This window comes from Phocoena phocoena, chromosome 17 (genome assembly GCF_963924675.1).
Source record: "Phocoena phocoena chromosome 17, mPhoPho1.1, whole genome shotgun sequence".
NCBI classification, from domain to species: domain Eukaryota; kingdom Metazoa; phylum Chordata; class Mammalia; order Artiodactyla; family Phocoenidae; genus Phocoena; species Phocoena phocoena.
In genome coordinates, this window is record NC_089235.1 from 29,114,046 (window position 1) to 29,402,403 (window position 288,358).

Sequence of the window (288,358 nt, forward strand, 5' to 3'; positions counted from 1 at the left end):
CCAGTTTATGACAGGGATAAAAATAGAGGAGACAGTTTAGAATAGCAAGTAGATTGCAAAGTGGACTATTACTAAATAAAGAACGAACAGGTGCCCACAGCTCTTGGGCTAGCTAGAACGAGTGACCTTGCTGGAAAGGGGAGCCTCCCTTCCCATGCTCAGAGGGTGATCTCACTCTCTCACAGCTACACAACAGGAAAACGGCCTAATCTAAGAGTCTTACAGGCTGGGAAATTCTGACTCCTCTTCAGGGGCTTTTTCTTTGAGGTCTGCTTCTCACTTTGAAAGACTTGCTGACTAGTGTCTGACATCAGAGTCCCAAGTCTGTCACTTCCTAAGCATTATCATGCAGGTGCATTCTAACTCTAGACTATGGCCTTCTTGCTGGACTCCTTAACTGATAAAGGTCACGTGAGATCTCAGTGTAGTCTCTGGAGGTCACCTGGAATGCCCTCGAGTCTCATGCAAATAGCCACCAATTCTTTAGATTCTCAGACAATTACCTAGGGACTAGCTGAAAGAGTCTTCAGAAGCATCCTTTCAACCGAGACCCTCCCCATCCTCTCCAGGAATCTCTGGCTGGATTTGATGGCTTTCTGAATGGTTTCATTTTATAAATGGGAATGAACCATATTAAAAGACTAAAAGAAGATTCTGATAAAACATTTAGGATAGTTGGGAACTTCTTTTTAAAGCTTTCTTTTTTTTTTCCTTTTTGGTTAAAGATTGTGTCATCCTTAGCTCCTTCACCCCTTGGCTCTATTTCATGTAGGTGAGAGACAGTGAGTCACTTATCAGCAAGTGGGGAAAGTTGAGATATAAACAGGAGCTCTGATTTTTACACTGTCTTATTTTAGTTATGGATAGTTTTTCTCATTTGGAACTTTCATGGGGGAAAATTTTGTAAACCAAAAATCAATGAAGGGCTTCCTTGGTGGTGCAGTGGTTGGGAGTCTGCCTGCCAATGCAGGGGACATGGGTTCAAGCCCTGGTCTGGGAAGATCCCACATGCCGTGGAGCAACTGAGCCCCTGCACCACAACTACTGAGCCTGCTCTCTACAGCCTGCGAGCCACAACTACTGAGCCCGCGAGCCACAACTACTCAAGCCCACACGCCTAGAGCCCGTGCTCCGCAACAAGAGAAGCCACTGCAATGAGAAGCCCGCAACCAAGAGTAGGCCCCGCTCGCCACAACTAGAGAAAGCCTGCGCACAGCAACAAAGACACAATGCAGCCAAAAATAAAAAATAATAATAAAAAATAAAATAAAACAAATAAATTAAAAAAAAAAGTCAATGAAGAAAAATGTCTCAATTGAATATATAGACAGATATGAAAGCAGACAGATGGATGGATGGTTGGATGAATGGATGGAGTGATAGATGGTAAAAGAGAAAGGAGAGAGGTAGAGAGAGAGAAAGACAGACAGACAAACTAATACTTCTTTTTAGTCCTAGAAGTGACTTTTGTTAAGAAGTATTAGCTGATCCAGAAGACTTTGTGCAGGAATCACATCTTGGGATCTGAAGAATTCCAGATCTTTCTAATTGGTTACCAGTATCTTGCATGCTTGAATCCTTACTCTCACTCACTCCTCAGTGAACCTAAGAGAAAACAATTGTGATTCAAATAAAATTGGCCCATTTTAAGACTGGTACAAGCTTGGTATTATACGTGAAAACAAGGAAAGAAAGAAAGAAGGAAGGAAAGAAAGAAAGAAGGAAAGAAAGAAAAACAATTCCAGCTCCAAAAGTTATTGAAAAGTAATGTAGTCCCTTACTGAAAAGTATTTGAAGACATACAAATGGGAAATACACAGTGGAGTTTACATATTACATTATAAACTATACTTCTTAAAGTTCTTTATTAGATATCTCTTTCTCTTCTGCAAATTCTCTGTGGTTATTCAAATCTCTGGATACCCTCAACCCCATTATAAGCCTGTCTTTTTAGATGAACTTTTAGATGCAGAGCAATCTATTCCCTCCCTAAAAAGGCATAACAGCATGTGTGTGTTTTGGAAGGGGAGGGGTGTTATGTGTTATTATTACTTATTTTTGTTTTTATCACATAGAGATTGACCCTTTCTTTCTCATTAGGAACAAAAGTTATACATATATGGATATACAAATTTTTCTTTATGGTATTAAAGACTTCTTTCAAAACTTATAAAGTATATGCCTGCCCAGTTGTCCTCCCTATAGTCCTGAGAGCTGACATTTCCTTGGTAAGGTAGGAGGAAGGAAGGAGAAGAAGGAAGCTAGGAATCATTTGGGGACTGCAGAGGAAGTGAATACCTTTTTCATGTAGGGCAGTGGGAATGTCACAAGGTCAAGTCTGAAGACCTGGTTTCAGGCCCCAGCAGCCTCTTCCTGCTGGAGAGGCCTTGGGCAGGTCACCCAGTCACCTGGTGCCTCACCCTCCCTTACTCATCAGTAATGTGGAGTACTGGTCTACCTATCCTCCTCAACCTTAGCTGCTGCCCTTGCAAGTTAATCAAGAGGCTTGGTGCTGATTTAGTCTGTCATTGAGCAAGTCTAGGCTCTCCTCTCAGTCTCAACCTCTCCTCCCATTAAATAAGTTTGTTGGGAGGAACACAGGAGATGATAGACATGAAGATGCTTTGAAAATTATAAGCACAATCCAAATAGAATTCATGGATCCAAGAGAAAGAGTCATGGTTCTCCTTCCTTTGTATGAACTTTTTGGGAAGGTTTTTGGTATAGGAGACTGTATTCATTTGCTAGTGCTGTCATAACAAATACTACAGACTGAGTGACTTAAACAACAGAAATTTATTTCTTCACGATTCTGGAGGCCAGAAGTCTAAGATCAAAGTGTCAGCAGGGAGAGACGTCATACTGTGGCTTCTCTCATTGGCTTGTAGATTTGCCATTTTCTCCCTTTGCCCTCTCACTTTCTTCCCTCTGTGTATGTCTGTGTCATAATCCCCTTTTCTTGTAAGGACACCAGCCACATTGTATTTGAGCTCACCCCAATGACCACGTTTATCTTAATTACCTCTTCAAAGTCCCTACCTCCAAATACAGTCACATCCTGAGATATGGGTGTTAGGATTTAGCACATGAATTTGGGAGGAGGGGACAAAACTCAGTCCATAACAGGGACTGTCACCTTTCTTTTCTGAGATGTTAGTTTTGCTTTCAAGATTTGTTATATTACTGACTTATTGTAACTGCCTTAAGTTGTTTTGTGAGCACTTGGTATTCGAGGAAACACTGAAATTCTGAATTCCATATTTTCAGGTGTTCGGTTGGTTATGGTTTCAGGCAGGAGCAGTAATGTTCTTGAAACCTTGTTCATCAGTCCCCTTTGAGACTTGTTTATGGTTTTCCTGTTGATTCACAAAGAAGTAAACATTACTGGTGATTTGTCTTAGTTGATAACCAGCTTCCAAAAAGAAAAGAACATTTCCATTATTTAAGATCTACTTTAAAGGAGTAATTCATTGTCAATTGTAACTGCCTAAACCATTTTCTGGTGACCAACTAAACCTAGTACTTTTCTGTACTTTTGTAGATCAAAGACAAAGAAATGGAAACTATAATTTTCCTTAATCTCAGCAAAATTTGTATAAAGTGATGAAACACACAGGATAATTTCTTAGGGAAAGTTTATGTTCTCTATTTGTTAGGGTGGCAAACATAGAATATATCTAAGGCCACCAAGAGCCAGTGTAGCCACAGGTGTGGCTCCTTGCCTCTCTGCAGCCCTGCTCCCTGCTTCTCCAATGGTGGCAGCCTGCAGCCACGGGCCATCTCTAAAGTCAGGCTGATGTCAGATCTGGGCATGGAAGTGGTCTGAGAACAGAGGGAGAAATATCCTGACCCAAATATGCAACACATGCATCTTGGGAGACACTTAAGAGAGCGTGTAGCATTCGAGAGTGAGCCATTTCTTTGGAAATTTCTAGATGGAAAAACTGAGAATCAGAGAGGGCTAGTGAACTCTCAGACAAGTGGTCAGTAGCCATGTGGCTGACAGGGTCTTGGTGCTCCACACGTCAAGCCTGTGTCAGGCCTGTGCCTCTGAGGAGGGAGAGACGAGTACAGGACGTTGGTCCACAAGAGACCTCCCAGCTCCACATAATATCAAATGGCGAAAATCTCCCAGAGATCTCCATCTCAACACCAACACCCAGCTTCATTCAATGATCAGCAAGCTACAGTGCTGGACACCCTATGCCAAACAACTAGCAAGACAGGAACACAACACCACCCATTAGCAGAGAAGCTGCCTAAAATTATAATAAGTCCACAGACACCCCCAAGACACACCAGCAGACGTGAACCTGCCCACCAGAAAGACAAGATCCACCCTCATCCACCAGAACACAGGCACTAGTTCTCTCCACCAGGAAGCCTACACAACCCACTGAACCAACTTTAGCCACTGGGGACAGACACCAAAAACAACAGAAACTATGAAGCTGAAGCCTGCAAAAAGGATACCCCGAACACAGTAAGATAAGCAAAATGAGAAGATAGAAAAACACACAGCAGATGAAGGAGCAAGATAAAAATCCACCAGACCTAACGAATGAAGAGGAAATAGGCAGTCTCCCTGAAAAAGAATTCAGAATAATGATAGTAAAGATGCTCCAAAATCTTGGAAATAGAACAGACAAAAAACAAGAAACATTTAACAAGGACCTAGAAGAACTAAAGATGAAACAAACAATGATGAACAACAAAATAAATGCAATTAAAAATACTCTAGATGGGATCAATAGCAGAATAACTGAGGCAGAAGAATGGATAAGTGACCTGGAAGATAAAATAGTGGAAATAACTACTGCAGAGCAGAATAAAGAAAAAAGAATGAAAAGAACTGAGGACAGTCTCAGAGACATTTGGGATAACATTAAACTCACCAACATTTGAATTATAGGGGTCCCAGAAGAAGAATAGAAAAAGAAAGGGACTGAGAAAATATTTGAAGAGATTATAGTTGAAAACTTCCCTAATATGGGAAAGGAAATACTTAATCAAGTCCAGGAAGCACAAAAAGTCCCATATAGGATAACTCCAAGGAGAAACACGCCAAGACACATATTAATCAAACTATCAAAAATTAAATACAAAGAAAACATATTAAAAGCAGCAAGGGAGAAACAACAAATAACACACAAGGGAATCCCCGTAATGTTAACAGCTGATCTTTCAGCAGAAACTCTGCAAGCCAGAAGGGACTGGCAGGACATATCTAAAGTGATGAAGGAGAAAAACCTGCAACCAAGATTACTCTATCCAGCAAGGATCTCATTCAGATTTGATAGAGAAATTCAAACCTTTACAGACAAGCAAAAGTTGAGAGAGTTCAGCACCACCAAACCACCTTTACAACAAATGCTAAAGGAACTTCTCTAGGCAAGAAACACAAGAGAAGGAAAAGAACTACAATAAAAATCCCAAAACAATTAAGAAAATGGTAATAGGAACATACATATCAATAATTACCTTAAATGTAAATGGACTAAATGCTCCCACTAAAAGACACAGACTGCCTGAATGGATACAAAAACAGGATACATATATATATATATTCTGTCTACAGGAGACCCACTTCAGACCTAGGGACACATACAGACTGAAAGTGAGGAGATGGAAAAAGATATTCCATACAAATGGAAACCAAAAGAAAGCTGGAGTAGCAATTCTCATATCAGACAAAATAGACTTTAAAATAAAGACTGTTAGAAGAGACAAAGAAGGACACTACATAATGATCAAGGGATCGATCCAAGAAGAAGATATAACAATTGTAAATATTTATGCACCCAACATAGAAGCACCACAATACATAAGGCAAATGCTAACAGCCAAATAAGGGGAAATAGACAGTAACACAATCATAGTAGGGGACTTTACCACACCACTTTCACCAATGGACAGATCATCCAAAATAAGGAAACACAAGCTTTAAATGATACATTAAACAAGATGGGCTTAATTGATATTTATAGGACATTCCATCCAAAAACAACAGAATACACTTTACTCTTAAGTGCTCATGGAACATTCTCCAGGATAGATCATATCTTGGGTCACAAATCAACCCTTGGTAAATTTAAGAAAATTGAAATTGTATCAAGTATCTTTTCTGACCACAACGCTGTGAGACTAGATATCAATTACAGGAAAAAATCTGTAAAAAATAGAAACACATGGAGGCTAAACAGTACATTACTTAATAATGAAGTGATCACTGAAGAAATCAAAAAGTAAATAAAAAAATACCTAGAAACAAATGACAATGGAGACACGACGACTCAAAACCTATGGGATGCAGCAAATGCAGTTCTAAGAGGGAAGTTTATAGCAATACAAACCTACCTTAAGAAACAGGAAACATCTCGAATAAACAAGCTAACCTTGCACCTAAAGCAGTTAGAGAAAGAAGAACAAAAAAACCCAAAGGTAGCAGAAGGAAAGAAATCATAAAGATCAGATCAGAAATAAATGAAAAAGAAATGAAGGAAACCATAGCAAAGGTCAATAAAACTAAAAGCTGGTTCTTTTAGAAGATAAACAAAATTGATAAACCATTAGCCAGACTCATCAAGAAAAAAAGGGAGAAGACTCAAATCAATAGGCTTAGAAATGAAAAAGGAGAAGTAACAACTGACACTGCAGAAATAAAAAAGATCATGAGAGATTACTACAAGCAACTCTATGCCAATACAATGGACAACCTGGAAGAAATGGATAAATTCTTAGAAATGCACAACCTGCCAAGACTGAATCAGGAAGAAATAGAAAATATGAACAGACCAATCACAAGCACTGAAATTGAAACTGTGATTAAAAATCTTCCAACAAACAAAAGCCCAGGACCAGATGACTTCACAGCCAAATTTTATCAAACATTTAGAGAAGAGCTAACACCTATTCTTCTCAAACTCTTCCAAAATATAGCAGAGGGAGGAACACTCCCAAACTCATTCTACGAGGCCACCATCACCCTGTTATGAAAACCAGAAAAGGATGTCAGAAAGAAAGAAAACTACAGGCCAATATCACTGATAAACATAGATGCAAAAATCCTCAACAAAATACTAGCAAACAGAATCCAACAGCACATTAAAAGGATCATACACCATGATCAAGTGGGGTTTATTCCAGGAAGGCAAGGATTCTTTAATATATGCAAATCAATCAATGTGATACACCATATTAACAAATTGAAGGAGAAAAACCATATGGTCATCTCAATAGATGCAGAGAAAGCATTTGACAAAATTCAACACCCATTTATGATAAAAACTCTCCAGAAAGTAGGCAAAGAGGGAACTTACCTCAACATAATAAATGCCATATATGACAAACCCAGAGCCAACATCGTCCTCAATGGTGAAAATCTGAAAGCATTTCCACTAAGATCAGGAAAAAGACACGGTTGCCCACACTCACCACTCTTATTCAACATAGTTTTGGATGTTTTAGCCACAACAGTCAGAGAAGAAAAGGAAATAAAAGGAATCCAAATCAGAAAAGAAGAAGTAAAGCTGTCACTGTTTGTAGATGACATGATACTACACATAGAGAATCCTAATGATGCTACCAGAAAACTACTAGAGCTAATCAATGAATTTGGTAAAGTAGCAGGATACAAAATTAATACACAGAAATCTCTGGCATTCCTATACACTAATGATGAAAAATCTGAAAGTGAAATCAAGAAAACACTCCCATTTACCATTGCAACAAAAAGAATAAAATATCTAGGAATAAACCTACCTAAGGAGACAAATGACCTGTATGCAGAAAATTATAAGACACTGATGAAAGAAATTAAAGATGATACAAATAGATGGAGAGATATACCATGTTCTTGGATTGGAGGAACCAACATTGTGAAAATGACTCTACTACCCAAAGAAATCTACAGATGCAATGCAATCCCTATCAAACTACCACTGGCATTTTTCACAGAACTAGAACAAAAAATTTCACAAATTGTGTGGAAACACAAAAGACCCCGAATAGCCAAAGCAATCTTTTTTTTTTTTTTTTTTTTGGCATTACGCGGGCCTCTCACTGTTCTGGCCTCTCCCGTTGTGTAGCACAGGCTCTGGATGCACAGGCTCAGCAGCCATAGTTCACAGACCCAGCAGCTCTGCGGCATGTGGGGTCTTCCCGGACCGGGGCACAAACCTGTGTCCCTTGCATCAGCAGGCAGACTATCAACCACTGTGCCACCAGGGAAGCCCAACCAAACAATCTTGAGAGCGAAAAACAGAGCTGGAGAATCAGGCACCCTGACTTCAGACTATACTACAAATCTACAGTAATCAAGACAGTATGGTACTGGCACAAAAAGAGAAAGATAGATCAATGGAACAGGATAAAAACCCAGAGATAAACCCACGCACATATGGTCAACCTATCTCTGATAAAGGAGGCAGTAACGTACAGTGGAGAAAGGACAGCCTCTTCAATAAATGGTGCTGGGAAAGCTGGACAGGTACATGTAAAAGTATGAGATTAGAACACTCCCTAATACCATACACAAAAATAAGCTCAAAATGGATTTAAGACTTAAATGTAAGGCCAGAAATTGTCAAACTCTTAGAGGAAAACATAGGCATAACACTCTATGACATAAATCACAGCAAGATCCTTTTTGACCCACCTCCCAAAGAAATGGAAATAAAAACAAAAATAAACAAATGGGGCCTAATGAAACTGCAAAGCTTTTGCACAGCAACGGAAACCATAAACAAGACCAAAAGACAACCCTCAGAATGGGAGAAAATATTTGCAAATGAAGCAACTGACAAAGGATTAATTTCCAAAATTTACAAGCAGCTCATGCAGCTCAATAACAAAAAAAACAAACATTCCAATCAAAAAATGGGCAGAATACCTAAATAGACATTTCTCCAAAGAAGATATAAAGAATGCCAACAAACACATGAAAGAATGCTCAACATCATTAATCATTAGAGAAATGCAAATCAAAACTACAATGAGATATCATCTCACACCGGTCAGAATGGCCATCATCAAAAAATCTGGAAACAATAAATGCTGGATAGGGTGTGGAGAAGAGGGAACCCTCTTGCACTGTTGCTGGGAATGTAAATTGATGCAGCCACTATGGAGAACAGTATGGAGGTTCCTTAAAAACCTAAAAATGGAACTACCATATGACCCAGCAATCCCACTACTGGGAATATACTCTGAGAAAACCAAAATTCAAAAAGAGTCATGAAATGTTCATTGCAGCTCTATTTACAATAGCCAGGACATGGAAACAACCTAAGTGCCCATCATCGGATGAATGGATAAAGAAGATGTGGCACATATACACAATGGAATATTACTCAGCCATAAAAAGAAACGAAATTGAGCTATTTGTAATGAGGTGGATAGACCTAGAGTCTGTCATACAGAGTGAAGTGAGTCAGAAAGAAAAAGACAAATACCGTATGCTAACACATATATATGGAATTTAAGAAAAAAAAATGTCATGAAGAACCTAGGGGTAAGACAGGAATAAAGACGCAGACCTACTGGAGAACGGACTTGAGGATATGGGGAGGGGGAAGGGTGAGCTGTGGCAGGGTGAGAGAGAGTCATGGACATATACACACTAACAAACGTAAGGTAGATAGCTAGTGGGAAGCAGCCGCATGGCACAGGGATATTGGCTTGGTGTTTTGTGACAGCCTGGAGGGGTGGGATAGGGAGGGTGGGAGGGAGGGAGACGCAAGAGGGAAGAGATATGGGAACATATGTATATGTATAACTGATTAACTTTGTTATGAAGCAGAAACTAACACACCATTGTAAAGCAATTATACTCCAATAAAGATGTTAAAAAAAATCTGTAAACAATAAATTCTGGAGAGGGTGTGGAGAAAAGGGAATGCTCTTGCACTGCTGGTGGGAATTTGAATTGGTACAGCCACTATGGAGAACAGTATGGAGGTTCCTTACAAAACTACAAATAGAACTACCATATAACCCAGCAATCCCACTACTGGGCCTATACCCTGAGAAAACCATAATTCAAAAAGAGTCATGTACCAAAATGTTCATTGTAGCTGTAATTACAATAGCCAGGAGATGGAAACAACCTAAGTGTCCATCATTGGATGAATGGATAAAGAAGATGTGGCACATATATACAATGGAATAGTACTCAGCCATAAAAAGAAAAGAAATTGAGTTATTTTTAGTGAGGTGGGTGGACCTAGAGTCTGTCATACAGAGTGAAGTAAGTCAGAAAGAGAAAGACAAATACTGTATGGTAACACATATATATGGAATCTAAGAAAAAAAATGTCATGAAGAACCTAGGGGTAAGACAGGAATAAAGACACACACCTACTAGAGAATGGACTTGAGGATATGGGGAGGGGGAAGGGTAAGCTGTGATAAAGTGAGAGAGTGGCATGGACATATATACACTACCAAACTTAAAATAGATAGCTAGTGGGAAGCAGCCACATAGCACAGGGAGATGAGCTTGGTGCTTTGTGACCACCTAGAGGGGTGGGATAGAGAGGGTGGGAGGGAGGGAGATGCAAGAGGGAAGAGATATTGGAACATATATATATGTATAACTGATTCACTTTGTTATAAAGCAGAAACTAACACACCATTGTAAAGCAATTATACTCCAATAAAGATTAAAAAAAAAAAAGAAGAGTATGGATCCAGTGGCTTTGTTGGGAGTCAGGAACTGGCTCTCATAACTAACCCTGAGAGCACCACAGCTTGGACACAACATAACTTCAGTTTCCTCAACTAAAAGAAAATCAGTCAGTAATTTTTAAGTCCCCCTATGTGCCTTACACTGAGGGAGGCATGTAAGTATTAAAAGAAATGAGTAAAACACAGAGTTTGTCTCAACGATCTTGCAAATATGGCAGAGTTTTCTATGAATAATTACTTCTGTCTTATTTCCTCTAATGTGCTTTGTAAAAGACAGAAACGATCCAGGCATTATGAATGACAAAAGGAAACAATTGGAAATAGTTGCAATAAATTCTTCTTGTTTATAATTTTGAGCAGAAAATGGGTATTATAAGTCTTTATTATCATTATGAGGGTGCATAAGATCTACTCTCATCTTTGGTCCACTCTAACCCAGGACCGCAGCACAGTTTCCCACACAATTTAGGGATACTGCAGTGTGAGGGGCTCTCAGAGTATCACTGATCTGTGGTTTGTCTCACCCACAGGTTATCACATCATGTTCTGTGTGAATTGAGCTCAGTCGCACTCTGGGCAGTCTGCTCACTCACTGGCTTAGAATTGTCCCCACCTGTGCCATGGCTTCATCCATCCACTTGGTCTTTGTCTCGACCCCTCAGTCCACGGTCCTGGAATCTCCCTTCCTTGTCTCCCTTGTTTTCTCTTCTGGCTTCCTTTTGGGTTTTTTTTTTTTTTTTCAGGTTTTCCTTCACGTTTTCCCCTATTTTGGTCCTCTAGTTCTGAAATACTTTAGCACTCATATTTTAATTGCTCCTGAATCAGAAGCAGAATTCTAGCTATGCCCACACCTGCAGATAACTATATTCCTCATAACAGTTCCTTTATTTAAAAAAAAAACATAAAAATTGCATACCTGTGATCTTATATTTGCAACCGATCTCAGTGTCTCTGCTTTCCTTTTTCTTCCTCTCCCCTCACATTGATACAGAGTTTATTTCCAGAACTCTGTAATCACCCTGTTGTGGGAGAAGGGACAGTTTTCTCATAGCAGATGATATTACATAGTCTGTGTGGGCAATGCTTAAGTAAAGCAGAGTCTTGTATAATTATCTTAAAGCACAGTCTATCGAAATAATTCTACCCAAAACCTTTCATTTCCTGAATCAGTGGCTTCTCCATATTGGCTCCAATGCTTACCCATTAAAAATGAAGAAAACAAATGTTAGGTAAGAGAATTCCATTGTCCAGGCTCTTGTCCTATTTTATTTTTTTCCAAAGATAGATAGTCGCAATGGTTCTGGGTATACAAGATAAATGAAGTGCCTCTAAGCCTAAAATAATCTCTGTGGTGAGAAAGATGCATGAGGATCTCCTGGAAGGACAGATCCCCAGATCCATACCATCTACCTCCTAACACTCTTCTATCCACTGAGATCAATTACTCTTCTCAGTTGTAGGCCTTGAGTCATCAAGTTAAATCCGACTTTAGGTACAGTTACTACTTTACTACTTTGCTTTGCTACTCTTTACTACCTTGCTTTGCTACTCTTTACTACCAATTCTCAACTGCCTTATTCCTCCATACCTGAGGCACTGGGTGGATTACCAAGCCACAGACTGATTTTCTCTGTGACTAAAGATTTGTCTTGCCGTAAAGTTTAAAGTTTGAAACAATCCTCCCAGGGTCAAGTCTTGTTCTTGAATGCTAAATCTGAGCTCCTTGCTTTTGTGCTCTGTCCATCTCAGCAATAAGCCTAGAAACATCTATCTTCATTTGGACTTCTGATGTTATATTCCCCAGATGGCTTCCTTTTTCCTTCTGTCAGACTCCAGTAAGCATCATCTACCTATCCAGACTTTTCTCTGCTGGGCCTCTATAAGCTCTGGTCTGACTTTACTTGCTCTGTCCATTTTTGGCTCACTAAGGCCTCATTCAAGTAACCAGTGGTTATGCCTATCATATTCATGGCTCTATAAGTCAGTAGAAATACAGTCACAAATTTTACAGGAAACTAAAAATCACAATGCATACATACTACCCTGCCAAAGGAAGCAATGCTTCTTTCTGCACCCAAAGGAGTTGAATCTTATTTTCAGATGAATATCTTTAATGTGCTTGGCGCTCATTTGTATGTTTTGTTTCATCTCCCTGGTTAATGAAAGTAATATTCATTTCTTTCTTTTTTCCAGTGAGCCTTTATCTCATCTAAGTCAGAGTGTTCACAAAAGGCATTATATCAGGTAATTGGATTTCATAGTGAAATTAAGTCTGAAAAAAACACCCTTTTACTTGTCCCCTTGTAGAAACGTTTCTAAGGTATAATAGATATTTTTTTGCCTTAGTAAACAAAATAGAGTAGTCCCCCCTTATCTGCAGTTTCATTTTTCACAGTTTCAGTTGCTCATAGTCAAATGCAGTCCAAAAGTATTAAATGGAAAATTCCAGAAATAATTCATAAATTTTAAAGTGTATGCCCCGGGCTGTTTTGAGTAGTGTGATGAAATCCCATGTCCTCCTGTGCTGTCCTGCTGGGTCCTGCCAGGGATGTGAAACATTCCTCTGTCCAGTATATCTACCCTGTATATACTACCTGCCCATTAAGATAGGAAAATATATATATATATATATATATATATATATATATATATATATATATATATATATATATATATAGGGTTAGGTACTAACTGTGGTTTCAGGCATCCACTGGGGATCTTGGAACTTATCCTCACAAATAAGGGGTAACTACTGTATAATAAGTGGATTGACTCTTATTTGGAGGATTTCAGTTCTTGCCATGTTTTAAGGCACTGGATCATTAAGGTCAAATGTATTCATTCTTTCAATGTTTACTATGTAGAATGTCCTTAATGATGAATAGGTTCTGCCTTAAGAAATCTTAGAGTCCAACAGGGGAACATAATCCTCATATAGAGTAACATTCATGCAGAACAGAATGTACTAAGTGCCTTATCAGAGAAATGTGATTTTTCTAAGTATAGTAACTACAGAGGTTATAGGGTATTGGCATAACTAATGAACCATGTCCATCCATTCATTCAACAAACAATAACTGGGCAATTTCAAGCCCTGAGATACAGATACATAGGGATGACTTTCATGAGAGGTGGGGGATAGACCATCAACAAACACACCTAAATGCATAGATGTTAAGTGGTAGTGAAAGCTATGCAGAAAGATAGAGCTGAGGAAGGGCAATAAGGACTGTGGGGTGAGGGTGAGCTGCTTGTTGACACTAGATGCTCAAGGAAGACCTGAGGGATGGTGTTGTTTGAGCAGAGACCCAAAGGAAGGGGTGATCATGTGAGTAAAAAAGGAAAGAGTGATCCAGGAAGAGGAAACAGGAACAGAAGTCCTAGGATGCAAAATTCTCAGAGCTTCTGGAACTTCTTGGTAGTGTTTGAGGTAGAGCAAGGATGCCAGTGGGGTTTAACAGGGTAGGTCTGGGGGGTTGGTGAGAGGAGAGGGGTTCAGAATCCTAGAACAGGCAAGGGCAGGTCCAGAAGGGTCTTGAACGTTTTGTGCTATGCAAGCCCCCAAGCCCAACACATTTTCTCTCCTCACTCTCCTATTTTGTTATCTTGTTGTCATTCTCCTATAAGAAGAAACTGGAAAGGAAAAAACAATGTTAATTAAGGGTTCTGGCAAGCTGAATTCCATTTAATTGAGGTGGAACTGTAATATACTCTTTTGTATTTAATTCTTAAGTCCTTTCACATGGATATTTTTCTTGTCCCAGTTAGATAATATATGATCAAAATCACAAATAGTCTTCAATTCTTTTTCCTATTCTCTTGGAGCTCTTAGATCCTAGAAGGGCTCACGGTCTAGGGCTAAAAGAGTCAACTTTTCATATTGTGGTTTACCCTAGACAATAACTCCAGAGAGGTCATTCTTCTGTACCACCTTCGAATCTTATCCCTCAGTCTCTAGGACTGGCCCTTTCATGTCATTGCAAACTGGTCAGGGATTGTAGGGAGACTGTAACCACTTGTCATCTAAGAGAGAGAGAGAGAAATCTGAAGATATGGAAAAAATAAACATTAATAATTTTTCTCTATATTAGTCTTTTATCTTAAGAGTGTTTGTTTATGGGTATATCTCAGGGTTCTTGTAGTTATTTGGTAAAACACTCTAACACATCAAATATTACATGAGGAAATAAGTTACCTAAAGTTAAAACATTTCTTTTCATAAGTTGGGCTCAGCGTGTTTTCCATAAAATAAGCAAAGCTGAATCTTCCTTGAAAGATAAACAAGCAAGTTACTCTGACAATTATTAAAGTGCTCTGTTTTGACCAAACCTAGGGTAAGGAATGGCATTCCCCAGGTTTTTTTGTTTTTAAGTTTGAAATAATTTTAAACTTACACAAAAGTTTCAAAAATAGTATAAAGTGTTCTTGCATATCCTTCACCCAGTTTCATCAGATGTTAACATCTTACATGAACATAGTACAGTTACTGAAACCAGGAAATTAATACTATTCACTAAATACAACACTATTAACTCGTCTACACACTTGGTTAGACGTTCCCCAGCTTTCATGCTCATGTTCTGTTTCTGTTCCAGAATCTAATCCAGGGTCCACACACTGCATTGAGGTGTCATGTCTCCTTAGGCACTTCAATCTGTGACAGTTTCTATTTGTCTTTCATAACTTTGACCCTTTTAAAAAAGACACTGATTCTTTATTTTGTAGAATGACCTCCAAATTGGATTCATCTGAGCTTTTTTTGATTAGATTGAGGTTATGCATTTTGGGCAATATTATCACAGAAGTGGTATCGAGTGCTTCCTGGTGCATCGTATCATCGGGAGATACAGAATACTGACAGGTCTTCTTACTGGTGATGTTGACTTTAATCATTTGGTTATGACAGTGTCTGCCAGGTTTCTCCAGTGTAAATGTTCTCCATGACCAGCATTGTGTTTTAACTTGTGTTATACTCTAGCACCCTGCCTGACTCATGCTGGGTGTGCAATAGATGTTAATTGAAAAAAACAAATGAATTAACTCAAAATTAATGTAACAAAAGTAGGTTTAATAGTAGGATTAGTTAAATGATTCCACGACATTTTCTGACTTAATTAATTTGGTTCAGAATTCACCACCAAATTCCAACAAAGCTAAATGTGAGACTCTGTATCTAAATCACCATTTTTTGAAAAGTGCCATAAGCTAACTTAAGCAATTTTGATATTGGATTGCCTTTCCCTTGCTACTGCTTGTGTTTGTTGGGATCACAGTTAAAAATATTTTGAAATGATTTTTATATTTTGAATAGGAAATGCGTACAAATAGTTAAAAGAAAAGGCATAAGTGTATACAATGAAAAGCAAATCATTGTTATCTGCTTCTGTGTATCATCCCAGAGATAGTCTATGCCTATACAAATATATATTTATACGTGTATATGTGTGTTTCTGTATCCTTTGTATTACTTTTTAAACACAAATGAAGTCATACTTCACATACTGTTCTACATCTTAGTTTTTTTTTTTAAGTTAACAGTATGTCATTCTTTATTAATTTGCTGAGATTTACCTCATTCCTTTTAGTGGCCAAAGAACATTCCGTCATACTTACACACTATATTTTTTTTCATGAGTCTCATTAAGAGCTTATTTATAGTTATTTCCAATATTTTGTGTTTTAAATAATGCTTTAATGGATATCTTGGAATATACTTTGGTCTTTTTGGAGTTTTTCTTATTGATTATTAAAGATTTTATATACAGGAAATTATCAACTTGGCAATAATATATGTTGCAAATATTTGTTCCAGCTTGTTTTATATCATTTAGCATTATACACTTATCTTGCCATTTTTCAGCAATCAGAAATTTTTAATTTTTACATATTAAAACTTATGATTCTTTTATTTTCTGAATTCTAAGTTTGGTTAGGACATAGAAATGCATTCTCTACTCCAAAGCTAAAAAAAATTTTCCCTTGGCGAATTTATCTACTTTATTTCCATTGAAATAGAACCATTTCAAGTTTTGTTTTGGTATAAGAAAGAAAGTAGGAATTTTATTTTATTTTTTCCTGAGGTCTTCACTGTACCAAAACCATTAGTTCTTCCCCCACTGAATAAATGGGTGCTGTCTTTTTAGCATATTTCCAAAAGGCAAAAGAGTACCAAGTAGTCACTGAAGCTGATTTAGTCGTGTTGCCATTTATTTACCCAGATCGAGACCATTTTTAACTTTTATAAAATGTTTTCTTTCCTCTCCCAGGAACAATCCAGCCACATCATGCTGGCAATTAACCAAACCATAGTGCTCTTGAGAATAGAAACTGCTTGTGCAATTTTGTGGTTGTCATTTATAGCTAAGCTGACATCTACATCATAGTCTTCCTACATATCTGGATCAGCCTCAAGTGTGCTCTTTATATTGTTAGCTTGAACTTTATTTTTTTCTGTAAAGAAAATCAGGCAAACAGGATATTTATCTTCATGTCAAACTATAACATAATTTATAACCAATATGGTCTTTAACTCAGTTAGATAGTGCTTGTAAATGTCTCTATTTTATCTTTCTCTCCCAAGCCACAAAGACACAGGGGAGAACAATTGTGGAAGGCTGCTTTTAAAATGACCCCTAATGAACCTCCCTACTGGTGTTCACTCCCCTTGGGCGTGGGATGGACCTAGAAGAGATAGTTATGTTACTTCTGAAGTTAAAGTGTAAAAACTGAGACTTTGGTCTGCCTGGTGCTCTCTTTCTCTTGCTGTCTTGTCTTGCTCGCTTTGGTGAGGCAAGCTGCCATGATGGAAAAGCCTATGTTGAAAGGAAATAAGGGTAGCCTTCAGCCAACAGATTACAGGGAACTGAATCCTGCCAACAGAGCACACGAGTGAGCTTGGAAATGTATCTTAACCCCGTTGAATCTTGAGATGATGTAGTCCCAGTTAACACCTTGATTTCAGCCTTGAGAGACACCCTGAAGCAGAGCACCCAGCTAAACCATACCCAGATTACTGACCTATGGAAGCTGAGATAATAAGTGTTGTTATTTTAAACTACCAGGTTTTGGGGTAATTTGTTATGCAACAATGGATAACTAATACAGCGAATAAGGAATTGGGTAATAATATTAATATTATTAATAATATCAAATTACATTATCATCAGTATAATATTAATAATTTAAACTATTAAAATTATATTAACAATGATATAAAAGAATGCAATGTTAATTATAATAATATAATGTTAGAAAGCTTACTACTAGTGAATTTCAAATGTGGAAATCACTATTCTAAGAATTTTGCATATGTTACTTTATTTAATCTCATAACCCATGAGAGAGTTAATACATTTATTTGCATTTCATAGATGAGGAAACAGAAGTATTGAGACATACAGAGGCAAGATTTGAATCCAAAGTCCATACTCTGAAAATTGTGCTGTAAGATTTCAAAGACAAAAAAAGTAACTTCTATCTGCCAACATCACTGGGTTTGCAAGAACAAAATGTTTTTCCTTTCCATAACAGGGCCTGCTCCCATCATCCACGCTGGGGTTTGACTTGACTTTGGTCTTGGTCTGTAGATATAGTAACCCCCCTCTGAACTGCCTAAGGGTATGTATCACCAGGCACATGGCAGGTATGAAATAGATATCTCTTAAATGCACGGATCAAAGTATGGTTGCACATTCCATCTTTGCCACTGAGAGATGTGCTGCTCTCACAGCTGGTAGCATGGAGTGTGGAAGGAGTGTGGGAGCTGGGGATGCGTTGGATGTACAAATTCCTCCAGCACAGGGGAATTTACTCATCTATGCTTCCTTACAATGATTTCTTTGCATAGTTCTAACTCTAGTCTCTGCTTATGACAGGAAAATACATGAAGGTAATTTATCATCTTGTGTTTTTACTCCATTGTCATTACAGAAGAATATAATGATTGCAATTTCAGATCCTTTGAAGTGAGGTGCAGAGAAAATGCTTCTTTTCTTTTCAGCTAAATGATGCTTTTCCTACTATATATTGCTTGTAGGGGTATAACTCAGAATATCCTCTATGAAGGAAAAATTTGCAGTATATATCAAAATCACAAATGCACAGAACTTTTGATCCAGCAATTCTACTTCAAGGAATTTATTCTACATAGATACGTACATGTGTGAAATGATAATATATTTCAGAATGAAAGATTAGAAGCAACTTAATAGCCCATATTAAGAGGCTGGTTTAAATAAATTATGGTATATCCATCCTTACAAGAGAATACTATGTAACTAAAGCAAAACAAAACAAATGAAGGAAAATTTACATGTGTTGATTTGGAATTATCTCCAAAATGTATTAAGTAAAACAAATTAAGAAGAAGAGTACTTTTTGTACTAAATTTGTGTTAATAAAAATAGATTGTATATATAGGAGGGTTTGAAAGTATATAGACAAATTCTTTGATCATCTTCCCTTGAAAAGGTAGAGCCTAATTCTCCTCTCATTGAGTGTGGGAATACTTTAGTTACCTGCTTTTATAAATATAAAATATGTTTAGACTAATATTCGAGACACTGAAAACTTTGAGAACTTCTAGGGAAGAGACCTTGGTCATGGGGCACAAGGTGAGAGCATGCACATCTCTTATACATACTCTTTGAGCCTCTTGGATTTTGTGATTACCTATTTAAAAATAAAATAAAATACTAACAAATACTAAGCTAGGAACTCTGTATTTAATAAGTAGGATAAAGTAGTATATACCATTTTTTATTTTCAAGTATACTTATGAATGCCTACAGGTAGTTCACCATCTTAGAACAGACTGACTAAATGCTTCTGTTGAAATTAGAATGGCAGGATGTTGATAGAGACCATCCAGGGAAAGAGATGTTTGAAAAATACTATAATCACTTCTTAGGTTCAAATAAGGAAGGAAGAGGGCTACTGCAGGAGGAGGAAGGACCAGGTGGAAACATTGACGAAGGGAGGACCTAACATTGCTAGCTGTTGATCACCCAGGTGTGGGGTGGCAGTCCACCCAGGGTTACTCAAGTTGGAGAGGCAGGCAGATGTGACTCCCTGGCACACCAGAGGCAGGGCTTCAAGACAGGCTGGTCACCCTAAGAGGCTTGGTGAGAAGCACTGAGCTTGGGTGATTGGGCTGAGTGTGGGGAAGCTGACAGGCAAAATGCAGAGGGAAAAGCAATGAGATGTACACCTTCATCACTGATGGTAACGAGCTATTAAGTAACAGATTTTCTTTCTGCTCTTTTTCTTGCTGGACACACATAATCCATTTGCTTTGCAAAGCAATTTTAGAATGTTGTTTATGGTAAGATATAAGGTGCCTTATGGCAAAAAAATCTCTCCCAAATTCATGTGTGGATTCAAAGCTATTCCAATCCTAAAACGCTGCATTTGTTTTTAGAGATAGCTGTTCCTCCATTCATAGTTTCAGAACAAAGAAATCTTCCTCGGTTGTCGAGTGGATTTAATGAAATAAACTTAACCGAGTGCCAGAATCGTCCCTCCTTCTCCTCCATAGCCCTGGCACCCCCAGTTCTTCTCCTCTGAAGAGTCCCCCACCACCCCTGGCCATACTGCCTGTCCTCCAGCACAGCACTCTCTGTGCTCCATCCTATTAAGTGCCCAATATTGTGTGAAGGAATCTTGGAATGTGAACCATACTCAATTTTGGGAGTTTGTGAGGGCATCCTCACAAGTCATCTGGGGGATGATTCACACAACTGACTCAAGGTGGCACAACTAGTAAGAGTCAGGGTCACAATACAAACCGGGGCTGCTCTCCCCCACCCCTTGTTTCTCTGTTGCCCTGGATGAAGGTGCATAGACAGTAAGAGCCAAAGGGGATCCTCCCACACAGATCCAGTGATTCCACTGTCAGAACAGTCAGTAAACTGAGGTCCAAAAGAGAAGTAACCATCATGACTCTCTGCATCCTTGTTTCTATTTTGTGAGTCTTTATTGAGTGATTAGACACTAGCCAATTCTGATCAACTGTGCCAGAACTTAATAAAACCCTGGATTTCCACTCTGTCAGAAAAGTTTTAAGGAATTGAAGTGAGGCCAAAACAAAAAGGCATTTATGATGAATTTTACCATTCCTGACATTTTATATTTCTTTATAGCTCAGACGTGTTCTGTGGAGATATAATAAAAAGGGTGTTAATAGAAATCACTCTGAACTTGTTACAACAAACAAACAAACAAAAAAAACTCCTTAGGAAAGGCAGAAAGGTACACATTGGCCAAAGACCTCTAGGTTTGACTTTGGCTGCACCTCTAACATGCTTGATAACTTGGATTACATAGATCCATCTCTGTGACTGTTCATCTGAAAATGGGGGATTAGAGCTGTATGGGCATTAATGTCCCTTTCAGTTTCAATAGTTTATGAACACAGATCTTTTTAGTTTTAGGTTTTATGATATGCACAAACACAATTTTGAAGTTAGAATGACATTTGGAAGAGGTACATTAAACAAGATGCATAAGTATTAAATATATCTCAATGATAGCATAGTGACCAATATTTGAAACCAAAAGGTTTGTTTTATCTTTATTCTCTAGATGAATTGTTCCTGGTGAAATGATTACTGCATAACTTTTATGTAAAATCAAAACCTATAATACCTTTACTTGCCTTATATTTTGAGATCTCCTGGCATAGGGGAATTCTGAAAAAGAAGGAAAGATGGCAAATGGTCAAGTCCCTGGTGGAGCAGGGAAGCACATGGCAGCTTCCCATCTACCAAGACAGGCATCTCAGTCTACCAGGAGATCCCAGTGCACTGACTGGGAAACCCTGTGACACTTATTTACTGATTAATCAGGGCTAAGAAGCTGGTCACTGGCAGGCTGAATCAGGGCTACAGACCTTTCTTTGGCAGGTCTGCACATTTTCCCCCCAGGGCGATGTGAATCCCTTTAGGCAGGGTGTGCACACACTCTCCATTTAAACTCAGCTCCCACCTTCTGGTTGCCCTAGGCTGGCTGGTTGGCTAGTCACTTTACTTATCACCCTGTCTGCCAGGCTGTAGAAGTCCTGTGACTTTTGTAAATCCTTTACGTGTTAAAACCACCTGCATAATAACATAGCAGTGTGGGGAAATGGAAGAGGAGACACAGCAGCAATTTATTCATGCTTAGTCATAAGAACAAGTAAATGCAATGACCTTGGGTCTTATTCAAAGGCATAGTCCCTTTGAAACAGATTTATCAATCTTAGAACAGTTATAAAGCAGCCTGTGGATTCACTTTTTGCCCCATTCACTTCCTTTTCATGCATTGCCATTGTAAGGTTAGTACTTTTCTAAGTAGAACACTATGCTAGAACAAATACTAATTTTATCAGCTAAATAACTCGTTCTTAGGCATCACTTACTAGCTCATTTTTATAGGCATCTATCTATAAGTTGGTGTCACCCACTAGACAATGAAATTTTTGAGGACAGTCTCTCCATCACACCTAGTCCAAGGCCAGGCATTTGGTAGAGTACAAAAAGCCTTGTTGAGTGATCTAATGAAGAAATAGTGTCTGGCTAATTCTAAATTTGAACTGTGAAAGAATAAATCAGTAACTGGCACACAATTTAAGCTATTCAGTTTTATTCACAATCTGAAGTTGATTGAATTTTCTAGAAAGTAAACTCCAAAATGTGAGGACTTTTACCATTTTGTCCACTGGTGGATCCCAAGTGCCAGGAATTACCTACGCCCATCCTCACTCCCACACACAGCTTCCTGACTATAGTCACATGACCTCACCACCCCATTGTCTTCATTCTCCTCTCACTTGAGTAGACTCTTGCTCAGGCACATAACTTGATTATTCATTCCATTAACTTCCAGAAAGACCTCTCAACTTGTAGGGAGGAAAAATAATCTTCTCTCTTCATTTCTAGGTTCTTGGCTGAGGCCCGCCAGTAAATTTTTTTTAAAGGCAGATTAACAGAGGAAACCAAATTCAATTACTTACATTCATGCAGGAGCCCCACAAAAATGAGACTCAAAGCGACTAGAGAAGGAAGCTTTTATACCTTTTAGACAAAGAAACAATAAATTTGTGAAAATTGACTAAACAAGGAGATTTGGGCTTCGGGTAGTAAAATGGTGAAGGAATAACAAGATTTGTTTATATGGCCTCTTTGGCCCTAAATTCCCTGCCTTTGGTGATAAGGATGCCTTCTACTCTCTTGGTACAGGGAAGGTAACTCTCACATTGGAGATTTATCCCCTGCTTCCTAGGAGGTCAAAGGAAGGGTCAGAGTGTTATTTTTGCATTGGCTATTTCTCAAGTACCTTTAATTTAAAATAATCAATATACCAAAGTGTCATACTTTAGAGTGATTATTTTGAACCCCTACAAACTGTTCACTAGAAAACACAAGACAGTTAACTGCTGAAGATTCTTTGAATCCCTTGCCTCAGAAATCCTCACCTTACGCTTTCCACCAATTATAAACTGTTAAATCACAATCCTTACCCAATCCTAATCAAGGCTCCTCCTCCCACGGAAATACCTGCCTTAAATCAAGCTTCCAATTCTCAGTAGATCCCATTAGAGGCGCTGCTGCTGCTTGGTCAGGCTGGTGATGCCTCTTACCAATGAACTCAATATACTCAGTTTGGTCTTGTCAGCAGGTTTGTTAGCAATATCTGGGGAGCAGAATTCAATGCACATAGAACAGCACTGGGCAGAGAGTAAACAACTCAATAAATATTTGTTGAATGAATGAGTGGATGCTGTATAATTATACATAAAGGGATTTTATAGGCCTTACTAAGCCTAAATCAGAATGGAGTCAGTCCACGTAAATCTCTTTGTAAGCATGACTAAATCTGGGAGTAGAGACATGTTACAGTATAAGCATTGACATGTTATTGGGTGACTTCTAAGCCAGAGATGGTGTATTTACCATGTCTTTTTGACCTTAAATTACTTTCTTAGAGTTTGAACCAAACAGTACAAGACAATGGTTCATGAAAGATTAGTAGATGAATATTGTCAGACCCACCATTCTTTACAAATGGCTGAGGTGACGTAAAGGGATCCTAGTTTATTCATCATTGGAAAAAGTCTGTCTGTTGATTTACTTCAGGTTTCCACAGGAGGCATTTTGATTCCCTTTACTTTTTTTTTTCCAGGAAAAATAAGTTTTCCTTGAGGGTTTTCTAAGATCAAATAAGGCCTTCTTGCTTTATCTTTAAGGCACCCAGATGACAGTGAGAAGCCAACTTATCTGATTTTACACAGCAGTTGCTTGCAATTATAATTCAACCCATAGCTGCTTACAGCCAGCTGGTAGAACTCTCAACCATATGCATTATTTAATAGAGGTGAAAGAAAATGAGCCATTTTATAATGAAGAATTTAAATATGTGAAACGTGCACTGCCCATTCAACTGGAATATCAATCAGAGAGGTATGCTTATGTGCTCAATTTCAACTGTAGTACTAACTGCTAAATATAAAAGCAAGCCCTTTCATTTCTCCAATATCCCACAGTTGGACAGTCAGATTTGTTTTTAGCTTTTGTTTTTTTTGTTTTAGAGTTTACTTGCAGAATGTGTAAAGCTCCATGAGTTTAATCCAAATATAATTCAAACTTCTATATTGTACTCTTTTTCCCAAGCTACTCAAACCTGAAATACAAAATAGCACAGGAGGACAATGTTTTCTTTTTTTCAAAGGAAGAATAAATACCCTGGTATTTATCAGGACTCTAAAAAACATCTTAAGAATTAAGTACGTGCTTTGGGAGGTGGTGATAGAAGGAGATGACTTATATCAAGGTTGTTTGCTGAAAATCCTGGAAATCATATTCTTCTCTGGGCAGAGTTTATGGTAACAGATCTGTTTCAACTTTGTTACCATAATATAAAATATCTTCGGTGTTTCTGAAAGAATCTGGGGGTGGAACATTTCCAAAAAGCTAGATAGCCAAATTCCCAAGAGGCCAAGCCTCAAGGCAGATTCCAGGAGCCCTTCATACTTCCAGCCTCCAGAGAAACCCAACTCTCTAGAAGCAATCGGTTCTTCGAGATTTTATAGAAAAATATAGATCCAAATAATTTTATCTGTGCTTGTCCAAACCGTACAGTTTTAACAAGAAATCTCTGACTTGGGTTCTAAGCCCAATATAGGTTTTGGTAACTGATTTAAATTTTTCATTATTTTTTTTTCTCATTTGTCACAGTCAAAAGACCTTTTCCCATTCCTATGTTTACCAAACTATCTCTTCTTAAAAAAAAAAAAAAAAGAAAAACTCATTATTTTCTCTTGTCACATTAAACTTTCTGTTTTTCTCTCTTCATCCTTTTCCTACCCTTCTCTCTCTCTCTGCCCTCAGAACCCATATCCTATGAAATAATAAAAGTGGTGAATATGTAGGTAGTGCTAATTAGGTGTTGAAAATTGTAGTAGATGTTAACAAACCTGGCCTTATTTAATCTGCATAGCAAAGCATGTAGAAACTATTTACAGGTCTAATTTATAGTTTGTAGTTTGAGGGCAGTGGAGTGACCTGTCCCGGATGGCATGGGGTCAGAGGGACTGAGACCACACAGGCTTGTCTGACTACTAACTAATCCTACACTCTGCTCTTCTGCAGACTTCACAGTACAGGGTAGCAGGAGGTGCCCCCCCCCCCCCGCAATACGCCTCTTTGGCATAAGGATTATTTTGAGCTGATAATCTTTAAGAAACTGCAGACAGATGAGCTCTGAAAACAGAGTAAAATTTATCCTTTTGTAAGGGAAATTTACATTTGTAAAAGAAATTTATGTTAGAAGGGACTCCTGTCCCAGAAGAGCGCCATTACTGGAGATAACTTTTATCCCTGAGAGACTTATCTGCAGGCCAGGGCAAACTTTGTTTACCAAACATTTCCTCTTCTCACCTTCCAGGTGAATTGTCTTCCTTGCTTTGCAGCTGCAGGCCCCTATCCCTTTCCTTAGCCCTGGATGGCATATAAGCCTCAAATATCTGGCCACATTTTGAGTCTCATATCTTTGTGGGGCTCCCATATGTCCGTACATAATTAATTTTTTTTTCTTCTGTTAATCTGTCTTTTGTTACAGGGGAGTCTCACCCAAGAACTGGGAAGGCTGGACAGAAAATTATTTTTCCTCTCCTACAACCCATACTTTTGTGGCTGAGACTTTCTGCATAAAGCATTGCAGATGGAAATTACATCTTGAAAAATATTTTCTGTAAATCATTGCCACAACTATAACCTGGAGAAAAGCTACAGGGCACAAGTGAAAGCATTCACTTTCTGTTGCTGCAAGCAAATTAAGCCTACAAACCACTTTTGCAAGACAAAAACATTATTAAATTATTAGCTGCTTTAGAACTGCCTGCACTGGCAAAGGATTAAGCTGTCTCAAAGTTTCCTATGAAGCTCTGATAGCTGTTATTATTTAAATATCCTTAGAATTCATGGGAGCTAAGGGGGGCAGTGAAAACTCAAACACAGCTTCTACTACTATTAAAGAAAAATGACCAAAATAAACAAATTATTGCCCTCCCCCACCAGCTTGAAGTAATACACAGTCACAAATCACCTTGAAAAGCTGATTTCAAACAGAATTGAGTGTCTAACTCCCAGCATGCATTTTAACATGTAGAGATTACAATCAGAATGGAGACTCCTTAGCTGTTAATTTTCACTAGTTGATGGGTTACAGTCAGCTTCCAATATGCCGTTGTTCTTATGTGGATGTATTTAACAATCTCTCGCTCTCAAAATAAATAAGTAAGTAAGTAAGTAAGTAAATAAATAAATAAATAAATAAGAAGCCGAAATGTTGTTGAGTGAAAAAAAAAAAGCACAATGTGAAAGTTGTGAGTTAAGTTTTATTTGGAGTAAAATGAGGACTATAGCCTGGAAGACAGCATCTCAGATAGCTCTGAGAAACACTCAATCATGCACATATTTTTTGCAGAAGGTTGACGCTAGTGTCATGAGTGCTACTGCTAGTCATGCAGAGGAGTGGAGGTCACCATGAAGGATGTCAGTGCTTTTCTAGATACGAGGAGATGCAAGAACTGGGCTCATAAAATCTGCTCTTGAAAATATCTATCTGAAGGCCTGTTCTCCCAGTTGTTCCCAGAGCACAGGGTGCTTCATTCCTGATCTCCACCCTAAATGCCTTTCAGGGGTGTTGAAAGTCAGCAGCTACAACAGCTCATAAGTTAATCCTGTAGAGGTAGATGGCAAGTGCCAATTTGTAGTTGACAATAATATCGCTAGATGTAGAAGGAAAAGAGCAATGTGACATTTTTATAAGACATTCTATGGGGAAAATCCAGATTCTAGGTTGAGCAATTCTGTAAGGAGACCTATAAAATATGACAAATAATGTCTTTAAGTTGTATAGTTTACTACTGGAAAGCCAATAACGTGCCTCTGGTAGATCTAGTCAAATGAATGATGGTAAACCAGATACATGGTAAGATTCAAATGAAATTACCATTTGATAAACAAATGTTTCATAATAATTTTTTTCTATTATTTCCACTACATCTCAGAGGAACTGGTAAGACAGGAATAGAATCTTGAGAACCTCTGAAATCTTTATATCTGAAATCTCACCTTCAGATAAAAATTTGGAGGAGGAACAAACGTTCCATTTAGTATTCTGGCTCCATTGCTTGTGGTCTGTAGCCTTAAGCAAGATATTTAATAAAGCTGTGTCACTTTTCAATCCCCATGATTCTATACCACAATCTACCTTTTACAGATCCCTTGGTACTTAGCAGGCAGCATGCTCAGTGTTTTACACAGCATCCCAGAGCCACCTCACCTAGCAGGCTCTGTGCATCCAGTTTAACCTTATGCTACAGCCTGGAGTTTACTTTCAGGCTGAGAGAATTGAATGTGTCACTAATTTTAGTGGCTAAAAATGATGTCAGCTTTTTCATCCACAACTTCTCTATCAGCAACTCTCAAGCTTTTTGGTTTTAGGACTATATTTACACAAAAATTATTAAGAACACCCCACATAATTAATATCCAACCTATGTAAATGGCTCATACAACTCAACATCAAAAAACAAATAATCTGATTTAAAAATGGGCAGAAGGGATTTCCCTGGTGGTCTAATGGTTAGAACTCAGCACTTTCACTGCCATGGGCCCACGTTCAATCCTTGGTTGAGGAACTAAGGTCCTGCAAGTTGCATGGTGTGGCCAAAAATAATAAAGGGCAGAAGAACTGAATAGATATTTTTTCCAAAGAGGAAACACAGATGGCCAATAGGAACATGAAAAGATGTTCAATATCATTAATCATCAAGGAAATGCAAATCAAAACCACAATGAAATATCACCTCACACCTGTCAGAATGGCTATCATCAAAAATAACACAAATAACAAATGGAGAGGATCTGGAGAAAAGAGAACCCTCATACATGGTTGGTGGGAATGTAAACTGGTGTAGCCACTGTGGAAAACAGTGTGGAGGTTTCTCAAAAAACTAAAAATAGAGCTACCATATGACCCAGCAATTCCACTCCTGGGTATATATGTGAAAAAAACAGAAACAGTAATTTGAAAGATACATGCACTATAATGTTCATAGCAGCATTATTTACCATTGCTAAGATATGAAAACAACCTAAGTGTCCATCAATGGATGATTGGATAACGAAGGTGTGGTGCATATATACAATGGAATACTACTCAGACATAAAAAAGAGTGAAATTTTGCCATTTGCAGCAACATGGATAGATTTGGGAAGGTATTATGCTAAGTGAAATAAGTCAGACAGAGAAAGACCAATACTGTATGATATCACTTATATGTGGAATATAAAAAAATACAACAAACTAGTGAATATAACAAAAAAGAAGCAGACTCACAGGTATAGAAAACAAACTAGTAGTTACCAGTGGGGAGAGGGAAGTAGGGAGCAGAAATACAGGGGTAGGGGATTAAGAGGTACAAACTGTTAGGTATAAAGTGAGCTACAAGGATATATTGTACAGCATGGGGAATATAGCCAATAGTTATAATAACTATAAATAGAGTATAACCTTTAAAAATTGTAAATCACTATATTGTACAACTGTAACCTATATAATATTGTACAACTATACATCAGTAAAAAAGGAACCTCTCACATATTTTGTTACATGGGTTATATCTATCAAAATTTACCTTACTGGAAATTAAAGCTGAGAGCTTCTTTTTTTTTTTTTTTTTTTTTTGCGGTACGCAGGCCTCTCACTGTTGCGGCCTCTCCCTTTGCGGAGCATAGGCTCTGGACGCGCAGGCTCAGCGGCCATAGCTCATGGGCCTAGTTGCTCCGCAGCACGTGGGATCCTCCCGGACCGGGGCACGAACCCGTGTCCCCAGCATCGGCAGGTGGACTCTCAACCACTGCGCCACCAGGGAAGCCCAGAACTTTTAAATTATGTATTTATTAATTTGTTTAAAAATAAAAGGTCCATTATATAAATGACATATTTTTATGAAAAATGATTTTCCAATTGAAAAAACTTCCAGTGAGAAAAGTGTAAAGGAGATTTTTACAAATCTCTGTAACATCTGGCTCAGTAGGTAATAACTAGATTCTCATGTCTGTTTCTTTATTTGGTCTGTTGTAATCTTATATATGGACCCTCTGAAAAATGCCACTCTAAACTCACGAAAGAACAAAAATGAAAAAGAAAAATAACTTCTTAGTGGTGTATGAAAATGCTTTGACCTCTCAGAGCCCCTGAAAGGGTTTTGGAGACCCCAAGAGTCCCAAACTTCCCTTTGTAACTGCTGTTCTGTATGATGGAGTAGTCATTCTAAATTATAAGGATTTACTTTACATATATATAAAGAAATAATATACATAATGATATATATATATAAATTTATTTTATTTTATTTTTTTAGTCGCACTGCACAACATGCAGGACCTTAGTTTCCAGACCAGGGATCGAACCTGGGTCCTTGACAGTGAGAGTGTGGAGTCCTAACCACTGGACCACCAGGGAATTCACATATATATAAATATATTTTTATACCAAAGAATTATATAGTTATGTTCACTATGAATGAAAATAACTGTCAGTAGAGCTTCTTTTTTTTTTTCTGAATTGATCCTTAGAATAACAATGACAACAAGACCTAACACTTATAAAGCACTCCTTATATCAGGAACTGTACTAAGAGCTTTGCAAATGTCATTTCATTTAATCCTCAAAACAATACTGGAAGACTGTGCCACTAAAATTATTGTTTTATTGAACAAGTGAAACTAGGCATTGGAGGGCATAAGTGACCTGCCCAAGGTTACACCACTGGCAAATTCTAGATTTGGCACTTGTGTTTAGGTAGTCTGACTCCAGACTACACCAGATCCTAATCAGGATACATTATTCTACCTTCAGGAAAGGTTTCTCAGCACTGAAATAATTTTCTCGTGTAATCCTCTCAAAAATTCTGGGAGGACAACCTCATAATCCTCACTTTTTGGATGAGCAGAATATGCACCATGGTTGCCTCTCCTCTTTCTGTGCTACTAGCCTTTGGCCTCCCATGTAGAATTGGTATATTCCAGAGACAGCCCGAATAGTTCACAGGTCAGGGGAGAAAGAACATTAGGACTTATTTTCATCTTTATCTAAAAAATGAAAAAAAAATCAGCCTTTAAAATATTTAATACATAAATGGATGCTTGCCCTTCATTGAACCACTTAAGTTGTGAGATGGGTCCTGAGGAAAGAGTGGGTTGTCCTCAACAGAGAAATGTTGCTCTCAGTACAGATGATGAGTGCCCAGTCAACTTTTATGGGTTTATTATTATTTGTTTTATTTTACATAAAGTAATACAGAAAGGACAATTGGTTTATAAAGATTTCTTTGAGAAACAAAACAGAACAGTTTGCTTTAGCAAACTGAAGCAAATGCTAATAACTCAGGCAAAAACAAATAAGAAAATGGCAGAACTGACCCTTTCTCTGAATTATTACTAACCTTCTATTAGCAATGCTACATGAATTTTTTTTAATCTATTTAAGCAATACTGGGAATAAGTTGGCCAAATATGTGAAATTATCAAAAGGATATCTAGACTATGGATTTTCACCCACTGTTGTTAGTGATGACTCTTGCAAAGTGAATATTTTGCAAATGATGACATGAAGCATTCATGGTTAATAAGACATTATAAAATATTACCTACTTCATCTTTAAAATGTTCTTCTATAATTCTAGTTTAGGTGTACACTTTATAAGATGTGCAATATATTAAAACAGTCATAGAGGAATATAGTTCATTAGTAATACACATATATTCAACAATTTTCTATTCATAGAAGACCTTGGTCAAAATGGTTTGGAGAATTCTGCACTATGCTATTTATCTCTATAAAAAAGCTCCAGGGTCTTTCAGGCTCCAATATTTTATTATTTTAATTTTTTTCAAGTATACTGAGTTTTTAAGTATGGGTCTGAATTAAGAGTGGGAGAAAAAAAAATTTATTTAATTATATTGGTTACTGTAACAGAGAAACACAGAAAATCGTTTTCTTTTGAGAGCCAATACATTCATAGAACATTGCTTGGCAAATAGTAAGGGCTTAACATGTTAACTGATTGTTAAGTGACAGGTTATCACTTATCAATAGATGACATTTGTTTTGTGATGAGTGCCTACTATCCAATTTCATCTTTTTTGCTTCTTTGTTAATAATGCCATAAATTTCCCATGTAAGCCATCCTTCCCCAGTGTTCAGCCCTAAAGGCTCAGAGAAAAGCACATCATCTATGCCTAAGTCAAGTGGGCATTCTCCCAACCTAACCTCTTGACTCAACTCAGGTCAATGAGGAGACTGAAATTCTACTGCATTTGCACTTGGAAGGATGTCAGGCTGCAGCTGCTGGCAGGTGTCGTATTACTACATGGACCCTGATATTGAAGCCAGTGGAGAGAAGTGCAGAGGGATGGAAAAAGACTCCAACTAATACAATAGAGAAATTATAACCATGTGACTTATTTTTTATTCAGTGTTACTTAAGCTTAAGAATAAGCATGTTCTCAAGACCTCTCTTCATGAATGATACAAAATTGATTATTGTTAAACTCTTTAAGAAAGTAAGTCTTTTCTTCCCTGAGATTCAGGAACAGTCCTTTAGTTTTGGCAAGATGTTTCTGGCACATGAAGTCTTCAAGGTCATCTGTTATCTCACAGAGAAAGAAATTTCTGTGTGATATGCTTGGAGATTGTACCTTCATCACACACATGGATAGTGACTATAAACTTTTACATTCCTCTCTTACGGGGAAGAAAGGGCAAGGAGAAAATATTTCAAAGTACACGTGAACTGAAAAACAACAGAAAAGCTAAGGAACAAATAGAACAACAGAAAAAACAAGCACAGTCTTTTACATTTTCAAATGCTCGGATTTCCATTAACCAGAACATTCCAACAATCGGCACGTCTACAGAGCCAAGTGCAGTAATTATTACTTTATGTAATTACAATCGTGAACCACTACTGTAAGACTTCCAACATGTATCAAGCTTACTTTGGCTCTGATGACTTCAGTTTAAACATTCCTAACTTACATCCTGACAATACACTCTTAAAGAATGGGTATCGTTCTTGGATTTTTCTCAGTGTAGTCATAGAAAAAAAATCCAAATGGAAAGAACAAAAGGACCAGGGTAGGCAGATGGGGTTGGTGAGTGCGAAGAAAATAGCACAGAAATGTGGAGTGCATGCAACTTACTTAGAGGCAGCCTAAGATAATGGCAGCAATTTCCTCTGAGGACAGAAATACACAAAGAATTACTAGGTGCTGGTGGAAGAGGTGTGAGGCAAGCTGTGAAAATAGCACATTTACAGGGGGACTGTGTTGATTTGCAATCTTAATTAAGCATATTTTCTGCTTTTATGAAGTAAGAGCCAGATTCGCTTTTATTACAATTTTTTTACAAAACCTAGATTAAATAAAATGCATCTAACTCATTTATGATCAAAACAAGCCATCCCATTAAGAGAATGCTTATTTTCTCTAATGGGGTTTCTTCTTCTTTGTTAATATTTGTTATTCCCATCAAGTAATTAAGTGATTATAATGTACCCAAATAAATATATTTTGCTAACTCTATCAATTAGGTGATCATTTATTTAGTGTTCTACATAAACAAACCTGGCTCATACTCCCATTACACATTATAGTTATGTCTATCAGCACTTACATGTATATTATAATTATTTGTTACATCTCTCTTTCTCTGACTCCTGCTAGACTGTGAACTCCAAGAGGTATGTACTTTTTCACTACCAGAAGGGCCAATACTTATTGACTGTAATTGCATGCCAGATTTTGTTTTGTGTCAGGTGAGTTTTTAAATTTTCCTCATGAAATCTTACGACATGGATACTATCAGTATTCTCATTTTAGCAATAAGGACATTTAAACAGACATTTTCATTTGTTTGTGTTCACAAAGGAAGCTAGGAAGTAGAAGCCCTAACATATATCTGAAAAGATATATGTTTTTATTGGCCTTGGATTCAAGAAACATATCTCTAAAATAAATATGTTTTTCTTTACCATACCTTAACAAGTTTGGGGTGAGTTCAGAGGTGGGTAAATACAGTCCAACAGTATTTAAAAGTCAGATTTCCACTGGTGTTATCATTCTTTCTCCAGGGCTTCCAAGTTTCTACTCTCCATAGATCTTGGGCAGTTCAAATATTTTGTCATCTTCTGCTACTATTCTTCTAAAGTGATTTTTGGTCTTATTGCTAGTTTTCATTCACTCATTCAACAATTATTAATTGAGCATCAGTCACATACCAGGAAATCTCTAGGCACTGGAGATTAAAAAATAAGTGAACAGCACACATGACCCCTGCTCTCTTGGAATTTGTAGCTTAACAGTGGCCCATAACTAGACAGAGGGACATTTGAGTGACATTGTTCTGTTTCACCCTCATCCAAGTTTTACTGGTATTTGGTGCTCAAATCCAAGCATTGCTTGTTTCTATTTCAACAAGTAGAAACAAGAGAAAACTGTCTTTACCTCCCCAGCATCTAGCACAGTGTCTGGCACATAGTAGGTACATCATAAATTTGCTGGGCTTTTTTTTTTTTTTTTGAAGTATAGTTGCTCTACAATATTATATAAGTTACAGGTGTACAATATAGTGATTTACAATTTTTAAAGGTTATACTCCATTTATATTCATTGTAAAATATTGGCTATATTCCCCATGTTGTACAATATATCATTGTAGTTTATTTTATAACTAATAGTTTGTACCTCTTAATCGTCACTCCTCTATTGCCCCTTCCCCCTTCCCTCTCCCTACTTGTAACCACTAGTTTGTTCTCTGTACCTGTGAGTCTGCTTCTTCTTCGTTATATTCACTAGTTTGTTGTATTTTTTTAGATTCCACATATAAGTGATATCATACAGTACTGGTCTTCCTTTGTCTGACTTATTTCACTTAGCATAATGCCTTGCAATTCCATCCACGTTGCTGCAAATGGCAAACATAAATTTGCTGTTGAATGAATAGAAGATGTGTATGATCTAGAAAGTAACCATGGAATTATATGGACTGGCAATTTCTTCTGATAATATGTTTTACCAAATCATTGCCCAGACACAGGACTAATTTTACTCCATACTCCTGCATTGGATAGGTAACATCCTCCTGGTCTTTTCTCATTCCAAGGAATAAACAAGAAATAAATGTAGGATGGTCAGAATAAAGCAAAGGAAATATTTATTTAAGAAATGTAATTCTGTTTAACTTTCATTACCCTGAAAGATTTTGACACTGCTTTTAAATTTGCTCTCTGAAGTTTTCAGAAAGACTCACATAAAACACAAAACATTTCTCTCAATTTAAAGGGTGGAGTTTATTTTTAGGAAGAACTTTTTACAAGCTTGGGCCTAGGATCTAATGGATTCTTGCACAGGAAAAGATGTGAATGCCAACAGACCTAGACTCTTGGTTTTTCTTCAATCCTTTGATCATGTTCTGTGATCATTCTTCTGTGATTTTATTCCAAGTAATGTTGTTTTGATAACTTTTCATGTTCTAAGATAGAGATTTCATTAGCTGGGCTAGTTCAGCAAATCTTAACTTTTTTCTCCCCTACCTCAACAAGTATGTTAGTGATGTTCAAATTTAGGACACATTCTCATGGAGACACTTATGGCTATTATAATTCTCAAAGTATACCTTAAGGTGTCATCCTTTTTTTCTCTTTCAGGAAAGTATGTATGCCATGGACTGAATGTTTTTGTCCACCCCCATCACCACCACCAAAGTTCATATGTTGAAGTCCTCAACCCCAGGTGATGGTATTAGGAGACTGGACCTTTGGAAGAAAATTAGGTCATGACGGTGGAGCCCTCATGAATAGGATCCATGTCCTTAAAATAAAAGGCATGAGAGAGATGATCTCTCTCAGCCATGTGAACCTGTTAGCAGATATGTCTTTTGCAAATATTTTCTCCCAGTCTGTGGCTTATCTTTTCATTCTCTTGACAGTGTCTTTCACAAAGCAGAATTTTTTAATTTTAATGAAGTCTAGCTTATCAATTCTTTCATTCAAAGAGTATGCCTCTGCTGTTGTACCTAAAAAGTCATCACCAAACCCAAGGTTATCTAGACTTTCTCCTATGTTATCCTCTAGGCTCTTTATAGTTTTGTGTTTTACATTTACGTCTATGATCCACTGTGATTTAACTTTTGTGAAGGGGTAAAGTCTTTGTCTAGATTCAATTATTTTTGTATGTGAATACATAGTTGTTCCAGCACCATTTGTTGAAAAAATCTAAGAACCAACAGCAACAATATCCAGCTCAAGCTCAGAGTGAATTTGCCCTTCCTCCACCCAGGCCTCAAGGGATTGGGTGATCCAGCCCACCTACATCGGTGAAAGTAAATTTCTTTATTCAGTCTACTGATTCAAATATTAATCTCTTTTAGAAACACCCTCATAGACACAACCAGAAATAATATTTTACCAGCTATCTGGGCATCCCTTTGTTCAGTCAAGTTGACACCAAAAATTAACCAGCACACATAAAAATTAAAATAGCTGAAGATTTTTAAAAATTCAAATATAAAAATGCCATCTCAATATTTTCAACCTAATTGATATTTTCAAAAAGAAACAACAACAACAAAAAAAAACAGACCAAAAACACCTTATAGGGCTTTGTTAACTTTATTTTCTATTGACTTTTGCTTTTATCTTCATTATTTCCTTCTTTTTTCTTACTTTGGGTTTAATTTTCTCTTGCTTTTTCTTGTAACAGATTTTTATTTTTTAGAGTAGTTTTGGATTCAGTGCATCATTGAGCAGAAGGTAGAGAGATTTCCCATATACTCCCTGCCCCCACACATGAATAGCCTCCTCATTATAAATATCCACCACTTGGGGCTTCCCTGGTGGCGCAGTGGTTGAGAGTCCGCCTGCCGATGCAGGGGACACGGGTTCGTGCCCCGGTCCGGGAGGATCCCACATGCCACGGAGCGGCTGGGCCCGTGAGCCATGGCCGCTGAGCTTGTGCGTCCGGAGCCTGTGCTCCACAACGGGAGAGGCCACAACAGTGAGAGGCCCGCGCACAGCAAAAAAAAAAAAAAAAAAAAAAAAAAATATCCACCACTGGAATAGTACTTTTGTTGCAATTTATGAACCTACATTGACACATCATTAACATTCAGTGTCTGCAGTTTACACTAGGGTTCACTCATGCTGCTGTACATTCTATAGGTTTAGACAAATGTATAATGACATGTATCCACCACTGTTGCAGGAAGGGAGACCCCTTCCAGGGCCTGAGAGTGGGCTCTTGTCTAACATTTGGAAATAAATTGTCTGATGCGACACACATGCTGACAAAGCAAGAGACTTTATTGGGAAGTGGTGCCTGGACAGAGAGCAGTAAGGTAAGGGAACACAGGAGAACTGCTCTGCCACATGGTTCATGGTGTCAGGTTTTATGGTAATGGGGTTAGTTTCCGAGTTGTCTCTGGTGGGTCACACTGACTCAGGGTCCTTCCTGATAGGGAGCTCATCACTCAGCCAAGATAGATTCCAGTGAGGAGGATTCTGGGAGATTGGTAGGATGTATGGACTGGAGTCTCCTCTCTCCTTTTGACCTTTCCCGAATCTTTCCAGTTGGTGGTAACTTGTTAGTTCTGTGTTCCTTCTCAGGACCTCCTGTTGTAAGATAACTCATGCAAGTGGTTACTATCTTGCTTGGCCAGGGCGGGTGGTTTCAGTCTGTGGTTCCCCTAACACCACTACAGTATCACACAGAATAATTTCACTGCTCTAAAAATCCTCTGTGCTGTGCCAATTCAACACTCCCTCTTCCCCAAACCCTTGCAACCATGAATCGTTTTACTGTCTCCACGGTTTGCCTTTTCCAGAATGTTATATAGTTGGATAAAACAGTATGTATCTTTTCCCGATTGGCTTCTTCTACTTAGTAATATGCATTTAAATTTCCTCAATGTCTTTTCATGGCTTGATAGCTTATTTCATTTTAGTGCTAAATAATATTCCATTGTCTGGATGTACCACAGTTATTTATCCATTCACCTATTTAAGGATATCTTGGTTGCTTCCAAGTTTGGGAATTTTTTTAAACAATTTTTTTATTGAAGTATAGTTAATTTACAATGCTTTGTTAGTTTCAGGAAAGTGATTCAGTTATATATATATACATATATATACGTATTATATATACATATATATGTATATTTCAGATTCTTTCCATTATGGATTATTATAAGATATTGAATATAGTTCCCTATGCTGTACAGTAGTCCTTGTTGTTTATCTATTTTATATATAGTAATATATATGTTAATTCCAAACTCCTAATTTATCTCCCACCCCCCTTTGGTGACCATAAGTTAGTTTTCTATGTCTGTGAGTCTATTCCTGTTTTGTAAATAGGTTCATTTGTACCATACCTTAGATTTCACATATAAACGATATTATGGGATAATTGTCTTCCTCGGTCTGACTTACTTCACTTAGTATGATAATCTCTAGGTCCAACCATGTTACTGCAAGTCGCATTATTTCATTCTTTTTTATGGCTGAGGAATATTCCATTGTATGTATATATACCACATCTTCTTTATCTGTATCTGTTTATGGACATTTAAGTTGCTTCTATGTCTTGACTCTTGTAAATAGTGCTGCTATGAATATTGGGGTGCATATATCTTTTTGAATTAGAATTTTCTCTGGATATATCCCCAGGAGAGGGATTGCAGAATCATATGGTAACTCTATTTTTAGTTTTTAAGGACTTTTCATGCTGTTCTCCATAGCAGCTGTACCAATTTACATTCCTACCAGCAGTGTAGGAGGGTTCCCTTTTCTCCACACCTTCACCAACATTTATTTGTAGAATTTATAATGATGGCCATTCTGAGTGGTATGCAGTGATACCTAATTCTCTAATAATTAGTGATATTGAGCATCTTTTCATGTGCCTGTTGACCATCATTGTCTTCTTTGGAAAAATGTCTATTTAGGTCTTCTGTCCATTTTTTGATTGTTTGTTGTTTTGATATTAAGGTGTATGAGCAGTTTGTATATTTTGGAAATGAATCCCTTGTGGGTAGCATCATTCGCAATATTTTCTCTCAGTCTGTAGGTTGTCTTTTTGTTTTATTTATGGTTTCCTTTGCTGTGCAAAAACGTTTAAGTTTAATTAGGCCCCATTTGTTTATTTTTGTTTTTATTTCCACTACTCTAGGAAAGCTTTTAATTAGGGGATTTATGAATAAAGTTGCTATAAATATGTTTTTACTACCTGTGTGCAGGCATTTGTATGAATACAAGCTTTCAACTCTTTGGAGTAAATACCAAGAAATTTGATCACTGGATCATATGGTCAGAGTGTGTCTAGTTTTGTGAGAAGCAGCTAAACTGTCTTCCAAAGTGGCTGTACCATTTTACATTCCCACCAGCAAAGGATGATAGTTCCTGTTGCTCCACATTCTTGTCAGAATTTGGTGTTGTGTTTTGGATTCTGGTCATTCTAATAAGTGTATAGTGGTATCTCTTTATTGCTGTAGTTTTCATTTTGCTGATGACATATAATATGGAGTATCTTTTCATATGCTTACTTGTCATCTGTATATCTTCTTTGGTAAGGTGTCTATTAAGGTCGTAGATGACTTTTTAATTAGGATATTTGTTTTCTTACTATTGAATTTTAAAAGTTCTTTGTATATTTTGGATAACAGTCTTTTTTTTTTTTTTTTTTTTTTGCGGTACTCGGGCCTCTCACTTTTGTGGCCTCTCCCATTGCGGGGCAACAGGTTCCGGACGCACAGGCTCAGCGGCCATAGCTCATGGGGCAGCTGCTCCGCGGCATGTGGGATCTTCCCGCACCAGGGCACGAACCCGTGTCCCCTGCATTGGCAGGCGGACTCTCAACCACTGCGCCACCAGGGAAGCCCTGGATAACAGTCTTTTAAAAAAAAATATTTTTAATGTATAAATGTGTTTACTTTATATTTTGAATTTTATTTTATTTATTTTTATACAGCAGGTTCTTATTAGTTATCTATTTTATACATATTAGTGTATACATGTCAATCCCAATCTCCCAATTCATCCCACCCCCGCCCCCCCACCCCACCACTTTCCCCCCTTGGTGTCCATATGTTTGTTCTCTACATCTGTGTCTCTACTTCTGCCCTGCAAACTGGTTCATCTGTACCATTTTTCTAGATTCCACATATATGCGCTTATATACGATATTTGTTTTTCTCTTTCTGACTTACTTCACTGTGTATGGCAGTGTCTAGATCCAGCCAAGTCTCTACAAATGACCAAATTTCGTTCCTTTTTATGGCTGAGTAATATTTCGTTGTATGTATGTACCACGTCTTCTTTATCCATTAATCTGTCATTGGACACTTAGGTTGCTTCCATGACCTGGCTATTGTAAATAGTGCTGCAACAAACATTGGGGTGCATGTGTCTTTTTGAATTATGTTTTTTTCTGGGTATATGCCCAGTAGTGGGATTGCTGGGTCATATAGTAATTCTATTTTTAGTTTTTTAAGGAACCTCCATACAGTTCCCATAGTGGCTTTATCAATTTACATTACCACCAACAGTGCAAGAGGGTTCCCTTTTCTCCACACCTTCTCCAGCATTTGTTCTTTGTAGATTTTCTGATGATGCCCGTTCTAACTGGTGAGAGGTGATACCCCATTGTAGTTTTGATTTTCAATTCTCTACTAATTAGTGATGCTGAGCAGCTTTTTGTGTGCTTCTTGATAATCTGTATGTCTTCTTTGGAGAAATGTCTATTTAGTTCTGCCCATTTTTTGATGGGGTTGTTTGTTTTTTTAATATTAAGCTCCTTGAGCTGTTTATATATTTTGGAGATTAATCCTTTGTCCATTGATTCATTTGCAAATATTTTATCCCATTCTGAGAGTTGTCTTTTGGTCTTGTTTATAGTTTCCTTTGCTTTTCAAAAGCTTTTAAGTTTCATTAGGTTCCATTTGTTTACTTTTGTTTTTATTTCCATTACTTTAGGAGGTGAATCAAAAAGGATTTTGCTGTGATTTATATCATAGAGTGTTCTTCCTATGTTTTCCTCTAAGAGTTTTGTAGTGTCCTGTCTTATATTTAGGTCTCTAATACATTTTGAGTTTATATTTCTGTATAGTGTTAGAGAGTGTTCTAATTTCATTCTTTTACATGGAGCTATCCAGTTTCCCAGCACCACTTATTGAAGAGACTGTCTTTTCTCCGTTGTATATTTGTGCCTCTTTTGTCATAAATTAGTTGACCATTGGTGCGTGGGTTTATCTCTGGGCTTTCTATCCCGTTCCATTGATATATATTTCTGTTTTTGTGCCAGTACCATATTGTCTTGATTCCTGTAGCTTTGTAGTATAGTCTGAAGTCAGGGAGTCTGATTCCTCCAGCTCCATTTTTTTCCCCTCAAGATTGCTTTGGCTATTCAGGGTCTTTTGTGTCTCCATACAAATTTTAAGATATTTTGTTCTAGTTCTGTAAAATATGCCACTGGTAATTTGATAGGGATTGCTTTGAATCTGTAGATTGTTTTGGGTAGTATAGTCATTTGCACAATATTGATTCTTCCAATCCAAGAACATGGTATATCTCTCCATCTGTTGGTATCATCTTTGATCTCTTTCATCAGCATCTTATAGTTTTCTGCATATAGGTCTTTTACCTCCTTAGGCAGGTTTATTCCTAGGTATTTTACTCTTTTTGTTGCAATGGTGAATGCAATGGTTTCCTTAATTTCTCTTTCTGATCTTTCATTGTTAGTGTATAGAAATACAAGAGATTTCTGTGCATTAATTTTGTATCCTGCAACTTTGCCAAATTCATTGGTTAGCTCCAGTAGTTGTCTGGTGGCATCTTAGGATTCTCAACGTATACTGTCATGTCATCTGCAAGCAGTGACAGTTTTACTTCTTTTTCCCAATTTGTATTACTTTTTTTTCTTTTTCTTCTCTGATTTCCATGGCTAGGACTTACAAAACTATGTTGAATAATAGTGGCGAGAGGAGGCATCTTTGTCTTGTTCCTAATCTTATAGGAAATGCTTTCAGTTTTTCGTCATTGAGAATGATGTTTGCTGGTGGTTTGTGGTATATGACCTTTACTATGTTGAGGTAGTTCCCTCTATACCCACTTTGTGGAGAGTTTTTATCATAAACAGGTGCTGAATTCTGTCAAAAGATTTTTCTGCATCTATTGAGATGATCATATGGTTCTTATTCTTCAATTTGTTAATATGGTGTATCACATTGATTGATTTGCATATATTGAAGAATCCTTGCATCCCTGGGATAAATCCCTCTTTATCATGGTGTATGATCCTTTTAATGTGTTGTTGGATTCTGTTTGCTACTATTTTGTTGAGGATTTTTGCATCTATATTCATAAGTGATATTGGTCTGTAATTTTCTTTTTTTGTAGTATCTTTGTCTGGTTTTGGTATCAGGGTGATGGTGTCCTCATAGAATGAGTTTGGGAGTGGTCCTTCCTCTGCAATTTTTTGGAAGAGTTTGAGAAGGATGACTGTTAGCTCTTCTCTAAATGTTTGATAGAATTCACCTGTGAAGCCATCTGGTCCTGCACTCTTGCTTGTTGGAACATTTTTAATCACAGTTTCAATTTCATTACTTGTGATTTGTCTGTTCATATTTTCTGTTTCTTCCTGTTTCAGTCTTAGCAGGTTATACCTTTCTAAGAATTATCCATTTTTCCCAGGTTGTCCATTTTATTGGCATAGAGTTGCTTGTAGTAGTTTCTTATGATGCTTTGTATTTCTGCAGTGTCTGTTGTAACTTCTCCTTTTTCTTTTCTAATTTTATTGATTTGAGTCCTCTCCTTCTTTTTCTTGATGAGTCTGGATAAAGGTTTACCAATTTTGTTTATCTTCTCGAAGAACCAGCTTTTAGTTTTATTCATCTTTCTTATTGTTTTCAGTGTTTCTATTTCATTTATTTCTGTTCTGATCTTTATGATTTCTTTCCTTCTACTAACTTTGGGTTTTGTTTGTTCTTCTTTCTCTAGTTCCATTAGGTGTAAAGTTAGATTGCTAATTTGAGATTTTTCCTGTTTCTTGAGGTAGCCTTGTATTGTTATAAACTTCTCTCTTAGAACTGTTTTTGCCGCATCCCACAGGTTTTGGATTGTTGTGTTTTCATTGTAATTTGTCTTGAGGTATTTTTTTGATTGCCTCTTTGATTTCTTCAGTGATCTCTTGGTTATTTAGTAACCCATTGCTTAGCCTCCATGTGTATTTTTTGTTTTCTTAGAAGATGTTGGGGGTAGGAGTTTATTAATTAATTAATTTTTTTTTGCTGTGTTGGGTCTTCATTTCTCTGCGAGAGCTTTCTCTAGTTGTGGCAAGCAGGGGCCACTCTTCATCACGGTACACGGGCCTCTCACTATCGCAGCCTCTCTTGTTGTGGAGCACAGGCTCCAGACACGCAGGCTCAGTAGTTGTGGCTCATGGGTTTAGTTGCTCCACGGCATGTGGGATCCTCCTAGACCAAGGCTTGAACCCGTGCCCTCTGCATTAACAGGCAGATTCTCAACCACTGCACCACCAGGGAAACCCCCATGTGTTTATGTTTTTAACTTTTTTTCCCCTGTAATTGATTTCTAATCTCATAGCATTTTGATCAGAAATAATGCTTGATATGACTTCAATTTTCTTAAATTTACCCAGGCTTGATTTGTGATCCAAGATGTGATCTATCCTGTAGAAATTTCCATGTGCACTTGAGAAGAAAGTGTAAAATGCTGTTTTTGGATGGAATGTCCTATAAATATAAATTAAATCTATCTGGTCTATTGTGTCTTTTAAAGCTTGTGTTACCTCATTAATTTTCTGTTTGGATGATCTGTCCATTGGTGTAAGTGAGGTGTTAAAGTTCCCCACTATTACTGTGTTATTGTCGATTTCCTCTTTTATAGCTGTTAGCAGTTGCCTTATATATTGAAGTGCTCCTATGTTGGGTGCATATATATTTATAATTGATGTATCTTCCTCTTGGACTGATCCCTTGATCATTATGTAGTGTACTTCCTTGTCTCTTATAACATTCTTTATTTTAATGTCTATTTTATCTGATATGGGTATTCCTACTCCAGCTCTCTTTTGATTTAAATTTGCATGGAATATCTTTTTCCATCCCCTCACTTTCAGTCTGTATGTGTCCCTAGGTCTGAAATGGGTCCCTTGTAGACAGCATATATATGGGTCTTTTTTATATATCCACTCAGTCAGTCTGCGCCTTTTGGTTGGGGCATTTAATCCATTTATATTCAAGGTTATTATTGATATGTATGTTCCTATTACCATTTTCTTAATTGTTTTGGGTTTGTTTTTGTGGGTCTTTTTCTTCTCTTGTGTTTCCTGCTTATAGAAGTTCCTTTAGCATTTGTTGTAGAGCTGGTTTGGTGGTACTGAGTTCTCTTAGCTTTTGTTTGTCTGTAAACCTTTTGATTTCTCCATTGAATCTGAATGAGATCCTTGCCAGGTCGAGTAATCTTGGTTGTAGGTTCGTCCCTTCCATCACTTTAAATATTTTGTGCCACTCCCTTCTGGCTTGTAGAGTTTCTGCTGAGAAATCAGCTGTTGACCTTATGGGAGTTCCCTTGTATGTTATTTGTCATTTTTCCCTTGTTGCTTTCAATAATTTTTCTTTGCCTTTAATTTTTGTCAGTTTGACTACTATGTGTCTCAGTGTGTTTCTCCTTGTGTTTATCCTGCCTGGGACTCTCTGCACTTCCTGGACTTGCATGGCTATTTCCTTTCCCATGTTAGGGAAGTTTTCAACTATAAACTCTTTAAATATCTTCTCGGGTCCTTTCTCTCTCTCTTCTTCTTCTGGGACCGCTATAATGTGAATGTTGTTGCTGTGTTCCACAGGTCTCTTAGGCTGTCTTCATTTCTTTTCTTTCTTTTTTCTTTATTCTGTTCCACAGCAGTGAATTCCACCATTGTGTCTTCCAGGTCACTTATCCGTTCTTCTGCCTCAGTTTTTCTGCTATTGATTCCTTCTAGTGTATTTTCCATTTCGTTTATTTTAGTGTTCATCTCTGTTTTTTTGTTCTTTAATTCTTCTAGGTCTTTGTTAAACATTTCTTCATCTTCTCGATCTTTGCCTCCATTCTTTTTCCGAAGTCCTGGATCATCCTCACTATCATTATTCTGAATTCTTTTTCTGAAGGTTGCCTATCTCCACTTCATTGAGTTGTTTTCCTGGGATTTTATCTTGTTCCTTCATCTGGGACAAAGTCCTCTGCCTTTTCATTTTGGGTATCTTTCTGTGAATGTGGGTTTCCTTCCACAGGCTGCAGAATTGTTGTTCTTCTTGTTTCTGCTGTCTGCCCTCTGGATAACAGTCTTTTATCATCTTTGTCATTTGCAAATATTTTCTCCCAGTCTGTGGCTTGTCTTTTCATTCTTTTGACAGTGTCTTTGACAAAGCAGAAATGTTTACCTTTAATGAACTCCAGCTTATCAATTCTTTCATTCAAATATCATGCTTTTGGTGTTGTATCTAATAAGTCATCACCATACCCAAAGTCATCTAGATTTTCTCCTATGTTATCTTCTAGGAGCTTTATAGTTTTGTGCTTTACTTATAGGTCTATCTTCCATTGTGAATTAATTTTGTGAAGGATGTTAGGTCTGTGTCTAGATTTTTTTATTTTTTTGCATGTGAACCTATAGTTCTTCCCTCACTATTTTTTGAAAAGTCTATTTTTTATCCATTGTATGGTCTTTGATCCTTTCTCAAAGACTAGTTGACTATATTTATGTGGGTCTATTTCTTGGCTCTCTATTTTGTACCACTGATCTATTTCTGCATCCTTTCACCAATATGGCAATATCTTGATTGCTGTAGTTTTATAGTAAGTCTTGGAATCAGGTAGTGTCAGTCTTTCAACTCTGTTCTTTTCCTTCAATATTGTGCTGGCTATTCTACATCTTTTGCTTTCCCAAATAAACTTTAGAATCAGTTTGTCAATATCCACAAAATAACTTTCTGGGATTTTAACTGAAATTGTGTTGAATCTATAAATCATACTGAAATGAACAGACATCTTGACACTATTGGGTCTTCCTATCCTTGAACATGGACTCTCTCTTGATTTAGTTACTTCTGATTTGATTCTATTCATCAGAGTTCTGTGGTTTTCCTCATAGGGATTTGTACATATTTTGTTAGATTTGCAACTACTTCATTTTTTGAAGTCTAATGCAAATGGTATTGTGTATTTAATTTTGGATTTCACTTGTTCATTGCTGAATACAAGTGACTTTTATATATTAACTAAGTATCCTGCAAACCTGCTGTAATTGCTTATTAATCCAGGAGTTTTTAAAATCAATTCCTTTGGATTTTCTAAAAAGACAATCATGCCATTGGCAAACAAAGACAGTTTTATTTCTACCTTCCAAATCTGTATATGTTTAATTTCCTTTTCTTGTTCTACTGTTTTAGCTAAGACTTCTGAAACAATATTAAAAAGCAGTGGTGATAGGAGATAGATAACCTTGCCTTGAGCCTGGCCTTAGTGGGAAATTTCTCACCATTGAGTATGATGCTAGCTGTAGGTTATTTGTAGATATTTATTATCAAGTTGAAGATGTTCTCTTCTGTTTCTAATTTGCTGAGAGCTTTCATCATAAATAGGTGTTGGATTTTGCCAAATGCTTTTTCTGAATCTATTTATATGACCTTGTGATCTTTCTTCTTTAGTCTGTTGATGTAATAGATAATGTTAATTAATTAATTTTCAAATGTTGAAACAGCCTTGCATACTGGGGAATAAATCTCACTTTGTTGTGCTATATAATTCTTTTTATACATTTTTTGTTTCATTTTGATGATATTTTGTTGAGGATTTTTACATCATTTTATGAGAAATATTAGTCTGTGATTTTCTTTTCTTGTAATATCTGTTTCTGGGTTTGATATTAGGGTGATGCTGGTCTCATAGAATGAATTAGGAAGTAATACCCCTGCTTCTATACTTTGAAGGAGATTGTAAAAAAATAGGTATAATTTCTTCCTTAAATATTTGGTAGAATTCACAAGTGAACTCAGCTAGAATTGGTGCTTTCTATTTTGGAAGGTTATTAATTATTGATTTCTTTAATTGATATAGGTATATTCAGATTGTCTATTTCTTCTTGTGTGAGTTTTGGCAGATGTGTCCCTCAAGGAATTAGTCCATTTCATCTAGGTGATCAAATTTGTGGGTATAGGATTGTTTATAGTATTCTTAAAATACTATAAAAATACTTATAGATTATCATTTTAATGTCCATGGGACCGTTAGTGATCCCCCTCTTTCACTTCTGATTCTTAGTAATTTGTGTCCATGGATCTAAGAAGAATTGTTGATTTTTCAGTCTGATCAACTTTTAACTTGTTTTTAGGACAGAGTGGTGACTTCCAGCTTCTTACATATTGGACTGGAAACCAGAAGTCCCTCTTTTTTTTTTGCTTTTTAAATATTCTTAAGGTGGAAACATCAGTGACTGATTCTAGACCTTTCTTCTTTTTTAATATAAGCATTTAAAGTTGTAAATGCCCTTCTAAGCACTGTTTTAGCTATATCTCATGCGTTTTGATACATTGTATTTTTGTTTTCAGTAGTTGAAAATATTCTCTGATGCTCCTTGTGATTTATTCTTTGACCCATGTGTTATTAGATTTCCAAATAGTTCAGTATTTTCCAAATACTTTTTTGTTATTGATTTCTTATTTAATTCTGTTATGGTAAGAGACTGTGCTCTATATGATATTCATCCTTTTAAATATTAGGATTTAATTTATGGCTCAAAATATAATCTGGTATTTGTTTCATATGCCCTTTAACAGAATGTGTATTTTGCATTGTTGAGTGTAGTTTCTATAAAGGTTATGAGGTCAAGTTAGTTGATAGTGTTGTTCAACCCTTCTATATCCTTACCTCATTTTTTGATCACCATTTTCTACCAATTATTGAATAAAGAAAGTTAAAATTTTTAACTATAATTGTGGATTTATCCATTTCTCAATTCAATTTTGTAAGTGCTTTATACATTTTAAACATCTATAATTATGTACATACCCATTAAGTGTTAGTATACCTTCCTGATGAATTGACCAATTTATCATTAATAAATGTTCCTTTTTAATCACTAGTAATACTCCTGATCTTGAGATCTACAGTTTCAGATATTATAGCTACTCAGCTTTGCTTTATTTGATGTTTTCATTATCTCTCTCTATATATATATTCTATAATTTTGCTTCTTATCTGTATATTTATATTTAAAGGACATCTTTTGTAACAGCATGGAGTGTGTCTTGCTTTTTTATGTAATCTGACAATTTCTGCTTTTTGATTGGAATGTTAGTATTATTGATACGTCTGGGGTTAATTTTATCATATTGCTATTTGTTTTCTATTTGTTCCATCTGTACTTTACTTATTATTTTTTCCTATCATTCTTGGATTAATTGTATATATTTTACTCTTCCATTTTCCTCATCTATTGGCTTTTAGGTATACTTTTTATTGTTGTACTAGGGATTTAAAAGGTATCCTTTATTTGTCATAGTCTACCATAAATTAATACACTTCATATTAAATATAAGAACTTTACAAAAATATACTTTCATTTGCCCTTTCTTATTCTTTGTGCTATTTTACTTCCACTTTTGTAATAAACATCACAATGCATTGTTATTATTTTTTCATAAAAATCAATTATATTTTAAAGAAATTAAAATATGAGTAAAATCTGTAATTCTTATACATCTATTTGGGGCATTCTTTATTCCATTGTATATATCTGGGTTTGTAAATGGTTTCATTTTCCTTTATTTTGAAGATTAAAGAAGAGCAACAACCTATTTCTTATACTACAAGTCTGCAGGCAACAAATTCTCTCAGCTTTTATTTGTCTAAACATATGTTTCACTTTTATTTTTATTTTATTTTTTTTTTATTTTTTTTATTTTTGAAGATATTTTCACTAGATGTAGAATTTAAGGTTAACAGTTTCCTCTACTTTCAGTACTTTAAAAAATTATTCTACTGTATTTAGGCTTGCATTATTTCTGATGAGAAGAAAGTAATAATTTTTATCATTGAGCCTCTGTATGTGAAGTGTCTTCCCCCCCTCCCCCTCCACTTTTGGTAGTTTTGAAGGTTTTTCTCTTTATATTTGGTTTCAACACTTAAACTTGATAGGCATAGATGTGGATTTCTTGTGTTAATCCTGTTTGGAGATTGTTGAGCTTGAACCTATGGGTTAATATTTTCTGTCAAATTTGTAATAAATTTGACCATTGATTTTTCAAGAATTTTTCTGCCCCATTCTCTCTTTCCTCTCCCCTCATACTTCAGCCATAAGAATTTAAACCACTTGATATTTCCCACTGGTCACAGAGGTTCTGTTTATTTTTTCTTGGAATTTTTTTTTGCTTTGCTTTGGTTTAGATAGTCCCTATTGTCCCTTCATCAAGTCACTGATCTTTTCATTTGTAAATTGCTCTGAATTTTAAACTTTATGCATTATATTTTTTAGTTCTAGAATTTGTATTTTTCATAGTTTTTATTTCTGTTGAAACTCTATTTATTATGCAAACTTTTTCTTTAAATTCTTGAATATAGTACCAATAACTCTTTTAAAGTTTTTGTCTCTTAATCCTAATATCATTGCTATTTCTGGCTCTCTTTTTATTGACTGCTTATTTTATTTAATATCTAGTAATATTCTGGTATAGAGGACATTTTGGATATTATGTTGTAGATCCTCGGGATTTTATTGTCTTTAAAGAGCTTTGGATTTACATCTGACTGGCAGTTAGTTTGCTGATGGAGCATACTGACATTTTAGGCCTTGTTATGGAAGGTCTAGAGCAAGGGTCAGCAAATTACTCCCACAGGCACAATCTGGCTCACCAAATATTTTTATAAATAATGTTTTATTGGAAAACATCCATGCTCATTTCTTTATCTATTGCTTATGGCTGCTTTCATTCTAGAATGGCAGAATCATGTAGTTGAAACAGAGGTTATGTGGCCTGCAAACCTAAAATATTTACTCTTTGGTCCTTTACAGGAAAAGTTGGCTGACTACTAGTTGAGAGTAGACTTTACACTAAAGCATGGCTTTTCTAGGGTTTCAACTGAATATCTAGGGTGTTTACTAAGGTCTCTATACTCTCCATTGGTCCAATGTTTCCAAACACTATGTGGCCTCCAGAATCTACATTCAGCTCATAGCTCCCCAATAGCTATTCTGCACCAGGCCTTGTAAGATTTTGCTCTACATGCAGTTTATTATTTGGCCAAAGACTTAAGGGGATTTCTTTTTTTTTTTTTTTTTTTTTTTTTTTTTTTTTTATGCGTTACGCGGGCCTCTCACTGTTGTGGCCTCTCCCGTTGCGGAGGACAGGCTCCGGACGCGCAGGCTCAGCGGCCATGGCTCACGGGCCCAGCCGCTCCGCGGCATGTGGGATCTTCCCAGACCGGGGCACGAACCCGTGTCCCCTGCATCGGCAGGCGGACTCTCAACCACTGCGCCACCAGGGAAGCCCGAGGGGATTTCTATGCAGATTTTTCAAGCCCCTTCTCTGCATAACTCTCTCTTCTCCAGTATTGTGTGTTCCACAAATTCCAGCTTCTTCAGAAGCCCTGAACACCAATCTCTGCCTCTTCCGGTCAGTAAGACTTCAGTGTTCTGCTTGGGATCCACATCCCCTGGCACAGTCCAAAAATGCCTCCAACTTAAAGCCTTGGACAATTGTTGGGCCCACCTCAGGTTATTTCCTTCTTTTCCCCAAGGGTCACAGTTTTGCTATGGTTATTATCTAAAACCTGAAAACAGTTTCTCCATATATTTGTTTACAGAAGAAGGGCTAGTCTGATACTCGTCTCAAAACATTTCCTTCTTTACTTCTTTTATTTTTCTTTCTTTCTCTTTTTTTCTTCCTCTTCCACTTCCTTACTTCTTCTCCCCTTTCTCTATCTCTTTCCCTCATCATTAACATTTTGTCATTCCTTCTTTTCATGTCTTTATTTCTGAAAATGCTTCTCAGACAAATGCTTCACTATGTGAGTCATCTCCCCCACCTCTTTCATGCTCAAGAAAAAGAAAAAAGTTTGCCTAAATTTTGGGAATGCCTTCCTCATATATTTCACCAATTTTAGTATCTTCAAATACTAGAAGGATATTGAAAGTTTCCTTTTCGTGCATTGAATAAATGACCTTGAATTTATTGCTACTTGATGCAGTTACTCAATCCTTTCAATTATTGTTTTCATCAGTCAGAACACACAAAACTTAAAATAAGGCAGTCTAGACTTCTGTCTGTTATTCATCATATTTTCATATTTTTCTGCAGTGATGGTTTGAGGCTACATAGATTTCACAATCTGGCAGCTTTACATTGGCACTCTATAGGCCTCAGGCTCTTATTAGGTATCAAATAAGTGTGTGCAATGGGCTGAATAATGTGCTCTTATAGGGCTCTGAACTACTAATTTTAAACAGCCCAATTAGAGTTAACAGAGTTAAAAACCTGACTTTCTGTTCTATTTCTTTACTACTTCTTAAAGAAAATAAACTCAACTGTCCCCCTGTTGTCCACAACTGTAACTCGTTGACACAAATATCTGACAATATCCACCCACAACCCTGTAGAGTTTCAATGGCCCTTAATACTGATGGCTCTTGAGACAATGATAGGAACTTCTTAATATGGACCACAAGGGCTTGCATGGGTCTACCACTACCTTTATTTTTGGTTCCTCTTGCCCTCTGGGCAAACTGGACATCTTTCCATTTAACTCCTACTCCTCCTTTAGATTTTGTCTTATACATTCCTTCTTCTGAGAGTCTTCTCTTACCTCTTGTCCCATTAAATTCCTCCCTATCATAGATTCACTATCACTGTTAATACCTACTCCTCCTAGTAACAAACGTTTATAGTGATTAATAGTGTTTGACCTAGGTCTATTGTTACATGAGATAACAATGGAGGCCATGTCTATTTTTTCCTCTCCATTATGCTAAACACAGCTAAAGCATGCAACACTCAATAAATATTGCACTCAGTAAATATTCAACTGCATAAATAGGTAGGTTGGTAGATAGATAGATTGATAGATAAATAGATGATAGATAGATAGATGATAGATAGATATAGATATATCTTTAAAAGGACATTGAAACCCCTTAACCCTTGAGAACCATACTGATGCTCCAGTCTTAATCTTTCTTGAGCACACTTCATAACTAAATGCTCAACCCAGACACTAGAAGATTGCCATCAACATCTAAATAACAGTTAAAGTATGTTATTAACATATAACCAAAACACTTTGGAGGGTCTTACCTCCAAACTTGAATTAGATTCTTCTGATAGTCTGCTAAGCTTTGTTCTCACAGTTGGCTAGTATAGGCTGTTGGGTTTTTGTTGTTTGTTTGTTTGTTTGATTGACTGTTGAAGTGAATTTTCTCTTAAGTTCCATCATTCATGTAATTCATGAGAATCCTAGGAGAATAGCTGGGAAAATAATTGTTTTCTGAATAAATGTCACAAAATATCTTGCTAATTCTGTTTGTTTTTAAAATGATTTGATAACTATTCATTAGACCCAACAAGTGTCTGGCTTCTAAGTGAATCAGTTCTACATAGTACAAGGCAGAGAAAAGAGCATCCTAAGGGCATTTTTGTGAGTTACTTCAAGTATTTTTTTACCCTCTTTTTCATTGGGTACAAATATGTTGACTACAGTTTTTACCATAGTGGAAATTAACTTCCAAACAGAACGAGGCTAGGGTCCTTAATAGATTGAAAATGATGTAAGCTCCTTGAGGGCAAGAATCTACTCATTTTGTACCTGCTCACATATCTTCTCCCTGTCCCTCTTCTTTACATGGTGTTGAAGGTTATTTAAAAAGTGCTTTCTGAGTAATTGCCTGAAGTAATTTATTCATATAATCTTTATAAAAGCAAGATATAACCAGAATAACTTTCAGTATCTTTGAAACTGCGTTAAATTTCAAGTAAAGTGGGCTTCATTACTCATTTCATAAGAAGACATCTGATGTTAAATGCATTCATTAAGGAATAAGAACTTAAAAAATAGCTCAATTATATTAAAACATTGGGCAACCTTCATATTCAACAGAAATGCTAACCCAGCTATTAATGCAATGACTCTCTTTGATTGCACTTACACTCATTTTGGCTATCACTATGGAAACCAGGGAAACTGTCCTTAGTGAAACATAATGGGGCTTTTAAAATGTATTTAAAAATACATTTTAATATTACCTGCAAACAATAGCTTTTAAACCAAAAGCTCTAGAAATCATTTTTCTCCCTTTTTGAGTCCTAAACATAATTAATATAATTCCGTTACCTAACAATGAACAGTGAGCTGCTTTTTCATAAAGAAATTTATCCTCAATATTATTTTAGATTGGAAGAAATATGAAGAGCATGTTTGTTTTCCTCTTATTTGCCTTTCTGGTTATTCTGAACTGAGATGGACAAATGAGAATACACTGAGATACAAGGATCATCTAAGTTCCAGCTATTCTAAACTTGGCTGACACAAGAAATGCTAGAAGTCTCATGAGAAATCAATTATATTTGTTGAAGAAAAAGCATTGGGGAATAAACTTGACATCAATTGATTTTCTTTTTTAGAGTTACACACAGTGTTGAGATAACTGAGTCCATCTGCTTGAGGGAGCTGAATGGGCGTTTGGTTCCATCCAGCACTGGTGGTAGGTTGGAGCAACCTACTCCATTCCTAGAGGGCAAGAGACTGTATTCTGGGTGTCACTCTATTTTAAACATCTAATTGGAGAGGGTATAGGATAAGTGTTCATGTTTACCGAATGTTCAACGAAAAGGTAAATGAATATAAACAAATAAATGAAGGAAGCTAAATTCTCAGTACACATTCACTTACAAAACCCATAGTTCATCCAGCACTTGAGAAGGATTTGATGGTTGTAGAGAAAAGACAAGATATGAAAGGATATAATGCTGTCTTAGTTTATGATGAACTAACCCAATCAGTTATTAACCATGGCTGCACCAGGGGTACTTTGAAAAAATAATGTTTTAATCCACGTCTCCAAAACTGAACCAGGCATTTCTCTGAGATACTTGTATATCTTCTCTTTCCAAAGTTCTTACTTAGATCAAAGGGTCCAATTCAACAGTTTCAAAGAACAAGAAACAGGAAACTATGGTCAGTCCACTAGCCAAGATCTGCTTCTAAAGTCGCAATACTTTCTCAGGGCACACAGGGGTCCTCTACTCCCAGTGTAACACTTGAACTATGATATTTCACATCAAAGTAGGTTGAAATTCCCATGTGGAATTGCTCTTAGTGCTCAGCTCTGTACTGCAAACACATTTTATTCCAGGCAGGCTGAGTCACATGCAGCCACAGCTCTCTTCCAGTCCTCCTCTCTGGGCCCAAGGCCTTTTCATTGACCTCAGGTGAGTCCAGACAAGACCCTTTTCTGTGATGACTCTTTTCTGGGATACTGTTAACCTTGGAGACCAACTGCCTTTCTCAGGAATATTCCAGTCCATCAGATATTCTCAAACTACTTTGAACTTTCAAGGAAAGGCTTTGGGATCTGCAGCTTTTCCTTTGAATGGTTCTTTGGCCCCAAAGTAAAGCCAAAAGTTCAAATAGAAGTTTGTGGAATGCAGTTAATTTCACCCACCACCAGCATTTATAACCCAGATCCTTGCAAAAGTACTCTATTATTCTCTTATCCTTAGGATATTTACCTTATATATATATTTTTAATTAAAAGGACCATTTGTTGACTATCACTGAGCAAGTAAAATCTATGAAAAATGTGATTTAATTTCTACATCTCTCAAAATAGAGACTGTTAGCAGCTTTTAAATGGTAATTCTCTCATATAAAAAAACATCAAAATAAAACCAGTCCAGAAAACCACAAAATTTGAAAAGTTCTCTGGTGTGATTTGGCATTAATATAAGCAATTTGTCAACTACTAAAGCTTTTATGTAGAGTAATTCTATTCTGCAAAAAAAACGGTGTTCTCGAATTTGTTTTAATTTGAAGGAAAATTTTCCTCTTATAGATATAAGCATGTAATTGTCCAAAAAATCCACATTTCTGAGAGAGTTATGGTCGTGCCGTTTTATGGCAATGGTGGAAAACTTGAGAGTAGAAGCTGGGCTGCACCCCACAGGTCTACAAGGCCTGTACTTGCCCACCTTCAAGACTTGGAGAAAGAGCCTGGAGTGAGCAACAGAGACATCAAGGGTTTAATGGATGGGGGAGCTTACATGTCTGAAGCAAGGTCCTGGAGCGACCCCCCACCATGTGTGGCCAATGGTGAGCAGGACATGGCAGCAGTCTGGGGGTGGGTGTATGTTACCAGTTATAGGGGAATTCATGTCAGATTGGCTCATTGGGTTACCTGGGAAAGTAGCAGAGGGACACGTCCCGCACCGCCGCTTTGATAAGGAGTCACTAGCTGGGGCCTGGGGCAAGGATGTAGGAAGGTCAGTCATGTGAGCAGGGTATAGGTGAAGCAGGCACTGGTTGAGTAGGTGATGTACAGAGAGCAAGAGAACAGCCACCTTGGACTTGCATTTTTTCGTTTCACTTTTAATGATTTTAGGTATACATAATAATGTTGATAAGTTGCTTATTGCTATATTTTATCTTTTTTCACAATGAAATTTTATCTCTTTTAATTAATTAGCTAAAGGAAAAGATAGTACCAATTACCAACTCTATTTGGCCCTTGAAGTCTTGCATTGAGATGAGTGGCTATTATGTCAATTAAATAATAAATAACTAGGGGCCCCATAATCTTTCTGTTCAAAAAATTTTTTAATCTGTAGGGGACAGAAAACTACTACTTTGGCTTTTAAAAAATATCAGTATGGGAGTTTGGGGTTAGTAGATGCAAATTATTACATATAGAATGGTTGGACAACGAGGTCCTACTGTATAGCACAGGGAACTATATTCAATGTCCTGGGATAAACCATAATGGAAAATAATCTAAAAAAGAATGTATATATATGTATAACTGAGTCACTTGCTGTACAGAAGAAACTAACACAACTTTGTAAATTAACTATACTTCAATCTTTATAAAAAGTAAAAAAAAAAAAATTAGTAGCCCAAAGCAGACATGCAAAATCTTCTAAATACCAAAGAAACTTTCTGAAACATGATTTTTTTGAACCAGGATTTTTTCCTCCCAATTTACAAACCAATGGCTTGTGTTCTCTGTCATGGATGTGGTGGATTTGCACATGGCATCTAGCCTACCCTCCTCCTCCTGGGCCTTTCTGCACAGCAGATGCTGAAAAACTAAAATTACAGTTTGAAGGAATGCTTGTAACCAGGTTCCTGGATGTGATTAGGTTCACCCTATTGAACAGCAGAAAGGAGGCAGAAACCATACTTCTCTACTTCTGCTTCTGCTGTTTGTAGAGTTGTTTGGTTTTTCCCATGGCAGCCGTAGCAATAGTACAAGGCCCGCGGAGTAGATGGGGGGTTGAGGGGCAGGACATGGACATCTACTTTTCTGGCACAGAATGCAGCAGGCACTGCGTGGTCTGGAAACAGCAGCCACAGAAACAGCAGCTTCCTGACTGCAGTGGCTCCCAAGAGAGCATAGCATCACAGGACTGCGGCAGGTTCCTCACTGTCACCAAGGTGGTTTGGTTCTGGTGCCATTGCTCCCAGTTTAGCATGGTCACAGAAGAGTATCCAAAAGTAGGCCTGAAATTTGTGTGTGTGTGTGTATATATGTGTGTTTTACTTTGGTGAAAACTCATATTTGATGATAGATTAGGGTCACAGACTTTTCCGATTTCTTCTTTTGCAAGAGTATAAATATGGAGACACGGCTATGGGACTATATATCTTCAAATTGTTAATACATAAAATCATGTTACTTATAGGTATTATTTGACTTTTTGCAGCATTAATTAAGTTTAAAAACAAAGGAAATGTAAGTAAAGAGCTTATAGAAATAGGCACAGAAACACAGATATCTCTCATGGTGAGATTAGAGTAGGTTTTTCATTTTATTTGTATTCCTTTTTTTACACATTTCTACAGAAAAGGAAACATGAACATATGTAACAGAACACAAGTGGCTTCAGACACAGTTGAATCTAGGGCCTCAAATAATGTCAGGTTATTAGGTTGCTAACTCTGTGTTCTTCAGTTAGGCCCCCAATGGCCACCAGCATCTCATAGACTCATTCCTATCTGCAAAAAGTCTTTCTCAATAGTTTTTTTTTTTTTTTCAAGAAGATGTTGGGAGTAGGAGTTTACTAATTATTTATTTTTGCTGTGTTGGGTCTTCGTTTCTGTATGAGGGCTTTCTCTAATTGTGGCAAGTGGAGGCCACTCTTCATCTCAGTGCGCGGGCCTCTCACTATAGCGGCCTCTCTTGTTGCGGAGCACAGGCTCCAGACGCGCAAGCTCAGTAGTTGTGGCTCACGGGCTCAGCTGCTCCGCGGCATGTGGGATCCTCCCAGACCAGGGCTCGAACCCGTGTCCCCTGCATTAGCAGGCAGATTCTCAACCACTGCGCCACCAGGAAAGCCCCAATAGCTTGCTTTATTTTTTAATGTCGTTTTTGGAGTATAGTTGCTTTACAATGTTGTGTTAATTTCTGCTGCATAACAAAGTGAATCATCTATATGTATACATATATCCCCCTATCCCCTCCCTCTTGCATCTCCCTCCCATCCTCCCTATCCTACCCCTCTGGGGGTAACAAAGCACCGAGCTGATCTCCCTGTGCTGTGCAGCTGCTTCCCACTGGCTATCTATTTTACATTTGGTAGTGTTGATAAAACATCCTAAGAAGATCTGATTAGTCCAGCTTGTGTCAACTGTCATTTCAGAATCACTTACTGTGACCAAGAATAATTTGGTTGGTCAGGACTGGATAGATCCAGACCCTATAGCTTGAGACAGGAGGTAGAGTGGGCCCCAACTGAACAGTATGGAATGAATTTTCTCAGGAAAGAGGAGGTCTGATCCCAGAAGTAGTGGGAGGTGATTTGTGCATAGCAAAAACAACATATGCTCACTATGTGCAGATTAATAAATGTGTGAGAAGTATTCTTTGTCTATATAAAGTCTGGATTATACCAAGTTATTCTGAAAGATAAAATAATTTACTGAGATGTTGTTACGTACTCAATTTATATTATATTCTTGCAATTGAAAGCATTCTAATTGGTAGCAATATGTTTTAATGATATCAACATTTCATTTATGATGATAAAATCATATCATTGGTAGATAGGACATTGCTCCTTATATTCACTAGGACAGGGTGACAGGAGAGAAATACCAACTTCATCTAAATCACTATCCCATTAAGATGCACATTTAAATATAGAGGGTCTAAAATACATCCTATGTTTATACCATTTAATATTATTGTATGTTCTTTCAAAAGATCATCACTCTCAAATTACCATAGTATTGTAGGCCAATTATTCTTCAAAAACAAAAAAACAAACTCATAAAAAAAAAAAAAGAGATCAGATTTGCAGTTACCAAAGGCAGGGGTGTGGGCAAGGGGGAATTGGATGAAGGCAATTGAACGGTACAAATGTCCAGTTACAAGATAAGTAAGTACTAAGGATGTCATGTACAACATGATGAATATAATTAACACTGCTGTATGTTATACATGAAGGTTGTCAAGGGAGGAAATCCTAAGAATTCTCAACACAAGGAAAACAATTCTTTTCTATTTCTTTAATTTTGTGTTTATATGAGATGATGGATGATCACTGAACTTATTGTGATCATCCATGTACACCTTCAACATATACAGTGCTATGTGTCAATTATAACTCAATAATACTGGAAGAAAAAGAAGTAAAAAATGAGAAAAAAAAGACCCTCATTCTGATTCTGGGTTTGTTATTAGAATACAGATTTTGCTAAAAAAGTTTTCTCAATTAGGAATTGTATTCAATTGCTAGGACCTAAACTGGCTTTTCCAAAATAGAGGCTTGTTTCCCATTATGGCAAAGCACATTCTTGGAGCTTCCTAGAATGGTCTGAGGGCTCCATAAGGTCAGTATTGTCTCAGGCTCCTTCTATCTGCCTGCTTTGACATTCTTAACATCCAGCTTCCAACCCCAAGGTAACTTCATGCTCACAAAGTAACCACGGTTGCTCTAGCCATACTATATCAAAAAGAAAGTGATGAAAGAAAAGATGAGTGTGCCTCCCAGATTAGTTCATTCCCTTTTAAAGAGATTTCGTGGACTTCTCCCCACAGTAACATTTACTTACATTTAATCGATACCCCGCCAAAGATGTGAGTGAGACATATAATCTCTTATATCTGGAAAGATTTCTGCTCCCCAGAATATAGAGACTCTTTTACTAATGACTCTGATGTGCCTTAAGCTCAAACCCATAACCCACCACAATGTCTATATGTTAAAGACTGGTAGAAGTCAATAAAAACCATAACCTTATGTGTTTTGACAATTTCTATATGAATCAAGCATATATTACTATCATCAAGACTGGAGTTTTATGCTTGAAATTATTTGTTATTAAGAAAGAAGCCATGATAAAATTTAAATGAACCTTGAACATTACAATAGGCAAATAATTTAGCAGGATGAATTTAACTTTTTTTTTAAAGGGAATAAACTTTATTTTAAAACCATCTAGGGAGAATCATATTTAAGGAATTTCAGAAAAAAAAAAGGTAGCTTATGAGTCAGAAAAAATGTTAATGTTTACAGAATAAACAGTCCTGTCAGCCAGTGTCTGACATATTTCCACCTGCTTCCAGAAATGAGGATTTTAGAATAGGTTGATTGCTTCCTTGGCTTGGTAGAGCTCTGATGGGTACATTAGTTAACTCAACATAAAGGGCCAGTTAAGGCTGGTACAAGACATCTCCAAGGGGAGCTATCTAAAATCTAATTTTGCCAATCAGGAAGGTTATAGCTTATTCAGTTCCAGGTGGAGAAAGGTAAAGGGATCTACACGGTTATCTAGGGCTACTGAGCTAAAAAAGAATAGTGTTTCTAAACATGTAGAGTGACATGAGCCTCTGAATCTTCTCTACTCTGAGCCATAATCCATTATTTTAAAAATGTGATCATTATTATTAGATCATTAGATCATTATTATTAAGGAGTCAATGGCAAAGAGTTTCCCCAAGTTTTATGTGCCATTATCATTTTTTGCTAATATAGGATTTATAGATTTATAATAGGATTTTTACATAATGAGTTATGTAGCTCATTGGTAGTCCTCCTGCTATATGGCTTACTAATCTAGTCAGGCATTAAATTTGTTTCTCAGAAATTATTATCAATATAAGAATAAGAGATATAAGTCCCATGTTTGTTCATACATGCAATAGCCAGGTCTGACTTCAGGTATTCACTGGTTAATGTGAATTATGAGGAGGTGACTATTTCAAGAAGCAATTAGAGATGAATATAAAATTTTTTGGTCAACAAAATGTATATTAGGTTTCCTAACTCCCGAGTTTTGGTGGTCCCACTAATACATTTAAGCAAGCTTAAGGGCTGCTTCATAGAAAAGTAGTATGAGTGTAGAATGTTCACTTTCAAGACCATCAAAAATTCTTTGCCATTTGGGCTTCCCTGGTGGCGCAGTGGTTGAGAGTCCACCTGCTGATGCAGGGGACATGGGTTAGTGTCCCGGTCCGCAAAGATCCTATATGCCGCAGAGGGGCTGGGCCCGTGAGCCATGGCCTCTGAGTCTGCACATCCGGAGCCTGTGCCCCACAATGGGAAAGGCCACAACAGTGAGAGGCCCGCATACCGCAAAAAAAAAAAAAAAAAAAAAAAACTTTGCCATATTATTAAGCTACGAAGAGCTGTCTTTATGTAACATATTAAAGTGAAAGGAGAAATATTTATTCATTTGGCAAAATTTTTAGTAAATTTGGCTAAATGGTTTTCTTGTGAAGTCCTACAATTATTACTAGGGATGTAAACCTTGAGAAATATTCAACTGGATTCCAGATTGCCTATGCATCAAGATTTAGTAGTTTTACCTATCACTATCAGGCACAGAGAAAAGAGTTGTTAGGTTGAAATTACATATATATATATATATATATATATATAGAGAGAGAGAGAGAGAGAGAGAGAGAGAGAGAGAGAGAGAGAGAGACTGTAGGAGGAAGAATAGGAATTTTAAGTAATATAACTCCATTTTGGGGGGAAAAATTAAAAATGGAAAGAAGAAACTGCAAACCATGTATCTGATAAGGGGTTAATATCCAAAACATATAAAGAACCTATACAACTTGAGCTTCCCTGGTGGCGCAGTGGTTGAGAGTCCGCCTGCCGATGCAGGGGACATGGGTTCCTGCCCCGGTCCGGGAGGATCCCACATGCCGCGGAGCGGCTAGGCACATGAGCCATGGCCGCTGAGCCTGCACGTCCGGAGCCTGTGCTCCGCAACGGGAGAGGCCACAACAGTGAGAGGCCCACGTACCGCAAAAAAAAAAGAAAAAAAATAGAACCTATACAACTCAATAGCAAAAAATCAAATAACCTAATTAAAAAATTGGCAAAGAACCTGAATAGGCTTTTCTCCAAAGAAGATGCACAAAAGGCCAACAGGTTCATGAAAAGATGCTCAACGTCACCAGCCATTGGGGAAATGCAAATTAAAACCACAATGAGATATCACCTCTCATCTATTAGAATGGCCATCATCAAAATGATGCGAGATAACAAATGCTGGCATGGATGTGGAGAAAAGGGAAGCTTTGGGCACTGTTGGTGAGATTATAAATTGGTACAGCCACTATGGAGAATAGTTTGGAAGGTCCTCAAAAATTAGAAATAGAACTACCATATGATCCAGCAATTCCACTTCTGGGAATATATTCAAAGGTAATGAAAACATTAACTTGAAAAGATACCCACATCCCCTTGTTCACAGCAGCATTGTTTACAGTAGCCAAGACATGGAAACAACCTAAGTGTTCCTAGGTGGATGGGTGGATGAATGTATAAAGAAAGAAGTTGTGGCATATATATATATATATATATGTGTGTGTGTGTGTGTGTGTGTGTGTGTGCAATAAAATATTATTCAGCCATAAAAATGAGGAAATTCTACCATTTGTGACAACCATGCTGAGTGAAATAAATCAGATGGAGAAAGACAAATACTGCATGATCTCACTTATATGTGGAATCTAAAAAAACACAAACTAATAGAAAAAGAGATCAGACTTGTAGTTACTAAAGGTGGGGAAGGGGAGAGATGAGAGGAAGGTAGTCAAAAGGCACAAACTTCCAGTTATAAGATAAATAAATACTAGGAATATAATATACAACATGATGACTATAGTTAACACCACTGTTTGATATACTGGAAAGCTGTTAAGATAGTAAATCCTAAGAGACCTCATCACAAGTAGAAAAATTATTTTCCTTTGTGCTTTTCTTCTTTTCTTTTTATTGTATCTATATGAGAAGATGAATGTTAGCTAAACCTATATTGGTAATCACTTCACCATATATGTAATTCAAACAATCATGCTGTGTACTTTAAACTTATACCATGAGGTATGTCGATTATTTTTAATAAAACTGGAAAAAATGGGAAGAAATGAATTCCTTTTGTGAAGCAGGGATAGTGAAGGTCATATGATGCATTTGAAAGGCCAGTGGAGATACGTTCTAAGCCAGACTCTAACACTGACTGGTTGTGTGACTTTGGGTGTGGTTTTTAGCATCACAATACAGCTGGAAAGACAAACCACTCAGTTTCACAAGTAGCAAGTAATAGAAACAGAATTCTTAAAAGAAATAAAAATGTAAAATAAACATGAGAGATGCTCAACTTCACTTACGATTAAAGAACTGCAAATTAAAATGGTAAGAACAAATTATTTCTATTTGTCAAAATAACAGAAAGTGTTTAAATATTGTTAAAGGTAAGAAGAAATGGGCACCCTCACACAGTGAGGGTAAACATAAAATAGTGTAACCTCATTTTTCTTAATTTAAAAGTTTTTTCTTATGAAAAATTTCAAATGCACATAAGAATAAAGAGAATACTATGAAGAAATTCCATGTGTGACACCTAATAATTGTCACTAATTCCTCAGTATCACCTAATAACTGCTGATCTCTCTGATTGGCTGAAAAAGTCTTTTTTATATTTTGTTAGTTATTATTAATAACTAGATGAGCTCTGTTAAGTCTGCCTTAACTCTTTAAATCTCTTATTTAAGGCTATCCCTAATCTTTCTTCTCTTGTACATGATATTGGTACATAAGAAACCAAGTCAATTGTGGGATAGAACGTTCCACAATTTTGATTTGTCCTTTACATTTCCTGTAAATGGGCTTGATTAAATCTTGGTTCATCTCTTTTGTAAGAATACTTCATAGGCAGTGCTATATACTACATAGTGCCTCACACTGAGGATCATACAATCTTCTATTTCTCACATTTAGAGATGCTGAGATTGATTAGTGGATTTAGGAGATAACTCCCTGATGTTTCCTTTGTAAAGATCCCCATCAATATTCTACTTAATGATTACATCTATTGGTGTCTTTCTTCTGAATTGATTGTCTTAGAGATTGCAAAATGTTGATTTCCAATTCTAATATCCCTTTAACATTTACTAAGCTGGAATTCTTTCATAAAGAAAAATGTTTCCCTTATCAAATAGGATTATTCAGTTATTTGGAAATATAATGCATATAGAAATGCCATAGGATGAGTACTCAATATTTCTCCCTTTCTTGACAATTTTTATTATGTGTTATTAGTGCCTAGTGTAATCTTTCTGAAAGATTATACACACACACACACACACACACACATACACATATTGATGGTTAGTTGTATGTGTCAACTAACTGGGCCATGGGGTAGCCAGACATCATTTAGTCAAACATTATTCTGGATGTGTTTGTGAGGGTGTTTCTGGATGAGATTAATGTTTGAATGGGTAGACTGAATAAAGCAGATTGCTCTCCCTAATCTGCGTGGGCCTCATGCAATCGGTTGAAGGCCTGAATTGCACAAAAGGGCTGAACCTGTTGTGAGCAAGAGGGATTTCTCCTGCCTGATTGCCTTCAAACAGGGCATTGGCTTTTTCCTGCCTTCTGACTTGAACTGAAACATCAGTTCTTCCTGGGTTTCAACCTTGCTGGCCTCTGGACTGGTACTGCGCCATCAATCCTCCTGGGTCTTCAGCTTATTGAATGCAGATCTTGGGACTTGTCAGCCTCCACAATCATGTAAGCTAACTTTTTATAATAAATCTCTTTTTTATTTTTCCTTATAATACATCTCTTTATATATATGCGTGTGTGTGTGTGTGTGTGTGTGTGTGTGTGTGTGTGAGTGTATGTAATGCTTGTGTCTTCCCTCTAAAATTCATATGTTGAAATCCTAACTCCTAGTGTGATGATATTTGGAGATGGGGCCTTTGGGAGGCGATTGGATAATGAGGGGTCCTATGGGTTTAGTACTCCTAAAAGAGACCCACAAGGAGCTCCTTCATCCCTTCCACCATAAGGGGACACAGCAAGAAGTCAGCCAACCATGAACCCAGGAAGCAGGTCCTCACCAGACACTGAATCTGCCAGCACTTTGCTGATGGGCTTCTCAACTTCCAGAATTGTGAGTAATAAATTTCAGTTGTTTATAAGGCACCCAGACTGTGTTATGCTATTATAGCAGCACAAACAGACTAAGATATATATGCAACACCATCTAAGTATAATGCTATCTAGTTTCTCAATGCCAAATTAGAGCATTGACATTATAATATGAGGTACCCCTAGGTCTGAGAACCTTGATTTATTTTAATGATAAAGAAAAATTTATTACTTGCCAATGGGATTGGAAATTAATAGAAATCTATTATTTGTTGTTAAGTCTACTTGTCTTGGTACTCTGGGTCAGTCCTTGAAGATATACACAACTTGATTTTTGAGATGTTATCTGAATGAACAAATTAATGTAAAATATTTAATAACCAATTTATGTTAAATAAAAATAAGTTATATTGTTAAATTTGTTGTTTAAAAGTTAGAAGTCTCTTGAGCCCCTATGCTGCCCTTGGGTGATTTTTACAAAGGCCATGAGTAAGTCTGGTTGTCACTGGTGACAACATAGAAAAGTCCTAAAACCGAGTTAATTGATTTATTTGAATTTTGAATTAAAAATACGTGCCACAAAGTACTTTGCAGATGTGGGATGTCAAATCATAAAGCTGCAAGCAAAATATTTGAAATCATACACTTTAGTAATGCTTCAAGGGAGAACAGTATAGACTTAAAAACAAGCAAGGAAAAAGCAAACCAAACCCTAAGACCTTCTTCAGAACTCACTGAGAGATCATCAGGGTCAACTTGAACTTCATGTTTCCATTACAGCTTGGTAGTCCCTCCCCTTCTGATACTCTGAGGAAAGAGATTAAAATTTATACTTTAGGAGTATTTTTTAGTCTTAGACTCTTTTAATTTTGTCTCTAGATCTGAAAAAAAATCAAATCTTAACTTTCACTAGTTAAATGAGCATTTGGATCCTTAAAACTGTTTATTGAAAATCTTAGTATGCAAATCCCTATGGGCTATTCCCTAAATCGGTTCAGATTTCTGCCTAGGTGGTTTCCTCAACAAATAGGAGAGGAGGAGAAAAAGGATACTGTAGATCTTTTATCCTTCAGGATGATGGACTAAAACAGAAATGAGTTCAAGAAAAGTTAAAGACAAATATATTGCCAAAAGAAAAACTGAGGCATATTAAAAATTTTGACCATTTATTGAGCAAAAATCAATTCAAATTGGGCAGCAACCAATCTAGCAGATAGAAAAGAGCTCTGTAGGACTTCCCTGGTGGTGCAGTGGTTAAGAATCTACCTGCCAATGCAGGGGACAGAGGTTCAAGCCCTGGTTCGGGAAGATCCCACATGCCGCAGAGCAACTAAACCTGGCATAACTACTGATCCTGTGCTCTATAGCCAGCGTGCTACAACTACTGAAGCCTGTGCACCTAGAGCTCCACAACAAAGAAAAGCCACCAAAATGAGAAGCCCGCGCACCGCAAGGAAGAGTAGCCCCCGCTGGCAGCAAGTAGAGAGAAAGCCTGCACACAGTAACGAAGACCCAACGCAGCCAAAAATAGATAAATAAATAAATTTATATTAAGAAAAGAAAAGAGCTCCAAGGACCTGTACAAAATGAAAGACTTGTAGAGGCAGAAGGGAGCAGGAACAAGGAACTTACACTAGGCAAAAAAAGCGGGTTGGTTATTCCAAGGTTACTGTCCTTTGGGGGATGGTAGGGGTCTATCAGGCAGATTATGTAACAGTGCTGAATCACGCAATTCCTGATTGACTGGTTTAAGATTCCACTTCTGGGAAAACCAAAACTATAATTAAGTCTGTTTGGTGCCGTGGGACTTAGCATAAGCAACTCCATTTTGGGCCAGTTGTCTTGTTTTTAACAATATCCTAATTTGGAAATCAAAGAAAGTAAGTTAGGCTATGTTTCGCTTTTCAGTTTATTTTCCTTTTTAAATTGTTATTTTGATAAAATTTTGGCCTAAGTTGTTGAGATTTAAGGGGAAAAAAGGGAGATTTTGATTTTAACCAGATATTTGTGTCCCTTTAGGCTACAGATAAAGAGAATCTCAGAGGGCAAGGGGCAGGAAGAGAGACAGAGTGCTGGAGATAACTATAAAGGAAGTGGAAATAAACTTTTTTTTTTTTTCAGGTTAAAAATAGTTTGGCAGGTCTAAGTCTTAATGACAATAATTTGCTTTTGGGCTTCCCTGGTGGCGCAGTGGTTGAGAGTCCGCCTGCCGATGCAGCGGACACGGGTTCGTGCCCCGGTCCGGGAAGATCCCACGTGCCGCGGAGCGGCTGGGCCCGTGAGCCATGGCCGCTGAGCCTGCGTGTCCGGAGCTTGTGCTCTGCAATGGGAGAGGCCACAGCAGTGAGAGGCCCGCATACCGCAACAACAACAACAAAAAAATTGCTTTGCCTCTCTTGTCATTGAATAGAGTTGGTTAATGTTCTCTCTCACCCTCAAGCCTTTAGCCCCCTCACTTGTTAACCCATCCGCACCAACCATTTACAATGTTGACAGTAGTACAAATTAGAAAGCAAAAATTGGCCCTTGTTTGAATGCACTTAAATTCTATTCAGGCAGCAGTAAAATTGTGCAGAAGCCAAAAAGCTTTTCAGGAGTATTCAGGAAGTTAGAAATCTAATTCAAGCCCTTCGGGAAAAAGACTTTGCTGATGAGTCCAATAAAATTTTTCTGAATCTTGTTAATGACCACGTTCATGTAGCTTCATAGATTTTAGGAGGATAAAAGGAGTAAGTGAAAGCAAAATAAAAGGCAATTTGAAACACACTGAGTAAGAAATTTATAGCACTTTCTAAAACAGTGCTGTCCAGGAGAACTACAATGTAAGCTACAAATGTGAGACACATATAATTTAAAATTTTCTAGTGGCCACATTAAAAATGGAAAAAAGTAAAACTAATTTGAGTAATATATTTTACTTAATCTTGTATGTCCAAAATGCTATTTGAAATACATAATTTCAACATGTAATCAATATAAAAATTATTGTGATATTTTCACGTGTTTTACACTTACAGCATATCTCAATTTGGACTAACTACATTTCAAGTGTTCAACAGAGACATGTGGCTAGTGGCTACCCCACTGGTCACTGCAGTCCTACAGCATGAATCCTGGGGTAATGAGCAGTGCAAGTGGTTTGTGGTCATCAGGTGTGAGAATGGAAACCTGGTTTGACTACTTGAGCTGTTTCACTTGATCAAATTACTTATCCTCTCTGAACCGCAGTTTTCTCATCTATAAAATCACAATAATATTTACTTTGAAGAACTTTGTAAATCTAAAACCAGGAAGCATGGCTTTGTCATCTTGGTTTCTTTCCTCATAGCCTAGGGAAGGATTTTTGCACAAAGAAGGCATTCAATGAATTCTGATGGAACTGAATAGAGTTTGAAAATATCCTCTCAAATGAGGTGAATTGTTGTATCAATGGTCTTATATCCTCCATTTTCTGTAAAATATTTTGTTTCATATTCAAGGTACAATTTTAGAAGCAAAACAACACAAATCCCTTTCCTATAACACCTTAAAAGTAAATGCTTTAACAATTAAGAGTAGCAAGTATAGCAGCATATTTAATAGATGTGTTTATTTTAAATCCTGAAATAATTTCCTGCTTTTCAGATCCTAAAAAATTATTGAGACAATTATTTTTAGATTTTTCTATTAAAATATGAGACAACAAATGTAGTACTTGACAATATAAAACATTATTTGGGAAATATTAAATAACAATAAACAACATGTGCCCAAAATGTAGCAATTTTCAGAGATGATTTTTATTATCTTGGCAAATAAATTTTGCAAATGAGAGTCTTGGACTTGAGACAGACCTATGTTTTGTCAGTAGCTGTAATTCAGTTGTATAATCAGTGATCAATCAAAATCAAAATTATGTAATGAATTACTGATCAGGCAAGAGACCCAATGAATTTTAATAATTTCATAGGGAAACCAAGTAGTACTGAAGTGTTGCCATGGTTCAGAACACATTTAAATCTAAAACATGGGCTTAAATCTAGTGGGTAAAATAAAAGGAAAGGAGAAGGGGCACATCAAAAACAATATAGGAAATCACAGCTGCTCAAGAAGATGAATCTTCAATTGGCTCCAGTTCATTGTGGTTTGTCCCCACTGAACCTGAACTTGAACTGTGGGGCATGGGACTGTACTTAAGCCCTCTTGAAGCAGATTAAGAAATAGAAACCAGTAGGACTAGGTCATAATAAAAATATCTACTGGGACAGATGATAGGAGAAATGTAGAATTATTATCTGTGAAAGTAAATATAGAAAGCTAAAGGCAATAATCAAGTCAGTGATAATACAATTACATAAAAAGATTTAATTATGATAAACATGAAGAGAGCAATCCCCTGAATTACAATTTTTGCAGCATTTGACATTTTTGAGACATTTGTAATAGCTTAGAGGAAAACACATTACAAAATGCTTCTTCCATCTAACAAGATTTCAAGTCTACCTAACCTAAAGTTAGGATTATAAATTATATCTTCAGTTTAATATTAGCCAAATTAAAGTTGTCAAAGTTTTCCCTGATTAAATGAATGACTAATTTTATTCTTAAAAATTAGGTCTTTACTCTTGTAAAAAAAAAACTTTTGGGGGTAATCTTTATTTAGGAAATACTTCCTCATGTTTAAAAATATTTACTGAATGCCTAATTAAGACTTGTACATAATATGTGTCCCATAAATTTTGATGACTGAATGAATTAATTATAATTAAAAAATTCAAATCAGTAAATAAAACAGAATAATAACATAAACGGAGAAAGATAATATGTAAAAATCAAGGTTCAGATTTGTACCTTCTTGAGGAAAGAAAACATTTTGTGAAAAATGCAAACACTCTAAATTTAAGTGGTCATTTATTAAATGCACTTCCTGTACTTCAGATATTATGTAGTCATTCATAAGTAAAATTCTGAAAATAAAAGAAATGTAAGAATTTTGAAATATTGTACATAAGAATAACCACAATTGTTGGGTTACATTGTGTGTTTTTATTTCCAGTGGGTCAACTTAGGTAAAGCAGCCACCTCCCATTTGATCGCAGTTGCTTCTGACAACTGAAAGGATGAAATTGAAAGTAAAGTGAGACATATCTGTTCTTTTTTTGAATACATTTTACCTATATATTACCTTCATTATAATTGTTGTGGTCAAAAGCCATAAGATCTATTTATAAACTCTATAGCCTATATATATTCATATACCACCTCATATTCACATATATTCATTTATCAATTTCTTAAATTCAGTGTGATTGTACAAGCACCTAATTAGAAATCAAATAAATACATTAAAATATTGGCTAATCACAAGGACAAGAAAACTGATGTTTTGAATACACACTGTGGATTATCTTATAGATATTATCAGCTTTCAGTTCTAATTCTAATGGTCTACTAATAATGGCCCTTTAAATTCAGGTTCTGGATATACATACTGAACCAAGGACTTTGCAGTATATTGTATACTCTGGGTTTGTTAAGTGGGAATATTAGTCAAACATGTCCTAATTTATACTTTAGTTGTGAGGATTAGTGGGCTAATGTCTACATAATTCACTCCATTTTGAAAAAGTGGTGCATATTTAAAAGATGCCATTGTTATCTAGGTAGAGCATGGTAATTGTGCTATTTTTGCTTGGCCATTAAAAACTTGCCCAGAAAAAGGTAAGGCACACTTCAAAACAAACAAAGGACCAACTAATACCCAATGCTAAGATGCCATATCAGCCTAGACTAGGCTCTGAAAAGATTTTCAGGCTAAATATATGTTATTATATCTTAAAAAATCATTTAAGTTTGTCTTAACTATAGTTGGGTATTTTATGAATGAAATGAGAAACATTATCTTTATCTTTCTAAAAGCTACAGATCTTTCTACAAATGTGGCAACCTGATTTAAAAAGGTAGAATGTTGGATTACATAGTTTTTGGATATACAATTAACTGGTTTTTCGTCTATTTTAGCACTGTATATAACACCATCTGAAACAGTCTCACCACATAGAATTATATGTATGATTGGTTTCTTGAATCATTTTTGTGTGTGTTCTGCGTACATGTGTCTGTGAATATAGAATTCAATGATGAGATTTAAAATGACTTTAATTAAAATTCAAATTTTCCACACAGAAATAGATGGTGAAAATGAGATTGTATCTTAGGGATATTATGGAACTTACCTCTCCCATACTGCAGATTTTGTTGGGAGCTCCATTAACTTTAGGATTTTCTTCTCACTACTTTTTTTTTTTTTTTTTTTTGTGGTACGCGGGCCTCTCACTGTTGTGACCTCTCCAGTTGAGGAGCACAGACTCTGGACGCACAGGCTCAGCGGCCGTGGCTCACGGGCCCAGCTACTCCGCGGCATGTGGAATCTTTCCGGACCGGGGCACAAACCCGTGTCCCCTGCATCGGCAGTCAGACTCTCAACCACTGCGCCACCAGGGAAGCCCCTTCTCACTACTTTTACTTAGCAATTACAAAAGTGATCCAAGCTGTAGATAAAATGAGAGAACAAGCATTATTAATTTATGACTGATTGTGTGGATAAAGCAATATTTTAATAATACTAATAGGAATAGTAATACTATGCCAAATAATAATGGTGTCATATTAATAAGCTTTCACTGTGATGTATGTAAAATATTACATTAATCATCTTACTTCACCTCTACAGGAGGTGAAGGTATACTTTTATCTTAATTTTATAGAGAGGAAACTGAGCATAAGAAATTAATTTGCTTGTGGTATGTATCAGGGCAAGGATATGAAGGTAATTTGACTCCAGAGCTCACACTAATTTTCCCTTTGTTTTTCATATTATGTTTAATATTATAGAAAAATATTATGAAAAAAATCCCGTATAATTAGAGTAGATTGTATTATTGTTCCTAAATATTCACTGCCCTTCCCAGAGGAAAGATTTTACTTCCTGGCCTCATTGATGTCAGGTTTGGCCCTGTGATTCTTTTTTGGTCAATGAAATGTTCTATTTCCCAGTAGCAGCTTTAAGAGCCAGCACCTGGTTTGCCATACTCTCTTTCTCCTTGGCCACAGGAGTAGCCATGGCCCAGAGAGGAACTGTTCCATCAGACCAGGTCCTGAAGTGAACATGAAAATAGGGAGCACAGCCATGACCAACACATAATGCACATGCAGCAGGAACTATAATAAATACACCTTTGCTGTTGTAAGTCACTGAAATTTTGGAGCTGTGGAGTTATTATTAATGTAGTATAATTTAACTAACCTACACTGACACTTACAGAAATTGGTGCCCACAAAAACAAAGCCAGGTTGTGAGTAGAAAGGAACAGTTACTTGAGGTTGGTCAAATGGTAATTCATGTTGTGAAATGGTGAAATAGTTCATAAAACTGTGGCCTCTAATAACTTAAAGAGCCATAATGCTCCTAATGGGCTTGTTGCTGTAGGCCAAAACGTTGGGAAACAGTGTTGTGTGTCTTGGTTGCTGCTGACTGCATTTGATAAGGTACACTTGACAGAGAAGAGCTAGAAAAACATTGGCCAGTTTGCAAGAAGGAATGAAGGAAATAGAGAAAGTCAAGAGTTTTGGGAACTTGCAAAGTTCCCAAAGGGAAATTTGGGCTTCAACATTGGGTTGAAAGATGCTACCTATTCTCAACTATAACCCATGAACGCTAAAACTGAGATAGCTTTGGTATGACGAGGGGAGCCAATTAAGATTCAGCCAAGAACAAATCAAGCATATGGCTATCACATCCTTTGTTAAAACCCTTGAATTGATCAATGTGATACACAGTACATCTTGCATTGAGCAAAGGGCTCAGAGGAAAGAGACTAATAGTGTGGCACTGCTAAGGAGGCATGATAGGCTCAAGAGACCTAAATTAAGTGCAGGTAGAGGGACATGTCGACTGGCAAACAAGAGTTGTTGGAATCAAATAGGCAAGAGGCCAGTTATGTTTCTGAGTGAGTGGTACCATCAAAAAATACCCCATGGACTAAAAGAGACTGTGATTTCTTGAAACTTGGGCCCCTAAACTTCCATGGGTAGAAAGCAGGCTGAAAATGCATCTCAGCCCCCAATGAGCATGATCTCCAATATTTCTTTCAGGTGTAACCAAAGAAAATAATAGAAAGGAAGACCTCTCAGAGGGCAGTTAGAGCCTGTGGAAAATAATGAACTTCAGAGCTATTCCCAGGGGTGGAATCAGAGAATTATAAAGGAACATTTCCACCTTTAGGTGACTTCAGACTTTCATAGACCATTGACTGCTGTAGCTCCCATTCTTCCCTCTTCTGATTCAGAATACTTATTGCAATTATCCTGATCCTGCTCAGCCATTGTATATTGGATGTCCATGGGGTTGAGAATTTATTAATAGGCCTCCAGACCAATGTAAAAACCATCGTGAGCCCCTGGATTTTGAGCGTGATGCCATGACTAGTAGGATTATCTCCTATGGGCAGTGTGTAAGTGTGGTCTGTATGTGGGAGTTGAGAGAAGTGAATATTTGTGATATTTAATGTCCCTCCCTAGAATCAGGTTATACTATCCCAACCCACAGATGTCAGGCTTATACATGTGACTTTCCTTGGCCAATGAAAGAAGTGAAATGAATAGAGCAACAGCTGAGCTTAATAAACATAAAGCATGAGCAAGAAATACACATTTGGAGTCATTTGTTACTATAACATAACTTAGGCTATGCTGACTGATACAATATATATTCATTAACTAGTTGATGTAATACTTATTAAATAATTGCCATATGCCAGGCACCTGAGGTGCCAAGATGTTGTCAGAGGAAAGCAAATGAGGTAGAGTAAAAGGGCAACTACTTATACCTGATCTGAGTGTAGAATACCTGCTGAGAGTTCAAGATATGGAACTAGAAAATGCACTTTTATTGCTTATGATTAATCATATACATTTGTGTGTGATTTGTGTGTGTATATTTTTAAGCTAAGGAGAGCAGAGCGGGGTGAGCAGTACTATGACATATGTAGCATACCTCTTAGATGTGTATTTCCTATCAAAAGTTCATTTTTTAGACTTCCAGTAAAGCTTCATTGCCCATAGAAAGAAAAAAGAGAGAGAGAAAGAGAGAGAGAGAAAGAAAGAAAGAAAGAAAAGAAGGAGGGAGGGAGGGAGGGAGGAAGGAAGGAAGGAAAGAAGGAAGGAAGGAACGGAGGAAGGAAGGAAAGAAAGAAAAAATGAAAAGCATCCTCAGAGCATCAGGGGAGCCCTGGCTGGCTTTGTTGCTTCTATTTTTAGCCTGCCCTGCATCTGTCAGACTGGGTCAGTGCTGAATGCCAGGGGCAAGATGGCCTCCTTGGCAGAAACAAGACAGTGTAGTAGGGATGTTTTATAAAAGCTGCACCTAAAAACTCAGAGAGTATATAATGGAGTAATTTTTACTTTTAAAGGGACTGTGTTGTGAACTCTTAAATATCAAAAGACTTCGAATTGAGGAGATCCCACAAATGCCCTGGATCGAGTGAAATAAGCACAACCAGCCACCTTGCTTTTCTTTCAACACATTTTAGTCTGGGCATTGCAGTGCTGATGCTTCACACTCCGTAAAGGTCAGTGCTCACTAGATCTTTATTTGGAAAGATTATCTATCATCACAATGTCTTACAGTACAATTTAGTGACAGGGTCAGAAACAAATCCTGAACTGTAGATCAAAGGGATATCTTAGAAGGATAAGAGGGATTAACCTTGATTCTTGGGTTCTCAAAATCATTACACAGAATTGCTAATTAATTGTGATACCTTCTTCCCAAAAGGCACTACTTTGTTGTTTTTTCTTTCTTTTTTTTTTTGGTTTTCGGTATGCGGACCTCTCACTGTTGTGGCCTCTCCCGTTGCGGGGCACAGGCTCCGGACGCGCAGGCTCAGCGGCCATGGCTCACGGGCCCAGCCACTCCACGGTATGTGGGATCTTCCCGGACCGGGGCACGAACCTATGTCCCCTGCATTGGCAGGCGGACTCTCAACCACTGCACCACCAGGGAAGCCCTGTTTGTTTTTTTATTAAGTGTTTCTTAAGAAACCAGATTGATCATCATACAGTTTCTTTCTGGCTGACTAATAGTCCTAGCCTTTCAATTCTCTTTTAATTCACTTTGGTTTTTATTCTATCTGAATCTACAAAAAACCCACTAAGTATTCAGGAAGTTGCTGTCTTTAATGTCTTTGGCCCTGGCTGTGCAGGAAGATTTGTTTCCGCATTGGACTAACTACCATATCTTTGCTAGATATTTCATCATGTATCAGAATATTATTTTTAGTAATTGTGGGACCTTCCCTGGTGGCTCAGTGGTTGAGAATCTGCCTGCTAATGCAGGGGACACGGGTTCGAGCCCTGGTCTGGGAGGATCCTACATGCCGTGGAGCAGCTAGGCCCGTGAGCCACAACTACTGAGCCTGCGCATCTGGAACCTGTGCTCTGCAACAAGAGAGGCCGTGATAGTGAGAGGCCCGTGCACCACAATGAAGAGTGGCCCTCGCTTGCCACAACTAGAGAAAGCCCTCGCACAGAAACGAAGACACAACACAGCATAAATAAATAAATAAATAAATAAACTCCTACCCCCAGCATCTAAAAAAAAAAAAAAAAACAATTGTGGTAATAATACTATTGTTGTTTCCTTTATCAAGCACATAGTCATTTACGAGCCCTGTGAAGAGCACTTCGTAAATACTTATCAGTGTGTTCCTCGGAATACAGTAAATAGCTCCTCAAAACACTCTGTACAAATAGAGATGATTAGGCAAATACATTTCAAAAATGTTCCTTATTATATACCTTGCTTAACTACTTAAGCACTCTGAAATTTTTTTGTAGTTTTTTTAAACCATTTTTTAAAAATTGAAGTATAGTTAATTTACAATGTTGTGTAGTTTCAGCTGTGCAGCAAAGTAATTCAGATAGATAGGTAGATATATAGATTCTTTTTCAGATTCTTTCCTATTATAGGTTATTACAAGATATTTAATATGGTTCACTATGCTATACAGTAGGTCCTTGTACAGTAGTGTGTATATGTTAATCCCAAATTCCTAATTTATGCCCTTCCCCCATCCCCCTTGGTAACCATAAGTTTGTTTTCTATGTCTATAAATCTGTTTCTCTTTCATAAACAAGTTCAGTTTTTAGATTCCACATTTTATATTTCCTAATTTTTTAAACCAGAATTTTCTCAAATTAGTACCTATCAACATCTCACAAAACCAGTGTCTTGTGGTACACTCCTTGCAAAAGGCAATATTGTGTCAATTCTTTTTTATAGAAAACTGGGAAGTTAGACATTATTATCCTCATTTGTAGATATATAGTTAATTTCAGAATGATTGGAAATCTTGCTCAGTTGAACAAGTCATGAAATAACAGGGTTGGACATCAGATATAAGGCTGTCAGATTCCAAGGCCCATGCTCTTAATCACTGTTATTACTACTTCAACATTGCTAGTGTTTTAAAAAAACTTATTTTAAAACAAATATTTTCTGACATTTGGCTCTCCCAATCCCCATAAATTGATCGACTTCAAATGTACCACCTGGATTTGAAGGGAGATAAGATTTGCAATGCTCTGTAAGCTCCTTAGCCAGGTGTTTTGCTTCATAGCACTTTTGTGACATCCCTTTTGGTGACTTAGTTTAGTGATGTTCTGAAGCAGTCCTATACTGGCTTCTGAGAGTCAATTGTTAAATTTCCAGAAATTTTCTGAGTTAAACAGCCATTATTCAAAATTAAATTACATAAACCTGTAATTAAATGTTATATTGAAAACAAAGGCATTAAATGCTCCCAACTCATCAATTTCTAATTATTTTACATTTCACTATTATCTACGCTCTTGAGATTGTAGGGGAGCGAAATTAGCCACCCAAAATATCTCTTTTGTATGTGATTTTGAGCTGAAAACAATTAAGAAACAGAAGACTCAGTAAGTCTTTCTTTTTACCTCTCCTTTAGCTGCCTAGTAGACCCGAAACTAACACAGTGTTATAAACCAACTATATCTCAATAAAAAATAATTAAAAAACAGAACAAAACAAAAAGAGTTTAGAGAAAGGATCTGTTCTGGAATAGAACTATCACCAGCGATACTGCAAAGAATACAGTCCTGGTGTTGTAGGGGCAACTCTAGGCAACTGTGTTCAAATGCAGGAGGCTAAGAAATCAATGTTGATACTTCTCTGACTTTAAAATTCAATAAAAGTCTTTCTAAAAATTGAATGTAAAAGGATTTAGGGCTTCCCTGGTGGCACAGTAGTTAATAATCCGCTTGCCAATGCAGGGAACATGGGTTCGAGCCCTGGTCCAGGAAGATCCCAATGCAGTGGAGCAACGAAGCCTGAGCGCCACAACTACTGAGCCTGGGCTCTAGAGCCTGAGAGCCACAACTACTGAAGCCCACACGTCTAGAGCCTGTGCTGCACAACAAAGAAGCCACCACAGTGAGAAGCTCGCACACTGCAACGAAGAGTAGCCCCTGCTCACCTCAACTAGAGAAGGCCCGTACGCAGCAACAAAGACCCAACGCAGCCAAAAATAAATTTATTTAAAAAAAGGATTTAAAATCTTAAATTCATTTAGATGATATTTGGTACTTGCTGTTTTCTGACACAAGTGCTTTGATGATTGCTTATTTTTAGCTCACAGCCAAGTATTTCTTTATTAACTTTGAGATATCCCGGCTGTGAGAGGTGGTACTTGCTCTCAAAGTGCTTCCTTAATCAAATTATCACAGAAAAAGTGTAAAATTGCCACTCTTTCGAGTGCTATGATGAGTGGCTGGACTCATAGAGGTCAAGGAAGGCTCCTCTAAGGAAGTGGTACTGTGAGGTGTGAAGTATTAGGAGGGAGGAGGGAGGAGGGTGAGCTACCTTCTGAGTAAAGGGAGTGGCATGTGAAAAGGCCCTGTGGTGGAAGGGAGCATGGCAAGTAGAAGGGAAAGAGACTTTTGTGGATGGAACAAAGAAAGCAAGAAGAAAGGGGCTTCCAGATGAGGCCAGAGAGGTAAGGATGACCCAGATCTACATGTAAGCCATGTTGCTGATTATTGTATTTTACCCTAAAAGCAGTGGGAAACCTTAGGTTGGACATGGCAATAGGGGTGGGAGGGGAGCAATGCATACTGACCTGAATAAGGTATGGTGTGCATTCTAAAAGATCAAAGCTACCTACTGGGTAAAGAAACAATGAGGGAGGATGCAGCGTCGAGGCAGGTGGATCAGTTAGGAAGCTGTTCCCAGGTAGGTGAGAGAACAGAATACTTTAGAATAGAGAAGTAGTGGTGGAGAAGGAATAAAGTAGATGGGCACATTCAGGAGGCAAATCGCCAGGATTTCATGTAATCTCTACTGAAGCACAAACATTAGTGTTTCTCACAGAAGAATAAAAAAGCCATTGGCCAGGCTTCACTAGAGTGTGTGCAGTAGACACTTTTTCTAGTAGTTGGAAGGCATTTGTGCTGATCAGACACTCGTTTGCCATGTTATCATGTGGATTGAGAAACACAGGCTTACATGTATCATCTGTGTCCAAGAAACAGAGCAAAGCACATTGGCTCAGACATGAAGATGTCAGGCACCGAGTTTGCCTTTCAGGCTCCCATGGGGAATAACCACTGTGCCAAATGCCGTGCTTTATACCTCCTTGTCTCTGAGCTCTCAAGTCTTCTCCTAAGGGAAGGCTGGTTAAGGCTTTCACCTTTCATATATTTAGATCAGTTTACTGTTATTTGGATCAAGTAATGTCAAAATATATTGGTACTTTAAAACAAACTTAGCGTACAGAAATTAAAAAATAAAATGTTGAGAGCATTAAATTTATTGCCGGTATAATTTCTAAGTCCTATATATTGTGACTTAGTTATCTTAAATAATTTTAAGGCAGACACTTTTTTACTTGATTTTTAAAATATTTTTATATTGGGGAATATTTTCAACTAACAAAATTAAAATTAACATCACCCACTTTCTACATCCATTTTCCCTACACCATACACATCTCTCTCTCTCCCTCTCTCTGTCGCCTGGTTAGAAATACACTTTCTGGTGTTTCTAGCAGCTGTGAAAACTCCGGAAAAAATATACATATATTTACTCAGAGAGCACTAAGAAATGGCAAATTACTCAATTTCAAAGCTTTCAAAAATCAATTGTGCAAAAGAACTCTTTAAGTATCCACTTAAATGACATATAATTCTTTTTTTTTTTTTTTTTTTTTTTTTTTTTGCGGTATGCGGGCCTTTCACTGTTGTGGCCTCTCCCGTTGCGGAGCACAGGCTCCAGACGCGCAGACTCTGCGGCCATGGCTCACTGGCCTAGCCGCTCCACGGCATGGGGGATCTTCCTGGACCGGGGTACGAACCCATGTCCCCTGCATCGGCAGGCGGACTCTCAACCACTGCACCACCAGGGAAGCCCTGATGGTATTTTTAAAAGGTTCACTAAGTTTCTGTTTTTTCCCCACAAAGGAAGTCATCCTCTTTGCTTTTTTATTTTTTGTCAGTTAGAACATGGTGGGAACGTGTACCTATTGAGCAGGCTGAGAGAAGCTATGACATTGATTCTGTGAAATAATATACTCCAGTGGCTGTTGAATAAAGCTTATTGCTTTTGAAAACCACCATCAGATTCTTAAAGCTGTGTGTTTACCTTTCGTTAGGTAATTGTTAATCAAAATCATTGTATCCTTGTGTCCTATTATTGATACAAGGGTTTCTCTACTTGGTTAGGGAAATCCTTGGGTTGAAATTTATTTTTTTAAGGGGTAAAAGCTACTATGGTTGTAAGCATGAATGTACACTAGATATGTTTGCTCTTCAGATTCAACATATACCTTACATCCTCTATACATAGTGCTCAGTTTAATGTTATACTCTACTGTGTAGGAGGGCAAGACACAGCCGTGCTGTAGCTGGGTCACCAAGCTCACAGACCAGTTCTAAGGAAGACTTCATTTGGTAACTAATGGAACATAAAACAGGAAATAGAGCTTTAGCTATCTCAGTGAAAACAGAGAATGATACTCCCGATTTTATCCCACTTTTTACAATGAGATGAGAAAGGAAATGGTCAATAAACACTGTATCAGAGGGACTTCCCTGGCAGTCCAGTGGTGAAGGCTCTGCTGTTTTGACTGCAGGGGGCACGGGTTTGATCCCTGTTCCGGGAACTATGATCCTGCAAGCTGTGCAGTGTAGCCAAACAAAACAAACAAACAAAATTTAAAAAAACAAAAAACAAAAAACACTGTATCAGAAAAAATCGCAGAATAATTTTACTTGTAATGCATATTGTCAAAAATTTTATTGCATTTCCCATCCTGATGCCCTTTTACAGATAATCAAGGACATGGCAGCTGCTGGAAAAAGAGAAAGGAAAGAGGAATGTTCGCTATTTTACAGTGATGTAACCGTGTTTTAGAAAGCTAAGTGAAATGAGGTTCCAGGAGTTAAATAGCCACACTTACTATTAAATATTTTGTAAGTATTTTCATCTGTTACAAGACTTTTCCTAAGTTAAGTCTGATATTGAAAGAAGTAACATTTTGATTACTTAGTGTCATGCCCTCTTATAAGCACTTTGTATGTTTTATTTCATCCTCACAACAAGTTTGTTAGAAGGAGGCCATTATTAGCTTCATTTTCAGGTAAAGAATCGAGGTATGTAAACAGGGAGTTACAGGGTAAGTTATTGTCAGAGCCCAGATAAAAGAGTGGTAAATGCATGTTCTCAGTTTGTTGAACCAGCTGCTTATAAATATGTTGTGAAGTTGTGAAATATATGCAGGTTGTGAAAAAGGTATCATGCAAACTTCAGTGTTTTGTAAAAGAGAGGTTCTCTTCTCAAATATCATATAAATCTATTCCTGCCTGCTTTGTCATATTTATGCATGAGTGTGTGTATCACGTTTTGCTAAATAGGATTACACTGAAGACTAGAAGCCAGGGCTTTATACTTCAAATTATTCTAGAATTCAGTGAAGACATATTCAAAAGAAACAGCATTAAAAATTAACCCTCTAATTTGCCCCTGTTCTTTCTCAAGGAAAATTAAGTTGTCTTCCAAAATCTGGATGAAGGATAACATATAATAACAGTAACACAGATTTGGTCAGGATAGATAGCACTGAGTCACAGGTTTAAACAACTAAGCTTTATTCTTAGAAAGCATGACTGTAAACAACTCAAAATCTGTACTAATAATCCCTGGCTCTCTTTACTAAGAAATATAATTAAAGCCATAAGCTCTTTAAATAATGGAGTGCTATTTTTCTGTGCCATGAACTGTATGTTGTGGATACAGTTGTATCCACATGTGTGTCTTATTTCCTACCCATCCTGTTAACAAATAGCTCCAAATATTTTTGTTTTTAAAAAATCTGTCTATAGCTAAATTCAAATGAACAAATTAAACAAGGTAAAGCCACATACTGAATCCTAACTCTTGATATATCTCCTCATGAAGATAGATTTCTCTCTAATCTGAAAAGGACTGGTTATATGATTTGTTTTATCCTCTTTAGTGAAGTGTAGACAGACCCTGTTGTCACAATCCCACGGTCAGAATGTAGAGTATTTCTTCTATTTCCTTTTGTGCTCCTTTGCTAAACAGTGCCTATCTAATTAAATTCCTCTCAGTCAATACATTAACTTTAGGTAGAATTTTGAGAGATTTTAAAACGTCTCACTGTACAGCTCACTCACCTACCAGTGAAGTGTACACAGACATGCACTCACTGTACTTTAAGAGCATGTGGTTTTCATAGCATCCTTGCGAGAAACATATAGTCTGGAGTACCACTTCCTGAATGTGAATCCTGTGACCGCCTTTGTAAACTGGGCAAGCCATTTAAATTCTTTGAGTCTCAGTTTTCTCATATTTAAAACTGAAAAACCAGTAACTATGATGATTTTTCACTAATATGTTCTAAGCAGTTCAAATGTGCCAGGCACTGTTTTCATCACTTTACATACATTAACTCACTTAATCCTCACCACAGCCCTAGGAAATAGGTAGTATTATTATTATTTCCCCCATTTTAGATAAAGAGATGGAGGCACAAAGATTTACTCAGGGTTATACCAGATAACTGTCTCATCTTTATTTCAAATATTGATATTTTCTACACCATGGATTTATTTGTGTTACTTTTTATTTTTTTAAATATTGCATTATTTATCTTGATAATTGAACTTTTTGTTGTCCCCTTAATTTTGTACCTGAAGTGAGTGCCTTCTTGCCTTACCCTGGTCCATGGCCTTGAATTACGTATCTCTGAGTCTTTGTAGGCTTTAGATGATGCATGTAAAATACTTTGCTTTGCCAGTAGCTTGTTAAGTGGTAGCTGTCATTATTATTGTTCTTTCATGTAAATGAGGAAAAAAGATCTAAGTTACTTATAAATAAGCATACAATGGCACATAATGAAGAAGAATTTAGAGGTCTTACCTCTCTCTTCACATAATAGTATATAACTTAAAAAGTCTGCTTTTATCACTACAGTTACCAAAATTTGTATAATGTTTTCTCCTTTTACAAAACACTTTAATGTATAATATATTAAATATGTAGTATATAAGTAAATATGTATGTAAATATATAATATATTTGTATGTATATAAATATGTATACGGTTTGTGCTTTATAAGAAGAAGATTAGGTAGATAGGGAAAGTAATTTTACCTTCTTTTTAATATACAAGAAAACAAGGACTCAGTGGGATTAAGTGGTTTGCTCAAAGGACGCAGCTAACAAATCATGAAAAGCTTTACATTGTCTTTTGCACCCACTTAAGGGAAACTCTTAGTAACTGCAGGAGCCAGACACTTTCCTGCCTCAAAATCTATACAATGTCAGTTTAACACAACTTCTGCCCATTCCACTTTCTGTTCTTCTGCAGAAAAAGTGATGAAGGGGATAGAATGGATGGGGGAAGTGCTACAAATGACTGAATCCCACAAATCCTTTCTTTTCTCCCTAAAGGAGCCATAACCACTGCTCCTGTGGGGGCAAGGCTAGGATGAGCACCAGTGGAGGCGATGATTGTACTTAGCAATGAAATAAAGAATTAAAAATTTTTTTTCTTCTTTGTTGCTTTTACATTTTCAAAGTTCTCTGTCAGAAACTGCATTCGTTTTGTAACTTCATTTGGGAAATGGTAAAAAACAAAAAATGTTTTAGTCTTTAGTCTGAGTGTCTTTAAACCCTGTTACTCTTTATTGATATGCCTAGAAAACTTGGGGAAATGATTGTTGTAATTTTATTTCCTCAAATATTTTGATTTTAAGGAGTTTTATTTTCAGCCTGGGCTTTATGATTAATCTGATCTTGTCCTTTCTCATTTCAGATTTTGATTATAGGTCCCTAAATATGGAAGGCAATTAATCACAGTACATGAAAGTAATGCCCTTAATTTTTCAGAAACAACACCTAGTCTCATGACTTATGAAATCAGCTGTTCATACTTTGCTCTTATAGAGAAAGGGCAGTTTTTGTGTCCCTCTACAAGAAAAATGGAAACAGCAAAGATACAATGTATAGCATCAATAAAATAGTCATAGAGGAAAGTGTTTTTTTCTTAAGCTTTCATCTATGGATTCTCTCTTTTTTATTATTCTAATGCTATGAGATGATTCCTATCACTCAAGTATTTTAAATTCTGATCTTTTTTTCTTTCATTATTTTTTATTGGTGTTTCTCACTTTGAAGTCAAAACACCAAGATCATAAAATAGGGAGGAATTATAATTAACAACCATGGAAAAGTCAATGAACACTTGGTATAGGATAAGTTCATTAAATTGACTAGTTTTCATAATTTAATATTCATTATTGAGCATTTCTTTGATCAGAAGTATCACCTAGTGGCTAACAGAGTGGACACTGGAGCCAGTTTGCTTGGCTATGCATCGGGCAAGCTCTGTGACAGCAGGCAAGTTCTTTAATCTTGCTAAGCCTTAATTTTGTCCTTCATAAAGTGGGACAAATAATAATATATATCTCATAGGATCTCTTTGAGGATTAAGGTAGTTAACTTATTAAAGAACATAAAACAATGTCTGGCACATAGTCAGTACTCTGTAAATGTTAGCCATTATTATGATGGTCAGAACTGAATACAATGCCTTATGGTGTAGTGGTTCAGAATGAGCCCCCCCCAAGAAAATAATTTTGTCACTTTTGCATGAGGATTATTTTGAGATAAGGGAAATTGAGACCCTGTAGTTTCAAGAGAAACTACCACCCCTCCTTTACCTACCTAGAGAAATTTAAATTGAGTATTTTTCCTAGAAAAAGAGTTATCACTGGAGGTAAATTTTACCTAAGTGGCTGAATCTATAAGGCAGGGCACACATCTAATTACCAAACATCTACTCTTCTTGTCATCCTGTGAATGACCCTCCTGTCCTTGGATGCCCCAGGCCCATATCCCATTCCTTAGCTCAGGATGGCATATATACCTCATTTTACCCTTCTGTTTCTGAACCTCTCATACACGTGGGGTTCCTGTATGTGCAAAAACTAAATTTGATTTTCTCCTATTAATCTGTCTCATGTCAATTTAATTCTTAGACCAGCCAGAAAAAACAAGTAGAGGAAAGTTTTCTTCTTCTCCAACACTGGTTACTATAATGAAGCTGTAAGATAGATATTAGCTCCAATTTTGTACACGAAGATTACTCATACTCTATGCAGGTTGACTGGCTGTCCTATGAAATAAGGAAGGTTGTGACTTAGGTTATGGTATGGCCATCTACCATATTCCCTAAACAGTCAACCAGTAATTATCTCATTCAGTCATTCATCTACATGTACTTCCTTCAGTATGTCTTTACCACTATGAAAACACTGAAGAAATAACATTTTACAGACACAAACACACACAAACATTGAAGAGAATTCTCAAGTCCTTTGGAAAGACTGAGCTTGGACAAGTCAGATAAAGCTTGAGATAAGCCTTTTGTGAAGTGTAGGACTTGGATTTTGGAAGAAATGGAAAGTCTCTACAGGCAGAGAAATAGCGCTCATAAGGCAAGGTGAGGGGATCATATTACTATATTGTTAGTTTAATGTGTGTCTTCATCAGACTTCATGAGAACAGAGACCACTCCCATCTTGCTAAACATGACATATTTGGTGATAAGCATCATGGTGATAAGCACAGCAGGTATTTAATAAATATTTATTAAGTGAATGAATGGGAATGAGCAGTGCATTTAGGGTACAGACCAGTAATAGGACAGGCAGAAAAGTCCCTTTTGTAAGTTGATCCCTGGACGGAATAGAGGAAAGCTAGGAAAAGGAACTGTAATTCCAGTTAGAAAACTTACCTAATAACTGTTTTATCCTTATGTTTAACAACATGATTTACTTTCAGTTGCTTCAAGTATTATAATTTATATCACAATTTCTCTTAAATCTTCCCTTCCCCTGAACATTCAAAGAAATAAAATTTGAAGTCAATTAAGTAGAGTGAGTTCCCTACCCAATATAGCCAGAATTGATTTCCTATTACATAAAGAATATAACACTTTGGAGAACATTTTACATTTTTATGGGTTTTTTAAATTTAGTTTTTATTTCTATTATAATTTTACATACACACACACACAAACACACACAGAGTCAATTTTTTAACCTGCATTTTTTTCCCACAAGCTGTGAAAAAATGGAGCACTTTCTTGAAGGTAAACAACTTCACTGCAATTTCTTTTGCTATCCAAAAGCAACCATTTTCAACTTTTTAAGTTAATTGTTTGGAGATTTACCACCACTTCTCTTAATAAATGCTGACAAGCTTTCTTCTTAATTTTTCATATTGGTTCATTATTATGAACCAGAATATGAAATATAAGGATTGGCTCTTGTTTATTCCCTCCACACTCCTTTCCACAACACTTGCCCTGTTTCCAAGCACTGAATATCATAAACATTTGAGTATTTCAAACAGAAGACTCTGCTAGAGCCTTCTGACCTGCTCCAGTTTGGAATGGAGTTGTGTGGGATCACCAACAGCTATCATTTTGGAATCTTCCTTCACTATAATCCTGGAAATTCCCTTTGCCTCTCTTATGTTAGATCCCTTGATTCCTGAATTCCATGTCTACCTCTTCCTGGGTTCATGTCCTTTTTTAATGAAATACATCTTCTGGTAGATTCCTTATAAGTGGTATATAGAATGTAAATTTTTGACATACTGCATATCTGGGAATATCTTAACATTCACACATAATTAATAGTTTGGCTTAAAATATTTAGAAGTATATATTTTTCAGAATATTGAAGATATTGTTCTACTGTCTTGTATTTTCCAATGTAGTTTTAGAGATACTCTTTGTCGTTCATCAAAGGAATTCTTTACCCTTTACTCTTTAATAATAGACTTTCTCCATTCTTCCTTTTTTCCTTTCTCTCTTCCTTCCTTCCATTCTTTCTTTCTTTCTTTCTTTCTTCTGTCATATCTTCTTTCTATCCCCAGTTGTCTGAATTTTCACTTACTGTGGATTTATCTTCATCTATTTTGCTCACAATTTGGTCGGACTTTTTAATTCACAAATCAATGTCTTTCAAGTCTGGGAATGTGTCTTGAATTACTTTATTTGTTATTTATTTCCTTGTTTTTCTCATTCTAGACCTCTTATTATTTAGCTGTTGGACTTCCTTGAATTATCTCCTAATTCTTTTATCTTTTCTTTTTAAATTTTCCATGTCTGTTTTTACCTTACTTCCTGGGATATTTCCTTACCATTATTGTCTAACCCCTCTATAACATCAAAAAGATACATTAAAAAGAAGAAACACTGAAAATCAATGGTCTAAGCGTCCATTTCAAGATGTAAGATCAGTGAATTAAGTCAAAGAAAGTAAAAAGAGGAAAATAGAATTATGAGCAGAAATTGTCATAGAAAACAAACATTTATAGGAGAGATCAACATGGCAAAAGTTAGTTGTTTTGGAGAGAAAACTAAAATGGTTACAAACCCCAAGGAATACTTAACAAGAAAAAAAGAGAGAGGAAACACATAACAATTGTCAAGAATAAAAATGTCATCAGTGTATATCCTACAAAAATTAAAACAATAATAAGATAATATTACAGATAGAGAGGAGAAGATGGCAGAAGAGTAAGACGCGGAGATCATCTTCCTCCCCACTGATACACCAGAAATACATCTATCCGTGGAACAACTACAATAGAACACCTACTGAACGCTGGCAGAAGACCTCAGACCTCCCAAAAGGCAAGAAACTCCCCACTTACCTGGGTAGGGCAAAAGAAAAAAGAATAAACAGAGACAAAAGGATAGGGACGGGACCTGCACCAGTGGGAGGGAGCTGTGAAGGAGGAAAGGATTCCACACACTAGGAGCGCCTTCACGGGCGGAGACTGAGGGTGGCGGAGGGGGAAAGCTTTGGAGCCGAGGAGGAGAGCACAGCAACAGGGATGCGGAGGGCAAAGCAGAGAGATTCCCGCAAAGAGGATCTGTGCCGACCAGCACTCACCAGCCCGAGAGGCTTGTCTGCTCACCCGCCGGGGCGGATGGGGCTGCGAGCTGAGGCTCGGGCTTTGGTTGGAGTGCAGGTAGAGGACTGGTGTTGGCGGCGTGAACACACCCTGCAGGGGGTTAGTGCACTACGGCTAGCCGGGAGGGAGTCCGGGGAAAAGTCTGGACCTGCCAAAGAGGCAAGAGACTTTTTCTTCCCTCTTTGTTTCCTGGTGTGCGAGGAGAGGGGATTAAGAGCGCTGCTTTGGAGCTCCAGAGATGGGCGCGAGCCGCGGCTAAAAGAGCAGACTCCAGAGACTGGCATGAGACGCTAAGGCTGCTGCTGCCACCACCAAGAAGCCTGTGTGCGAGCACAGGTCACTATCAACACCCCACTTCCAGGGAGCCTGTGCAGCCCGCCACTGCCAGGGTCCCGGGATCCAGGGACAACTTCCGCAGGAGAACACACGGCACGCCTCAGGCTGGTGCAACGTCATGCTGGCCTCTGCCACCGCAGGCTCGCCCCGCTCTCCGTACACCACCCTTCCACCAGCCTGACTGAGCCAGAGTCCCCAAAGCAGCTGCTCCTTTAACGCCGTCCTGTCTGAGCGAAGAACAGATGCACTCCAGGGACCTACACGCAGAGGCGGGGCCAAATCCAAAGCTGAGCCCCGGGAGCTGTGACAACAAAGAAAAGTAAGGGAAATCCCTCCCAGCAGCATCAGAAGCAGTGGATAAAAGCTCCACAATCAACTTGATGTACCCTGCATCGGTGGAATACCTGAATAAACAACGAATCATCCCAAATTGGGGAGGTGGACTTTGAGAGCAAGATTTATGATTTTTTCCCACTTTTCCTCTTTTTGTGAGTGTGTATGTGTATGATTCTGCGTGAGATTTTGTCTGTATAGCTTTGCTTTCACCATTTATCCTAGCGTTCTATCCATCCGTTGTTTTTCTTTTTCTTAAAATTTTTTTTTCTAAATAATTATTTTTCATTTTATCTTACTTTATTTTATTTTAACTTCTTTCTTTCTTTCCTTCCTTCCTTCCTTCCTTCCTTCCTTCCTTCCTTCCTTCCTTCCTTCCTTCCCCTTCCCTCCCTCCCTCCCTCCTTTCTTTCTTTCTTTCGTTCTTTCTTTTTCTTTCTTTCTTCTTTCTTTCTTTCTTTCTTTCTTTCTTTCTTTCTTTCTTTCTTTTTTTCTTTCTACACTTTCTTTCTTTAATTCTGAGCCATGTGGATGAAAGGCTCTTGGCACTACAGCCAGGAGTGAGTGCTGTGCCTCTGAGGTGGGAGAGCCAACTTCAGGACACTGGTCCACAAGAGACCTCCCAGCTCCACATTATATCACATGGCAAAAATCTCACAGAGATCTCCCTCTCAACACCAACACCCAGCTTCACTCAACGACCAGCAAGCTACAGTGCTGGACACCCTATGTCAAACAACTAGCAAGACAGGAACACAACCCTACCAATTAGCAGAGAGGCTACCTAAAATCATAATAAGTGCACAGACACCCCAAAAGACACCACCAGATGTAGACCTGCCCACAAGAAAGACAAGATCCAGCCTCATCCACCAGAACACAGGCACTAGTCTCCTCCACCAGGAAGCCTACACAATCCACTGAACCAAATTTCACCACTGGGGACAGACACCAAAAACTATGGGAACTACAAACCTGCAGCCTGCAAAAAGGAGACCCCAAACACAGTAAGATAAGCAAAATGAGAAGACAGAGAAACACACAACAGATGAAGGAGCAAGATAAAAACCCACCAGACCTAACAAACGAAGAGGAAATAGGCAGTCTCCCTGAAAAAGAATTCAGAATAATGAGAGTAAATATGATCCAAAATCTTGGAAATAGAATACACAAAATGCAAGAAACATTTAACAAGGACCTAGAATAAGTAAAGATGAAACAGGCAACGATGAACAACAAAATAAATGAAATTAAAAATACTCTAGGTGGGATCAATAGCAGAATAACTGAGGCAGAAGAATGGATAAGTGACCAGGAAGATAAAATAGTAGAAATAACTACTGCAGAGCAGAATAAAGAAAAAAGAATGAAAAGAACTGAGGACAGTCTCAGAGACGTCTGGGAAACTATTTAACACACCAACATTCCAATTATAGGGGTCCCAGAAGAAGAAGAGAAAAAAAAAGGGACTGAGAAAATATTTGAAGAGATTGTAGATGAAAACTTCCCTAATATGGGAAAGGAAATACTTAATCAAGTCCAGGAAGCACAGAGAGTCCCATACAGGATCACTCCAAGGAGAAATACTCCAAGACACATATTAATCAAACTGTCAAAAATTAAATACAAAGAAAACATATTAAAAGCAGCAAGGGAAAAACAACAAATAACACACAAGGGAATCCCCATAAAGTTAACAGCTGATCTTTCAGCAGAAACTCTGCAATCCAGAAGGGACTAGCAGGACATATTTAAAGAGATGAAGGAGAAAAATCTGCAACCAAGATTACTCTACCCAGCAAGGATCTCATTCGATTTGATAGAGAAATTAAAACCTTTACAGACAAGCTGACAGAGTTCAGCACCACCAAACCAGCTTTACAGTAAATGCTAAAGGAACTTCTCTAGGCAAGAAACACAAGAGAAGGAAAAGACCTACAATAATGAACCCAAAACAATTTAAAAAATGGGAATAGGAACATACATATTGATAATTACCTTAAAAGTAAATGGACTAAATGCTTCCACCAAAAGACACAGATTGGCTGAATGGATACAAAAACAAGACCCATATATATGCTGTCTACCAGAAACCCACTTCAGACCTTAGAGACACATACAGACTGAAAGTAAGGGGATGGAAAAAGATATTCCATACAAATGGAAACCAAAAGTAAGCCGGAGTAGCAATTCTCATATCAGACAAAATAGACTTTAAAATAAAGACTACTAAAAGAGACAAAGAAGGACAGTACATAATGAACAAGGGATCAATCCAAGAAAAGAATATAACAATTGTAAATATTTATGCACCTAACATAGGAGCAAATCAATACATAAGGCAAATACTAACAGCCATAAAAGGGGAGATCGACAGTAACACATTCATAGTAGGGGAATTTAACACCCCACTTTCACCCATGGACAGATCATCCAAAATGAAAATAAATAAGGAAACACAAGCTTTAAAAGATACATTAAACAAGATGGACTTAATTGATATTTATAGGACACTCCATCCAAAAACAACAGAATACACATTTTTCTCAAGTGCTCATGGAACATTCTCCAGGATAGATCATATCTTGGGTCACAAATCAAGCCTTGGTAAATTTAAGAAAACTGAAATTGTATCAAGTATCTTTTCCGACCACAACGCCATGAGACTAGATATCAATTACAGGAAAAGATCTGTAAAAAATACAAACACATGGAGGCTAAACAATACACTACTTAATAATGAAGTGATCACTGAAGAAATCAAAGAAGAAATTAAAAAATACCTAGAAACAAATGACAATGGAGACACAACGACCCAAAACCTATGGGATGCAGCAAAAGCAGTTCTAAGGGGGAAGTTTATAGCAATACAAACCCACCTTAAGAAGCAGGAAACATCTCGAATAAACAGCCTAACCTTGCACCTCAAGCAATTAAAGAAAGAAGAACAAAAAAACCCCAAAGCTAGCAGAAAGAAAGAAATCATAAAAATCAGATCAGAAATAAATGAAAAAGAAATGAAGGAAACGATAACAAAGATCAATAAAACTAAAAGCTGGTTCTTTGAGAAGATAAACAAAATAGATAAACCACTAGCCAGACTCATCAAGAAAAAAAGGGAGAAGACTCAAATCAATAGAATTAGAAATGAAAAAGGAGAAGTAACAACTGACACGGCAGAAATAAAAAAAATCATGAGAGATTACTACAAGCAACTCTATGCCAATAAAATGGACAATCTGGAAGAAATGGACAAATTCTTAGAAATGCATAACCTGCCAAGACTGAATCAGGAAGAAATAGAAAATATGAACAGACCAATCACAAGCACTGAAATTGAAACTGTGATTAAAAATCTTCCAACAAACAAAAGCCCAGGACCAGATGGCTTCACAGGTGAATTCTATCAAACGTTTAGAGAAGAGCTAACACCTATCCTTCTCGAACTCTTCCAAAATATAGCAGAGGGAGGAACACTCCCAAATTCCTTCTACGAGGCCACCATCACCTTGATACCAAAACCAGACAAGGATGTCACAAAGAAAGAAAACTACAGGCCAATATCACTGATGAACATAGATGCAAAAATCCTCAACAAAATACTAGCAAACAGAATCCAACAGCACATTAAAAGGATCATACACCATGATCAAGTGGGGTTTATTCCAGGAATGCAAGGATTCTTCAATATACGCAAATCTATCAATGTGATAAACCATATTAACAAATTGAAGGAGAAAAACCATATGATCATCTCAATAGATGCAGAGAAAGCTTTCGACAAAATTCAACACCCATTTATGATAAAAACCCTCCAGAAAGTAGGCATAGAGGGAACTTTCCTCAACATAATAAGGGCCATATATGAGAAGCCCACAGCAAACATCATCCTCAATGGTGAAAAACTGAAAGCATTTCCACTAAGATCAGGAACAAGACAAGGTTGCCCACTCTCACCACTCTTATTCAACATAGTTTTGGAAGTTTTAGCCACAGCAATCAGAGAAGAAAAGGAAATAAAAGGAATCCAAATCAGAAAAGAAGAAGTAAAGCTGTCACTGTTTGCAGATGACATGATACTATACATAGAGAATCCTAAAGATGCTACCAGAAAACTACTAGAGCTAATCAATGAATTTGGTAAAGTAGCAGGATACAAAATTAATGCACAGAAATCTCTGGCATTCCTGTATACTAATAATGAAAAATCTGAAAGTGAAATCAAGAAAGCACTCCCATTTACCATTGCAACAAAAAGAATAAAATATCTAGGAATAAACCTACCTAAGGAGACAAATGACCTGTATGCAGAAAATTATAAGACACTGATGAAAAAAATTAAAGATGATACAAATAGATGGAGAGATATACCATGTTCTTGGATAGGAAGAATCAACATTGTGAAAATGACTCTACTACCCAAAGCAATCTACAGATTCAATGCAATCCCTATCAAACTACCACTGGCATTTTTCACAGAACTAGAACAAAAAATTTCGCAGTTTGTATGGAAACACAAAAGACCCCGAATAGACAAAGCAATCTTGAGAACGAAAAAAGGAGCTGGAGGAATCAGGCTCCCTGACTTCAGACTATATTACAAAGCAACAGTAATCAAGACAGTATGGTACTGGCACAAAAACAGAAAGATAGATCAGTGGAACAGGATAGAAAGCCCAGAGATAAACCCACGCACATACGGACACCTTATCTTTGATAAAGGAGGCAGGAATGTACAGTGGAGAAAGGACAGCCTCTTCAATAAATGGTGCTGGGAAAACTGGACAGGTACATGTAAAAGTGTGAGATTAGATCACTCCCTAACACCATACACAAAAATAAGTTCAAAATGGATTAAAGACCTAAATGTAAGGCCAGAAATGATCAAACTCTTAGAGGAAAACATAGGAAGAACATTCTATGACATAAATCACAGCAAGATCCTTTCTGACCCACCTCCTAGAGTAATGGAAATAAAAACAAAAATAAACAAATGGGACCTAATGAAACTTCAAAGCTTTTGCACAGCAAAGGAAACCATAACCAAGACCAAAAGACAACCCTCAGAATGGGAGAAAATATTTGCAAATGAAGTAACTGACAAAGGATTAATCTCCAAAATTTACAAGCAGCTCATGCAGCTCAATAACAAAAAAACAAACAACCCCATCCAAAAATGGGCAGAAGACCTAAATAGACATTTCTCCAAAGAAGATATACAGAATGCCAACAAGCACATGAAAGAATGCTCAACATCATTAATCGTTAGAGAAATGCACATCAAAACTACAATGAGATATCATCTCACACCAGTCAGAATGGCCATCATCAAAAAATCTAGAAACAATAAATGCTGGAGAGGGTGTGGAGAAAAGGGGACACTCTTGCACTGCTGGTGGGAATGTGAATTGGTTCAGCCACTATGGAGAACAGTATGGAGGTTCCTTAAAAAGCTACAAATAGAATTACCATATGATCCAGCAATCCCACTACTGGGCATATACCCTGAGAAAACCAAAATTCAAAAAGAGTCATGTACCAAAATGTTCATTGCAGCTCTATTTACAATAGCCCGGAGATGGAAACAACCTAAGCGCCCATCATCAGATGAATGGATAAAGAAGATGTGGCACATATACACAATGGAATATTACTCAGCCTTAAAAAGAAATGAAATTGAGCTATTTGTAATGAGATGGATAGACCTAGAGTCTGTCATACAGAGTGAAGTAAGTCAGAAAGAAAAAGACAAATACCGTATGCTAACACATATATATGGAATTTAAGGGAAAAAAAAATGTCACGAAGAACCTAGGGGTAAAACAGGAATAAAGACGCAGACCTACTGGAGAACAGACTTGAGGATATGGGGAGGGGGAAGGGTGAGTTTTGACAGGGCGAGAGAGAGTCATGGACATATACACACTAACAAACATAGTAAGGTAGATAGCTAGGGGGAAGCAGCCGCAAGGCACAGGGATATTAGCTCGGTGCTTTGTGACGGCCTGGAGGGTTGGGATGGGGAGAGTGGGAGGGAGGGAGATGCAAGAGGGAAGACATATGGGAACATATGTATATGTATAGCTGATTCACTTTGTTGTAAAGCAGAAACTAACACACCATTGTAAAGCAATTATACCCCAATAAAGATGTTTAAAAAAAAAAAAAAAACTAGTTATTCAATATGATGAAATGTGTTGGGAGGCTGGGTTTAGTGACTACCTATGTGTGTTATTTGTTGTCATTCTTCATTAATCTAAATAAAACAAGAATTGCTATTTTTGATTTTTTTTTTAAAAAATGATACAAATAGATGGAGAGATATACCATGTTCTTGGACTGGAAGAATCAACATTGCAAAAATGACTCTACTACCCAAAGCAATCTACAGATTCAATACAATCTGTATCAAACTACCACTGGTATTTTTCACAGAACTAGAACAAAAAATTTCACAATTTGTATGGAAACACAAAAGACCCTGAATAGTCAAAGCAATACTGAGAATGAAAAATGGAGCTGGATGAATCAGGCTCTCTGACCTCAGACTATACTACAAAGCTACAGTAATCAAGACAGGATGGTACTGACACAAAAACAGAAATATAGATCAATGGAACAGGATAGAAGTCCCAGAGATAAACCCACGCACATATGGTCACCTTATCTTTGATAAAGGAGGCAGGAATATACAGTGGAGAAAGGACAGCTTCTTCAATAAGTGGTGCTGGGAAAACTGGACAGGTACATGTCAAAGTATGAGATTAGATCACTCTCTAACACCATACACAAAAATAAGCTCAAAATGGATTAAAGACCTAAATGTAAGGCCAAAGACTATCAAACTCTTAGAGGAAAATATAGGCAGAACACTCTATGCCATAAATCACAGCAAGATCCTTTTTGACCCACCTCCTAGAGAAATGGAAATAAAAATAAACAAATAGGACCTAATGAAACTTTGCACAGCAAAGGAAACCATAAAGAAGACCAAAACACAACCCCCAGAATGGGAAAAAAATATTTGCAAATGAAGCAACTTACAAAGGATTAATCTCCAAAATTTATAAGCAGCTCATACAGCTCAATAACAAAAACGAACAACCCAATCAAAAATGGGCAAAAGACCTAAATAGACATTTCTCCAAGAAGATATACAGACTGCCAACAAACACATGGAAGAATGCTCAACATCACTAATCATTAGAGAAATGCAAGTCAAAACTTCAATGAGGTATCACCTCACACCAGTCAGAACAGCCATCCTCAAAATATCTACAAACAATAAATGCTGGATAGGGTGTGGAGAAGAGGGATCCCTCTTGCACTGTTTGTGGGAATGTAAATTGATACAGCCACTGCAGAGAACAGTATGGAGGTTCCTTAAAAACTACAAATAGAACTACCGTATGGCCCAGCAATCCCACTACTGGGCATATACCCTGAGAAAACCATAATTCAAAAAGAGTCATGTACCAAAATGTTCATTGTAGCTCTATTTACAATAGCCCACAGATGGAAACAACCTAAGTGTCCTTCATTGGATGAATGGATAAAGAAGATGTGGCACATATATACAATGGAATATTAGCCATAAAAAGAAACGAAATAGAGCTATTTGTAATGAGGTGGATGGACCTAGAGTCTGTCATACAGAGTGAAGTAAGTCAGAAAGAGAAATACAAATACTGTATGCTAACACATATATATGGAATTTAAGAAAAAATATGTCATGAAGAACCTAGGGGGTAAGACAGGAATAAAGACAGACCTACTAGAGAATGGACTTGAGAAAATGGGGAGGGGGAAAGGTAAGCTGTGACAAAGTAAGAGAGTGGCATGGACATATATACACTACCAAATGTAAGATAGATAGCTAGTGGGAAGAAGCCGCATAGCACAGGGAGATGAGTTCTGTGCTTTGTGACCACCTAGAGGGGTGGGATAGGGAGGGTGGGAGGGAGGGAGATGCAAGAAGCAAGAGATATGGGAACATATGTATATGTATAACTGATTCACTTTATTATAAAACAGAAACTAACAAAAAATAATAATCATAATAATATTACAAAGAAGTTTCTGCCAAAAAATATTTAGATGAAATCAGCAATTTCTTAGCAAAGTGGGACTTTTCATAGGAAGAAAAATATCTGAAGCATTACATAGTTACCAAATAAGCTAATCCATCATTTTAAATTTTACCATAAATCAGAGACTGGACTAGGTTTTGTGAGACCCAATATTTACACAACTTTGAAGACCTTATTTAAGGAAAAAAATACAAAATTAGAAGTACCAAATTGAAAATTTCTTTGGATGAAAAAATAAATCACAAGAAAATATAGGTTACAAAAACTGCCCAGTATCAGAATAAAACCACATCCAGAAAAATAATATATCACTTTTACTAATTAGATGCCTGATACACTTCTAATAATTTTGTTCTATATCATCTGTCTTAAACACTTTGATCACCTTTATAAATAATAATAATTTTGTAATATCATTTCTGTAATCTGAGAATAAGATTATTTGAATCTTTTTTCTAGTTGAGCAAATTGTCATTTTATTTCTGATAGGTTATCAAGGTTTCATATTTATAACTCATTATTTTAATACCACATAAACTTTTTAGAATTATTGTCAAATTTGGGAGAAACTTTTACCAATTTTCTTTAATATGTGAGTTATAAGATTTCAGGGCAGGGCTTCCCTGGTGGCGCAGTGGTTGAGAGTCTGCCTGCCGATGCAGGGGACACGGGTTCGTGCCCCAGTCCGGGAAGATCCCACATCCCGCAGAGCGGCTGGGCCCGTGAGCCATGGCCGCCGAGCCTGCGCTCCGCAACGGGAGAGGCCACAACAGTGAGAGGCCCACGTACCGCCAAAAAAAAAAAAAAAAAAAAAAAAAAAAAAAGATTTCAGGGCATTATCAAGTATATTCCTGACAGGGGAGGACTTTTATTTTGACTACTCATTGAGAAAAACTATGTTCTCTGTTTACAATCTATGTATCTGATGGATGATGGGAGAATTTTCCACATATCAGCTTCAAGTTCCACATTTGTTTCCTTTTGGTGCTAGGTGCCATAGGATAAGATTACAAACTGTACCTTTGTATTAGGATACTTGGTAAGGCAGTATAATAGCTTTATGGTAAATCTACTCCTAACACAAATATTCCAGATCCAAAAGGCTTCACAAAGAAAATTTTCCAAGCAATTAATGAAGAAAGGGTATCAATCTTTCACAAATCCTTCAGCAAATAAAAGTGGAGGGGGTAGTTACCAACTTGCTTTACAAAGCTATTAAAATTCCGATCCTGAAATCTAACAAGGACATTGCAAGAAAGAAAAAATTGCAATTTCTCATGATTATAAATGTAATAATATTAAACAGAGTATTAGCAAATCAAATCTAATAATATATAGCATGAACAAGTTGGGTTTATTCCAAGAATTCTAGGTCTCAAATTAACCTTTGAAATTAATCAGTGTAGTTCAAAACATTAACAGTATAGGGAAGAAAAATCACATGAATATCTCAATGGAAGCTTAATTGCCTTTATGGAAATATAATATTTATTCAAAATAAAAGTCATTAGCAAATTAAGAAAAACGAAAACTTCCTTAATCTGGTAAAGGCCATTTATAAATATCTTACAACAAAATTAATGGGGAGATCAGGTATGAGATAGGAATGCCTGCTAGTCAAAATTGTACTCAAGGTCTTAGCCAGTGTAACAATACAAGAGAAAGAAACAAAAGAGATGAACATTAAAAAAGAAGAAGTAAAATTTTTATGCACAGGTGGCTCATTTGGGTATGCAGAAAACCCAAACAAATCTACCCAAAGGCCATTAGAAGTAGTAAGGGAGTATAACAACATTGCTGGATATAAGATCTCTATCTAAAAGCAACTGTAGACCCCCTCTTGCAAGAGCACCAGAATCACAACTAACTGCTGAACAATCATCAACAGGAAGACACTGGAACTCACCAATAAGATACCCCCCATCCAAAGACAAAGGAGACACTGCAATGAGACAGTAGGAGGGGTGCAATCACAATAAAATCAAATCCCATAACCGCTGGATGGGTGACTCACAAACTGGAGAACGCTTATACCACGGAAGTCTACCCACTGGAATGAAGGTTCGGAACCCCACGTCAGGCTTCCCAACCTGGGGGTCCGGCAACAGGAGGAAGAATTCTCAGAGAATCAGACTGTGAAAGCTAGCAGGATTTGACCGCAGGAATTTGACAGGACTTGGGGAAACAGAGACTCCACTCTTGGAGGGCACACAAAGTAGTGTACACATCAGGACTCAGGGAAAAGAGCAGTGACTCCCACAGGAGACTGAACCAGACCTACCTGCTAGTGTTGGGGGGTCTCCTACAGAGGCAGGGAGTGGCTGTGGCTTGCTGCAGGGACAAGGACACAGGCAGTAGAAGTTCTCAGAAGTACTCCTTGTCATGAGCCCTCCCAGAGCCCGCCATTAGCTCCACAAAAGACCTGGTGGAGTCTGCTTCAGTGCTGGGTCACCTTGGGTCAAACAACCAACAGAGAGGGAACCAAGCCCCACCATCAGCAGACAAGCAGATTAAAGAAACACCCACCAATGCAACACCCAGCTATACCCACCACCAGTCCCTTCCATCAGGAAGCTTGCACAAGCCTTTTAGATAACCTCATCCACCAGAGGGCTGACAGCAGAAGCAAGATGAACTACAATTTTGCAGCCTGTGGAATGAAAATCACATTCACAGAAAGACAGACAAAATGAAAATGCAGAGGACAATGTACCAGATGAAGGAACAAGATAAAACCCCAGAAAAACAATTAAATGAGGTGGAGATAGGCAACCTTCCAGAAAAAGAATTCAGAATAATGATAGTGAAGATGATCCAGGACCTCGGAAAACGAATGGAGGCAAAGATTGAAAAGATACAAGAAATGTTTAACAAAGACCTAGAAGAATTAAAGAACAAACAAACAGAGATGAAAAATACAATAACTGAAATGAAATATACACTAGAAGGAATCAATAGCAGAATAACTGAGGCAGAAGAATGGATAACTGACCTGGAAGACAGAATGGTGGAATTCACTGACACAGAACAAAATAAAGAAAAAACAATGAAAAGAAATGAAGACAGCCGAAGAGACTTCAGGGACAACATTAAACACACCAACATTCGCATCATAGGGGTCCCAGAAGGAGAAGAGAGGAAAAGGACCTGGGAAAATATTTGAAGAGATTATAGTCGAAAACTTCCCTAACATGGGAAAGGAAATAGCCACGCAAGTCCAGGAAGCACAGAGAGTCCCAAGCAGGATAAACCCAAGGAGAAACAGGCCAAGACACATAATAATCAAATTGACAAAAATTAAAGACAAAGAAAAATTATTAGAACAACAAGGGAAAAACAACAAAAAACATACAAGGGAACTCCCATAAGTTTAACAGCTGATTTCTCAGCAGAAACTCTACAAGCTAGATGCGTACGGCAAGATATACTTAAAGTGATGAAAGGGAAGAAACTACAACCAAGATTACTCTACCCAGCAAGGATCTCATTCAGATTAGATGGAGAAATCAAAAGCTTTACAGACAAGCAAAAGCTAAGAGAATTCTGCCCCACCAAGCCAGCTCCACAACAAATGCTAAAGGAACTTCTCAGAGAGATCTTAAAGATGGTGGAGGAGTAAGACGTGGATATCACTTTCCTCCCCACAAATACATCAGAAATACATCTACATGTGGAACAACTCCTACAGTACACCTACTGAATGTTGGCAGAAGACCTCAGACTTCCCAAAAGGAAAGAAACTCCCCACATACCTGGGTAGGGCAAAAGAAAAAAGAAAAAACAGAGACAAAAGAATAGGGATGGAACCTTCACCTTGGGGAGGGAGCTGTGAAGGTGGAAAAGTTTCCAAACACTAGGAAGCCCCATCACTGGTGGAGACAGAAGCTGGGCGGGAGGGGGAAGATTCAAAGTCACAGAGGAGGCACAGCAACAGGGGTGCAGAGGGAAAAGCGGAGAGATTCCCACACAGAGGATCAGTGCCAACCAGCACTCACAAGACTGAGAGGCTTATCTGCTCCCCAGCTGGGATGGGTGGGTGCTGGGAGCTGAGGCTCACACTTCTAAGGTCAGATCCCAGGGAGAAGACTGGGCTTGGCTGCGTGAACACAACATTCAAGGGGCTAGTGTGCCAAAGCTAGCCAAGAAGGAGTCTGGGAAAATGTCTGGAACAATGGCAAGAGACCATTTTTTTGGGGTGCGAGAGGAGAGGAGATTCAGAGCACCACCTAAACGAGCTCCAGAGTTGGGCATGAGCCGTGGCTATTAACATGGACACCAGAGATGGGTATGAAACACTAAGGCTGCTGCTGCAGCCACCAAGAAGCCTGTGTGCAAGCACAGGTCAATATCCACACCTCCCCTCCCAGGAGCCTCTGCAGCCCGCCACTGCCAGGGTCCTGTGATCCAGGGACAACTTCCCCAGAAGAACACATGGCGAGCCTCAGGCTATTGCAACGTCGAGATGGCCTCTGCCACCGCAGGTTCGCCCCGCATTCTGTACCCCTCCCTGCCTCCGGCCTGAGTGAGGCAGAGCCCCCTAATCAGCTGCTGCTTTAACCCTGTCCTGTCTGAGTGAAGATCAAATGCCCACAGGTGACCTACATGCAGAGGTGGGGCCAAACCCAAAGCTGAATCCCACAAGCTCTGCAAATAAGAAGAAAAAGGGAAAATTCTCCCAGCAGCCTCAGGAGCAGTGAATTAAATCTCCACAATCAACTTGATGTACCCTGCATCTGTGCAATACCTGAATAGACAACAAATCATCCCAAAACTGAGGCAGTGGACTTTGGGAGCAACTGGAGACTTGGGGTTTGCTCTCTGCATCTAATTTTTTCCTGGATTTATGTCTATCTTAGTTTAGTATTTAGAGTTTATTATAATTGGTAGATTTGTTTATTGATTTGGTTGCTCTCTTCCTCCTTTATATATATATAGATAGATAGATAGATAGATAGGTAGATAGATAGATAGATAGATGGATGTATGTTTTTTCCTTTTTCTCTTTCTGTGAGTGTGTATCTGTATGCTTCTTTGTGTGATATTGCCTGTATAGCTTTGCTTTTACCATTTGTCCTAGGGCTCTGTTTGCCTGTTTTGTTTTATTTTAGTATAATTGTTAGCATTTGTTATCATTGGTGGATTTGTTTTTTGGTTTGGTTGCTCTCTTCTTTCCTTTTTTTTTCTTTCTTTTTCTTTTTCTTATTACATTAAATTTTTTTCTATTTTTAATAATTATTTTTTATTTTAATAAATTTATTTTTTCTTTCTTTCCTTTTTTTTTTTTTTTTTGTGGTACACGGGCCTCTCACTGTTGTGGCCTCTCCCATAGTGGAGAACAGGCTCCAGATGCGCAGGCTCAGCGGTTATGGCTCATGGGCCCAACTGCTCCATGGCATGTGGGATCTTCCCAGACCAGGGCGCGAACCTATGTCCCCTGCATTGGCAGGCGGACTCTCAACCACTGTGCCACCAGGGAATCCCCCTTGTTTTTTTCTCCCTTTTCTTCTGAGCCGTGTGTCTGACAGGGTCTTAGTCCTCCTGCCAGGTGTCAGACCTGTGCCTCTGAGGTAGGAGAGCTGAGTTCAGGACATTGGTACACCAGAGACCTCCCAGCTCCACATAATATCAAACAGTGAAAGCTCTCCCAGAGATGTCCATCTCAACACCAAGACCCAGCTCCACTCAACGACCAGCAAGCTCAAGTGCTGAACACCCTATGCCAAACAACTAGCAAGACAACAACACAACCCCACCCATTAGGATAGAGACTGCCTAAAATCATAATAAGGTCAGAGACACCCCAAAACACACCATCAGACATGGTCCTGCCCACCAGAAAGACAAGATCCAGGCTCATCCACCAGGAAGCCTACACAGCCTACTGAACCAAACTTAGCCACTAGAGACAGACACCAAAAACAATGGGAAATACCAACATGCAGCCTGTGAAAAGGAGACCCCAAACACAGTACGTGAAACAAAATGAGAAGACAGAGAAACACACAGCAGATGAAGGAGCAAGGTAAAAACCACCAGACCAAACAAATGAAGAGGAAATAGGCAGTCTACCTGAAAAAGAATTCAGAGTAACAATAGTAAAGATGATCCAAAATCTTGGAAATAGAATGGAGAAAATACAAGAAACGTTTAACAAGGACCTAGAAGAACTAGAGAGCAAGCAAACAATGATGAACAAAACAATAAATGAAAGTTAAAATTCTCTAGAAGGGAACACTAGCAGAATAACTGAGGCAGAAGAATGGATAAGTGACCTGGAAGATAAAATAGTGGAAATAACTACTTTAGAGCCAAATAAAGAAAAAAGAATGGGGAGAATTGAGGACAGTATTAGAGACCTCTGTGAAACTATTTAACACACCAACATTCAAATTATAGGGGTCCCAGAAGAAGAAGAGAAAAAGAAAGGGACTGAGAAAATATTTGAAGAGATTGTAGTTGAAAACTTCCCTAATATGAGAAGGGAAATAGTCAATCAAGTCCAGGAAGCACAGAGAGTCCCATACAGGATACATTCAAGGAGAAACACGCTGAGACACATATTAATCAAACTATCAAAAATTAAATATAAAGAAAAAAACCATTAAAAGCAGTAGGGAAAAACAACAAATAACATACAAGGGAATCCCCATGAAGTTAACAGCTGATCTTTCAGCAGAAACTCTGCAAGCCAGAAGGGAGTAGCAGGACATATTTAAAGTGATGAAAGGGGAAACCTTACAACCGAGATTACTCTAACCAGCAAGGATCTCATTCAGATTCAATGTAGAAATTAAGAACTTTACAGACATGCAAAAGCTAAGAGAATTCAGAACCACCAAACCAGCTTCACAACAAATGCTAAAGGAACTTCTCTAGGAAGAAAACACCAGAGAAGGAAAACACCTACAATAACAAACTCTAAACAATTAAGAAAATGGTAATAGGAACATTCGTATTGATAATTACCTTAAATGTAAATGGATTAAATGCTGCAGCCAAAAGACATAGACTGGCTGAATGGATGCAAAAACAAGACCTATATATATATGTTGTCTACAAGAGAGCCACTTTAGACCTAGGGACACATACAGAGTGAAAGTGAGGGGATGGAAAAGGACATTCCATGCAAATGGAAACCAAAAGAAAGCTGGAGTAGCAATTCTCCTATCAGAAAAAAATAGATTTTAAAATAAAGATTCATACAAGCAACAAAGAGGACACTACACTATGATCAAGGGATCAATCCAATAAGAAGATATAACAATCATATATATGTATGCACCCAACATACAAGCACCTCAATACATAAGGCAAATGCTAACAGCCATAAAATTGGAAATTGACAGTAACACAATCATAGTAGGGGACTTTAATACCCCACTTTCAGCAATGGACAGATCATCCAAAATGAAAATAAATAAGGAAACACGAGCTTTAAATGACATATTAAGCAAGATGTATTTAATTGATATATATAGGATATTCTATTGAAAAACAACAGAATACACTTTCTTCTCAAGTGCTCATGGAACATCCTCCAGGATAGATCATATCTTGGGTCAAAAATCAAGCCTTTAAGAATTTTAAGAAAATTGAAGTTGTATCAAGTATCTTTTCTGACCACAATGCTCTGAGACAAGATATCAATTACAGGAAAAAATCTGTAAAACTAACAAACACATGCAGGCTAAACAATACACTACTTAATAACCAATAGATTATTGGAGAAATCAAAGAGGAAATCAAAAAATACCTAGAAACAAATGACAATGAAAACACGATGACCCAAATCCTATGGGATATAACAGAAGCAGTTCTAAGAGGGAAGTTTATAGCAATATAATCCTACCTCAAGAAACAGAAAACATCTCAAATAAACAGCCTAACCTTACACCTAAAGGAATTAGAGAAAGAAGAACAAAAAAAAAAAAAACCTCCAAAGTTAGTAGAAGGAAAGAAATCATAAAGATCAGATCAGAAATAAATTAAAAAGAAATGAAAGAAATGATAACAAAGATCAATATAACCAAAAGCTGGTTCTTTGAGAAGATAAACAAAATTGATAAACCATTAGCCTGACTCATCAAGAAAAAATGGAGAAGACTCAAATCAACAGAATTAGAAATGAAAAAGGAGAAGTAACAACTGACACTGTAGAAATACAAAGAATCATGAGAGATTACTACACGCAACTATATGTCAATTAAATGGACAACCTGGAAGAAATGGACATATCTTATAAAAGCACAACCTTCTGAGACTAAAACAAGGAAGAAATAGAAAATATGAACAGACAAATCACAAGTAATGAAATTGAAACATCAATTAAAACAAACCAAAGTCTAGGATGAGATGGCTTCACAGGTGAATTCTATCAAACATTTAGAAAAGAGCTAACACCCATCCTTCTCAAGCTCTTCCAAAAAATTGCAGAAGAAGTAACACTCCCAAACTCATTCTATGAGGCCACCATCACCCTCATACCAAAACCAGACAAAGATACTGGAAAAAAAGAAAATTAAAAACCAATATGACTGATGAATATAATTGCAAAAATTCTCAGCAAAATACCAGCAAACAGAATCCAACAACACATTAAAAGGATCATACACCATGAGCAAGTGGGATTTATCCCAGGGATGCAAGGATTCTTCAATATATGCAAATTAATCAATGTGATACACCATATTAATAAATTGAAGAATAAAAACCATATGATCATCTCATTAGATGCAGAAAAAGCTTTTGACAAAATTCAACACCGGTTTATGATAAAAACTCTCCAAAAAGTGGGTGTAGAGGGAACCTACCTCAACATAATAAAGGCCATATACCACAAACCCACAGCAAACACCATTCTCAATGGTGAAAAACTGAAAGCATTTCTTCTAAGATCAGGGACAAGACAAAGATCTCCACTCACTGCTACTATTCAACACAGTTTTAGAAGTCCTAGCCATGGCAAACAGAGAAGAAAAAGAAATAAAAGGAATACAAATTGGAAAAGAAGTAAAACTGTCACTGTTTGTAGATGACTTGATACTATACATAGATAATCTTAAAGATGTCACCAGAAAACTACTAGAGCTAATCATTGAAGTTGGTAAAGTTCAAGATACAAAATTAATGCACAGAAATCTCTTGCATTTCTATACACTAACAATAAAAGATAAGAAGGAGAAATTAATGAAACAATCCCATTCACCCTTGTAACAAAAATAATAAAATACATAGGAATAAACCTACCCTAGTAGTGAAAGCAATCTTGAGGGAAAAAAACGGATCTGGAGGAATCAGACTCCCTGACTTCAGACTATACTACAAAGCTACAGTAGTCAAGACAATATGGTACTGGCACAAAAACAGAAATATAGATGAATGGAACAGGATAGAAAGCCCAGAGATAAACCCACGCATATATGATCAACTAATCTATGACAAAGGAGGCAAGGATATACAATGGAGAAAAGACAGTCTCTTCAATCAGTGGTGCTGGGAAAAGTGGACAGCTACTTGTAAAAGAATGAAATTAGAACACTCCCTAATACTATACAGAAAAATAAACTCAAAATGGATTAAAGATCTAAATGTAAGAATGGACACTATAAAACTCTTAGAGGAAAACATAGGAAGAACACTCTTTGGCATAAATCACAGCCAATATCTTTTTTGACCCACCTCCTAGAGTAATGGAAGTAAAAACAAAAATAAACAAATGGGACCTAATGAAACTTCAAAGCTTTTGCACAACAAAGGAAACTATAAACAAGATGAAAAGACTACAATCAGAATGGGAGAAAATATTTGCAAATTAATCAACAGTCAAAGGATTAATCTCCACAATATACAGGCAGCTCATGCAGCTCAATATTAAAAAAAAAAAAAAAAAAAAAAAACCCAATCCAAAAATGGGCAGAAGACCTAAATAGACATTTCTCCAAAGAAGACATGCAGAAGGCCAAGAGGCACATGAAATGCTGCTCAATATCACTAATTATTAGAGAATTGCAAATCAAAACTACAATGAGGTATCACCTCACACCAGTTACAATGGGCATCACCAGAAAATCTACAAACAACAAATGTTGGAGAGGGGGTGGAGAAAAAGGAACCCTCTTTCACTGTTTGTGGGAATGTAAATTGATACAGCCACTATGGAGGTTCCTTAAAAAACTAAAAATAGAATTACCATATGACCCAGCAATCCCACTACTGGGCATTTGCCCAGAGAAAACCATAATTCAAAAAGACTCATGCACTCCAATGTTCATTGCAGCACTATTTACAATTACCAGGTCATGGAAGCAACTTAAATGCTCATCGACAGACAAATGGATAAAGATGTGGTGCATATATACAACGGAATATTACTCAGCCATAAAAAGGAATGAAACTGGGTCATTTGTAGAGACGAGGATGGACCTAGGGACTGTCATACAGAGTGAAGTACGTCACAAAGAGAAAAACAAATATCGTATGTTAACGTATATATGTGGTATCTAGAAAAATGGTACAGATGACCCAGTCTGCAAGGCAGAGATAGAGACACAGATGTAGAGAACAAACGTATGAACACCAAGGGGGGAAAGTGGGAGAGGGTGAATTGGGAGATTGGGATTGACATATATACATATTAAAAAAAAATCATTGTGGCAGGCTGGTAAAGGCTAACAAAATAATTTCATCAGAGGAAAATCTACAGCCTTCATTTGGGTAAAATAATCATTTGAAACACCTGCACTGACAGCGAGATTAATTTCACTTTTCCCAAAGTGTGTTGTGAGCAAACATACTTCCAAGAGTTGCTTCCCAAAGGAAGAGCCCTGGGGAAAACTAAGTATGGGAAAGGCTATATGTATCTTATGATCATCCACAACACATATTAGCATATTAAAAGTTTGTCGTAAAGAAAAAAAACAAAAGCAACTGTATTTTTGCATAACAACAATATCAGTTAGACATTAAAAATTTTAGGGCTTCCCTGGTGGCGCAGTGGGTGAGAGTCCGCCTGCCGATGCAGGGGACATGGGTTCGTGCCCCGGTCCAGGAAGATCCCACATGCCGCGGAGTGGCTGGGCCTGTGAGCCATGGCCGCTGAGCCTGCGCGTCCGGAGCCTGTGCTCCGCAATGGGAGAGGCCACACAGTGAGAGGCCCGCGTACCGCAAAAAAAAAAAAAAAAAAAAAAAAAAAAATTTTAAAGGTACAAATGCAAAAAAATCCTATTAAATACCTATGAATTAAAGATGTGTAAAACCTCTATCAAGAAAACAATAAAACATTTTTGAGAAATTAAAGAAGATAGAATAAATTGAGGCATATACCATGTTCATGTATTAGAAGTTTCAATAATATGAAGGTTTGATTCCTCCCAAATTAAGGAACTCAATGCAGTCCCATTAGAAAGTCTCTTCCAGCTCTTGTACCATTGACTGGCTAACTGGGTAAACATAGGCAAGTTGACTTCTGTGTCTCAATTTCCTCATCAGTTAAACGTGCCAGTAATAGAATCTGCCTCATAGGTTGAAACAAAGTTGTCAGAGAACTGACGTGTGGTCTTATCGTTTTGTAAATTTGCAAAAGTAAGATATTTAAAGCACTATAGATAACCAAAGTCACAATTAAACATGAAAACTGCAACACTAGTTATTTATCCACAATCCTTTATTCATAAAAAGGCATATGAAAATCTAAATTTTTTAAGTAAGAATTTCATTTGGTGAGTATAAAATCGAGGAAGGGATTTTAATGGGGGGAAACAACTCCTCTCAAATCTAGGGAAGTTAGATGAAATAACTCTGCCACCCACGTAGTTCCATCTCTTTACTGAAAAGATTGCTCTTCCCTCCCAAATGCATTCTCTCTCACTCACTCAACTAGTCCTGTGTGACCTCTGTGGCTCTTGTGGCTCCTTCTTTCTTCAGTTGCAGTCATTTTCTTTAGATGTAGTCAAGGTCTGCACTGGTCAAAGGCACATTGTGTCTTTAGGCCTTGGAGGCATTTTGCCTTCTCCCATTATGTGCTGATTTATTTAGGCAATTTCTCAGAATTCCCTGGCACAGCCCACAAAGGACTATGAAGTTCTCTACTTTCACAAATCCACAAGCATTCAGCCAGCACCTGTGTGGGCAATGTTTTACAAAATACAGCTTTTCTTAACTTAATCCCCATTTTAGTATAGAGGATATGTATGCTTGAAGCCCTGGAAATTATTTTGATTACAGGTAGGGAGTTTGTTTTCAAGTACTACTTATAATGTTCTTTGAAATATGGCATCACATTGATCATAACGATGGGGCAGAAATACAAAGCAGCCTATAGGTGGTAGAAAAAGGGTATGGATCCAGCAAAGACTGGAATAGTTAAGTGCACAAATTACACAATCAGCATGGCAGAGACAAAGGACTTGCCATATGATCCCAACCACAACTGCACCTAAGACAATGGTTTGGTGCCAAAAGAAATCCCCCCAGTGGACTGTAGGAGGATATGGTCATCCCCACTTTGTCATTCCCAGAGACCGAGGGGATTCCACCTTCTCTTCTTTGCCATTTATTGCCTCTGACACACACAAATTAGTGCAAAGCTTTTAAAAATCTAACTTATCTCTATTCCTCATTTGGAACAAATTCTATGATTAGTTCCTTAAGTGAAACACATTCTATGTGACAATGTACTCACATTTTATTTATTTATTCATTTGCCTCACTCATCTCTCAAAGATTACTCATCGTGTCAAATGTTTCAAGAGCTGGTCAACAGGTTTGTGTTCACTTTATTTAATACTATTTTTTGTTTTCTAGATTTTACCTTTGATCCTTCTTAATATTTGAGTTTACAGGCTGAGTTCTAAACCCTACTAAGGTGCTAATACGGGCATCATTGATCTGCTACTAAGAGGAATCATGACAACTCTTGTATTAGAAAATTTTAGAAAGTTTTCAAAGGGCAACTTAACTAGTGTCAACTGAAAAAAAATCACAACCTAAAACTTGAGAATTATGTTTTATTTGTCAGACAAAACTGAGCACTTAAGCTCCAGACACAGCATCTCAGATCACTCTGAGAGACTGCTCCAAAGAGGCAAGGTGGGGAGCCAGGATATATAGGAGTTTTTGCAACAACGACCAGGTAGTCAGAACATCAAACGATTAATGTCAATTAAAGAAAACCAGATATCTCAAGTTAAGGAATTTAGGGCTTTTCTATTTATGGGAAAATGCAAGAGTCTGGGCTCACTGAAATCATTCTTTTGATATGCACCTCAGCTATTTGAGGCCAGTATCCCCTGCTTTCTCATCCTGAGTCTCCTCAGGGTGTACCACTGAAGGTGGCTGCAGCAGTTGACTGCTAGATGGCAGGCATCCTGCCTCCATCCTGAGCTCCCTCAGGACTCACTATCAAGGAGGCTGTAATGTGATGGTTTGATGACTGCAACATCCTTTGTTTACTGATATGGCAGGCAATATTTTTCATTCACACTAGTAATTAGTAACTTTTATATAACATAGAAAATGAGATGGTGGCTAATAGCATTGGGAGAAGATGACTGTATCATCTGTTTTCTAACAAATTATCACAAACTTAGTGGCTTAAAACAATACAAATTTATTATCTAACAGTTTCTGCAGGTAGAAGCCCAGGCATGGCGTGGCTGGATTGCTGCTCAAGATCTTACCAGGCTGAAATCAATTTGTCGGCCTGAGCTATGCTTTTCATATGGGGCTTCAGGTCTTCCTCCAAGCTCACTGGTTGTTGGAAAAGTTCACTTCCTTGTGGTTGTAGGACTGAGGCCCCGATTTTCCTGCTAACTTTCACCTAGGGAACATTCTCAGTTCCTAGAATATTCTCAGTTCTTGGCCACATGGACCCCATAGGCAGTTTACACACAGAGGTTTGCTTTGCTTTCTTCCAGGCTAGCGGGAACAAATCTCTCTGATTTTCTCATCTTGACCAGCCAGAAAACTCTCTGTTTTTAAAGGGTTCACCTCATTAGGTCAGGTTCACCCAGGATAATCTCTCAATTTTAAGATCGAATCATCTGAGAACTTAATTACATCTGAAAAATTCCTTCACTTCAGTAAACTGATATTTAATTGAATAACTAGGAGAAAGTGTGAGTATACCAGGGGCCTGGAATCTTGGGGACATCTTAGAATTCTACTTATCAAAATGATCTAGGAAGAAATGGAGTTTTTTTAATGCTAGAAATCTAGAATATACAGAGAACAAGCTTCTTCTAACAGATGGATGTAAGAGATGAAGTCACAGCCTAGTCTAGGTGCAACTTGTCTCTCAGTAGAGGTTTCTGGACCAAGAGAATTTCCTTTCCAACAACCTTACCCATTTCCTTTCCACTGATGGCAAGTTTATAAAGAAATCCCTACCTATAATGAAAATAAGGTTCTTCAAGTCTTCTGAATTTGATATGCAATTATAGATCTGTTAGTTGGCATATTTTTTTAAAAATAAACTTTATTGGTGAAGTATTATATTCATACAGAAAAGCAACAAGATCAGAAGTATACAGCTCAACAAATTATCACAAAGTGAACGTACCCATATAACTGCACTCAGCTCAAGGAATGGAAAATTGCCAGCAACCGAAAGGTTCTTCAATGTCCCCTACCAGGTTCTATGGCCTCCTACCTCCCCCAGATTAACCACTACCCTGATTTTTAAGACCGTGGATTAAATTTGCCTTTTTCTGAACACTTTTATAATTAGAAACTCACAATAGGTAACATTTGGTGTCTGATTTCTTTCATTCAACATTATTTTTGTGAGTTTCTGTTATAAGAATATGCCACAGTTATTTTCTCCATCCTGTTGTTGATGAATCTTTGAGTTGATTCTCATTCTTGACTACAAATAATGGCTGTTGTGTGTATTCCTAGAGGTGGAACTGGTTATGAATATGCATGAGGTCTACTTTAGTAGTTACTGTGAGGAGAATCCCTACCCTTAACTGTGTTTAATGTCTCCCAGTTTGAAGACTCTCTCTTTACCTTCTACAGAGAATAAACTTCCAATTTTCTTCCAGAGTGGGGAGGCTCAGTCATCCAGCTTGTGGAATGAAGGATCTGAGGATCCAGCTGATTCTTAGTTAGTTTTCAATTCATTCTCCTTATTTTAGCCAGCCTATCTCTCTTTATCCCCCTCCAGGGGTACTTGGTGCTGTCAACTCCAGAACTTTTGGGGTTTCATCATATAAATCAGATTGGTTTTCAGCTTTTCCCACTACACATTTTAAATTTACCTTTCTCGGGCCTGCTGCCTTTTCCATCTTCCCAGTTTTCAAAATTCTGATGCTGTCATGCCCTTCTGCATTTCTTGGTCTCACTGGGGTTTATATCTCTAAAACAAAATCCATTGTCTTTTGTTTTGGTGGTCAGTTGCAAGAGCACAAAAGAAGAGAGCATTTGTGTTCAATGCAGTCTATTTGGTAAGGTAATTTGTTTATTTTTTATGTGTTCAATGTTCCTCCTATAGTAACAGAAGTTACTTTGTATTACATGAAATGGCTCACAGCTTCACACAAGATTATCTCCTGCTTCCTGTGGTTTGGAATTTGTTTACCTTTTTTCTGTCATTGTTTTGGACGTATTTGTGCATTTTTAGCTTGCTCGTAAAGTGTCACGAGGAAACATAGCATCAGCAGCACCATCTAATATCTCAAAACCATATGTTGATAGAACCAAGATATTTATGAGCTATGACTTCCACAGTGATGGGTTAGTTATTAAGATAATAATTATTACATGTTTTATTTACATGTTTCATTTCTGGAATTATTTACGTTTCATTTCTGTTTTATGTCAGTCATCTGAAAAATGGTGTAGCTTAGATAGAAATATAAACTGTTCTGCTGGATAGATTTGGGAGGAACAGATAACACTGGTGTGATTAGCAATATCATCCAGTTGATGGATTCCCACAGGAAGTAAAGGGGTATCTGGTGAGATGGACTCTGAAAATTATGCCAGGTTCTTCTATGCCTAGAGCCAGAGTCACCTTGAAGCAAATTAAAAAAAAAATTATTTTAGGTGAAATTACTTAGGGTGGCCTACATTAGTTATGGCAATGTAAGGCCAATATGTACCTTTATATTGGAGGGAAAAAATATAGAACCATGTGTGGTCTCCCAAAAGTGACCCTCTAAATACCACCTGAATGGGAACTGGTCCTGGAAAGAAGGTAGGGAAATTTACCCAGGCACCAAGGAACTTCTTGGAAGTAAAGGGATAAAGACCCCTCTCCCTTTTGAATTTCAGCCTTAGAAAAACCTCCCTACTATGCTGGAATTGGGATGACAGGGGTCCTCTGGTAGAAAAGGACGGCACAGGCCTTGGAGGGGAAGCTACCATGAAGGAAGGTAGAGCCGGTATGGTCATTTGGGCCTAGAAACTCATGGCCAAGAGCTGATTTGGGCGCTGTGGGCAGATGAGGCTGATGCCCCTGCAGACCCAGGCTCCTCAGGCACATTGCTCCTGTTTTGGAATCAGTAGTTGAGGATGTGAATGTAAACTAAACAGCCCAACTAGGTCGGTTTTCCAGCAGCCTCCGCAAGAATCAAGACCAGCAGAAGCTTCACTGGCAGAAAGAATAACTGTCTTTTGGACCTTGGGCCCATGGGAACGTCAAAGTGTTCACTAGGACACTGAGGGACAGTAATAGATACTATGGGACGGTCGCAGAATCAACGACATGAGTGGACCAGCTAGACGCTGCAGTTTTCTCTCTGCCTGGCACTCAAAGGGAGGATTGATTCTTTTGAACTGAGTAGGTTTGTGAGACTCACTATGAATACAATCCTAGACATTTTATTAATGAGTGCATGTGAATTCCTAAACAGTTAATAGAAAAAATATGAGATATATGTATATTTTCAGCTGGCAAAGCAAGTTGTACCAATATTCATTAATGAGCTCCCACCTTCCTGCAGTATATATATATATATATATATATATATATATATATATATATATATATATATGGTGTGTTATTAGTTAATGTCGAAAATGACAGTACCCACATTACAAGATTGTTATTTGCATTAAAGAGAGTAAAGAACACAAATGTTTAACAAAGTGCTTAACACAGGGCAGATGCTAAATAGATCTCTGCTGCTGCTGCTTGCCCAGGTTCATTCTGGTAGCTCCAAAGTGTCTGTAGCACCAGGGCATAGAAAAATCATCTATGTCATTGGCTCTGTTATCTTAAGCAACTTATAATCATCCCTCTGGACCATGATTTCTTGATCTTTAAACTGCGATACTACAGCAATCTCATAGGGATATGCAAGGATTAAACAAGGTAAGGAACGTGGCAATAGTCTAAAATACTAAGGGTGATGCAAATGGAAGCTCTTCTGATTTCTAGGATCATTCCAAGGAAGCAGAAATCTGGTTCATTAACCAGGCATTTATATAGCTATTCCTGAATCGATCTCTGTGTGTAAGTTTTTCCCATTGAGACTTCAAAGGACGGAAAGATTGCAGGTGCGTTCAGACTTTCTTCATTCCTTGAGGAGCATGCTGTTTTCCGTGATTCTTCAAGGATTTTTGTTGCTGGTATTTCTCTATGGATGTAAAATAGTGCCCAAAATATATGTTAGTAAATACTGTTTGAGTGGCTTTGAACTGTGAGTTTGACTGACTCCCCCCCTGCCTCGGGCATCCTCCTACTCTCCGGGCACAAGTTCCACTTCCTTGCTCTGTACCAGGAAGAGTTTCACAGTCTGTGCGGGGAGGGAATAATTGGAACCAGCAGAAGAAGAATTAGTTAAGAAGAGACTCCGACTTGATGACTCAGTGACAACCCACTGAAGGAGAGTGGCAAGGTTCCACCAAGGCCACTATTTAATTCTCTGAGTGCTGGGCTAATTCCAAAAGAAAACCAGGAAAAATCCCACGAAGCCAAATCTCCAGGAAGGTGAAGTTCCATACAGCAGAGGGCCAGGCTAGCTCCTTTCTAAAAAAACTCTTGGAAAAGTGGGAAGGCAACCCCGTTTCCCACAGGTGCTGGATAAATACCACACACCCTGCGGGAAGCCAACTCCCAGGATGCCCCACGCATGGCGCTACTCTTGTTCGTTCTCAGCGCTGAGCTCCCATTGCAGCCTCCGTGCCACTACTGGGAAGCCGATTAAGGCACTGGGAGCACTGCTGCTCATATGAGGAGGTTGCCAGCTCGGAGCCCCAGGGCTCTCTCTTCCACTCTGCTGATTATCTATTCTTTCTTACTTTTTATCATTCTTTCTGATTGTTTCCCTGGCAAGAGAATGCATTTTTGTTGCTTCTGCCATTGGAATTGATTCCCTGCTCTTCCGAACGTCAGCTAACGAAGCCTGGAATGCTAGCCTCGGTCCAGGCAGTCGCTACCACCGAGTGATTCAACGCATCTCCTCCAGCCGACCCTCTCCTCCCTTCCCTGCACCCCTTCCCACAGGTCTGGAGATTAGCAAGCGAGGCAGCACACAGCTCTTCCTCCTTTTAGCTGCTCTGCAGTAAATTGAAGACTCCTTAACGACTGCTGAATTACCTTGGAGAGAAGACAGCCCTTCTGCAGTGGGAGTGCTGTTTTCGCTGAGTCTCCACAGGGTTTCCAAACACAGTATCTCGTGCAAATTAGGCCACGTGGTGATTGTGAGAGAGATGGGCAATAACAAGGCGTGCCAACACTGAACAGAGATTTCCCATACATGCAGGAATTTAATTATTATTCTTGAGCTATAGCACGGTGCTTTTAGATCTGCTTTATGCCTTATTCAGTATTAAGCTTCACAGTGTTTGTCATACAGGGCATAGAAAAATCATCCATCTCTCCCCTCTACGTTACCTCAGGCACATGGGCAGGTTTAAAGGTTTCAATCTTCTTTATGTTGCAAGATTCCTCGTTTTCCCTCTGTTTTGCCTCACAGGTTTCATCCTTTCCCTGGTATCTTACACTAGTGCCGTTTTTCACCTTCAATACTATTGACATTTTATGCCAAATATATATATTCCTATTTGTGACAACCAAAAATGCCACCTGGGGCAAAATTACCGCTAGCTGAGAACTGTTGGTCCAGTGGAGGACAAAATGAGGAAAGGAAAAGGATGAAGAAGGCTCGAGTCCACGTCTTAGTCCAACGGCTTCCTGGGGCATCTTCTCACTCTCAACTTTGATTCTGGAATGTGCTGTGTATTGTAGTCTGAGAGCTGGCCAGTGCTGCTGGCAAGCCCTCTGGGATAATGAGGCCAAAGCCGTCTGTCTGATCCTGAGCTGGGCCCCAAACCTGGTCAATTCCATGACACCAGACTGTGCCTCTAATCCCATGCAGCTGTAGTTTTGGAAACTCACTCTTTTGGATGACTAAAATTCTCCTGCCTGTCCTCATCCTCCAACCCTCCACCTCTCAGGGGGCTAGTGTTAGAAATACCTTAGATGTCCATCCCCAGTCTCTTTTTGAGTATACCAACAATGTGAGTATAGAGTTTTATTTCCCATCTATTTACCCAAAAGGGAGGCATATTTTACTGAACCCTTTCTTCCTCATTAATGAAACAGAGAACTCTTTCCATATCAGTCTATACAGTGTTACCTCTTTTTTTGTGTACAGCTGCATAGTATTCCATCACATAAATATATATTTAACCTCTTTCTCACAGAAGGATACTTGTACTATTGTTTTTAAAAGTGCTGTAGTAGAAAATGTATATATATATATATCAAGAAGTGGAATTGCTTGGTCAAATATAATATGTATTTATAATTTTGATAGATAGTGCAAAGTTGTTCTCCGTAGGAGTTGTAATAATTCACCCTCCCACTAGCAGTACATGTCAGCACCTATTTCTCTTCAGTCAGACCAACAGAGTACCACTACTTTGGATTTTTACTGATTGGTGGAAAATTGTGTTTCAGTGTAGTTTTAATCTGCATGCATCTTAATTTGATGAAGTTGAGTGTCTCCTCATATGTTTGAATCATTTTAATTTACTTTTCTGTGAACCATCTGTTCATCCCTTGCTCATTCTTCTTCTGGGTTGTTGGGTTTTTTCTCATGAATTTCTAGAAGCTCTTTATATATTAGGGAGGTTAGTCTTTTGTGATATGAGTTGAAAATATTTTTTCCAATATGTCAATTGTTTTGTGTTGTTGCTTAAAGCACTTTTTCTCTTAAACAGGCTTTTAAAATAAAATTTTAGTTAGACTAACAATTTTTCCTTAATGATTTTTGGTTTCAGATGATAAAGAAATTCTCCACATTTTTCTTCTAATAGTTTTAGGATTTCCCCATTTTTAACATTTAAATTTTTGATCCATGTGGAATTTATCCTGTTAGCATAATGTGAGTTATAGATACAATCTTGTGTTTCCCATATGGTTACCCAGATGTCCAACACCGTATATTAAAATATCCATCTTTCCTACATTTATTTGAGATACCACCTTTATTCGATACTGAATCCCTTCTTGTATCTGACTTTCTATGAATTGGACTTCCTACTCATTTCTGGACTTTCTATCCTGTTCCTTTAATCTGTCTGTTCATGCAATGCTGTCTCACTATTTTATACAAACACACACACACACACACACTCACACATTTTAATATTTGGTCAGGCTAGTGCTCCATTATTGCTCTTTTTTTTTTTTATCAGAACGCATTGACTCTCTTGTTTATTTTTTCAATACATTCATTTTTAAAGGGAGCACACTAATACAAGGGTATTTTCCATGCTTCAGTAGACCCTTCAGGATTCAGGGGGCTGGACTGGGGTTCAGGGCTGTGGGTCATCACCTGCTGCAAACTACTTCAAAGTCACTTACTTTCCTTTCACAAAATCCTCATGTAGTTGTTCATAGGATTTGTGGGATGTGATGAGGTAAAAGAGCATGTAGAATAAGAAAACCCTACTCTCTGATTTTATATAAACCTGGCCAATTTGAAAGGAATACCCAGCAGATGAAGTGAATAGGAGTTAGTAAGCTCATTCTTGAATCATTGAATCTAGCCTGCATTTGACTTTCAAATGTTTCCCATCAAGTAAAAGCACTCACTCCTCTGTTGCTGCCCTCGGTTCTTCTTTTTCCCTATATTAACCTGTCTTGCTTGAGTAAAAGAAAAGATACTATGAGGACAGATAGTTCTTTCAGTCCTTTGCTATTCTCAGGAAGACCTCTAACCTAATGGTCATTTTCTTGGAGGGAAAATAGAGCAAGATCCCATATTTAAGTAGGTCTACCCACAACCACTGTTTCCTATAAAAGTTCTTACTATTTCCTCGCCAAATTTTGAAACTCGTTGTTGAGCTGGTCTTGCTCGATGCCTTCGTGTGCATGCCAAAGCCTGACTACAGACATGTCTATTACCCCTTCAGGCCCATTTTGTCAAGCTGTACAGAATAAGAGCTGGGATTCTGGTTGGCAAGCAACAGCACCCGCACACCTTGGCAGTGACGCATGAGCACGGAATTACTAATGTGAGAAAAGAAGCGTAGCTTAAGAAACATCAATAATTCCAATGATTCATTAGGATGACATCATTTAACTCTACAGTCCCAGACGCATCCTGTATTTGCTATATACTGTGTACCTGCAAATGATAATCCTGTCCTTTATTTTATAGGATTAAAGTCAAGAATTCTTGAAGCATGATACTGACTTTGAAAGTCCCAGTCACCTTGACTCATGGCAAGAACTGTTTTATCTGAACTGATACCTAAAAAAATGATTGACAATCACTATGTTTTGAAGGCTATGAATATATTTGTCTAAGAACAGCAGGAATTAGTCCTTTACCTGTTCAATGTCTCAAGGTGTTAGAAAAAACAACAAAACGAGCAGAACCCTTTGATTTCCTTTGTTTTGAAGATAATGCATTTGTTTAATTTGAAACATTATTTTTAGAGAGCATTATATAGTATGAAAATGATGACGGCAGCAGTAGCTATACACAAACTATGGTGTATGAGCCGCAAACCTATGGGAATAGGCTGCTTGGAGACTGCTCCATGGTGTAAAATCTCCTCACACGCTGAAGATCAATACTATTCTCACCTGTTAGTCTGCACACCTCAGGCTCAGAAAGGACGAAGGGAAAGAAAGGGCATGCCGTGGATGTGGTGGCAAGGCTAGCACCGTTCTGCCCCACTGTTCGCACTGTCTGAGACCTCTTGTTGGCTTTGTGCCTTGGGCATCTACCTCTCCAAATGGAAGCTTACATTACTGAGTTCCTGCTTTGCTAACAACAGGAAAAGAGAAATAGTCTGTTGCCCCCCACCCCATGAACTTGTGAACACTTTAAAGTCAGTGACCACATTGTCTTAATTTTGACTTCTTCCAACTCCAGCTTTGCACCTGGTACAAAATAAACTGGCGATACCTTTAGAATCATCCTCGATTCTCTGACAGGTAACTTGGTTTCTCTTCACAGTGCAGGCATCAGCGTGGGGCTTCCGACATTTCACAGTCATTCTATGTTGTGGATTTCTTCTCTAAAAATGAGGATTCAGATTTAAGTAAGTGCCCTATAAAGCATTTTAAGGTTTCCTTGCCATGTTCCTACTATGATTGATTTTCTTAGAATTTAAGCTAAGAACAAAAGAAATATGTGTGTTGCAAAGGTGAGGGCAGAGGTGGGTGGGGAGAATCAACCTGGGAACTGGGAGCAAGATCATTTGACCTTAGGGCTTTGCATTCTATGAAAGGTTTCTTCCAGCAAGCTGTCCAAAGAGACATTGCCCAGAAAGACAGCTTGTCTTAAGTGTTCTTTATGCCATTGTCAGATTTACTGATAGTTAGGAACTTTCATATTAATGTTGTTTATCAAAAGTCTGAGTTCAGAGGGTAAATTTCTTACCTCTTCCTTACCGTGGACGACTTAAATATACAAAAAAAGAAGTGTTTTTTTTGGTATATTTAAGGTTTTGTCTGTATTAAGGTTTGCATCATGAACACCTTAATCTTTTCTCCTGGGCCATGATCCTGCCTGTTTCCTCTCATTTCTCTGGGCAATTTGGCTGTGCCAGCTTCTTTCAGCTCATCCAAGCATTACATCAGCATCATTACAGTAGCCCTACTGCCCACATTAGAAGGATCTCTGTGTTCTATTTTAGCTCTTCGGCCCCACAGGTATGGTATAAATATGGACTGTCAGACGGGCAGAGTGCCTGCACGTTGTTATCCACTATTGCTCCGTCTTCAGTAGTGACTGGCGCAGGCCCCGAGACTCCTGTCTGTTAGACAGAATTGGTGGTGTATTTAAGGTCTGGACCTGCTGTTTAAGCAGAATGTGTACCTGCCTACGTAATGAGGTTTCAAGGGTGAGAAGCCACATCTGTCCCTCATCACCGAATGCTGCCTAAAATTTGACTTTGTGAGTACTATCCCTTTATCTTTCAGCACTAATACACTGCACAGTGTGGAGAAAGTGGGAAAGAAGCTAGCATTTTTGAAATCTATCATGTGACCAGTATTCTTTCAGGTAGAATCACTTAGCATGATCTTATTTGTTTAATCCATACAAGAAAACTGTGAAATCAATGTCTTTGGACCCATTTTATGCATGAATAAACTGAGGCCTAGCAAGAGCCCAGGTAGCAAGCATGGCCCCACTATCGGCACAGCCAGTAATTAGAGAAAACAGGATTTGAACTCCACTCTGCCAGACTTCACATTCCTTATATGCTGGGAGGAATCTCAGAGCAGTTTTCCCCCTTAGGGAATAGCATCTCTGGGAAGCGAAAGGGACAAGAGGACTGAGTTTGCGGGATATCATCAGCTACCTATGGGTATGTTGGCCTGGAGGTGGTTCTGCAGGTGATGGCTGCAGTAGGTCTCTCTCAGGACTCCAGTGAGAGCAGGTCATGCAAATATATGATCAGAGAGCACCAGAGCTGTATGGGACACTGGAGACCACCTAGTCCAGTTCCCTTTCCTCACTGCAGATGAAGAAACAGACAGGAAAAGATTTGCCAGGGAAGACTTGCTCAGAGAGAGTTAGAGGCAGCTCTGAGTCTACAGCCCTGCCCTTCAATCTACCAGCCGCTCCAGCTTCTCAAACTTTCTGTCTTCTCAAAGTGCTGTCTTAGGTTATTATTCTCAGTCCACACTTCAAAATCCAGCACTTGATAATGTGCCAGCTTCCTACAACTATAGAAGTGAATTGCGAGGAGTCCTGTATTAATTTAGTTATGTCTTCCTGGATCATTCAGACTTCTTTTACCTAGGAATACATTAATATATATATAAGTTACTCCTAATGCACACCATAACACTCTCTCTTACATCATTATACATCTATCACAAGTGTCTGTGTCTCAGCAACAGTCGGGACATTAGCATGGCTTCATAGCACATGCACGACTCAAAGACATTCATTTCCACTCAGCCTTCCTTTAACTTATTTCTTGAAATTATAAGAATGTTTTCATTATTCCAAAATGAATAGGATGGAACAAAGCTCCAGCTTAGAGAGTTAATTATAGCTTTTAATTTCAAATTTACCTCTTCATAAGGTCACTCACTGACTTAAGAACAGTCTTACCCCAAATTGCCTGCAGCTCTTATTTCCTCCTGGCTTTCCAGGGCTCTGCTGACTCATAACATAAAATCACATTACCTTCCAGTCCCTTGGGTTTCTCATCTGTAAACTGGAGAAGCTAATACAGACCAGCTTTGGGGTATTTTTGTGACAAGCAGTGAAACATGAGAGCAAGCTAAATTGTAGCTTGCTTGTACTCAAAGGAAAAGGCTCTTCTCAAAGGTCTAAGTGACTGTTGAGGCCAGCAAATCAATAGCACATTTGATTCAATATTTTTTCCATTTTTGTTTTGCAATTCCATCATATAATTTAATATAAGAGGGGATATAAACTTGAGACTTCTTCAAAGACATATAGGAAAAAAGTTAACTTCCTTTGTTGAGTTCTGACATAATATCACATTAAGTAGATCAGAAAAATGATCAAAATGTTCATTGTGCAGAATCATCAGAATCTGTAAGGAAAGGGAAACTGAATTATTATGGTGGATCAAAAGACACTTGAAGGGTGGATATGACAAAACTTCCTTCTCTCTGCATATATTCTGTTATTTCTTAAATACACTTCCTTTAATGTTACTGTCATTTTTTGTTTCTGTGTAGGAAAACTATTCTAATCTAGTTGTGGTGTGTATGTTCAGAGAATGCTACATATTAGATTTGAAAGGATTAATGAATGGTTTGAAACACCTTCTCCTTTGCTAAATCATCTTAACAGAGATTAAAGGTGTTCTGTGTTCAAAATAATTCCTCCAGGAAGTATCCACAGACACATCCATCTAATATTACTTTCTCTGCCACCTTTGTGCTCCTTTGTGGCTCTATTCCTGCCATGCCTCAGTAGTTTATGGCATTGGTTTGCAGGCTGTCACCTGTCTTTGAGGACTTTTTTTCTCTGTAATCTCACTATCAGCATTATATCTGCTATAAAATGGATGCTCAAAAAAAGGATTATTGATTAAATTAGTGAATTGGTGAGTGGGCGGATGGATGGTACCAAACAAGAAATGTGTAATTGACCGTGAGAGGTGTTTGACATGTGAAAATCACTTAAGATGCTTCCAGTGTAACCAGAAGAAAAAAAAAAAGTGACCAGTGAGATAACTGTGGGCATGATGGAAGTGCCTTAAAGCAGTGCTTCTCAAACTTCAGTTTAAATGTGAACCACCTAGGAATCTTGTTTAAATACAAATTATGATTTATTACATCTGGGTTGGGGCCTGGGGTTCTGCATGTATAACAACCTCCTAAGTGATGCTGATTCATGGTCTGAGTAGTAAGACCTCCAGGACCTGGCCTGGCAAAATGACTGGCTGCCCTTGAGAGTGGCTGACACTGGGCACAAAGTTAGCAGGACCCTGCTTGTGGAATTATAGTGGATTCTTGTTCTTTGTGGTAGTTACCTTCTATAAAGTCACTGAACACTGAATTAGCAAATACTGAACTATTGATCCTGGGGGAAATACAGAACTAGATCGTTGTGAACCTCTGGTCACAGCATTTTTTCCAACTAATCAATACATGACCTTGTTTTACATGTTTTTCTGTTTACAGGCACTTTATTAAATATATATTATTGATTCATTAGCACTAAACTCATGGCCATCAGCACTGTAACTTATGCCTGAGTGCAACTTATCTAACACATGTACTTTCTCTGTGAAGCACATCACAGCCTTCTTGCACTCAGGGATACTTCAGACAGACAGTACTCTGTTTGGAGGCCATTATAAACAGCAAAGTCACCCCAAAAAGCACAAAAAAATGTGTGAAATGTGACACTAAATACACTGCAAAAAAAGACATGTGTTTACAGTCTGAGAGCTAAAATAAGGAGGCAGAACATCACCTTCTTTGACCTCAGCTGGGAATGTGTGAATCGGGTAACTCAAATGTTTCGCCTCTTTGTACATCTGCTACGACTATGAAAATGCCATCAGTATTGATTTGGGACTTACAAATAAATTTTGTAAAATTTATTTGAGTAGGTGAAACCACAAATATGGACTCTGTGAATGATGAGGATTGACTGTATAATATTCAGATGTGTGATGAACCAGAAAGACCTAATAATTGTAGCAACTTCAGCAGAACAACAGCAGAAAATTTCAGGACACCATGATAAAATAATTGGATCCTTCTGGGAAACTACAAAAAGAGCCTGTGAGTCTCACTGGCCACCAGGCAGGGACCACTGTGAAATCCCAAATGCAAAACTTGTCAGCCTCAAGACAGTGCAATAGGTGCAGCTCTAGTCATGTTTCAGGCTTCCTTGGGGAAATGAAGACACTGCAATTAGACAAGACCACATTGGTGTTCCCATGTAGTCATTAGTTATAGAAGTGTCTCCCAATCAGCATTTCTCAAACTTTCCACCCAAGTTCCTCTAATAGCAGAGGAGAGTCAAAAATGTATTCCCAATTAAGAAGAAGCGGTATATACAGATACAATGGAATATTAATTATTCAGCTATAAAAAAATTAAAAACTGCCATTTGCAGCAACATGGATGGACATAGAGAATATTATGTTAGTGAAATAAATCAGACAGAGAAAGACAAATATTATATGATATCACTTTTATATGTGGAATCTAAATCTAATACAAATGAATGTATATACAAAACAGAAACAGGCTCACAGATATAGAAACAAACTTGTGGTACCAAAGGGGAGAGGGAAGGGGGAGGAACAAATTAGGGGGTACAAGATTAAAAGATACAAACTACTATGTGTAAAATACATAAACAACAAGAATACACTGGATAGCACAGGGTATTGTAGCCATTATCTTGTAATAACCTAGAATGGAATATGATCTGCAAAAATACTGAATCACTATGCTGTCTTCCTGAAACTAACACAATATTGTAAATCAACTACACTTCAATTAAAAAAAAAGTATTCCCAAGAGCCTGCCTCAACAACGTCCAGTGCTATATTCTACTCCATAAAATATCTGGGTTTGTTTTAATATAACAGTGTTTTCATACTATTTACCACCAGATAAACTGACCTTCCATCAAGATGGATCTCATGCCTTTTCATCCTCCTGGCACACATAGCCTGGGGAGGGGCCCTTCCTCAGCCTGTGTGCTGGTCATCTAGATCGGAGTCCCCAACACCCGGGCCACAGACCAGTACCAGTCTGGGCGCGGCCTGTTAGGAACTGGGCTGCACAGCAGGAGGTGAACAGCAGGTGAGCAATTGAAGCTTCATCTGCCTCTCCCCATCGCTCCACATCGCTCGTATTACTGCCTGACCATCCCCCTATTGCTCACATTATCTCCTGAACCTCCCTCCCACACACCCCCGGTCCATGGAAAAATTGCCTTCCACGAAACCGGTCCCTGGTGCCAAAAAGGTTGGGAACCACTGATCTAGATCAGTGGTTGGCAAACTACTGCTCATGGGAGAAGTCTGGCCCACCACCTGTTTCTGTAAGTAGAAGTTTTTTGGAATACAGCCATACCTACTCATTTAAGATTGTCTATGGCTGCTTTCACACTAAAAAACACAGTAGAGTAGTTGCAACATGAGACTATGAGGCCCACAAAGCCAAAATTATTTGCTATCTGGCTCATTATGGAAAAAGTTTCCCCACCTCTGGTCTAAATTGTTGTTTTGCTCTTTCTTAATAATTGATGTTATTACTTTCCCAACTTCGTATGTAAAGAAGCCCTTCAGATATTAAAAACCAGGCAAGCCTGAATTCATTAGTTTCAACTGATTATCAACTCAGATATTGATCTCTATGGAGTGAGCCAGATCTTCAATTAGACAAGACTCACATAACGCAAGTGGAACCAGACAGGATCTGGACCTGCTAACATGAACCAGTTTTTTTTATCCTGAGCTGAGCCTGTCCCTTTGGACTGGGAGAGCCAAGCGTGTTTTATATAATGTAAATGCAAATACTTTACTGTGTAAACGATTCTGTAATGGGTGATGAACAGGGGGAAATTAGAGCTTAGACTGCCTAGTACTGATAAATGTGGATTAAAAGAAGGAATTTAAACATAAAGGGGCATAGGAAAGGGAAGAAGTATCCATATGCAGGCCAATGGAAGGGATTTAGCTACCTAGAGTCTGATAGCCCAAGGCAGTCGAGTACAGAACCAGCTAGTGCAGAGTTCAAGCAAAGCTTTGAGGAAACACTGAGGGTTTAATCAGGGATAAATGTGACTGATAAATCCAAAGGATAGGCATTAGGCTAAAAATAGCAGATAAGCCAGGGGAAAGGAAACACAGATTTGAAACAGAGCAAGAGAAAGGGTGACAGCAAAGCTAGGAGACATCTGGAAGGTTGCACCCCGAAGAGAGGAAAACTAGCTTGCCTTTAATGGCTTTTGGGTTAGTGTTTGGAGTTCGGGCAATTTGAATCAGTTGGAAGAAACTGAAGGTGTTTGGGAGGGACATCCATTCAAAAAATAGAATTTTCAGTAGGCTTCTGAAATTTTTTTTTCTGAGATTCAGGGCAAGACTTGGAGAATCACACAGAAAAAAGCTTGATTCCTCAGGGATTGCGAGGTGGAGTGGAAAAGCAGAATGGAATTTGTAAGACAAAGCACATTACTTGGAGCAAAGTTTGAAAACTTACTCCTAGAAGGGCTTGGCTTAAAGGAATAAAAAGAGAGATTCATACCTGGGAAAAATCTCGAAGTTTTTTTTTCTTAAACAGGGTACTATGGTTTATATAATTATATTATGTGTGAAATTTGATTTGCTTTATATATTATATTATCTACCTCAAGAATTTTCATATCTGGATAAAGTACTCCAAATAGGTGTTCCTCCCTCCTGCCCCCTGCATGTAAAATGGCCCAGTTCTTGTTGATTATTCACTGTTAATTAGAGGTACAGAAACACAAAAGGACAGGAATTTCTTCTTGAACAAGGGAACATTGTAGTTTCCCTTGATTCCCACTGCCCTTCATGTTGATGAATGAAATTGGCATTCGGGTGAAAATGACCCAGAGGATAACTAAGTGGTGATACTAAAAAGAAACTTAGTTCTTGCTGGCATTATGGAGCCCCTGGTATACTCTTTGCTGGACTTCCAGTTATGTGAAAGATTACATTTCTTTTTTTGTTTTGGTCATTTGGGGTTGGAATTTCTATTACTTCTTGCCAAAATCATACTGATAGGTGCCAGGTTCTCCTCCAGATACTGAGGCTACAATGGTGAATAAGAGCTAGACACAGGCTAACTGGGAGAGCAAACAAAGAAACCAGATGATTTTAGTAGAATAATCGACTATGGATATTAGATCCCCAAATTCTGGTTATCCTGTTGATGCTACTCTTGATTGAATGATTTGAGTCTAAGGAAGGGGATGGATTCTGGGGGAGCAATACAAGCCCATAGTGGAAGTTAAGATTTCCAAAGGTGAAGGAGATATACATGGTGAAGCTTAGGGGGAACATTGGTGACAGGAGGATGTTACAGTGGGGAGAGACAGGAGGGAGATGGAGGGGTGTTTCTTCTAGGGAACTCCTTTGAAGGAAACTCAGAAGGAATCCAAGAATGTGATGAAAACCAGAAGAAAATGGAATGAAAGAAGCTGAGAAAAGGGTATTTAAAGGAGACATTGGTCCATGGTGTCAAGAGCAGCTAAGAAATCAAGAAAGTTGCAAACTGTAAATTGTCCATGTTTGACAATGTGAGGTCAATAGGAACCATCACAAAAGTAGTTTCTGTGTAGAGAGAGTGGGGAGAGTCAGAAGGTATTGCAGGAAGGAGAACTCCTTCCAGGGCCCAAGAGTGGGCTCTTGTCTAACACTTGGAAATGAATTGTCCAATGATACACACGTGCTGACAAAGCAAGAGACTTTATTGGGAAGGGGCACCCGGGTGGACAGCAGCAGGATAAGGGAACCCAGGAGGACTGCTCTGCCACGTGGCTCACACTCTCTGGTTTTATGGTAATGGGGTTTGTTTCTGGGTTGTCTCTGGCCTATCATTCTGACTCAGGTTCCTTCCTGGTGGCACATGCATTGCTCAGCCAAGACGGATTTCAGAGAGGAGGATTCTGGGAAGTTGGTAAGACATATGGACTGGAGTCTCCTCTCTCCTTTTGACCTTTCCCATGTCCTTCCAGTTGGTCGTGGCTTGTTCTGCATCCTTTACCAGAACCTCCTGTCACAAGATAACTTATGTAAATGGTTATCATGGTGCCTGGCCAGGGTGGGCGGTTTCAGTCAATGGTTCCCCTAAAAAAGAGAGTGAGTTGAACAGGGAAAGGAGGTAAAGAAGTAGAAATGTCGTTGGTTACTTTTTCAGGCAGATTAGCTGGGAAAGAGAATAGAAAAATAAGGAAGGTTGTGTACAATTGGTGGGGGAGAGGTGGGAAGAGAGACCTGAAAGTTCTATGGGAAATTCCTTTTGGCCTGCTGATGGAGAACCTCTAATATAGAGGAATGATTGAGGTCCTTTAGCCCCGATTACAGGCCCATATCAAACAATCCGTGTTTGGAAAGGCCTGTTGTAAAAGGCCCACCCTGTGATTCACACATTGAACAAAGGGAGTTAAATGAACAAGCAAGGATTTCCCAACAGTACACTTGATTTGTTGAGTCTGGCTGTCAAAGTCATGGCTTTTCATTCATTGTACAAGGCTGCTGTAAGCGCCTTTCTCAGGAGATGTGCTTGCTCCACAGTTTTAAATCGAGTTCAGAGCTTATTCGGCAAAAATTTTAAAAGGTTGTTTTTAATTGTAAGATATATATATATATATATATATATATATATATATATATATATTATAAGTGATGGAGAAATCACCCTGACCCCCACCACACACACAGAGGGAAAACATCTCTAAACGTGGTCTATTGCCTTTTAGTCTTTTGCTGTTCATGTGTTTATTAGTAACCTTCACGTCTTCGTACTTCACTAGGCCTGGGCACCCTGAAGAACAGCTCTGAGATGTGAGGTCTAGGCCCTCTCTCCAAGCTCTGACAATATGTTTGAGAATATAACACATACAGAAGTGGGTGGGCATTCAGCAAGGTGGACCAAATGTCAGGGCCAAGACTGTGGTGAGGTGACAGAGGCCACATCATGCAAGTCCAGGAACAAATTCTGTATTTATTTAAAAATTTGATATTTTGTTCATTATGAATTTTTTGCACTAATTTTGATTTTTCTAAAAAATATTCCATTAAAACATTATATATCTTGATTACCAAGTTTTGCACTGAAGGTGAATGGCTCACTCCCCTCACCTTCACCCTGGTCTGGTGTCACCCTGGCTGAAAGATGGACTTTAGTTTCAGCTGTACGTTTGAACCCATCTCTTGTACTTACTAGAAGTGTGACTTGAGCAAGTTACCTGCTTTCTGTAAGCTCAATATCCTTATTTGTAAAGTGCAGATAGTTAAATTGAGTTAATACAGGTAAAATGCTTAGCTTAGGGATAGCAAATATTCAATAAGTAGAATATGATTCCAAAAGCATAGATGAGCAATCTAGATAATTACTATACAATAGCACTGTCCAATAGAAATCGAATATAAACCATATATGTGATTTTACATTTTCCAGTAGTCTCTTTTAAAAATGTAAAAAGCAAAAGGTGAAAGTAATTTTAATTATGTTGCTTATCCTAATATATCAAAAATATTATTATTTCAACATGAAATCAATAGAAAAATTATTAATGAATGGGCTTCCCTGGTGGCACAGTGGTTAAGAATCTGCCTGCCAATGCAGGGGACATGGGTTCAATCCCTGGCCCAGGAAGATCCCACATGCTGTGGAGCAACTAAGCCCGGGCGCCACAACTACTGTTCCTGTGCTCTAGAGCCCATGAGCCACAACTACTGAGCCCGTGAGCCACAACTACTGAAGCCTGTGTGTCTAGAGCCCATGCTCCGCAACAAGGGAAGCCACGACAATGAGAAGCCCACGCAGCACAAAGAAGAGTAGTAGCCCCCACTCGCCGCAACTAGAGAAAGCCCACGTGCAGCAACCAAGACCCAACACAGCCAAAATAAATAATTTAGAAAAAAAATTATTAATTAAATAATTTACTTTTTAAAATACGAAGTCTGTTTTAAATACTAAGTCTGGGAAATTGGGTACGTATTTGATACTTTACAGGACACCTCGATTTGGACAAGCAGCATTTCAAGTGCTCAGTAGCCACACCTTATAGGTGGCTGCTGTTTGGATGCACAGATACAGACATTCTCTGAAGACTGTTGGAGGCGAGAGCCGCTGGGACAGAAATGCAGGGAAAGGAAAGCAACTTTTAATCCTTTCAGTAAAGATCTTAGTCCAAGTCCAGGACAGTTTCTACTATCCTTTAAATAACTCTCTTGTGGCCATTGAAATACAGAAGGCTGTGAACATTTGGGAACACAAATAGAAAAAAAAAATACCCATTAGGAAAATTACAATACCTGCTCTTTCATTTCTACCAGCGTATCAAACACTCTTTGCTTATTCTTTTATTCTATTGGACTCTAAGAGCATCATAACATTACTTATAAGCCCAGTAACCATGGATTTTAAATACTTTGAGGTTTGTATGTCTGTTCCCTGAGCCAAAAATTGATAAGCATTTGAAAGTATAATAGCCAGACACTTTACAGATATTTTAAAGTCTCAAAAAATTCAAACCTAAAGAAGGGAAAAACCCAACTAAACTAAAAGTTGGAAAGGATTTATAATTTTAAAGAAAGTCTTGCGTAGAGCCAAATTCCTAAAAAGATATCGGTTCTGTGGTAGTATATCGTTTATTGAAAAGGTGAGAATCTGTGTTTGTTTAATTCACTTAATTCACTTGTGTCAAGAAAAAAAGAAAATATTTCCCGAAGAATATGTGCGATATCCATAGGTACAGTGTATGATCAGAAACAATTTTTAAAATGTGAACTCCGAGTACATTTGCTTCCTGGCCTGCCCCGGCACTCTCAGTGTCTTCTTTACCTGGTTCATCACACACATGCCACCTAATGTTAGCAATGAGTGCAGACCAGGCACTGCATTTAAGACAAAAAACCCCAGCTAGATTCTTCAGGGGAAAGTTATTTTCCTACCATGAAAGAAATTGCTGCTTTTTTGTATGCACATAGTTTATTTACAGCATTTAACATTTTACTTGAAGTCAAGACATAATTTTGGAATGCATGAATTGACTTTTTGGAAATGGCAGGGATGAAATTTCTTTAACCAAAAGTGCTTTCCCCATGACCTGTATATCTTTAAGGTAAATGCTGAGTCATTCATGATGTATTAAAAAAAAAATCTTTTTTCTTCCAGCTCCACCCTCCTGGATTGGGAGTGAGTATGCCAAATCTCACACAGAAATCATTTCCGGAGGTTTTTCAGGTCTGAGAATATGGAAAGGAAGCCGTTTAACATTCTACAGCCTCAACTGCTCCACTTGTGTGCCTGGACCAGCAGTTTCAGCCTCATCTGACAGCTCATTAGAAAAACAGAATCTCCAGCCCCACTCAGACCTATCAGATCAGAACCTTCATCTTATAAAATCCACTAGATGGTTCCTTTACACATTAACGTTTGAGAAGCACCAGTCTACAGAGCACAATAATCTCCATGGTTTCAAAACATCATAATAAATTGTTTCATTACTACTACCATTCTTCAAATTAAAATAAAAAGTTTCCATATTTGGGCTTCCCTGTGGTGCAGTGGTTGAGACTCTGCCTGCTAATGCAGGGGACACAGGTTCGAGCCCTGGTCTGAGAAGATCCCACATGCTGCGGAACAACTAGGCCCGTGAGCCACAACTACAGAGCCTGCGCGTCTGGAGCCTGTGCTCCGCAACAAGAGAGGACGCGATAGTGAGAGGCCTGTGCACCGCGATGAAGAGTGGCCCCCGCTTGCCACAACTGGAGCAAGCCCTCGCACAGAAATGAAGACCCAACACAGCCAAAAATAAATAAATAAATAAATAAATTTAAAAATAGCCAAGCATTTGAAGCCCTTTAAAAAAAAAGTTTCCATATTTAACTGTTTAACTAACTTTAAGATTTCCCTCACAATAATATATAATACCATGCTGCTATTTAAAAGTCACTGTGATTTGACAATTACTTCAAGAAGTTTTCATGTAATCTACGAGTATCATTGTAATCTCTGTGGATATTTGCAGTGTAGAAAGCTGTTCTTAGGCATCCAGGACACCTCTGTGGATGAGGCCAGGGCATGGGTGTTTTATAAAGCTTTCCTGGGGAGGCTAATATGAAGCCGGGGCCAAGAGCCACTGCTGTCTCCAGAACGTCTGATCCACAACCTCAAGGGCTTTGCAGGATTCAGAACCAATGGGAACAGTGCCTCTTTTTTTTTTTTTTTTTTTTTTTTTTAGTGTAGCTTTAGCTCTGGTTCATTTAAATGTGTGGTCCCCCAAAAACTGATGAAGTAAGGGGTTCTTTCCTGCCTTTCCCAAGTCTCCCTGGGTTTCAAGTTCTCAACCACACCCTGAACATTCATTCTTAGACTTCTTCTGCCCTGACTTCACTCATTAATCATTTCCTTTCATACTTCTGGTCTCTTTCCAGCTTTCCAGGGTCTTTCTGGAATCCAGGAGCCTGAAAATAGCATCCCAGATGTGTCTACCTCCGTTTTCCTCCCTCCCTTCTCTATGATAGTCTTCAGGACAGCCTGAAATAGAACTGGCCTTTACTTGCTGGGATTTAAACATTCTCAGGCAATTTTACATTTTTAAAATGAAAAAAATGTCTGGAATAGCTAAGTTGCATATCCAACAATTCAGATCACTGATTGCTTTTCTACAAAGCCATAGGTTATATTTAAAAACTAGAGATGCTGATGGAAAGGTAATGGAGCTCAGAATGAGGTAAGTTGCAGCCTGCTTCCCCTCTCTAGCCCTGGGTCAATGGTTATAAGAAGCAACCCAGGGCTGGTTTCTAGAGAGGATGATACCCTATCCTGCTATATATATTAAAAAAAAAATTTAATGACTTTTTCGATGAATAGTATTAAAAATACAAAGAATGATGAATTTAACCAAAGTTAATTCTATAAAACAAATAAGAATAAGTTAACATATTAAAAACAATTCTGACCAATTACTTTTCCACATAATTTAGAAAACATGCATATTGCACAAGTAGGGAATCAATTTGGATTTGAGAATATAGCTGTGAGAATGACCTGCATATTATATTTCTATCTGCTTGGTTTAGGGACTGTTTTGATAAGCCTTTAGGTAGTAATGGCAGTTCTTAAAGAAGAAACAAGTTTGCTTTCATATGTCTAGAAAACAAGAGTGCTGGATTCTCTTTTCTACTTCAGGAATCACTTTAGATGTTTTTGCCCTCAGGCCTATGCTTCCCCTCACTTTGTGTTCTGGGCTAAGAGCTCCCTGCAGCCTGTAATCTATTTTTCCCCTAGATCAGTCTACTAGTTTGATCTTTAATAATTCACATCTGCATTGAGCCCTAAGACAGGAAGGCATGTCAAGCTGGCACAATGAGAAAACCAATGTAAAGATAGAAAGGAGTATTAAATGATTGCCTTGGATTTCGAGTTCGCTGTGAAGAGAATTGAAAGTGCTCAAGGTCCTGGATTCATACAACTTCTTCCACCAATATTCTGGCCAGCGAAGGGACCCAAATCAAGTAGGGTGGTGTAATTTGCCAGGAAATGTACTTTTTAGGAAAGTCCTTTAAAAATACAGATTAAAAGCATGATAAGATACCTTAATGGCAATATCATCACTCAAGGGAATGCTTAAAAGTTCAAATTTTACTACAAAACTATATAAATAGAGATGGGATCATTAAATGTTTTAAAGTGCAAATTATCAAGATTTAAAATTTTAAAGAATGAAATATTGCCATTTGCAGCAACATGGATGGACCTAGAAAATATTATACTAAGTGAAGTAAGTCAGACAGAGAAAAACAAATATATGATATCACTTATATGTGGAATGTAAAAAATAATACAAATGAATCTATATACGAAAAAGAAACAGACTCACAGACATGGAAAACAAACATGGTTACCAAAGGGGAAAGGGGGGGATTAAATTAGGAGTGTGAAATTAACAGACACAAACTACTATACTAAAATAAATAAGCAACAAGGATTTACTATATAGCACAGGGAACAATATTCAATAACTTGTAGTAAACTAAAATGGAAAGTTATCTGAAAAAATGCACGTATATAACTGAATCACTTTGCTGTACACCTATACTAACACAATATTTTAAATCAACTATACTTCAATTAAAGAAAAGATTTAAAATTTTAAAAAATTGACGTAGGAATTTATAAATGGAACCATAATCTAGAGTAAACTGGGGGAAAAAAGATGTGATGTAAATGAATAAATATATATTTTTAATTCTAGGTACTCTCAAATAGGCTATGTAGAACTCATGAAAGCACTTCGAAGAGAGACATTACAAAAGATAACCCTTCACATTTTATTAATATATTGTTAACTCTCCATTATGGAGTTTGCCCTCCCAGTGTATCAGTGAACTCCAAATTGAAATCCTGAGCTGCCTTCCTCATTGCCAACCCATATTCAATCGACTTCCAGCTATCTTTTCTAATTTACCAAGCTAGTTTGTGCCTAAGCACCAAAACTTGGCTTTAGTGTCAGCCAAGACACGTCTGCGACTGAAAAAGAACAAACTTAACCCTACATGTAAACCCTTATTTCCTTAGACTGGAACAATCACAGCGAAAAATCAGGTCTTCAGTAACAACCACAGCGGGATTAGCTCCAGCGCCACCAACTTGGTTATTTTGGGTCTAGATGCCCCTATCACCTGGCTGGCCCAGTACAAGGCAGCCAGGTCAGCCCAGTGGGACTGACGGGGAGAAGTTTGCTGCACCGCTGCTGTTCCCACTGCTGGCCTGCCTCTCCTCAATGCTGCTCCCCAGCCAGACCCGTCACCCTACAGGGTTCCGCCCCACCCCCCCACCCTTACTCCCCGCTGTGGCTACAGCCAGGCCAGAACTGACCTCCATTTGCCTCACTGGAAGCCCAGGTGCTTTCTGCCTGAAAGAAAAAGAGATTTTACTTCCAAATGGATTGTTTCCTATTCGGCCCTGGGTAGTGTGGGCTGAAGGAATGACAACTCTTTCAGGAGTATTTTGTGTTTCCCTTTAGCCTGGTAGTTTTGAATCCTCCCAGTACATGGAAATACTGAGGGAGCTTTTAAAAATCTATTTCAATACAGGCCTTAAATTTTAATCTAATTGATCTAGGGTGAGGTCCAGGCTAAAGGCCTTTGAAAAACTCCCAAGGGACTTTAACGTGCAGCAGGAGCTTAGCTTGAAAAGTGCCCCCTTAAGCATTTCTGAGAGTTCAGTGTGCTCAGGATTATGTCTCGTCAGTCACCATTGGGCTCTATCTCTCTACCTTCCTTTTCTGTTTGTGCCCTCTTCTGTTGGGCATCTTCCTGCCTGCTTAACGTTGCCACATCCCTGCTCTCCCCCACCAGGTACGTCTGTCTCTGCCCAGTCACCAACACCAACACCATTTCTACAGGCTCTGCTACTCACCCTAAGGGTGGCCATGGAGTCAACTAGGTACCATCTTCAGAATTAGGGCCATTAGGCCCCAACAATAATAATAATAAACACTTTACTCTTCCTATGTAGAACTGTTCTAGGCACTTTACGTATATTACATTATTTGATCCTCAAAACGACCTTATGAAGTAGGCATTATTATTATCCCTATTTACAGATGAGGAGCCTGGAGCCCAGAGAGGTTAGGTATATGGAGGCAAAATCCTAAAGAGGAACACCCAAGATTCCATCCCCTGATTATTCAGTCAAAGACTAATACAGATACTGCTGTTGATGGGATTTTGCAGATGTACTTTAAGTTCCAAATATATCTCCCTTAAGGTTCAGAGGTTCACCCAGGTAAGTCTGATCCAATCAAATGAGTTCTTTAAAAGCAGAGCGTTTTCTCCAACTGATAGAAGAAGAGGAAGTCAGAGAGATTTTAAGCATGAGAAGGACTCATCACTTTAATGCTGGCTGTGAATGTGGAGGAGGGTATGTGACAAAGAACGCAGGTGAGCTCTAAGAAAAGACAGTGACTGGAGGCTGACAGCAATGAAATGGAACCTTAGATGTAGGGTCGTGAGAAACAGAATTCTACCAAGAACATGAATGACCTGGAAAGTGAATTCTTCCCCAGAGCCTCCAGATAAGAGCCCAGTCCACATGACACCTTGACTTCAGTCCTGGAGACTCCAGGAAGCAGAGATCCCAATCACACCTTGCTGGACTTCTGCCCTTAGCACTGTGAGCTGATAAATGGGTGCTGTGTTAGGGCATAAAGTATGATGATCTGGTGCACAACAACGGAAAATTAATAGTGACAACTCACCCAAGGTAAGCCAGACAGTAAGCAATAAAACCAAGATTTAAACCCAAGTAATATGGGTCAACAGCTCTTTCAAACTACTTTAAATTCTCACACCAAGTGGATCCAAGCTGCACTGAATGACAGACACAAACCTGTGCTCTCCCACTCATGACCTCCTGACAGAGGCTTTGTAATTAGGGTGAAAGTGCTGAGCTGCCTGCCTCCTCTCTTCTGACGAAGTCTCCTGTCAGGCTGCTTCATCACTTAGGCAAAACATTTTGGTAGGTTTCATCATGTTCCCCAGAATTAACTCCACTTGGACTTAGGGTTGGATGTGATATCCTTTGTACACAGAGATATAGTTCTCTTTGTTGGGAATGTATAACACTTAATGCCTAAGAAGTCCAGGGCTCTTTGTATGAGGACCCATTCATAACCCATACCTAGCCTACATTTTGAGGACTGATCTGATATTCAGACAAGGAATGCATTTGCATGGGCTTTCTTCTGCTTCATTGTGCACAGATCACTGGGATGTCTACATTTCTCTTTTTCCCACTAGAAGAGATATTGAGAATTCACTGGGCAGTATGTCATAGCTTTTCTTTCTATAGCTCTAAAACTTTTTATTTACTGAATAACAAGTATGTGCCAGATAGTATACTAACTGCTTTTCAAATATCTCATTTAACCTTCCCAATAATTCTATGATGTAGGTATCATTATTTTCATATTATGGATAATAATTGAAGTACAGAATTAGGAAAGAAGAATCCATCTGAGGTACACAGCTGACAAGGAGGGGAACTAGGTTTCTCCATGGGCTTTTCAACTTCAAAACCCTTCATTAAAATAAAAAGCTTGATGCTTTACTTATCTTCAGATCACCCCTGGCCGTTTAGACCCACCCCAGAGCCCAGTGCTTTAATATGGTTCAACTGAATGGCTCAAAGCCCTCTCACAAACTCAGTCTTCAGGCAACACTTACATTAACTTGCTGTGCTGTCTATCCCATACCTCCACTTCTGGTTCTATCCCACACCTATACATCTGGTTCTAGCTCATACCTTCACTTCTGGTTCTATCCCACATCTATACATCTGGTTCTAGCTCATACCTTCACTTCTGATTCTATCCCATACCTACACATCTGGTTCTAAAAACCATTTTACTTATGGATGCTGGCTTGTGTGGGGTCTCCATTGACATAAAGCTAATTAAGTAAAAATTCCAAGATTAAAAAACAAAAACAAAAACAACTTTGTGGGAATCTTAACCATACTTGATTAGTTCATTTAGAACAAATAAATCACATTACAAATAAATCAAATTAATTTTGATTAATTAAAATTAATCAAATCAGACAAATAAATCACATTAATTCTCACACAGAAATGTGTCATCTATAAATTAATCAAATCAGACAAATAAATCACTTTAATTCTCACACAGAAAGGTGTCGTCTATAAATTAATCAAATCAAACAAATAAATCACACTAATTCTCACACAGAAAGGTGTCGTCTATAAATTTCTTGTGTTTTTTGATAAAGATGATGTTTATTGTATGCATATGTAAGAGGTTTCTTGTTATTATCAAGAAACCCTTTAAGGATAAAGCATTTCTGTATATTACCATAATTCGGTCAATAATAATGACTGTTTCTATCAAGAACCTGTCAATTAAGCAATTTTCTGATTAAAATCAAGTTTATTTCTTCATTTGCAAGCAAAACCTTCATTAACCAAGGTTAATGAAATGATCACATTTATGTTTTCCACTCTATCCTAGAATGAAGTTTGTGAATTTTTAATGCAGAAATGAAGGGGAAAGGAGTCACCAGAAGAAGGACATCACAGTATGTTTGAATGTGCTCTGGGCTGGGAATTAGGAGGGTTGAAATCTTACCCTGGCTGTGTCACCCCCAAACTATGCTTTCTTGGATCTCTGAGTTCCAGTTTTTATATATAAAATGAAGATAATGCTTAAAGCACTATACAAATTTATTTCTATTTTGTTATTATTATCAAAATTGAGAAATGACAGTGGGTAGTTATCCTAGACCCTTATGGTCATAAAATCCAGGAGGCTGCTCTGACCTGGCTTCAATTTTCCAGGTAACTGCCTTTTTGTTTTGCCTACAGAGTCCTTTTCAGGCAGCAAAAGGGTGAGATGATGCTCTTATTGTAGAAATAATTGGTGAGGTGGTACCCATCACTGAAGTTGACTATGATTATCTGCTCACCTTTGGACTTGGGAAAGTTGTAAAGTATAAATGTGAGCTTCACAAAGTTTGGGGGAATGTCTCATTAAGGATCTGCCCAAGCACCCATCACACAAAGTGCTTGATAAAGTGATTAATGAAGGAAAAAATGAAGGAATGGCTTTTAATCTTTAAATGGAGCTCAGAGTCAATGATCAGGCTAGAAAAAGGAATCATAGAAATATTTCTTTTTCAGTTCCTCTAGAAGATTGTTAATCAGCATTTTTGTCTCTCAGAAATTAAACTTCAGATATAACCTTTCTTAAGGTATGAAGTGTAAGTGTTAAATAATGTCAGATACCCTCCTTAACATATAAAAATGTATATTTTATCAGTAAGTATTATCATTCATTCATTTATTCACAAATTCTGCCAGGCCAGGAGTAAGGCTATTGATTTTTTCCTGAAGTCCCAGTGCTCAGTAAATTTATCCATTTGATAAATAGTCACTGAGTTCCAGGCACCATGGTAAGCTAAATATTTACTCTGGTGAAGCTGCCAACAATAACATTTTCAGAACTTCTTTTTCATTTGTTTTCAGGGCCTGCAGTCTGTTAGTTATATAACACCTTTTATTCACGGAACCAGTGCACAAACATTGTCTAATCCTTATAAGAACAGGGCATCATCATGATATATGTGAAGGGAGCACACCTAACAGGAGCTCAATACATACTTGAAGGGATCATTGTTAACCATGCTTGACAGTTGAAGACACGGGGACTTGAAAAAGTAAACAACTTTCACAAAGTCAGCACCCTAAGTGTAAGAACCTAGACTTTCAACCTCTGACCCTGAATTGAGGGTCAGAGGTTTTTAAAAAATTCAGTACACCTATATCTTCAACAGTGACAAATCATGACTTGGGAGATGGTTTGGTATTTAGGAAACATGCAAAAATCATTAAGAGCTAGTTATTATAAACAAAGTGGGGAACCAAACTAGGTAAGAGTGGGGGGTTTGTATTGTTTGCTTTGTTTTTATTAAAACTGAGACATTAAAGGAGGCAAGAATGTACAATGGGGAAAAGACAGTCTCTTCAATAAATGGTGTTGGGAAAACTGGACAGCTACAGCCAAAAGAATCAAACTGGACTACTCTCTTATACCACACACAAAAATAAATTCAAAATGGATTAAAGAATTAAATATGAACCTGAAACCATAAAGCTTCTAGAAGAAAACATAGACAGTACTCACTTTGACATCAATTTAATAATATTTGGGAGGATATGTCTCCTCAGACAAAGGAAACAAAAGCAAAAATAAACTAATGAGACTACAACAAACAAAAAACTTTTGCACAGTGAAGGAAAATATCAACAAAACAAAAAAGCCACCTACTGAATGGCAGAAGATATTTGCAAACAGTGTTTCTGATAAGGGGTTAATATCCAAAATATACAAAGAACTCATACAATGTGATATCAAAAAAAGCAAACAAGCTGATTAAAAGCAGAGGATTTGAATAGCCATTTTTTCCAAAGAAGACATACAGATGGCCAAAAGACACATGAAAATTTGCTGAACATCAGTAATCATCAAGGAAATGCAAATCAAAACCACAATGAGATATCACCTCACTCCTGTCAGAATGGTTATTATCCAAAAGAAGAATTAACAAGTGTTGGTGAGGGTGTGGAAAAAAGGGGGTTCTTGTTCATTGTTGGTGGGAATGTAAATTGGTACAGCCACTATGGAAAACAGTACAGAGATTTCACAAAAAAATTAAAAATAGAACTACCATATGATCCAGCAGTTGCATCCCTGGGTATTTATTCAAAGAAAACAAAAACACTAATTAGAAAAGATATGCGCACCCTATGTTCATTGCACCATTATTTATTAATACAACTGTGGCCAAGATATGGAAGCAACCTAAGTTTCCATCAACAGATAAATGGATAAAGAAGACGTGGTGTATATATATATATATATATATATATATATATATATATATATATATATATATATACAGTGGAATATTACTCAGCCATAAAAAAGAATGAATTCCTGCCATTTGTGACAGCATGAATGGAACTTGAGGGCATTATGTTAAGTGAAACAAGACAGAGAAAGACAAATACTGTATGATTTCACTTATATGTGAAAACAAAACCACTGAACAAACACAACAAAACAGAAGCAGAGTTATAGACACAGAGAATAAACAGGTGATTGCCAAAGGAGAGGTGGGTAAAGAGGAGGAGAGAAAAAGATGTGGGAGATTAAGAGGTACAAATTTCTAGTTACAAAATAAATGAGTCACAGGTATGAAATGTTCAGTGTGGGAAATACAGTTGACAACTAAGTAATATCTTTGTATGGTGACATATATCATAACTAGACTTATCATGAAATAAGTCATATCATTTTGAAATGTATAGAAAAAAATCACTATGCTGTGTAACAAGAACTAACACAATGTTGTAAGTCAATTATACTTCAACAAACATACAAACAAACTCATAGAAAAAGAGATCACATTTGTGGTTACCAGAAGCGGAGGGTTGCAGGGAGGGAGAACTGGATGAAGGCAGTCAAAAGGTATAAACTTCCAGTTATAAGATAAATAAGTACTAGGGATGTCAAGTACAACGTGATAATTAGCACTGCTGTGTGTTACATATGAAAGTTGTTAAGAGAGTAAATTCTGAGTTCTCATCACACACACAATTTTTTTTCCATTTTGTATCTCTATGAGATGATGGATGTTCACTAAACTTACTGTGATAACCATTTCATGATGTATGTAAATCAGATCACTATGCTAGACACCTTAAACTTACAAAGTGCTGAATGTCAATTATATCTCAATATGTAAATGTAAAATTAAATTTTAAAACTTGAGGCATTGACCAAAATAATAAACCATATTTTCTTGAGTGACTTATGAAGTGGCTTTGTAGGCAATGCTGGGAAACTAATCCTAAATTTTTGTGAGCAGTGTCAACATCTCTAAAAGAAGCACACCTGTGTGTTTCTACAAGACTCTTTTTGGAGGAGTGCAATATTTTTATGGGATGTAGAAGGGATCACAATTAGTTCCAGGAATCTTGGTTCTGTGGTCCAGACTGGATCTTTCCTTGAGCATCCACAGCACTAATTGCATTGGTTGGTTACTTTAAAACAGACAACAGAGCAGGAGACCTGAGGTTTACTGACCACACAAACAATAGTAATTTATAGAATAAATATAGAAAAATACACACATGTAAATAAATATATATGAAAGGCATATATAAATCAAACAAACAAACAAAAAAAATACACACAACTTAAAATGAAACAAACCTAGACCCAATCAAGACAGGAAATAAGGGTGGTATCATATACCAAGAAAACTCTGCCCAGGTCTTCCTTTTCTGGAGATTATACCATAAGCACAGGAATGAGGCAGCTTAGGCTAGCAGTAGGTAATTCTAAACAGAAACCTGTCTAGTGTCTTTAGACCTTAAAGTAAATGGAGTAAGCAACTAAGGCAGGATCACTTAGTTTCTGATAAGGTTTCCAGATAAGGGTTGCAGCCCTCTGGCCTACCTGTGATGAGGCCAAGGAGAGAATGTTACATAAATACAAGCCAGGAGGGTTTTTGAAATAGACATCTTTGTGCTGCCAGCTGATCAGGCTGAACCATTGCACCCTCAAAGGTAAACACAATACACAGAGTGTGGTTTCAGAGCATAGGAAAGCTCAAATTCTTAGCCTTTCATTTGTTAATTTTAACTTTTAATGTCCATAGCAAAAATCTGACATAATCTCAAGATTTCTACATCCCATAGCTATCAAATAACAGCAAGCAATCCATGACTAGTGATTTTGCAGGAGGTCCTTGGAATAGCTCATGGAAATATCAAAAGTAATCTTTGACTCTTGGCATGCTAGTGTTCATTTGTTTTCTTCTGCAAGAAACTTTGTTAGGTGAACTTTCACATTGCAATGAGGTTGCTGGAGGTTACATGGAGAGACAGTCGAGTGCCAGATAAATCACTGGGCTAAGTTTTATTATTCATGACCTGAGAAACTCACCTAAGGAAATAAGCATTTCTAAATATCAAGGCTGATATTCAAGGAAATGGATGAATAAAACAAAGCTGGATAAAAATACAGCAATGATTATCATCTAGCAGAAGAAAAATTATAAGGCTGAGACCATTGGAACAAAGCAGTTATTGGATGTTAGGCCAGAGATAGATAACCAAAGATCAAAGCACACTTAATTAAGAGCACCACCACGAAGAGTTAATCTGAAGACCTATTAGAAGACAAAAATGTTGAAAGGTCCGATTAGTTCAATGGGAACCAGAGAAGATGACTTCTCTCTGGAAATGGAAGAGTCTAGAATTGATGGATCATTTACTCATTCTTTTATTTTTGACATCAAGACCTCCAAAGAGACATCCAGCACACTGTAAAATATAAAGGGAACATTATGCTATTTAGAATTTTTCACAGTCCCTTTCAATTAGAGGGCCACTCAATACTCATCCTGAGAAGATCAGAGGGAAGTTGACCACCATCTGGAAGCACAGCCATGGCAACGCCCTTCCTCTCCTCAGCCCTGGGATCATGTGACTCACTAAGGTGCCCCATCCAGGACCACTCTTAGTGCTTCCCCAACCACACCTGCCACACTCATTGGAACTCCTTAGAAGAGAGGACCACTAAGAAAATAAGATCTGGTTCCACACCACAACCACTGGCATTGCTACCAAGCCCAAACACTTACCCTCCCTTAAGCGGGAATCAATCCATCTTTCACTTATTCCTGCTTCTACCAGTTATTACTCATGAAAAGTCTCCTTTGTTAAACCAATCTGTCAACTCAAATACAGAGAACAGATTGGTGGTTTCAAGAGGCTGTGGATGGGGGTGGGGAAAATAGATAAAGGTTGTCAAAAGATAAAAACTTCCAGTTATAAAGTAAATCAGTTCTGGGGATGTACTGTACAGCATGGTGACTATAGTTAACAATGCTGTATTATCATATATTTGAAAGTTGCTAAGAGTAAATCTTAAAAGTTCTCATCACGAGAAAAAAAATTTGTAACTATGTGAGGTGATTGATGTTAACTTATTGTGGGGATCATTTTGCAATATATACATATACCATGTTATATACTCTGGACTAATACAATGTTGTATGTCAATTATATCTCAATAAAACTGGAAAAACAAAAGAAAAATAACACCTTTGCTTTGAGGCTTCTACCTCTGAGCTGAACCATCCTCTCTCCTCCTCATTGTAGTCCTCCACTGGCTTCCCAGTCATATCCCCTTCAATGAAGACTCGGAGTCTGAGAAGCACTTCTTCTCCATCCCAACATCAGCCATCTCCCTAGGAGACTTTAACTTTTATATGGATATTTACCTTCATTTCTGCCACAGCCATTCTTCCCCATGGTTATACCAAGGACCGTGTCTTTAAGGTGAAACAGTCCGACTTCCTAAATCACTAATTGAAAATCACACTCCTCTTAACAATCTAGCTAGCTGCCCTGTTCACCCACTCATGACTGCAATTGTTCCTTTCCATTATTGAGTTCACTAAAGCCTTGATCACCCCTTCTTTGCAAGGAAGCTACCTGTCTACCTATTCATTAATCCCCACAGTATGTTCAATCATTCTCTTGCAAATACTCTCCTCTCTTCTATCACCTGTCTCTAGGAAAAAAAAAAATCTCATGTTAAGTCCTCTTCTCATATCACTCTTAACAGTCTCACCAAGTAATATGATCCACCCTCATGGCTTTACATACCATCTCTATGCTGACAACTCACCCCCATGCTGAACACATACACAGTTAACTCCTTGCTTGATACCTCTCAATAGATATTGCACAAGCACCTCAAATGCATTATTGCCCAGCACTGAGGAACATCCTGAGACATGGGACTTTCAGTTTTAAAACCAGGAAAATCCTAAGCACATTGACAGTGTCTGTTACTTTAATATTCAATACCTAGAACAATCCTCAGCACATGCTTGTAAATTGAATGATTGAAACGAGGAGCTTCTCCTTCTAGACCACGTGAACATGGTCTCTTCTCTTGAAATCTTTGAAGCCCTTCCTGACCTTTCCACCCTGTCTCTACCTTTCAACCCAACTCCATTGTTAGGTTTTCCCTTCTCTGGGTTCCCATAATACCGTGTGTAGAACTCTATTTTAGCACTTACGATATTGCATTGTACTTGAACTTGTGCATTTATAGATCTATTATCCCGGCTGGACTTTGAGCTCCTTGCTGATAATGACCATGTGTTTCTAGTCTTTCTATTTGCAGTAACTGTTACAGTGCCTGGTACATGATAGACACCAATAAATATATGAGGAAAGAAGGGGGAGAGGAGAAGAGGCAGGAAAGGAAAGGAAAGGAAAGGAAAGGAAAGGAAAGGAAAGGAAAGGAAAGGAAGAAAGGAAAAGAAAGAAGAAAGGAGAGGAGGAAGGAAAAGAGAGAAGAAGGAGAGGGGTAACAAAGCAGACAGTGACCCTCCAGTTACTTGACACAGTGTATGTAGCCATATATAGCCTACTTGTGCTAATTATGCCTGGTGGTGTGATTCCTCTAGTGAGAAGTGGCAAGCAAGGGAGCAGGCTAGCGGAACAGAAGTTTGGGATGAAATCTTTCCCAATTCACCAAATAATTGCCATCTTCTGTTCTTATACATACAATATTTCCAGATCTGTATAGAAACCTTTTTCTCCATTCCAACATACTTAACCTTGAAAAAGTAATTTGATGATATGGGCTTGGGAATAGACATTACTTAAATATTAGCTGAGAGCATGCAGCCTTAACGCAACAGCTCCCATCACCCATCTTGTTCCACATGCCCTCGATGAAATAACAATCTTGAGTACTAATATCAATTTGCCTATTTACTAACTTTGTAACCTATGTCTGAATTACCTGCTTGGGACAAAATTAGTTTTTTTATGTATAAAATGAGGAGGTTGGATTTTGCGTTCCTATCAAACTCTGAAAGTCTATGAATTTCTGGATCTAGTTTGCTTTTGTATGGTCCCCTATATCTGCCTATGTTCTTTCTTATTCATAAGCTAATGTGAGTGCTGTGGGTCTTCCCAGGTATATTAACTAGAATACTCTAGAGATGGAGAGAAGAATGAAAGAAATGGGAAGAATTCTGAGCTATTTAATATAACTAAAATGAAGACAGTTGATGGATTTTCTTAGGATTCCTCTTTTGAATAAGAATCATACAAATTATTGATCAGAGTGCATTGGGTTGGAAAGATTTAGAATCTATTGATTCAAGCACAAGTGTGCTTTTGTAATCCCAGGTACTGTCTCATATGGTTGGGTTATAAAATGCCTATGGTCTATTTGGCTGCCTAGCTATAGCAGGTGTCATTAACTAGACTCTTCAACTTCTTTGAAATAAAAGGAAAGTATGGATTTTTTAAAATAGTGGCAAAAGAAATTATAAAAAAGGTAGATAGAATCAGTGAGCCTGTGAGGAAAATTACAGAAAAGAGAATAAAGGGAGTGAGAAACTTATCCCCTCTTCTAACCTCCAGAAAGTATCTGTGCCATTTTTCAGAGGTCAGAGCTGTCAGCTGCAGTGTTGATATTTCTGAAGCAATGTCTCAAAACTGTATTTTTCATGAATGGGAGAAAATGAGATAATCACACATACTGTTGCATGCATGCCTGCCCATGCACGTACCTACACACATACTAGACTCATGCATTCTAGAACTTCTCCCGGTGACTGTAACATGAGTTCATTTTTATAAATCTTTGCTTGTAAAACTTTAAAATGCTTGTACATTGCTAACTTCACTCTTTTCTTAGATCTAAATAAACATTTTTAAAAGTGGAAGATAGAAGATAATGCCATTTCTGTATTTTTATATCTATATCTGACTATAAACGTTGCTCCCAAGTAAGTGACGAGGTTACTAATACGTTTCAAGAAAATTATCAAAGCCTATTTAATTATATGTCCAGAAAGGCCAATCTACACATGCCACATTCCCCTTCCCTTTCTCCCACGGTATTTAATGAAACAAGGAAGAGGCATAGAAAGTGTATTAAGAGTAGTGAACTCAAGCAGCAGCTTATAACTTGGCCTGTAGCATAAGCCAGTTTCCTAAGCAAGGATCTATGGTAACTACTAGAGTATATAGAATTTGAAAGAGTTCTGGTAACCAAGTAAATATGACATTTCCTGTTGCCAGAAGAATAGAAAAGATTGGCTAGTCACCTGAGAGAGGACAAGAGATGCAGGAAATTTGTGGTAAATTAATTAGGAGGCTGTTGCAATACAGAGGAAATGGTGAGAACCGGAACTAACGCTCTGCAGGGAAGATGGAGAGAAGGTCATGGATGTAAAAGATACGAAGGAAATAATGTCTCTAGGACTTGGTGACTGATTTGATGTGAGGGTTGGGGGAGAGGAAGGCACCCAGGGTGATGCGCATATTTTCAGGTTGGGAAGCATTGGTGAGGACATTCCTGAGATAAGAATTCAGGGCTCAAGATGATGAGTTCAAATCTCTCCATGATAAGTTTAAGGTCTCTAAGGAAATTAAGAGAAAAGGTGTCCCATAGGCTGTTGTATTTATGATGCTAGACTTCAGGACAGAGATCTGGGTTAAAGATGTGTATTTCAATGTCACCAGCATATAGATGGTTGTGGGCTTTAGAGAATAAGAGGACCAAGGACAATCAATGTGATAATAATACATTGTGTGTATTTTCTCAATCTAATAAGTGGCATGAGTATGGGTGAGCTACCCCCAAACACCAGGATCACTTCACATCTTGGGGTATTCTGACTCAGTGTGTTGCTACCATGTTATTTACAAATATAGTCAGTGCATAATAAACACTTATAAACTCTATGACTTCATGCTTTTTTAAAACCTATTTGATCAACAGAAAATAAAAATGTGGTTTATCTATAGAGAGTTCTATGAACTATCAGCACGTTGTCATGAGAAAACTACTGGTCTGGGAATTAGAACATCCAGGCTTTGTTCTAATTTTGGCCACTAACTTGTATGTAATCATGAGAAAATCCATTTCCATCCCTAACCTTCAGTCTCTGCAGCTATAAAATTATGGGGTAGAACCCTTCCAGTTGTGATATTTTGTATTGTCTATAACTTTCAAAAGGGAAGTACTGTATATCTCTCACTAGACAGATCAGTTTCAACTAATAGTTTATAACCCTTTAAAAATGTCTGATGTGCAGAACTTCTCCTTACCATCAAAGTTAACTAGTAAAGGAGGATTTATTCTCTGTGCCTAGTAATTTTCTCAGTAAGAGAATTTAATTATTATGTGGTTTCTAAAATGAAGATAGGCTAGAATCTGCATTATACCTTAGATAGTGATCCCAAAATAGCATGTTTGTATGACTAAAGAGAAGAGAATGCACTGAGAATGGCAAAGAACCAACTACTGCAAAGGTGCTACTTGGAAAATATTTGGGGGAGAACTTCTGGCTCATACACAATTCATTCATTGATGCTTGTTTATTTGTTTGCTTGGGAAAAAAAATAGTCCTGGGGAGGATTTTGTACATCTAATAATAGAGCCAGAAGGCTCACAACAGTGTTTCTTTAAATATCTTTCTTTAATTTCCTGTCTCTTTAACTGAAAAAGGAACCAAGGAACCTAAGTTAGAATTTGTTAATTGTTCATTTCTATCTAAAGACTAAATACACAAGGCTCACGGAAAGAGCGTTTGGTGTATATCTAAGGAATGTTTGTCTTTTAAGTTTAATCATGGTGTAGCCCTAAAATGATTAACTAGTTCAGTTAAAACAGAAAAAAACACTGCTCAAAAATCCTCAACCGGGCTTCCCTGGTGGCGCAGTGGTTGAGAGTCTGCCTGCCGATGCAGGGGACATGGGTTCGTGCCCCGGTCCGGGAAGATCCCACATGCCGCGGAGTGGCTGGGCCCGTGAGACATGGCCGCTGAGCCTGCACATCCGGAGCCTGTGCTCCGCAACGGGAGAGGCCACAGCAGTGAGAGGCCCGCGTACCGCAAAAAAAAAAAAAAATCCTCAACCACCAGCAGTTTTTTAAAAAATTAATATTCAATATTTTTGAAAATTTATAAATGAGTATGGTTAATATGATGTCAGTAGTATTTTAAGTAGTCATTTTTTTAATATCAAAATGGACATTTTCTTGTATTCCAAAAGGAAGAGCTTTTGTTTGACCCAAAGTAAAATATTATTGAATTCCTTAGTGAGATTTAATTCAGTTTCACCTAATTTCCACCATGATTTTATTAACAATCTAGAAGCTAGTATAACTTCTAATACATTAAGAGCATAAGAAAATACATTAAGGAAATAAAATAAACATTTGTGCTTGCTTCATCCAATTTATTTTATTATTTTATTTTTTATATATTTTCATCTTATTTATTTTATTTTTGGCTGTGTTCGGTCTTCGTTGATGCGCACGGGCTTTCTCTAGTTGCAGTGAACTGGGGCTACTCTTCGTTGTGGTGTGCGGGCTTCTCATTGCAGTGGCTTCTCTTGTTGTGGAGCACAGGCTCTAGGCACGCAGGCTTCAGTAGTTGTGGCACACGGGCTCAGTGGTTGTGGCGCATGGGCTTAGTTGCTCCACGGTATGTGGGATCTTCCTGGACCAGGGCTCGAACCTGTGTCCCCTGCATTAGCAGGCGGATTCTTAACCACTGTGCCACCAGGGAAGCCCTGATTCATCCAATTAATTTTATTAACCTCTAATCTGTTCCTTAAACATAGTGAAGTGGCCCAAGTGATGAACTGGGAGACAAGAGCAAACCAATGAAAAGAAAAACCAGTTCTATGTTTAACATGTTTGTGGGGAAAGTAGGTTAAACAATGGTGAGACTGTTTCTTTACTGAAGGACTGACTGTTCAGAGTCCTTATATGCCAATGTTCATTTTTCAATCTTCAAAGAGAGTTTGCAAATCCAAATTAATTTGGTCATGGAAGGTTTTATCCTTCCCGCCAACATTTCTTGTAACTAATGAGTTATAGAATACATACTGCTGCGCCCTAGCTTCTACAGTTCATCCCCACACTAACTAACCACAGCACATCATGGCAGCCCTCTAAAGTTACTTTTACTGAACTGGCTTTGGCATGATATAAGTCCCAAAGTACAGACCTGTAAAAAAGTCTTATGTGTGGCTGTTTTTTGTAAAGATACCACTCAGAATGCTGTACATGGTTGGGTCTCCTACGGGGGATAAATGGGAGAAATTCCTCTCAGTTCTCAGCCCCGAGAAATGCTGCCCTGAGGCTTGGTGCCACTTGTTTGTATCCTTTGGATACAGTGGATCAGCTTTCCCCTGAGGCATTAGCTGTTACACTGGTTAGAGCCAAGCTTGAGTCTTGCCTTTTACTAACGTGCAGGAAGGACCTCATCCCATTTGTTATGAACTTAACTCATTCGTGACTTCTCTCTTACTACCCTTATTTCCCCAATCACAAAATTCTAGTTTGATTTGCTCTATTCACGTTGTATTTCTTTGTTAAAGCTGTTTTGCGTCCTTTCTGGGTGGAGAGGAAAGGGGCAAAGAGAAGGGAATGAGAAAGGAAGCAGGAGAGAGAGGGAAGGAAGGAAAAACCTACCCTGTGAGACTCACAAGCTTCCTCGTGAGCCTTCTGGATGCCTCCTTCCTATGTGTAACTAAAATCTTAAAGCAAAAATCACCAAGAAGTTTTTGCAAACAGGTAGTTTTCCAGATACTTCTGGCAAATGGAAATTTCTTTCAAGTGTACCAAGGAACATGAAACAGATTAGGCTATATTTAAAGAGAAGTAGGAAGCAAAACTCACTGACTGTAATAAGAGAGAAAAATATAGCTTTGCAACAGGGCAGATCAAAGATGGATTCTGCAGCAAGGACCCCAAAGAGCGTAAGGTCACAGATGAGCACAGGAGACTGGGAGGGGAGAGCTGACCTGGTTATCAGACAACATAATTTTGGCAGAACAAGAAATTGGAATGCGGCAACTGAGAAAAGTGATGACAGGACAAAGCAGTGTCTCTGAATCAGAGTTCATTGCAATCAGGAGAGCCAAAGAACAAAGGGTTAGTATACGCTACAGTAATAACATTTTATGAGCACCATGCTTCACTAATATATAATTTGGTTTTACCCACGTGTACACCTAACTTGTAATTCTACTACTGCTATGTCATTCCCTGACATCACCACCATCTTCTATATTGAAGTGAGTAAAGGAGAGCATTATTCCTTTAAACCGTAACTACCCAGGGTTTCACTGGACTTTGCTTCTATATTGAGCTGAGGCAGAGATACATAAGCTTGGTAAAGTTTAGTTTTAGAAAGAACTTAAACACACAAGCAAGAGACTAAAGAGGTGGGATAAACAGATAGAAAGCTCAACTAAAAGGGAGATAAGTGATCATCTTAAATCAGAATGAGGAAACTGAGGCCCCCCAGAAAAATGACTTGACATTTACTCAGCTTATAAACTGTAGGTCAAAGCAATGTAAACAAACAATAAAACAAACATACAAACAAAAGCCCTACAAAATGTAGCTGGATATGAGGAACAGGATAAGATCCAAGTCTCCTAAGGAAGTCCACAAGGCCTACCTCAGGGAAGACCTACACTTGGTCCAGCTCCAGCCTCACTGCTAATCCCTATCTCCCTCCCACTTCACATCAATTTCCCTGGGACCCCACCCAGCAGCAGCAGGAGCACATAGGCCCCTTCACAATGGATGCTGTGTGTCACTCTCAAGCCTTGTCTTGACTCACATTATTCATTTCTACGATGTCCCACTTGTTTTTCTTTATCCCTTTGCTAGCTAACTCCTACTCAGTCTTTAAAGCTCAGCCTGAGCTCTGCTTTATTCTGAAAGTCTGCCCCCTGAGCTGCCTCCATCACCGGCCTGGGTGAGGCACCCTCTCTGCATAGTGTCTGAGAACAAAGTCAGATGGCCTGCACTTGAATACTATCTCTATGCCTTATTGTCCTGTATGACCTTGGTCAAGTCCCTCTTTGCCTCGGTCTCTACACCTGTGAAATGGGAATAATAATGTGTTTATCTCCAAAAGGACACTGTTATATATTAAAAAAAAAAAAAGAAACTTGTACCTATAAAGCTCTTAGAATTCTACCTGGTACATAGCTCAGTAAATATTAGCTACTACTATGATTATCTCCATTACTGATCTGACCAAACATTTATGAGTTCCTTGAGGATAGAGAGAATGACTTAATCACCTCTATCTCCAATCCCTAGCATGGTACCTGTCACATGGTAGATGCTCAGAAAGCGTTTAATAAATAAATAAATGGATTAGTAAAGGCTAAATTTTTTATTGTCATTCAGTTTGCAGAAAAGACTTAGGGTAAGACATATTTGAAAAATGGTGGTAAAATGGAGTAGTTAAGTAGGTCAATTACATTTTAAGTCAGGCAGATCTGGTCTTATACTGGAATATTGATAATTTCTGAGATAATTTTTTTCATACAACTAAACCTTTAGCTGTTACTAGAATCCAATTGCTGGGTCTAACAGAACAAGGATGGGAATTTAAACCACTTAGCCGTTATATCAGAATGGGCCTGTTGCCTCTTTTAACTTCATGCCTGAGAGTTTTATATAAAATCTCTCTCCTTTTATATCATTGACATAATTATTTTATTGTTAATATTATCAGAAAACAATTTTAATAATAAATATTAATTTAATTAATATGTTAATTATATTATATTGTTAATATATTAATTTAGTATTAATATTAAATATTCAAAGGCAACTTGGAAAGGATGTGTTTCAAATGGAGCTAGTTAAAATCAAGGGGGAATTTGTTGACCCTCTGTATATATATTCAAGTAAACGCTTACCTACCTCCTCTGCACTGAGGTCTCAATGGATGTTTATTAGAAGGAATGAAAGAAAGTATTATGAGCTGCAATTGTCACTAACTATGCTTGTGAAAGCACAGACAATAAGAATAATCTATGGTTGTGTTTCATCCCCATTTAAAAGGAAAAAATAATAGTCTCTCTATTCTGTTGCAGCTTTGACATTGTCTCATGAATGAAATTTTGTCCTTCCCTGGCTACTGTTTTGTTCACACATATGCAGCCTGGAGCGTTTGTAACCAAATATAGAAAGTGTAGTGACCATGAAGATTAATGCTAGTGGGCAGACCGGAGTATGACAAGACTGGCAAAGAACAAAAGACAACATATCTATTGTGCTTTCTAGTTTGGGAAACACAATACAAAATTATAGCTTATAAGAATCTAGTCCTTGCTAAACTTGGGGTATAAAGAGCACCAAACCTGGAAAACTCTGTAGATCATTGGTTTGATTCCTCTTTGTCAGACAAACAGAGTCAACTTTGAAACAGAGCCTATAGTGATGATGCCATACAGTAGTAGGTGACTGACATCCAAACTAGTAATCCCTGCTCTTCCTCTGTACATTTCTGCTCGCTATCACCTGTCTCTTAAACTTTGCTTGGGAGTTTAGTGATCTTTTCTAAGGTAACCTCCTCCATCTGGTTCTTCTTTGGCAGAAGAGAAACAAGACCCTCTGTACCAGGCCCCAGATGACCTTAGAATCTAGTTGGAGATTTGGAAAGAAGAGATTTGCTACAGATATCAGCACCAAACCTCTTGCAGTGCCTTTGAATCCCCCAAAGAAGTTTGAATCCATACTCAGAAACCTTGAGGTAGAAAATGATTTTTGATGAGTAAAGACTAGTTTCATGAAAGTTTAGAAATAATGCGAGTCTCCTTTGATTCTCTGGTGCTTTCCCACATACATCCACCAAGGGGTTTCCCAGTTGTCCCTACAATAATCAGCCTCTTCCTCACCTGCTTCACCACTACTATTAGGAGTTTCATTATCTTTTCCAAAAGTTACTTTAATAGCTTCATTTACTTTGAGTGATGTAGGAATTGCTATTAAACAATTTCTTTCTCTTCAAAATTTGGTTAATTTTAGTACCCACTCCAGATGAGTGATGTCCAGATTAAATTATGGAATAATCCCTGTAACAATGTTAAACTTGGCACATAATAAGTGTTCAATAAGATACTAGAATTATAATACTCCTAATACCTATTTCTTGTGTGCTTGATTTCATAAAAATAATTCAAGTTTTTGTTTTTTTAGATTTTCATGAAAGACTGATTTTTTTGTTGCTGACACAAAGTCTATTTTTCCCAAACAAATGTTGAATCATGGTGGAGTAGCCCAGAAGCACAAAAGAAGCACATGACCCAGTAATTGTGTGGTGAGGAAGCTTTTTTTTTTTTTTGCAGTACGCGGGCCTCTCACTGTTGTGGCCTCTCTCGTTGCAGAGCACAGGCTCCAGACGCGCAGGCTCAGCAGCCATGGCTCCTGGACCTAGCCGCTCTGCAGCATGTGGGATCTTCCCGGACCGGGGAACGAACCTGTGTCGCCTGCATCAGCAGGCCGACTCGTAACCACTGCACCACCAGGGAAGCCCGAGGAAGCTTTTGAGTAAAGACTTCTGGTCATTTTAAGAACTGTACTCATAATGCTTAAATGTTCACAGAGCAATTATCAAGAGACCATTTACTGAAAAGGACATTAGTCCTGGAAAATATTGGAAATTTCATTCATAATATTGTTTCCATTAATGAGGATTGTGTCACTAAAATGCTAAAGGTTTTTATTTCTGATTTCAGAGGTTTAAGTTTGTAACAACCTAAAAAGAATCAGAATGAGCCCCCAGCTGAGTGAGTAACTGAGGACCAGGGTAGCCAGGTCTCATTGGATGACTGGGCTAGGCTGAAATCTTCTCTTACAAACAATGATATACTTTTGGGAAAGAGGTGGGAGCTTAGAGTGATTGTATAGTTCAAACTGCAAATCAAAATTTAATATTTTAGTTTTTCTAATAATTGCTTTACTATGTGAGGTACAACAAGTGGTTTAACCACTCTGAAATTCATTTTCAAAATCGAATGAACTCTAAGTTTCTAAGTGTATTTCTAAGTGATGTGGGGGAAGTAAGACTGTGATTTCTGGGACTTTCCAAGATGTTTAATTATTTGTCTTATTTTTCAACCTGAACACATGGGTTAGAACTAATTAGAATAAAGATTAGATTGATTGATTTCTCCTGTCCAGTCAACACTGAATTTATAGGATAAATTTTTCAGGAAAACTTTGCCAGATTTCACTAAATTCAAGATTTTTCCCTAACTTTTTTGTTTTTCTCTTACACAGCATAGAGAATTTTTTTCTATATATTTCAAAATGATAAACATGATAACTCTAGTTAGGATATATCACCATACAAAGATAATACTTAGATATTGATTGTATTCTACACACTGTACATTTCATAACTGGGATTCAATAATTTTGCAACTATCAATTTGTACCTCTTAATGTTCCTCATCTATATCCTTCCTCCCCCACCCTCTCTCCTCTGGTAACAATCTAGTAACATAATGCCCTCTAGGTCCATCCAAGTTGTTGCAAATGGCAAGATTTCATTCTTTTTTATGAATAATGTTCCATTGTGTGTGTGTGTGTGTGTGTGTATACTACATCTTTTTATGTTTACATCTTTATTAGAGTATAATTGCTTTACAATGGTGTGTTAGTTTCTGCTTTATAACAAAGTGAATCCATTCTACATATACATATGTTCCCATATCTCTTCACTCTTGCGTCTCCCTCCATCAAACCCTCCCTATCCCACCCCTCCAGGCGGTCACAAAGCACCGAGCTGATCTCCCTGTGCTATGCGGCTGCTTCCCACCAACTATCTACCTTACTTTTCGTAGTATATATATGTCCATGCCTCTCTCTTGCTTTGTCACAGCGTATCCTTCCCCATACCCATATCCTCAAGTCCATTCTCTAGTAGGTCTGTGTCTTTATTCTGGTCTTATCCCTAGGTTCTTCATGACATTTTTTTTTTTCTTAAATTCCATATATATGTGTTAGCATACAGTATTTGTCTTTCTCTTTCTGACTTACTTCACTCTGTATGACAGACTCTAGGTCTATCCACCTCATTACAAATAGCTCAATTTCGTTTCTTTTTATGGCTGAGTAATATTCCATTGTTTATATGTGCCACATCTTTTTTACCATTCATCCGATTATGGGCACTTAGGTTGCTTCCATCTCTGGGCTATTGTAAATAGAGCTGCAATGAACATTTTGGTACATGACTCTTCTTGAATTATGGTTTTCTCAGGGTGTATGCCCAGTAGTGGGATTGCTGGGTCATATGGTAGTTCTATTTGTAGATTTTTAAGGAACCTCCATACTGTTCTCCATAGTGGCTGAACCAATTCACATTCCCACCAGCAGTGCAAGAGTGTTCCCTTTTGTCCACACCCTCTCCTGCATTTATTGTTTCTAGATTTTTTGATGATGGGCATTCTGACCAGTGTGAGATGATATCTCATTGTAGTTTTGATTGCATTTCTCTAATGATTAATGATCTTGAGCATTCTTTCATGTGTTTGTTGGCAGTCTGTATATCTTCTTTGGAGGAATGTCTATTTAGGTCTTCTGCCCATTTTTGGATTGGGTTGTTTGTTTTATTGTTATTGAGCTGCATGTGCTGCTTGTAAATTTTGGAAATGAATCCTTTGTCAGTTGCTTCATTTGCAAATATTTTCTCCCATTCTGAGGGTTGTCTTTTGGTCTTGTTTATGGTTTCCTTTGCTGTGCAAAAGCTTTGAAGTTTCATTAGGTCCCAGTTGTTTATTTTTGTTTTTATTTCCATTTATCTAGGAGATGGGTCAAAAAGGATCTTGCTGTGATTTATGTCATAGAGTGTTCTGCCTATGTTTTCCTCTAAGAGTTTGATAGTTTCTGGCCTTACATTTAGGTCTTTAATCCATTTTGAGCTTATTTTTGTGTATGGTGTTAGGGAGTGATCTAATCTCATACATTTACATGTACCTGTCCAGTTTTCCCAGCACCACTTATGGAAGAGGCTGTCCTTTCTCCACTGTACATTCCTGCCTCCTTTATCAAAGATAAGGTGACCATATGTGCATGGGTTTATCTCTGGGCTTTCTATCCTGTTCCATTGATCTATATTTCTGTTTTTGTGTCAGTACCATAATGTCCTGATTACTCTAGCTTTGTAGTACAGTCTGAAGTCAGGGAACCTGAACCCTCCAGCTCCGTTATTCATTCTCAAGTTTGCTTTGGCTATTTGGGGTCTTTTGTGTTTCCATACAAATTGTGAAATTTTTTGTTCTAATTCTGTGAAAAATGCCAGTTGTAGTTTGATAGGGATTGCATTGAATCTGTAGATTGCTTTGAGTAGTAGAGTCATTTTCACAATGTTGATGCTTCCAATCCAAGAACATGGTATATCCCTCCATCTATTTATATCATCTTTAATTTCTTTCATCAGTGTCTTATAATTTTCTGCATACAGGTCTTTTGTCTCCTTAGGTAAGTTTATTCTTTTTGCTTCAATGGTAAATGGGAGTGTTTTCTTGATTTCACTTTCAGATTTTTCATCATTAGTGTATAGGAATGCCAGAGATTTCTGTGCATTAATTTTGCATCCTGCAGCATTACCAAATTCATTGATTAGCACTAGTAGTTTTCTGGTAGCATCTTTAGGATTCTCTATGTATAGTATCATGTCATCTGCACACAGTGACAGCTTTAATTCTTCTTTTCTGATTTGGATTCCTTATATTTCCTTTTCTTCTCTGATTGCTGTGGCTAAAACTTCCAAAACTTGAATAAGAGTGGTGAGAGTGGGCCACCTTGTCTTGTTCCTGATCTTAGTGGAAATGCTTTCAGTTTTTCACCATTGAGTATGATGTTGACTGTGGGTTTCTCATATATGGCCTTTATTATGTTGAGGAAAGTTCCCTCTATGCCTACTTTCTGGAGGGTATTTATCATAAATGGGTGTTGAATTTTGTTAAAAGCTTCCTGTGCATCTATTGAGCTGATCAGATGGTTTTTCTCCTTCAAATTGTTAATATGGCTTATCACATTGATTGATTTGCATATATTGAAGAATCCTTGCATTCCTGGAATAAATCTCACTTGATCATGGTGTATGATCCTTTTAATGTGCTGCTGCATTCTGTTTGCTAGTATTTTGTTAAGGATTTTTGCATCTATATTCATCAGTGATATTGGCCTGTAATTTTCTTTCTTTCTGACATCCTTGTCTGGTTTTGGTATCAAGGTGACGGTGGCCTCGTAGAATGAATTTGGGAGTATTCCTCCCTCTGCTATATTTTGGAAGAATTTGAGAAGGGTAGGTGTTACCTCTTCTCTAAATGTTTGATAGAATTCTCCTGTGAAGCCATCTTGTCCTGGGCTTTTGTTTGTTGGAAGATTTTTAATCACAGTTTCAATTTCAGTGCTTGTGATTGGTCTGTTCATATTTTGTATTTCTTCCTGATTCTGTCTTGGCAGGTTGTGCATTTCTAAGAATTTGTCCATTTCTTCCACATTGTCTATTTTATTGGCATAGAGTTGCTTGTAGTAATCTCTCATGATTTTTTGTATTTCTGCAGTGTCAGTTTTTACTTCTCCTTTTTCATTTTTAACTCTATTGATTTGAGTCTTCTCCCTTTTTTTTTGGATGAGTCTGGCTAATGGTTTATCAATTTTGTTTATCTTCTAAAAGAACCAGCTTTTAGTTTTATTGGTCTTTGCTATCATTTCCTTCATTTCTTTTTCATTTATTTCTGATCTGATTTTTATGATTTCTTTCCTTCTGCTAACTTTGGGGGTTTTTTGTTCTTCTTTCTCTAATTGCTTTAGGTGCAAGGTTAGGTTGTTTATTCAAGATGTTTCCCTTTTCTTAAGGTGGGCTTGTATTGCTATAAACTTCCCTCTTAGAACTGCTTTTGCTGCATCCCATAGGTTTTGGGTCATCGTGTCTCCATTGTAATTTGTTTCTAGATATTTTTTTGATTTCTTATTTGATTTCTTCAATGATCACTTCGTTATTAAGTAGTTTATTCTTTAGCCTCCATTTGTTTGTATTTTTTACAGATCTTTTCCTGTAATTGATATCTAGTCTCATAGCGTTGTTGTCAGAAAAGATACTTGATACAATTTCAATTTTCTTAAATTTACCTAGACTTGATTTGTGACCCAAGATATGATCTATCCTGGAGAATGTTCCATGAGCACTTGAGAAAAATGTGTATTCTGTTGTTTTTGGATGGAGTGTCCTAGAAATATCAATTAAGTCCATCTTGTTTAATGTATCATTTAAAGCTTGGGTTTCCTTATTTATTTTCATTTTGGATGATCTGTCCATTGGTGAAAGTGGGGTATTAAAGTCCCCTACTATGAATGTGTTACTGTCGATCTCCCCTTTTATGGCTGTTAGTATTTCCCTTATGTATTGAGGTGCTCCTGTGTTGGGTGCATAAATATTTACAATTGTTATATCTTCTTCTTGGATCGATCCCTTGATTATTATGTACTGCTCTTCTTTGTCTCTTGTAATAGGCTTTAAAGTTTATTTTGTCTGATATGAGAATTGCTACTCCAGCTTTCTTTGGGTTTCCATTTACATGGAATGTCTTTTTCCATCCCCTTACTTTCAATCTGTATGTGTCTCTAAGGTCTGAAGTGGGTCTCTTGTAGACAACATCTATATGGGTTTTGTTTTTGTATCCATTCAGCCAATCTGTGTCTTTAAGTGGGAGCATTTAGTCCATTTATATTTAAGGTAATTATCGATATGTATGTTCCTGTTCCCATTTTCTAAATTGTTTTGGGTTCATTATTGTAGGTCTTTTCTTTCTCTTGTGTTTCTTGCCTAGAGAAGTTCCTTTAGCATTTGTTGTAAAGCTGGTTTGGTGGTGCTGAACTCTTTCAACTTTTGCTTCTCTGTAAATGTTTTAATTTCTCCATCAAATCTGAATGAGATCCTTGCTGGGTAGAGCAATCTTGGTTGCAGGTTTTTCTCCTGCATCACTTTAAATATGTCCTGCAACTCCCTTCTGGCTTGTAGGGTTTCTGCTGAAAGATCAGCTGTTAACCTTATGGGGATTCCCTTGTGTGTTATTTGTTGTTTTTCCCTTGCTGCTTTTAATATGTTTTCTTCATATTTAATTTTTGACAGGATGATTAATATGTGTCTTGGTGTATTTTTCCTTGGATTTGTCCTGTATGGGACTCTCTGTGCTTCCTGGACTTGACTAACTATTTCCTTTCCCATATTAGGGAAGTTTTCAACTATAATCTCTTCAAATATTTTCTCAATCCCTTGCTTTTTCTGTTCTTCTTTTGGAAGCCCTATAATTCGAATGTTGGTGCGTTTAACGTTGTCCCAGAAGTTTCTGAGACTGTCCTCAGTTCTTTTCATTCTTTTTCTTTATTCTGATCTGCAGTAGTTATTTCTACTATTTTATTTTCCAGGTCACTTATCCGTTCTTCTGCCTCAGTTATTCTGTGATTGATCCCATCTAGAGTATTTTTAATTTCATTTATTGTGTTGTTCATCATTGCTTGTTTCATCTTTAGTTCTTCTAGGTCCTTGTTAAATGTTTCTTGCATTTTGTCTATTCTATTTCCAAGATATTGGATCATCTTTACTATCAATATTCTGAGTTCTTTTTCAGGTAGACTACCTATTTCCTCTTTATTTGTTAGGTCTGGTGGGTTTTTATTTTGCTCCTTCATCTGCTGTGTTTTTCTGTCTTATCATTTTGTTTATCTTACTGTGTTTGGGGTATCCTTTTTGCAGACTGCTGGTTTGTAGTTTCCATTGTGTTTGGTGTCTGTCCCCAGTGGCTAAGGTTGGTTCAGTGGGTTGTGTATGCTTCCTGGTGGAGGGGACTAGTGCCTGTGTTCTGGTGGATGAGGGTGGATCTTATTTTTCTGGTGGGCAGGTCCACGTCTGGTGGTGTGTTTTGGGGTGTCTGTGGACTTATTATGATTTTAGCAGTCTCTCTGCTAATGGGTGGGGTTGTGTTCCTGTTTTGCTAGTTGTTTGGCATAGGGTGTCCAGCACTGTAGCTTGCTGGTTGTTGAGTGAAGCTGGGTGCTGGTGTTGAGATGGAGATCTCTGGGAGATTTTCACTGTTTGATATTACGTGGAGCTGGGAGGTCTCTTGTGGAACAGTGTCCTGAAGTTGGCTCTCCCACCTCAGAGGCACAGCACTGACTCCTGGCTGGAGCACCAAGAGCCTTTCATCCACACGCCTCATAATAAAAGGGAGAAAAAGTGGAAAGAAAGAATTAGTAGAAGTAGAAAGAACGAAAGGAGGGAGGGAGGGAGAGATGGAGGGAGGAGGGAAGGAAGGAAGGAAGGAGGGAAGGAAGGAAAAAAGAAAGAAAGAAGATAAAGTAAAATAAAATATAATAAAGTTATTAAAATAAAAAATAATAATTAAAAAAAAAACGGACAGATAGACCCTGGGACAAGTGGTGGAAGCAAAGCTATACAGACAAAATCTCACACAGAAGCATACACATACACACTCACAAAAAGAAGAAAAGGGGAAAAAATCATAAATCTTGCTCTCAAAGTCCACCTCCTCAGTTTGGGATGGTTCGTTGTCTATGCATGTATTCCACAGATGCAGGTACATCAAGTTGATTGTGCAGCTTTAATCCGCTGTGCTGGGAGAGATTTCCCTTTCTCTTCTTTGTTCTCACAGCTTCCAGGGGCTCAGCTTTGGATTTGGCCCCGCCTCTGTGTGTAGGTCGCCGGAGGGCGTCTGTTCTCCATTCAGACAGGACAGGGTCAAAGAAGCCGCTGATTTGGGGGCTCTGGCTCACTCAGGCTGGGGGGAGGGAGGGGCATGGATGCGGGGCGAGCCTGTGGCGGCAGAAGCCAGCGTGACGTTGCACCAGCCTGAGGCGCACCGTGCGTTCTCCCGGGAAAGTTGTCCCTGGATCCCGGGACCCTGGCAGTGGTGGACTGCACAGGCTCCCCAGAAGGGGGATGTGGATAGTGAAGTGTGCTCGCACACAGGCTTCTTGGTGGCGGCAGCAGCAGCCTTAGCGTGTCATGCACATCTCTGGGGTCCGCACTTTTCGCCGCGGTTCGCACCCGTCTCTGGAGCTCCTTTTAGCAGCGCTCTTAATCCCCTCTCCTCGCGCACCAGGAAACAAAGAGGGAAGAAAAAGTCTCTTGCCTCTTCGGCAGGTCCAGACTTGGACTCCCTCCCGGCTAGCCGTGGTGCACTAACCCCCTGCAGGCTGTGCTCTCGCTGCCAACCTGCGCTCTGACCAAAGCCCAAGCCTCAGCTCCCAGCCCCGCCCGCCGCGGCGGGTGAGCAGACAAGCTTCTCGGGCTGGTGAGTGCTGGTCAGCACTGATCCTCTGTGCGGGAATCTCTCCTCTTTGCCCTCTGCACCCCTGTTGCTGTGCTCTCCTCCGCGGCTTCGAAGCTCCCCACTCTGCCAACCGCAGTCTCCGCCCACGAAGGGGCTTCCTATTTTGTGGAAACCTTTCCTTCTTCACGGCTCCCTCCCACTGGTGCAGGTCCCATCCCTATCCTTTTGTCTCTGTTTATTCTTTTTTCTTTTGCCCTACCCAGGTACATGGGGAGTTTCTTGCCTTTTGGGAGGTCTGAGGTCTTCTGCCCGCGTTCAGTAGGAGTTGTTCCACGTGTAGATGTATTTCTGGTGTATCAGTGGGGAGGAAGTTGATCTTCGCGTCTTACTCTTCCACCATCTTCCCCTGGTCTCAGAGCATTCTACCACATCTTCTTTATCCATTCATATATTGATGGACATTTGGATTGCTTCTGTATCTTGGTTATTGTAAATAATGCTGCAATGAACATAGGGGGATATATTTATATATATGTAAGAGTGGAATTGCTGGATCACATAGTTGTTCTATTTTTAATTTTTTGACGAATCTCCTTACTATTTTCCATAGTGGCTGCACCAATTTACATTCCACCAATAGTGCACATGGGTTCGCTTTTCTCCACATCCTCACCAACACTTGTTATTTGTTGTCTTTTGAATAATAGCTATTCTGATAGGTGTAAGGTGATATCTCATTGTGGTTTTGACTTTCATTTCCCTGATGATTACTGATGTTGAGCATCTTTTCATATGCGTTTTGGTCATGTGTACGTCTTCTTTGGAAAAATGGCTATTCAGATCCTCTGGCCATTTTTTAATCAGTTTGTTTGTTTGTTTGATGTTCTATGTTATGAGCTCTTTGTATATTTTAGATATTAACCCCTTTATTGGATATATTGTTTGCAAATATCTTCTCCCATTCAGTAGGTGGCATTTTCATTTTTTTTGATATTTTCCTTCACTGTGAAAAAGCTTTTTAGATTGATATAGTCCAATTTGTTTGTTTTTACTTTTACTTCCCTTGCCCGAGGAGACATATCCAAAAAAGTATTACTGTGACTGATGTCAAAGAGAGTACTGCCTATGTTTTCTTCTAGCTTTATGGTTTCAGGCCTTACAATTAAGTCTTTAATCCATTTTAAGTTTATTTTTGCATATGGTGTGAGACAGTGTCCAGTTTGGTTCTTTTGTATGTAGCTGTCCAGTTTTACCAGCACTATTTATTGAAGAGACTGGTTTTCCCCATTTTATATTCTTGCCTCCTTTGTTGTAGATTAATTGCCCATATAAGTGTGGGTTCATTTCTGGGCTCTCTATTCTGTTCCATTGATCTAGGTATCTGTTTTTGTGCCAGTACCATACTGTGTTGATGACTGTAGCTTTGTAGTATAGTTTGAAATCAGGGAGCATGATACCTCCAGCTTCATTTTTCTTTCTTAAGATTGTTTTGAGGTTTTTTGTGTTTCCATACAAATTTTAGAATTATTTGTTCTATTTCTGTGAAAAAATGGCATTGGTATTTTGATACAGATTGCATTTTCTCCCTATGTTTTTTAGGATGAGTTTGGCCTGTTCCTGAGTGTCAGATGGTATTCAGTTTTGTAAATTTCTCTTATTCCCAGGTGATCCTGGTCTTTCATTGTTTGGAGCATTCATTTAAATTAGCTCCAGTTGGTCAGCAGCTCTCACTTCAGTTGAGCTGAAGGCCAACATGGCTAGATGCTTTTGCTCCGGTCTTTCTTCCACCAAAGGGCAAGGGATATTTTTCCACCTTTGAAAGTCAATAGGAGAGTTGCAGACTAAGAGCTCTATGCCAAGAGAACTGATGCATGAACGACAAAAATAATGGAGCCAGAAGAAAGGTTGGTTCATTTTTGTTGTAATACACAGTTACTTACAGCTGTGCCTATTGAGGAGATCAAGACAGAGCAAATAATTTAATAGTCTTGCCAACAAAATAGGTAAATAGAAACCAGTAAAAAAACAGTCAATATCATCTGATAAAGAAGAAAGCATTTGAGGAAAGAAAGCCCACGTGGAGTGACTCAGAAGTTTCAAAAGGTTTACAGTTGCTAAGAACACCAGTGAGGCTCTCAGTAGTTTTCCATAGAGGTGTGCGGGCAGCTTCCACCTATTGACATGATCTGAGCTTGTCTTGTATTTCCTTTTATTAAGCACTGGACACTATATTTTTCCAGATGCTACAGTCTAAATATCAAGTTAGTCTCAAACGCTAGAAGAATGTTTTTAGGAGACTAGATGGAACCTATTTTGAAGAGGCTTTTTAAAGTCTTTCATTAATTTTCTGAGTTTATTGCTTAGAACTTAAGTCCTAGAGATTGATTTAAGAACTACAAACAAATCTTGATTTTTTTTTCTCAGTCGGTTTGTTTTTCATAGTGGCATGTATACAGCAATTCTGTAGCTGCATTTTGTGTATTATTATACTGAGCAACTGAGAAGAAAGGAGATACAAACAAAGGAGAGCATTGTGGGGTTGGAATGAAATTGGAGGCATCAGTATAAACTCATTAGTTCTGATATATGTAGTGGCTTGACTTCAAAGATGGCTAGACAGAGATTTCGGGTGATTTACTACTGAAGCATAACCTAGCCTATTCTAACTGACTCACAAGCATTAGATTAAAAAATAATAAAGTACTTAATAGCTAATAATGAGAAACCACTATCACTTTTCTAGCTCCTTCCCACTCTCAGGAACAATCCATTTTTAAAGCTTTTAACTATTTCTTCTGATAGCCATCACTAAATTATATTTTTATACTGCTGTTTTTTGATTTATCAATTTCAGACACTATTTATTTCCTGCTGTAACAGACAATAATTTAGTTCTCTTTCACTCCCACCTCATTATCTACCTTCCCACAGTAGTTGTAAAATAATCATTTTTTTGGCATTCAAATGTTATCTATTATCATTTTTTTTTCTAGATCCCAGGTCTTCCTCTTGATTTATTCTTTCAAGAAGCTTCCTGAAAGAAAGATTTCATGGAGATGTTTTCTGACCCCTTGCATGTCTTAAAATATTTTTTCTACCCTCCAACTTTGATTGATAGTTTGGCTGAGAATAGAATTCTGGATGAAAACTATTCCTCCAAAAAATTAAAAGAACAGCTCTACCATCTCTGGCATGCTGTGGACAAGTCACTGAGCATGTCATTGTAAAGTCCAGTGTTTTTCTGATTCTCCTGTGTTTGTAGATGATGTATTCAAGATGTTTTTCCCTCTCAGAGCTTTTAGAAAATTCTCTTTTGTAAAATTTTACACAATGTTCTTTGTGTCATTTTTTGTCATTCAATGAGCTAGGCATTTATTTGGGCCTTCTCTTCCCTTGTGTGTGAGAGTGTGTGTGTGTGTGTGTGTGTGTGTGTGTGTGTGTGTGTGTAGCTCCCCCTATTAGCCTCATGTAAACTCACTAGGATAGACTCTTTTATCTTTTCTTACACATATTTCATCTTTTTTCTTTCTGTGTGTTATTTTGACTTTGTATTTTTGTTGTATTTCCAAGAAGATTTCTTTGAATAAATTTTTCAACTCTTTTTTTGAAATTTTTATTTTGACAAACATATTTTTAATGTCTATTAGCTTTTGATGACTGTCAACATCCCGCTTCTCTTCCTCTTTCCACAACTTTTCTTGTCAGGGCTACAGAGTCAGTTCCTGTCCCCAGTGGGTCATCCAAAGTTTCTGCCCATTCAGTGCTCCAAACTGGTCAGTTATTATCTTATTTTTCTTATTGTGTTATAATCTTAATTATGTGAAAATTGCCTGGCACTTTTCTTTTACCTCCATATTTAAATCCATAATATCCATTGGAATATCTTAGACTATAAGAAGTACATTTGAGAAATTCTTAATTTTGTTGTTGGTAGTTAACTTTTTCTGAAAGTGGAGGAAGCTGTGGGAATATATTTTTCTAATCCTCAATTTCAAAAATAAATCCACTCATGAAGTGTCAATGCAAGACTTGTGATAAAATGTAATCTCTAAATTTGGGAAACCCAAGGAGGAAGATCTAGTCACAATCACACATGCTTCTTAAAATTTAGGAAGTTAAATATCAAAAAGTCCAAAGAAAAAGTCAGATGTAGATTTATTTTAAAGGGGAAATAATGACTCAGAAGAGCAGAGAGATTAATGTACACTTAACACCTTTGAATAACAAGAAAGGGCTTATTAATATGGTTACAAAAGGATCTGTCCAGATGGCCTAGAGAAAACATGGAAGGAAGAACCAATATATCATAGTGGCATACAGACTGAAATAAAATTGTTCATTTTTGTCCAGCTCTACTGCATACCAGATGCCTGACTTTGTTGAAATACTTAACTTCTTACCTGTAAAATGGGTTAATGATACATGCCTCATAGAATATTGTGAATTTCAAATAAGATAATGTTTATAAAATGCTCAATAAATGTTAGATTATATTGTGACATATGGTTAAGATGAATACAAAGTATGAAACAAGCCTATAAGAATAGTCTAACAAAGGTTAAAGCTAAGAATGAACCAAGGCTTGAAAAAATATCAAGAACAAACTAAGAAACATTTTTTTGAGATAAGTGCAGCCCCAGGAAGATAAATAGGCCTGGTGATTAGGATGAATAGCATCATGTTAATAAATGACAAAGTGAAAATGTTCCAGCATTTTCTCTGCTCTGTCAAGGAGATAATTGTCATATCGGGAAGAAAATTTTTTTAATTACTCAATGAAATTAAACCAGAAATTAGGCTAGAAAATTGTAAGAGAGAGCCAGTTTTTTATTCTGAATGAGCTTAGATCTCTTGGATGAATCTCTTGCAAGGTACAGTGAAAAATTCCAACTTAACCATTGAACTATTGTCCACAATCTTTAAGGAAATGTTGACCTCATAAAAGGTATTCAAAGACAGGAAAGAGGTTACTATTTTTCCAAACTTGAAAAACGAAAAAGTTAAATGTTGTAAACTGTAATCTGGTGATCTTGACATACATCTCTCACACAAAGCTCTGGAACAAATATGATTTGGGCACTGCTTAGAGAATAAAGGCTCATTAGCAAGGTGTCTGGCAAAGTATATTGTTTTACTTAAAACAAACAAAATATATTGTTTTACTTAAAACAAACAAAAGACTGACTAATGAATAAATCTAATTTGATTGATGTTTTATAACGGTATAGGCCCAGTATTCTATCCAAGACGAGTTGTGTGTGCGTGTGTATAAATGTTTTTGGTCAGTGACTTCAGTGAGGACATGCAGGACAAATTGGGAAATTTATTAAACCAGTAATTATTGAGATAGCATGAAGGTAGAAGGAAAGAAAATGTTAGAGAAATTGATTTTAAAGTTATGATAGACTGATATAATAAGACAAAATTTAATGAGGTAAATAAATATTTATGACATATAACATATAAATGAATATGAAATCAAAATATAAAATAAAACTCATTTCTACATTTTATATAATATGGTTATATAATACATAAATGCTATATAAATGTTAAATATTCATATAGTAATAAAAAAATAAATATATAAATTAAAAGTCCATCCCATCAATAATCACAATTTCAGGACAGATGGTCATGGTTGAGTAGTTCACCTGTGAAAATCAATTTGGTGCTTTAGTTGCCATCAAAAACTAAATACAGTCAATAATGGAATGGGGCTGAGCCAACAAGTCATATAGTCTAAGCTACACACATTTTATAGAGTCCAGAACAAAAGAAGGGATTTTTTTTTCTCCACAATTGTGTACATATTAGAAGATCATCGAATTTCTACATACATTTCAGGGAGACACTACAGGGATGTTTGACAAATTTTAATATTAAGAAGACAGAGGAAGAGAAAATGTAACTATTTGGTATGAAGAAGAAAGGTCTTTGAAAAAAGAAACCATATGCTGGAGAGACTTTGTTGAAGATCACTGGATTTGTAGATGCAGACGATTAGACATATTCCTTTGTAGTTCAATAGTACAGAATGGGCATAATAAGTGGAAAATCATATCCACACATATGGTCTATGAATCTATCTACCTCAAAAGGTCTGGAGAAGAGGAAGATAAGAAAGTTTATGCTAACGACTTAACACAGTGCCTGAGACCCTCAAACCACTCAATACACAGCATTCACTTGTCTGTTAGAGACTCTGGCTGAGAAGAACAGTTAATAAAGTTATCTTTTATTAAGAAAAGCTGTTCTCATTTTTATTATTCCTGTATTCCTGGATTTACCTCTGGGAGCTATTTTAGACACTTTAAAAGTAAATACTTGACAAGCCAGCCCTAAGCAAATGTACCATGGTTATTTATGTAACCTAATAACATGACATTGGTGAGTATGTATTTCAGAGAGGAAACATAGTTAATGAATGATTATAATAGCTTAACTTTACTGAAATAATTGCCTTGCGTTAAAGTGGTTCCTGAGTCATTAGGTCTCAAGGATATTTATTTGATCATGTTTTCTTGTAGTATTCAAGACTACCTGTGACTCTGTCCCCAGTTAAGTAAATGAACTACATATTTATAAAAATATTCAATCATCCAAGTTTATGGTAAGTCTGATATCTTAACAATAAGCAAACTTTAAAAGACATTATCTTTCAATAGTATGATTTATCATCATCATCATTAAAGGAAAGAGAAAATAATTAGAAATGGCCAAAACTTTTATCATAATTAATATCCAGAATTAATACATGTTCCAACTTCAAATTAATTCTGTGAAAATCTATGGGATGTTGTAAGAGTACATAAATGCTTTTCTCTACTCTGCTCTTTTTCTCCTTTATCTCTACATCCTTCCTCCTCTTGTTTTCGCTCTTTCAATTTATTCATTCATCCTCGTCCCCCACATTGATTTTTCTCTCCACCATTCCTTATGAAAAAGTCAAAGAAAAGCCATAGTTTATACGTGAATATCTACATGTGGCCTAATAAGAAATATATTTGGTGTTTGTCCCCAGTCTGGCACCGATTTCCTAAAATGCTTGGAATTTCCTGAGTGATAGAAGTACATTTTGTTATTCATAACAAGCCCCTTTCAATCACACCTGAGTTTATAATAAGATGTCTTACAGTGGGGATCCTAGATAATTTCAGGATGGGACTGGTCACTACCAAGAGATGAGGGTTGGAATTTTTAGCCTCATCCATCTGCCTCCTGGGAAGGAAGGGTTTTCTGGAGATCGAGTTCTACTAAAACTCTTGAACAAGATTCAGGGAACTTCCAGGTTGGTGCACAGACGGAGGCTGTGAGAGGGTGGTGCTCCTGGAGAGGGCACGGAAGCTCTGTGCCCTGCTACCACCTTGCCCTATACATCTCTTCCATTTGGCTGTTCCTGAATTATATCCCTTTTAATAAATTGGTAAACGTAAGTGAAGTGTTTTACTGAGTTCTGTGAGTCATTCTAGCAAATTGCCAAACCTGAGGAGGGAGTTCTGAGAACCTACAGTCAATCAGAAGTCTGAGTGGCTCCGAACTAGCAACTGGTATCTAAAGGGGTAGCAGCCTTGTGGGACTGAGCCCTTAATCTGCGTAATCTGATGCTAACTCCAGGTAGAGAGTGTCAGACCTGAATTGAATTGTTGGACACCCAGCTGGTGTTGGAGAATTGAAGAATTTTTTGGTGTTAGAGAACACCACTCTACAAATGTTTCAAAATTAATGGCTGATTAGATAACTGCCTGTGATAATTAGGTCATTGCTTATTAATAAATTATTCAAGGGTCATTTATTATATTTGCACTTTGTATTCAAGAGCTGACTTTTGCTCACTTTTTAAATGACTTAAAAGTAGAATAGGTGGGAATTTCTGATGTAACCTTCTTTCTTAAAGGCCACTGAATTTGTAAATGCCAAGCAGTATGAAGACATTTTATGCAAAGTTTATTAGAATAGGTTATGTTTAATACACATGCAATATCTAATTATTATTGCACTAGCTGAGAGAATCTTCTCAAATTACATGACCCATCGCTTAACTTGGGAGCAGCACCAGGTAGCCAAACATATGCCTTAGATAAAAACAAATGAATTATGAGGTCAGGGTGCTTGCTTTTTAAAAACAAACAAAACATACATATTAAAATAAAATTTGTAAAACACTTCTATTGGGATGAGATTTGCACTGTGGACAATTTCCTTTCATTCCCAAACTATTTACAAAGGATTCTTTTATAAAATAATGTGAAATAGGGCCTCCCTGGTGGCGCAGTGGTTGAGAGTTCTCCAGCTGATGCAGGGAACGCGGGTTCATGCTCCGGTCCGGGAAGATCCCACATGCCGCAGAGCCGGCTAGGCCCGTGAGCCATGGCCGCTGAGCCTGCGCGTCTGGAGCCTGTGCGCCGCAACAGGAGAGGCCACAACAGTGAGAGGCCCACGTACCGAAAAAAAAAAGATGAGTAGGCAAATAAATGCAAGTTTAACAATATTATAAAAGATAAAGTTCTATTAACAACAAAAGAGCTGAAATCATTAAGAACAAACAATAAGAAAATGGTAAAGGTGTATGAAGATTTCAATTATAAACCCCCAGTCTACAAAAATAAGAACACAAACAAATCTTGATCTCTTGGCAACGGGTTTGTTTTTCATGGTATATGTATAGCAGTCCTGAAACTATTTTGAGCATGTGGTTAGATTGAACAACTGAGAAGAAGGGAGATACAACGGAGATCATTGTGGAGTTGCGATGAAATTGGAGGTACCAGTATAAACTCATCATTTCTAAAATAAATAGTAGCTTGTCTCTAAAGATGGCTACTATCAACATCTTCCCTACCTGTACATGCACAGCAGACCGCCGTATCTATTTCTCCACCTGCTTCAATCTGGGATTGTCTGCGTCTACTTACACCAATAGAATATGCAGGAAAGGACACTGTACCAGTTCCAGGCTTTGCCTGTAAAAGGATTGCAGTTTCAGCTTCCTCTTCTCACCCTTGTTACGCTTCTTCTCAGAACCCAGCCATTGTGCTATGGAAGCCCAAGCCTCATGCAGAGGCCACTTAGAGATGCTCCAGCTGACACCCTCAGCTGAGCTTTCAGCTGACAGCCAGCACCAGCTGCCAGCCCTGTGAGTGAGCCGTCTTGGATGTCATTCCAGTTGAGCCTTTAGACAACTCCAGTCCCAGGCACCATTTAACTACAACTGTGTGAGAAAGCCCAAACAAGCACTGCCTAGTTGAGGCCAGCCAACACAAAATTTGTGAGAGATAATAATAACTTGTTGTTTCAAGTCATTACATTTTGGGGTCACTTGTTATATAGCAACAGAGCCAAAAACTGCTGAAAGACCATGGAAGTAATATGTCTCAGAAGCAATGATCTCAGTGCCAGGTCAGTGTCCAGATTTTTCTAATCATCATTCCCCACCAAAAGAAACCAGTTTTTGTTTGTTTATTTCAGAAATGGCTGATTCTGGGGCTGAGGCAAGGAAAGTACAAGATGAATACAGAACATATTGTGCCAGAAAATAAAGGAGTGCTAATTAATTAATTAGTTAATTAATTGACTAATAAGTCAAAGGACATAAGTAGACAGTGAAGGAGACAGATCTGGGAAAATTTCAGAATCAAAACAAATGAAGACAGTAATGGATTGAAACAAAATTGAATAAAAAAGAATCCATGGGTTCACAATGATAAGAAAGAGAGAGGGAAGAGGAGGAAAGGAGGAAAGAAAAGAAAGAAAAATAGGAAAAGAAAGTCAACTTCTTCCTTACAGTACACTGCTGACTAGTATAGAGAAGGAATGATGGAATTAGAAAAATCATGACTTTACAACTATCATAAGAAAAAATGATTTTAGGCAAGAATCATTAATGGATGCTAAATTAAGGTGGGTAAGGGAGTTGGTTAAGGAACAGGATGCTTACATAGTCTCAAAGCATCTCCCACAAATTACTTAATTACAAAAGAGAAAACAGTATAACAATACAGTGGAGAAAATCTTGACCAGGTGATTAAAATTAATATCACCTGGGTGTAGATAAGCATCTTGCACCACCAGATATGGTTCCCTGAGAAAGACACAACATCTGTTATGTTATAGTCCAGCCCAAAATGCATAACCTAAATCTAGTCATGAGGAAACTGGAAAAACCCAAACTGAGCAACATTCTGTAAATTAACTGACCTGAATTCTTCAAATATGTGTTGATGTCATAAAAAACAATAAGCAAACCCAAGAAAATGCTGAAGAACCATTCCAGATTGAGGAAACTAAACAGATAAGACAACTAAATACAAAATGTGATCTTAGACCAGATTCCATATTGGGGGGAATTGCTTTAGGGAACATCACAGGAACAAGTGGATAAAGTGGAATATGGAAAGTAGGTAAAAGAAATATATCAATGTTAAATTTGATAATTGTACTGGAGTTATGGAAGTTATCATTGTACCCGAGTTATCATTGCTGTTAGGAAATACACATTGAAGTGTTAAGGTGTAAAAGGAAAGATATATGAAATCTACTCAAATAGTTTTCTTAAACTGTCTGGGAAAAAAAAAACTGTGGTGTGTGTGTGTGTGTGTGTGTGTGGAGAGAGAGAGAGAGAGAGAGAGACAAAGAGAGAAAGAAAGAGAATGATAAAGCAAATGAGGTGGTGAGTTTAGGTAAAGCATATATAGATGTCCTTTTTCACATTTTCAAAATTAAACATTTCTCAAAGTTTAAAAATTATAAAACAAAGTCTATGGGGGAAAACAAAGACAAAAGAATCTATAAGTCAAATTCTATGCATGAGCTGCCAATTTGTGGCCTCTGATTTAAAATATCATTGACTTACCTGAAATAGTTAAGGAAATAGTTCAAACAAACAAACAAACAAAAACCCACCTAATTGCAGTGAAACTGAAATCAATGAAAATAAAAGGCTTTTAAGCCTTCCAGGTCAAGGCTGATTCCTCCCAATGCCTGGGTGTGTTTTCTTCCCAAAAGTTACTTTTAAGAAGATGGAGGGGGCAAATTTCAAAAAAGCCAATATTGCGAGAATTTTAGCTAAGAGTCAAAGACTTGAGGATTGTCCAGGGCCCCGAGAGTCAGATTATCTGCCTGCCCAGCTCCTTCTTCTTATCAAAGAACAAAAGCAATGTTCTTGCTGGCAGTTTGGAGACTAAGAAGTTATACCATGTGACAGTTTTCCAGATAACAAGCATTCACTTTAAATGCTCTCTTAAAAATAAAGATTTTTTTAAAAATACTTCCTGTCATTAGGGTCCACTTTTACATATCTTCTGTCCATCATGCTTCAGTTAACGTTATTTGGGTTTTATCCGTCAGTGCCATGAACACAGGATTTATGTTCAATTTGCTGATAGAATACTGTTAAAAGGCAAGAATGTCCTTAGTTAAAGAAAAAATATGTGGGCTTCAAGAGAGAAATGCAAATGGATTATCCAGACCCGTTGGTGGCTTATCTTCTACCAACACTCTATGTAAATCTTGGCAAATGATTTCTAGTCGCTGGACACTAGTTCATCTGTAGAAAGACTGAATCAAATTATATCACCTCCAAGATCCTCCCAGATCTAATAATCTCCGTCATCTAATTCTGAAGTTAATCTGCTACATCCTCTGCTTGAGACTGGAGAGGATGTAGTCATTCATACCAGTCATCCGCATGTTTTTAACTGTGCTCTCTAGGAAAAAGGTTAATTATGGATGTATATTAATCCACATAAAATATCCATTTACTGTTCCACTAAGAGATAAATAGAAAAGAAAGCATTAAAAATAGACATTTAAAAAGAAGGAGACAAAAAGCAAATTTTAAACGGGACCCTAGTACTCCTTGCCCACTCTATTTTGGAGACACTGTTTTGTAGAAAAAGTCTGCATTCCTTCATGTGTCCTTGGAGGACAGTCAGAGTTCACCCTCCTCAGTCTGCTTCCCACTTCTCTCCTGTCCTTTACGCTCCTGCCACCTGGGATTACTCACTGTTCTCTGGACCAGTCACACTTTGTCACGCTCCTGTCTTGACTCCTGCTTCTGCTGTTTTTCTGGTCAGGGGGAAAACAAACATCACGCACATGCTACCTAGTCTTTAAGACTTTGACCCAAAGTCACCTCTTTGTGACGCCTTCCTCCTCCCATCAGTTTTGTTTTTTTTTTCCTTCTCTCTGAGACCACAGTGCAATATAGTTCACCAAAGTAATTTATGTAAATTATTATGTATATAAATTACATGAGTCTGTGAACTCTTCCACAAAATGTTAGTCTCTGAAGACCAAAATTGTCTTATTTTTATCTTTGCCTAATTTCCAGCACCTAGTACATGGAAAGAGCTCAATAAAAGTTAATTTAATTTAGTGTCTTTGGACTTCCCTGGTGGCGCAGTGGTTAAGAATCCACCTGCCAATGCAGGGGACGTGGGTTCGAGCCCACATGCCATGGCCCAAAACTACTAAAACCCGCATGCCTACAGCTCATGCTCCACAACAAGAGAAGCCACCGCAATGAGAAGCTTGCACACTGCAATGAAGAGTAGCCCCCACTCGCCGCAGCTAGAGAAAGCCTGCACGCAGCAATGAAGACACAACGCAGCCAAAAATAAATAAATGTATTTTTTTAAAAAAATAATAATTTAATGTCTTAAGGGAAGTTTTACGCTAGTCGAACTCTTCATTTTAAAAGACCCTGTTCTCTAGTAAAGCTGTTAAGGCACTGATCCACTGCAAAGAAGATTAAAAGTCTAGTCCACAGGCACCTTATGTGGATCAAAGACTATCTGTTATTGAATATAACAACTGTGATGAAACTGTAATTCTTGATTTCTTCTTTCAGTAATATCTTCCAAAATGTTGTTCAAAGAATGTTATTCCTGTGAGATTGAGTCTTTAGCAACTATGGAGACAGACCAGAGCGACAGGAGAAAGCATCGTTACTGAAGAAAACACTCGAAAATTTGGAATAAATTAGAAGGGGAAGAAACAAAAAACTGCCATGTTCACTGGGGGTTGAAATGGTGGTATTCTTTGTGGAGAAAAGTAAAGATTAATCTGTAGTATGCATCATTCCTTGGCTGAAATTTAAAAAAAAAAAAAAACTTAAAAATAATATAAAGTAAACAGCAATTTAGTAAATAAATAACAATTTAGTAAAGCATTAGTTAAATATGCCTGCTTCATTTAACATTTAACTGAATCAAGCTAATAATAACACATTTCAGGAATAAACTATGACCATTAATCTATTTTTTCCCCAACCATTTTTAGCTTTTCTGATTCACGGTGAGTGTGGCCGAGTGTCTCGTGGCAGCAACTGTGAGGGGACCAGATTAACCCAGAAAGGGGATGGTGAGTCAGGGTCACGGAGTTCCTGATTCACACAAACAACTGTACTTGAGCATGTAAGAACCAAAGAAATCCCACAGCCTGGGGTTTAATGAATGATATTACAGCAAAACTCATGCAAAGAAAGAGGTGCTAACTTTGTGGTTACAACTTTCTGTATGTAAAAATAAGCATGGATCACTCCAGGGACTAATATAGTGTTTGTTGTTTAACTGGGTGCTAAGCTAATGGCAAAACTAAGATTGATTATGTTTAGAGCAATGGGAGGTCCTAGATCAGGGTTTTTTTAACCATTTGTTTGCCCAGGACTCCTTTGGGAAGCTAAAGAGAAGAACCATGAAAACTTTACGAAGATGTGTCATGCTCTTGGGAAAAATCTATGCCTGGGATGCCAGGCTAAAAAGTCCTAGAGCCTCCTTTCTCTCCTATGGTTTCATGACTTTCATGGGAAATTCAACATTTGTGTGTTGTGCTTTTTCAAAATCACTCTTGGGACATTGAAAAACTTCTTAGAACTCAGAACATTCACGTAAGGCCTCCAGAAGCATTTTGACAGAAATATTAAAGCCCAAGTATCAATTCAAACTTCCTAGGAGTTTTAGCAAAGCTCTTTTTTTTCACATAAACAAAACATCTTGAATTACATAGTTCATAAGTTCCAAAATACCCATTTTCCTAATAAAATGAAGAATGCATAAATAAGGTTTTAACATATTACTAGAATTAGGTTGACTCTCTCCATGTTAAACCTGGGCCCTCCTAAGACACCTCGCAGTAAAAACAAATCACAGAGGGCTTCCCTGGTGGCACAGTGGTTGGGAGTCTGCCTGCCGATGCAGGGGACACGGGTTCATGTCCCGGTCCGGGAGGATCCCACATACCGCGGAGTGGTCGGGCCCGTGAGCCATGGCCGCTGAGCCTGCGTGTCCGGAGCCTGTGCTCCGCAACGGGAGACACCACAACAGTGAGAGGCCAGCGTACCGCAAAAAAAAAAAAAAAAACAAAGCAGTTATTTAAAAACAAATCACAGAGATTCCTAGTTATATGGCTAATATCAAAAGCTCATGTGACTGTTCTAATATATTTGAATCAATATATTAATTGCTTTATTAAACCTAGACCATCAAAAAGATTTATATGAACAATACTGTATTATATGAAACTCTTCTTTACAATAATACATTCATTTATTACTACTATATCCTGAAAAAGAAAAGAAAACTCAGGCCACAAAATTCAGCAAAAGGATTAGCAGCTCTAAGAATTCAGCTGAGGGGAATGGTAATAAAAAAGGAATGATTTTTAAAATTTAGCACAGGAAACTCTACTCAGTATTCTGTAATAACCTATATGGGAAAAGAATCTGAAAAAGAATGGATATATGTATATGTATAACTGAATCACTTGAAGATTCAGTTGCTGTACACCTGAAACTAACACAACATTGTAAATCAACTATACTCCAATATAAAATAAAAATTAAATTTAAATAAATACATAAAATTTTGGTCTTTGACCTCAAACTAGAACGGCAGATCTACAAAACTCTCAAGCTTATATATGATTCTGATTAATCCTATTTTCTAAAGTAGACACATTAAATTATTAAATTTAAAGGTATCTATTACTTTTTTAAAAATTCAATTGAGCATGTCCTTATAAAGCAAAGGGAACATTTCAACCTGATTTCAACAAGATCCGATTTAGAAAGCAACTCTAAGAACAGTAAAAAAGAAAGAAAATAAAAAGGATTCTAAGATATATAACTGACTTCCCCTAAAACCTAAAATATGGAGAAACTTGAATATCTCATCCAATTTTTCTGTTGCCATGTTTCCCTTGTGAGGCACTGAAGTCTTTATAAACACAAGGTTGGTGTGTCGTCGGCCAAGATCTCAAAAGTCAGGCTATTTCTTACTCTGTTTGTGTTGGGACTTTGATCTTATCTCTTCTGCTTATCCCAAACCAAGCTCCTATTGCCCCAACAGTTAGTCCAGTTTGGGAGCTAAGGGGAGCAACAGTACCATTAGGGCTGGAGAGACCATGACTGGAGGGGTGGGAAGTGGGAACCAGGGAGGAGAAAATGCAGAAAGCTGGCTGAGCAGCCGCCGAGGTGGTGAAACCACAGACATCCTGTCCCAGAGAACTTCAGGGACTATCACATGAAGTCAGGGTCCATTGAGAAATTATATATTTATTTGGCCACTATTTTTACCCAGTGAGGTAAAAATTTAACTGTAATAAATGATAGCTGATTAATAAAGCTATCTTATTAAATGCTTCCTTAATTATTCAAACTGCCCAGAATTAGATGTATAGACATAAAATGGGCATGCAGGTTTAGAAACTTAACTCTATCAGATGGAAACAAGAAGCTATATGCTGCCAACTATAAGTCACAGGGGAAAACTAGTTGATCCCAAGGCAAAACTAGCTACACTACTGGTTGGAATCTAAGAAGTAAACCTATGGTGCTTGTTTGGTCATGGCCTAATATTTCATAATTATGCAGTAAACTCTATGATATACATTTATGATATTCTAAACTCTCTCTTCCTCAATCTCCATATCCACTTAGTCACCAAGATTTACCCAGTTGAAGTGATTCTTGAATAAAGTGCCTCTTCCACCATCCTGTGTCACTACTTTAATTCACTCTTCCAGGTGATCTGTACACAAGGCTACCAAGGTTATCATTCCAAGCAAGTGGAGATTATACTCTCTTTTGCACACAGGATAAAGCCCAACACCTTGGCATGGTCTCTGGGACACTTTGCAGTCTGGCATCATTCTACCATCATCCAGCCTCACTCTCACCAAGCCCTCTCTGTAATCTATGCACATGAGATTCTTTACTGTTCCTCCAACATCCCTCTCAGACATACAGCCTTTTACATAGACTAGTCCCTCTCCCCAGAAAGACATTTCTTTGGTCTTCCGGTTCAAATGTCCTCTTTTCTGTAAAATTTTCTTTAATCCACCCACTCACTCCCACAGGGAATGTAAGTGGCTCCCTTGTTCCTGAAGCATTTTGCTCATATCCCTATTCCGATACTTAATCTATTTTCATGCCATAGTAGAGCATAAAGATCAACTTCAGAGTTGACTCTGTCACAAATCGCTGTGTGACCTCATTGAAACAACTGTACCTCCATGAACTTAATTTCTTCATCTGTAACTGCGAATAAATATAGCTACCAAACAGAGCTGTTAAAGCAATTCAATATTGCATTAAAGCATCGACACTGCTCCTGACCATAGTAAAAATTCAACAAATAGAGCTAAAATATTATTAATAATAATTATTACTGTGTTAATTATACATGTAAACATCTATATAAGGTTTATTAAAATTACACCAGGATAAGAACTATGTCTATTTATACCATCTTTATCACACATACACATAAATTTACTTTTTTGGTTTATATCCTAGATATCTGAATGATTTTCTCTTTTCTGTTGTAACACCAGATGTAAAATTTCTTCCTAGGTCCTTGCCTCTGGAAAACACGCCAAATCTGAAATGGATGTACCAAAGTCCAGCTAAACTATGATAAGACACAGGCCCTGATGGGAAATATAGTTTTCGGTAACTACAGTGGTTCAGTGATGAGCTAGAAATATTTATTCTAAATATTTATAGGTCCTTTCTTTTAAATAAAAGCCTAAATTATTTTTGGTGAAGGAGATAGCAATGGGTAGGGTAAGTGAATATGCACATGTACAGAATATATATTATCATGGAACAACCAAAATATTTAAATTATGTTTGTATTGCTCATTCCCAATACTTCCAAATGTCTTAAATCTTCCCCAATACCCCCAAAGAGATTAAATTAATACAGCTATATTGAATACTTGGTTTGAACAGAATTTTAATCATAAACAGCCCATTAGAGCTTTATATTTTAGATCATACTCAGGCCACTCAAGAAATATGCCCTTTCAGGAACTTTATTTCCAGCCTCCTACCACATCCCCCAAAGTGATTTGTGTTATTACAAACTGAGGAGTTAAGGTTAAAATTGCACTGATGAAAGCAGAACACAGCACATCTCTTGGTTTTCCATTTTTATTTCTGCTGTGATAGCATTTATTGACATGAATAAAACCCACTTCCTGCATCATCCAGAATTGTCCAGAATTATTTTAAATTATATATTTTAATTATATTATATATTTAATTATATTTTATATTACATATATCTTTTCATTCTTCAGATATTTAAATATTATACATATATCTGGCTTATCTTGGCTAATTAGGCAACACTCATCCAAATTCTAGAGCATGTAAGACCATTACTCTCTTACCAGAGAGGTACAATAATAACATATACATTAGCTGCTAGGCACTGTTGAAAGCATTTTGCACGTATTCAAAGACTTTACACACCGATGAAGGTCACAACTGCCCATATTCTTTTCTTCAATAATTTCTCATGCTGCCCAGTTCATTTAACGATTGTTGCCAGTAGCATTTTCCACTAGAAATATTTTTAGTGACTAGTAGTGTCTAACAGTTACCTGTCTTAAAGCATAGGGTTTAACAAGAAACAAGCCAGGATACCCTGATAAACATTTTTGGAACTGAGGATGCCTGGTTGTCTATCTCGAGATGTGGACATGGAAGGTACACTAAGATCTCCATTCACTGGAGCCCTCAGAACCTTGGTCGCTGCTCTACAATGTGGGAGACCTGAGCCATCATTTTCCCTTCACCACTTACTACCTGTGTAACTTTAATTATGTCTCTTCACATGGGCTCAGTTTTCTCAGGTGTAAAAGTGTATCCTAAGGACAGAGTATTTAGTCTCTGATATTTTAAAAACACCAATGGTTCTAAAATCTAGAATTTGTTTTATTTCTGTGAACACCAGAAAATACTAGAGTTTTATTCAGAAAAGCAAATTTTGGGATATGTCCTAGGTCTAGCACATATATAATCTAATAGGTGTCTCTATTTCTGCCTCTAGAGTAATCAGCTCTACCTTTCTTTATGCTATTCTCTTGTTCCTGAAATATCACATCTTCCCAATGAAGTCCTACCTACCAGTCCTCATGTGCTACTCATGAGCAGTTAGCATCTCTGTTTCCAACTAGTTTTTTGATTACAGTTTATCCTCTCTTATGTCAAATATGCAGTGTATTGTTAATTCTGAGATGCACACTTTTTTCATACTTAACATCTCTCAATTCAGAATACAGCTTAATCAATGACATATTGCAAATATACTTGACTATTCTTTTATCTTTTCAACGTCACAAAAGTAATTGTGTATATCATAATCTATGGCATCTTACATTCAATGAAAATATCTTGCTGGTATTTGAAATGTCATATACTCTCTGTATGTTTTATTTCCCAAACGTATATAAAATTATATTTTTATATTATTGTTCCTCTAATCACTAGAATATTATTAATGTGGTAAGAATTCAAACAAGAATTTGATTAACAACTATGAAAACACCATGATCCAAGGGACAAAAAGATTCTAGATTTCTAAAGAAAGATTATTCAATTGTATATCAACATAATGTATTTATTGAGGTAGAGATATAGACCAATATATTTTAAAAGATTTTCAACAAGGATTAAGTTTTAAAAAATTCATCTTTTCTTTATCACTAAGACACAACTAAATGCTTTTCTTTTCCTTATCCTTTCTTAGACTTTCCCAGAATCTCAAGATGGTAGGAATCTCTAACAGTGTTTTGACCATTCCTTCTTTCTGTTCAGGACTTTACCTAGAATGTTAGGGGAATATAAGACAAACTTTAACACAGACATGGAGGATGGACTTGAGGACATGGGGAGGGGGAAGGGTAAGCTGGGATGAAGTAAAAGAGTAATATTGACATATATACACTACCAAATGTAAAATAGATAGCTAGTTGGAAGCAGCTGCATAGCACAGGGAGATCAGCTCGGTGCTTTGCGACCATCTAGAGGGGTGGGATAAGGAGTGTAGGAAGGAGAGGCAAGAGGGAGGGAATATGTGGATATACGTATGCATATAGTCGATTCACTTTGTTAGACAGCAGGATAATTGTAAAGCAATTATACTCCAATAAACATGTTTAAAATAAAAAAGACAAACTTTAAAAACTAGTTTTCTTCTAGTTCACATTTTAATGTTTCTTCTCGTAGCAAGAATTCATTCCAAGGTGTCCTACACTGAACAGTAGAAGTAATGATGTCCATTAAGTTTATAAAACAGCTTCAACAGCTGTCTTGCAACCAAATAAAGTCCATAATTAACCCACAATGCAGAGATAACATTAAACATTCATATTCCAAAGGTCTGGGCAATAGTGGCTCACCTTTAAAAATCTCCACTTAAATGTATATCAAATAAATTGAGTAACCAGAAATTAATTTTCAAAACTATGCTGAGCTGCATTTCTCTTATGTGCGGTCACTGCTGCCTCTAGCCTGACATAATATGGCACTGGCTTTACCTCTCTTCCTGGCCACAGAGAGATTCATTTTATAAACAATTGCTAAACACTGGCTATGTGTAGGGACTCTGCCAGCTCAGTGAAGATGCAAAAATAAATTGCCTTCAAGGGATTTACAGTCTAATACAGATACACAGGATGTGGGACCCCACCCACCTCCTGAGAACTTCACCGTTGATGGGGAACAATAACTCTGGGAGGTCTCCTCAATATAAGCATAAATATTTATATTGATGCTGTGCTGGAGTAGACATTGAAGAAATACTGCTTCAGCCCCCTTACCTTATCTAGCTGTCAGAGGCCTAAAATAGTGTAGATATTTTTAAAGGAACCAGTGCAAGAAGAAATACAAGATATTTTAAAAATCAGTAGCTATTTGGCATAAAGAACAAGTTTTTACAGTTCAGAAACAGATGAATTTTCTGAGTTCAGAAAAACCAGGCATCCAGGCAGGCATTGAGATTCCAAGAAAAAGAACTCACTTCATAACTCTGAGAAACATGTGAGAAGAGTTGCAATCTGCTCTCGCCTTCGTGGTGTCAGAGGGACGCAGGAGGAGATGGTGTGTTATTTGACATGAAGCTTATGCGAGGGCATGCACGTCACAGCCTCATCCTGGCTGGGCAAGATCTGACTGCTATCAGACTATGCAGACTGGTGGCAACACAGAGACCCTTTCTAGGCAGCTGGGACCAACAACAGAGCAGCACAGAGTTTCTGAGGACATACACTTGTGTGTGTGTGTAAATGTTTAACTAGGGTACAAACTAACATGAAAGGAAAGTACATCTTGGAGGTCATAAATCATTTTAGAATGAGAGCTAACTGTTAAAATAATCTTATTTTACTTTGGAATTCACGAACGTGGTAACCAGATCAAATGAATGTTAAGGACAAGAATGGGCAGAGTCAAATAAATTTATGGGAGAATTTGGAAAAATAGGTCCTGCAAAATTTGGATTGCAAAGATGTCCAATTAAATAATAAAATAACATTAAGAAAATGTTAGGCAAAAACAAGTAGATAAAGATATTAGTCATTTAGAAACCATTTTTTAAGTCCTAGAAATCCATTTAGAATTACTATGAATTTAATTCTATCACATTTACCACACAAAATATACCACCTTGAGTCTTCATACTTCATAAAGAAAATGAACCAAACTGGGAGTTAACCACCTAAATTGCAATTTCACTTAAAAAATATCTCTTTTAAAAATTTACTTTGATTTAAAAATTCATGTAACTCCCAACACAGCTACACTAAATATAAGCATATGGTTTCATAGATGCAAACATAGTTTAAACTTTGTCAAACTGTACATTTTAAACATGTGTCCCTTATTGTATATCAGTTATATCTCAATAAATCTGTAAAAAGTATCCATGTAAGTATTTATGAAGTTATACTAATAAGTGAGACAGCATAGCGGAAACATAGTATTACTTAAGAGAATGTTTCAGAGATTGGTATCAGTGCTTTAATCAAATCTTAAATTCCATTTATTCAGATATCCTTTCTTTCAGAAGTAAAATTTGTTGAAACAGCTATGAAAAAAGGACAATAATGCTAAATGATTAGCCAAATTAGGGACAATTATAATAAAAAAATAAATAAATAATGAATAAAAATAAATTTATAATAAAATATATGAATAATGAAAATAAAATTATAGCTGCAAAACTTCCTTGCTAAAATTGGGAGAAAATGCAAGGAAGAAATCAAAGACTACAGAAGATCATCTTCCAGCTAAAAAGCAGATATAACAAAGAGCAAGCATAGCACTTTATTTAAACCTTACCATACTTAATCCTGGCCTCCAAATATATTGACTTTTTTATAGTTGTGGGAAGAAAAATTTCTCTTAAACTAGGGAAATTTAATTTGTTATGTTCAATAATTTCTGTTGAAGAGATTAGGTAAATTCTTAGACTGCCTCTCTGGTGAATTAATTTCTACAAGTTCTTTTATATAAACTCAGAAGGAACAGACCAGGAAAAAGTATGTCTAACTTAAGTGTCATTCTAACAGGAAAAGATATTAGGTTAAAAAGAACTGTCTTTGCCAGTGCTCTCCACCCCTGTGAATTGTTAAATATCATAAACTAGACACCGGATAGCCTAGTATAACTAAGGGGGAATATACATGTAAACAGTTAATAAGTTCGTTGTTTGAAGTTTTTGACTCAATGGGAGATAAAAATAAAGCAGGAAAAAGAATGAGAGTACCAGGGTAAGAAAAATAAACCACTTGTTTTGATTTTATATACAACATACACATAAAAAAATAAAAATAATAGATGTGACTTTGATATTTTTTAAAAAGTACAAAAGTGTGTATTTTGTTCTAAACAGTTTTCAAAGACCTTCAGGGCCACATCTTGTCAAACTCGGTGTGAAGGTACACTGAGAAACCCTGTCTGCTGAGGGTAGCTCAGTGGATGCTTAGTCAACAGAACTTATTGGCAATGCCAAGACTTAATGGTCTTCAACAAGTGTCACATGTACTAGCATTTTGGCAGATTTATGGCTCTGGTTTTGTAAAGGGAGGGTCTTTCAGGAAGCAATAAATATAGATTAGCCCCTCCTTAAATAATCATAGTCCAAGAGGATCAACATCACACAATTTGAACTTTTTATGACAAATTCTTTTAGTCTATAAAAATGGTTGATAGTACAAAAATTAAGAAAATGATTATCACACTATTTAATCTTTGCATATGTAAAGATGAAAGAATGAGTTGACTACAGTTTTATGTGACTAAAACATTAATTTAGAAACATTATAGTTTTCTGTTCTCATGAAATGTGCTTCTCTCCTCCCCACCAAATAACACTTTTCCTGGAATAACATGCAATGGGCAAGGTAGACATGGAAATGGCATATATATAATAAATTTTTTAATGATTTTGGATAATGACTACTCTTAGGAGAAAGACACAGCAATTATATTCCTCAAAGAATTCGTTTTTAACTTGATTCATCTTGGTAACTATCAATAATAATAACAAAATAATCCATCTCTACACCACTTGGAGTGGTGGATTACCCCAGCTTTTGTTGCCTGTCTTCATACTCTTGGCAACTTGATTCCATCACGGAGGAAATGTGAGATGAAATTTAAGTCAAGTAATTTTTCAACTGAAATGAATCTTGGTGGGAAAATAACACTATAATTAATGTGTCATGTATTATTATCAAAAGAATCAGTAAACTGGGGTGAAGTAAGCACTGTCCCTGGAGAGCCCTACCCTACCTGTTCCAAATTCCCTCTTCTTGCCTAGTAATTGTGCAAAGTTGGGAAATTTGCTCAGTTTTTCTGAGTACCCTTTTCTTTTATCTGTATAATATGGAGAATAATGTCTATTATAGAAGTTTTGCAAGAATTAATGTAGATAATATCTTTAAAGCACAATCCCTGGCACATAAGAGAAATACAATAAATGGAAGCTATTACAATCATTTTTATTATCTCAGTGTTCATTATGATGTTCCCCTTTATAGTTTTCACTGGTAATTGAAAGTTGCTTCATGAATGGCATTAACAGTTAACTTTGCAGAAGCAAGTTAGTTAGCAACTGCATAATAATGAGTAAAAGAATAAGGCTTTTTCTCAAGTTGTCCCAGAAGCAGAGCCAGATAGCTGAGCATGGATGCCAGCCTAGAGAAAGAAAGACAACCAGAACTGTTGGTAGGAAAAGACTATTGTACGGAAAAATTACTATATATAAAAGGTAGAAAGAAATAAAAGGAACGCTCTAAGGTCTGCCAACCTTCTCCCTCAACCACCGATCCCTAGGAAAGAATACCAGGGATGACTCGTCTTAAAATAAGAAATCATTCAATGTAGAAGTCTAAGGTTTAAAGAGGAAAAAGCTTCAAAACACATACCATCCATACTCCCATCCTGCCCCTTGCTCCCAGACCCCAGGCAAACAGTAATTTACTTTCAGTCACTATATTTTATTTTGAATTGTCTAGAATTTTCTATAAATGAAGTCATATAGTATGTACTCTTTTTGGGTACAAGGGAATGGGAGGCCTATCCAGAGTTTTACCCCAACTGCTGTAAGGTGCTTGAAATTCCATTCTAGTTCATTACCTACTTACTGTGGTTCTTAACCTTGATTATGCCACAAATCCCTTTGAGACCCTAATAAATTCTGTGAGCTAACATCTCAGAGAAAAAAAACAAAAATACACTTGTGTACATTCCCACAAAATGTTGCATACAGTTTCAGGGCATTCAGAGGAAAGAATTTGCTTTATCTTAAAACTTTTGTAGCTACCAAATATGTGATCAGACTAAGAATCTCTGTTTATAACATCAAAACTGGAATAGGAGGAACCAAAGGCTGTGCAGAGCTGTGCATTCATATTTTGGATGTTGGCCAGAAGGATTTATATTGCTTAGTAGATATTTATCTCTTTTCCTTTTTAGGGAGTACTAGACACAATGGCACCAATTTTCCTCTGTTCTGTAACAGAAAGGTTGCCTTTTTTTCTTCTTCTCCTTCATTTCTGTACTTGGTTTTATGTGTGAGTTTCTTGAGAGGGAAGCATTCTTGTTTTGTTTAATATGAAAACCAGGTTTGAATTAATTTTAGACTTCTAAAATTCTTAGACTAAATTTTAAAATATTTATACAACTTTCCTCTCAGATTTTTTCTTACTCATTAAAAAAAAAGAAACAACAACAAAAACTTCTGGCAGCAACTGAGAGTGTGATTTGATGCTTATGTCACTTTCAGTTGGTGAATTATCACATGCAGCCTATATAAATGATACCTCTTAAATGTTTTGCTTAGAAGATTGACTATTTAGCTACAGCTTAGATCATTGACTCCAGCAATGCTTCTTACAACTATGGTCCAGAAGTATAGAGATAATACATTAATGTGATATTAATGTATATATATATATATATATATATATATATATATATACATATATATATTTATATGTGTGTGTATATAGACATTTTATATCATAATATATATAATATAAGGGTGAGCTTACTCAACCATTTGCAGACGTAAATTATCCTGGAAAATGATGTGTGTATCTACATGGAAAATCACCCCTCAGATTAAAACACTATTTGCTATGTCTCAAAATATTTCATTTTATACCTAGATGATAACTTGCTCTCTTCCCTTCAGCAATAACTGCTGCAAAATTATTTACCAAAGGAATAAGTACGTAAAAGGATCATACACCATGATCAAGTGGGGTTTATTCCAGGAATGCAAGGATTCTTCAATATGTGCAAATCAATCAATGTGATAAACCATATTAACAAATTGAAGGAGAAAAACCATATGATCATCTCAATAGATGCAGAGAAAGCTTTCGACAAAATTCAACACCAATATATGATAAAAACCCCGCAGAAAGTAGGCATAGAGGAAACTTTCCTCAACATAATAAAGGCCATATATGACAAACCCACAGCCAACATCATCCTCAATGGTGAAAAATTGAAAGCATTTCCACTAAGATCAGGAACAAGACAAGGATGCTCACTCTCACCACTCTTATTCAACATAGTTTTCGAAGTTTTAGCCACAGCAATCAGAGAAGAAAAGGAAATAAAAGGAATCCAAATCAGAAAACAAGAAGTAAAGCTGTCACTGTTTGCAGATGACATAATACTATACATAGAGAATCCTAAAGATGCTACCAGAAAACTACTAGAGCTAATCAATGAACTTGGTAAAGTAGCAGGATACAAAATTAATGCACAGAAATCTCTGGCATTCCTATATACTAATGATGAAAAATCTGAAAGTGAAATCAATAAAACACTCCCATTTACCATCGCAACAAAAAGAATAAAATATCTAGGAATAAACCTACCTAAGGAGACAAAAGACATGTATGCAGAAAATTATAAGACACTGATGAAAGTAATTAAAGATGATACAAATAGATGGAGAGATATACCATGTTCTTGGATTGGAAGAATCAACATTGTGAAAATGACTCTACTACCCAAAGCAATCTACAGATTCAATGCAATCCCTATCAAACTACCACTGACATTTTTCACAGAACTAGAACAAAAAACTTCACAATTTGTACGGAAACACAAAACATCCCGAATAGCCAAAGCAATCTTGAGAACGAAAAACGGAGCTGGAGGAATCAGGCACCCTGACTTCAGACTATACTACAAAGCTACAGTAATCAAGACAGTATGGTACTGACACAAAAACACAAATATAGATCAATGGAACAGGATAGAAAGCCCAGAGATAAACCCACGCACATATGGTCACCTTATCTTTGATAAAGGAGGCAGGAATGTACAGTGGAGAAAGGACAGCCTCTTCCATAAGTGATGCTGGGAAAACTGGACAGGTACATGTAAATGTATGAGATTAGATCACTCCCTAACACCATACACAAAAATAAGCTCAAAATGGATTAAAGACCTAAATGTAAGGCCAGACACTATCAAACTCTTAGAGGAAAACATAGGCATAACACTCTATGACATAAATCACAGCAAGATCCTTTTTGACCCACCTCCTAGAGTAATGGAAATAAAAACAAAAATAAACAAATGGGACCTAATGAAACTTCAAAGCTTTTGCACAGCAAAGGAAACCATAAACAAGACCAAAAGACAACCCTTAGAATGGGAGAAAATATTTGCAAATGAAGCAACTGACAAAGGATTCATTTCCAAAATTTACAAGCAGCCCATGCAGCTTAATAACAAAAAAACAAACACGCCAATCCAAAAATGGGAAGAAGACCTAAATAGACATTTCTCCAAAGAAGATATACAGACTGCCAACAAACACATGAAAGAATGCTCAAGATCATTAATCATTAGAGAAATGCAAATCAAAACTACAATGAGATATCATCTCACACTGGTCAGAATGGCCATCATCAAAAAATCTAGAAACAATAAATGCTGGAGAGGGTGTGGACAAAAGGGAACACTCTTGCACTGCTGGTGGGAATGTGAATTGGTTCAGCCACTATGGAGAACAGTATGGAGGTTCCTTAAAAAACTACAAATAGAACTACCATATGACCCAGCAATCCCACTACTGGGCATATACCCTGAGAAAACCAAAATTCAAAAAGAGTCATGCACCAAAATATTCATTGCAACTCTATTTACAATAGCCCGGAGATGGAAACCACCTAAGCACCCATCATCGGATGAATGGATAAAGAAGATGTGGCACATATATACAATGGAATATTATTCAGCCATAAAAAGAAACGAAACTGAGCTATTTGTAATGAGGTGGGTAGACCTAGAGTCTGTCATACAGAGTGAAGTCAGTCAGAAAGAGAAAGACAAATACTGTATGCTAACACATATATATATATGGAATTTAAGAAAAAAAATGTCATGAAGAACCTAGGGGTAAGACAGGAATAAAGACAGAGACCTACTGGAGAATGGACTTGAGGATATGGGGAGGGGGAAGGGTGAGCTGTGACAAAGCGAGAGAGAGGCATGGACATATATATACTACCAAACGTAAGGTAGATAGCTAGTGGGAAGCAGCCGCATAGCACAGGGAGATCAGCTCGGTGCTTTGTGACCGTCTGGAGGGGTGGGATAGGGAGGGTGGGAGGGAGGGAGACGCAAGAGGGATGAGATATGGGAACATATGTATATGTATAACTGATTCACTTTGTTATAAAGCAGAAACTAACACACCATTGTAAAGCAATTATACCCCAATAAAGATGCTAAAAAAAAAAAAAGGAATAAGTGTGAAAGAAAAGACATTGCTTCGAAGAGAAGATAGATAGATTCCCTAGCTAACTACAGTTTGTGGTGCAATTTCCTAAAGTTCAAATTCCTGAAAAATGAAAGACTCTACTCTTGAGAAAGCTTTAATGCCAGCTTTGATTTCAGTTATTGGAAGTTATTAACAGAAAGCACGTTTTTACATTTATGATTCAAAAGGGAATATACTATAAAATGTTTAATAAAATGTTGAGAAAAGAATAATGGATGGCTTTGTACTATTAATTTGAAAGAATTATCTATCTTTTTTTAAACAACTGAGAACATACACTCCAATAAGCATATGTAGAATCTTAGCCTTGATAGAGAAAATTTTTAAAATGAATAACAAGAATTAAATAGAAATCATAGGTTTGTTCATTCAATGGACAATGGTGGGGTTCAGTTAGAAAAAGCACACAAAAAAATCAAATTCTAGTCAACTTTTAGTATATAACACTATACAGTTGTAGACATCTAAGAGTAATCTTTATCAGACTCAAATGTTCTAAATACTGTTTTCATATTCTTTGGCCTGTCAAAAGTTTTATTAAACTTAGTGAAGAAATTATTTCATATTCTTTAGGCAAATATTTTTGAGGTAATGGAAAAACATCTCAGAAAAGTCCAGAGGAGCAAAAGGATTAGAAAGGGAAAGGGAGAGAGAGAGAGAGAGCAATATAAGGTACAATATGGAAAACGTTGTCTCCTGTTCATACAGGAGAGTAGCCAGATTAAATCAGGGAGACAAAAAAAAAAAAAAAAAAAGCAAACCCATGAATAAGCCAATAGCTTCAGATACTAAGATACTTTCATTGCTGGGTTAAAATGTTACTAGACGTGTTCAGACTAAAGCTGTCTTTCTTTTTCACCAGAGAATCTCTTTTTTTTTTTTCTGAGGAAACATATGCCATGTCCAGACAATCTGAGAATGAATATTCTTATTTCTACTCCAGTCTCCTTTTCTTTTCTAGCTCCTTTCCTGTTGTTTGCAGCCCACAAGGAAAAGGCAGGCCGAGTGGGAAGCAAGGGAAGCATATTCATTCCAACATGGCCCCTGGAGTCATGGCCCTGTAGATCAGCTCCTCCTAGCACCAAAGGGGTGAGTCAGATTCTCACTTTGCCATTCAGAGTACCTGAGATCTGAAGGAAAAGTGGCAGGTCACCTAGTCTGGCCTTTTCCCAATTCAGAGCTATTCGATTGCCACAGTCATATCTTTTTCATGTATGGGTATCACTTGGGCTGTTATTTAGTAAATACTTTTCTTTAAATGGCTCATTACTTATTTCAAATACTTTTAAATGGTATTTTACTAACCAGTTTAATTTAGCAAAAATAGAAATTATACATAAACATATACACAGTGAAATCAATGCGGTATTATTTAATTCCCACTAAATACTGTTGCCTCCTAAAACTGCAGCCTGATCTCTGCCAACTCCATTAACAAAGATTACTAAGATGATAAAGTCTTATCAACTTGAAACTGAGACACCTTTCCTTGACAAAATCAAAGGGAATGGAAGATAATTAAGAAAGGATTGTCTCATTTTGTGATTCAAGATTATTTAATGCCCTGTCTAGAAATCATTAATAATCTTTCCATACAAAGCAGAACTAAAAACAAAATGGAAATTAGGTATCTTTTGCTGTTATCAAACAAAGTGAAAAAAAATCCATTTATTCTACAAAGACTCATAAATTTTAGACTGATACATTTGAAAGCAATCTAGTTTTCCACTTCACACAACATTTACTCTTGCTTCTGCATTAAAAATCTCAAGAAGATTTTTTAAAATAAAAGTGAAAACAAAAATCTTTGTCAATAAAAATATTATGATTTGGTTTTGGAGAGAAAGCAATCACATGAACAATAGAGAATGAAGCAATTGTTTGAGTGTCAGATAACATAGAAATAACTGTCCTTTGTCCTTCTTTTAATAAATTGACATTTACTATGGGGTAGGCAAGGTGTTAAGTGCTTTACAAACATTTACCAATCCAGTGAGGTAGGTACATTGTTGTTCCCATTTTTGGATGAGGCAACTGAGGTCCAAAGAGGAAAACAAGCCCAAGGTAACACAACTGACAATTGGAGGAGTAGGATTCAAACCCAACCTATCTCAGTTTTCTACATTAGTTATTGGATAAGGAATAAAATTGTCTAAAGGAATAAGCCAAGAGAACTTAAGTACTTGTTTTTCATTTTATTTTTGGTTCCTACCTACTATATATCATAGTTTCTTCTATATAGAATGGTGGCACATTTAAGATCCTCAACATTCAGGTGCAGTTTAATTCCTGACAGCTGTCAGAATTGTCAGACGAACTCTCCCAGACCCCAAACTCCCTGGGATAATACATTGTGTGTGTGGCCCAATGCAGTGTCCAGTGCTGGGAGGGTTATCAGAAGATGGTGCAAAAATCCTCCTTCCATCTGCCCAACTGGAACACAGGCTATGAAATTAGTCCAGGTGCTTAGTTTTAAAAACAAAACAGTGGCCTCTACACTGACCATTCCCCAGCCTGTGTGGAGGGGTCAGCAAAAGCATATAGCTCTTAGGCATTACCATGGGGACAGAGGGTAAACAGTTTGCTTTTTCAAAGCTTCAAGCTTGCACTAAAGTGTGACTCAAAAAGGCACATTAAATAAAAATCATGAACTAAGACATGATGAAGGGACTGTTAGTAAAAGATCCACCTGAGGAGATGGGTTGGAAGATGGCGGAAGACGTGGAGATCGCCTTCCTCCCCACGGATACACCAGAAATACATCTACACGTGGAACAACTCCTACAGAACACCTACTGAAGGCTGGCAGAAGACCTCAGAGCTCCCAAAAGGCAAGAAACTCCCCCCGTACCTGGGTAGGGCAAAAGAAAAAAAGAAAAAACAGAGACAAAAGAATAAGGACGGCACCTGCACCAGTGGGAGGGAGCTGTGAAGGAGGAAAAGTTTCCACACACTAGGAAGCCCCTCCGCGGGCGGAGACTGCGGGAGGCGGAGGGGGGAGTTTCGGGACCGCGGAGTAGTGCACAGCGACGGGTGCGGAGGGCAAAGCGGGGAGATTCCTGCACAGACGATCGGTGCCGACCAGCACTCACCAACCCGAGAGGCTTGTCTGCTCACCCGCCGGGGCGGGCGGGTCTGCGAGCTGAGGCTCGGGTTTCGGTTTTGGACGGAGCGCAGGGAGAGGACGGGTTGGCGGCTTGAACATAGCCTGAAGGGGTTGGTGCGCCACGACTAGCCGGGAGGGAGTTCGGGGAAAAGCCTGCACCGGCCGATGAGGCAAGAGACTTTTTCTTCCCTCTTTGTTTCCTGGTGCGCGAGGAGAGGGGTTTAAGAGCGCTGCTTAAAGGAACTCCAGAGACGGGCGCGAGCCGCGGCTAGAACCGCGGACCCCAGAGACGGGCGGGAGACGCTAGGGCTGCTGCTGCCGCCACCAGGGGGGCTGTGTGCGAGCACAGGTCACTCTCTGCGCCTCTCTTCCGCGGAGCCTGTGCAGGCCGCCACTGCCAGGTTCCCGGGATCCAGGGACAACTTCCCCAGGAGTACGCACGGTGGGTCTCAGGCTGGCCAAACGTCACGCCGGCCTCTGCTGCAGCGTCACGCCGCCTCTGCCGCCGCAGGCCCGCCCCGCACGCAGTGCCCCTCCTTCCCCCATCCCCCAACCCCCGGCCTGAGTGAGCCGGAGCTCCCGAATCAGCGGCTTCTTTAACCCTGTCCTGTCTGAGCAAAAAACAGACGCCCTCCAGCGACCTGCGCGCAGGGGCAGGGCCGGGTACAAAGCTGAGCTCCTGTGAGCTGTGAGAGCAGGGGGGAGAGGGGGAGGTCTCTCCCGGCAGCCGCGGAGGCGGCGGATTGAAGCTCCACAAACAACTTGATGTGCCCTGCATTGTGGAATACCTGAATAGACAGGGAGTGATCCCAAATTGAAGAGGGGGAATTTAGGAGCGAGATCTGTGATTTTTTTCCCTTTTCCTCTTTTGTGAATGTGTGCGTGTATGCTTCTGTGTGAGATCTTATCTGTATACTCTTGCTTCCACCATTTGTCCTAGGGCTCTATCCGTCCATGGTTTAAGAAAATTTTTTTCTTAATAATTAATTTTAATTGTAATAACTTTATTGTACTTTACCTTCGTTCTTTCTTTCTTTCTTTCTTTCCTTCCTTCTTTCCCTCCTTTAGACAGCGAATCACCCCAGGTTGAGGAGGTGGTCTCTGGGAGCAGGATTTATGATTTTTCCCCCTTTGCCTCTTTTTGTGAACGTGTATGTGTATGCTTCTGTGTAAGATTTTCTCTGTATAGCTTTGCTTCCAACATTTGTCCTAGGGTTCTATCCGTCCCTTTTTTTTTTTTTTCTAAATATTTTTTAGTTCAATAACTATATTATACTTTATTTTATTTTTACTGTATCTTCTTTCTTTCTGTCTTTTTTCCTTCTTTCCCTCCTTCCTTCCTTCCTTCCTCCCTCCCTCCCTCCCTCCTTTCTTTCCTTCTTTGCTTCTTTCTTCCTTCCTTCCTTTCCTCCTTTCCTTCTTTCTTTCCTCATACTTCTACTAATTCTCTCTACATTTTCTCCTTCTTTCCCTCCTTCCTTCCTTCCTTCCTCCCTCCCTCCCTCCCTCCTTTCTTTCCTTCTTTGCTTCTTTCTTCCTTCCTTCCTATCCTCCTTTCCTTCTTTCTTTCCTCATACTTCTACTAATTCTCTCTACTTTTTCTCCCTTTTATTCTGAGCCATGTGGATGAAAGGCTCTTGGTGCTCCAGCCCAGGAGTCAGGGCTCTGCCTCTGAGGTAGGAGAGCCAATTTCAGGACACTGGTCAACAAGAGACCTCCCAGCTCCACATAATATTAAACAGTGGAAATCTCCCAGAGACCTCCATCTTAACACGAGCACTCAGCTTCACTCAACGACCAGCAAGCCACAGTGCTGGACAACCTATGCCAAACAACTAGTAAAACAGGAACACAACCCACCCATTAGCAGAGAGGCTGCCTAAAATCATAATAAGGCCACAGACACCCCAAAACACACCACCAGACGTGAACCTGCCCACTAGAGAGAAAAGATCCAGCCTCATCCAGCACAACACAGGCACTAGTCCCCTCCAACAGGAAGCCTACACAACCCACTGAAACAACTTTAGCCACTGGAGACAGACATCAAAAACAACGGGAACTACGAACGTGCAGCCTGCAAAAAGGAGACCGCAAACACAGTAAGATAAGCAAAATGAGAAGACAGAAAAACACACAGCAGATGAAGGAGAAAGATAAAAACCCACCACACCTAACAAATGAAGAGGAAATAGGCAATCTACCTGAAAAAGAATTCAGAATAATGATAGTATGGATGATCCGAAATCTTGGAAGTAGAATGGACAAAATGCAAGAAACAGTTAACAAGGACCTAGAAGACATAAAGATGAAACAAGCAATGATGAACAACGCAATAAATGAAATTAAAAGTACTCTAGATAGGATCAATAGCAGAATAACTGAGGCAGAAGAACGGATAAGTGACCTGGAAGATAAAGTAGTGGAAATAACTACTGCAGAGCAGAATAAAGAAAAAAGAATGAAAAGAACTGAGGACAGTCTCAGAGACCTCTGGGACAAAATTAAACGCACCAACATTCGAATTATAGGGGTTCCAGAAGAAGAAGAAAGAAAGAAAGGGACTGAGAAAATATTTGAAGAGATTATAGTTGAAAACTTCCCTAATATGGGAAAGGAAATAGTTAATCAAGTCCAGGAAGCACAGAGAGTCCCATACAGGATAAATACAAGGAGAAATACGCCAAGACGCATATTAATCAAACTGTCAAAAATTAAATACAAAGAAAGCATATTAAAAGCAGCAAGGGAAAAACAACAAATAACACACAAGGGAACCCCCATAAGGTTAACAGCTGATCTCTCAGCAGAAACCCTACAAGCCAGAAGGGAGTGGCAGGACATACTGAAAGTGATGAAGGAGAAAAACCTGCAACCAAGACTACTCTACCCAGCAAGGATCTCATTCAGATTTGATGGAGAAATTAAAACCTTTACAGACAAGCAAAAGCTGAGAGAGTTCAGCACCACCAAACCAGCTTTACAACAAATGCTAAAGGAACTTCTCTAGACAAGAAATGCAAGAGAAGGAAACGACCTATAATAACGAACGCAAAACAATATAGAAAGTGGGAATAGGAACATACATATCGATAATTACCTTAAATGTAAATGGACTAAATGCTCCCACCAAAAGACACAGATTGGCTGAATGGATACAAAAGCAAGACCCTTATATATGCTGTCTACAAGAGACCCACTTCAGACCTAGAGACACATACAGACTGAAAGTAAGGGGATGGAAAAAGATATTCCATGCAAATGGAAACCAAAAGAAAGCTGGAGTTGCAATTCTCATATCAGACAAAATAGACTTTAAAATAAGGACTATTAAAAGGGATAAAGAAGGACACTACATAATGATCAAGGGATCGATCCAAGAAGAAGATATAACAATTGTAAATATTTATGCACCCAACATAGGAGCACCTCAATACATAAGGCAAATACTAACAGCCATAAAAGGGGAGATCGACAGTAACACATTCATAGTAGGGGACTTTAACACCCCACTTTCACCCATGGACAGATCATCCAAAATGAAAATAAATAAGGAAACACAAGCTTTAAATGATACATTAAACAAGATGGACTTAATTGATATTTATAGGACACTCCATCCAAAAACAACAGAATACACATTTTTCTCAAGTGCTCAAGGAACATTCTCCAGGATAGATCATATCTTGGGTCACAAATCAAGCCTTGGTAAATTTAAGAAAATTGAAATTGTATCAAGTATCTTTTCCGACCACAACGCCATGAGACTAGATATCAATTACAGGAAAAGATCTGTAAATAATACAAACACATGGAGGCTAAACAATACACTACTTAATAATGAAGTGATCACTGAAGAAATCAAAGAGGAAATAAAAAAATACCTAGAAACAAATGACAATGGAGACACAACGACCCAAAACTTATGGGATGCAGCAAAAGCAGTTCTAAGGGGGAAGTTTATAGCAATACAAGCCCACCTTAAGAAGCAGGAAACATCTCGAATAAACAACCTAACCTTGCACCTCAAGCAATTAGAGAAAGAAGAACAAAAAAACCCCAAAGCTAGCAGAAGGAAAGAAATCATAAAAATCAGATCAGAAATAAATGAAAAAGAAATGAAGGAAACAATAGCAAAGATCAATAAAACTAAAAGCTGGTTCTTTGAGAAGATAAACAAAATAGATAAACCACTAGCCAGACTCATCAAGAAAAAAAAGGAGAAGACTCAAATCAATAGAATTAGAAATGAAAAAGGAGAAGTAACAACTGACACTGCAGAAATAAAAAAAATCATGAGAGATTACTACAAGCAACTCTATGCCAATAAAATGGACAATCTGGAAGAAATGGACAAATTCTTAGAAATGCACAACCTGCCACGACTGAATCAGGAAGAAATAGAAAATATGAACAGACCAATCACAAGCACTGAAATTGAAACTGTGATTAAAAATCTTCCAACAAACAAAAGCCCAGGACCAGATGGCTTCACAGGTGAATTCTATCAAACGTTTAGAGAAGAGCTAACACCTATCCTTCTCGAACTCTTCCAAAATATAGCAGAGGGAGGAACACTCCCAAATTCCTTCTACGAGGCCACCATCACCTTGATACCAAAACCAGACAAGGATGTCACAAAGAAAGAAAACTACAGGCCAATATCACTGATGAACATAGATGCAAAAATCCTCAACAAAATACTAGCAAACAGAATCCAACAGCACATTAAAAGGATCATACACCATGATCAAGTGGGGTTTATTCCAGGAATGCAAGGATTCTTCAATATACGCAAATCTATCAATGTGATAAACCATATTAACAAATTGAAGGAGAAAAACCATATGATCATCTCAATAGATGCAGAGAAAGCTTTCGACAAAATTCAACTCCCATTCATGATAAAAACCCTCCAGAAAGTAGGCATAGAGGGAACTTTCCTCAACATAATAAAGGCCATATATGACAAGCCCACAGCAAACATCATCCTCAATGGTGAAAAACTGAAAGCATTTCCACTAAGATCAGGAACAAGACAAGGTTGCCCACTCTCACCACTCTTATTCAACATAGTTTTGGAAGTTTTAGCCACAGCAATCAGAGAAGAAAAGGAAATAAAAGGAATCCAAATCGGAAAAGAAGAAGTAAAGCTGTCACTGTTTGCAGATGACATAATACTATACATAGAGAATCCTAAAGATGCTACCAGAAAACTACTAGAGCTAATCAATGAATTTGGTAAAGTAGCAGGATACAAAATTAATGCACAGAAATCTCTGGCATTCCTATATACTAATGATGAAAAATCTGAAAGTGAAATCAATAAAACACTCCCATTTACCATCGCAACAAAAAGAATAAAATATCTAGGAATAAACCTACCTAAGGAGACGAAAGACCTGTATGCAGAAAATTATAAGACACTGATGAAAGAAATTAAAGATGATACAAATAGATGGAGAGATATACCATGTTCTTGGATTGGAAGAATCAACATTGTGAAAATGACTCTACTACCCAAAGCAATCTACAGATTCAGTGCAATCCCTATCAAAGTACCAGTGGCATTTTTCACAGAACTAGAAGAAAAAATTTCGCAATTTGTATGGAAACACAAAAGACCCCGAATAGCCAAAGCAATCTTGAGAACGAAAAAAGGAGCTGGAGGAATCAGGCTCCCTGACTTCAGACTATACTACAAAGCAACAGTAATCAAGACAGTATGGTACTGGCACAAAAACAGAAAGATAGATCAATGGAACAGGATAGAAAGCCCAGAGATAAACCCACGCACATATGGACACCTTATCATTGATAAAGGAGGCAGCAATGTACAGTGGAGAAAGGACAACCTCTTCAATAAATGGTGCTGGGAAAACTGGACAGATACATGTAAAAGTATGTGATTAGATCACTCCCTAACACCATACACAAAAATAAGCTCAAAATGGATTAAAGACCTAAATGTAAGGCCAGAAACTATCAAACTCTTAGAGGAAAACATAGGAAGAACACTCTATGACATAAATCACAGCAAGATCCTTTCTGACCCACCTCCTAGAGTAATGGAAATAAAAACAAAAATAAACAAATGGGACCTAATGAAACTTCAAAGCTTTTGCACAGCAAAGGAAACCATAATCAAGACCAAAAGACCACCCTCAGAATAGGAGAAAACATTTGCAAATGAAGCAACTGACAAAGGATTAATCTCCAAAATTTACAAGCAGCTCATGCAGCTCAATAACAAAAAAACAAACAACCCCATCCAAAAATGGGAAGAAGACCTAAACAGATTTTCCAAAGAAGATATACAGAATGCCAACAAACACATGAAAGAATGCTCAAGATCATTAATCATTAGAGAAATGCAAATCAAAACTACAATGAGATATCATCTCACACCAGTCAGAATGGCCATCATCAAAAAATCTAGAAACAATAAATGCTGGAGAGGGTGTGGAGAAAAGGGGACACTCTTGCACTGCTGGTGGGAATGTGAATTGGTTCAGCCACTATGGAGAACAGTATGGAGGTTCCTTAAAAAACTACAAATAGAATTACCATATGACCCAGCAATCCCACTACTGGGCATATACCCTGAGAAAACCAAAATTCAAAAAGAGTCATATACCAAAATGTTCATTGCAGCTCTATTTACAATAGCCCGGAGATGGAAACAACCTAAGCACCCATCATCGGATGAATGGATAAAGAAGATGTGGCACATATATACAATGGAATATTATTCAGCCATAAAAAGAAACGAAACTGAGCTATTTGTAATGAGGTGGGTAGACCTAGAGTCTGTCATACAGAGTGAAGTCAGTCAGAAAGAAAAAGACAAGTACCGTATGCTAACATATATGTATGGAATTTAAGGGAAAAAATGTCATGAAAAACCTAGGGGTAAGACAGGAATAGAGGCGCAGACCTACTGGAGAACGGACTTGAGGATATGGGGAGGGGGAAGGGTGAGTTTTGACAGGGCGAGAGAGAGTCATGGACATATACACACTAACAAACGTAGTAAGGTAGATAGCTAGGGGGAAGCAGCCGCAAGGCACAGGGATATTAGCTCGGGGCTGTGTGACAGCCTGGAGGGGTGGGATGGGGAGAGTGAGAGGGAGGGAGACGCAAGAGGGAAGACCTATGGGAACATATGTATATGTATAGCTGATTCACTTTGTTATAAAGCAGAAACTAACACACCATTGTAAAGCAATTATACCCCAATAAAGATGTTTAAAAAAAAAAAAAAAAGATCCACCTGAACACCTGGGAGAAAATTCAAATTGCCACACAGACTGCCTCAGCTAGAGGGTATCACATGAAGCTAACTCCCTGTCCTGGGTGGAATATTCAGGCACTGTGCTGCCATGTTTTAGGATCTACAGCAGATGTTCTGTGGAGTTTGCCCAAAACAAGAGGGGGCCTGCTGCAAACTGAGTTATTCCTGAAGCTGTTCTAACCTCAGCTACCATTCTTTGTACTCTCTCCACCTTCTCTCTCGAATCTGGTCCAACTCCTTAGGTTCACATCATTTAGAAATCCATGTATATAACAGCAATTAAAAGAAATATTAAGACGGAATGCTGATAAATATTAATATTCACTCTGTCAGCAAGTCTAACCTGTTTCCTAGGCTAATTTCTAGATGTGAAAAATTATTTGATTTTAGAAATTAAAGTGCAAACAAATTACACTGTTTGTACACTTAAAGCATATGTAGGTTACAATGAAGGAGCAAAGAATATACAATAGGGAAAGGAGATCTCGTCAATAGATGATATTGGGAAAGCAGAACAGCCACACGCAAAATAATGAAACTGGACCCATATTTTATACCACAAACAAAAATTAACTCAAAATGGATTAAAGACTTGAACATAAGACCTGAAACCATAAAATTCCTGGAAGAAAATATAAGCGTTAAGCTCCTTGACCATTGGCCTTGCAATGATTTTTTTGGATTTGACAACAAAAGACAACAGAAGCAAACATAAATAAGTGGGACTACATAAAACTAAAAAGCTTCTGTGCAGTAAAGAAAACCACCAAAAAATGAAAAGACAACCTACTGATGGGAGAAAATATTTGCAAATCATATATCTGATAAGGGACTAAGAATTCATATAACTCAAGAGCAAAAACACAAACATCTAATTTAAAAATGAGCAGGGAAGCTGAATAGACATTTTTCCAAAGACATACAGATGGCCAACAAATACATGAAAAGGTATTCACCATCACTAGTAAACAGGGAAATGCAAGTCAAAACCACAATGAGATATCACTTCACACCTGTTAAAATGGCTATTATCCAAAACACAACAAATAACAAGTATTGAAGAGGATGTGGAGAAGGGGGAACTCTTGTGCCCTGTTGGAGGAAATGTAAATTGGTGCAGCCACTATGGAAAACAGTATGGAGGTTCCTTAAAAAGCTAAAAATAAAACTACCATATGACCCATCAATCCCACTTCCAGGTATCTATCTGAAGAAAATGAAACATTACTTTAAAGAATATATGTACCCCTATGTTCATCACAGCATTATTTACAATAGCCAAGATATGGAAGCAACCTAAATGTCCATTGATAGATGGATGCATAACAAAATAGTGGTATATATATATATATATATATATATATATATATATATATATAGTATATATATATATATAGTGGTATATAGTGGTATATATATAATTATATATATATAATAGTGGTGTGTATATATATATATATATATATATATATATATATATATATAATGGAATATTACTTGGCCATAAAAAAGAATAAAATCTTGCCATTTGCAACAACATGGATGGATCTAGAGGGTAATATACTAAGTGAAATAAGTCAGAGAAAGACAAATACCATATGATCTCGCTTATATGTGGAATCTAAAAAACAAAACAAAACAAAATAACCAAGCTCATAGATACAGAAAACACATTGGTGGTCACCAGAGCTAGGGGTGGGTGAAATGGCTAAAGCGAGGATCAAGCAGTAAAAATTTCTAGTTATAAAATAAATGTCCTAGGGATGTAATGGACAGCACGGTGACTATAGTTAATGATACTGTATTGAATTTTTGAAAGTTGCTGAGAGTAGATCTTAAAAATTCTCATCATAAGAAAAATAAATTTTGTAACTATATGTGGTGATAAACTCTACCGAGACATTCTGGTGATCATTTCACAATACATACAAATATTAAATCATGTTGTAGCCTGAAATTAATATATATAATATAATATATAGATATCTCAATTTAAAAAAAAAGCATATGTGTACTTTTTAAGTGGCTTACATGAAACCACTGAATCCCCAGCAAGCCCTCAGGACTAATAGACTATTCCTGCAGCTGCTATTCTTACCAAAAACCTGACTGCTAACATCAGCAGCAAAGGACAGCAAATGAAGATGAAACAGCTACGATATGGGTATGCCTTAGAAACTTTCTTTAAATTTCATGTTTTTATTTAACATGTTTTTGTAATTATTATTTAAAATCATTATAGTCCCTCAGTAATCAATCTACAAAAATCAGTAATACAGAGTCTTGTGTAAAGAGGAACTGTCTCTCATATACCATCCTTTTGGCTTTCTTCAGCAACGAAAGTCAGATCCATCAACTAAAACTGTCAATACAGAGAAACAGCTAGGGAGCTTTTTTAAAATACCAGTGCGGGGACCTACTCCTAGCAAATTAAATCAGAATCTTTGGAGATGGGGTCCTCATGAGTGGTTTTACAGTTCCCCAGGTGATTCAAATGTGCAGGAAGAGTTGGGAACAGTTACTTTAGGTTGTGAAGTCCTACACATGAAGAATAACATAATGCAATGGCTTAAAACAGAAAAGATAATGTTATTTATTTTGCACTTGTGCAGAAATCAAATATGCATAAATATATATTTTTATTACACCAAGAACTTGGTCAAATTCTCTGAAACAAGTTTTGTATATCTTCCTATTCCATTATTTTTAAAGGGAGAAAATGAAATTATTGGCTTAGGAAACAAAGAAGGCAAAATTAATTTTAGCCTTCTTTGTTTCAAAATTAATTTTAGTCATAAATTTTTTTAATGTTTTATTTTGGGAAGATGACTAGATATTGCACTAGTTTTTATGTTATAGATAAAAACTTACTTAAATATCAGTCTGACTTGTATTCAGGATCTACTTAATAAAAGCATATGGATTGTTTTGTACACATATATTTTAAATTTAGTAGCCTGAGTCCCTGGACATATTGTTGACCTCTTGCAATAACAATTAAGTAATAAACTTTAATAAGAATACAAAGCCCTTCGAGATGATGATGATGATGGTGGTGATGGTAATGATGATGTGATAATGATCCCCTTTACACTCTGCTGGCCTCTGATCTGGATAAAAAAGTGTGTGTGTGTGTGTGTGTGTGTATATATATATATATATACATATATATGTATGTATATATATATAGTTGTCTAACATGTTTAGAAGACTGGAAGAATTCTTAGTGTTCTCTAAAGAAGAGAAGGATGGCAGACTAGTATTTGTCGAATGCCTACCATGTGACATGTATTATATTTGGCATATTATCTTACTGAATCTTCAAATACCCCTGTAGAACAGGGCTCAGCAAACTATGGCCAATGGGCCAAATCACCTACTTGTAAATAAAGTTTTATCGGTACATAGTCACACTCATTTACCTGCTGCTTATACCTTCTTTCTTGCTACAAAAGCAGAGTTTAGTCTTTGCAACAGAGACCATATAATCCAAAAAGCCAAAAATACTTACTATCTGATCTTTTACAGAAAAAGGTTGCCAATCCTACTACAGAATGTGTGTAATTATCTGTTTGAACCGTCTCTTGAGAAAACTATTTGTTGACTTAGAACATAGCCTAAGGAAGTGAACTAGCTAGAAAGAGGCTAATGATTAAGTAAATATTGTCTCCAAATTGAATATTACTTCTCTAGTTTTGAAATAACAGGTATTTTCCCTTGTGTTTAGATGTCACGTGAGCCTCTCACTGTCTCTTCTGTGACAGAGAATCCAGAAATAATGTGTTCAATAACAAGTTAATTATTGAACTTGTATAAATGTATTACAGGCAACAGCTATGAGGAACAAAACTTATAATTTAGTCATGAAAATACTCCATTACTTGAAATGTGTATACATGTCAAGGGACAGAAAGTAATCACAAAAGACTTCTGCAATAAACAAAATGATCTGTTGAACTTTTATTTTATGTTAGTGAGAGGACACTTCCTTCCCATTCTTGATGTTCTCTTCCATGTGGAGGGGATGTACTAGCATAAATCACCTGGCCCATCTCTGTACTTTCTCTTTCCTCACCTGGGGTTGTGGTGAAAGAGGGACATAGATTAATGAGTTTCGAAGGTAAGCCAAGGCAGGAGCCCAGGCTCTCCTCTCTCCTCTCCTCTCTACTCCTCACTCTGATGTCATGAACACCCATTAAGATCTTTGACAACACTGAATACAGTGGGTTTTCTCTAGGTTCTGGGAGCAAATCTTTGCTTGAAATAACTGGCCCAGGGTCCAAAAGACTGGCTTGTTTTCTAAATTTAGTCAGTTGGTGAGGGCAAATAATCTTTTGAGACTGTCAAGTGAAGCATGAGGAACTTGGCTTGAGACAGACTTGCCTGTAGCTGCTGAAACAATCACACTTCCTAGGCATCAAGAACCATCTGACTGAGACTGAGCAGAACCAGAAGATGGGGTAGTTAATGAATTTTGGACTTTAGTTCCTGTAAAATTAGCCCATAGGACAAGAAGATTTGATGGTGGACTTGATGCTTTGTACTTTGAATTTCACGGATTTAATCTTTGGATTTAATTCTCTTTGGCAATCTGAAAATGCAATGGGGTTTTATATCCAAATATGGGACACTTTATTACTCTCACTTTACTGTTGGGTTATGTAGTAGATTTGATGACTCTTCCCAGCTACTACTTGTCCAATTAGCTTAAAAGAATGGGACTACTGGGAGGAGATACTTTCCATTCATGTTATTCTTTTTTTCATGCAAGGGAAGTATCATTTCCATTACATTCCTTGCTTCTCTGATTTAATTTGACTGGTGAGTTTTGGAAGAAAAACTGGACAAGTGGAGTCTGACCCTCTCCTCTCTCTCCTTTTTCTCTTGAGTACAAGCTGCCCATGTTAGTAATGCATTCTGCTCAGCAACTCTGTACTGTAAGATTTATAGAGTCAATCTTTGCCCCTAAGTAGGAAGGTTGTTCAAGTTTTGCACTACAATGCCTTGAACATGATAATATGAATTAACTATGATATGAATTAACTACACTGCTGAGATTCCTGAGGCAGAATTATAAGATGAAAAATTTCCTACGACTATTGCTGTCAAGCACTGGAAAAGCAGTGTTGAGTGTGTGAAAGGCTATGCTGTTCCATCACAAAGTATCCATCAGTCAACCGTTTTAGGGAATTGTGCAAGGAAGTCAAATGTGGGAACTGGTCATGAGAAAGACATGAGTTTTTCTTGGAATAAGCTGAAATTGAGATATAGTGAGAAATCCAGTAACTGAGAGAGAGACGAAAAGTCAGCGTGAGATTTGGGGTCATCAGCATGATTGATATTCAAACCTCTTGGGTTAGATGAAAATAATTTAGAAAAGAAGACACAAGAACACATACAGCATTACCCTCAAGTAATACCGACAACTTTGGAAAAGGAGGAGAAAAAAGCTTCGGTGAAACACTTCTAGAAGGTTTACACATGAGGAAACTGTAATATTTCAAAAAAAAGGGGGGGGGTGGAATTTTCAGAAGGAGAGATCACTGAATACTGTGAGATTAACAAAGAGAATGGATTGAAAATTTATCATTAGCTTCAACAATCATGTGGTAATTTTTTAAGAGAATGGGTAAATAGAAATATTGTCAGGGTCAAGCTGACTTTTTCTTATTCATGTTGGGAGATACCAGAATATATTTGAAGACAAAGGAAGTACAACCTAAGAAGAGTTTCCTAGAAGTTAATGGAAGTGTTTAACTACAGTTCATGTCTTTAGTTATTCTTAACACACCTTCAGAGAAACAGTTCTTAGTAATCATTGGAGACTAATCATTTCCATGTTAGAAGTACACATTCTTTTTGTGTTCACTACACATTTCCAAATATTAGAATTTTTAGCAGAATATTTGAAGGGATTATAACCTTTACCATTGTTATACAGCCCAAACATATAGAGTGCAAATCTCAAAATAGATATAAACAATCCAAATAGTCATGACACAAAATCACTATTAAAGAGCCACAGTATTTTGTAGAATCTCTGTACACATCCATATTACCTGCACTACTTGTCTGGTTGTACTTTAGCAGCTGTTTGAATAATATTGTTTACAGCCTGGACACACTCAATATACTCAGAAGGCAAATTTCTCATAAGTTCCATAAGCATAATATTCTTTTTAACATTAAACTTAGCAACAAAGTATGGCTTTTTCCTGGGTGACCACATGTCCCAATTTACCTGAACAGTCCAGTTTGTGCCCATTGTCCTGATGTAATTATCAATGGCACTTTTTCTCTCAACAGTGTCCTTGTGCAAATGATAAATCATACAGTTACCCTACTCTTACCTCTGAGTTTCTCTGCATTATAGTCCAGTGCAAGATTCCTCAATGCCACGTTCTGCCTGATGAATGTAGTTGTCAAAGTATTTAAAATCAGTCACAATAAAATAAATATTACACATTGATCAAACTGTATGAGCTCATAAGAATATTAGGGCTTATTAATTGAGAATAACTCTTCAAGGTAAATGTAAATAATGGTAGAAAATAGATTGGCGATCGAAATCACAAAGATGTGGCAATGGCTAGTAATTCTAATTTAGAGTTATAAAACCCTGAAACTGAGGTTCACAAAGAAGCCTAAAATCAAAATATTAACTATCAAAGTTGAGATGAAAGACAACTTTTACAATGGATTACTTTCAAATTCCTTTCTTTAAAAATTGCTACCATATTTAATACTCTCAAACATCAATTGAATCCTGTCCCATTCAGGTTCAGAAGCGCTCTGTGACTTTGTTACTTACACAGCCTTAGCTGGACTTACCAGGTTTGCAGTATTCAGCTTCAACCTCCTTTTTCAAATACATCACCCCCTCATCTAAGCAGCTTGGGATTCTTTTTTGTATTCATTACCATCAGTTGGCTGCATTGCTCATGAGGTGGCAGCAAGGTTTCCTAGCTTCTCTCTGCTTCTTCAACTTAACTTTTCTGCTCCAAATAACATTGTGTTGCTCACCTTGATTACTCTTTCTCCTGACTGTGAATCACCTATAGGATACAAAATCTGGCTGATCTTCTGAATGAAATGGAAAATTTTATAAATAACATTTACCAAGCACATTAGAGACTTACAGGGTCAATTTCTGGGAATAGAGTCCAGAAATCTATGCTTTCTAGGTCATCCTCACGTGTAGGATTTATACCATACACTGGGCACTTGAGTTTTTCTCCAATAGTATTTCTTCTTTATATGTGCTTCCCAAGGTCACCATGTTGCTAAATGCAATGGCCAGCTCTGAGTCCTCATCTCCTTGACCTTTAAGTTGTATTTGACACAGTTCACAGTTGACACCTCTCTCTCTCTCTCTCTCTCTCTCTCTCTCTCTCTCAGCAATTTCTACATTTTGTTTTATCCCTATTTTGGTTTTCCTACTACCTCACAAATTTATTCTTTCTCACTCACTTTTGCTGGATTCTCCAATTTTCTGCACCACTAAGTTGGGAAGAGATCCCGGGCTCACCCACAGGATCTTTTCTCTTTTATACAAAAAAACTTATTCCCTAGATGATTTCATCCAGTTGTGTTGCTTTAAATACCATCTCTATGCTGACAACTTCCAAATTTATATCTCCAGCTTGGACTTCTCTCCTCAACTCCAGGCTCCTATATCACGGCCACGTGGCTGTCTAATAGGCAACCAGAGCCTAACATGACTAAGGCTGAACTTCTGATTTTCACCACCTCACCCAAACCTGCTTGTGCTTTGGTCTACTTCATCTCATGCTTTGCTCAGACTGAAAATTACAGAGGAGTCTTTGACATTTCTCTTTACCACATTTAATCGACCAAAACCTCCTCTGGATATACTTTCAAAATGTACCCAGAATTTGATCACTTCTTATCCATCCCCACTCTATTCCAAGACACCATCATCTCTCACCTAATTTATTTCCGTAACACACTAAAGGGTCTCCCTGCTTCTACCTTCTTCCTTCTCCCTAGTCACTACACAGCAGCCAAAGTAACATTGTTAAAACGGAAGTCAGGGTTTCCGGATGCGCCAGATGCTTCTGCCTCTTTAGGGGGAGATTCCTGGGCAAGTAATGAAAAGAAATTGGTTCAAGATGGCAGAGTAGAAGGACGTGCTCTCACTCCCTCCTGCAAGAACACCGGAATCACAACTAACTGTTGAAATCATCGACAGGAAGACACTGTAACTTACCAAAAAAGATACCCCATATCCAAAGACAAAGGAGAAACCACAAGGAGATGGTAGGAAGGGTGCAATCACAATAAAATCAAATCCCATAACTGCTGGGTGGGTGACTCACAAACTGGAGAACACTTATACCACAGAAGTCCACCACCTGGAGTGAAGGTTATGAGCCCCACGTCAGGCTTCTGAACCTGGGGGTCTGGCAACGGGATGAGGAATTCCTAGAGAATCAGACTTTGAAGGCTAGCGGGATTTGATTGCAGTACTTCAACAGGACTGAGGCAAAAAGAGACTCCACACCTGGAGGGCACACACAAAGTAGTGTGCACATTGGGACACAGGGGATGGAGCAGTGACCCCATAGAGACTGACCCAGACTTACCTGCTAGTGTTGGAGGGTCTCCTGCAGAGTTGGGGGGTGGCTCTATCTCACCGCGAGGACAAGAACACTGGCAGCAGAAGTTCTGGGAAGTACTCCTTGGTGTGAGCCCTCCCAGAGTCCGCCATTAGTGCCACCAAAGAGCCCTGGTAGGCTCCAATGTTGGGTCGCCTCAGGCCAAACAACCAACAGGGAGAGGACCCAGCCCCACCCATCAGCAGACAAGCAAATTAAAGTTTTACTGAGCTCTGCCCACCAGAGCAACAGCCAGCTCTACCTACCACCAGTCCCTCCAATCAGGAAACTTGCACAAGCCTCATAGATAGCCTCACCCACCAGAGTGCAGACTGCAGAAGCAAGAAGAACTACAATCCTGCAGCCTGTGGAACAAAAAACACATTCACAGAAAGATAGATAAGAAGAAAAGGCAGAGAGCTATGTACCAGAAGGAGCAACAACATAAAACCCCAGAAAAACAACTGAATGAGGTGGAGATAGGCAACCTTCCAGAAAAAGAATTCAGAATAATGATAGTGAAGATGACCCAGGACCTCGGGAAATAAATGAAGGCAAAGATCGAAAAGATGCAAGAAATGATTAACAAAGACTTAGAAGAATTAAAGAACAAGCAAACAGAAATGAACAATACAATAACTGAAATGAAAAATACACTAGAAAGAATAAATAGTAGAATAACTGAGGCAGAAGAACAGATAAGTGACCTGGAGGACAGAATGGTGGAATTCACTGCTGCAGAACAGAATAAAGAAAAAAGAATGAAAATATATTAAAACAGCCTAAGAGACCTGTGGGACAATATTAAGTGCAACAACATTCACAATATAGGGGTCCCAGAAGGAGAAGGGAGAGAGAAAGGACTCAAGAAAATATTTGAAGAGATTATAGTCTAAAAATTCCCTAACATGGGAAAGGAAATAGCCACCCAAGTCTAGGAAGCGCAGAGAGTCCCATACAGGATAAACCCAAGGAGAAACATGCCGAGACACAGAGTAATCAAACTGGCAAAAATTAAGGACAAAGAAAAATTATTGAAAGCAGCAAGGGAAAAAAGACAAATAACATACAATGGAATTTCATGAGGTTAAGAGCTGATTTCTCAGCAGAAACTCTACAAGCCAGAAGGGAGTGCATGATATACTTAAAGTGATGAAAAGGAAGAAACTACAACTAAGATCACTCTACCCTGCAAGGATCTCATTCAGATTCGATGGAGAAATTAAAACCTTTACAGGCAAGGAAAAGCTAAGAGAATTCAGCACCACCAAACCAGCTCAACAACAAATGCTAAAGGAACTTCTCTAAGTGGGAAACACAAGAGAAGAAAAGGACCTATGAAAACAAACCCAAAACAATTAAGAAAATGGTAATAGGAACATACATATCAATAATTACCTTAAACGTGACTGGATTAAATGCTCCAACCAAAAGACACAGACTGGTTGAATGGATACAAAAACGACTCATATATATGCTGTCTACAAGAGACCCACTTCAGACCTAGGGACACATACAGACTGAAAGTGAGGGGATGGAAAAAGATATCCCATGCAAATGGAAATCAGAAGAAAGTTGGAGTAGCAATTCTCTTGTCAGAAAAATACACTTTAAAGTAAAGACTATTACAAGAGACAAAGAAAGACACTACATAATGATCTAAGGATCGATCCAAGAAGAAGATATAACACTTGTAAATATTTATACACCCAACATACAAGCACCTCAATACATAAGGCAAATACTAACAGCCATAAAAAGGGGAAATTGACAGTAACACAATCATAGTAGGGGACTTTAACACCCCACTTTCACCAATGGACACATCATCCAAAATGAAAATAAATAAGGAAACACAAGCTTTAACTGATACATTAAACCAGATGGACTTAATTGATATTTATAGGGCATTCCATCCAAAAACAACAGAATACACTTTCTTCTCAAGTGCTCAACAACATTCTCTAGGATAGCTTATATCTTGGGTCACAAATCAAGCCTTGGTAAATTTAAGAAAATTGAAATCGTATCAGGTATCTTTTCTAAACACAGCACTATGAGACTACATATCAATTACAGGGAAAAATCTGTAGAAAATACAAACACATGGAGGCTAAACAATACACTACTTAATAACCAAGAGATCACTGAAGAAATTAAAGAGGAAATCAAAAAATACCTAGAAACAAATGACAATGAAAACACAACCACCCAAAACCTATGGGATGCAGCAAAAGCAGTTCTATGAGGGAAGTTTATAGAAATACAATCTTACCTTAAGAAACAAGAAACATCTCAAATAAACAACCTGACCTCATACCTAAAGCAATTAGAGAACAAAGAACCAAAAAAACCCCAAGGTTAGCAGAAGGAAAGAAATCATAAAGATAATATCAGAAGTAAATGAAAAAGAAATGAAGGAAACAATAGCAAAGATCAATAAAACTAAAAGCTGGTTCTTTGAGAAGATAAACAAAATTGATAAACCACTAACCAGACTCATCAAGAAAAAAAGGGAGAAGACTCAAATCAATAGAATTAGAAATGAAAAAGGAGAAGTAAAAACTGACACTGCAGAAATAAAAAGAATCATGAGAGACTACTACAAGCAACTATATGCCAATAAAATGGACAACCTGGAAGAAATGGACACATTCTTAGAAAAGCACAACCTTCTGAGACTGAACCTGGAAGAAATAGAAAATATAAACAGACCAATCACAAGCACTGAAATTGAAACTGTGATTAAAAATCTTCCAACAAGCAAAAGCCCAGGACCAGATGGCTTCACAGGTGAATCCTATCAAACATTTAGAGAAGAGCTAATACCCATCCTTCTCAAACTCTTCCAAAAATTGCAGAGGAAGGAACACTCCCAAACTCATTCTATGAGGCCAACATCACCCTGATACCAAAACCAGACAAAGTTACTACAAAAGAAGAAAATTACAGACCAATATCACTCATGAATATAGATGCAAAATCCTCAAAAAATATTAGCAAACAGAATCCAACAGCACATTAAAGGATCATACACCATGATCAAGAGGGATTTATCCCAGGAATGCAAGGATTCTTCTATATACACAACTCAATCAATGCGATATACCATATTAACAAATTGAAGAAGAAAAACCATATGAGCAATCTCAATAGATGCTGAAAAAGCTTTTGACAAAATTCAACACCAATTTATGATAAAAACGCTCCAGAAAGTGGGCATAAAGGGAACCTACCTGAACATAATAAAGGCCATATATGACAAACCCACAGCAAACATCATTCTCAGTGGTGAAAAACTGAAAACATTTCCTCTAAGATAAGGATCAAGACAAGGATGTCCACTCTCACCACTATTATTCACCATAGTTTTGGAAGTCCTAGCCACGACAATCAGAGAAAAAAAGAAATAAAAGTAATACAAATGGGAAAAGAAGAAGTAAAGCTTTCACCGTTTGCAGATGACATGATACTATACATAGAGAATCCTAAAGATGCCACCAGAAAACTACTAGAGCTAATCGATGAATTTGGTAATGTAGCAGGATACAAAATTAATGCACAGGAATCTCTTGCATTCCTATACACTAATGATGAAAAATCTGAAGGTGAAATTAAGGAAACACTCCCATTTACCATTAAAACCAAAAGAATAAAATATCTAGGAATAAACCTACCTAAGGAGACAAAAGACCTGTATGCAGAAAAGTATAAGATACTGATAAAGTAATTAAAGATGATACAAATAGATGGAGAGATATATCATGTTCTTGGATTGGAAGAATCAACATTGTGGAAATGACTATACTACCCAAAGCAATCTACAGATTCAATGCAATCCCTATCAAACTACCACCGGCATTTTTCACAGAACTAGAACAAAACATTTCACAGTCTGTATGGAAACACAAAAGACCCTGAATAGCCAAAACAAGTTTGAGAAAAAAACGGAGCTGGAGGAATGAGTCTCCCTGATCAGACTATACTCCAAGCTACAGTCATCAAGACAGTATGGTACTGGCACTAAAACAGAAATATAGATCAATTTAATAGAATAGAAAGCCCAGAGATAAACCCATGTACCTATAGTCAACTAATCTATGACAAAGGAGGCAAGGATATACAATGGACAAGCGACAGTCTCTTCAATAAGTGGTGCTGGGAAAACTGGACAGCTATATGTAAAAGAATGAAATTAGAGCACTTCCTAACATCGTACACAAAAATAAACTCAGAATGGATTAGAGACCTAAATGTAAGACCAGACACTATAAAACTCTTAGAGGAGAACATAAGAAGAACACTCTTTGACATAAATCACAGCAAGATCTTTTTTGATCCACCTCCTAGAGTAAGGGAAATAAAAACAAAAATAAACAAATGGGACCTAATGACACTTAAAAGATTTTGCATAGCATAGGAAACCATAAACAAAACATAAAGACAACCCTCAAAATAGGAGGAAATATTTGCAAGTGAATCAATGGACAAAGGATTAATCTCCAAAATATATAAACAGCTCATGCAGCTCAATTTAAAAAAAACCAACAACCCAATCCAAAAATTGGCAGAAGACCTAAATAGATATTTCTCCAAAGAAGCCATAGAGATGGCCAAGTGGCACATGAAAAGCTACTCAACATCACTAATTATTAGAGAAATGCAAATCAAAATTACAATGAGGTATCACTTCACACCAGTTAGAATGGGCATCATCAGAAAATCTACAAATGCTGGAGAGGGGGTGGAGAAAAGGGAACCCTCTTACATTGTTGGTGGGAATGTAAATTGATACAGCCACTATGGAGAACAGTATGGAGGTTCCTTAAAAAACTAAAAATAGAATTACCATATGACCCAGCAATCCCACTACTGGACATATACCCAGAAAAAAACATAATTCAAAAAGACACATGCATCCCAATGTTCATTGCAGCACTATTTACAATAGCCAGGTCATGGAAGCAATGTAAGTGTCCTTCGACAGATGAACGGATAAAGAAGATATGGTACATATATACAATGAAATATTACTCAGCCATAAAAATGAACGAAATTGGGTCCTGTGTAGAGATGTGGATGGATCTAGAGACTGTCATACAGAGTGAAGTCAGAAAGAGAAAAACAAATACCATATATTAACGCATGTATGTGGAACCTAGAAAACTGATACAGATGAACCGGTTTGCAGGGCAGAAACTGAGACACAGATGTAGAGAGCAAACGTATGGACACCAAGGGCAGAAAGCGGCAGGGGATGGGGGTGGGGTTGTGATGAATTGGGATATTGGGATTGACATGTATACACTGATGTGTTTAAAATTGATGACGAATAAGAACCTGCTGTATAAAAAATAAATAAAATTCAAAAATTAAAAAAAAACACAAAAAACAGAAGTGAGGGAATTCCTTTGTGGCCCAGGGGTTAAGACTTAATGTTTTCACTGCTGAGGGCCTGGGTTCAATCCCTGGTTGAGGAACTAAAATCCTGCAAGCTGCACCACACAGCCAAAGACAAAAACAAAAAACAATAAAACAAAAACGGAAAGTCACATACATCTCTCATCTGTAAAAAAAATAAGAAAAACTAAACTAAACAAACAAAAAGCCCTCTAACAACTTTCTGACTCAGAGTGAAAGCCTGAGTCTTTCTAAGACAAACAAGCCCCCCCATGACCTGGGTCTCCATTCCTCCTATGATTGCATCTCCTGTGGCTCCACCCCTCCTCCACCCTGTTCAGCCATCTGCTTCCAGCTCTTCCTGCCAGGCACACTTGTTACTTAGGCCCCTGGCACCTGCTGTTTCCTCTGCCTGAACTGCTCCTTTCCCAGGTATCCATGAGACTCACTCCCTCATTTCCTCGGGTTTTTACACAAAATACACCTTCTCAACAAGGCCTTCCCTGACCACCTTATCTACTATTTCAACTCCCTTCGTACACCCTTCATTTCTCTACATTATGTCTTATTCTTAGCACATATCCCTCATCACTCTCTAATTTGTCTGCAGTTTACCTATACTCACTGTCTTCCCCAATTAGCCAACTAGAATATAACTAGAATATAATATAGAGTCTGGCACATGGTAGGCACTCAATGTCTATTGAATGAATTAATGTGCATATGCCTTATTTCCCCAACACAATACTTCAGCCCAGCATAATATATGACATATAGAAGAAGGACCTCAATAAATATCTGTGGGGTTTTTTTTTTTGTTTTTGTTTGTTATTTTTTAACAATTAAATAAAACAGAGTTGTTTTTGTCTTCTCAACTTTGGCAGGAACCAACACTTCATAGCTTTAAGACTATCTTTCTTGGCAATGGTGGTCCACTGCAGTGAAGGATTTTTTAGGGAAGAAAATATGTCGCAGATATATCAGTGAAATTTTACAAGAATTTTCCCAGATAATTCTCATTTAATAGCATGTTGTTTATGACGTAATTCACATCCATATACTTACAAAACTCACCACTTCTAAGAGTGTCTGAAATATTAGACAAGAACTCTTATGACAAAGTGATCTAAAGAAGTACAAGGGCAATTCCCCAGTGGTCCAGCGCTTAGGACTCCAAGCTCTCACTGCCAGGGGCCCAGGTTCCATCCCTGGTCAGGGAAATAAGATCCCACAAGCTGCAAGGCACAGCCAAAAAAAAAAGTACCAGAAACCAAAAATGCAATATGATACCCACATCAAATATCAAGAAGGGTATTTGCATCACCATCTGCTTCAGATACTATCTTCTGAAAATCCAAGCGTCATTCTAAGCCTGTGTTTCTGCTTTGGCTCACATCACCAAATTCTTGACAGTTCCACTCAGGGGCAGGACCCAATTCATTTCTTTCTCTATTTTCAAAATTTAATTTAATTTGATTTAATTTTTTTACATATATATGTCTCTATTCTTTTTCAAATATTATTCCCATTTAGGTTGTTATAGAATGATAAGCAGAGTTCCCTGTACTATACAGTAGGTCCTTGTTGGTTTTTCTATTTTAAATATAGCAGTGTGAGTTATTTGTAATGAGGTGGATAGACCTAGAGTCTTTCATACAGAGTGAAGTAAGTCAGAAAGAGAAAGGCAAATACCGTATGCTAACACATATATATGGAATTTAAGAAAAAAAAATGGCATGAAGAACCTAGGGGTAAGACAGGAATAAAGACACAGACCTACTAGAGAATGGACTTGAGGATATGGGGAGCGGGAAGGGTAAGCTGTGACAAAGCGAGAGAGAGGCATGGACATACATACACTACCAAACGTAAGGTAGATAGCTAGTGGGAAGCAGCCGCATAGCACAGGGAGATCAGCTCCGTGCTTTGTGACCGCCTGGAGGGGTGGGATAGGGAGGGTGGGAGGGAGGGAGATGCAAGAGGGAAGAGATATGGGAACATATGTATATGTATAACTGATTCACTTTGTTATGAAGCAGAAACTAATACACCATTGTAAAGCAACTATACTCCAATAAAGATGTAAAAAGAAGAAAAAATAGCAGTGTGTACATGTCAATCCCAAACAGGACCCAATTCATTTCAATGGCAGTTGCCAGCATTATTTCTTCTCATTTTTTCCTTCCCCTTCATGACGTCTCTTATTTTTCAGACTTTTAATCTTTTCCCCAGATTTACATTTCTTACCATAACTTTATGGTACATTTCCATGCATCAGCATATTTATATATGAAAAGGAAAAATAGCATATTTATACTTTCTTTTTATTTATAAGTGATGTGAACTTGAGAGGCGCAAGAGTAATAAAGAATGAACGCCAGTAAATATCACAGTCATATTATCACAGTCAATATTAATAGGAAAGCAGCAAGATAAACCCATGATAAAGAGATGTACCTTCTTCCCCTGACGCCATCAGAACTGTATTTGTGTTGATAATTCTCACGGACTGAGAAAAGCTGACTCATTTCTTCTTTACATTTGCTCCTAGTCATGAACTCAGCCGTGTTACTCAGGGAGGCTACTTGTTTTGATATATATATATATTAAAAAAAAGACTCTGTGAACCTGTAATTACCAAAAAATAAGGAGGAAGTTGCTTTGGTTGACATTTCTAGAGCCATTCACTAACCCTTTAAAGAGAAGATTATGCACTGAGACTTCAAAATTTCTAAAAACTTTCCTGGGGAATTTCTATTTCGAGCATCTACCAGCCCCTCAAAATGTGCCAGCCCCTCCCAATAACACAATGAGGTATATATTCACAACTCCGGTTTTTATAAATGAGGAATCACAGCTGCAGGGAGGTGAGGTCACCTGCCCACGAGCATACACGTAGGATGTCGAGCTGGATTCAAACTGAAGTCTTTCTGATGGCCAGGCCTTTCACCCCTGCAACAATTATGTGCCACCCACACAGGGTTCCAATCTGGCCAGCGCTTAATTTGCTGCAGATCTGGAGCTTGACTCTTACTTATATTTCTAGTCCTGCATTTCTGAAGCTGTGAATCCCCAAAATAAAATCAGTATTCCTGGGGCAAGGATGCTGTTACACAATGTCAAAGGGTCCCCTTAACTGAAAGCTTCGCAGAGGCTTTAATATGCTTAGACACATCATGAATCACCAAGAGACGCAGCTTTCCAAACTTATTTACCCACACTTATTTGCCACGAAACTTTTTAAATGTATGTGTGGGTGAGTGCATGTGACTGTGTGTGTGTGTGTAGAAAGGGGAATAGTGATTGGGGAAAGTGAAAAATATTTTTTACAATCTCAAGAGACATTATGCTCTATAACATTTTTAAAATACTGAACTAGAGATGAAATGTCACATTTATATTTTAATTTGGGACAAATTTTCTCTGGTTTGGGACTTTGTTTACTTCACCTTTTCAGCCTCATATATTTTCACTTGAAAACTGACCAATTTTAAATGAAATACTAAAAAAAGTAAATGTTAATATTAGGCAGAAGTTCTGCTATTTTTGCAATTAAATTCTTTCTTTACTTTGACTTTATTGTCCAGGGTGGTGGTAATGGTGGCGGGAGGGTGGGGGAGATGGGTGAAGTAAGAAAGAAAAAATAGGCTCAAATGTGAGATGTATAAATTCAAGAAATTATACGGAAAGAAGAGTCAGTGATTTCTCTCAGGTAGGCTTCATACCTCTGGGGGTAACAAGATGGTAAAATTCTAACACAATTTTCTTGTTTTATTTACAGTGTTCTATGTTACATTTGATTATTTTTACTTGTTAAAAACATCAGTGACTCCAGTGATATCAAAAAGTTTGAAAAGAAAATAATAATGGCTGTCTAAACAGCTTTCTGCTGGAAGTGTGGCAGGAATGGCTGCCTTCTAGCAATCCCACATCTGGCTTTTAGAGATAGAACAGACAGACAGAGAAGACACAGACATTGGACATTTATCCTCTTGTCAGCAATGGTCAGACTCTTCCATCAGGAAAATTCAGCTCCGTAAACTGCAAATACCAACGAAGACTCTAAATGCCACTCATGGAGGGAATCTTAAAAACATTAACACTTTTTTTTTTTTTTGAGAAGGATGTGTCTTTTATTTACTTATTTTTTATTGAATTATAGTTGATTTAAAATGTTGTGTTAATTTCTACTGTACAGCAAAGTGATTCAGTTATACGTATATGTATGTATGTATATATATATATATATATATATATATATATATATATATATATATACATTCTTTTTTATATTCTTTTTCCATTATGGTTTGTTACAGGGTATTGAATACAGTTCCCTGTGCTATACAGTAGGACCTTGTTGTTTATCCATTCTATATGTAATAATTCGCATCCGCTAATCCCAAAATCCCAGTCCATTCCTCCCTGACCTCTCCTCCCCCTTGGCAACAGCAAGTCTGTTCTCTAAGGACATTAACCCTTTTGATTTGATTTAGTTTCAAAAACAAAATCAAGGTTGTATGATTGGGATTGACATATATACACTAATATGTATAAAATGGATAAGTAATAAGAACCTGCTGTATAAAAAAATAAAATTTAATTTAAAAATAAATAAATAAATAAGGTTCTAACTAGTCTTAATCTTTGACAAGCAATATGTAAAGAAGCAAAGGAAGCTTTTCACATAGAGAGAGGTATCAGGAACTCAGACATTCCATAAAGAAACTTCAAAATTCAGAGTAAGTACAGGGCAGGGCTTTACACTTATTTGTATTACGATAAAATATACTGTTATCACATCTGGAGCAAGGTACTGCCAACTTGCTGAGGAATTTTACTGGCAAATCGAATATGTTTAAGACTGGGTATAACAGGAATCAAGTCTTCCTTGTTTTACTGCTGCTTCTGTGGGATTCTTGTGTTCACATTGAATTTAAATTTGAATTTTAGTGGAAGGTTGGTCATGGTGCCAACTTAACAGGCTTGTCGGTAGTATTTTTAAGGGACAGAGTCTGAAAATGTCTACTTAATGCATTTTTAAAATTGGAGCTTGGAAGTGCAAAGGTGGAAGGTTTACAGTGAAGGACCCAATGAAAGCCAGATGTCAGACCATGTGCTGAAATAGTGATCAGAGTGGTACAGAAGCCAAAAGTTGTAGGTGACCGAAACCCTGGTGCTCCCTGGAGGGTGTTCAAGAGGAAACCTTTAGAATAACTGAAAGTCATAACAGATGGTGTGTCTGTGCCTCTTGCAGTGTCATTTCAGGCATATTTGGAAATCCATTCTTCACTTTCAAGTGCTCCAGGAAGAGTCATTTCCCAGTTCAGTGCTGTTGGGTCACCAGCCAGCACTGAACCAGCAGGATGAGATACGGTCTGACTGAGCTGGCCGAAATTCTCACAGTCCCCTAAGCCAACTTAGTTCAAGGCTCAGTCCATCCTAAAAGAATCAACTTCACAGAGTTTTCCTTCATTTACTATGTTTATGCACATAAATTCTCTCCTAAAAGAAAAAGCATGCAGTTTTAAGTCAGAACAGAGTTCTTGACATCCACAAGCTGGATGAAGCTGAGCATATTACATATATTCCCTGGCCCTTAAGGTTTCTTTTATAAAGTGGGTGTAATAATGTTATAAACTGAAAAGATTTCAAGGAAGAATAATTTAAAAACATACATAAAGTGCACCTAGTAGAATGCCTAATTCATAATAGATATTCCCTAAATATTTGTTCAGCTTTGAAAGCTTTATATGTAGTTTTATTAGGGGAGTAGAAAATTGGCTTGCATTTTAACATTTCTCATCTGCAATTATTGACTAAAAGATGGAACTCTTAGAGCTATAGCACAGAACATTATTTTTTCTAGGGCCAATCGATGAAATCTTAGAAGGTACAGTTTGGAGAGCTATTAGAAGATCATTCTGGTCAATAAACTTGGGAGTAAATCTATTTAAATTCATATTCTCATTCTAATAGCTTTTAATTGGGTAATGTATTTTTTTAATGATTATAATGTGTTTATTCTGTATTAGACACTGTCCTAAGTACTTTTCAATTTTTTTTTCAGAAACCCTTTGAAGTAGGATAATTATCATCCTTATTTTATAGATGACATTTTTAGTCATGAATACAGTTGAAGAATTTTTTTAACATCTTTATTGTATTATAATTGCTTTACAATGGTGTGTTAGTTTCTGCTTTATAACAAAGTGAATCAGCTACACATATACATATATCCCCATATCTCTTCCCGCTTGATTCTCCTTCCCTCCCACCCTCCCTATCCCACTCCTCTAGGTGGTCACAAAGTACCGAGCTGATCTCCCTGTGCTATGGGGCTCCTTCCCACTAGCTACTGATTTTACATTTGGTAGTGTACATATGTCCATGTCACTCTCTCACTTTGTCCCAGCTTACCCTTCCCCCTCCCCAGGTCCTCAAGTATATTCTCTAGTAGGTCTGGTCTTTATTCCCATTCTGACCCTAGGTTCTTCATGACCATTTTTTTTTTTTTTAGATTCCATATATATGTGTTAGCATACTGTATTTGTTTTTCTCTGTCTGACTTACTTCACTCCGTATGACAGACTCTAGGTCCATCCACCTCACTACAAATAACTCAATTTTGTTTCTTTTTATGGCTGAGTAATATTCCATTGTATATATGTGCCACACATTCTTTATCCATTTCTCTGTCAATGGACAATTAGGTTGCTTCCATGTTCTGACTATTGTAAATTGAGTTGCAATGAACATTGTGGTACATGACTATTTTTGAATTATGGTTTTCTCAGGGTATATGCTCAGTAGTGTGATTGCTGGGTCATATGGTAGTTCTATTTTTAGTTTCTTAAAGAACCACCATACTGTTCTCCATAGTGGCTGTATAAATTTACGTTCCCACCAACAGTGCAAGAGGGTTCCCTTTTCTCCACATCCTCTTCAGCATTTATTGTTTGCAGATTTTTTGGTGATGGCCACTCTGACTGGTGTGAAATGATATCTCAATGCAGTTTTGATTTGCATTTCTCCAGTGATTAATGATGTTGAGCATTCTTTCATGTGTTTGTTGGCAATCTGTATATCTTCTTTGGAGAAATGTCTATTTAGGTCTTCTGCCCATTTTTAGATTGGGTTGCTTGTTTTTTCAATATTCAGCTGCATGAGCTGCTTGTAAATTTTGGAAATTAATCTTTTGTCAGTTGCTTCATTTGCAAATATTTTCTCCCATTCTGAGGGTTGTCTTTTGGTCTTGTTTATGGTTTCCTTAGGTATGCAAAAATTTAAAGTTTAAGTAGGTCTCATCTGTTTCTTCTCGTTTTTATTCCCATTTCTCTAGGAGGTGGGTCAAATGAATCTTGCTGTGATTTATGTCATAGAGTGTTCTGCCTATGTTTTTCTCTAAGACTTTGACAGTGTCTAGCCTTACATTTATGTCTTCAATCCATTTTGAGTTTCTTTTTGTGTATGGTGTTAGAGAGCATTCTAATTTCATTCTTTTACAGGTAGCTGTCCAGTTTTCCCAGCACCACTTATTGAAGAAGCTTTCTTTTCCCCATTGTATATTCTTTCCTCCTTTAACAAAAATAAGGTGACATATGTGCGTGGGTTTATCTCTGGGCTTCCTATTCTCTTCCATTGATCTATATTTCTGTTTTTGTGTCAGTGCCATACTGTCTTGATTACTGTAGCTTTGTAGTATAGTCTGATCAGGGAGCCTGATTCCTCCAGCTCCGTTTGTCTTTCTCAAAATTGCTTTGGCTATTCAGGGTCTTTTGTGTTTCCATACAAACTGTGAAATGTTTTGTTCTAGTTCTGTGAAAAATGTCAGTGGTAGTTTGATAGGGATTGCATTGAATCTGTAGGTTGCTTTGGGTAGTATAGTCATTTCCACGATGTTGATTATTCCAATCCAAGAACATGGTATATCTCTCCATCTATTTGAATAATCTTTAATTTCTTTATCAGTATCTTATACTTTTCTGCATACAGGTCGTTTGTCTCCTTAGGTAGGTTTATCCCTAAGTATATTATTCTTTTTGTTGCAATGGTAAATGGGAGTATCTCCTTAATTTCACCTTCAGATTTTTCATCATTAGTGTATAGGAGTGCAGGAGATTCCTGTGCATTAATTTTATATCCTGTTATTTTACCAAATTCATTGATTAGCTCTAGTAGTTTTCTGGTAGCATCTGTAGGATTCTCTATGTACATTATCATGTCATTTGAAAACAGTGACAGCTTTACATCTTCTTTTCCCATTTGTATTCCTTTCATTTCTTTTTCTTCTGTGATTGCCATGGCTAGACTTCCAAAACTATGTTGAATAATAGTGGTGAGAGTGGACATCCTTTTCTTGTTCCCGATCTTAGAGGAAGTGCTTTCAGTTTTTCACCACTGAGAAAGATGTTTGTTGTGGGTTTGTCATTATATGGCCTTTATTATGTTGAGGTAGGTTCCCTCTATTCCCATTTTCCGGAGAGTTTTTATCATAAATGGATACTGAATTTTGTCAAAAGCTTTTTCAGCATCTATTGAGATGTGCATATGGTTTTTCTTCTTCAATTTGTTAATATGGTATATCGCATTGATTGAGTTGTGTATATTGAAGAATCCTTGCATTCCTGGGATAAATCCCTCTTGATCATGGTGTATGATCCTTTAATGTGCTGTTGGATTCTGTTTGCTAATATTTTTTGAGGATTTTGCATCTATATTCATGAGTGATATTGGTCTGTAATTTTCTTCTTTTGTAGTAACTTTGTCTGGTTTTGGTATCAGGGTGATGTTGGCCTCATAGAATGAGTTTGGGAGTGTTCCTTCCTCTGCAACTTTTGGAAGCGTTTGAGAAGGATGGGTATTAGCTCTTCTCTGAATGTTTGATAGGATTCACCTGTGAAGCCATCTGGTCCTGGACTTTGGCTTTTTGGAAGATTTTTAATCACAGTTTCAATTTCAGTGCTTGTGATTGGTCTGTTTATATTTTCTATTTCTTCCAGGTTCAATCTCAGAAGGTTGTGCTCTTCTAAGAATATGTCCATTTCTTCCAGATTGTCCATTTTATTGGCATATAGTTGTTTGTAGTAATCTCTCAAGATCCTTTTTATTTCTGCAGTGTCAGTTTTTACTTCTCCTTTTTCATTTCTAATTCTATTGATTTGAGTCTTCTCCCTTTTTTCTTGATGAGTCTGGCTAGTGGTTTATCAATTTTGTTTATCTTCTCAAAGAACCAGCTTTTAGTTTTATTGATCTTTGCTATTGTTTCCTTCATTTCTTTTACATTTATTTCTGATCTGATCTTTATGATTTTTTTCCTTCTGCTAACTTTAGGGGTTTTTTGTTCTCTAATTGCTCTAGGTGTAAGGTTAGGTTGTTTATTTGAGATGTTTCTTGTTTCTTAAGGTAGGATTGTATTGCTATAAACCTCCCTCTTAGAACTGTTTTTGCTGCATCCCATAGATTTTGGGTCATTGTGTTTTCATCATCAATTGTTTATAGGTATTTTTTGATTTCCTCTTTGATTTCTTCAGTGATCTCTTGGTTATTAGGTGTGTATTTTCTAGCCTCCATGTGTTTGTATTTTTTACAGATTTTTTTCCCTGTAATTGATATCTAGTCTTATAGCACTGTGTTTGGAAAAGGTACTTGATACAATTTCAAATTTCTTAAATTTACCAAGGCTTCATTTGTGACCCAAGATAGGATGTATCCTGGAGAATGTTCCATGAGCACTTGAAAAGAAAGTGTATTCTGTTGTTTTTGGTTACATGCCCTACAAATTTCAATTAAGTCCATCTTGTTTAATGTATCATTTAAAGCTTGTGTTTCCTAATTTATTTTCATTTTGGATGATCTGTCCATTGATGAAAGTGGGTGTTAACGTCCCCTACTATGATTGTGTTACTATTTCCCCTTTATGGCTGTTAGTATTTATCTTATGTATTGAGGTGCCCCTATGTTGGGTGCATAAATATTTACAATTGTTGTATCTTCTTCTTGGATTGATCACTTGATCATTATGTAATGTCCTTCTTTGTCGCTTCTAATAGTCTTTGTTTTAAAATCTATCTTGTCTGATATGAGAATTGCTACTCCAGCTGTCTTTTGATTTCCATTTGCATAGAATACATTAGTCCATCCTCCCATTTTCAGTCTGTGTGTGTCCCTGGGTCAGAAGTGAGTCTCTGTTGACAGCATATATATGTGTATTGTTTTTGTATTCATTCAGCAAGCCTCTGTCTTTTGCTTAGAGTATTTAATCCATTCACATTTAGATAATTATGGATATGTACGTTCCTGTTACCATTTTCTTAATTGTTTTGTGTTTGTTTTTGTAGGTCTTTCCCTTCTCTTGTGTTTCTTGTCTAGAGAATTTCCTTTAGCATTTGTTGTAAAGTTGGTTTGGTGGTGCTTAATTCTCTTAGATTTGCTTGTCTGTGAAGGTTTTAATTTCTCAGTCAAATCTGAATGAGATCCTTGCTGGGTAGAGTAATCTTGGTTGTCGGTTTTTCTCTTTCATCACATCACACAAAATATGTCCTGCCACTCCCTTCTGGCTTGCAGCGTTTCTGCTGAATGATCAGCTGTTAACCTTATGGGGGTTCCCTTGTATGTTATTTGTTGTTTTCCCCTTGCTGCTTTTAATATTTTTTTCTTTGTACTTAATTTTTGTTAGTTTGATTAATATGTGTCTTGGTGTGTTTCTCCTTGGATTTAACCTGTATGGTACTCTCTGTGCTTCCTGGACTTGATTAACTATTTCCTTTCCCATATTAGGGAAATTTTCAACTGTAATCTCTTCAAATACTTTCACAGTCCCTTTCTTTTACTCTTCAACTGCTGGGACCCCTTTAATTCGAATGTTGGTGTGTTTAATGTTGTCCCAGAAGTCTCTGAGACTGTCCTCAATTCTTTTCATTCATTTTTCTTTATTCTGCTCTGCAGTAGTTATTTCTACTGTTTTATTTTCCAGGTCACTTCTCTGTTCTTCTGCCTCAGTTATTTTGCTATTGATTCCTTCCAGAGAATTTTAAATTTCATTTATTTTGTTGTTCATCATTGTTTGTTTGCTCTTTAGTTCTTCTAGGTCCTTGTTAAACGTTTCTTGTATTTTCTCCATTCTATTTCCAAGATTTTGGATCATCTCTGCTATCATTATTCTGAATTCTTTATCAGGTAGACTGCATATTTCCTCTTCATTTGTTAGGTCTGGTGGGTCTTTGCCTTGCTCCTTCATCTACTGTGTGTTTCTCTGTCTTCTCATTTTGCTTAACTTACTGTGTTTGGGGTCTCCATTTCGCAGGCTGCACGTTCGTAGTTCCCGTTGTTTTTGGTGTCTGCCCCCAGTGGTTAAGTTTGATTTAGTGGGTTGGGTAGGCTTCCTGGTGGAGGGGACGAGTGCCTGTGTTCTGGTGGATAAGGCTGGATCTTGTGTTCCTCGTGGGCAGGTCCACATTTGGTGGTGTGTTTTGTGTTGTCTGTGACCTTATTATGATTTTAGGCACCCTTTCTCCAAATGGATGGGGTTTTGTGCCTGTCTTGCTAGTTGTTTGGCATAGGATGTCCAGCACTGGAGCTTGATGGGTTTTGAGTGGAGCTGATTCTTGACATTGAGATGGAGAACTCTGGGAGATTTTCACCATTTGATATTACATGGAGCTGGGAGGTCTCTGGTGGATCAATGTCCTGAACTTGGCTCTCCCACCTCAGAGGCACAGCCCTGATGCCCGGCTGGAGCAACAAGACCCTGTCATCCACACGGCTCAGAATAAAAGGGAGAAAAAAAGAAAAGAAAGAGAGAAAGAAAGAAAGAAAGAAAAACATAAATAAAATAAAGTTATTAAATAAAAAACAATTATTAAAAATTTTAAGTAACAAAAAAAAAGAAAAAAAGAAGAGAGCAACGAAACCAAGGAAGAAATCCACCAATGATAACAAGCATTAAAAACTATACTAAAGCAAACAAACAAAAAAAATGGACAGAGAGAGCCTTAAGACAGATGGTAAAAGCAAAGCTATACAGACAAAATCACATGGAAGCATACACATACACACTCACAAAAAGAGAAAACGGGACAAAAAACTATATATATATATATATATATATATATATATATATATATATATATAGTTGTTCCCAATGTCCACCGCCTCAGTTTGGGATGATTCGTTGTCTATTCAGGTATTCCACAGGTGCAGGGTACACCAAGTTGATTGTGGGGATTTAATCTGCTACTCCTGAGACTGCTGGGAGAAATTTACCTTTCTCTTCTTTGTTCACACAGCTCCTGGCGTTCAGCTTTGGATATGGCCCCGCCTCTGCGTGTAGGTCACCTGAGGGCATCTCTCCCTGCTCAGACAGAATGGAGTTAAAGTAGCAGCTGATTAGGGGTTTCTGGCTCACTCAGGGCTGGGGGAAGGAGGGGTACGGAATGTAGGGTGAGCCTGCTGCGGCAGAGGCAGCCTTAGCGTTTCATGCCCGTCTCTGGGGTCTGCGCTGTTAGCTGCGGCTCGCGCCCATCTCTGGAGCTCGTTTAGGTGGCACTTTTAATCCCCTCTCCTTGCGCACTGCAAAACAAAGAGACAAGAAAAAGTCTTTTGTCTCTTAGGCAGGTCCAGACGTTTTTCCTGAGACTCCCTCCCGGCTAGCCATGGTGCACTAACCCCTTCAGGCTGTGTTCACGCCGCCAACCCCAGTCCTCTCCCGGCGCTCTGACCGAAGCCCGAGCCTCAGCTCCCAGCCCCCGCCCGCCCCGGTGGGTGAGCAGACAAGCCTCTCGGGCTGCTGAGTGCTGGTCGGCACCGCTCCTCTGTGCAGGAATCTCTCTGCTTTGCCCACTGCACCCATGTTGCTGCCCTTTCCTCCGTGGCTCCGAAGCTTCCCCCCTCCGCCACCCACAGTCTCTGCCCGTGAAGGGCCTTCCTAGTGTGTGGAAACCTTTCCTCCTTCACAGCTCCCTCCCCACTGGTGCAGGTCCCGTCCCTATTCTTTTGTCTCTGTTTATTCTTTTTTCTTTTGCCCTACCCAGGTACGTGGGGAGTTTCTTGCCTTTTGGAAGGTCTACGGTCTGCCCGCATTCAATAGGTGTTCTGTAGGAGTTGTTCCACATGTAGGTGTATTTCTGATGTATTTGTGGGGAGGAAAATGATCTCCATGTCTTACTCTTCTGACATTTTGAGGCTCCCCTGGGTAATCTTGTTATTTAATCTCTAAGGGTTTCAGTTGCCTCATCTATAAATTAGGAATCATATTAATAATTATCTTACAGGGTAGTTTTAAATGTCTGACACACATCAAATCCATATCAGCTTGTATTAGAAATATTTTTTTTTTGTTTTATTAGAATTTTTATTAATTGTTCTCTCTGTATTAGTTAGAATAGCTTAGGCTATATTGTGCTAACTAACTCTCCCAAAATTTCCGTGGTTAAAACAACAAAGCTTATGTGAGTCACCAATGTGTGTGACTCACTGCTCTGTTCATCTTAGTGCCTCAAGAATCCAAGCCAATGACAGCTCCATCTTTACACGTGTGGTAGCAGAAGAATCCTTTGGAGTGTCTGGCACTGGCAATTAAATGTTCAGCTATGGAATTGACCCACAATCCACTAGCTGGAACCAGTCACATGACCCCACTCAAATGCAAGGGGTTTGAAAAGTGTAATCCTCCCATGGGCCTACATGTGTACAGCATTGTATGTTGGTGAATAGTAGGAGAGTCTACTACATTTTTAATTGCTTTTTTCAAGAACTTCTCTTGTTTATAGTGATATAAGCAGAAACAGAGAATTATTCGGGGAAAGGGAAAGAGGATTTTATTTTCTCCTCAAAACTAAAGGATGAGAATTCTTAAGCAAGGAAGACAGAATTGAACAAGGAAAGAACATTTATTCATTTATTTATTTTCACATTACTTAAAGAAAGGAAAGCATAAGTGTGAGCTCTAGATTTCTTATGACAGATATAAAAAAGTTGAAAAAGAAATTATTTAAAATTCACTTTGAATAAAATGGGAATAACCACTCAAAATCTATTCCAGAAATAGCTTTTGGACTTCCCTGGTGGCACAGTGGTTAAGAATCCACCTGTCAGTGTAGGAGACACGGATTGGAGCCCTGGTCCGGGAAGATCCCACATGCTGCAGAGCAACTAAGCCGTGAGCCACAACTACTGAGCCCGCGTGCCACAACTGCTGAAGCCCATGCACCTAGAGCCCACACTCCGCAACAAAGAGAAGCCATGACAATGAGAAGCCCGCACACCACAGTGAAGAGTAGCCCCCACTCGCGGCAACTAGAGAAAGCCCGTGCACAGCAATGAAGAGCCAACGCAGCCAAAAATAAATAAATAAATAAAAGAAATAGATTTTACCTAGTTATCACAGAAAATATAAATTCTCTATTAATTTTCATTTCATATTACCAAAAAGAAATTTTTCCCTTCAAGATTAAACTGTTTGCCATGGATGAATCAGATTATTTTCCATTATCTGAAACTGTTAGGAAGTTAATTCTTTGACAAATGTTGTTATCCTGGTAGCCTGCGATATTTGCTTTGCAAGAATAGGTAATGTATCACTGGAGTCTGACTAGTATCTCGTGACTACAACGTGATGTTTTTGCACTCGTTTGCAAAATGAGAAAACCTAAATATGTAATATTGACATATGCATATTACATATCCTCTGTGGGCTTAGTCCTCATTACCAGTGCATAAGATATTGAAAAGCTTTCACCTAATTCACCTCAGAATTATATAACCAAGGCTGATTAATTTCTGTGTGAAAAAGAATGTTTTGGAAAACTTCAGTTCAAACCTCCACAAGATTCTTCTTTTTTCCTTTTAACAGCAGTGAAATCCAAACATTCTTTTTGATTTTGCTTTTCTTTCCAGCTCAGTCTTCCAAATCACTTGCAAAACTGACATTCACAAAAGTCTGAAGCTGTCTCTGTTCAATTAAATTCTCTCCTTTTCATTCCCCATTAACTCATGATTATTGATACATGTTTAAAATCTTAGATTGTGGGTTTTTCACTTTGCCCATGCTTCTGTTCAATACTGAAGTCATTAAGCAGAAGGTAGCAATAGTCCCCTGCTGACAGATAGAACATACTCCTTTTTCTTATTCAGTAAACACAACATTACAGGCTACTCTAGAAACCACTTTGGAAACTATGATTTTTGAAAGTAAATTTTATACATATTTTTAAAATCACATGTAAAAGGAGTCTTGTCCTACTGAATAATTGCCACCCAGAGCTAGCAGTCCTCCATCGCAAACTAAAGTCTACAATCCCTTTCCCGTCTAGTAAGAAGGACAATTGAGATGTCACTTGGTGTCCACCGTAGTGACGGCTTTACTGCCCTACTTCTCTTGACCCACCCTGGATCTGCCAGGTCACTAGACCTTCAGTTCGAAAGTCCATTTACCTCTTGAAATTAGATGCAAAATTTTATGTGAACTTGCATACTTTTTTCTGCAGAGAGGGCTTACAGTTCTCATCAACTGCTCAAAATGGATTTATAACCCTCCAAATTTTTAAGAGTCATTGAGTTTGTTAGGTTTGCATTACAGAGCATACAGTGATCTAAAGCTCAGGATATGTCTATGTGAGCAGTGGAAGTACAGTCCCAGGTAAGAGAGGAGATCCAGTCTGGCAAGTGTGTGTAGCATGCAGGTTGCAGGTCGACAGCTACAGCAAATATCTGGAAAATTCAACATAAACTATAGGATGACCCAGAAACCCAAAGGACCTGGTGGGAAACAAACCAGGATCTGCATGTGGCAGATCTGGCAGAAATGAAGCATTGGGGAGTCTACTCACTACTGACTACAGAACCCACGCACTGGACACTGAGCCTCATGAAATAGTGGCAAGAAAGATACTGGGACTCAGGGCTAGTTAGAGGAGGACACTGAATTTTACAGAAAAAAAATGTCTTAAGCACAGAAATAAAACACAAGATGGAAATTATAACTGGAAACAAAAGATAGCTAAGACTGTTAACTGACCACTAAAAATCATCTCTCTTCCTCCAGAGTAATAGTTTTGTGTTGGATGCTCAGTAAAAGCAAATGTGATATGTGTATACACGTGTGTGTGGTGTGTACCTATGTGTGTGTGTGTGTATATATATATATATATATATATATATGTATATATGTACGTATGTATATATATATATTTGAAAAGCATAAATATTTACTGAGATCATATGATAATCCAGGAACTGTGCCCAATTTAAGAGGCACAAAAGTAAGAAATAAATGATTCTTGGACTCAATGTGCTTAAAACCTATTAGGGCAAGACACTTATGGTAAAAGATTAGAATCAACATGCTATCTTAGAAGCATACAGGGTGCCAAGGGAGTTGAAGGAAATGAGGGCTTCAAACTTCCCAGAAGCAAACTCTCATAAGAGTGGGACTTGTGTGCCCGGCCCACCAGCCTCTTCTCCCAGGGGTGATGCTGTGCCTACTGATGAACGTCAAGTGTTCTTGGCTGTGAGGAGAAGAGGCCTGCAGTCGGGGACCAGGCATGCACTGATGAAGCCCAGGTTCTCCATCAGTCTGGGCCACCATAAGAGAATACCATAGACTGGGTGACTTCTATGCAACAGACATTTATTTATCACAGTTCCAGAGGCTGGGAAATCTAAGACCAAGGTGCTGGCAGAGTCAGTATGTAGTGAGAGCCTGCTTCCTGGTTCATAGACAACTGATTTCTCCCTATGGCATCACACGGTGGAAGGGATGAGAACTCTCTGCGGCCTCTTTTATAAAGGTGCTAATCCAATAACAAGTGTTGACATGGATGTGGAAAAATTGAAACTCTTGAGCATTGCTGGAATGTAAAATGGTACAACCACTGTGGAAAACAGTATAGTAGGTCTTCAAAAAATTAAACATAAGATTAGCATTTGATCCAGCAGTTCCACTTCTGGATATAAACACAAAAGAACTGAAATCAGGAACTAGAACAGATTTTTGCATAATGATGCTCTTAGGAGTTATTCCCAAATATCCATCTATGGATAAATGGATAAACAAAATGGGTATATACATACAATAGAATATTATTCAGCCTCAAAAAGAAATGAAATCCTGGTATAAGCTACAACATGGATGAACCTTGAAGATATTATGCTAAGTGAAATAAGACCAGGCACAAAAAGGCAAATAATTGTGAGATTCCACTTATATGAGGTCTCCAGAGTAGTAAAATTTATAGAGACAAAAATAGAATAGTGGTTACCATGTTCTGGGGGAGGAAAGAATGGGGAGTTATTGTTTAATCGGCACAGAGTTTCAGTTTAGGATGATGATAAAGCTCTGGAGATGGATGGGGGTGATGGTTGCACAACAATGTACTTAATGCCACTGAACTGGATGCTTAAAACTGGTTAAAATGATAAATGTGTATGTTATGTATATTTTATCCCATAAAAAATTTAAAGAATTATTTAGATGAAGTCTGAAAAGCAATTTCTAGTTTCTCCAAACTACCGCAGTACGACTTTATTACATAGGTTGCTAAATATATACTTAATGATGCTATGAAATCTGAGGCAAGTATTACTTCAGAGTCTGCCCTGTGAAGGTTACTGAGTCTCCCCTCAGTTTCCTCTGGGAAAAGCATCAAATGTATCAGTGCATAACTGATGCTCATTGGGAATTATCTGTAATATTCCACACAGTTTCATGCACATTACCCTGCATTGCAATTGGCATGAGTCTACACACTTTATTGGTTAGATGCATATTCCTTGAGGATATTTAGTATTTCAATAGTTCTCCCTATCTCTTTCCATTCTCCCCATGTAGATAAGATACAAGTATCTGATTGTGACAAATAGTTTCAAAGTTTCTTATAGTAATTCATTTCAAATTCATCAAAATGATATAAGAAGGACAAGTAACATTTTGATAAATACACAAATACCTATCTAAATATACATATGAATATATGTTATATTAATACAATATCATATATATGTGAGAGAGAGACATGGATGGATGGATGGAGAGACAGAGAAGCAAGTATTTAACCTTCAATGTGCAATGAACCTAAGTTTGAGGCCATATTTCTTACTTGGTTTTCCCCTTTTTTCTTAATGTCATTGCCACAATAAGAGTGTTACATAGAATCTTAGGTTTAAAATGAGGGACCAGGATCCGGTATTTGTATTTGATGATTCTGGACCACTTCCTCTAGGAATCAGAGGCCAGAACCTATGGAGGCCAGAATCATGTAGGTCAATATCTAAAGGATCATTAGCTGGCCTTTTGGTTTCTGGATGAGCTTATTAAAGTAATAATTAAGGAAAACACAATAAACTTTATCCCCAAATACTAAACTTAAACACTTTTAATGATTGGCTACTATTTTGAATAGATTTTAAAAGGTCAAAAGACATTTAAACACTAGTTTAGAAATCAGAAAACTTGCATTTTCCTTGTAGCTTTCCTACTTACCACCTAAGAGACTTCAGGCAAGCTATGTAACACATCGGAATGTCTGTTTCCTCATCTGCAATCTGACATTGATAATAATCACTCTGTCTCCCTCCAAAGTGGATGAGTGGAATAAATCTGTTGTAAGTACTTTGAAAATTATAAAGTGCTTCTACAAATGTAAAGATTATTATCACTCCATAGTTCCCACAGATAATGAATCATGAAAACAGGTAGAGAAAAAAGAAAGAGAAAAAAAACTGAACTACATTATCCAGCAAATGTTGAAGTGGAAATAATTCTACTTTTGGGTGAAACAAAAAAATTGAGATTCTATTCTTACACCCTTAAGGATAAAATAGGAGAAGTAGGCCCAGCTGTTGTAAGCTATATGTATGAATCAGAGAAACAATCTAAGCTCATAGAGTCTGCCTACAGTTCTGCTTCTCCAGCCCTGTCTCCCTCTCAGACCTGGATCCCCGCCTACAGATGTAGCTCTGTCTTAGGCTCAGTGATCACTATTGAAGTTAGGCAGGTGGATTCATCCCATTCATAGGAGCTTCAGTTAATTTCTGAGGGATTCAGCAACAAGTCAGCTTCTCCACTAATTGTGTTCTGACCTCAAGGGCCTTTCCTAACAGCTGGATTGAGTCCCCAGTTTTGACCCTACTTTGTACACCCATTATTATCTCTAGATCCATGTACTTTCCCTGCGCTTGAACCTCTTCTTGACAACCCTGTCCTCAGTCCCTCTTTCCTTGTATCTGTCTTCTCTCAGGAAGTGGCATCGTCTCAATGAGGCCCAGCTTCTCTCTGGGACCTTCGTCTGCTATAAGACTCTTTCCTGGTGCAGCCTACCAGGAGCACTGCCAGCTGATAGGCTTCTGGTTGTCACCCGGTCTGCCTGTAAATGTGCTCCTGACCTTGACATTCCCTGACAGTCCTCCCTGGTGCTGCCTGATGCATGGAATGTTGAATGTTCTCCATTTGTGAAATTCTGCCTCCTTCGATGAAATTTTTCTTAGTTCCTACAGTTGATTTACATCTAAGTGTCTATCTAACTGCAAGGATTGCCACCTTATACTTTCTTCATTTGCCACATGCTTCTTTAGGGCCAAGACTTACCGAGTACTATTTCCAGCTCTGTGTACAAAAAGGCTTGCATTAGCTGTCTATTGGTGCTTATATGTTGCCTCCCAAAATGTAACAGCTTAGAACAACATTTATTATCTCACATTATCTGAATCTGGGAGCAACTTCTCAGGGTAGGTGGTTCTGACTCAGGGTCCCTCCATGAGATGGCATCAAGATTTGGCCATGGCTGAAATCATCCAAAGGGGCTGGAGCATCGGCTTCCCAGATGGCTCATTACATACTTACTGGATGGAGCTTTGAGTCCCTCTCCACATACATCTCTCCACGGAGCTGCTTGAGCACCTTCACATCACAGCAGCTAGCTTCCATCAGAGTGACAATCCAAAAGAGAGAGTAAGGTAGATGTCCAATGCCTTTTACAACCTAACTGGAAGTCATGTGCCAACACTTCTGCCATATGCTAATGGCCACACAGAGAGCTCCTGATATGGTGTAAGAGGAAACTCTACAAAGGGTGGATACCAGGTGGGAATTACTAGGGTCCACTACAAGGACTACATGGAAACAAATTTTCTGTTAAAACAAACAAACAACAGAATACCCTAAAACCAACATGGATTTCTCTTTCAGCTGTCCCTGACTCCTTTATATTTGACTACTCTGCTGAAGTGCCACACCCAATCCAGAATATAAGCAAACTAAGAGCAGTGGCACTTACGCAATTCCCAATAGACTCCAGACCATCGATTCTCCACTTTCTTGCTCTTACTCCTATTTTCTTTGTTCAGAGATCCCAGACTGTCTCAATGACTTCTTGCATAGAAAACTACTGGCTGCATTCCCAGGCCCAGAGAAGTCTCCAGTTTCTCATTATTAATCAGATATTGCTCCAGGAAAGTGGAGGAAAAATAGAGAAAAAAAGGTCATTGAAGGACAGGGAATACTTGCCTACTTGTTGAATCATTACGTTGAGTTCCATGTATGACGCTGAGCTAGACATCTTCTCCTAGCACTTTCAGATGGTTCTCAGAGGCTGTTTTCCATTTTCCTGAAACTTTATTTAAGAATTCATATATCCCAGAAAAGATGCCCAGTGCAATGTTTGTACTAATAATTCAGTGAATTAATAACAGTGGCAAAGACAATCTTCTTGATTTGATTATGAATTATAAATATATAATCTAGTCAAGAAATTATCATTTAGTTCAACTTCTCTGTACTATTCTCCCCTTCTTCCTCCCTCTCATTTTTTTCTTTTTGAATTAAGAATAAGAAAAGACTTAGAAATCATGTTTTCCTGAAAGTAAAAGTAGGAAACTAGGACACAGAGAGATGATGGAAAATATAATTTCTTTTGATCTTTTTTGACAATCTTCAGGCTGTGGTTCCCTACTGCTTTGCCCCACAAATTCTCTTTCCTAGACTAAATACCTAAAAATGTATCTCTCAGTTTAATTTGGAGTCAAGCCTAGGAGATGTGGAGTATGTGGGGAAATCATACTAGAAGAAAGCTCGGACTTTAGAGAGCACGTGTCTCTCTGTTCTTCAGAAACAGAAGCTTAAATGCCACCATGTGTCCTTTCTAGTAACTCAAGCAGATTCTGCAGGTTATCTCCTATCCTGGTTCTTTTTCTGTGTCTGTTGTTAGTTCTCCTTCTACATTTAACCTTTAAAAGTTGGTGTTTGTTATGCTTGATCCTGGGCTCTGAGGTCTTCCTTCTACAATTTTCCACCTAAGTTATCTCACTCTTTCCTGTGGCTTTAAGTGACTTCTACACACCATCGATGCCCAACTTGGTGTTTCCAGTCTAACTGCCTCTCTGAGTTTCAGTCTTATAAATGCAACTGCCAACTGGTATCATCATTTGCAGGCCCTACAGGTCTCCCCAACTTAACATGTCTGTGATACACATGAACTTATTTACAAAACAGAAATAGACCCACAGACATAGAAAACAAACTTATGGTTACCAAAGGGGAAAGGCGGGGAGGGGTAAATTAGAAATTTGGGATTAACAAATACAGACTACTATATATAAATAACCAACAAGGACCTAAAATATAGCACAGGGAAGTATACTCTATATTTTATAATAACCTATAATGGAAAAGAACCGGAAAAAGATTAAATAGACATATATATATAACTGAATCACTTTGCTCTACACCTGAAACTAATACAACATTTTAAATCAACTCTACCTCAATTAAAAAGAAATATTTCAAACTTAAAAAATAAATTAATTAAATAAAAATAAAACAAAACAAACAAAATCCATTCTTGATTGTGTACCCTCCTCCCAACATTTGCTTGTCTCAGTCTTCACATCCACTGCATAAACCAAAAACCCTAAGAATTATCCTTGAATCCTTTCTTTCTCTCACACTCCCTACATCCAGTATATCACACACATCTGGTCATTTCTTCCCCTAAAATAGTTGGCAATTCTCTTCTCCATTCCATTGCTCAGGGCCCCAGTCCAAGTGCCATCATTTCTCACCTGGTTTCCTACAATAGCTTCCTCATTTCTCTTTAACATCTGCTTTGGTCCTTATAAATCATTTCCTCACACATCAGCCAGTCTAATCAGTTTAAAATTTTAGACAACTCTATCCAAGGATTTTCTAACACACACAGAAACCAGTCTAAATTTCTAACCATGGCCTGTGATGCCTGCAGGACTGATTCACACTACAGAGTTATACTTTTGTATTCCTTCTCCTCCTGGCTCTTCAGTCACAATGGCCACTTTTCCCTTGGAAACACAACAATACAAGAGGCTCTTTCCTCCGTCAGAGCCTTTAGATGTGTTTCTTCTGCTTTGAACGTTCTCCCACTCTCACCTGTAAACCTCAGAGGAAAGGGCATGGTGGCAGCTAACACCCTGCAATCAGCCAGGTTAGGATTTACAACTGACCACCTGGAGAAACCTGGGAGACCTTTTCCTCTCCCAGAGGAAAACTAGCTGAGATCATAACGTTAGCACTCTTGCTGGGCGATTTGTCATGAACGTGACAATGTAATTACTTCATTAAATGTTATTGAGTCACATATGCCTCTTTCCTTTTTCACAGAATTCCGGTGACAGCACAGTGAGTAGTTAAAAGCCTAGATCGAGGTGTGGACAGGAAGGAGGCTTCCAAGGACTCAGTACACAAGAGTGAGACAGAGGGTTTGAAGGAATATCCTAGGGACTGGTTGAAATGGTTTGCTGTAGAAGTTAATCTGGGTAAGTGAAGGCATGAGGCGGTGAAGGACATTTGATCCTAGTGAGTCAATGGATGATTGGATGGGGGACGATAAATGAAGCAGCTGAAAAAAGAAGGGGGCAGCAGAGAGCAGGATGGTTACAATTGAGATTGTAAATTAAGTGTTTAAGGGAGGGTGGAGAGCAAGATAAAGGGAGGGAAGAAGTCAAGGAACCAAGAGGCTAAGGTCCTGGGAGGATCATCAATGTGACTATTAAGACTACAATAGTCAATGTGACAGGGGCAAAGTAGGACAGAGTGACCCAAAACCTCGAGTATTGAGAAGTGGCAGGAGAGGGTTGGCAGGTGACTGCAACGAGAAAAGGCCATGAGTTAACTTTCAACCACAGAATTGTATTAAGAATAGGTTACTTACATCGAGCTTTACTCTCTAGAACACATTTGAATACACATCACCTCTTTTAATATTTTCATAAGCTCTGTGAGTAGGACTTTGTTGAGAAAGACAACTAACGTTTGTTCAGTCTGTTCTCTGGACCAGGAACTGTGCTACATCTTTCACATCTTCTGTCTTTTATTCCTGAACCTAAGCATCTGTTGGACAACTTTAATTCTTTCAGGAATATTCTTGGAATTAATAGGCTCCCTCACTGCATAATAATACTAATGAGAAGAGCTGTACTTTCTTGAAGACTTTTTGACTGGCTTTCTCAGCTTTTCCAGATTAGTGGGGTAGTAATTAAAACAGTATTAATCTTTGTGGGGGGTGACTGGGAAACTGAACAGAAGAGGTCAGATAGGCTGGACCAAAGAAAAAGGGTAAAATGAGAATGTTAAATTTTGTTGCCTTGGCTACATGAGAATAATTTAAGAGAGGAGGTGAGATGCTAAATAAGACTTGAGAACAAAGCTCCCACTTGAGAGTTGGATGAAAAAGAGTTGATAATCCATGCATTTAGACAATCCTGCCAGAGTCTTAAATCCCTCTCAACCTCCCCTCCCCCACAGAACAGAACTGCTTGACCATCAGGAGAGCGTTCACCAATTATCAGGCACTTATTGTACATAGGCACTGAGCCAGACACTTGCATGTTGTCTCTCCAGGACAGCTGTGCTGATACACAGCTATAATGAGTGCTTTTATGGAAGTATATCCTCACCCCTCTTTCCCTTCCCCTTCTCTAAAGTCTGAAAACCCCCACCTGTGTGGCTACAAATCATCAGTTTCCTTCCCAAGAGAAGACAGAGACCAGATAATGTTGAGTTTGGGGGATTTTTGTGAGCTTCATTTCACACAAGATTCATTTCCTTGTCCCTAAAGGAAAACTGAGACAGCCTGCATGTGAACTCGGTGAGGTTTAGCAACCGAGTCATGCTGGGGTCAGGGCTCATGCTTTGCATTCATGGAGCAAGTATGGGGCCTCTTGAAGGGATTAAGACCCCTCCATCCTTTGAGGCTGTGGAATGTCTAAGTGGAAAGAACAGAAACTTCGAGTTAAATTCCTAGTGCTGGCACTTGCTAGCTGCTGGACCTTAGGCAATTTACTCTGTCTTTTTGTACCTTAATTCTCCCACCCCTAAAATCATGATGTTTGTAATAATATCTGCCTTCTTGAGTTGTTTTTAGACCTAATGAGTTAATATATATTTTGGGCTGACACTAGTGGATACTTAATAAATATAACTATTATGCTAAGGTCAGGAGTACCAGTGAATGCATGTGTCATCTGAATTGTATATGTTTGTGGGATAATTGAGGATTCATTATTCTATTAAATGCTCCATACCGGAACCATCAAATGCTATTTTTAAACTACTTTGTATATGTTAATATTTTCTTTCTTTTTTTTTATTTTAACAGAAGAGACAAGGATTTTATCCTGCTACTTTTGTTTAACCTTTGGTTTCCAAGAAATATTTTTAGGTCTGCAAAGAGCTCATCCTCAAAGCTAAGCAACAGTTGAAGGAAAAGGTAGCAGCTGTCTTCCCTCTGGTTCAGTCAGGGAAGCCTGAACTGGACCAAATTAAAAGAAAGCCCAATGGGTCTAGAAGCCTGGGTTACTGGGCCATCCCAGAATCAGGCCAGGATAGTCAAAAGAAGGGCAAACTGTGTGCTCCACAGCCACAGTCTGTCCCAAAATGGAGAGGACAAGATGCAGGCAAAGCTTGGCATGATCTCTCTTTCCCTGAATGCAAACGTCCTCTGGTTTAAAGTTAAGTTTCATGAGTGAATGTGAGAGAATAAAATGGAAAGCAGGAAAGTTTAGGTTAGATATTTGTTTTCTAAAAATATGTTCCCCCAAAAAATTTTTTCCTATTTCCAAGGGCCCTTGTTTATTTGGATTGTCTCTTTTAAGACAAAGACAGAGTGGTCCAGAATGTGCAGGGCTTTCTGGGGGCCCTATAGTTATTCCTGCACTTCAAGGCTGGGGAGATGAGGCCTCCCACTGCTGCAGCGCGATTTTGGTTTCAGGTAATTATGTCTAGAATCCAAAAAAATAGGATTGGAGTGATGGCATTTTTTTTTCTGATTTATGTATCTAAAATCTAAAGTTGTTTCTCTACCTGATTGACTAGGCACCCTAAGTATTTTCTGTAGCAATGGAACATGAACAAACTCTTTTCTCCTTGTGTTCCAGCAGCACTTCTGAACCATCAGTTTCTTTCGAGTAACAGCATTTCAAGTCTATCTTCTCTAGACATGTAAGAGATCATCACACTGGGGGAGAGCACTGCCCCTGGGGAAAGCAGCAGACCTTGCTTGCAGATGACAGTTCTACTGGAATATTAATGCAAGAAGTCAGCTTGTTTGCTTGACTTGGAGAAACCAGAGCAGAAATTCAGCTGGAGCCTTGGGGAGCTCACTTCTTTACACAGAGTTAATTTGTATATAGACGTTGTAGATGGAACATCAGCACAAACATTGGTTTCCTGGGCTGGTGATGGTATGCATTATAGATGCATAGAAATACTTAGCATATATTATTAAAACTTAGCTTTGGGTACATGTCATATAAATATTCAAACGTTTTGCAAACCGATGGCTTCATCAGCAGAATCTGGTCCTTGAAAAATTTGTCTTGGCCATTTTACAATTGGCTTTGACCCCTTTTATTTATTTTTTATTTATTTTTATTTATTTATTATCTTTGGCTGCAGTGGGTCTTCATTACGGCGTGCGGGCTTTCTCTAGTTGCGGCAAGCGGGGCCTGCTCTTCTCTGTGGTGCACAGTCTTCTCATTGCGGTGGCTTCTCTTGTTGTGGAGCACGGGCTCGAAGCACACAAACTTCAGTAGTTGTGGCACGCAGGCTCGGTAACGGTGGCTCCCAGGCTCTAGAGCGCAGGCTCAATAGTTGTGGCGCGTAGGCTTAGTTGCTCCGCAGCATGTGGGATCTTCCTGGACCAGGGATCAAACCTGTGTCCCCTGCAATGGCAGGCGGATTCTTAACCACTGTGCCACCAGGGAAGTCCCTGACCCCTTTTAGATAAGACTAGCTATCTAGTGCCTCACTGACCTCCCCACTCCTTATTGTCTAAATCCACTCAGCTTCACCTATTGGCATTACTTTTCTGATTCCCGAAATAATTAATGTTTGTGGAAGCTTAGTAAAGGTTTATTTTTGCCCTTAACATCACAAATTTTTTAGCCAGAAGAAATTTGACTTAGTATGGCTTGATGTTTTTACATCAATAAACTTTTAAAATATATATAGCTCTGGAAGCACAAAGGCTGGGGGTTTGTGAAAGCTGTAAAATGAGTGAAGCAGGCTGCATCCAGGAGGGAAGACAGATGCCTCACTCTGTCCTTCCCAAAGAAGACTTATTGTATTGCTGCCCCGCCTTTGTTTGCTGCTCCACAGATGGAAATCTGTTAAGTTCAGCAGTGCAGAGAGAATGCAAAGGGAGCGGGGCTTGAGACATGGAAGGCACAAAAGGAGACTGGGCGTGAGTAGGCAGCAAGTTCAATGCAAGAATAATTTGTTCCTTCAAGGGAGAAGCAAAAAAAAAAATCCTTTGGTAATAATGAACTTTGTTTTATTGAGGAACATCTATGAGTGTGAAGAGAAAGAGTGTGTGGGCTGTAACCGGGGTAACGAGTGGGCAGTAGTTCAGCAATCTGGAAATTTATGGTGAGACTTAGAAAGGGCTCATCTGCTCACTTGAGTCTCCTCCATCCACAGTGGCACCTGATGCTGTGATTGTGAGCTCAACCCTGGGTCCAAGAGAGGAGGGTTGACTGGCAGTTGAAGAATCTAGCCTTATTCATCACCAGTTCACCAGAAAATGGGAAATAAAGAGAGAAAAGAAAGAAAATATGAGGAAAGTAAAGTAGGACATGGTAAAAAAAAATAAATTAAGTCTATTTTTAGACATGTACAAACAACATAATAAGAATCTGCATGACAATGACCAGATATTCTTGAGCCTGTTTGAGACAATAAATCTTCAGTCCTTTGTAACCCTAGCCTGGGCTCAAGCAGGAAACCCCAGCTTTTCTGGACCTGATGCCTCAGCTGCCCTTATAATTGGTTGATAGAAACTTAAAGAAAAACTCCTTCTACTAAATGTGCCCAGTAAAAAATAATTTCTGGTTGAGAAAAAAAATTAGCTAAGTATATCAGATAAGCATAGCACATGAAGCTTATAGATCTGTAACACCCTGAATAAGGAATTACCAAGTAATCATCTATTCTACTAGGAACTTCTGTGAAAAGAATTAAGGCCCAATATGATTAAGTATATTCCTAAATTTTCATTGATCAATATATAGAAGGCTGCTACATTAGCAATATCTTCAAATTAGTCAATTCCTCAGGTTTGTTAGTCTTCTAAAGAGCCATAATCAAACTATGTGTCTACAAATCACTCAACAATGTCCCATTTATTTTAATTTTGTAATGAGTTAATATTTTAAAATTAGAACTTTAACATATGACAGGGGTTCTTCCAAATTATCTCCCAAAGATTAATTTGGTAAATACTAATAAAGGCTGATATTTGAAAGGTACAGTTTCTACCAATCTGCAGACCTCATGCTACCCAATTTCATGTCGACATGTTGACTTTTATGTCTTAGTAAAGCTACAGATACTAGTAAAATTATCCAAAATACAGGAAATATTCTATTGGCTGCTGAAATACAGGAAATATTCTATTAACATTCTTGGAAGTATTTTTTTAACATATAATGTCAGAAGTGGCAGGAAGATCTTAAAAAGTGGGTTATTTGGAATTGATGACTTCCATATTTATCATCTCTCTCCTCACCAAAAAACAGTGGCTTGAATGTTCTTCTTTTCTGGGAAACAGATGCTGAGCTTTACTAATACTGCACTGTAAGTTTTAGAACCTTGTCTTATTTTACCAATCATTATAGACTGACATTCTCTCACAGGAGTCCTCATTGCAATGCAAATATGAACTTATTTTTTTAATGTCACATTCATGATGAAAAATTGAAACTTTATTTCTCCTAATGTTTATTTCACCCATATTTCAAGTAAGAAATTGGTCTTTAAGTCTGTTTACTACTAGTTGACAAATCACAGTAGATGATACCCTTCTAACTAATCTTATTAATTAGCATGGAATGGGAGTGAAAAACCAACTCTCTTGTTTCTCTGTAGACTTTATTTTAATATCTATTAGCATTAATTATTTTTGTGGTCTATTCCAAACTTACCATGTCCCAGGAATGATGTATTTGATAATAAGTTTCAAAATAAACCATGAAATCAAAATTTCTCTTTTTATCCTAAAATTCCATGTCTTTCAACAAGTTTCACCCTCCATTGTATAACTGACCATCCATAGGCATCCATGGATTTCATACTGCTATAGACTGCATGTTTTTGTTCCCCCAAAATTTATTTGTTAAATCCTAATGCCCAATGTGAGGAGGTAGGTCTTCAGATTAGGTCATGTGGGTGGGGTCCTCCTGAGTGGGATTAGTGCCCTTCTAAAAGAGTCTTCAGAAAGATCTCTTGTACCTTCTGCCATGTAAGGACACAGCAAGTAGACAGTTGTCTATGAACAGAAGCACACTCTCACCAAACACCAAATCTACAGGTGCCTTAATCTTGGACTTACAGCCTCCAGAACTGTGAGGGATAATTTTCTATTGTTTATAAGCCACCCAATCTGTGGTTTCCTGTCATAATAGCTTAAGTGGACTAAGACATATTTGCTTTGGGATTAGAGTCTATTAAGGATGAAGTGAAGAGTTAGACAATTCTACTGGGTGACACAGTCTAACCAGTTTTGAGGCTAAAAAACCATATCTTGAAAAAGGAAATAAGTGCCTCACATCCCAAGCCAAACTTGTTTTTCTTATGCACTGAAAAACATTGTGGTGCTTTTCCACACAGTATTATTCTTCCATGTTCAAAGATGTGTTCTAATCATTTCCATTAGTTAACTTTCATGTTATGATTCTTATCATAGGACTAAGAACCAAACATTTCTGTTTCCAGTAAACAACAAACAAGATTTGGACAAAACTCTTGCTGGAAAAAAATAAAATACTGTGTAAGGTTTTTTCAAAACCTCTTAAAAGAATAAATATTTAACAAAATAGTAAGAGACTATCAAGTTGAAACCTAAAGGAAGTTGGGAACCAGAGAAATAAATGAAAGGATGAAGCTTCTTTTGAAGGCTTGAGAGCATGTGCTGAACTCAGTAAACTTGGACTCAGGAGATGAAACAGTCAGAAGTTAGGGCAGAGAGTCCACTCCAGGTAGTAGGTTTATGATGAGACCCTCCCCTCATTAAGCTGGGTACCATGCGGCTAATCTCAGGGCAAAAACTAATCAGAAATAAGTCCCTGACCCCAACCCCATACACATCCCTCAGGTGACTGTAGAGAAGGTTGATGCCATGATACAGTGTAAATAGAGGAAAAAGATAAGAGGACAGAGAAAGTTCCTAAGAAGTTGTGTTCGCCACAGCCTTATCTTGGGATAGGTCCAAAGTTTGGGCTATATTATTTGGGCAGTCAGTCAATTTCAAGCCATAAACTTCGTTGGTGGCATTACCAAATTAGTAGTGCCCACGGGGTCTGCAGAAGGAAATGCAGATTGTCACTGCAGGAAGGCACCTTAATCTTAGGCCTCAAAGAATCATAAAAAAGTATTTTTTCAAGAAATATTGAGTAGTCCATGATAAAAATAATAAAGTAAAAATACACAAGAAAATAAGTCACCATGAAAAATAATCAGCAGCAAAATAAAATTACAGAACAGATCCAAAAATATTTGAGATGTTGAGATGATCAGATCCAGAAATAAAACAAGTATGCTTACTCTGCTTAAAGATATTAAAGAAAATGAAAATTCCTACAAGGAAAAGAAACTATAAAAATAAACCTAGTAAATTTGAAAAAGAAAGAAAGAAATAGTAAAGAAGAAACAAACATAAGAGACAAGCATAATAACTTAGTTGAGGGGGTGAAGAGATAATGAGATACAGCTGGAAAAGATTTAGTGAGTTGGAAAATAGACCAGAAAATTAACTAGAATTCAGCATACAGAGACAAAAAGTTGGAAAATATGTTGTAGAGTTAAGAGATGATGATAGAGAGAAGAGTTAACATACTTTTAATCAGAGTTCCAGAGAGGACAAATTCAGAAAAGTGAAGAGGACAGAGGTAATAATTAAAGGTAATAATTAAGGTAATAGCGGATAATTTTCCAGAACTAAATAAAATAGATTCAATAAATGAAACCACATTTAGAAATGTCATCATGAAACTGCAAAACAGCAAAGAAAATGCAACTCTCTTAAAACAGCCACAAGAAAAAAGGTAGATTATCAAAAGAATGATACAGAGATAGGCTTTTTTTTTCATGCTTCATTTACTTTTTTAACATGGCTACCAGAAAATTTTAAATTACATATGCAGTTCACCTTATACTTCTTTTGGACAGTGTTGTTACAGACCAACATATAACCCATAGCTCTACTGAAACTAAAAATAAATTCCTAAGATCCCAGCAGTGTTTTAGAAGAGCATCAAGCAAGCTTGTAGCAGGCGTGACCTCCAGCAAATTCCTTAACCTATCCAGGTCTGTTTCCATGTCTATGAGAGGTAACTGGTAAAAATATTTGCCCCACTGGGGTTTATTATGAAGGTCAAATCCAACATGTGAACACAGGCTCTGGGAAATGTAATGTATGATGCATTCTGTTTTATGGGCTCCCCTGAGAGAAACCCCACACCACAGCTCATCTATCACCACCTTCCTTAATCCAACATCCCTGAGCTGAAGGAGAGTGTAAGTTAAGGTGAAAATGGAACTATCTGGACAACCAGAGATAAGCTTGCCCAACAGGATTCATTGTACTGCATAGGATGCTAGAACCACTGCTGAGTTAAGAGGGCAGGTTAACCTCCCTTCACAAATATCTATCTTCAGTTGTAAGAAATACAACGCCTGATTTGTTGTTGCTGCAGTGTGTTGGTATCAGGTATAAAAATCTTACTCAAAAATGTATGGTTTTAAGAGCAACAATAGAAGCTGGAAATCAGTAGTATGATTGTATGATATGTGTAGAAATAAAATAATTGCGAATCTAGAATTCCATACCCATAAAAGTCATCTTTTAAAAATGTGAATGGGGGCTTCCCTCGTGGCTCAGTGGTTGAGGGTCCGCCTGCCAATGCAGGGGACACAGGTCGTATCCCAGTCCAGGGGGATCCCACGTGCCGCGGAGCGGCTGGGCCCGTGAGCCATGGCCGCTGAGCCTGCACATCCAGAGCCTGTGCTCCACAACGGGAGAGGCCACAACAGTGAGAGGACCGTGGACCGAAAAAAAAAAAAAAAAAGAATGTGAATGGACTTAATGCTTCAGTTACGAGACAGGGATTGTCAGACTTGTTTCTAAAAAAGATGTGCTTTTTACATAAAGATAAATTTAAAGAAAAGAATACAGGGAAGTACAAATAAAAGCCACAATGAGATATCACCCTACAGCTGTCAGAATGGCTATCATCAAAAAGATGATAACATAAATAACAAATGTTGGCAATGATGTGAAGAAAAAGAAACACTTGTATGGTGTTGGTGGGAATGTAAATTGGTGCAACCACTGTGGAAAACAGTATGAAAGTTTCTCAAAAATCTAAAAATAGAGCTAACATATTATCCAGCAAATCCACTCCTGGGTATATATCCAAAAAACAAAAACAATAATTTGAAAAGTTACATGTATCCCAATGTTCATAGCAGTTTTATTTACAATTACCAAGATATGAAAGCAACCTAAGTGTCCATCAACAGATGAATGGATAAAGAAGATGTGGTATGTATAGATGATGGAATATTACTCAGTCATAAAAAAGAATAAAATTTTGCCATTTCTAGCAACATGGAGGGACTTGGAGGGCATATGCTAAGTGAAATAAGTAAGACAGAGAAAGACAAATACTGTATGATATCACTTATATGTGGAATCTAAAAAATACAACAAAGTAGAGAATATAACAACAAAAAAAAGCAAATTCACAGATGTAGAGGACAAACTAGTGGTTACCAGTTTTGGGGGGGGCAATATAGGGGTGAAGGAGAAGGAGGTACAAGAATGTATTGTATAATATTGGGTATGAGATAAGCCCAAGAATGTATTGTAAAACACGGGGTATATAGCTAATATTTTGTAATAACTGTAAATGGAAAGTAACCTTTAAAAATTGTATTAAAAATAGAAAAAGAAAAAAATTAAAGAAAGGAACATAAAGAGATATATTATGCAATTCTAGCAAACAACATGGCAGATGTAGCTATATTAATGTTAGGCAAAATTTGCTCTTAAACAAAAAACATTACCAGAGATAAAGTCATTTTATATTGATAAAAGATTCAATTTTTACAAAGATGCCACACTGTTTAAATTTGTAAGCAAATAATAAAAATCTAAAAATACAAAAATCACAACTTGACAGAAACACAGGGACAACTAGATAAATATATAACCATAGTTGGAGATTTTTGTTGTTGTCATTAAAGAGGGTTTTCCCCTCCAATATTTTGCAGTTGTAATTCTAATACAATAAACTGCATCCTTTTTAGTGTACAATTCAATGAGTTTCTACAGATGGACACAGAATATTTGCATCTCCCCAAAAGTTTTCTGATGTGCCTTAATAGTCTATCCCTCTGTTGACTCCAGTCTCAGGCAACCTCTAAACTCTTTTTTTTTTTTTTTGTCACTATAAATTAGTTTGCATTTTCTAGAATTTATATAACTGAATCTTACAGTATGTATCATTTTGTGTCTGACTTCTTTCACTCAGGATAATGATTTTAAGAGCCATTTCTGTTGTGTATATCAATAGGTAGTTTTTATACTGCTGAAAGGTATATTCCTTTGTATGGAGGTACCACTGTTTGTTTACCCATTCACCCATGGATAGACATCAGAGTTATTTCCAGGTTTTGCTCTCCCAAAAGTTCCCTTTCCAGAAAAGGATGAGATTGTGACTGGGAAGAGGCATATCAGGACTTCCGGCATGTTAGTAAGGTTCTATTGGCAGTAAAACAGGTACTTGCTTAATAGTTATCCACCAGAATGTGCATACAAGTTATATTTAATTTTTTGTCAGTATGTTATATTTTATCAAAAGAGTAGAAAAATCAAGTATTTGAGATTACATCTGCATGAAAGTGAAGCAGCTGTGGTTTAGTGAAGAAAGTCATAGCTCTGATAAAAATGAATTTGGGCAATGTTACTTAACCTCTCTCAGCCCCATTCATTTGTGAAGTCAGGATGATAAAACCAGAAAATTATATTACAGCACTTTGTAATTTCTACCATGCTATACCCATGGGAGATATTATTATTATCATCATCATCATTATTATTATTATTACAAGGGAGTAGACAAAATGACTTGAACCAAAAGATTTCAGTTTATCTGTTTCCTGTCTAGACTGTGGGTTCTTCTTTCCCACTGGGCAGCCATGGAGCTGTGCCACTCAGATCCTCCTTCAAGAGAAAACCTTCTGCAAATTGTGTATTGGTTGACACTTCCAGTGGCCACATCCTCAGGATCTGCTGAGGCAACACTCTCTCCAGGCTGCTCCCCCCAAGTCTGAGCCTGATAAGAGTATTAGAGTTGGGCCCTTTCTGCCCAACACAGGAGTCCTCAGCAGGTAATCTTTGTTCCAGGGCTCCACCACTGGCCTAGCCAAGGCACTCTCAGAGCTGTGCTGTGCTCAAAGGCTCTTCCTACCTAACCCTCCCACTTTCCCTCCTCTCCTTCCACAGTCAGACATGCATCGCTGTTTGAAGGCTCTCCCTGATTACTCCTGTCCCTCTCTACTTCATCTTTCATGATACTTTTCCCCTAGTAAATCTCTTACATTTCTAATTCTGTCTTAGCATCTCCTTAGCACCTTGGAAGACCAGAACTGACTAACATAGGCAGAACAGTGTTTTTAATTAGCAAAAACTATGAAAAAATTTTAAATCATAAAACAAGAAATGATATGAGATGTTTGCAGACACTGAAATTCCTGACTTATAAACAAACAGCCTCATACAGACAGTGCAAGCCAAGTTTTTAATTTATATTTGATCCTGATGTCCCATATCAATATAACCAGATTCATAAGATTAATATTTTTATCTAAAAAAAATCCTTGAATAGAACAGTTGAGTCTTCAAAATGCTATTTATTTTGAAACTAAACTACATTTTCTCTCTCTCTTACTCATTTCTATATTTTATCCATAAGTTTATTACAGGCCCATTAAGTCTGGATTTGCTGAAGTCTCTCAAGGTAGTCACCTAAATTGAGGATCTGTGTCAATCTGGAACTGTCACTAGGCTGTAGAAGACAGATGATATAGGGAATTTAAGGATTTAAGTAAGCAGAATATGTTAAAAAATCTTTGTATCCATATTTTGAATTTATGTTCCAAATATTTACCAAGTCAGCAGCCAAATGAAGATGATTTTTGCATAAACTGTGAATTAAAAATTTCAAGAAACAAGGCATTTAAATTTATTTCATTTAAAAATAGTCGTGGCTTTTATAGCATTTATCATTTTCTTATAATTTTAAAGGAAACAATAGGAAATATAATAAGTAAAGGGGGTTAACTGTATGGTAGTGGATAGTTACTAGATTTGTGGTTATGATCACTCTGCAGTGTATACATATGTAGCTTGAACTATAATGCTGTACACCTGAAACTTATATAATAAAAAATAATAATCATTGAATAAATTAGAAAAAATAATAAAACAAAATAAAATGATTGATTTTAAATTGGTCTATTTTCCTAAAATTAAACATGTCTTTGATTTGCCTCTAGTATTGTTACTCTAGGAAGTATCCAATCCAAGTCCAAATTCACACTTAATTTCATTATTTGTAGGCCAAATACTGCATTAAAAGTCAATATGTAAAATGTATCACTTTAATCATATATAAAGAAAGTAAAACTGATTATCTGCACTTTTTTTTTTTTCGCGGCACCACTCAGCTTGCGGGATCTTAGTTCCCCGACCAGGGAATGAACCTGGGCCACGGCAGTGAAAGCGCAAAATCCTAACCACTAGACAACAAAGGAATGACCTATCTGCACTATTTTAAGTCATATTTGAAACACTGGTGGGTAGGATAAAGTGCACTGTTAAGAATCAAACCTGGGTGAGAGGTAAGAATTCCATCACTGATTCAATGACAACTAGTATTTGTGAAAGACTCTGTCTTGTTGACTTTGCTACCAAGTTTCTCTCCTAAATCTCCTCTGATTCTTTTCTCATTTCCTTGATCAACCAGCTCTCCTTTTTCCTATACATCTACTCATTTTCTTCCCTAACTGCTTGTTTATTTACCTGCTTTTTGATCCATAAATCAAATAGATATTTGAGGCCAATATCTATTGCTTAGTCTTTCCTTCTTTCTGTCTCTCCCGTTACAAATCAACCCAACTTCTTTTTTATTTTAATATTTATTTATTTGGTTGCACCGAGTCTTAGTTGAGGCAGGCTTGTTCCTTAGTTGTGGCATGCAAACTCTTAGTTGTAGCATGCATGTGAGATCTAGTTCATTGACCAAGGATAAAACCCAGGCCTCCTGCACTAGGATCATGGAGTCTTAACCACTGTGCCATCAGGGAAGTCCCCCAACTTCTTTTACCTTCATTGTATCCTTTCAAATGCCACCCTTGAAGTTGAGTCTTCCAAATTTCCAGACCTCCTTCTATACAAGCATTCTGAAATTCATCCCTTATTCCACTGCCTTATCTTCCAGAATTTGTCCGTCATTCAAAACCAACTGACACGTCTACCTAACAACAGGTGAGTTTAATACAATTAATTGTATTTGAATGACTTCGAATAAAAATAAACCCTTAACTTAATTTTTTTCTAAGACCTTAAACATTCAAATGTCTTTTCTGCTTATACTTCAATAGACTTTAAGCCACCTCATTGTTTCCTGGACCAGCTTCCTTGGTAAGAGAAGGGCAGTTACTATCATAATGAACTCTTAGGTGTTTACAAACACACAAAGCTCCATTGGGAGCACAGCTAATCCTGGGAAACCTCCTTCTGGTCCTAGAATGTGTTTCTATTGCAGCAGGAGAGAAATGGAAAAATGTGGGGAGAAGGAGTTTCTTAAATAGAATTAGTCAAGACCTCTAAATAATCTGCTCTTCTTGTTTCCAAAATCTGCAGAGGCATTTTTGTCTTCTACCCTGAAATATTTCATGGATACCGAAAACCATGTTTTGAATCTCAGAGCTCTTTGTTCATTTATTCATTCATGTACTTATTAAATGCATGTTTTATAGCAAAAGCTGAGCTAGCCCTTGGCTCTGGTTTCAAGGAGTGACTCATAAGATACATTTACCCTGTCTTCTTAAATTCATCAGTCACAGTAATTTTCAGCATGGTATCTGTCCTCAGCCAGATGTTAGGACTAAATTGATTCCCAGGAGTGTTAACTAATTAACCCAGATGGGTCTCAAGCAGATAAAGTCTGAGAAAGTGTGGAGGATTTAGCTTGGATCTTACAAGAGGAGAGAGGGAACTCAAAGTTCTTTAAATCACACACTTCAAACTCCATTCTTGTTAACTAGACTGGTCTGATGTTGGCAAAGGATGGAGTTGAGGCCCCAAGCTTCCTCTCCTCCTCATTCAATTACCCTTTTTCCCATCAGCTCTCTACTTGGAACCCAAGGCCTAGTTTGGCCCAGTCTGATACTCTCAAGGAGGTAGAAAACTCCATTTAAGAGAGAAAGAAGTTGTGTTAACCAAACCCAAGCGAGGACTGAGAGCACATTCTTATCACCTGGAACATGGGCACTCCTGCTAAATTAGGGTAGATAGAAAGTCAGGCCCTACATCCACACCAGTTGCTATAAAAATAGAGGCCAAGTATTTAACATTATGCTGAAATTTCATGCCAAGATGATATATATCAACCAACACATGCATATCATTGCTACTGTTCATTTCACTGCTCCATTCCATTTGGAAGATGCAACTTCGCACCAGCCAGAAAACCAGGTTAGATTTAGTCATCATCCTACTACTCTAAGCACACATCCAGAGTATAAACATCCATCTAAGTCACCATGCTATCACCCAGGAGACTCCTCTTAATAATCCTCTTTGCTTGATTGTTGTAATTTCAAACAGTTTTCTTCTCCTCCTCTAATGTCTTCAATAGATTGCTTCTCCAGCTGACAAAAGATTAATCTCCAAAATTTACAAGCAGCTCATTCAGCTCAATACCAAAAAAACAAACAACCCAATCCAAAAATGCGCAGAAGATCAAAACTACAATGAGGTGTCACCTCACACCAGTCAGAATGGCCATCATCAAAAAATCTACAAACAATAAATGCTGGAGAGAGTGTGGAGAAAAGGGAACCCTCTTGCACTGTTGGTGGGAATGTAAATTGATACAGCCACTATGGAGAACAGTATGGAGGTTCCTTAAAAAACTAAAAATAGAACTACCATACGATCCAGCAATCCCACTACGGGGCATATACCCTGAGAAAAACATAATTCAAGAAGAGTCATGTACCTCAACGTTCATTGCAGCTCTGTTTACAATAATCAGGACATGGAAGCAACCTAAGTGTTCATTGACAGATGAATGGATAAAGAAGACATGGCACATATATACAATGGAATATTACTCAGCCATAAAAAGAATCAAAATTGAGTTATTTGTAGTGAGGTGGATTGACCTAGAGTCTGTCATACAGAGTGAAGTAAGTCAGAAAGAGAAAAAAATAAATACCATATGCTAGCCCATATATATGGAATCTAAAAAATAAAGTTCTGAAAAAACTAGGGGCATAAAGACACAGAGTCAGAGAATGGACTTGAGGAAGGGGAGGGGGAAGGGTAAGCTGGGACGAAGTGAGAGAATGGCTTGGATATATATACACTACCAAATGTAAAATACAGAGCTAGTGGGAAGCAGCTTCAAAGCACAGAGAGATCAGCTCGGTGCTCTGTGTCCACCTAGAGGGGTGGGATAGCGAGGGCGAGAGGGAGACACAAGAGGGAGGGGATATGGAGCTATATGTATACCTATAGCTGATTCACTTTGTTATACAGAAGAAACTAACACACCATTGTAAAGCAATTATACTCCAACAAAGATGCCTAGAAAAGAAATAGATTTCTTCTCTTTTTGTTCACAGAGTCTTGGTTTCCCTTAAGCCAACTTACTAATTTGCCCTTCCTGTCTGAGGAGCACATCAATTTCTTAATTAATGAGACAGAATGGGAAAGTATTCTATTAATATAAGGAAACAACAAGATATAAGCTATCATTTCTAACAGATGTAAGCTATCATTTCTAAGCTATCTTGAATAACATGAGAAAGGCGAAGACCATCTTCCTGTATGTCTCTGATTCAATTTATGACTTTGTCTGGTCTGCCAGGTGCTTCCCAATAGCTCCTCAGCCAGAGGGAAATGTACTAAGTAGGGTTAGCACATCATACATAGTTTGCTATTTTTTTAAAAAAGAGGCAAGTGTATACAATGGAGAAAAGACAATCTCTTCAATAAATGGTGCTGAGAAAACTGGACAGCTGTTAGTAAAAGAATGAAATTAAAACATCCTCTAACACCATATACAAAATAAACCCAAAATGGATTAAAGACCTAAATGTAAAATCGGAAAGCATAAAACTTCTAGAGGAAAACATAGGCAGAACACCCTTCGACATAAATCACAGCAATGTTTTTCTTTGGATCTGTCTCTTAAAGCAAAGGAAATAAAAAAGAAAATAAACAAATGGGACTTAATTAAACTTAAAAGCTTTTGCACAGCAAAGGAAACCAATGACAAAGTGAAAAGACAACCTACTGAATGGGAGAGGATATTTGCAAATAATATGACTGATAAGGAGTTAATATCCAACATATATTAACATCTTATGCAACTCAACATCAAAAAAGCAAACAACCCTATTTTAAAATGGGCAGAAGAATGAATAGACATTTTTCCAAAGAGGAAATGCAGATGGTCAACAGGAACATGAAGATACTCAACATCGTTAATCATCAGAGAAATGAAAATCACACCTGTCAGAATGGCATCATCAAAAATAACACAAATAACAATGTTGGTGAGGATGTGGAGAAAAGGGAACCTTTGTACACTGCTGGTGAGAATGTAAATTGATGCAACCACTCTGCAAAACAGTGTGGAAGTTTCTCAAAAAACTAAAAATAGAACTATCATATAACCCAGCAATTCCACTCCTCAGTATATATCCAAAAAAACAAAAACACTAATTTGAAAATATATATGCACCCCAATGTTCATAGCAGCATTATTTACAATCGCCAAGATATGAAAACAACCTAAGTCCATCAACAGATAAATGGATAAAGAAGATGTGGTACATACAGACAATGGAATACTTAGCCATAAAAAAGAATGAAATTTTGCCATTTGTAACAACATGGATGGATTTGGAGGGCATTATACTAAGTGAAATAAGTCAGAGAAAGACAAATACTGTATGATATCACTTCTAAGTGGAATCTAAAAAATAAAACAAACTAGTGAATATAACAAAAAGAATCAGACTCACAGATGTAGAGAACAAAGTAGCTGTTACCAGGGGGAAGGGGGGGGCAATACTGGGGTAGGAGATTAAGAGGTACAAACTATTATGTATAAAATAAGTTACAAGGATATATTGTACAACATGGGGACTATAGCCAATATTTTATAATAGCTATAAATGGAGTATAACCTTTAAAAATTGTGAATCATCGTATTGTACACATTTAACTTACATTGTACATCAACCATACTTCAATAAAAAAAAGAAAATTAAAAAATAAAAACAACCACACAAAAAAGAACCAGTTAATTCACAAGCTGTGCATGAAAACATTCTAATTTTTAAAATACAGATAAAGCCCAGTTCTCCTTGGTTTTCATTAATTCTCCTCCCTTTTCATTATACACTACAGGAAAACTACCATTGACAATTTGGCTTGTATCACCTCAGACCATTTTCTAGATAGATAGATAGATAGATAGATAGATAGATAGATAGATAGATAGATAGGTAGATAGAGATACAGCTAAATATATATATATGATGCAGTTTTGTTTCGTGAAATATTGTTTTGTTTTGCTTACAAAAATGGAATTATACTGTTCATTTAGTTTAGCAACATGTTTTAATTTGATATGTCTTGAAAATGTTTTCCTATCTCCAAACATAGATCTTCCTTATTCTTTCAACTGCTGCATAGTTACAAATGTACCATAATTTAATCATCAGTTTCCTGAGGTGCTTAGCAATTTTCACTCTTCCCAAAAACTGCTAAATGAATATTCCTAAATATCACTTTGCACATATGTGGGAGTATTTTTCTAGTAAAGATAATTATTTTAATAAAAACCACCAAATTTCTCTAAAAGTTACTTAACTAATTTGCATGCCCTTCATTTTTCCACATCTTCATGTAATACTTAATCTCCAGTCTTTGTTTGTTTGTTTCTAAATATTTGTTACAAATATTTCCTGCTTGTCTGTTCCTTGACCATTAATTGTTATAGTATAGGAACTTTGTAATTTGCACAGTTAAATTATGAATATTTTTCTTTATTGCACTTGCATTTTGCATACTGATTCAAAGACTTTGCCCACACCAGATTTATAAACATATCCCCTCATATTTTCTCCTAATTTTTTAAGTTTAAAAATTTTATTTAAATGTTTAATCTCCCTGGATTTTAAATTATTTACCTTTTCCCCAAGTGAATAGCCATTGGCACAAAATCATTTACCGAATAGTTAATTCTTTCCTCTCTGATATGAAATGCTACATTTATCATTTACTAAACTTCAATGTATATATTTTTTCTGAACTCTCTATTAGGTGTAATAGATCTATTGTTCCATTTTTGTATGAATATCAGACTGTTTTAGTTACTATAACTTAAGAATACACTTTACTATAGAAGAAAAAACTCCCTCTTATTTAAAAAAAAATAATTTCTTAATCATTCCTGTGTTTTATTTTCCAGATGAATTTTATATTTAGCCTGCTAAATTCCATAATATTTCTTATTAGAATTTTTATTTATATTACTTTAAATTTATGGTACTTATCACATTTTTACAATATATAATTCTTTAATTAGATGTTAAAAGCAACAAGAATTACCTTCAGGGAAACAGAAAATTTCCTTTGCAATTTTGATAACCAGATACTGCATTTTCTATTGAATGTATGAAGTGATGAGGAATTTTAATGAATGGAAGGAGAGATGAAAGAATTGTTTTTCAGAAACTTTTGCTGATTGCTTAAGAAGCTTACTAAAAGCAAAGAATTAGGTTAGGATTAGGGTAATGGAAGAAATAGTCTCGCAAAAGATAAACAGTTAGCTGACGGCAGGAATCTGGTCCTAAGGTGATGAGTATCTGGCTAAGAAGTGCTAAGGAATATGAAGGGGAAAGAACACATGGGAACTATTTCCAAGGAAGGAATGGGCTGTCATCACACCCTTGTTTGATAATTAAAGGTCTGAGGCATTCCAGGGAAGTAACTTGGCTTCCTTGTCCTTGGGTCTCCACCCAGGACAGAAAGTCTTCCAGACCAGAAATGATTATTCCTGTTTCTTACTTCATTTTTGGACATTTGATATGCCTGACTTGTATTCAGGAACCTTGAGGGATTAGAGTCCAATATTTTCTGACTGTGACTTTGAGCAATGTTGCCTGGGGTTTTCACATATAGTTAATCTTCTGATTGACTTTAATCTATTTACACAATAGCCTGATTCATTTAAAAGGCAAAACAAGCCTGTATAACCCTTGTCGTTATTTTTAAAGTCACGAAAACATCAAAATTAAACCTGTATATTTCATTACCCAGAATATTTGGAATCTTCCAGTATTCTAGATACTGGGATCCCAAGAACATTAGTATTCCAAAGGATACTCTTCACCATCAAAACTCTCAGCATTTATTGACTAGTCACCATGACCCAAGCACTTTGTTAAGTGCTGTGTACATATTACTTAATTAATCCATTCTTCCGAGGAGCAACTTCCCAGGAGATAGATATAATTAGTATTTCCATTTCACAAGTGAAGAAACCGAGGTGAACAAAAGTTAAGTAAGCTGCCCAAAGGCAGGCTACTGCTAAGTGACACAGTCTCTATGTTAAACACAGCAGTTTGATCCCTAAGCCTAGACTGAACAGTTATTCTCAATGGCTAAATTAACAGCATCTTTTCTTAGACATAGAGATCTTTAAGAAGTTGCTAATTACCACTCACCTCTTTGTTACTTTATTTGAGAACATGTTTTCTTTTCCCAGTGCCATATTTAGATGTATTGAGGCCACATATTTGTGTTCAGAGCTTTTATCCAAATGAAAGAGAAAGTGAGTCATCAGGTTTTAGATGCTTCTTTGACTTGAGTGTTCTAATTTTGCTTGTTCTCCCTGGAAATGTGCAAACATCCTGAAAGTTTGTGTGACTGAAGCTTCTGAAGTTAGACAGAAACATCCCTTACATCACTTCCCATTATTCACCCTCATGTCGGTCACTTAACTCTTCTGCAAACTCCCTTGACTGCCATCCTACGTTAGCACCTAACATCTGGTCACCAAAGATAAAATTTGTCATTCTTCCGCTTTTTTTAAGCTGCCGTATTTTCTGTGCATTTGAGGTTTGAGTAACAGTTACTGAAAGCCAGTTTCTCTCCTGGATACATGAAGATGGAAGTATTTGAAGGAAGTGGACCCCTGAAAATGATTGATTTCTGGGTGTTATTTTTTAACATCTTTATTGGAGTATAATTGGTTTACAATAGTGTGTTAGTTTCTGCTGTATAACAAAGTGAATCAGCTATACGTATACATATATTCCCATATCTCCTCCCTCTTGCATCTCCCTCCCACCCTCCCTATCCCACCCCTCTAGTTGGACACAAAGCACCGAGCTGGTCCCCCTGTGCTATGCAGCTGATGATTTCTGGTTTTGAAATCGTTGATGGTACTTGATGAAATATAATGCTTCAGTTCAACCTGAAGACAGTTGCAACATGTCATTCTAACCCATAATAGTCTTAATTTACTGACTGAAGAGCTGTGTAAGGGGTTCAGCTGCATTTATCTAATTACCTTGTGACAAAAGAACAAGCTGCTTCCCAGTCTGCCTTGACACCCTAACTGTAACTGTAGGCAGATCTGAAAAAAAAAAATTGTCTGGGCCTCCATACAATTTAGTTTAAATAAGGTAAAATGAAGAAATTACTGCTGTTGATACTTCTCACTTTCTTTTTGAGAAAACGTCTGACCGTATTGGCATCAGGAAAAAAATCCCACAAACCATCTGTGCTAAGAGCTGTATGAGTTCAAACTCTCAGAGTGGAATTCCATGCAGCCCCTCTCAGAGGCAGAACCGCTGCAGAAAACTCCCCAGGTGTTCCGTTTACAAGAGGGTGGGGAAGTGGGAAGTGTTCTGCTAATCGGATGTGCTGTCCCAACGTGATGCGCTCTGGTGTACGCTGGTCCCGCTGGGGTTATTTGCTGCAGGCGCACAGACACTGGACACCATCACACCACACAAAGGAGAGTTTTCAGTCCAAGGCATTTATCACAAGGAAGGACCAACTTATTTCCCTCATTTGGAGTGTATCCTTTCTTTGGTCCTGCCCCAAACGTCTTCCTAGAGATGCAAAGCAGAAGAGATAGAAGTTCAGCAAGTAGAATGAGAAATGAGAGGCAACCATTTTTACATATTTTCACACCCATTTGAGATAGTTTCCTCCATTCAGATAACACACACACACACACACACACACACACACACAGATTTTAAAGCCATATTGGAAACATGGTTTGAAAAATTGGAAGTAAATATTGTGCTAACTTTGAAAGTATATTGAGGCCTGACACGAATCCAAGGGGATCATTGGTTAAGGGTGAGTATGCCTTCTCCTGGGTACACATGAAGGAGGGCCCACGTTCAAAATCACAACGGAATGAAAGAGACAACAAATACCAATTCCTCACGAGTCAAGGTCAAGAGTATATTAATGGTAAGACAAGCCACAGCAATGAGAAGCCCACACACCGCGGCGAAGAGTAGCCCCCGCTCACTGCAGCTAGAGAAAAGCCCGCATGCAGCAACGAAGACTCAACGCAGCCAAAAAATAAATAGATAGATAGATTTATTAAAAAATAAATAAACCACCCCCGCCCTGAAAGGAATGACAAAAAATCAAATTTCTAAAAAAAAAAAAAACAGAGTACATTAATGGTCATCCATTAATAAATCTGAATTATGCAGCATCGTGTGTTCTAAGTTGAAAACATGAACATCACGCATTCACGATTATGACGAGGGCTAGAATGTTTACATAGGGTGAAAAATAAATGAATAATTCTGAATTATAATTGATTTCTCAGCTGACAGAAACTCACATCTGAAAACCTGTTTATATTAATTTATAATTCAGGATCATGTGGTTTCCATTATACTTCCAATCAGCCCCACCAACACCAAACCATTTTTAAAATAGCAAAGTAAGAAGCATAAACCAGGAACTCGAGCCCCAGTTTCAGCACTTTGTAATATATGCAGTTTTCTCACATTCCTCCTGTGACTGTGAGATAAGATGTCTGAGTTTTTTCTTCTTCTTTCAGGCAGGGGATAAAACTTATCAGAATCAACGTGTTTTTAGGTCTATTGTCAGCGTTTGAAATAGTGAAGTTATTGTAGAGATTTGGGATCATTATTTTTCATCACAGAATAATACATGGCAGTACTAAAAGAAAAATATCACATTTTTATTTTGTTAAAAATAACTGTGGTGTTTTTACCTCAATGTGAAAAAAAAAAAAAAGGAGTAGAAGGTTTGTCTTTCCCCCTTTAGTATTTAGTTAACCTGATATTTGGGCCCTCTTGACTTCTCACTTCTAATTTCCAACCACTAGCCACATTTTCATTCCATCAGAAGTTGTCTGTCTCCTAAAATAAGCCTGTTCCTGCAACCTGCTGTGAGTAGGCTATGACAGAGTGTATTTTCCAAAGACAGCAGCAATATTCTCTCCCATCCCAAATGCTCCCCTAGGACCCTGCAACTCCCCCTTCAGTCTTGAATGTGAGCAGCGTTGTGAGAGATATGAAGGCACTGGAATGAAGCAGAAGTGATGCTGTGTGACTTCTGAGGCTACGTGAGCTTCCCCGTGTACGCCAGAACACTCATGTCAGAGCCCTGAACCGTCCTGCAAGCGGCCCAGCTGTCCCAGAGCCGCCATCCTATGAGGAAGCCCAATCTAACCCCACAGAAAAAACACTAAAGAAGACTTGAGACAACACGAAGGGAGCCCACAGCTACTCCTGTCCCTGCTTCTCCAATTCAGCCACTGTCTGCAGCCACATGAGCACCCTGGGCCAGCACCACCCCGCCAAGCCTCTCTTGCCAAACAGCTGCCCCACAGAAACAGTAGAGATAAGGAAATAATTGTGTGTTTTAAGCTACTAAGTTTGGGGGTGATTCATTACATGGTAATAATAACTAGAACATAGGTACTGAGAAGAAAGTAAATTCCCAATCAAGGTAGTACCCCAGCTTCAGAAATTCATTGGCAGAAGAATTTCTGGAGAAGGTTTATTTAAACATAACCATTCTGCTTGGCAAGTTCCACCATTTCTCATTAGGATGTTGAAAACTCTAGATCATCATTGGTGTAGAGATTGAGACATTTAAATCATAAAGGTTAACCTTATTTTCTTTTGTCTCTACCTCAAATGAAATTGCGGAAGAGTCAAACCCAGAAAGAAACTGGAGTTATAGGGCAAGTAGGTTGAAGTTATTCTGAATCAACAAGAATTTTTCCTGAGTACATCTCCGCTCTCTAGTGGGCAAGGTCTCCCCATTTTCAAAGCTGTAAATACCAGAATGGCCTCCTACTGTGCTGCTGGAATTTTATGCTCCTCCATGGAAAGGAGAGCTATGATCATAAGACAAAATGGTCTAGGAGGTGACATTTTCCACATTCTTCCCTGAAAGTGCTGGGTTTTTAATTCAGGTGTATTAGGTTGTGCTTTTGACAGGCTGCTTCATAAATAGAAGTTCTTCAACACTTACGTGAGTAGCGTGTGCTTTGTCTCATAAGCAACAAAGAGAGGGGAGCTCTGTCTTCTCCAGGACCTCGTCGCTCCCTACGGCACCTACCACAGCCCTGCACCTCAGAAACACTTGGAGAATGTGAAATGTGAATAGGAGCGTTCCATCAGAGATCCAGCAAGATCTTTACAAGTGTCTCCAAGGTAATAATAAATAGCTATCAATATCAGACTCATCTAAGCTAGACTCTGTGGCAATCATGTGGATGGAAGTGAAAAATGGGATAAAACAAAGGAAAATGTTGCCTCCTAAGAGCTGTCTTTCCTGGTAATATCATCTAAAAGAGCTCTTGTTCCTTTGGTCCCACGGCCTCTGCCTCCTGCCCCTTCAGAAATTCTTACCCCACCAGGCACACGATGTACTAACAGTTTATCTTTGGTCTTGCAGGACTAGATTGAACACTCCTGGGATCAGGGACAGCAGGGAACCCTGCTGTGTCTCTCGGGCTTGGAAGAGAACCTGGCACAGAGTAGGTGTTCAACAAATATTTGTGGAATAATTTAAATTCAGACAGCAAGAATAATTAAAAATGGATAGTTGGATGAGAGAAAAATTTAGGTGAAAAGAAAGGAGAAAAACCCCTGCTTCAGGGACTGAAAACAAATAGGCTCTTGGTGGAACACAGGAGAAAACTTCAAAGATTCCCACCCTTTGTTCCAGGCTTCATTTTTTAAGCCAAAATTAACAAGACTCAGCAGAGCATCAGACACATGATTTAGCAACACGCTGATTCTAACCACACAAGAAGCCTCATTTTCAAAATACCTTTGACCAGAGAGGAAACAGTAGTTGTGTTGGATTCATTTTCCTTTCTCATGATTATGACATTGGCAGACATTACATTTTCACTTTTATTGACCGTGATATATATATATATATATATATATATATATATATATATATATATATATATATATATAGTGAAAAGGCTCCCAGCAGCATCCTTATCACTTTGGTACCATAATCCAGAGATTAGGGCAATATCTAACACTCTAAATTACTTACCTAATGCCTCTAAAAGAATGGGTCAGATTATTCCTTTCTTCAGGTATTTAACAAACACCTACTGTATGCACACCTGTATTGGGCATTGTCGGGAAACCAAAAATGATTCAGATGCAGATCCCATCCTCAGAAGCCAATATGGGCCCCACCAGGCTGCACTATTTTCAGTGAACACCTGTACAATGTTTCTTTTCTGTAGAAGTAAGTGACAGTTTATATTAAATCACTGAGTTTATTTTCACTCATCTCACCAGCTGTATAGCCGCTTTCATGATATTCTTTAATGTCATGGAAAATTTCTTCTGAATCGTGTTGTCCTGTCTCTTTCTTTCTTAAAGCAGAAAGTGAGGGGAAAAGTATTAGGACAGCTGGTCTATGTGCCTGTGGCGAAGGAGGACTGAACACATGAGTTTTTCTTCCTTCGTTGCTGCATTTATCACCACGACATGGAGAATCAGTCATTTCAACAAATCTCCAGATTACAGGGGTTCTCTTTCTTTTTGAATTTCTGACTTTATGAAGACATTTTTTTTTTTTTTTTTTTTTTTTTTTGCAGTACGCGGGCCTCTCACTGTTGTGGCCTCTCCCGTTGCGGAGCACAGGCTCCCGACGTGCAGGCTCAGCGGCCATGGCTCACGGGCCCAGCCACTCCGCGGCATGTGGGATCTTCCCGGACCAGGGCACGAACCCGTGTCCCCTGCATCGGCAGGCGGACTCTCAACCATTGCGCCACCAGGGAAGCCCGATGAAGACATTTTTATAGTCAGACCTATCAAATTCACTTACTTATTCATTGATTTATTCAACAAATATGCCTTGAGTTACTATTGCCTGCCAAATAGTACCCTATCTCAAGGAGCTTATGGTTTTGAGGGCAGATAGACATGAAAACACACAATTTTAATACAAGAGCTTTGATTTAATAAAGATATGTGTAAGCCTCGGGGAGGCGGCAGGGAGGTAGCAGTGGGGGCAGTGAGGAGCAGAGGAAAAGAAGAAGGAGGGAAGATTCATAGAGAGATAACTATTCCGCTGCAAGCCAGAGAATAAGTAAAAGACTGCTAGGCAGAGAAGCAAGAGGGTCGTGGGGAGGCCTGGGGATGGGAGGGCGTGTTACAGGCAGTTGGAAAAGTTAAAAAAGATAAGAATGCAACACAGGTTGTAGTATAGTTGGAGTGTAAAATAAAAGCGGGATGTGGCAGAGAAACTGGAGGGGGAAGCATCTACTCATGGAAAGACCTTGCCTTTCATGAAAAGAGTTACATTATTTACCCCAGGGGGCATGTGAAAGCACCACAACTTTTTGAGCAAAAGAATGATAGAATCAGATTTTATTTTATAAAGATCTGCTGACAACATCGTAAGGATTGAACTAATGATAATGGATGAGAGCGTGCAGGAAGCAGAAGAGAGACGGAGAGACAGGTAAGGTAAGTTGCTGAAATAACACAGGTGAGAGATGATGTTGTTCTGATCTAAACAGATTCTGTTCTGACTCTTTTTGATTAGCTAAAATCAGATGATCAATATGAAATAATGAACAGAGAAAAATTAGACTAAAGACATTACTTTAACAAATACTTATTTAGTACCTATTGTCCACCAGATGATGTGGTAGTTGCCAGGGAGAGAAAGGTGAGTCTTTGTCCTAAGAAAGCTCCAAGCCTGAGGAGTGGGACAAATCAAGTCAACATCATTAGCATACAACAAGATAAGGGCTATATTGAAGCCTGAAAGGCCCTGGAAACGATGATAGAGGATCTACATTCTCTGATTATCACAAACACTAACTTCATAAGAGCAAGCATGGTTTTTGCATACCTACTTTGTGCCAAACTGTGGGTATGCTTTATCTACACAATCTCCATAAAGGGCAAGATACTAAAAGTTACTTTTAAATTGTCTGTCTCTTCCTTCCAAAGGATCTTAACTACCCAATACTATTCTAACTACTTATGTGGTAGCTCATTTGGACTACACTTCTTTCTTTCTTTTTTTTCGGCCACAGTAAACACTTTATTTCTTTAAAAAAATACCAATTTAAAGGAAACATGGTAATATTTGTTAATATTTGTTAAATCTAGTTTGTTAGATACATGGATGTGTTATCTATTATTCATTTTCTTTCCCATGCTTATGACATTGGCAGACATTACCTTTTCATTTCTGTTTGACTAAGCAATAGTACTTTTGCAGTTCCTAGTTTTCCCCCATGGCTATGATTATCCAAAACACATAATTATCAATATGTTAATTTTTTTTAAAAAAGACATTAAAGATAACCTTTTGCAAAGGTATACATTTGGACTGCTAATTACAGCACCTAATTTATATTGCTCTGTTAATGATGGATTTAGCTTTTGCTTAACAAGATTTTAAGAAAACATTAACAGATTGCAAATTTTGTCCCTACTTTTGTGCTCTAGTTAACAGCCCAGCTGAATATTAACCAGCAACTAGTTTTACAGAGGATGGAGCCTGAGGTCACTTGGAGCAGCGTGTTCAACCAGAGTACCTGACATGCGTCCTGCTGCTTGTCCTGCCACGGGCCAGGGATGTAAAACTGAATGCATTTAAAACTGGGTGCATTTTGTCAACAACACAGCCTGGCTTCCCTTGTTTAGTTACGTTGTATGCTGCATGGCTGTTGGGAAGACATGGTGATATGCTTGACAAACATTTATGTGGAGGTAAATCTATCTCAAATTGGCTCTGAGATCCTTAGACAACAGATCCTGTGATAGCACCTTTATCAGTCAAAAGATTTTCTGCTTTATACTTTACTTATAACTTTATTCAAATCAAAGAAGCAGGTTTTTATGAGCTGCAAAGCTCTCTGGTCCCAAGACCATGCTCCATCTACCATTCGTTCAAGCTGTTTTCCTAACATCAATCTTTTTCCCAACTAAACTGTAAATTCCCTAAAGGCAGAAACTATGTCTTATATTTATTCTGCAAACCCCAATATGCTGCACATGAGATGCAGACAAAATACTTCTACATTTGGCTCTGCTCCTTGCCATCTGTCTATCTTAAGCAAAGTCCCTTCACTTCCCCAAGCTTCAGTTTGCTAATGTATAAAAAGAGGGAATAATATTTTCTGAGGATTAAATTAGGTAATAAATTTTAAAACTGCTCCATAAACCTAAATAAAATTGCCAAACAAATATAATCTAAAACATATTAATAATACATATATTACCAAGCATTTTACTCATATGAATATAATCTTTTTGCTATTGATGTTTAAGCAAAAACAGGCCCCTGCCCACCGTGTATGGCAAACCTCTTAGAAAAAGAATTTCTGAAAGGAGAAAAAAAAGTTGTTTCACATGATTTGTACAGTACTGTCTCATGTGGCAACGATCTTACTTTTTTTATGATAATAGCAATACTATCAATTATCTCCAGAAATTATAGTGCTGAGGAAGTCTATGATATTTACCAAGAAAACGTGTTTTAACTCAAAATACAGTCTATTTAAAGTGTTTTGAATTCCAAGTAGAAAAAAAGTGCAAGAAGTATTTATATTCAATGGCAAAAAAATGGAGAAGAGATTTAAAGAATGAAAAAATATGAAATTAATATATATTCAAAGTGATGGTCTTCTACAAAATAAATTCCTATTTTTAATATCAACAGCGGAGGGAAAGAACTGTAAGCATTGAGGTCCTTCTGGAATATTCATTTGGTTTCTATACATTTCATTGGTACACTCATTTTGCTTTTAACTTGAAGGATTGAAGTTCTATTAAAAAATAAGTGGGGCTTCCCTGGTGGCGCAGTGGTTGAGAGTCCGCCTGCCGATTCAGGGGACGCGGGTTCATGCCCCGGTCCGGGAAGATCCCACATGCCGCAGAGCCTGTGCATCCGGGGCCTGTGCTCCGCAATGGGAGAGGCCACAACAGTGAGAGGCCCGCGTACCGCAAATAAATAAATAAATAAATAAAGTGCTTTACTGAGGATTAAAAAAAAAAAAAAAAAAAAAAAAAAAAAAAAAAAATAAGTGATGCTGTTTTTGAGAGGGTCTAAGATAGAGTTGGAGATATTAAGTCCAAACCCCTCATCAGCTTAGGTTGTGTGAAGTATCTTCTTTATAAGCTTTGTCACGGAAAAAAAATGCACTACCTAAAAGTTGAGAATTATGTTTCATTCAGCAGACATACTGAGGACTTAAGCCTGAGATACAGCCTCTCCAGAGTACATAGGAGTTTTTACAAAAAAAAAAAAGCCAAAAAACAGGCTGTTGAAACATCAAAAGATTACTGTTAATTAAAGGAAACCAGACATCTCAAGTTTATGAATTTAGCACTTTTCTATATATGGGAAGATGCAAGAGATTGGGCTCATTGAAATCATTTCTTGGATATGCACTTTAACTATCTAGGGCTAGTATCCTGTTTTCTTCATCCTGAATCCCCTTGGGGGTATACTGTTGGGGGAGGGGGAGCCACTGCAGTGGCGGATGGCTCAGTGGTCCCAACATCCTTTGTTTAGTGATATGGCAGGCGACATTCTTTGTCCACAGCCTCAACTCACTCTTTTTACCTGGTAAGTCAATGAAACATGCAGTAGGAATTAAAAAGATACCATCCAGATCTTAGAAGGTAAGGCAGTCCATGGGTTTATTCCCACCAATATATCATCTCTATCCTTTAGGATCAAAGATTCCACAGCTGCGTGTCTTCCCTTTAACCCACTGTAAACGAGAGAACTAGCTACCTCACCTAAGTTGGAGCTCAGTTGGGGGCTGTCCACTTCCCCCCAAATAAGAATATGCCTTAGTGGGGAATGAGATAGGTGGGAGGAAGTAATCCTATATTAGCATACCCTAAAGAGCAGTTTACAAAATGCTCACAGGAATTCCCTTAGTCCTTTAGAGACTGACCCTTCCCAGACTTAGTAACTAGAGGATTTTCTTAAAGATTTGTCTGCTGGGTGTTTCCTTGACTCACCACTGTTCTTGTTTGTTTGTTTTCTTACTAATGCTACATTTTCCTTATGCAAATAATTTTGAATTGTCAAGGTTTTTTATTAACCCTAAACAATGGTATTATAAAAGGATGACAATGGCCACAGTATGCCTATCACCTAGCTTATTGCCAGCACTGTAGAGCTCAATCCTTTGCATTTTGGAGGCCCTGAGTGACCACTTGGTGAACGGCCACTAAAGTTATAATGTGTGGTCCCAAAGAGATTGAAAGTAAAAGAAAATCCTGCCATTTCACACAGGTCATAGAAGCCAGCATGTATTGTTCCTCAGAAAAGAGGACATTTTCAACATAGCCAGATTACACTGGGTGACCGTTCTTGAAACACTAGTTTTCATTTATAGACTAATTGTATTCCTTTGAAGACTTGAGATACCAGAGTGGCTTTAAACGGCATCTAGAGTCTTTTTTGTTGTTGTTGTTAAACTTACCAGTGTCAGAATTCACCAGTGCTATCAACAAAGGGAGATATTGTTTCATCTAGTTATAATGTGTTTTATAAATTTATTTATTTATTTGACTGTGTCAGGTCTTAGTTGTGGCACAGGGGATCTTCCGTTGAGGCATGCGGGCTCTTTGTTGTGGCGCACGGGCTTAGCTGCCCTGAGGCATGTGGGATCTGAGTTCCCCGACCAGGAATCGAACCCACGTCCCCTGCATTGGAAGGCGGATTCTTAACCACTGTACCACCAGGGAAGTCTGAGTCTCTTTTTTCTGATCTTCCATCTACCTGATGTCAAACTATTCCTAACTCTGAAACCATACATTAACCTTTTTTCCTGAAAAATTATCTCCAAGTTTTAAAGAGACATACAGAGCCTTATTATTGATCACTTTTGTTGAAAATAGAGCATCATATTCTCATATAAAATGACCAATGATACTACAATCAAATGTTCTTTATATTTCCAATTAAGGATTGATTCCTTTCTAGGACCAAAATTCTTTTCAAGTAAATGAATAACCGTTTATGCATCCAGCAATGCATCCTGAACACTTATACTGAATCCTATCTATGTTCTGTACTAAACAGATTATCCAGCATAGCTTGGGGCTGGAGCATGTCCTGACCCATTTATGAGTGTGTCAAGGTGAGGCCAATGACTAATGTTAGAGGGTGACTTTACCAGATCTTTAGAGACACTGAATGCCGAATGAGTGTGACATAAACGTCAGAAGTCTTCAGAGAGAAGAAACACAGATGTCTCTTTGATCTCCTCTCCCTTTTCTACCCATCCACCACGTTTCACATTTCTCCCCTAATCTATATTGCTTAGAAAGCTGCTTTTTTTTTTAAAGGCACCCTAGATGCCCACTGAGTGCCTGTATACTTTGGCAGTTGCCTGATAATCATAAAGATAAATAACCAACATTACCATAAAATAGTGAATGTAACTATTGCTTATAAAATTCAGCACAGCGAATGCAATTAACATGAAGCCAAAATTGCTTTTGCAGTTTACCCAAAAAAGAATGGTGTGTCTTTAGAGAGGAGCCTAGACTTCAATACCCCTAATAGAGAAAGAAAAGCGCCCTTCCCACGGAAACCACGCTGTTTTTCATCCATGCAGCATTGGCGCCCCCTCCCTGTTCAGGACTGAGAATGACAGCCCAAGTGAAGACGTGAGCAAACAAAGCGCTCTGGCTCTGTTATAACTCTGAATTCCACCAAAAGCAGAAGAATTAGGTCAATAATTTTCATCTAAATGTGGAAATAAGCATCATGCTGGCAGGACTGTTTTGTGGGCATTATTTATTTCATCCATGTGTTTGTTACTGGGTCATTTCCAGTTATGTTTTTAATCCAAAAACCTGGACCTAGTCCAAAATGAAAATGACAACTGGGCATTCTTAAGGTTTAACAGCTAAGAGTTGATCAAATATATTTACCTGAGGAAAAAACTTGGAAAGAACTCCACATATAGTGAAAACTGTTAACCTAGCAGTGCATGTTAGTACCTATTATCACCATCATTTGCCTCACAAACAGGATCTGCAGGGCTTGTGAAAAATAGAACGAATGATGGTACTCCCTTGAGCAATACCTAATTCCAACCACCACCACACCTGGTGTGATGAAAAACGAGGTTTCGTTCTCCTTACTCCTTCAGCAAATATAAGGTCATCGTGTACCCTTAAATATGGAAACAGAACATAGCTCTGTGAAAACCAAACAACAGATGATACCTGTACATATGTGTCTTTGTGGGTATAATCACCAACGCTGTTCTCCTTTTCTTTAGATGTCATACAGCTGCCTGTAAAGGGCCAATTTTTCATTCTGTAGAAAAATCAACTCAAGCTCAAAAAGAATAAGTGACTTCCCTTTGGTTTTAAAATTCATTCTCATGGGGTTTCCAAGAATTTTCCAGTCTTATTCATTGAACAACCCTGAATTTTCAAATACCAGAATTTTGGTTGGTCAGATGGTTGCTAGAAAATGGTAACTGGCTATTCATGCCCATTTTTATTACAGAGTAATTGAAGAAAATTAGGAAGAAATAACTATTGCAGATTTTACTAGGTTCAAGAAAACACAAAGTTAGAGGAAGCTGTTGTTTGGTTTCTTGGAATTTGTTCCTATTTTTCAAAATGCCAACCTTGGCTGCAATTATGGGCATGAAGTTTTCTGAGACAAACTCTCTTGACAGATTTTGACTATTACTCATATCTTCTTTATCTCAGATTAAGTAGTTATTAATGTTTGTTCTGAAAGGAAAAGGGATGGAACTAGACACCCAGGCTCCCACCGTTAGAAATACGTCTTCAACTGAGTCCAAATTCCACATTTATCGGCTGAATTTTTTTCCTTTTGTTTTGGACTAATTTCTTTTAAGAGATTTGAGGTGTTTGCATAACCCATGCACCACCTAGTGGTTAACAGGTGGAAAAAGTCCACCTAGAAAAATAAAACACGAGAGCCTTTCAGAGAGAACAATTGACAAAATACAGTATTTCATCTTTGAAATACTACTTAATGAGATATGGCATTTTGTATATAGAATTAAACAATTTGAAATTATTTTAATAACCTTTGAACTGTGCTTATCACGAGGATTATCTATGGCAAGGGAAAGGCGTATTTCTGGATTTTGTATGTTGAAATTCTTTGGAGACAATTGCTATTGTGTTTTAGATCAGCTTGTAACCATCGCTCTTTCACACGCTTGCCAGAGTAAGAGTGGGTCAGGGATCAAGCGCTCCGAATAAGGATCAAACAAGCTGGTATCAAATTTCTGACTCTGCTTTCTACTACCTGAATGACCTTTGGCAAAATTACCTAATCTCTCTGACCTTCTGGAAACCTTTCCTGTAAAAAAGGAGATAAAATAAAAAACACATGTTAAGCACTTATAAAAATGCTCAACACATGTTAACTATTCATTAAATGTTAGGTATTATTAATTAGTATGAAACAAATCAGAAAAAAATGTGTAACAATTTCATATTTACCTAGTTCTTCAATCAAGCCAATATAAAAAGCTAAAGTTGTTTTCCACTAACATCATTGGCCTGCCATTAGCCATGGCTGGCTGCTCAGAGAATAGATAGAATTGACAAATTTCCACGGGAATTTCAAAGGCCCAACAGGGATCATTTGGGCCCACTTAGTAAGTCAACAGCAGTGCATCCTTCAGACAATGGATGTGGAGGGGGTGTTAGCAAAATGGAATTTCTGCCTCAGTAGACATGGGCCCAAAACACACTCCTCTTTCAGCCTTTTAATAGATACTGGCCCATTCTTGAACTGTTTACTAAACTATCTTTCTGCTTTCTGCTGATGGTGCTTGAGCCAGTCCACTATTCATTACTGAACAATGAACAAAGGAGAGTGCTATTAAAATACATTCTAATTTATTTTATTAATTGGGTTGCATGAGAAGTCAAAGAGGAGGAAAGCTATTGAAAACACTATCTGTTGAACAAGGCTTTTTGTGAAAGAGCATATGGTAGATGAGATTTGATTGATGGAAGGTTAGAGGAGCAGAAAGATTAAAAGGAGCAGAATTCAGGTGCTGCTAAAAGAATTGGGGAAAGGTGCCTGGGCAGTCATGGGACAACATGTGAGGATGGACTGCTTAGATGTAAAAGACCTTGACATCCTCTGTTCACTGTACCTTGCCTCATCCTGGGGCCAGCGATTGGTAAATTACTTCTAAAACACACTCTCATTGACTATAGCTCCATCGTCAACTACCAACTAAATTGACTCCTTGCTTTTTGATTTATTCAGGAAACTTCTATTGAGTATCTCCTTCACCACCATCATTAAGTGGTTTCTCCATACATAGAGAGTAGTGAATTATTAGCAATAAGTCAATGACTGACTGTCTATTGTTGATGAAAATTTAATTAATAATCAATCTAAGAACGAAATAGAAAATTTTATTTGAGCCTATCTGAGGATTGTAACCCAGGAGACAATCTTTCAGAAAACTCTGAGGACTCTTCCACCTATTAAAGGTCAAGCACAATTACATATATTTCTGAGACCAAGAGTTACTCATCAAATGACGTTCTGACAGTTAACACAATCCAGATCTGCGTGTACAAAGTGAGTAGTGGGTCATCATGACTGCTTACAAGACTAGGAAGGAATATTATCTCTTCAGGATTAATGCAGAAGCACAAGACACGCTGAAGGGAAGGGAGGAGGCCAAAATGGGTAGAGATAATTTTTATGCTTAAATTTTCTTGTCTTCTATAAAACACGAATTTTATTTCATCACTGTTCTTTGCACTCTTAGTGTTGAAATATGGTCTGCCCGTTCAAAAGTTCATTCAACAAATATTTTTTTAATGCCTGCTGTGTACTAAATACACATGCATATGACCCACTGGGATTTAGTGACCTAGATGGACAAAGAGCCAGCTTACACTGTGGGGGAGTGCAGTAAGTAAATCGACATGTAAAACAAACAAGAAAAGAGCTAGATCACGATAAGGTCTACTTTGAGTTGATTGGTCAGGAACTAACTTTTTTTGAAAAATTTAAATTTAATCTAAGATCTGAACAAGAGCAGCTAGTCATATAAACATCACTCCTGTAAACATCCTTCCAGGAGAAGGAACAGCCAGAGAAAAAGATAGAAACGAGACTGGCATGTTCAAGAAACAGCATTCCTCAGATGAAAATTTTCTCCACTTCTCTTTCTGGATTCCCTACTTGCTCTCTATGAGAAGGGATTATTTGCAGCTAGTAGTCTCTGGCAACTAAAGTAATTTCCTGCCTAATTATGAAACTGTCACTAAAAAGAGTTGGATGGAGTACTTCCTTTCTCAATATCGCTCTATGCCCATTAAAAACAGCCTAGAAAAAGCATCCAATTTCTTTTATCAATTGTTGGGGGTTTATTAACATTCTAGTTGCTTTGCTAGACATTTTGTATGCATGACCTTGTTTAGTCCTCATATCAGTCTTATGATAAGGTAAAAAAGATCCCTGTTTTATATATAAGTAAATAGGGCACACAGTTATTAAGTGGCAATGCTGAGATTCAAACTCAGATTTCTCTGAGGCCTCCTTAAAAAATATAGAAGCAGCCGTGGGCAACATCGATCTACTCAGAAGCAAGATCCCATCTTTGGGTACCATACAGGTGACTAAGAGATAAGCAGGGCTCTCCATCTATGTACCCATTACCAGCACACCCATGTGCACGTGAGCATGTGCACACTCACACACACACACACACACACACACACAGAACGAGAACTCCAGCTGTCTAAACTCTTCTAATTTCTTATTGTTACTATTCCAACATAATTCTGAGGAGCACTGGTATTGCTATATAGAGAGCACTGCTTTTGTATAGAAAACTAGGGACTCAGAAGTTAAGAAAAATGTATGAAAAGAAGAGGAAAGTCTTTAGGGTATGAGAAATGGGCAAAGAAAATTATCAATTAGGTTTAGTGTTTAGTAGGAAATAGCAATTTCACTTTTTAAAAAAAGTCAAGTCTGATGTCTTAAGACGTTTCTCATCTAAATGGAGAAAAAATAAGTATAAAAAACAGTTTTGGCTCAAGTAAGAAATTAGCTGAGGATCAGGATTTACATATTGGAAGAGGAAGCTGAGAAAATCCAGAGTATCAACAAAGCCATTGAACAATGACCATTCACAGTGATCTTTATTTTATTGATATAGAATGATTCATTTAAATAAATTTTGTGTAAGTGTTTTAAACCAATCTGCCATTTTGAAAGCAGCTAGATCTGGAATATAAGTATATTGTGGACCTAAGAGTGGTTTTCTGAGTCAATGTGGTGTCAGGATTTCCTAGGAGACAAAAGTAAGAGAAATTTAAAAGAAAAAAATCATAGAATGGCACAGGGTATACTCTATTATCTGTTAAATATAAACTAATAGACATTTTAAAATTATCATAATCACAACTTTCCCTTTGATGTGAGCCCTTGGGTAAATTTACAGAGAGCAAGAAGGCTGTATTGTATCACAAATCTGCAGATTAAAACCTGTCAGTAACAATACATACTGCTTCACTGCAGTGTTTCACCATACTTGTGTAATCAAGCAGGAAGTCCATGGATCACAGCCCTGTATTGGGCATCAACCACATCCTCTTCAAAGGAGAATGTGTGATGGGTGTTGGCATTGCATTTTTATATTGCTCTTTTGAATCACAACTTACTAAAACAAGAAAGCTTCTTCCATAGATAGCAAATCCTTTCTTGTAAAAGCTAATCAATTCTGTTAACTTTGGTAGATTTCTGTTTCTCCAAATTAAAAACACTTGATAATATTTTTTAAACAATTGTTAATATTGGATTTGGCTTGTACTCCATTCAGCAGACATATGCCCTTGGATGTAGATACAGAAACCATGTAAATCATATACTATTCATATCCTTAGAGAGATATTGAATATTGAATCAAGGAACAACAAGTTTTTATTTTTTTTAATGAAGGAACACAAGTAGAAGGTTTTGGAAAACAAAAAAATAAAATATTACAGCAGAAAAATATACATAAAAAGGGCTTAAAGATGAAGAAATATGACTGACAGGTCAAATATCTAATAATTGAAGTTCCCAAAGGACGAAAAAAGGCAGATGAGAAGAAATTATAAAAGCCATAAATCAAGAATATTTTTCAGAACTGAAGGACTTGAAATCCAGATTAAAAGAACCACTGAGCACCCAGTACAATGAACAACAACAAGAAAATGATGTACCTAGGAATCATCATCATGAAATTTTACAACCCTAGGAATAAAGAGAAGACCCAAAAACTTTCAGAGATAAGAAAAAGGTCACCTATTAAGGAAAACATTGTACTCCTAAGGCAATATTAGAAACTTGAAAAAAAAAAAGGAAAAGCAACATCATCAAATTCTTTGTGAGAAGCATTTTCAGTCTAGCATTCCATACCCAGCCAAGCCACTAATCAAGAGCAATGGTAGAATAAATAGACCTTTCTAAACATCCATGGTCTTTGAAACCTTACCAAGGTATTTGAAACTCTAGTTAGGGGATTTTCTCAGGAATTTCTGGAGAATGTTCTCCATCAAAAAAGGGGAATAAACCGAGAAGAGGAAGACATAGGATCCAAGAGAAAATGAGATCTCATGCAGAAGAATGTCAAACGGGATCCCTTGATGACAGAAATTTCCAGGGCAAAAGCTTTACAGTAGGCCATGAAAGCAACCAGTACAGATCGAAACGGAATGACTGATAGAAATGTCCAGAAGAAAACAAACAATCAAAAAAGTGGAAGTGATAGATTTTCTGATGTATTTGTGAGGAAAAGTTCATTAAAAAAAAAAACAGCTGGAGTACTTGAGAAGAACAGGCATTTAGAGTAAGGTACATAGAAAGCTAAGCAAATTAAAAAGAGAATAAGAATTATCTCAGGAGGAATACAAAAAGTTGTGCAAGAATAGAAAAATAATCACAACACATTATGGGAATCATAACAATGTAATCAGTGAATATTGATTTAACCGAAAATTATGATATAGTCATTGATTGACAGGGAATAACGTAAGAGAGCAAAATCCTCATCTATGGAAAAGGAAGTCAACAGATACTGTACTGCTCAGTCTTTAAATACAGTACTACATTCCAGTAAAATGAAGGAAATCTTCTTAGAGAAATGCCTGATTTCAGGTCTGGAGTAAGAAATGTACAAAATGAGCCCAGGACAATTTGTCACGCCTAAAAGCAAGGATGCTATCAAAGAAATTGATTTCTTTGAAATTTGAAATTTTTTGAAGTTTGAAATTTGAAGTTTCAAACTTTGAAGTTTGAAATTTTTCATTACAAAAAGAAAAAAAGAGTTGGAGTGTAGGGTTGGGAGGAAGTAAAGAGAACTTTTCTAGTAAATGAACTTCAGTCCTATTTGAATACTTTAAATAAGAATGTAAATGTATGTATTCCTCATGTAATTTCTAATTAACTGAAATTTTAGATTAAAATTTAAAAGAAACAATAGTGTAAGCGAATTACTTAGAAGTGTGAAGTTAAGTCCCATGGAGACTAATAAGGGTTGAAAGTCTTGGCTGAAGGAAAGTACGACAGGAACATGAAGAGGGGTGAGCAGGGAATTGCTGTTTTGTTGTTTGTAAGCCTTTTGGTCTTATTTGGCTTTTAAATTATGTGCATATTTTACTTCAATAAAAACAAACTTTAATTTTAAAATATTTTTAATAGAAGATAATGGGCTTTGGGATCACATAGAACTTCATTAAAAACTTAATTTGGGCATTTACCAGCTAAAAGTCCTTGAGCAGAGGCTTAATCTTTCTCAGTTTGTTCACCTATGAAATGAAGATAATACATCCACCTGTGGTGTCACGAAGCTTTAACGTAATACATTTGAAGCATTTAGCCTGGCACATAGTCAGTATATGGTAGACATTATTACTGTATTATATTTATATATATTTATATATATATTTGTATTATATATATATTTGTATTATATTTAGAACCTTTGCCGAAGCTGAACTCTAAATCTGCTAAAAGCTGAGACAGATCTTCAAACACTGCCAAAATACATCGTGTATAGATATGGGCATTGAGTGGGGGCCAGATAGTCTGTCCTGGCCCCCGCTCACCACAACTAGAGAAAGCCCGTGCACAGCAACAAAGACCCAACTCAGCCAAAGATAAATAAATTCAAAAAAAAGAAAGGAAGACACAATTTTTTTATATAGGTCTCAAATTTCTTTAAAATTAGTTATAATGATGTGTCAGTTTCTTATACACTATAGATGGGTTAAATTTATGCTTTTTATTTTAAGTTTTGTTTTAACAGAGAAGACATGATTGACCACCCTGTGTAGCTAAGTTGTTCTCCCTCTCTCTCTCTCTCTTTCTCTCTCTCTCCCTCTCTTTCACACACACACACACACACACACACACACACACACACAATTAATTCATGTTAGTCTAAGTATCTAAGTGAAAGTTTTCCCATCTTTACTAAAAAATGAACTGCATTTTGAGTAGCTGTGATAGACCCAGGTGGCTGGCTAACCCACTCCTCTTTCCTCTACCCACCTTCACTCTAGAGGCTGGAAGAGGTCACTCTGGTAGACTTTTTCACAGCTAGGCTAGTCATGTGACCAGTTTCCAACCAACAAAGTCATGATGATATAAGAAGACATTTGGGGGCTTCTGGTAAGCTTTTTACTCTTTGCTTCGCTTCCCACCTTGAAGGAAAATGTGGGCTTCCATGGGAGTAGACATCATGAGACCATGGAAAGTCACACTAACATGCTAAGAATAGTGAAATGAAAAGAAGAAAAAGTGAGCCTGGGTCTTCGATGACAGAGTTGAGGAGACGAACACATCCCTAACTGACACAGCAGCGCTTTAGATTTCTGTCCTGTTTACTGTTGAAATTTTTCTTTTTTCATGTACCAAGAAAACATTAAGATGCAAATCTGTTATATAAAATTTACAAGAATGCCATCTAAATGTCATCACTTATGAAGCATTCCCCTTCAAAAATGCCACTTTCCCCCCAAAAATGTAAAGTGTGTTGAAGGCTCCACCATCTTACTTCTCTTCACTAAGATGAAGAAAGGAACGCAGGAAGTAAAGGCAGAGACAGGCTACACAAATTATCTATTAAGTGAATCCTTGGTGGAGATGAGGGATGTTTGAACCATCATGGGTTTCTTTTTTCCAATTGCTTCCTATACTCATAAAAATGTTTTTATTTTATATATTTTATTCTAAACTTTATGCTAAGTGAAGGTGCAGGCTCTTTAGATTCCAGCCGCATAGATTCCAAATAGTTGGTCATTCTCTCACATCTCTGTGACCTGAAACAAGTTACCTGATCACCTTAAGCCTCGGTTCCCACATCTATAAACTGGGGATAATGAAGATACCAAATTCATAGGGGTTTTGTGAGGGCTAAAGGAGCAAACCTACACAAAAATGTTAAGTACAGTGCTTGGCACAGTTCCGGGCTCAGCAAATGTTAGCTGTTATGACTGTAACCACTACAACTCTATTTAACAAACACCTATTTAGTATTTACTATATGCCAGGCACTGCCTTAGTGCTTGGCAAATATTAATTTACTTATTATTCATAAAACCCTGTGAAATTATTACTACTATTACTATTATTATATCAATTTTATATAAGAGAGCACAGAAAAATTGAGGAACTTTTCAAGGATCACACAGCTCAAAGGTGGCTGAGCTGGAATTTGGACAAAGAAATCCTGGCTGTAGAATAGGTGCTGTAACCCCCTGCTCTGCTATCCCACCTTCTCCTCTCCCTTCCCTCCTTCTTGTTCCTCTCTAATGCTCTAGTGAGTGGTAAGCATTAAACAAACAGACAGGACCAAAAAGTTTCCAGTAACAGGCATAGAGGTAATTTTTAAAGACCTTAAAAGCTTTTTGGTCACCTTTACTTAAAATATAAATTTTTTACTTAATAATATTTCTGTTTATTTTACTAAGTATCAGTTGCCATATTGTAAGAGAAAGTAGAGTTTGAATAACATTAGCTACAATGAGTGCTTTCAATCATCCTCATTATTTTTTCATAGCAAGCAAAGAAGGCTCTCTATGTTTAAAGCAAGGAGACTTGCCAATTGTTTTCATCAGTAGGAGTGAAGATACCCATTTCACCTTGAGGCTCAGATATGAGACAGAAGAAGGCATCCTGAAGTAACTATTTTCAGTGGGATTTGAAATTTAACATATTAACTTGAATTTTATTTGCAAACATTACCTCTGACCAACAGACCTGTTAAAGACAGAGGCTGTTTCTTCTTTAAAAGAATGAAAGTATGGTGTTCCCAGAGAAGCTTTTCACATGAGTATATGAGATGCACAGTCTGCTCTTTCCAAACTCCTATGCAGACACTGCCACTTAGAATTTAACATTGTCATGTTGCCACTGGGACAGCTAAGTGTTATAGCTTCTATCTGCTCATGATGTACCTTCTCACTGTACCAGCAGCTCCTTAAAAATGTACATCACACACACATGAAGCATCCCCCTATGGGCCATGGGCTCCAGTTACCTGTAAAGTAAACATGGACAAAATTAGCAGTAGGATACATGTGTGTTTGTAAGTGAAAAGTGAAAGAAGCCAAAATCCTAATGACCATCTCATTCTAACAGGTCAGGTAAAAGGATGCTGTAGCCCTTTTCTTCCTCTTCATTCATTTGTTGACTGAACTGAGGTCACACTGAAAGATACTAGTCTGCATGGGGTAGCACTTAATTCATCCCCTCCCCCTCCCTGCCACCAAAATAATCCAGAGTGGCAGGGGTTCCAACAAAATTAAATGCAGGAAAAAATAAAGATACTGGTATGTCTTGACTATGTTTTACTCATAACACTCTAAAAATTCATTGCTAAATGATTAATTGAAGAAGTAGAGGAGTCAGCAAACCTGAGAAAATTATTTAACTTCTCTGGGACTTGGATTTCACAAGACACATACTCTGCATTTAATCATACTAAGTTATTTTCAGTTTCTTGAAGGGACCGCGTCTGTTAAATATTTGTATTTCCAGCCTCCACATCTATTGTCTGTCACTTAGTAGCTTCTCAGCAGATATTAGTTTTTTTAGGGTTTCAGGGAAATCTACCATAATCAATAACTGGGAAAGAGAAGGAATATAACTGCTCATTTGCTATTTTCTGCCTCGGTCTCTCATTACACAATTAGTTACGCTTGTATGAATGTAAAAGCTCTGGGAAAATAAATCATTTCCAAGAATTATTAGAGCGAGAGGCTTTGCCTTGGAAAAGATCAGAGAGTTGCAGCAATGTCTCTACTGTTAATATAGTATACTTTTACTTTGCTTCTGGATGGATATAGTTTTTACAATGTAAATGAAAGATGTAAAGAAAACCCAGAAGACTGAAACAGACCAAACTAAAAAATAAATTATCAGGCCAAGAATAGCTCTCACTGTACTATATTGCTTTCATTTACTTATGTGTCTCTCCCTTCTACCAAACTATAAGCTTCCTGAGAGCAAGAACTATATCTTACCCATCTTCGTATCCAGGGATGCTGCTCAATGCATTTCACAACCAGTACAGGAGAAGCTTTGACCAATCAGAACAGATGCTGACTATAAACCACCAATGTGGCCGGAGGTTTGTGCTGGTTAAATATTAGTCCTAATCTATTCCTAGTGCCTACTAGCAGAGTGCCTGGGGAAATACTAGATACTAAATAAATGTTTAGTGGATGGATGAAGAAAGGAATTAATAAGTGCATGAATGCCACAAGCCAATCATCCCATGATAGCCCAGTTCTTCCAAGATTGTCCTACTATAGAGGATTCTCAAATCCTTCCACTCTGTAAATTTCCTTCAGACTCAAAGGCCTTGCACAATGCAGAGAGGAAGACTGCAGGTATTATAGAAGCCATGTGACCTAGAGTCCCCTGGAACTGTTCGCAATGGATTCAGTTAGCCCAGGGCTTTTTGACAGTCCCTACAACCTCGGGTATTTTTAAGAACATAATCTCAGTAATAAACACAGAAAGCAATGTGAATGAGGCTTGTTGTTCCAGAAAACAGGCTGATTGTCTCTGTGCTTTTGATACAGCCATGCCTAGTTTGGATACAGAAATGACTGATTTGTAAGAGGTTTCTAATGGTTATTTTATGTTAAAATAGGATTCTGTTGAAAATATTTTTCATCTTCCCATTCTGTAATTTTGGATAAGCATTTTTATGTGTTTCTTTATAAGAATATATTGTAGAAAGGAATAAAAATTTTTATTGAAGTTTATGAAAAGATATACTTTCCTACTACATAAGTTTGTAAAATAAGTCTTAAACCCCATTTCTGCCCATTCATCATCAACAAAGCATTAAATATTTACCAGATCCTCAAATGGGCAGTTGTCAATTGGAAGCCACCCAGCATTCATGGTCCTTTCTTAAGAGATGCATATAGTCTCGCTGGGGCAGGAAATCCAGAGACTTCCCTCCATCTAAAAAAATTAAAGAATTGACGAGGGCTGTCAGGCCCTTCCTCTCACTGTCCAGGCATAGTCAAGGGTGAACATGCAGCCTAAACTAGTCTGATCACTCTATGCAGGCATTTTTAAATTGTCAGCAGAGTGACCTAAGCATAGAAAAGCAGATGGAGTTGATTGATTGCAGTGGCTGTGTCGATGGAGGATTCTCAAATGCTTCCTGCTGCAGAGATCTACTGGACCTGACTATGTGTCCTGGGCTTGGATCTTCATCTCTCCCTTCAAGCTTTCAAGCTCTTAACTTATATTTTCAAATAAATGTAATTCGAGTTGAAGTTAAACAAAATTAGTTTCTGTTATTTGCACTGAAGGACTAAAACTATATTTGGTATAAGGAATTAGAACTATAAACAGGTGTATAGTACTGTCCTTGTCCTCAGTGACTAGACAACCTAGTTGAAGAGAGAGAGAACATAAGTCAAAGTCCAAGCAAGAGGCAGAAAATAAGCATGAGTGGTACTGGAACAGAAGGAGAGAATCTGAGTAAATTTGGGGGTCAGATTTGGGATGAAAAATCATCCCCCTTCACCATCCTCACTCCTAGACTTTGCTCAATTAATTGATAGACAGCCTTGACTGCAAGGTGTCTATATAGGCTAGATAATGGAGATAGAAAAGGAGCAAATGTGGCTGCTGCACTCACTCTGAGAAGTGCTATCTAGTTGGAGAAACATGTCATAAATTAAAATATTAGAAAGTAATACAAAACAGGATATAGCTCAGTGTTAGATTTGGTCATGCAAACCTGAGGTACTATAGGACTTCAAAGAAAAGAGTATGTATAACAGAGAAAAACAAACCTGACTCCGTACTGGATCTATTCCTTTAGCTCCAACCTCTGTGCTCTGTCGCTTGTGCTTAGTTATACTGGCTCTGCACCTTTGCAAAAGAATGTTGCTTATAGCCTGAAATATACATGATAGCTCTTTCTCAAGGCTCTGCCTCCCAAGCTTGACCTTTAAAGGTATAACACTTTTCCATTCACATAGAGATAAAGTGTTGCAGAACAGAGAATAACATTTATCTTGTTGGAGGTTTACAGGAACATCATGACCAGACATACTTGGACAGCTGCAAGAACAAAGGACTGTCACATCCACTCCATGGTCTGGAGAGCAGCAAAAAGTTTATACCAACCAACCATACCCCCTCCTCTTTTTGTATAAAAGAAGGCTGAATTCTAACTTGGGTAAGATGGTTCTTTGGGACACCAGTCTGCCATCTTCTCAGTCTGCTGGCTTTCCAAATAAAGTCACTATTCATTGCTCCAACACTTCATCGCTTGATTTATTGGCCTGTCATGTGGTGAGCAGTACAAGCTTGGTCTTGGTAACAAATGGACTGTAGTGAAGTCAGACATCAGAGAAGATAGAGCATCAGCTAATTCACAGCAACCTGTAAATTTTGCCAATTCCATGAAAATATTCAGTTTATTTGTTTGCTTCTAGGCATTATTTAAATCCAAAATTAAATCCTCTCATTTATATTTTTTAAATCTTATTTCTTTTGGTATCATGGACATCTATAGCGTGAATTAGATTTAAGAAAAATAAATTGGCTGAGTTGTCAAAATACACACACACACACACACACACACACACACACACACACACACACTGATAATAGAATTTACATTTAGTTTTATCCTTCAGTGAGAGAATAAATGAACAGAGCACATCAATTTTTTTACATTTTAATTCTTGAAAGTAATAATTTCTCATGAAAATGTATTTCAAAAATTAACTCTTATAGAGAAGTTACAATGTATCAGCACTGTCCTAAACACTTTACATATTTAGTATTAATTTCTTTAATGAAGGCTGGTAAATATTAAACAATCCCCCCAGGGTGGGGAGTGGGTGGGGCACTGATTTGTAGAGTCTACCAATTTCTGTGGTGTAAATACTCCCACCCTGGAGGATGACAAGCTACCAGTGTGATTTCACTGAGTGCGGAGGTGGAAAGATGAGAACTCTTGGCTCTCCATAGTCCTACAGTCAGCTCTAGCACACTACTTGTTCTGACATCTCATGTCCTTGAAACTGATACGTGGGATCTGAAAAAAGACTTAGAGGTCAACTTGCACAACATCCACATTTTCAAATATGAAAAATTAGGCCCCCATGTTGATTATTGACAACCCCATGATTACATTAGCAATTAAGAGCTGACTATGGGACCTGGATAGACGAGAGGCTCAACTCTAAGCTAATTGGTCAACTTTCCATTCAAAATGCAGTCCAGTTCTGAAAGCAGGGTCCGTCTTCGTACTTTCAAGAGATGTCCAAATTTCAAGTCTCCTTTTCATATTTATACACCCTTCCTGGCTATTAGTTCAGGCTTCCCTCCCTAAAGAGTGACTAGATAATCTTGTCACTGCCTTCTGTTTTGTTTCTTGCACAATATATAAAAAGACAATCAAATTGGGACCAGCATGTCCACTTATTCTGTGCCTATGTGACTATCTGTGGGATGGTACTTGGTCCCACAGTAGCTTACCCACATTCTGTCACCATTCCTGAAGTTTCACAACTTATTCCTCTGGATCTTAAAAAAATTTTCTACTTTCCTAAGTCCAATACCACAAAACTTCCTGGGCAAATTATTTTGCCATATATGTTAGGGAAAGTCTATCTATAGAAAACTGAGAAGTCATGGAAATCAAATGTGTCCAAAATTTTTTAAAGTTCATTATCAAAAGTGGAGTTAAGAAAACCCTATAATCCACCTTCATTTATTTAACAATTTTGCCCATGTTTGAAGTTAATATCATAGAAACTTTTCCATACGGCAAAATTTTACTTGTAAAGGCTACTAAAATCTAAAATTAAATTCTGTTAGATAACTCTCACGAACAATAAGAAACTATATTTTTCTTCTTTTGTGCTTGTTTTTTTAATAATAAATTATTTAATAAATGCCTTCTGTGTTGTTTTGACTCTCAAATGATTTTTTTTACTACTATTTAGGATGCTCAGTAAAGCAACTGTTTTGCAAGGGCCTATAGACCTTGTTACCAAACATACAACTGTGCTAGTTTTAGAACTGCTTTCAGGTATTGGTGTTGAGGTGTGGGGTTCATTATGCTTTGGGAATATTACAGTGAACTGGTTGGTCATCAGCCCTATAAAAGGCAGTCTGTTCAGCTGACTGATCAGCCAGAAGATTGTTTCCTTTAGCAGATGACACAGAGAAGATATTTGCTTTATCCATGAAATATATATTTACTATAAATAGTAAGCGTAACTTTGCATCTCTGAGTGGGTGAAAAATGATCTATTTACTCTGAGAATATCAAACCAGCAATCTCACAGATCTCAATGAAAAGAGGGAGAAAAAGGATTTGAGGGACTCCGTGATGACCGGGATCATAGAATGTGTCAGCTAAATCATCTTCTATCCCATCCGCCCCCTTCACTCTCAGATCTAACCCTCCTCTTTACCAACCCCTCCCCTCAGAGGCTACAGCAAAGATACCTTAGATAGCTGCCTTCAAACAAAACCAAGATATTGCCTCTTCTCCCATTTCAGGAGATAGATTTCATAATCCTCACCAGCACCCATCCTCTCTCCCATGGCAGAGCCTAGACAAGCCACTGTGCCCTCCACTTGGAGATGCCCCCACCCCGACCCCAAGCTCTGGTACTCTTTGGCTTCTGGGCAGTTATTCATTGATTTCTTGAGGGTTTGTTTTGCTCTCTTCCCAGAAGAGATTTAACACACACACACACACACACACACACAAAAATCAACAAAGGTGAGGAGATACCTCAAAATATATTTAAAATACATTAAGAACTTAGGTAGTTGCTTTGTCTCAGGACACTCTAAATTAATTTCTACACTGCATCCTTGCCTGACCTCAGGGAGTTAACGTCCACAAGCAGGATTAGAGTAGCGACAGGCAGGGAGAGATTAGATGTGCTCTGGGACAAAAATAAGCAAAGGAAACAGAGCTATGCTTTCAGGCATGGATTAATTTAATTTTCTGGGAGGGAAGAAGAGATTGTTTAGGGGCTTAAATCCATAGGGGTATCTCAGATGCTGATGAAGTTTGACTTTTCATGTTGTTTTTTCCTTTTTTGAAAGATATAAAAGATGAGCAGAAAAACAACTCATTACTTTTCTGGGAAGGAAAGACTATAGGGGTTTATTTTAATAATTTACGTCCTATTTCCATAACATACTCTTTGCACAGACTATACCTTTTAAACACATTGTTAGGAAGAGGCTGATATTCAGTGTGATTTCAGATCAGGAACTCAATAATTAATCCCTTAGAGACAGAAGAATGTTTAACCACTGGATATTTATTCGAGAAATCACTAATGAAAAATATTCTGAGCAGCCCAATTTTACAATTTACACATGGAATGAGAAAATGTTCATTTGGGGGGGAAATATTGAGTAATTGAGATGGGGATTTGCTTATAAATAAGATGAAGTCTAGTACCTGTGAGGGGCTGGGGAAAAGTTTGGGGGTGAGGGTGGAGGACACCTAACAGAATCCTCCAGGAAAGCCGGCTCCAAGGAAGTGTTCTGGGCAGGGGCCTGACAGCCTAAGGTCCCCTCCTGGACTAGCTCCGACCAGCTCTGACCTTCATCACAGGAACCAGCTCAATTTCTAGAGGTGCTGGGAGAGGAAGGCAGGAGTGTGAGAAGCCAGAGGGGCCAGTGTAGCTTTGAAATCCAAACATGTTAAAACTAAGTGGTATCACCACAACCCCAAACACCTTAAAAGAAGGTTCCCTATCTGTGAGGGAACTCAGCATCTTTAAACAAGGTCCTAAATACACAAAAAAGGATGGTTAGGAAACTCTCTTTTCTCCTCAAGGCTAAATTAGAAATGTTTATTAAGCAACTCAGACAAATAGTACAGAGAAGGAAAGTGAATGACAAGTCACAAGGACTTACTAATTTAGCTACAGTCTAACACCAAGTCCAACACCCTAATTTAAATGACAATGTATGTTTTCCCATGACACTTTCAGCCAGAAACACTACTGGCTACTTAACTAAGGCTAGGTGATACTTCTATGGAGATAGGAGACCCTTCACCCCTGAGCACTTCCCAGCACTGTGGCTTTATGTGTGACACAAAAGAAGAGGCAGCTCAAACCGTGTGTTCTTCTGTGCGTCACTTTACCTCTTGCCCTGTAGCTCTGTATCCTCCAAGGAAAGGTTATAACTGTTCTCAAAGGTGACTTTGTAAGCAGGTAGGATAGGGAAGTCCCTGGAGAAAGAGAACCAGGCATGGCTTTCTTGACAGAAGAGAAGCCATTTTTGGCCTAAGCCATTTTGTGATCTAAGCCTGGCCACAATGCTCATCCTTAAACAGGTCTCAGTAATTAATGATCTTAAGGGAACAAAAGAATGCAGAAGCAAACGACTGTTATCAGGAAAGAGATAGCAAAGATAATATATCAGTTGTCGAGTTCTGTTTCAATGGTAAAGATTAGCCTGAAGCTCTCAAACACCAGATCAACTAAAACCTAAGGGATGATTATGTTGACCTTTTCTGACCCTCGTGACTTCAATCAACTAAAGCTTGGACTCTGTCAACAGCCCAAGCCCCTTCATGAGACACTGCTTTGGGAAAGATCCCTGGTATTCTCCTTACTTGCTGCAAGTAATACATTCTTCCTTCTCCTGCTCTTTGGCTTGCTTGTGTCTTTTGGCTTAACACCTACTAAGAGGCAGTTTTCAGTTAGAAACTTTATAGGTAGGTCGAGTAAGCGGCTGTCTGCTCTGGTTCAAGGCTCCTTACTCCATCAAGTTTTGTTCATTTGTTTCTTTTTTAATGGTTTTATTGAAGTATAGTTTATATACATAAACTGTACATATTTAAAATGTACACTTTGATATGTTTTGGCATATGTGTACAACCGTGAAACCATCATCAAAATCAAGATACCAAACATATCCATCACCCCCAAAAGTGTCCTTGTGCCCCTTTGTAATCTCTACCTCCTGTCCCTTCCCACCCTTTCAATTTACTTTGCATTTTCTGAAGTTTTAGATACATCGTATCATATGATATATACTCTTTCTAACTCCTTTCACTCAGCATAATTTTTTTGATTCACCCATTCTGTTTCGTGTATCAATAGCTCATTCCTTTTTATTACTCAACCAAGTTTCCCTATACAACCTCCTCAAATTTTAATTCCACCATGAAACACCCCATTTAGTTTTTGATCTTTGACTTGCCACTTTTTTTTTTTTTTTTTTTTTGCGGTACATGGGCCTCTCACTGTTGTGGCCTCTCCCGTTGCGGAGCACAGGCTCCGGACGCACAGGCTCAGTGGCCATGGCTCACGGGCCCAGCCACTCTGCGGCATGTGGGATCTTCCCGGACCGGGGCATGAACCCGTGTCCCCTGCATCGGCAGGCAGACTCTCAACCACTGCGCCACCAGGGAAGCCTGCCTTGCCACTCTTAAAAATGCAAATCTTTACCCAAAATTTGTCGGTTGACAACTTTGTTGGGGGTTAGGTGTGAAGCCAATGCAGTCTCCAAGGAAGAATATAAACAGGGATTAGGGCAGCAGGACTCACCAGAGATAAATTTTGAAATTTTGCTGCCTTAGTGACGACCACACTCAGCCTATCTCGTATGGCTACTCTAATTAGCTTCCCTGTCTTTGGTAACTGAATCATTATCTTTCATTCTTACTTGGTTTCACTGCCAGCCAGTCTCATGCAAGCTCCGGGGTTGGGGCTTTCTCTTACACATTTCCATCCCTTTTGATTATTGAAGATGACCATTCTGTTGCAGGGAGACTGTACTGCTGAGACAGTCCACAATCTCTGGGATCAACTGGGATCATCAAAGTCTCTGACAGTGGAGAGTTATGTGGCAGCTTTCCCAAAGCAACAAGCTGGGCTCCTCTGAAGTCTCCCAGCCTCGCTCAGCACCTGTGGTCCTCAGTAGTCTCCTGCACCAGCTCCACGCATGGGGGCCAGCCAGCCCCCATTCTCTCCTCTCCTCTCCCTCCAATCTTCTGTGAGGGAACTTCCTAACTCCTGCCCTTCCTCCATAACTCCTGCTTCTTTCTAGAAACCCTGCTTCTGGTCTCAAGGGATGGGAGGACAGTGTGGGTGGAGCAATTTGTTCTTCCATTTCATTCCAAATCTATTGTTAACTCGTACCATCTGCGGCTTGTTTACTTCACATCTTTCTTCTTGATGATTATCAAGAGTGTGACTTGGATAATTTTTTTTTTAAAATAATAAGGATGGGGCTTCCCTGGTGGCACAGTGGTTGAGAGTCCGCCTGCCGATGCAGGGGGCACGGGTTCGTGCCCCGGTCCGGGAAGATCCCACATGCTGCAGAGCGGCTGGGCCTGTGAGCCATGGCCGCTGAGCCTGAGTGTCCGGAGCCTGTGCTCCGCAGCGGGAGAGGCCACAACAGTGAGAGGCCCGCGTACCGCAAAAAAATTTTTTTAAAAATGGGCAAACTATTAATCTTTTAGTCCCAGGAAAACAATCTTACGTCTGGGATTAATGTGGAAGAAAGGTCATGCATAAATAAGTGGGGAAAAGTAAAATGCCAACATTAATATTTCAAGATATTGTAACTACATGTATTTAAATAAGTTATATGTACTTGAAATCCCTTAATATTAATGTACTCAGAAACGTTTTTTAACAGAATTTAGTAAAATATTTCCAGGTCTTAGAAATACCTACAATATAGCAGTAAGATTTACCCATCAAGATATGCCTTTGGACCCAGAGAGCCTGCTTAGCTGTGGTTAAATGGAAAGATTACTTTGCAGTGCTTTAGAAGGACAAAAACTGGACATGTTTAAAAATTGATATCCTCATTATCCAAAACCATTTACCAAATAAATGTAGCAGGTCTGCTATCTTGAGCAAGGGGAGTCAAGTTGGGTGAACACGCATGAGGCCCTGAGGACCACTTCAAGATTATCACTTTCCCTTGATGTGAAAACTTTTGATCCCTCAGCAAAGCAGGGGGCTTGGCAGTAAATAGGAAACAGCCATTCAGTGTAAAGAAAGAGGGTTAGGGTTAGGGTTAGAGTTAGCCTGCAGTTAAAGAAAAACTGAGACTTATAACCAAACTTGTTTCAAACTTTTCGGAAGGCAGTGCAGCTCCCCATGTGCCCCTGACTAATGAAGGGCTTCGCTCCACCCAGGGGATCTGGTGCTTCATTGAGACCATATGGGCAAAGGTCTGCACATCCTGGAAATGCATCAAGAAAACCATGCCAGCAGATTTGATCAGAGGTGTCAGTCGAGTGGCAATTTCATCCAAAAATGCACCCTCGTACACGCGTTTGAAGGTTTCAAAGACCATTCATTCGTCAAGTGCTGTCTCTATGATCAGCTCAAGCCAGCAGGAAATGAATCTTGCCCTTCACAGAGTAACCATCTCTTCTTGTCTCAAAAGCACCTCAGCTCAATATCCTTTTAGAGGCAAGATTCCTTTATTTTCATTCAATGTACATGAGTTTGTTTTATCTTTCAGGGGCCAAGAGGAGACTCATAGTCTAGGAATCATAACTGATAACCCTCATATATTTATTTTTTTAATAATTAAATGGCAAAACTATTCTAATACACTTGGCAATCAGGACATCTTCAGTTTATTTTTTCCTTTTTATTTTTTAAATTTTTATTGAAATATTGTTTTTTGGGGGGGGGCGATGTTGGCTGCATCAGGTCTTTAGCTGCAGCATGCAGGATCTTCGTTGAGGCATGTGGGCTCTTCTGTTGCAGCACACGGGCTTCTCTAGTTGTGTCATGCAGGTTTTCTCTTTCCTAGTTGTGACACAGAGGCTCCAGGGTGCATGGGATTTGTAGTTGTGGTGCGCAGTCTCCAGAGTGCGTGGGCTCTGTAGTTGTGGCATGCAAGCTTAGTTGCCCCGCCACATGTGGGATCTTTTTTCCCTGACCAGGGATCAAACCTGCATCCCCTGCATTGGAAGGTGGATTCTTTACCACTGGACCATCAGGGAAGTCCCCTGAAATATAGTTGATTTACAATGTTGTGTTAAGTTTCAGTTGTACAACAAAGTGATTCACTTATAGATAGATAGATACACATATATTCTTTTTTTACGTTCTCTTCCATTATAGGTTATTACAAGATATATAGTTCACTATGCTATATAGCAGGTCCTTGTTGGTTATCTATTTTATATATAGTAGTGTGAATATTTTAATCCCAAACTCCTAATTTATCCTTCCTCTCATCTTTTTCCTTTTTTAAAAAGCACCTAGATTTCCCTGAGATTCTGAAGATACCAGCAAATATATATATATATATATATATATATATATATATATATATATATATACATAAATGATTGTATTTACATGACATTCTGGAAAAGGCAAAACTATAGTAACAAAAAGTAGATCAGTGGTAGCCAGAGATTAAGTGCGGAGAGAGGAGTGACTATAAACACACAGCAGGATTGGGTGTTGGGGTGTGTGGGGCTGTCTGTTCTATATCTTGATTTCTGTGGTACTCACAAGACTTTATACACTTGTCAAAACTCTTAGAACTGTACACCCCAAAATGTGAAGTTTTCTGTACATAAATTTAAAAAGAAAGTGCACTGAATCTTATTAAATTGGCTTCTGTAAGAAATGGAGTTTGGAAAAATAGTTGAAATGACAGAGACTCAACTTCTATATTTTTCTATTGACATCTGGGGAAATCATTTGCTTCTGTATTATTATAATTAGAATAGTCTTAACCATCTTCTTAAATTATGAATTATCAGGACATTATGGCACATAAAGGATAGCAAAGTAAGTACAACTACAGCCTTGGCCAATATTAACAGAACCCCTTAAGCATTATTCCCAGCCCCCATCAAACCTTCTTTGCCTTTCTCTTCCCAGATAGACCCTTATTAAAAGGATATATTGTTTTTTATCCTGAAACACTTGGTGTTTACCAAAAAGCCAAACACCCACCCCATCAGTGGAAACTAATTAATCATGTTCACATATTAGATTGTTTACTGGTAAAACTCAACCATCTTTGGAGTTCTTATTCACATCTGTGTCTCCAGAAGCTCTTTAGCCTGCTCATGTGTTAGTAGCCAAAGACCTTTTCTCTTGGGTAAAAACTGCAAATTTGCTAGTTAATTCGCTAATTTGTTTCCATGCTTTGTGAACAGTGCTCATTTGTCCTCCCTCTTTCTTCAGATTCATGCTGCTTGATTCTCTTCCAGTTTGAACATCTGCCACCTCCCCCCAAGCCCCAAATAAGATGACTATGGTCAATTCATTGCTTACAGATTTCTTTCGTGTGTGTGTATGCATGTGTGTGTGTGTGTGTTTAATAAAAAAGATAAGAAATGAAGTAGTCTGGAATACTTTTCTAAGGGTCTCTCTAATAGAAGTAATAGTACTTCTTTTTAAAATAAAGTTTCCAGTTGATATGTGGAGACAAGCAATGTTAACTTAGATCAGTTTAGGGTGATATCTCCCAACCAATTAAAAGGAGCATTTGCTATTTCTAAGCCAGATATTCCTATAGGAATATTCCTTACAGTTCTTCTGTTTAGTCAATAGAAACAAAAGACTTAAAGGTTCCCCAGCTATTACTCCTCCTGGTCTCGTCTCCACTCATTTGGCAGCTCATTAAAGAAATAATTTCAGGGTGAGATTTATAATTGGCTCAGCTCACTAAAAATAACATGAGTATCTTCCTGTCTCACTACACTGTGGATACCAAAGATATTGTGAGAGTTTTAGTATCAATATCTTATCTGACTGTCATA